Source organism: Idiotropiscis lumnitzeri, chromosome 20 (genome assembly GCF_059441095.1).
Source record: "Idiotropiscis lumnitzeri isolate Australia: NSW breed Sydney's pygmy pipehorse chromosome 20, RoL_Ilum_1.0, whole genome shotgun sequence".
Lineage (NCBI taxonomy): Eukaryota > Metazoa > Chordata > Actinopteri > Syngnathiformes > Syngnathidae > Idiotropiscis > Idiotropiscis lumnitzeri.
Window position 1 is genome coordinate 8,587,945 of NC_142410.1, and position 229,992 is coordinate 8,817,936.

Consider the following 229,992-nt stretch of genomic DNA (forward strand, 5'->3'; position numbering starts at 1 on the left):
TCTACGCAGAACAAATTGAGGACAAGCATTCTCCCAAATGATTCAAGCTTTTTTTATTGTTTGTGCTGCAATTTTTTGTTTTTGTTTTGCCACGTTCGTGACGAGATAGACTGCCTAGCAACCAGACCATTTTACCGACTTCCAGAAAAAGACGCACACATAAATGAAAACGTTCACATTTCTATTTTTTAATATATTGAGTTGTCTTGTTTTTAAAGAGCTGTGATGTTATGCAGAGGTTGTGAGAATGAAGGGAGCGTGCTGTGTTGATTTAAAAAAAGAAGAAAATTGCCATCTGAGAGCCAGCATTAAAGTACGTCACTATCCGAAATAAGATTTTATATTCATAAGCAGGATGTTTGTAGGATATATTTAAATAAATGACAGCATATATCCATGATGTGCTCACACCAAGTTAGTTTTTTGACTGCCTGCGTTTTTAAATGGACACCATTTTGATGAAGGGAATATTTTTCACGCTCCGTGATTTTGGCAGGTGCGCAGATTATGTAATATGCTAATGATGTTCCTCACTGATTGACATTTACATCGTCTTGTTAAAATGTTGAAATATGAAGTAGATTTTGTGAGGAGATTACCTTTTTTTTTTTTTGGACACTTATTTGCTTTACGGAATGTGTGCAGTATGACGGTGGTCATACTCAGTTATTCCTCAGTGCCTCCCTTGCCATTGTGTTCACAATGTAGCCTTTTTTTCTTTAATAAAACATGATACAATCTACATTTTTCCTTGTCATGCTTCTGAGTGTGTACAATTTGTACCCCTCTGTTAAGGAAAGAAAACCCCACAGTGGTCACAGAAATAACTTGAATCTGACAAAAGTCACTATTTTGTTTTTTACTACGCAGGGGTGTGTTGGCAGTCGGGAATTTCGGGAAAACTCCCCTACGGCTGGCTCCATTCCAGTCCAAAAACTGCAGAAGCGTACATGATCGTCTGGCTGATCTTGACCAGTCCGCACAAATCCCCACTCCGTCGACAAACACTTGGGTGCATGTCTGAAATTCCTGAACTTTGGTGCATGTTCGAAATTCCTGAACTTTGACACCAGTCACCTGATGGTAACTCTTGAAATGTGGAAAATGACACAGGCAAAACAAGGTGTGTCCTCTAATTGCCATCAGAGGCGTTTTTCAAACTGTCAGGTGTTTGCTCTTTGGTGGTGTACCACATGAAACATGGACCAGAGGAAGCAAAGGAATTGTCTCAGCTGGTAAGCGAGCATGCGAGCAATGTAATCGAATTGCTGTGTACAAATTGACATAGCGTCCTCGAAAATTTTTATGTCAATTTCGGGGCGATTCGACTGCACGTGGTTTACAAATTCTCGAAAGACAATTCGCAGGCTGGGTTCCTCAATGCCTTTCGTAGCCTCCAAGGGCCGACGGAAATGACGTTATGCGGCTAAAAATGCAGCCTTCGGAGCACCGAGCCTATGAATTTGGACACAACCTGCAGCTGTCTCCTTGCCGCTATCTTGTGTCGTGTCTAGGAAGTTCTAAACCCATTTTGTGGGTTATAATGTCCCGCTTTCCCCGTGTGCAGTGTTTTAAATGTGAAGCAACAGCGACCTCTGCTGGACATCATGGTCACATACACCACCAAGGAAGCAGCCAATGAGACGGAAGAACGCTACTCGCGCTTCCGGGTTTGCGCTGTCATTAGAATCTTTGCAACTATAAACAATTTCGTTTCCTCTCTGCATTAAAGTCTTGCCTCTTCGAGTTCCTCTTTAAGGGGTCGTCTCATCACCGTCGGTTAATGAGAGGAATTTCGAGGTGAGTGCATATGTGGCGTTTCGTGTACGTGCTATTCTAGGAGGATTAAGTTTGTAATCCAACGCCAAATATAATTATTCACGGGCGGGATGTTGTTATTGCGAATAAAGCTGCTGATGTTCGCACCGTTCATTGGTTTCCGTTCCAACTTCTCCCTATAAAACGAGATCACTAGTTTGTCGAGTTCTTCTCTGTAACGCGATGACACAAATGGGAGCCTGTGCATGTCGTGGGGGGGGGGGCGTCATTATAGTCGCAAATTTTGGTAATGCATGTAATATTGCAGGTTGAAGTAAATGTGCACGTTTCAGTCGTATGGATAATAAATGCACACCTCATAAGGTGCATGTAAATAATCCAAAGACGGTCTACACAATAGCTTAGTTTACAAAAGTACAATTGCTGCACAGTTATAGAAATATATATATATTTTTTGCTTATAGGAAACACAAATGACAATTCAAATATTTTCAAATTTATTATTATTATTATTGAACATTTTATTATATATTTTATTTTAGAATATTTATAATTCTTATTTAATATATTTATAAAAAAGATTATTATTCTCATATTTTTTTAAGCATTAATTTGCATCAACTTCCACAGAAGTAATAGAAATAAATGTTTTTTATTTTTCAAATGAGGCTTAAATTTTGCTGTTCGACAATTTAACGTCTTAAAATGGTGGTTCCTATTTATATGTAGAGGAATGCCGCCCCCATTCGAGGTTTCTTGCAGGTTTTTCCGGAGTGGAGTTGTGCTGGTTAGGATAGACAATCTCGGCGAAATATTTGCGACACATTCCTCTGGTCAAAATTGTTTTTAACCTGCCAGATGAAACGATTAGCTTTATCCCCAAATTTCGCAGCGTTTGATTTTTGTTCCCCTCACAAAGGTCCATCTCGCGGTCCCAGGTGCAGCCATGCCCACCTCCCGGCTTTGGGCAGTGGACAAGCACGGACGGGTCTACAGCCTGTCCACAGCGGGCCAGCAGTGGGAGCAATGTCGTGACGCTCAGATACCGTTTAAGCGGGTGACCGCGGCTCAGCATTGCTGCTGGGGCATCGCTTTTGACAACAAGATCTACCTGAACGTCCACGCTTCTGACCTGAACATCCGCTTCCAGGAGGAGACCTACGAGAATCAAGTGGGTGTTTTCCGAAGTCTGCGTCCAGCCGTGAATCGGTGTCAACTCTCTGTCTGTCTCGTCAGCGATGGAATCCCGTGGATGGTTTCTCTGGGCGCTTGTTGCCTAGCGACCGCTGGCCCTGGAGTGATGTCACGGGTTTGCAGCACCAGCCTCCTTCAAGTTTCCAGCTCCCGTCTGGCAGCTGGGAGTGGGAGGGTGACTGGTATGTGGATCAGATCTTTGAGGGGGAACCCACTGAGACAGAGGTGAGTTCAGCGTTCGTTTTTTGTTACCCCAACGACCTTTTTTTTTTTTTTTTTAATAAATGATGGATGTGTTCTTCAGGGCTGGACTTACTCCATTGACTTCCCAGCTGTTTACGGCAAGGACAAAAAGTGGAACTCCTGCGTCCGTCGCCGGCGATGGCTCCGTCACAGGAGATATAAAGCGATGGACTCCTGGGCTGAGGTCATTTGCGGTCGTGTTAAGTATTTAGGACTTCACTGAAGGTCTTCGTATGCCACTTTGCCCACCAAATGTTCACCTGCATCGCTCTTCCTGGCAGATCCCCTCGCAGAAGACTTCCCTGCCGGATCCCTTCAGTGACATCAGCTGTGGCGGATGGGAGATCACCGAGGAACCCCGTGGCCTTGTTAGTCTGTGGGCGGTGTCGCTAATGGGGAAGGTACAACTTCTTACTTCCCATCCTGTCGTCTTGTCACAGTCCAGCATGACACCCCCCTCAACTTTCAGGTGTGGTTCCGAGGAGGGATTGACCATCACAATCCTGAGGGCTCTATGTGGCATGACATCTCCCTCCCGGAGGAGGTGGTCCAGATCAGCTGCGGGCCTGGGGAACTGGTGTGGGCTGTGCTGTGGGAGGGCGGGATGATTGTTAGGGAGGGCGTCAGTCGAGACAATCATCAAGGTATGTTGGCTCGTATCAGGACAGATTTCTGTTTGGATTCCGTTTTTGGGACTTGGGGTTTTTTTTTTTTCCCATCCAGGTACATCTTGGTCTGTGGTGGACTCTCCCAGTCCTGATGTAGGAGTCATGCATGTGGCAGTCGGAGTCAATGTTGTCTGGGCTTTGACCAAAGATAACAAAGTAAGTCAGTGTTTCCTCTCGGGTGGTTGTTAGGTGTTGGATATGACGGAGGAAGTTGTGTCGGGCTTCTGTTTGTCTTTTCAACGTGGCTTGTTGGGAGGCCAAATACCAGAAAAGTCGGACACCATCTTGATTTTTATTTATTTTTTTTCTTCCCCCATTTGTTCCGACAAATGGAGGTTCCTTTTTTTTTTTTTTTTTTTTTTTTTTTTAACTTCACCTAGTTTCAACGTGCAACTGCTGTCTTCTTCGGGAGATTTAAAAAAAAAAAAAAAAAAGATGATCAATCGTATTCGGTTGGCATCACTTATAGAGTCACGAAATTCGTCTTGTCTTCTTTGTATTCATTATTTTATTTTTATTTTTATTTGCTCGGACAAACTTTCTTTTCTTTCATCAAGGGTACTTTTTTTAAAGCTCCCGGAGTGGCAGTTGCACGTTGAAACTTGTAGAGGTAAAAAAAGAACCTCCGTTTTTTTATTATTATTATTATTTTTTAATTAGTTGAGGGTTTGACCTCGCCTGCTGCTTCACCAGGTGTGGTTCCGCCGCGGCGTTAACCCCCACAATCCTCGCGGCTCCAGCTGGATCAGCATGGTTGGAGAAATGGTCACGATCAACGTGGGATTAAATGATCAGGTCCAGTACAAATATCCACAACGCTCCCTCTCCTGTCGAAGCGCTTCCATGGGTGTCTTCCTTCAAATGTACACCGTCGTTGCACAGGTGTGGGCGATTGGTCGCGAGGACTGGGCCGTGTACTTCCGCCAGGGTGTCACAGCGAGTGAACTGAGTGGGCAGACCTGGAGGGCCATCGCAGTTCTCCGAGATGTGGATCGACCTCATTCCAGTGCCAGCAGTCAGCAGAGGTGACAACACATAAATGTCATTGAACTCATTCGCTGCCATTGACGGATGTCGAAGCCCAAAAAAGTGCATTCATTTTCGTGTGAAGTAAGCTTGACCGACCATATTTTGTGTTCGAAATGTCTTTTGTTCGGCAAATGCCAGTACTCTTCGGGAATTACGTCACACTCGGAACCACAAGCTCACAGTCGCCATGGTAACGCATTGCTTGTCCGGTGAGCTGCTCAGTTGACATTGTTTTTACGTTTTTCGGCGAAATGTCTCGGCGGTGTATGGCGATGCATCGTTCCTATTCTGATAAGCTTTCGAGTGGGCCCCAAAAAAAAAAAAAAAAAAAGACTAATTTACCATTTTCAGAACTTGGCTCACATGAGCTCTTTAAATCGTAAAAATCATACACGTGCAGTAACAGGCTTTTTATCATTTCTGGTTGTTCATTATTCTCCTCCTCCTTGCAACAGTGCTGGATGTTACTTCAGCGAGTTGCATCCTCCGTCTGCGTTGAGCGACGTCGAGTCCGACACCGAAAAAGGCTCCACAGACGAAATCAGCAGTTCCAACGCCAACGCGGATTCCTCCGAGCAGCCCCCCAAACACATTCCAAAGGTCACGAGTGACAGCTTCATCTCTCAGCTGGTTTCTGACAGAGACCCCGCCTCTGCTGCTGTCCCGCATGATGAGAGCATCCCTGAGGGAGGGGACGATAGCGCCCCGGTTCAATGCGGAGGCCTCGTTGACCCACAGTGGAGTAACGTGGATCTGGAGGTGCCGCAGAGCCAGCAGGCCCCGACTGAGATTTCATCCGACAACGCCGACACCTGCAGCTTGTCATCTGTGGCCACGTATTCCCTCGCCATGGACGAACCGTACGGGGTCGATGGGCACCCTCTGTGGGTGTGGGTCAGTGGCGGCGGCTGCTGCGTGGACAGTCATTCCCAACTTAACTGGTTCCACGGCGCCATGAGCGCCTCGTGTAGGTTAAACAGCGGAGCATTTCTCATCTCTCTTGTGATTGTCTCTTCTTGACGTCCGTTTTATTCTCCCCAGCGTTGACCCAATCCGTCCAATCCTTGAGTCTGTCTATCACGCCGGCCCAAATGGGCACCTGGCGGAGACAAATATTTGAACAATTGAGTGAGAGGACCAAGAAAGAGGTGGATGAATTCCGACATTATGAGCAAGCCGTAGAGCAGGTGAGCGCAAGTCGATTTGGTGCTCATGCCCGCCCTTACTGTTTTTTTTTTTTTTAATTTCTTCTGCCTCCATAAAAGTCCGTGTGGGTTAAGAAAGGCGCCATGGAGTGGTGGCGGGACTGGAAGCCGCACAAGTGGGTCGACGTTCTATTTGCGCTTGAGCAGTTCTCAGGACCCGAAGGCAACAAGGATGGCATCCTTTTTATCTATTATAAGTACGATGAGCAGAAGAAGGTGAGAAGCGGTCTTGGATCGCCCGTACGCGGTCGGTTATTCATGCTGATTGCGCACGTCGTCCTCTGGTTGCCCCTCCAGTACCTGCACGCCTTCATCAATGAGGTGACGATCCTGGTGCCCGTGCTCAATGACGCCAAACACACTTTTGCCATTTACACACCCGAGCGGATCCAAAAGAGGTGGCCGATCCGGGTGGCAGCTGCAACGGAAGAGGAGATGCATGACTGGGTGAGCCGTTATAGATGGCGGAACTGGGACGTTTTGTTCTGTCTTCCTCTCCGGACTTCGGAAGTGATGGATGATGATGATGATATCAACAACGTGGGCAAAAAAAAAAAAATCTCATTCATTGGCTCAATGGATGTAATTTTTTACTTCTATATCCGTCAATGGCAGTGAATGATTTAATGGTGTACTAAATGAGACGTTATGGACAAACACTCAAGCGTGGATTGGAATTCTTCGAGAGAGCCACACCCACAATGTAACAATTCTCTTCTGTTTTTGTTCCGCGGCTAGTTGACGCTGTTGAGCGCGGCATGCTGCGACTCGCGAGGCATTCAGGGTGCACCTTCCAAACAAGCCATCTGGTCCATCACCTGTAAAGGGGACATCTTTGTCAGCGAGCCCACCCCCAGCCTCGAGGCCATGCCGTACCCCACGCCTTGCGACCAGATGTAAACATTTTGAAGTTTTCATTAGAATTGTTTGTGTTTTTTGCTGTCGTTTATTCTTTACAATGGAGATGAGGACTCTTTATTTATTTATTTAATTAATTTTAAAATTATTTTTGAATATTTTTTTTTATTAATTAATGAATTTATGTAATTAATATTTTTAATTATTTATTCATTTATTTAATTATTGAATTTTTTATTTTTATTTATTTTTTGCAGGTTCTGGCGTCAGATCGGTGGCCACCTGCGCATCGTGGAGTGTAACAGCGTTGGGATCGTGTGGGGGATTGGTTATGACCACAACGCCTGGGTCTATGCCGGGGGCTACGGCAAAGGCTTCTTCCAGGGTCTCCCGACTTTTAACGACCACGTTTACACGCAGACTGATGTCAAAAGCGTCTACATCTATGAGAACCAGCGATGGAACCCTGTCACTGGCTACACCAACAGGTACACTTCTCACTCTGCATTAATTTTCTTTAATCCCATTTGATGCGTATTTATTCCTTTTTTTTTTTATGTTTCTGTAAAATGTCTTTTAGAGGTCTCCCCACTGACCGCTACATGTGGAGCGATGCCTCAGGATTGCACGAGCGCACAAAAACAAACACCAAGCCGCCGTCCCCTCATTGGGCATGGGTGCGTAAACTCAAAAAAAAATCCAACCGCTGCCTCTCCTGCTTTTGCCAATTAAACACAAAACGCATCGCGCGACAACCCGCTCGCTTGTCTTCAGGTGTCCGAGTGGGCCATCGACTACACCGTCTCTGGGGGGACGGACCGAGAGGGCTGGCAATACGCAGCTGATTTCCCAGCGTGGGTCTTTTGTTGTTATCTGTTGAGTTCAACCAAACCCTTTTTTAATTTAATCTCAACTCTCCATACAGGTGGTATCACGGCCGTAAAACCATAAAGGACTTTGTGCGACGGAGGCGATGGGCCAGGTGATCTTTAAAAAAAATAATTATTGTATATAGTATTCATTTGGAGTGGTCCGTCATAAAAGTTTCTCCCGAACAGGAAGTGCAAACTGACGACCACGGGACCTTGGCAGGAAGTCCCGCCCATTCAACTGAGTGACGTGACCATCCTGCCGTGCACCCCCGACATCGGCATGGACGCGGTCCCCGTGTGGGCCATCAGCAACAAAGGCGATGTGCTCTGCCGACTGGGAGTCACTGCGCTCACTCCTGCTGTGAGGAAGACGCGCGCTTTCTTCTCGTGGCGCAAATTGCAAAAGGCGTTTTTGATTTCATGGCGCTGCGTTTGTCCCCAAGGGAACGTCATGGCTTCACGTCGGGACTGACCAGCCATTTAAATCCATTTCAATCGGGGCTGCAAGCCAAATTTGGGCCATCGCCAATGACGGTTCTGCTTTCTCTCGGGGGTCTGTGTGTCCTCGAACCCCTGCAGGTTAGTCGAGGGAATTTAGAGAAGCGTAACGCGCTGAAATGACAGTATAAATTGTGATTTGTCTCCCTCTGCAGGTGAGTGTTGGTACCACATCCCTTCGCCAACCAAACAGAAGCTGAAGCAGGTGTCAGTTGGGAGGACGTCAGTCTTTGCTGTTGATGACAATTGTGAGGAGTTGCTCATCATTATTCCGATTCATCTCATTTTTCTCGATACGAATACTTTCAATCCTTTGCCTGATTTCATTCCGCTCAGATAACTTGTGGTACCGGACGGGTTTGACCCCCACTTGTCCTCAGGGCACCTCGTGGGAGTATGTTTCGAATAATGTGCGCAAAGTTACAGTTGGGCCTTTTGACCAAGTGAGTGTGAGCAAACTGCAAACGTCTGAATGGCATTTGTGCTGATAAAGTCTTTTTTTTTTTTTTAAGGTTTGGATCATAGCAGATAAGGTGCAGGGCAGTCACAGTCTAAGTCGCGGGACGGTGTGCCACCGAGTCGGAGTCCATCCTTTGGAGCCCAAAGGACAGTCGTGGGATTATGGAATTGGGGTAAGGAACCCGCCTCAAATTTAAAAATCGACCTTCAAATGCTGGAAGACGGTTAACTACAAATTTACATTATGAGGCACGTGATTATAAACTGGCCTCAAGATGTTTTTTTTTTTCCCTTCCTTTCTTCTTCTCTCGTCCCCTCTTGCCATCTAGGGTGGGTGGGACCACGTCACCGTTCGAGGAAATGCCGTCGAGCCAACCCATTTCTGTCTCTCTGCCTTTGCGGAGGCTCCGACGCACGCCTCCGGGAGCCCTTAAACGTTCCGAGAGGTCAATGTCGGCGTGATGTGACGTTAAGGCGCTCACCAGCCAAAATGTTCAATTGCTGTACTTGCAAACATGCACGTAGTTTGCAGAATTATTATTTTTTTTTTGTCGTCCACCAGTCTCCAAGCGAATTTCAGCAAAAACTGTACGGTGATATCTGTATAGAGATAATTATAGATCGTGTATAGAAAAGTATATAGTATTATTTCTCATTTAATTTTTTTTTTTTTTTTTTATTATCCTGAGCTGTCGACCAATCCGCGTGCTGATGTTTGAACGTGCCAGAAGCAGCCACCAAATATTCGTGAGACACCTTTTGAGGTCAAGACAAACACCGTTAAGCGCAGATCTCCAAAAATAATCTTTTGGGTTTGAATTTTGTAAGGCAAACTATTGTATTAACTCATTAGGAGGATCTATTTGGGCGGAGGTCGCTCGGCTCCACCCTCCAAATCTTTATCTTCGTAAGTGTCTCATCCACTTGGTGATTGCTTCTTATCGCTCAACAAGCTGTTTTTTTTTTTTTTTTTTTTTTTTAAAGACATTCTGACCGTTATCGTTCGTTTATTGTCTTCGGAGCATGTGCAATGTAAATGAGGGGGAATTTTTCTCAGACTTGCTGGAAAAAAAACTAATTTTTGTGTTAGTTTTTTTTTTTGGCTTATTGACTTTGTTTGTTTTAAAATTGTGCAGCACATTTTAGTCAAAATTGGGGGAGGGGGGGGCTGTATATAAATATAAAGAATTTAGAAATTGGTGCATTCCACTCATGTAGTGCATGATGAAATCCAATAAATAAATGTTTATTAATAGCTCATCTTCTCCCACCTCGGGACATTCCAAATAACCTAACTCTTGAAACAACATCTCCGCAGACGAGTCGGACGAGTCCGTTGTGTTCTCAGGGCGATGGGAGGTCGCCGCCACGAGCAAATGAGCAAACACTTCATTTAAATGCACATGTTCTCTTCCTGCCTTTTAACAGTTCTGACCGAAGGCGATGCTCGGCTGGCTTTTTTTTTTTCTTTTCTTTTTCTTTTTTTTAATTGATAAAAAAAAGGCAGGGAGAGTGAAAATACCCGGTTTCCAAACTTATGGAAAAAAAAAAAAAACAAAACAAACCAACGGGTCGGTTGCCAGATTAAGTTCACCCTGGCGTGTTCAAGCGCTGCAGTAGAACTGGGCTCCTAAAGAACGCATCCTGACTGGATGGCATTGGCAGTGCATTTCATTTGCCCCGCCCCCAAAGTCCAAGCTGGCGAAAAAGTCCACCAGCTGCTTGTTGCGGCGCTAGCTGTGTTGGCTAAAAGTGTGCATGTGAGCGAGGTACTGGGTGAGCCCCTCCTCGCCTTCCTCCTCCAAGTGTTTCTGGTAACACTGGAGCAACTTGGCGGCGCTCGCCTCCGACGGGACCTCGCCAGCGGGGAGGCAGGCCCCCGACACGTCCAGGATGATGGAGGTCAAGGCCTTGATGTAGTTCTTGGCCAGCGTCAGCGTCTCGATCTTGGAGAGCTTTTTGTCCGTCTTGACGTGCGGGATGGCCTCGCGTAACGCTTGGAAGGCGTTGTTGAGTTTGTGCATGCGCTGGCGTTCCCGCTCGTTGCTCTCCAGGCGCCGGATGCTGCGCTCCTTCGTGGCGGAACCGTGTTGGCGACGACGGCGACCTCCGCCGCCGCCTTGCCGCTTGTCCTCCCTGCCCCTTAAAGAACCTCGCCAGGAGCGGCCAAGCCGAACCGAGGCCTCGGAGTCTTCCTGCTCGCTGGAGCCCGGTTCCGCTTCTGTGTCTGGTTCAAGTTCCCGCTCCGGGTCGGACCAAGTCCTTCTGGATGGCTTCCCGGCTTTCCCCTTGGATTTCATCCTGCTTCTTTACTGGATTCTCCGAATATGGCACAGTGTCTGCGAGCCTGTGAGGACAAAAGTGACATCTCTCAAAGACGAATTGTTTGTTGTTAAAAAAAAAGTCAAATTTGATTGTTTGGGATCTTTTTTTTTTGTTTTTTTTTTTGCTTCAATTGAATTTGGCACAATTTTCCAAAACAAAATAATCCAGGAATAATCCCGAAGTATGTGAACAGTTCAAAAGTGTATCCCTAAAGGTGAAAGTACTTTTTTTTTTTTCCTGAAAGAGCAATGGTTAAAAAAATATTTGCTTAAGTAATACAAATAGGGAGCCGCTGCAAGTTTAGAAGTTCTCACAATGTTAATGCTCCACTGTATGACTAATTAATGCACCGAAATGTAACTTTTTTTTTTCTTCCAAGGATCAGGAAGGTACAGCTAGGATGTATATCCCCCCCCCCCCCCCCCGAGTGTGTCTCCAATTAAAACAGCCATGCATCCTGCTGTATCTAATCAGCCTGTTGCAGTGTGAAAACTCCACGACGTGTACCTGCGGGTTTATCCTCTCTGCTCCTGAGATAAAAGTCAATTCCAAGGTTGGTCTCACAAACATGCCAAATCCGCCAATTTTTTGTCTTTGTTTTTTGATTTCGACGTTCACGTTGAGAGAAAATTGCTCCATTGGAAAAAGCCATTTAAAACTCCTTCACGGCCATCTCAGGTGCAGTGAATGTACTTTTTTGACTTCTTTACCCGTCAATGGCAGTGAATGAATAAAAATTCCTCAAAAGCTACAAAAGTGATTCCCATAAACTCATCACTTGCCCCTTTTAAGTTTGAACTCTTATTAAAAAAAATAATAATTAAATCGAGACAGGTGGTGCTGGTACTTACTTTGAAATTGAATGTTTCCTTTCCCGTTGGTTCACAGAAAAAGCGTGGCCTTGCACTCAACTTTTGGACCGACCATCATACGTGCATGAGCAGTGTAGAAAGCTTCGGTGCATGTTCGGTGCAGCGGACACACGCAGATGTCAGCGTCACATGTGAGGGACTCGCAGCAGAATGAGGTACACGTAGCACTCCTCAGCCAATCATTGTGCAGCTCGCCAACGCAAGCCCCGCCCCCTTTTCCTCTCACAACCCTGCACGCGCTCTGTTAACTCCTGAAGTCACCTTATTGGAAAAGGTTCTTTAGTTGTGCTCACAATTTTTTTTTTTTTTTTTTTTTTTTAAATCAAATTGAAGAATAGCATTTGGGCAATTTTTGGTGAAGAATTAATACGGCATATTTAAAAAAAAAACACACTTGACAGTTTTTTTGTAAATTTTATTTAAAATTTTTTTTTTGGTTTGGTTTGAGTGCCGTCAGTGCAGAAAATGTTTTTTAAGCGTTGCAATGTTGTAGATGACTCACTGACGTTTATTTTGTTTCCTCATTATGTGCTAGTTTATGGGCTTACTATTATTTGTTTATTTATTTATTTTTGTCTTTTGTATTGACATCCTAACAGCCTAGAGGGCAAGACTGGCCTCTGAATCTTTTTAGTGCCCTATGAGTCAATTCTGCCTAGCAACAAGTGATTAGGCAAACTCAAATTCATATCCAAGCTCCATCACCCTTTCTGACTACTTAAAAAAAAAAAAAAAATAGAATCCTGAATCAATCAGTTCGTTGTCGGGAATTGTGAGTTTGTTCTCTGAGCGTTTATTGTTGTATTTAAATTGACTTTCGATCCGAACCAAATCGCTTGACGGGGGTCGTAATGTACAGGTGTGACACTCCCAACTCTTTAAAGAGCTCAGTCGCCCTGTCCTTGAGTAACTTGTTTGCGCGCGCGGGTGTGTGTGTGTGCGTGTGTGTGTGTGTGTGTGTCAGACTGGTCCTGCCAGGTTTCCCCTCCTCCCCATGTACACTGTATCTAATCAACCCAAACTCGCTGATGCTGGCTCTGTGGAAACATTATCTTCTAGTTTGAGTTTGTTCAGTTTCTAACTTGCTTGGCCCGAAGGCTTTGCGCTGTTTATTTAGTCACCACACGCCTTGATAAATTCTGAGCTGAATACACTTCAGTAATGAGGCAAGCAAACATTGGGCTCTGAAAATAAAAAATACTGGAGAAGCATATTTGTTACATTTGAGGGACGCAAAATGTTGGCCACTGTGGGTGGGGGGGGGGGGCGATCCATGTCACCGATAGAAGTTTGCAAAGGTAGCAAAATGTCTTACGCAAGTGCCCGTGGTGATGTCACAAACAGCTGGTGCCTTGAATCCATTACAGCGCCGAGAGCAAAAGAGACGCCCCCCCCCCCTGACTTATCGTGAAAGCGCAAGGAGGCGGGGAGATGAATTAGTGGGGCAAGATTTGGACCGCTTGTCACTTTTTCCATCAGGCCAAGGCCACAGGTCGAAAAGGAAAACAAGTGTGGATGTCACGCCGGGCCATGGTGACAGAAAATGGACCTGGCCTTTGGCTGAAGGCAGACTGATAGAAATTTGTGTGTCAGGAAAAATAAGCAGCAACTCGGGTTGGAGTGCGTTCGTGTTATCTCCCAAGGTCGTGACAGGTTTGGTGGACTCAATCAAACAGTCTGGCAACGAATCAGGTTTCCAGTTTGTGTGTGCTGGTGCAGGAAAAAAAAAATGTTGTGGCGAAATATTGCAAAAGTGGTTGCTGAGATCAGAAGTTCTCATTCAACTGTGAACTTGCGCGCATACTAAAACTGTCAATAGCCCGCGGCATCCAGGTTCGGTTGATCTCACGCAAAAAAAAAAAAAAACGCCCTCAACTCTTTACAGCCTCACGTTAGCGGATGATCGTATTCGTTTTGACAGAGTGTCATAATCAAATTATCGCGCAAACATGACATAAAAAAATATACGCTAGTCTTTGATGAATAAAATATATTTATTTACCGACGACAACACACACCTGCTGCGTGACAACAGGATGTTCTAATACTGATTTGTCAGCTTTTGTCCATTAGATGACACACAAACACACGCATTATTGGGTCACAGTTGTTCCTGAATAAATATCAGGGCCCCATCTATCTACGGAAACAAATACGCAATCGGAAACTTTCCCCACTCGCAGGTAACCAGGCAACCGCTGGATGAGTGACTCAGGAACGGCAGAGGGGAGCTGACTCACAGCAGCTGTGACGTAAAGGATGGAGAAGGACACACACACACACACACACATGCATCGGGTCATGAAAGAATCTGCCGGGTTCTTAAGGATGACTTAACAGTATACCAAGCGCGCCGTTATCAACTTTTGAAGCACATTTCATATCCTTTTGTGAGACAAATGTATCGCGTCCAGGTTAGTTTATTCAAAGCGCTGAGCCCAAAGCAGTAAAAAAAGGCGCGCGAGGTGCAGTACTGCTCTTTATCCAGCAGAGGGCCACATTGGCCCCTGTTTACAGTCTTCTTGCTGTTTAACGGTGATGACAGACGCAGTCCGTCTAAATGGTGATTAGTAACAAGTGATGAATTATCTCATCGTGCTTAGAAAACTTAATTTCTGATTAAAAAAATGAAGGAAGGAAAAAAAAGCATACTAGGGGTAGGATGGCATTGATTATTTTATTTTATTTATTTATTTTTTTACATGTTAGTATTGTCACTGTCCAATGATACAATTGAAGTTAAAATTAAAGTGAAAATAAATACTTTTGAGAGAGACAGCAAAGAAACACTAAAAACGAAATATTCTTACGTTTGACCGATTTAAAAAAAATAAAATAAAAAATTGCAAGAACTGTGAAGTTGCTATAAAATAGGCGGTCCCATCTTAAAATGTAACCTGACCTTTTCAGATTTTTGTTTGATTGAAAAAGCTTTTAATTTCAGCAAATTCAACCTCCAAATGCTGCTAATTCAATAAATGAAAAAATTTCATTTATTTTCACCTATGAAACGTCTTGACTCACTTCCGCGCATAATAATAATTAGTATGCAGGAATTGCAAAAACAGCTACCTTTTTATTAAAAAGAAAAAAAATCAAACCATACAAAGGCTTGTTGAAAATAAAAATAATTCTCTTGCTGCTGATGCTTTGAAAATAATGCTCGAGTGGCAAGTCAATATGGCTAATCACCACCAGATGGCGGTCGTTGCTCATATTTTTCACATTGACGTTAAATTTGGAGAGTTTATGAACCACCAGATTAAATTAAATATTAAATGACATTTCTTCCAACTGTCAAACGTTAGACGATTTTTTTTTCATCAGTAATCCATGCTTTTATCAACAACTTGGCTTGACCGTTGTACCACCGTCCAGAATGCTGCTGCCTGATTTTTTCTTTTAAATGGTACCCATGTCCATATTAAGAATTTATTATTATTTTTTTTAAATCTTGACATGGCCTTGCACCTTCCCTACATTACGGACATGCTCCACTTTTACACGCCATCTCGTTGTCCCCAGTCAACAGAGCAAATGCTTTTAGTTGTCCCAAAGGCCAACAAAGAGGCGATCGCCCCCTTCTCAGCTGTCGCTTCAAAACTGCCCTTTGAATTTCCTGCTATGCATCACAAAGACCCTTAATGACTATTTCTGAAACGTATTTAAAACCAAATTACTATTTCTTGCCTTACAACCTACCATGTGATTTTTTTTTTTTTTTTTTTTTTTGTGATCCGCTCGTCAACTGAGTCAATACAATGAAAAACTTCCACTTACATCACAGTGCCGTGAAGAAAAACAATGTGAACGTTTCGGATTTAATAACCGCTTGAGACAACTTTGACAGCAATCACCTCAACCAAACGTTTCCTGTAGTTCCAGATCAGACCGAGCAATTTTCTTTCAGCTCAGCAACATTCTTGGGATGTTTGGCGTGAATCGCTCTCTTGGGATCATGGAACAGCTTCTCAATTGGGTTGAGGTCAGGACTCCTACCAGGCCACTCCAGGAAGTGTCATTTTTTTTCCTGTTGTTGGTTCACATCAGGTCATGCTTGTAAATTTTTTAGTGGGCAAGGCAGCACAAAAAAACAAAATTTTTTTTTTCATTTTTCTTATTCTTATTCTTCGCACGGTGACACTTTTACTGACCCCGCCTTTAAACATAGAAAGTGAGAAATGTGCCTATGCGTAACTTTAATGACTTTTAAGATTTTAGCTCGCCGCCTTTTAGCTAGTGGCTAACTCTCCGTCTAAACGGGGGGGGGGGGAGGATGGATGCCATTTGGGAAGGCAGAGTAGTTGTTTTTGGCTCGGAGCATTTGTGAAGTTGCTGATGATAGTGCTGACATCGACTCCTCCTCAGCCACCTCTTCGAATTAATTAATTAGAACAGAAATATTCGTCAAAAATGTGTTACATGGCATCAGCGGCGCCACTGAAAAACCGCAATTTCAATTTATCATTCATGGAGTACCTCTTGACTCGTTTACTACCATTGACGGAAAAACACGTCAAAGATCCATTTTTATTTTAATTATTTTTTTTATTTATTTATTTATTTTTTTACCCGGCTGGTATAATCACTGAAATGAGCCCGTGTGTGAAAGTGGCCCCTTTGCCCGAGTCACCCGATCGCAAACGCTCTCTTTATTTTAGCTGGCATGTGCGTATTTATAGCTAAAAAGGCCTGTCACCTGACCACGCCGCTCGGCTTTCATCAGCAGAAGCGACTCTTTAAAAACCATCAAAAAAGGCCCGTCGAATGGTGTGAGCGTGACAGGCACGACTTACAAAAAAAACACAAAAAAAACGACAAACGTGTTTGTAACTGTGAAGAAGACACACAGTGACGTTTTTTTTTTTCGTTTTTTTTTTTTTACACTCCCTATTGTCGCTATTGTGATGGATTTTTTTTTTTCATGCTTTCCGGTTTCAGATGATTGCCTTTCATCCCCAGACGGAGACGCTTGTGTATTAGAAATACACGTCTCCGTCTGTCGCAAAGCGTTCTTATTGGATTCAAACAAAGGCGTGATTTTATATCGGGATTGAAGATCAGCATTATTGTGTTTTAAAGTCTTGAAGGCGATAGGCTGCATTAATTATGGAGTTGACGTATTATTGCTCAAAGCATGCTCAAAATCAGGCGTGGGCAAACTACGGCCCGGGGGCCACATGCGGCCCCGTTAAATGTTTTAATCCGGCCTGCCGAACTTGAAAAAAAATGAAGTTAATAAACCTTGTTAATGTTTTATTTTCTAAATACTGTGGTGTGTCAAAGACAGAAATTTTGTTGTCATGCTTTTTGTTCATTTTCATTTAAAATTTAACGTATTTTTTTTTCGCCAATGAGGTGAGGTTACAGAAACACACACAAAAAAAAATATACATGGCAAGGGAGCTTGGAAAAATAATCTCACATTCAATCGTAATATTGAGGAGGAAAGAAAAAAAAGACAAATTATTTTTCAAAAATGACTCCATATTAAATAGAAAATACACGTGATCAACAAAAAGTATTGTATCTATTTTTTGCCTCATAAACACGATTCCTTTTTAGCGCCACTCACAAATGACCTTCATCAAACCTTAAGGGGCTGCTCGCTCCAGAACGCCATCGATTTTCAGTTGGTCAAGATGGTAGTTAAATCTGGGTCAGAAGCAGGCTGCTAATGTTGTGTTTTGTCTTGGGAGCAGGTGAAGCAGCATGTTGCACATTCGCCCGTTATTCTGGCATCCGGTTGCCAATTGAATTTGTCGAAACTTTTCCCCCCATAATTCTCATCGAGCGGCCGACTAAAACCTGAAGCGATATCTATGAACAATAATAATGTAATAAATCCCCCCCCCCCTTTTGTGGAAATGCAACACTGGAAAACAATTGCCGCCGGGTGTTGTTGCCGGAGCAGCGACCACATTTCTTTTTTCATGGCATTTGTTTCAGACCTGTTGACGGTGCGGGAAATGAAGGTGGAGGGAACAAAAAAAAAAAAACATGGGACGGGCTGCCATGATGAGAAGAGGTGAATAAAGCCGTGGAAATGCGGAGCGGAGTGAGTGGTGGCGGAGGGGGGGGGAGGAGGAGGAGGAGGAGCGAGCGGGCTAAATCCTCACACTATTATTATCCCGACTCACATGCAGCCCCCTCCTGTGACGGAGCGCACGGAGACGTGATGAAAAGGTGAAGCGGGTGGGATTACGGCATAACCAAACTCACCACCCCCCCTAAAAATAAATAAAATAAATAAATAAAAATGAAGAAATCAACAGGATGAGGACCTGCTAGTGCCACACACTTTTCACTCCGACATCTGGACCGGCTTCGCTTTCGTATGGTTGCCAACTCTCATCCTCTTTTTCTCCTGCGGAGTACAAGATGGAAAACTTTTTCCGAGACCCAAACCCCATGGAGTTGAGTCTGAGCCGAGATGGGAGGAAAAGCAAAAGAAGTTGTTAACCTGGAGTCTTCGATTTGAGATCCTGTCCGACGTCGCCATCTGGGAAGGGATCGACATCGAGGATGGAGCGTCGGGAGTTAGTGCTGGATGGCTGCGCGAAGCCCAGGTGAGTGCGTGCACACACACACACACACGCGCACACACATTTGTCACGAGATGCTAAAAAATACTTCATTTGGAGTCCATCAAAAGATTTCGGACCAATTGAGAGAAATTAGATAATCCGCCGTGCGCCATCTGAGGTCGAACACTCACCCAATTGTACTTTACATGCTTAAAAAAAAAAAAAAAAAATCCAAGTGAAACTCATCAAAAGCAGGAATTAATATAAGCCCCGCCCCCCCTGTGCGATTTCTGCATCCAAGTACGACAGCAGCACTCTTACTGTCATTTCTCTATTGAGTGTCAGGAGGCCAATTGTCCCCTCAAAGTCACTCATCCGCCAACGATTTCCTGTAAAGCTGTCAAATTGTCACGAGCGCCCCCCTCCCCCCTGGTTTTTGTTTCCAGTTAGTTTTTAAATGATTGTCTGATTCTATCCACTGGCGTCTTTTTTTTTGTAGAAACAATTTTGAGCACGACTTCATCTAAGACGCCATAAGTGGCGTTGAGCCACAACGGCTTTTGTTCCCCGTACGGGTTTATTTGAACATTTTGTTTGTGCCTATTACAACTTTTAACTGTAATAACTGAGTCGTAAACGATATCACACACAGGTGTTTGAACCCCGGTGAAATCGCGACAGAAATTGCTTGGCAACATGGGCCTCAGTGCTGCCGCTGGTGGCTGAATGGTGTACTGCTGCCTCAGTGATCAACGCTAATTTCCACTTTTTCGTAAACGAAAATAGAACCGTATCATACAGAGAGGCTACAAATAGATTGTAAAGACGTAAAGTGTAATTATTGGACAGATTGTCGTATTTTTGTGTCGGATGGCGTAGTTGGTGATATCGGAAACTGGAGTCCGCTTGGCCCAACTTGTTTGTAAGTTTTGACTGAGTGCTGCTCCTTGTGAGTGTTCTCATTTGGTTGAATCGCGTTCAATGCAACATTCCAGTCCCGCCGTTTGACCTTTTCCCAGAAGGCACGGTTCACACGCTACACGTTGCTAAATCTCCGGTGACGACGACGACAATGGTAACGGTGGCGCTCATCCCGTCAAGTAGATCCTCTGCGCTCATTTCTTCTGCCTAGCCTCCGGGGACTCAGCATGAGGACTCCATCACATCGCAGCTTAGCGCGTAAACGACTTGACTGCTGTGTAGCGCGGCGACGTGCAGTGTGGCCCCCCCCCCTCCAACGAGGCGCTTACTGAACACGTCTGCTGGCATTTTCCTCCAACAGGTTGTCACCACGTAAGAGCAGAGGCTGGAAAGGCCACGCAGACATCGTGGAGGTGAATTACAAGAATTTTGGAACTTAAATGGCTTGTAATTTAGTGCAGCCCGTCCGTCTTGTACTTTCAGATCAAATTGTAGAGTGAGTGGGGCTTACCGTATTTTACGTATTATAAGGCGCACTTAAAAATAATTTTAATTTCCTCAAAAATCGACGGTGAGCCTTATAATCGGTCGTATGGAAATGCATCATGACATCCATTCCATATCGCAATCTCTGTTACGGTACCGCTTATCCGTCGAGGGCCTTTGAGAAGCACACACACGCGCGCAGCGGTAATCTGCATCATCTAGCGGAGATTAAACTGTTAAAAGAACACTCGATCCGCTCGCCGGCATTGTGCTCGTCTCCCCTGGTCAGCATTTATTTACTTACTCTTATTATACCGACAGATACCAATGCCGGAATGCAGCGTATAAAGTAGACACGCAGAAAAATACCATCGAATACAACAAATTATATTTTCCTATTGAATTGAATCAAAATGCCCGACAAAGAAATTGTATTTTTTTTTTTTAAATCAGGCAAATAGATTTCCTTAAAATTGGACATATATTATTATACAATATTAATATATAATATTACCATATAATAATAATAATAATAATAATAATAATAAAATAATAATAATAATAATATTATAATTATGTAAAATCTATATATATATATATTAGTCGCTCTTTGCAGAGGATAAGGAATATATATATATATATATATATATATATATATATATATGTATATGTATAACGAACCCAAATCTTTTTTTCTGCTAGTTGAATGGCAACAGGTTAATTGTACTTTCCGCCTCCTAGCGGAAGAACATTCAATTGTTCTGACGCAGAAAGAAAATCCAAGATGCATAATTTGTAGGAGATAATTTTTCTCACTATTTAACGGAAATTGGATCATGTTCCAGTGTTTGTGAATTACGCATTTAATCCACCTGGCGGGGAAGCGGCAAAATCAAAATGATATGGAGTTTAAAAAAAAAAAAAAAAAAAAAGATAGTACCAAAGGCTCCTTCTCCTTCCATCTTTCCCAAGCGTGACCCCTCAGAGCTGATCTCGCAGCTAATAACCGCCGCTTTGTTTTTTTTGTGCTGTGCACCTCAAAGCCCGCGAGCATTAAAACCTTATTAAGATGAATGATTGATAGCCCGCCAACAGTAGCGAGGACGCGCTTAACCCGCTCGGCTGTTGCTTTGAATCAAAGCGAGGATGTGTTGTTAATTATCCCAGAGGTCTCTGATGACCGTGGACGTTGCCGACACTTTTGGTCGGACTATCAAAGTAGTCGATGCCGAGTCTTTATTGGTTATGAGAGGGCCCACCTGCACTGTATTAAATAGCAGGGGCCTTATCAAAGCTATTGACTCGAGAAGGAAAGAGCTTCAAAAGATTTTCGATTAAAGAGTATGCAAATGAAGGCGGTGTCATGTGACCGGTGGACAGAGACCTTGTTGTGCTTGAAATTGTCCAAATTTCAGCAAATATTCTCCATGGAAGCAGACTGATGAGCTTTTTTTTTTTTTTTTTCCCCCATTTTCTGAAATTTATATTATGGACTTAAACCAGTAACGTAATCAGATTTATATTTGTGCATTTTTTTTTTTTTTTTTTTTAAAGGCATGGCAATTTTTTATTTATTTATTTATTTTTATAAAGGGGAAGTGAAGAAAAAAATGTCTTTACTAAAATATATTCCATGCGGCCCCTCTCATCCTAATAAATTATTCTGATTAATATTCCATTTGTGGAATATGAATTAAGCAACAAAATCCACCCATTTTTATCCATTTTAAGGCGAGGTCGTTTTTGCCACTTGCCGTTGACTGAAAACAGTCGCTCGAGGCTCAGCCAACCACCAATCACGGCTCATCAAATGTCACATGATCAAACGCCGTTGTTTGACAATTGCACTTTATTTTATTTTTTTTAAAACTTGGACTTTTTTTTTAAAACTAAAAATAATATTAAAACTAATAAAAACTCAAATTAAGCATTTAAAAGAAATAACAAACTAGCTCTAAAAAACTCATAAAAAAATAAATAAAATTAACCCTGTCCAGTACTTAAGCAGCCAATCACGGCACATATAAAGAAACACTGGGAGAACATTCAAACTCCACACCGGACGATGACAGCCGAGATTTGAACCCTAACCACCGCCGTACTTCCCTGCACGGCTCACTTTTTGGCAAGCTTCCGTTCCGGTGTACCAAGGTTGCTAACTAAAGGCCGAAACTCGACAGTGCAGTGTCGATTAGCAGACAAGAGGTCACTCCCTTAATATGAAGAACAGCAACTTGTTCCATGTATGTCTGCATAACAAGCAGGATGAGAATGTCACCGTAACGACCTTAAAACGTTTAGCCCGCGGCTCGTTAGTGTTAATTTGTTCTCAGCTCGTCATGCGTTCCCCCGCGAGTCCTTTCCCGTCAGCTCGGTCGGAATCGTTAACATTCATGAGGAAAGCACCACTCGATCGGGCCTGTCGACGACTTAGCCCCCGACGATGACCTCTTGAATATTTAATGAGCTGGCCTGTCCTGCGTAGCGAGCGCCATGTCAAAGGTCTGGGAGAAAGAATAACGCCGTCGGATTGGAAAGTCGCTCGTATGTAATCGACGAATGTCACGTTTGGATGTTTTGACAGTCGGTGTCAGTTGGAACGTTGGGATGTGTATACGGAATTTGAAGGCAATTTTTTTTAAATCGGATTTTAATCGATTTTTGTCCCCCTTTGATTGTCATTAAAGCAAATGACCAGCTTTTTTGCTGGTCAGTCCCCGCAATCTCGGTACCTATCCGTCCTCGACTCTCCGGCCTTATTCATAAAAATTGTCGGCCCCCCGATCTCTTCTTCTCCATGAACGTGCCCAATGAACGTAAATTGGTGTTTATAGGAATTGGGGTATTGCCCCCCCCTTCCCTCGCCCCGAACGGACATGCCAGCTGCTCTGCAGATGACCGACATTATTCAAACTAAGTTTTTGTTGTGCCTCGTGGCATTTATTTTTATTTCTCCCGATACTATTTATTCAGCAAACATTAAAATTTTCGACATTGTTAAATGTGCCAAGCTAAGGGGCTCAGCTGGTCCAAATGCCGCACCTGAACTCGGCATCAAAAGCGCCATTCAGCAGATGCGTCGGAGAGTGATAAAGTTTAACCCGTACCGACTTCAGGTTGGGGAGCATCCTAATCTGCTTCAAGCCTTTCAACAACCCGAAGTCGGACTTTTGTGGGTTAAGCAGGACTTGTCAGCTACATAAAAAAATGTAAAAATCTTCCTGATGATTAAAATCGAATTAATGGATAAAAAAAAAAAAGAAAAATCATCATCTATACCTGGCTGACTATTTTTATGAATAAAGCCGGAAGGTCGAGGCTGGAACGGTACTGAAATCGCTGCCGGAGGGCGGGGGACTGACTGGCAAGAAAGGGTCAAGTGCCCAGCTTAATAATAATAAATCGAAAACATTATCATAGACATTATGGCAATTATAAAGCTTGAAATAAATCCTCCTTTAACACATGGAGCGAACACACACAAACGGAAAAATACGTGAATGGTGAACTGCGGAACGTATTTGGTCAATGGTGTCACGCGGCGATGGAGGATGAACGACCCGCCGCTCGGCTCGTCTGTCATCCGTGTCGACGCTGGGCGATGGAACGATGATTACCATCATGACACCGGGGGCAGGATTAAGGCGGATTACATGCGCCAACCACACACTGACAGACGGACAGACTCATTTGCTGTGTGTGAACAAATACTTCCATTTTTCAGGTACCGGTACTTTAGTGGAGTATTTATTTTTGCTTTTACTCCTGACACACTGCCACTTAACGTTGTCAAAATAAGATTATTAAAATTAAAAAAAGATATTTAATGGTCTAAGAGCTTGAGCCTGTGGGCCAAGTTATCAGAATGGAGACTGTATATAACCGCCAGGGTTAATAGTTGAACATAAAAATGTAATAAATTAACACTGTCAAGCCCGCTCTCAACTGGTGTTCCACAGGGTTCAATTTTGGATCCCTTTGGCTTTTCATTGCGTTTCTTACCCCTGGGTTCGATTTTTAAGACAACGTGGTATTTGGTCCCAGTGGCCTTCTCACCCTGTTGACTTGGACCATCAAGCATCTTATTTAAAGCCGACAGTTTCAAATTGGGTGATAATTTAAAATTTCGTCTGCAGTTTAACAGTAGGCAAGCCCCTCCGTCCATTTTTGAAAGTTGTCTTAAAAGTAATTTTTATTATTTGGCTTTCATGAGACTCGGCATTGTTTTATGTTGACTGTTTTTATGTTACTAATTTGTTTTAACTACCTTTTTTTTGTATATATGTCAGATTTTTATTTTATGTCCAACACTATGTATGTGGCCGAGGTTGTTTTTAACTCATTTAATCCCAGAAATTCTTACTCAAGGAAATCTCTCAATTCCAGCGTTTCTCTGGATTTTGACTCATTTTGCAACAGAATATTGTGTTCTATTGCTATAAAAAAAAAAAAAAAACACAGAGCTATGACGCAAAAAAATAAAAAAAAATGGCTAAGACGTATAAATACGTCTTTGGGAGGTTGGGACTCCGTTTTTGAAAAGGTATATGTATGTATCATGCATTGAATGAGTTAAAGTGCTCTATAAACAAAGTTGAGTTGAACTGAGTTGAGAATATCCTGTCCTTTCTCCACAGGAAGTAGGGTGCCAACATGGCCTCTCCAAAGGGAAACCCGACACCTTCTCCCTGGCCCCCGCTCGTCCTCATCCTCCTCATCGCATCTCCGAGACCCCTGCACGCCCGACCCCTCCTCCTGCACTCGTCTATCAACGTGGCGGTGGTGTTCAGCGGCTCGAGTTATCAGAGCGAGGTGCGAGGCCGGCTGAGCGGCGAGAACTTTGTGGACCTGCCCGTTGTGGTGAGCCCCGTGACGGTGCTGGTCAATGACACCAATCCGCGCGACCTGCTCACCCGCCTCTGCGACACCATGGCGACGGAGAAGCTGCATGGCGTGGTGTTTGAGGACGACGTCGGATCGGGTGCCAGCACTCAGGTGGGACTAGAACAGTTCGCGGCTGAATTTTCAGCCCCAAAAATATCAAAGAGGTGTTTGAGCCGATTGTTGGCAGTTACATTGCAATTTCAAGAGTCAATAATGTTTGACGCCATGTTTATCCCAATCACAATGACGAAAATGCAAATGGCTTCGTAATTTAGCGGCGACCCTCTGTCGAGCATACCTGCTTTAAATTTGGTTCCTATCAGACAGAAGTTTGCTTTTCAAGGACCACCAAATTTTTGAGGGTCTACTCATGATAAATGTTAAGTCTAAATTATTTTTTTAATTTTTTTTTAACTTATTTTGGCTTAAGAAGTTATTTCGACGAGAGTTTTCTGAAATGGAAAGAGTTCGCATTAAAGCACAGCGGCCTTGTGTTAAATATTGTGAAATGAAAACCTCCAAACATCCTCCTTACCCTCTGTTTTACTGAAAAGCGAAACAGTCCCCGTTCGCCGCCTTTTACTGGCGCACTGTAACTTTTATTTGCCATCAATCAGCTGATGAAAGCCATTTTTATAAGCCGCTGCGGAGGACGGTGGCATTGAGAGAATTGATCCACGGCTGAGATTCATTGACACAATTTGGGGGGCGGGGTGGGGAATGGGGGTCTTTAGGTAACCGAGGTGGCGCAAATCCTGGACTTCCTGTCAACGCAGACGGCTCTGCCCATCGTGGGAATCAGTGGCGGCTCGGCGGTGGTCATTCCGTACAAGGTAAGCTAGCATGCTAAAGCTACTTTGAATGTATTGCGTCATTCGGGTTTTTATGTTCAAGCGGTTTTGGTGTACTCAACATTCAAAGTAAACCTGAGTTGCCCGTTATATTAACTTTTCAGTTTGGTCTGTCAGGTTTGATAGTTTTCCATGTGGGGCTACTTTTTCTAAGAGCTCCCAAGATCCCAGACCAATCCTGGTTTGGGGTTTCAATGAAAGACTTTCAGGGTTGGAGTTTTAAAATAAGGCTTCCAGTCCAGTTTGTTTTCAAATAAGGGTTAGGTTAGCCTTTCAAATTTGTGTTTCAAGTTTTCAAGCTAAGTTTGGGCTTTCGAATTTGTTTAAGACCGATTTAGAGTTTCAGGCCTGGGTTGGGCTGAGGTTTTCAAATTAGGGGTTCAAGACTTGGATTACGGTTTCTATCCGGATTAAGGTTCCAAGACAGGTTTTCAAGCCAGAGTTATGGTTTTGAAGTAGGGTGTCGAGTATGATTTCGGGTTTCACACAAGGTCCCGGTTTCAAGCTTGGTTATGGTTGGGTTGCTTTTAGATCTAAGTCTTAAAATTTGAGTCCTGATGAAGCCACGTTGTGGTTTTAAGGCACGTCTCCACTCAGATACTTGCCAACATTTTGATATCAGCCTTTGACCTGATTCAGATCCTTTTATCTGCGATGAAGAAGAAGAAGAAGGAGGAGAAGGCCGAGGTGCTGGGAGGGGGAAAACAACGATGAAGGAGCCTTCCGTCAGTCATCCGCGAGCGTGAGATCGTTTTAACGTGGTTGAAGACGAGAGACCTGACATAACGTTGGTCTTTTTGTTGTTCTTGCTCGGCTTTTAGGGGAGGGGGGAGCAAGACTTGACTTCCTCACACGTCTTCATTTCTTTGTGTAAGCGCCGTCATCAACACCTTGTATTTTTAGCATGCGCTCTCACATGGAGACGCGCACAAACACTCACACACGCATTCGGAGCATACAATGGGAGAGGGGACGCGTCGGGTGCCTTGCCCATCAGCACTTGGAGTCATTGGCGGTGGGGTTGTTTCTTCACGTATGTTTTAGGGTTTGAAACGAAAGCTTGGGGCTTTCAAATGAGGGATTCAAGCGTTATAGTTTGGCTTCTGTATTTTAATGTTGGTAGTGTATTGGCAGTAATTTTTTTTTCCGATGGTGCCTGGTATGATATTTACATGGCATTTAGATTTTAGAGTACATATTCATACATTTATTTTTTTTTTATTTTATTTTAATTTATTTTAATTTAATTTAATTTAATTTAATTCATTTAATTTAATTTAATTTTAATTTTATTAATTTTTTTTCATTTTTTTGGTGGGCAATTTTATTTTGGAGTCAGCCAGTCCTCCTTCAAGCATCTCCAGTTGGGCCAAAATACTGCTATTCGCTTCCTAACCAGACCACATTCGAATTCATTTTGAAATACTGCTATTAGTCTTCAAATCTTTAAAAGGCCTCGCCCCGGCGTATCTCTCCGAGCTCCTCCATCCCTACGCACCTGCCCGGTGCCTCAGGTCTGCCGACCAGACGCTACTGGAGGTGCCGACTGCCGGGGATATTATAACCTCCCGTCCCGATCCACTTTTACACTGTTCTGACGTTTTAAAATCATCAATATGTGTTTTAATCTACAACTTTCACTGTCTTTGATTTCTTTTTTTTTTTTAACATTCCCTGTTTTATGTTATACTGAAATGTAAAGTGCTTTGTGACACCTCCAGCTCTTATATAAATAACGCATTGTCTACGATCGTCTCCAATGGCGTACGCACCTCCGAGCTTCCTCTTATGCAATTCCTGCCCACATGTAAATGCCTCTCATGTGTTGAATTCAATTAAGGACGCGTCTGCTCGCCCCCGAGCTGCAGGACCCCATTAAAAGCCTTAATGAGACCCTTCAGGAGGCTTTGGCTCCCCCGCAGCTCTTATCCGTCACCCCAAAAACTCCCAAAAACAGAACTCACCCCCCCCCCCTCCTCCCCTCGTCCCTTATATCCATTTAGCGCACCCGCTTTGTTACACCCATTCAGTATTAAAATGTCTTTTTCGCGGTGAATGGAAAAAGATCCCGTCAGACACAATAGCGCAGGTGGAAGGGCTGATTCTCCTCGCCTCAATGGCGGTTGATTATCAATACCCGCCATGACGACTGTATTCGATAGTGTCGGAAAAAGAAGCGGCGGCTTCGCCCCAGCCCTCCATCCGCCCGCCGCCCACCCCCGACTGGGTCGCCTAACAACAAATGCAGACGAAAGGCGGAGGCGGAAGTCCTACGAGTCCGGGTTATGGCCTTTGTGCGCTTGTGATGCGTGCGTGTATGGACTGCATCCAGATGTGGCGTGCGTCATTCGCATTACAAATGCCTCAACACTCAGCAGACACTCCATTAGGTACGCCTGAGCAATCCAATGAGGTCCAATTTGAGAGCTGCGTAAAAAGGTGCGCTGACTCATTTTCCAAGTTTTTTTTTTTTTTTCCAGCTCAGTCAAAACTTTATGATTGAGGTGCTGTTTTTGTCCCGCAGATTATTCCAAATCTGCCCAGAAATATTCGGTCTATTCACGTTGTAGTATATTTTTTTAATTTATTTGTTTTTATCAGTTTCAAGTTTGGAAGTAGGATTTGATGCGTGTGTTAGGGTTTCAAATCGGGGCTTCATGTTTGATTATGATTTTTAGACAGTGTTAGGGTTTGAAATGATGATTCAAGATGTGGTTTCAAGCCTGAGTTGTGTGTGTTTCAAAGTAGGGATTCAAACCAGGGTTTGAAGCTTGGCTTGTGCTTTCAAGCAAGCAAAAGAGTCGGGTTCCGAGGCAAAGTTAGTGTTTTAAAATCAGGAGTTCAAGTCTGGATTGGTTTTTCAAATGATTTTTTTCAAGCAACGATTAAGGTTTCAAAGTAGGGTTTTAAACCTATTTTAGGGTTTTAAAGAATTGGTTGGGTTTCAAATGAGGTTTTAATGCTGGAAAAAAAAAAAAATTTAAATTTTAAATTCAGCTGCAAAAACCTGTTTCACTCGAAGACATAAAAGTGAATGTTTTTCATGACTGGACCCACAAAAAAAAAAAAAAATAAATAAATAAATAAAAATTCTCAAGAAGCAATGGCGAGTTTACACATTCTGGTCTCCTCACTTTTGTGAAATTATCAAGCCAACGAGTTGAAGTCCGTGGGCGGGCGGGTATTAATTAATGAAGCTTCATTCCCGGCACCCAAAAATAAATAAATAAATAAATAAATAAAGCACTTTCACGGCTGGAATACCGCTGGGCTTCGGGGGTTGGCCTCCTTTTCGGAAGAGGCCAGAAGTGAGCGATCAGAAAAAAAAAACAAACGGAGAAAAGCAGGTCAAACTGTCCCGCTAAAAATACATAAATAAATCTTAAAAAAAAAGGTGCAGCAAACTGCTAATCTCGCTCTGACGGCCTCAAATTGTAACAAATTGCTCCAAGACACAAACACGACAGTCTATCGGCCTCAAACATCAATCACATGCATGCATAAAAGCCACTTTACTCCCCGCTAGCGCGTAGAGCCGTCAGTCTGCTTTATTTCCGACTTAATCATCGCTTACGACCGCCATCGCTCTTGTGACGTTTGTATACAAAACCCAAAACAAAAAACAAAAAAAACAATGTTGGCAAATTGGCCGTCATCTTGAGTTAGTCGATTGATGCTTACAGCGCTCCGAGATAGCAGCAGCAACAATGCTTTTTTTTTTTTTTTTTGCTCTCTTATTTCTTTGGATTAATATAATATTGAGAGCAATCTGTGTCTTCCTATAGAAAAATCAGACAGTTTTTTTTTTTTAATATACGCGTAGACCAGGGGTGCCACACAGTGGGCCGAAAAGCGGGCCAGCATTTAACTTTTTTTAAACCAAATTAAATGCAGATTTTTTTTTTTAATTGATTTTTTTTTTACAAGTGGTTTTATTAATGCAAATAAAATTACTATTATCATTTTGAATGTTCATATAATCACATAGAATGTAAAATGGTATAGTCGTCATTTTGTCTAGCCTCACAGGCCGAATATAATTACACTGCGGGCCAAATTTGGCCCGCCTGCCAATGTTTGACACCAATGGCATGGACTGTAATTTTTTTCACATTTCCAGTTTCGTCACATCGACCGCATCACTCGGTCTACGAGAGGCCTTAGCGCAGTGCTTCTCAAATAGGGACGGCCCCCACCCCAAAAGTGTAATTTCACATCCACTCCAGTAGTTGGCAGTGGCGTTCTCTCGAATATTAACTCTACGGTGTATGTTTGTTATGCTACGAAAATGCTATTATTTATAATTGGGGCGGAGAGTGGGTGGTGGTGGGTGGGGGGGGGCGTGGATTGTTTTCTTCTAGCTAGGGGGGGGGGGCGTAACATAAAATAATTTAGAAGCACTGAATGTTAAGATTTGGGCTAAGTTTGCAGTTATGGTTAAGGTTGACCTCCTATTTGGAGGCTAATGATGCTTCTGAAGGTGACGCGTCTTGTCACTATCAACTCCCAAGTCCCTGTTGTGATTTTCTTCTTTTTTTTTTGCTTCAGTGACAGGCGGACATGCTTCTGCGCTATTTTTAAGGCCCGCTCGCTCCGTGTCGCGGCGGCACCGCAGCCTCCCGGGGCGAAGCCCCAGCAACCCCAGACTGAGATTAAATTGAATGACGGCGAGTCTGGCTGTGATACTCTTTCGCTATTCCTCAGGCTCACGGCTCTCAAGGGTGGGGTGTGTTTGGAGGAGAGGTGGGGGGGAGATGACAGCTCTTCGCCCTCGGAGAGACGAGCCCCGGAGAGTCGGCTCCCAAACGGCACTTTGACAGTTTAACACTACGCGTTCCCGCCCTCGCTACTTTTTTTTTAATCGGCGAACATGTGTGACAAGACATCTCGTAGATGCAGAGCCGGTAGTGTCGTTATTAAAATAGATATAATATGACTCCATTCCGGCAGCTATCAAATCACATTGTGAATGTTTTGCATTAAAAGCCGTCTTTCTTGCACCTGCTTACATCACAGGCTCCTTCAGATCTCACAAATATTACAAATCACATCGGAATGCTTTGCCGAAAATGTCAGACGTGGTTTTTAAAGCACAGGGGTTCAGGATCTGAGAGCACCATTGTAGTTTACATGCGCATTGCAATGGACCATACATGATCCGTAAAACTTGCAGTATTTGGATTTTTGAGATTGGTTGCTTTGATTAAAAAAAAAAAAAAAAAATTAAATAAATAAATAAATACATAAAAATAATAATATTTCGCCGTCATTTAGCCGCTCAATCAGTTTCTGGGCTGCCATATTTCTTGATATTTTTTTTTCATGCCGGATTTAAATATGTACCTCATTATGTAGACTTGAGGTCGTAGACTGGATGACACAAGAATAACAAAATCAGCGCGCAATGCCGGTTGTAAAGATCACGTCCCATCTTGTATGAGTATATATGCTAATGTATGCCAACACACACATGCATAGATGATATGCTAACGAATGCTAACACACATGCGACGTCGTGACAGAAAAGGGAACAGCTAGTTCGCACACTTGAGAGCAAACACAGAAACTTAATGAGCAGACGTAAAATGTCAAACGGAGATGTGTTCAGTGAGACTTCCTACAAAAAAAGACTTGAATTTTGCTCACTTTTAATGTCATGTTTGGAAAATGCCGTCATAAAAAAAAAAATCAATTTTTTTTAATTGAAATGTTTTATTTCATCAATTAAAATGTAATTACTAGAAAAGAAAGCCTTATTTTTTAAACAAAAAAAAAAAAAAGTAGTAACAATTTTTTTAAGTAACTGTTTTTAAAAAAATACTGTTACAAATAAAAAAAAATGACATTATGACAATTTTTTAAAATTCTGTAAATACGTTTTTGGTAGAAAGTATTTTGTTTGTGATTTTTTTTTCAATAAAAAATATATAAGACAATAAACTTTAAACATATGAATTCATTTATTTATTATTATTTTTTTTAATTAAAAAAAATGTTTTTTTTCAATAATTATAAAATCAAAAATTTTTTGGTATCATTCATTCTCATTAGCATTGCATATTTCTGCTAGACACTGCGGGGAATTTATTTATTTATTTTTTTCCAAGTCGTCACTGCCCTTAAAAGACGACACTTCAGGGCCTGGAAATTAAAATCAAAAAAAAAATCAGTTGCTTTAATTGTATTTGAACATGTGACAAACTTTGTGTGGTTGTATTTGCAGGCGGAGGGATCCTCGTTCCTTCAGATGGGCGCATCTCTGGAGCAGCAGGTCCTTTGCATGTTCAAGGTAAAAAAGAAAAATCAACGGAAAATGTCCGGAAAATTGCCGAGAAGATTCCGTACTTAAATTGTGATTCCAAATAAACGCAGATCGCTTTGTGGGACGTCCCAAAGGATTAGACGGGTCTGCCCTTTTGCTGCTATTCATTTGCTTAGCTAGGCTAACTCGTCATAAGCTAAAAATAAAAGCAAAATTATTTGCAGTGCGCCAATATGAAAAGCCTCGCGACTCCTTCAATTTCGATGACATAATCATATTATTTTTCATCCAAAAATGACTTGCAAGATCATGGAGGAGTACGACTGGGGCGAGTTTGCCATCATCACCAGCCTGCTGCCGGGATACGATACCTTCGTGGACATCGTTCAGGCCTACACGGATACGTCCTACTTCATGTGGGACCTCCAGGACATCCTGACCATGGAGATGTCCGTCGGGGCCAACGACATGAGGACCAGGCGCATTCTGCAGCAGGTGCACCATATATTTGACATCTTGTATCGCGTAACATTTTTAGATTTGTGAATAAATGCATGAAATGACTTTAAGTTGTTTTATTTGTGCGACAGTTTTGTGCCACCCTTGAATGCTGATTTTTTATGAAATGAAAACGTCGGCATGAGTCTCCAATTTCCCACAAACTTGAAGCATGCATCATCCTCAGGTGGACTCCCAGGTGCTGCTGGTGTACTGCTCCTTCGAGGAGGCGCACTTCCTTTTCCGCCAGGCGGTCGAGGTGGGCCTGGTGGGGCCGGGCTACATCTGGATCCTGCCCAGCTCAGCTGTGGGCAACCCCGAAGTGCCGCCGCCCGCCAGCTTCCCCGTGGGCGTCATCGGCGTCATCACGGAGCAGTGGCGCAAGAGCCTGCGGCAGCGGGTGCGCGAGGGCGTCGCCATCGTCGCCAAGGGCGCCGAGAGCTTCAAGAAGCTGCACGGCTTCATCCCCGAAGGACACGGCGACTGCAGCGAGCCCACCAAGCACTCCAGCAACAACACGCTTTTCAGGTACGCTTTGCAATTCCCCGCTCAACTCTTTGACTAAGTCGCTTTAGAAGTCGGCAAACTTCATGTCTTGAGACCTGGTGAAGCAGCATATGGCTCATCGCCCAAGGTTGTTTTTGAATTCCCTGTTCTGACTGATGCGAAAAAAAATGATCTGTTCGCAAAAATTATGAGCCGTTTTCGTCATTTCCTGACCAAACTTGCCCAAACCAGTTTAATTGTAACACTTTGTCTTTTCCCGACTCATTCATCATTTGTGTGTGTGTGTGTGTGTGTGTGTGTGTGTTTTTTAACCCTTGACTCAAGAGTCATTCTGTGCCTCTTGCCTGTGGCCTAACATGCAAATTAACCTTGATTTCTTATTCAGAAGCCAATCTGTCACGGCCATATCGCATCGTACGTACGCCGTATGACAAACAACAGAAATGGACCCAGTCGGAACAACACTGCCGGCCCCGCTATTATCCCCTAATGACTCACTCGGCATTAGATTGAAGCCTCCTGGGGGAGCTGCAGGTTTAATTAGAAAGTGATGATTGCGAGCGTAGAAATGAATATGCAAATTCCCTCGTGCGATGTGGTAAAAGTTTTTCTTGATTGGAAACAAGACACTTTTGTTTTTGTTTTTTCTTTCCACTGTGACTTTTTGCAGGCACATGCTGAATGTGACATGGGAAAGGCGGGACCTGTCGTTCAACACCAGGGGCTTCCTCTCCAACCCTTCTATGGTTATCATCGCCCTGGACCGAGAAAGAGTGTGGGACAAGGTACGTGGAATGCAGAAATATGCGTTTCCTCTCATGAATCTTGCAACTTCCTGACAAGACATTATCTCAACAGATGGTTGGTTCCACTAATGTGCACGATGCTACTTTAACATATTATTCATCTGACAACAGCCAAGCCGCAAAACATTTTGGGAGGGAAGCAATAACGAGTACAATACAGCATATGTTTTTTATGTTATGTTTTTTAACTGACTTAGAAGTGTCATAATCATGCTAATAGGTTGGGAATTGTGCTGCTAATTTAAATTTAGAATTTTATTTGTACTCATCTGATGGTCTCCCAAGTTACAACGTATCGCACGTGTGTGTGGCACCCTCCCACCCCTTTTTGTCATGACTTTTACATGACAATTTGATTATCGACTTTGAGGGACAGAAATGATTTTGCCCCTTATATTCTGCCCGGCAACAGCTGACCAGGATGAATGCAGAATAACTTTGCCTTCTATCAAGCATGAATTTAGCTAGATTTTGTCAGGTTGACCCTTTATTCGTCCTGACCAAGTAGTGATTTATTTATTTTTATTTTTAATTTAATTTTATTTTATTTTATTTTATTTTATTTTATTTTATTTTATTTTATTTTATTTTATTTTATTTTATTTTATTTTATTTTATTTTATTTTATTTTATTTTATTTTAATTTAATTTAATTTAATTTAATTTAATTTAATTTAATTTAATTTTTTATATATTTTTTTTTCATTTTTATTTTAATTTTATTATTTTTATTTTTATTTTTATTTTGGGGCACACACGATAATGCCCCACTAGGTCCAGTAGGTGGTGCTAAGTTTTTGAATTTGTGAAGGACATGTGATCAATACATGAACACATTCCCTCCCCAGGTGGGCACCTACAGCCGGGGCATCCTGCAGGTGCGCTACCCTGTGTGGCCGCGCTACGGCAACTTCCTGGAGCACGTGACAGATGACCGCCACTTGACGGTGGCCACGCTGGAGGAGCACCCCTTTGTCATGGTGGAGAACGTGGACCCCGGCACTGGCACATGCGTCCGCAACACGGTGCCCTGCAGGCGCCAGTCCAATCACTCGGAAAGGTACGTGCGGACGCGGACGCGCCGCTTATTTCCTGAACCGTGTCACCAGACGCAGAGACGAGAAGATGTTTTGTTTGTTTGCAAGGTCAAGAGCGAGGCGTCGAGCTCACTTGTTTGTTTCACTGATCAAAAAGCTCGCGAGCCGAATCTAAATTTGGCAATTTTATGCAAATGGCATGCACTCAGCTCTCGTTTGGAGAACTTGCGCCTCTTAGGAGTCAGTATGCCAGACATTTTCATAGAACCACTCTAAAGGTAGTTGTACCGGACCAAAAAAAAAAAAAAAAAGGTATATAGGTACTTAACTTTAACTCATTTACTGCCATTGACAGCTAAAAACATCAAAGATTTTTTTTTTTTTTTACTCAGCTGGTTAATTTAAAGTGTCTTTGTCTTTGTCTTGAAATCCAAACCATGGGGAGGTTTTACGATACTCTCCGTAAGTGTGGATCGTTGACAGGAAGCTGGGCGGGGCTTCAAGCAAGGAAGGAGCTGATTGGCCTGCTGACACCAGATAAAAGAAATACAGAAAAAAAAATTGTTAAAATACAAAAATATTTAATTTGCTTTTGTATGTTTTTTTTTTTGTGAAAAAAAAAATCAAAAATGACTTTTATGAAAGCATTTTCTTCATCTTATTATAACAAGTGTCCAGAAAGAAAAATATTGTATCTCGAGTCACGTTTACCGCTATCCATCATCAAAGTGCACTGGTTTGAGGTGTGATCATCGTCGTCATCCTCATGCCCTCCTTTTTAGCTACTGCTTTGACATCCCATAATATATGTTTTTTTTTTTTTTTTGTTTGTTTTTTTGCGTTGCATTGTGGCCATTTTGGCAACGCTCGCCCGTGAGGCTGTTGCAATTCTCCGAGGACTTTCACTCGACTGTACGTGTGCTGATTCGAGCATGTGTGTGTGTGTGTGTGTGTGTGTGAGCATGTGGGTTAGCATGTATAATGACGCCAGTTGGCCGACATTATCCACCGCAATTAATTGATGCAGCATTTGTCAGAACCGCCGCCAACATCTCAAACAAACCAATTTGCCACTTGACGTTTTTTTTGTTTGTTTTTTTTTCATTATATATTTTTTTTAAACATTTAATCAATTAGTTACTCACCTACTCGCCGCAATCCGTCCTCAGGGTGAAAGTGATTAGATTGGACGAGGAAATGCTTTTGAAACGCTTCTCGTGCATATATGCCCGCATGCTCCTCTACTTTCTCTTCTCGTCAAGCTTTTTTTTGGGACATCAACACAATTATTATCGTTTTTATTTTTTTTTTTTAATATACATGTACACAAAAGGTAGCGTTTACTCAACTAATCACTTACTTGTTCGACAAATTTCAATCTGCATCCCGCGCTCATAAATGACAAATGAAACTTTGTGCCCTCGCTCTTGTTGGGATCCCGCAGGGTTCCTCTTTAGCTCCCCTTTCTTTTATAATCTATGCTTATCCTCGGAGAGATTTTCTGGAGATTTTTTTTTTTTTTTTTGTCCTTCAGCATCATCGGCCATTCGGAGTCGTACACCAAACTGTGCTGCAAGGGCTTCTGCATCGACATCCTGAAGAAACTCTCCCGCACCATCAAATTCTCCTACGACCTCTACTTGGTCACCAACGGCAAGCACGGCAAGCTAGTGCGGGGCACCTGGAACGGGATGATCGGCGAGGTAAGTGGTCCCTTCCTCCATCAAAGAAAGAAACAAAAAGTTTTGCAGCGACTTCTAAAGTCGACAATTCCAACGAACAAAAAAAAAAAACATTTGCCGCAGGCTCCTCGAGTGTTGTTGCGCTTTCACCTGCGGGGGCAAAACAAGCGTTTGCATCTTTAAATTTGCTGCCAGTCATAAGTTACCGCCGAGAGCCGAGACTCAAAAGCTGCCGTTTGGGCGAACTTTCGAATTCTTTGGAAGTGACAAAAGAACTTTTTGACGTTGTTGAAAAGCGGTTAGCAGCGAGTCTTAAAAATGAGTAATGACATTTTATCAGCTTTGCATCAATGAAAATCTGCTTTAAAGCAATAAATGAGCCCTATAACCTTTTCTTAATTTATTTATTTACTTATTTTTGAAACATCATTTGTCTTTATGCAGCAGTTCAAGCTGCAGTCGCTCGACCCGAAATAAAGCGCGGCGAATGAAGGTTTTCAGCCGTTTCGAGATGGAACCAATCGATAATTAACTTGTAATGTATGCGTTATGTCGTCTTTCTCCACGCTATTACGGCTGAAAGGCTCCCAACAGACACCTGCCTCGCCGCCGTGTCGTTTCTTTGATGGACTCTAAAGTGGGTCATTGGTGTGACGGCGTGCATGCGCGCACACATGGTGCCACGCACGCACATATGCATGCGTTAAGGGCCGCATCAAAGAGCTGCATGTGAGAGCAAGGCGACGCGAGCAGGTGTTTTTCTACAGACGGGCCTTGCATGTGCATCTGCTCCCGGTGTGTGTGCGTGTGTGTGTGTGTGTGGGGGTGCGTGTGTATACAGTGCAGGGCTTATGTGTGTGCGTGTATTCTGTGATGGCTGGCAAAATGATTCGTCGCTGCAACGTCGCTACGTTTTCTGAAAATATAAATATTAAGTGATGCCTTATACGCCATTGAGGAATATTTGAGGTAAACCACCAATTGGTACTGGAGCTGTGATTAATTCTAGTCACAAAAGTGTTTCTTGTTTCTTGTGATGGTCTACATGCCCGCTGACTTACGTGAATATTCACTGCTGTATGTAATGTTCAGCTAGACCTACCAAGTGAGTTTTAGTCTGCTGGTCTAACATAATCAAGAAATTATGATCGTATTTATGATCTGTTGATTTCACACGTATTTAAATAAATTTAAATTTTATTTTATTTTATTTTATTTTATTTTATTTTATTTTAATTTAATTTAATTTAATTTAATTTAATTTAATTTAATTTAATTTAATTTAATTTAATTTAATTCAATTTAATTTTATTTTATTTTCAATTTTATTTTCAATTTTATTTTCAATTTTATTTTATCATATTTTCCTATGTTATTTTGTCACATTCGCGTCATATTTTTACCCCAATGTCATATTTTTAAGTGAGAGTTTTTATCCAATGACAATTCAGCTAGCTTGTGTTGCCAGGCAGATTTCAGAGTACTCGTGGTACGTTATATTCATCCAAGGCCTTCAGAATGAACCGTGCGGGCGTCTGTGAGTGTGAGTAGACGTTGATAGACCGTTGCGATAGCCAATCAGATCACGAGGTGGTGACAGTGAGCCTTCTCGCAGGCCTCGCGTGTCCTGTGATTCGATAATCACTTGTGAGGGGTGCAAATCGATATATAGTCTTGCTTTTCTAAGCCACGGTGGCCGAATGAGGGAAAAGTGCGCATTTGATTGTAGTTATATCTCCAAGGTCATTTATTCTCATTCCCTAAGTGCTAAACGTGTCTTTGCAGGTTGTGTACAGACGCGCCGACATGGCCATCGGCTCGCTCACCATCAACGAGGAGCGCTCGGAGATCATCGACTTCTCCGTGCCGTTCGTGGAGACGGGAATCAGCGTCATGGTCGCCCGCAGCAACGGCACCGTCTCCCCGTCCGCCTTCCTCGGTGAGGACTTCCACAGCTCCTCCCGCTTTCTCCCGGGATGGCCTACTTTTAAAAACTCAACTCCTCAGGAAAATTTTCTATTAAGCCGATAACTAAATCTCCCGCATCCGCCTCCCGAAGAACAAATCCATGCCTACTGACGTTTGTCTCCTCTGCAGAGCCGTACAGTCCGGCCGTGTGGGTCATGATGTTCGTCATGTGCTTGACTGTAGTGGCCGTGACGGTTTTCGTCTTTGAGTACTTCAGCCCAGTCGGGTACAACCGCAGCCTGGTGAGCGCCAAAGGTGAGTTTTGGAGAAAACGGCCCGAGCCGATCCGGCTCACCTCCGTCCCAGCCCGTGTCGGCTTCATGGGTTGCGGCTAATCAATCCAAGCATGCACTTCTGACAGAGTGCGCCCGCTTCGGCTGGTCTGAAAGGTCACTTTTGCGTTTTTTAATTAGTGTTCGTCAGCGCGCTAATCGAAGGTAAGATGGATGATGGCGGCGGCTCACGCTCAGCTTGTGGCGTGATGGAACGTGTGAGACGTTTTCCGTCTAAAGTTTGAGCTGAGATACAAACGCGTAGTGTTGTTTTTAATCGGAGTATATCGTGTCGCCATTGAAAAATTTCAATCTTATAATTGGACGGAATCTTACCAAATTGGATTCGAATCGGAATGAGTCACAGCCTTATCGTTTCATAATCGGAGCGATTTGTCTCTCATCATAATCGGAGTAAATCCTGTCACATATCGTACGCGGCGTAAATGATCTCACGTTGCATCGCCATTTGAGTGTCGTTGGAAATTGCAATGAATCGTACGGTGATCGGAACATATTGGATCATAAATCGAGTGACTCGTTTTGAATCATTTTCGGAGGGATTCGGACGGAAAATGGAGTGAATCGTAATTTGAGTTCCACATTTCATGTAATTGGAGTGTATGATATCGTATCTGGCCCTTTTCCTCCAGCTCCGGGCGGCCCCACCTTCACCATCGGCAAGTCGGTGTGGCTGCTGTGGGGCATCGTGTTCAACAACTCGGTGCCCATCGAGAACCCCAAAGGCACCACCAGCAAGATCATGGTGCTCATCTGGGCCTTCTTCGCCGTCATCTTCCTGGCCTCGTACACGGCCAACCTGGCCGCCTTCATGATTCAAGAGCAGTACATCGACACGGTGTCGGGGCTCTCCGACAAGAAGGTGAGAGCTCCTACCAAGCCTTTTAGGATGCCCGGGCACCAGCGGGGAGCCCGGTTGCCTCCTAGAGAGAATCAATATGTGACGTTAATCAAAGTGGACTTTTTGTGAGGAGTGTTTGTCCATCAATATTCCGGCCTTGTGTGCTCGCATTCCTCATCTTGCTTCAAAATACACACGTCGCTAAATGTCACCTGTGGTCGATCAGGAAACCCTTTCTTGGAAGCACCCGTTCACTGTTACTGGGAGTTAGATTTGTTTGTACACTTCTCGTACCTTCCATTTTTCAGTTAGTTATTTTTTGGTCATTCGTTTCTTTGATAGTTTGTTCATGAGTTGGACACTTATTTTTTGGGTTTCTGTGAATTCAGAAGTTAGCTACTTTTCTGTTTAGTGAATGTTTTTTTTTTTTGAGGGGGGGGGGTTGTTAGTGCGTTAGTACCCAGCATTTTTAGTTGATAATTTTTATTGGATACTTTATTAGGTTTTTTTCGGTTAGTTAGTTGGTTTTTGCTATTTTTTTTCAGTTTTTCTGTCCATTAAGAAATTAGTTAATTTTCTGTTTAGTGAATTTTCTTTTTTTTTTTAAATTATTTTTATTTTTTTTTTAGTTAGTTTATACACTTATAGTACTTAGCATTTTTCACTTTGTCAGTTTCTTTATCGGTTAGTTCGCATTTTTTTGCTATTTTTTGCTGTTTCTCTGTCCATTCAGAAATTAATTTTCTGTTGAGTGAATTTTCTTTTTTTTTTTTTTATTTGTTTATTTTTATTAGTTTGTTAGTTTATTGATTTACTTATTACTTAATTTAATTGTTACCTTGGCCATTTAATTTGAAAGTTTGTAATTTAGTCAATTAATTTATGTTTGCTTTTAGCTTGTTGGCTTCTTATTACACTTTTTTTTCATTATTAAGTAGAATTGTTCATCCGTTCGTTCGTGTTCATCACTTGGGTTATTGTTTATTCATTTGTAACTTTAGTCAAAGTTTCTGATCGTTTGTTTGTTGGCTCGTATCGCTAATTATGTTTCATTGGTTGGTTGGTGCGTTAGTTAGTCTGTTAGTTAGTTCACAGTAACTTTGTTCTCCCAGGAAGATTCGCATGTTTTGAGATCGTCTGCGCTCTGTTGAGCTCTTTGTGGCCGTGCAGTCCCGTGAGGCCTGAGCAACAAAGCCACACATTTTGGCGCTCTCGGAATCTTGCGGCTGATTCGACGGCGAAGAAAATACGCTTCTAAAATTGGATTTAAGTGAGAAGTGCCTCATCCGCCCCCCCCCCCTCCTCCCCTTGCCTTCACCTCCATTCTTCCTCCGAGTCCTCGCTTCACCCGCTTTCCTCATTTACATGTCTTTTTACTACTCACGCATTCCTTATTCTTTCCCCCCCACTCTCCCTTCCCGTCAGGCCCTCTTCTTTCCACTCCACTCCTCCTTTTTCTTCCTCTCATCCCGTCATCACGTCTCCTTGGTCTCCCTGCAGTTCCAGAAGCCGCACGAGCACTACCCCCCCTTCCGCTTCGGGACGGTCCCGAACGGCAGCACCGAGCGCAACATCCGCAGCAACTATCCCGACATGCACACGCACATGATGAAGTACAACCAAAAGGGGGTGGAGGAGGCGCTCGACAGCCTCAAAACGGGGTACGGTCTTTTTTTTTTTTTTTAACCGCACAAAAGACTTATTTTTAACTCGCCCTCTTGCCACTTCATTTGATGACACTTTTTTTTTTTTTTTTTAGTAGCGCATATTTCAGGAATGTGGTGGATATATTTTTAGATCAAGAAAATCACGTCTAGTGCCTCATTTGTATTTCAAAGTGCTGTCTTATAGGTTTTTTTTTTATGTGTGGGAGTGGAGTGAGGGGCATTGGCCTATATTTGGGAGAGTAAAAAAGACAGATTGATGTCACGGTCAATTTTCTCAAGAGAATTTTGCTGGAAATGTCTAGCAATGAGGATTTTTCACAGCATACAGAAATTGAAAAAAAATATTTGAAAATTCATCATTCATTCACTGCCGTTGACGTGTATGGACGCCAAAACGAACATTAATTTTACGCGGGCTGGCAGTGAATGAGTCAACTAGTTAAGAAGTTTAACATTTTCACATAATCCCAAAGTCCTTCCTACTAATTTGTCGTGCAGCAAGCTGGACGCGTTCATCTACGACGCGGCCGTGCTCAACTACATGGCGGGCAAGGACGAAGGTTGCAAGCTGGTGACCATCGGCAGCGGCAAAGTGTTTGCCACCACCGGCTACGGCATCGCCCTGCAGAAAGACTCACGCTGGAAGAGGCTCATCGACCTGGCGCTGTTGCAGTTCCTCGGCGACGGTGGGTGACCGATCAAAAAAAAATAAAAATAAATAAATAAATCTTTCGCGAGGCTTTTGTGTCGAGTTGAGTAGACAAATACGTGGACCCCTGCCTTGCTGTGTTTGTGTTCTCGAGGGAAATGTCATGGTCTTATCAGTGGAGTTGTCGCCTTGAAAATGAGAAAGATATATCACAATTTTTAACTCTAGTGATGTCAAAGCGATTAAATTTTAAAAATTAAAAAATGTAATAAAATATATATTTTTTTAACTAATTAATTGCAAAAAAATTCCATAATTTATTGCGATTAATCACATTATTTTTTTTCTATTTTTCGCGAAGCTTTTAACGGTGTTTACTTGAATAACGTCTTCTAAAATTACCAAATAATGAGAAGTAACTGAGTTCAAATATTTATAATAAATTTTATTTAAAATAAAAAATCACGAGCCAACGCTTTAATTCTGACATCCCTATTTTGAAGATTTATGTATCACAGAATATATGACCATTCCTTGACTTTTTTTTTTTTTTTTCACTCGCATCCTGCGCCTAACCGCATGAAAAGGAAAGATATGGATGACTGCAGTCCCCTTATTGCTATGCAGCAGTTTGTTTTGCAGCAAGAAGGCAGGCATTGGGTGAAAAATGAAATCCCCGGGAATGGCGAGAGTGTGTGATTATCTACATTATACAAACACACACACACACACAACGTATACATGGACATAAAGAAACCATGAAGGCTGTTGGTATGGAGTTAATATTCCTACCTCCACGGAGAGCTTTAAGTCACAACACATATCCATAAACATATTCTTTTGTGCTTTCCATGATGCTTATGGACAACCGAGTGATACGACGGGCCATGCGCCTGCTGTGTTTATTTAATTTAATTTAATTTAATTTAATTTTAATTTAATTTTAATTTAATTTTAATTTAATTTTAATTTAATTTTAATTTTAATTTAATTTAATTTAATTTAATTTAATTTAATTTAATTTAATTTAATTTAATTTAATTTAATTTAATTTAATTTAATTTAATTTAATTAATTAATTTATTTATTTATTTATTTAACGGTATTGCACGTGCGCCCCATTCCAGGTGACACGCAGCGCCTGGAGACGGTGTGGCTCTCAGGCATCTGCCAGAACGAGAAGAACGAGGTGATGAGCAGCAAGTTGGACATTGACAACATGGCGGGCGTTTTCTACATGCTGCTGGTGGCCATGGGCCTCAGCCTGCTGGTGTTCGCCTGGGAGCACCTGCTCTACTGGAAGCTCCGCCACTCGCTGCACAAGTCTCACAAGCTCGACTTCCTGTTGGCCATCAGTCGGGTGAGTCCTGCCGGTTCGAGTGGAGGTGGGAAATATGGCCACTTGGATTCTCTAAGTATTTAAAAACTAAAAAAAATTGACTGAAAAGCGCAATAAGATTGTGCGTCACCTTTTGTTGGCATTTCAGTCTTGAAATTATTATTATTATTATTATTATTATTTCAAGTAGACATTTTTGTTGCAGTAGTGTAAATCAGATTTAAAGAAAATGTAAAATTTTTAAGGATCAATGACATCCTGGAATATTTCCTTTTAATTACATTTTAATTGAAATTTATTGATTTATTTTTTTTTAATTAAGGATTTGATTTGAGGATATTAAATGTTATTATAATCCTAAAATCTAAATCAATGGCTTTTTCATTTTTACTTTGAAACTGCAATTAGAGAATTTTTAAGAACTTTGCAATCAGCATTGTATAGAATATATGATTCAATTTAAAAATTATATCAAAATTAAGGTCTTGATAATGGATGGAAAAATTAAATATTTATTATAATTCAGTATTTTTTTAAGGATATAAGAACTGCTTTGAATACATATTTTTAATTCTTTTTTTTATTATTAAGGCCTTATTTTTTTTCAAAGTTCTGAAATTTAACCCTCAAATATTTTTTCTTTTTTTTTTTTTTTACATTAGAAATTAAATTTAGCAAAAAGTCATTGTCATGTTTTGTGCATCCTCAGTACTTGCTTGTTGTTCCTGGAGGCTTGCCTAATGTTGGCACTTTTACTGACTTACTGGGTGTCTGTAATTGGATCTGTTGTCTGACAAAACAGCTCAGTAAAGGGAAAATGGTTGCGGCTCCGTTGGAAATGTTTTACACAAAGTCCCATTGACACATCAGCTTAAATTGATGTTTTGCGCGGCGTAATTAAAAACCTTTACTGTAGAGTAGGGAGGAGATAAAAGCAAAAAGAACCACTAATTTGGATCCATGTTCAGAATTTAGCTTTTAAGGCTCATTCGCAATTAGCGGTAAATCACCAGCCGCTTAGATGGCGGCGTTATTTTTGCGAAATGCGACCATTGAGACGTCAATGGACTCCAGCCAGTCTTCGGTGTAATTACACCATTGAGCCCGGATCAGGGTACTTTTTATCAGATTAACAGCTAAATGACTATCAGATCGTTAATCCGTCCCCTGAGGGGCCAAATTAAATTTAGCTTTTCTTTTTTTTGGGAATCTCTCTTAGAGTTAGCGTCGCGATTCGTTCCGGGGGCTTTGTCTTGGCTTGTGAGTTTAGTGGGCCGTTAATTCATGCGGAGGCTCATAGGGTGTCTGGAATAAGTTGGAAAGGTTCTTGCTTTTGTATCTAGCTGTCTGGAAAGTGGTGACTGGTAAAGCACCAAAATCTAACACTTCAGCTATTGAGTTGGGTCCAAGGATATTCTTTAGAATTGTCATTCGTTTTTTTCCTCTTTCAGGGTATCTACAGTTGCTTCAAGGGTGTGGAAGATCACGGCCGTTCTTCCAGTCTGGCCAAACCCGACCTGACATCCAACTACGCCCAAGCAAACATGTTGAAGATGCTGCGCACCGCCAAGGACTTGGTCTCCACCGCCAATGTGGAGAGCTCTCTGGACAACGCCACCAAGACCATCGAGCACTTCAGCCGACACAGTGGTGGTGGCTTGCCAGTCCGCCATGTCGCCGCCGAGACGGTCCCCGGAGGCTTTGCGTACGTCACGGAGAACCACGCATGCTTCCCGCAGAAACCCATCTCCCCGCAGAGGTGTGTCAGCAGGCCCACGCCACTGCGCTACACACTCCCAACCCACTCCACGTCCTGTCTGTACGAGCGCCCGCTTCCCGTCTCCAGCCTCAGCAGCCCGCACCTGGCGGTCTGTGAAACGCTCCCCCATCAGCATCCCCGGCAATACCAGACTACCGGACGACTCTATGTGGACACCCACCCCCACTCGAGATTCATCTCGTACACAGACCTGCAGCTGCCTGACATCTACACCTCCCATCCCGCCCCCCTGGCCCAAAACCAACACCCGGAGGGAGGCATCCACCAGAGGAAACGGAGGTCGAAAAGCTTCCAGTGTGGAGATGGCGATGCAGAGAGAAGGAAGTACAGGGATCATGAAAAGAATAAAATCAGCCTCAGTGAGCTCAAAGCCAACAAGCTCCAAGGAAACCACATCTCTGCCCCCAGCGTGGAGAGTATCTACTCGGTTGAGGGGACGTGTCCTCCGGTGGAGAACTACAGTTCCTGGCCTCCGGAGGATCTCTTGCTGAAGGGAAGACGTAGGCGCCGTCGCCCCTCATTCCTGAAAGCAACATGGGGTAGTGAGCAAATCCACCAGCTGGAAGAGTCTCAGTCATCCCTTTCCAGCCAGTCGCCCTCCACACTTCCTGACCTATTCCCATGCATCCTCACGCCGACCACGGCTGCAAAGGCCCACAACCCGGCCCACCTCCGGAACAACCTGTGCCTCCCGCGGAACCAGGCCTACCTCCACATAAGGGAGGATCACAGGAAGCCTACTGGCCGTAAAGGCCAACTACTGAGGTATTCCCAGTCCAGCCATCTCCCGACATATGGTGAGGCGGTGCGGTACGGTGCCGGGTTAGGCCAGGGGATGGTACGGAGAGCTAGCAGACAGTATGCCCACTACCTGAACTCCTATCCTGGCCTACCACTCTACCACTCGCCCCTCAACCTGCAAAACCACAACCAGGCCCCAGGCGGTCATCCAGCAGCCAGCCCCGTATGCCAGCTGCTGGCCTGCGGTGGGGGACGATGCAGGGGTCAACGGGCCTTGCTGTACCAGGACAGCGTTTACGGAGCTTACGGGATCTATCAGAGCTCCCAGACTGGTTCGGAGACGCAAGGAAGTCAGGGAGGAGTCGGCCAGGCAGCGGGGAGCCCCTGCGTTCTCCGGCCCTGGAGACGGGTGTCCAGTTTGGAGTCGGAGGTGTGAAAGGGGAATTTACAACTGACCACTGTGGAGAAGGTTGGCTTGTCTGGTTGTTTGGGAGACCTGGTGTTAAAATGGATGTTAACATATGTACCTAAGGTCGGATCCTCTTGCTTGTGCGTTTTGTGTGCACTGAATTGTCCGTGGTGTCGCCGCGTGGTCGAAGTATAACCAGAATTGTCATGCTGTGATGTTCGTGGTGTGCATATTTTACCGTGGACGGGACTCAAACTCTGGTGTCATGTCGCCAGCTGCGAGGAGATAGCGGCGGGGATTAAAGGATCACATCTTTCCAAACTGTCACCAAAAACAAAAAGAAACACAAAGCTGCACTGTAGCAACGTGTCATGAAAGAATGCACATGTGAAGAGTTTAGAAAATGTTTTGACAGTTGCAGAGCTTTGCAAGGATGACATAATCAGTTTGAGACATCTGCAAACAGACATCAGGTAACTTCTTCAAAGCGGCTTTCTATTTTTATAACAACATATTACTGTAGATTATTATCGTCGGAGAAGAAGAGTCGCACGGATCCGTAAGCTTTGTCTAAGCTTATTGTTACACGTTTTGATGGCGTTTGTTGGTCGGCTAGCTTGTTTGTTAGCAGGATTACACGACCCTGTTAAACATCCTCCTAATGCTAATTGCTAACCTTAACCTAGCTTCCAACACTAGCCTTACACCCTCTCTAAAATCCTGGGACTGTCAATGTCCAATTCTATCAAAATAAAATAATTACGTCATCCCAACAACCAGGAAGTAACCTGCTAACAAGCAAACGTAGCAAAGCTCAGTCAGTCACGGTTTGATCTGTTCTAGCTTAGCCTTTTACATGTTGTGGGTATCCTTGCGAATGTGTCTCCAGTTAGCCGCTACTGAATGACATTATCGACGCGTGTAGCAGCTAAAGAGCCCGATATTTCCCTCAGGGGTTGACAGAGACCAAAAAAAAAAAAAAGCTAAGTCGAAGGAGGTTGGACTCAAACGGACTGAACTAAAGAACATTTTGCTAACTAATGTAACACAATGTAGCTCTACTGCCGCCAAATGGTCAAAAAAAGAAATGTTTTGGGCAAGAAGATGATTTGTGAAACGCAGTCCACATGAACACAAACTGCAAGAATGGTATCTGGACAGCACTGACCAGCACGAGGTGTCTTATTCATTCAACCATGGGCTCTTCACTGGGTCACTTTGCGGGGCCGCAATACAGCACAGAGAACACACAAGGGCCTCACCTGACGTAGAATATTTATTCCAAAATGTTATATCTGTAAGACGAAAATGTGTTATTTGAGTGTCCATCATATAATCTACTTACAATAGGAATTTATAGTCACTCACAAATTTTCTAATCACGTTACTGGCACATTGTGTCAAGCTAGCATATTTGTTACTATTGTACTACCGCGCTCAGTTTGCCTATTAGGATTTTCATCGCCCTCTCTTTTCCACTCTTTTGTATTCCCTCGTCGTCCCTGCTTCCCTCCCGCCACTTCTAATTGCTTAATGATCAATTTTTAAATGAGGTGATTGAAAGCTATTATACTATCTATATTACCCGTTGCCCTCACCCTGTAATTAATCACTTAGACCAATTAAAGAGCCTTTTTGGAAGACTACACATGCGTGTCTATTTTTGTAAATAGCCCATCCTGATTCGTGTCGGCAAGCTAAGCGAGAGTTTTACCTTCACAAAGGGGTGTGAGTTCGCGGTTCTGAATAGGGTTTGGGGGTTCAGATTAGGTGTTAGCGTTTGCCATTTGGGTTTAAGGTTGGGAGTAGGGTTAAAGGTTAGGGTTAGGACAGTGTTTAAGATTTTCATTCCCGTATATGCTTAGGAGTTACACGTTGGGTGGAAGTAAAGGTTAAGTAAGAGGTTTGGCGTGGGCAAACTTTTTGATTGGCGGGCCACAATAGGTTTTAAAATTTGACAGAGGGGCCAAACCAGGAACAGATGGATGGTGTTTTTTGGTCGCCTCACCGCATCGGAGAAAAAAACATTAACAAGGATTATTGATTCAATTTTTTTCAAGTTCGGCGGGCCGGATTAAAATGTTTAACGGGCCGCATGTGGCCCCCGGGCCGTAGTTTGCCCATGCCTGGGTTAGAGGTTAGGATTAGGTTTCTGAGTTAAATTCTTACTTCCTCCTCTATTTTCTCTCATTTATCCTCTGTCTAGCCCTATTCCCGTTTTTGATTAAAGAACATTACAACTATTAAGAAAAGGTTACAGAATTGTGATGAGAAATCAGACCAAAGGAAAGCAACAACAAAAAAAAAACATAACCTCCAAATGTTAACGTGGCAGTTCCGTGGACTCCTGTCTACCGATAATGTTTGTATGCACACAAATAATCCAATCCACTCCCCTCAAACCTCCCCACAACGAATAAATTACTTTTTACGTCCAGTTAATAGCTGCTCCAAGTCACCTTGAGACAAAAAGGCTTGTAGATGAAACTGCAAGGGTGTGGGAGTGAGGTGAAAAGAGTCGGAGTGAAGTAGATAAGACCATGTGGGATGACTCGAGGTGGAAAAAGTTGGGGCTACGTCGACTGAGGACAGTTGGTCCGAGAGCGCCGATAGATCAAAAGCACAAGAGAGGGAGACACTTAGGTGACTGAGTAGAGGAGATAACAGCGAGGCATTGCAACGATAGGGTGGCGAAAGGAGCGACGCGAGGGGGCCGAGATATACACGAGAACAGGTGGGGAAGGCAAGTGAGAGATCTATTTCTGTGGTTGCGAGACGAGGGGTGTTAATGAGAGAATACGGAGGAAAAGTGGGAGACGTTTGAGTAGAAATCCCTGCGAAGGTGTCTGGAAACCTCGTTCGTCAAAGAAGATGAAAGTCGCAATGCGGCGTCCTCGGCAGACCGCCTTTGACGTTGTGACGTCGGCAGTTTGCAAACGAATCCTTCAAAGTATAATCTGACAATTATTTGTTCCAATAAAATCGGGGCTAGCGTCGGGATTGGATGAAGAAACAACAGCTAAAATCGGCCGGCATACCGGTGACATTAGGGGTTCTGAGTTCAGGTTAGTTTTTCGGTAAATGGTTCAATGTTGGAGATTTGAGGCAGGGGGACAAGGCAAAGGTTCAGATAAAGGTTTAGAGGTTTGAATTAGGATAAAAAAACAAAGTCTGGTTAGTTTTGGGTTAGGCCTTACAAATTAGGGTTGGGATTAGAGGGTATGATCAAAGGTTTATCACCGAAAACTGCCAAAACCACTCTCTGTCTATTGTGTGTGTGTGTGTGTGTGTGTGTGTGTGTGTGTGTGTCTCGGGCCCAGGCCGCAGCTTGTCTCCCAATCCGATACGATTGGATCTGCCAGCCAGCAGGAACGTTAATTACTGGGCCAATCTCCAGGCACAATCGTTTCCCATCTCGACCCATTCAGGCAGCCCCGGAAACCAGACCCTGCCTCCCATTCAGACAAGATTTCACGAGGCGGGGGTGGTGGAAAGAATGTAATCAAATAAGCGGAACAATAACGATGGAATCCAGAGAAATAACCCCTCCTCCCCCCAATTGTGCGAGTTTAAATATTAAACGTCCTTTGCAATCTCCAAAATAGCCGGGGTGATGATGGATAATGGAGCTCTCGGCAGGGGAATGCGTCTGTCAGTGAGTTAAATCGAGGCTAAGCGACTTAATGAGACAGATTGCATCTTAATTGACAAATCAAAGCCACTTGTTTTTCTATGAATGACATCACAACCTCCCGCTTTCCCGTTCATCAAGTCTAAAATATTCCGCCGAAGGTAAATGCTACACGGGCGTGGCTCAGCATCTTCCTTCACCGCCATCAAGCTGTTCTCATCAGCTTGGCAGTCGGCCTGATTTTTCATCCCGTCACCACTGTCACAAATTCCATTAGGCCGCATCCGCCAATCTACCGGCGCACCAATTTTCCGATGAGTGTCTGCGGGGCAATTTGGATGCGGCACATCCAGGTGCTGCCTTCCATCCGGCACGATCCATCATCAGCCAGAAACCCGAAAGGACAAACACTGAAGCGCACCAAGTACATGACCGAGGAGGAACGGGTCGCTGGGTTGCGTAGCGGGTATCGCACCCTGCGGCAAACACACCGTCCATTTTCCTTTCACTCTTCCAAGATTATGGGGCCCTTTTGGCAGCCGCTACATCGTCAAAGCTTCTCGGGGTCAGCTGCCAACGGCCCAGCATCCCGCCCCACAGAACACCGTCACTTCCCGGGATGACAACAGACAAAGCCGGTTTTGTGACCCAATAGCCAGAAGCTTGACTCATTCTTCTGGAAAATGTCCATATCTGGAGGACGGAAGACAAACAATATCGTTGACAAAAATGCAGTGAAAGGGCTAGATGATACTCAGATACTTTAGAAATTTAGTAATTTGGTTTTATCTGAACTGAACCCAGTCTGGATCCTTCAGAAGCATACCGAGCATTGGGTGGAGAACCCGTTGAATCGATTAACGAAGCTTCAGATCATCAGATCTGTTGGTTCCAGTTCCAATCTAGCCGCTATTCTTTCTCTTTATTGCCTTCTGCCAGATACTTACATTCGCCAATATTTCCTTCTTTGATCCCTTCTTCCTTAGGATCAGTCCAGTGCCATGAATTCTGCTGATTTGTCTTTCGGTACCAATCGCTCAAATCCCAACCGAGCTTTTTTGGATCCGTCTACCCCACAAAGACCACAAAGTCATTAGACGAACAGGCGATTTGAACGGATCAGTCCCAGTCCGGTCTCGGACCACCATAGGCATGATTGATGGTTCTTGGTGTACCTGACCGAATTTGCAAAGCACTCCGGAAGAAATCCTTTCTGGTGGAGAGCAAATTCGTCACAATTCTCTTTTTCTTCTGGCAATCTGTTAATCAATGGGATGTCTCGAGTTTCTTGTGGGTGACATTGCAAGAACAGGATGTAATAGAAGAGACCGATGTGACGTACCCTGACTTGAGCTAAGTCCATTTCAGTCTGCGTCCCGGAGGAAATCAAAAAGACAGCAGTGGCTATTAGAAATTTGGGGAGATAATTCCAAAACCCGCTGGGTTTACGAACACTGGGACAGTCATCCAGATTGTTTCGAGTGTTGATCTTTTTCATATTCCTTCTAGATTATTAATAAACACAACCAACCTTTTGAGATAAGCAATTTTCAAGAAAAGGACAATCTTTTCCACAGTGACTTTCCGTCGTGTTTTACAGCGTCGCTGAATACTTGTCCATCTCCTCGTCCTCCTTCTGTCTCTCTCTCACTCACTGGTCCAGATGCTAAATCAGGTCGTTTAGCCAGAGGCTACACATGATGTTGCTTTTTTTTTTCGACAACACACAACGCCTTACTGACGGAAAACTAAAGATGACCAAAAAAAAACAGCACTACAGGCTTTGGAATTTAATATGAAAGCATACCGAAAGTGATTGTGACTTAACAGTAAGCTGAAACTCTAACATGCTAACCGTTAGCACAAAAGCTAAAGTAACACTCTCTGGGTGTTAAATCAATCAGAACTGAACTGTTCTGGTTTTCTTAGAGGGAACGTGTTTTTTTTAGAATATATGAAATGAGAAAAATACAGCGTGAAGATTTCTTGCTTCCCACATCCATACGTTATCTCCCGGGGGGGCAGAGTTCACAACGATGTTCATTTTGCAGCTGTTGCCGCTTCTCATTTTGTCCTTTTGGGGTTGCAGGGCAAGAAAGATGGGCAAGGGGATGTGGAGCGTAAAGTCATTAAAAGGTTCCGTGACACTTTGCACACCTTCAATTTGTCCGTGACCTCCCAAAATTCCCCGCAGGCGTACTTTCGCACACAACCTGCGCACATTTTCATTTTCACAGTAAACGTCCCAATTTCACCCGCGTAAAAACATCTAAAGGTGTGACTCACCTAAAATGCCGTGACCCTACAACCGTCATTTTTGTGATTTGAGGCACAAAAGCCGAGGTTTGAATGGAACATTAAGGTCCTGTGGGACTCGGTTGAAACGAGTCTGCGCATTTTCGAAATACGAGAGGCAAACAGGAAGCGGCGCCTGATGTGATAAGGCCGAATTAAAGAGTATTAAATGCTGCGTCGAAATTACACCCCCCTTCGCCTCTCGCTCTCAACTCAGTATGCGACGGTTTGAGATAGATGATCACGTCGCCGCTCATTTAAAGGCCCGAGCCGGGAAATCGGCATGAATAGGAACGCGACCTGAGAAGTGCGACTGGCCGTAACCTAACTGATGGCAAACGAGTCACGCGCTAAACTTTTTTTTTTTCCCTACAATGGCGATACATGAAATGAACATGGGACGTAGTGAAGCAGCCTGACCTCTGCGAAATGAGCGTGGACGCCTCTGAATGCGGCAGATCCGCCTCTTTGTCCTCTTTGAAGCGATAAATGTCATCTTCAAGATCGTCGCCATCAATACTCCATGATAGGACAACACACACACACACACACACACACTCAAAGTAGAACCAATGAAAAGGTGCCGACGATCATGATGGTTTCATGTCACGGAAATGGAGTGCGCCGCAATAAAACAACCGCAAGGGTTTGTTTCGCAGGACGAAACGCTCCAATAAAAACATAAAATATTGCGTCATTGACCCGCTTTTTGAACCACAAACAACTTGGTGGAGACGCCACTGCAATCTTTTGGGACTGATTTTTTGTTTCCATGAAAATTAGGACAAGCCAACGGTAAGACGTCACAAAACTGAAGTGACCTTTGATTCAATTTAAAGTTCGAAATTTATTATCAAATTGTCAAAGCAGATTTATTTATTATTTTTATTTTTTATTTTTAGTCAACGAAGCAAGTTCAATCCAAATTGAGCATTTTCCCCCAAGTTATTTTATTTATTTATATATATATAAATATATATTCATTAGTATTATTATTATTATTATTTATTTATTTATTTATTAAAATATGCATTATTTTATTGCTATTGTTGTTGTCACCATTTTATTTTTTTTTTAAATAATAATGTTTGATTAAATTATTTTTTTAATCAGTGTCGGTTGGGAAAAGCAGGAATTTACTGCACATGTTATCGTGCATCCCATAATTGATAAATATTTATGTTCAAGAGGTGTGTCAACCAATCATTTAACATTTGTTATTGGTCTTTCTTCCCATCATGCAACGCTGCCGCTTCGCCATCATGCGTCCCGCCGGCACATCGGTTAGCCTGGACGGCGAAGGTCAAAGATGATGGCAATAAATGAGGTCTTGGATCAAAATGATGCACTGGGTTCAGCGATGGTTGCAGGTCGAATGGTAAGGACGCACTCATCCATTTTTTTTTTTCCACCCAAGATGCCGTAGTTGACATGTTGGAATGGGAAAAGTCTTAGATTTACCAAATCCATGCCATAACCCAGACCCATAACCCAAAAACTAACCACTTGGACCGAACCCGAGCATGACGCAACCAGAATCCTGAACCTCAATTCGAAAAGCTTCAATGTGATTCAGAATGAAATTATATAATAGAAAAACTAATATTAGTTCGCACTTTGACCTCACAGAAGCCCATCAAAGATACTTTGAAGTGATTTTTTTTAAGCCCTCACATGAACTAAATATACACCCAGGACTTTTTTGAAGCACTTCATAGCGACTTGAGTATTTGAAGAATGATTTTTTTTTTTTTTTTTTTAAATGACTCAACGGTGCTCAAAAACCGTTCTGATTCATTGCAGCGATTAGATTTTATTAATATTACAAAAATAAATAAATAAATAACATCCTGCTGTATGTCAAGTAAACGCCGTCTTCCGTTGAGGCAAAAAAAATAAAATAAAAACAGCGTATATGAATCACGGCTGTCATTTGCGGTTATTACCGCCGGCCGCAGTGATGGACGACGCGAGCCGAGCGACGGCGAAGGAAGCGGCCCCGAGGGCAGGAAAGATTGGGCCCCGTGTTGACGCTAATGATGATTACGTTCGAGATAATACCTGCAGCTTTCGTAAAAACGACTTGCCCGACTCGCAACGCGCTGAAAAGTTCAAAGGAAATATCAGTTGAGGGTTTAAAACGTGACTTAACGTCTCGCCGTCGCCGGCGACTCAACCTTTCGTCATTTTATTTTCTCTCCTCATTCTTTACACGCGAGCGGATTGATTTGGGCCGGCAAAACAGACGTGGTCAATATCTGATGAATATGACACGCATGCACGCACTCACGCCGGTGAGGGCGAGCGTAAAGGACAAATGAACAATGTCGCATTTCGCCGTGTGACATGAATCAAAAATCACACGCTTCCTAATTCTAATTTATTCACACAGGTGTCTTGCTGTTTTTCTTTATCGATCGTCATGATGGATATTTGTTATCGAGCAGGATAACGCCCCTTTCATAAAAAAAAAAATAAATAAAAAAATTATCCAGGTCTGTCCATTTAGACCAGGGGTGGGCAAACTACGCCCCGGGGGCCATATGCGGCCCGTTAAATGTTTTAATCCGGCCCGCTGAATTTGGAAAAAAATTCAATGAATAACAATTAAAGTTTTATTTTCTAAATACTGTGCTTTTGTTCACTTTCATTTAAAATTAAATTAATTTTTTTTTTTTTTTTTTTACCCGATGAGGTGAGGTTCCCAAAACATTCCATCCATCTGCTTCTGGTCCGGCCCCTGTGTCAAATTTTAGAACCCATTGTAGCCCACCAATCGAAAAATTTACCCACCCCGGATTTAGACTTTCTTTTGTCTTTCGGGTCACAACGGAACCATTTTCCTCAGTGATTGTTATGGGCATTGTGGTATTGTGGTCATTGAATTTAGTGTGGCCTAATGCCACCATTTATTTGTTTTTTTTGGTGTTTGTTGGTGAGTATGTTTTTCCTGCACCCTACTGTTTTATTTCACCCAGGAACACAAATTGGAGCCAGGGGAGACTCAAAGAGCTATCGAGCTGAGAAGTCAAGCAAAAACAATTTGTCTGAATCGGCCGGATTGGTTCTTTTTTTTTTTTTTTTTTAATACTAATTTAGGCCTCAGCCCCCTTTTAGACTGGGAAATCACGTGACCCACGGGGAAGCACTCTGTCTTTTGGGATGATAGACAGCTCTGCAGAGAGGAAATCCGCAAACAAATTGAACATTTTCGTGCTCCGAGATTCTGACTTACGCTCCTGCAAATTGACCAATTAGTGTTCAACGACTTTAAGTCCCGCCTTCTCGACTGTCAATCATTACGTAGACAACCTCGTGGTCGTAAGCAGTGATGCTTACTTATTACTGGTTAGTTTACAAACCAACCATGACTCATCATTGGCTCTTGGTTGATCAATCCAAACTTCAAATCATGAAACATCCCGACATTGAATTACGTTTCAAGTTGTCGAGTCCAGCCAGTGCGTTTCGCTCCGCTGGTGAATTTTGAGTGAGACGCTCCGAAGAAGAGCAACTTTCGTCTACGTCCCACAGACGGAAGGATGTGGCGGTTGACAGCCGAATGTCTTGTGGGTCCAAATTATTCCACCTTTTCTGTCAGCCTCTCATCACGGATTCCGTTGGATTGAAAAGGCGGAAAATTGTCATGTTTCATGAAGACAATCCGCTAACATGTCTGGCTTGTTGCTCCTCCTCCACGTCTTCGTTTCCTTTGTAGCAATTCAAACTATCCACCGGTGGCTTTTATTAATTCATTGGGCCAAGCTGGAACCCACTTTTTTTTTTTTTTCTTTTTTGGGAGAATTCGTGAGAGTTCAAAGGTGATTAAAGACATCCCATCAAAAATTCCCCCACATGACGGCGTGAAGGGCCACATGTGGAAGGGAAATCTCCTTAATGAGTGAGACAGCTGTGAGCGGCCCTCCCTCGACAGAGCGTCCATCAGTCTGTCGGGCTTCAGTGACGGGCCGGGAGACACCGGCCGACACGTCGGGAGAAGAAACGAGCCGAGTGGAGGATGACTGATGGTGTAAGTTTTGTATCTGCGCACAAAACCCGGCCGGGAAGAACTTGTTGACACTCGGGAGTGGAAATTAGTCTTGTGAACGGTCCCACCTTGGGCTGATATTAAGAATCTAATCAGGCTTGATGTATTCAGCCCTGTGAGCTGAATACTTTTTTTGTGGTGGAAGGGTACCGAAAGAGCAAAGTGAGAATCCATGCGGCCCTTCGATTGGCGGACAAAGACGAAAACCCCATTTTTTGGATCCAGTTGCATGGCTAATTTGAGGCGCTAATTTGGCCAATTAGCTTAACAAAAAAAAAAAAAATCATACCCAGGGACCACCAAAGAGTTGATTTGCATATTCCTTGCCGCGGAACTGTCAGTCATCCCAGTTTTGGGCAAAGTCCTTTCCCAGTGGGTCGCCAGGCCCGAGGTAAGATTAAAATTTACACTCTGCCAAATTCTAACGACCGTTAATCTGATGAGGGATTTGATTGCTGTTGCCTGTTCTGTTACTTTATACCCATGCTTCTCAAATACTTTCCCCCCCCCCGCTGTACTACAATAAGGTGTAATTAAAAAAAAAAAAAAAAAAAAAAGTGTAATTGCACATCCACTCCAGTAGATGGCAGTGGCGCTCTCATTGCCCATTGTGAGTAGCGAGTAACTCTAGTGTAGTTTTTTTTTTTGCAACTAAAATGCCGTTATTTATAGTTGCAGCGAAGAGTGGGTGGTGTGGGGGGTGGGGTAAATTATTTAAATTATTTTCTTCTGGCTTGGGGGCGGGGGGGGCGTGACAGAAAATAATTGAGAAGCACTTTGAGTTATGATTCCCATTTTAGCAATTTTTTTGTCATTTGTTTCTGTGCGCTGCATCATGCTAATGATTTTTCTAACATTTTGGTTACCTTGTGTAGCATTTAAAACATAAATAACGGGGGTTGGAGACAAATAAATGTCTCAACATGCGAACCAATGTCATTGTTGCTGCTCATCAGGTTTAACGGGACTACAAAATGTGTCCGGTGGCTAAGTAAGAAGAATTCTCATTGGTCCTCGTGCCATCTGTGTATCCCCATCCCCGCCTCTAATTGGCCTCATGGCTCTTCTTCCCGTCGTGATAATCTCTCGTCAACCATCTGTTGTGCTTTCCTTCCCGATGCCTGATTCTCGTGGCAGCTCAACCAGGAGCAATGATTAACGAATCTAACCTTTGGTCAGTTTACACATCGGTCATTCCCGACTCTTCGTCCGTTGTCACTAAGAATTGAATTGATTTTAATCAAAGTCTTAGCCTGGCTGCAACTGAACAGGACAATCCTGAACTAATTTCAGTTGGGGCATGGTGACTCAAAAATAAGCAGCACAGATGAAGTAATTATAATTTCCGAGAAAAGATGATGTAATTATGTCACAACCTACACGAGGATTAAAGTTCAAATCAGTCATTTGCAAAGACAAAGGAACAATAAGGGAAGCAAAATAAGTTTCGTATGATGAAGAATTGCACCGTGAATTATTGATGAGAATTTTATTGCCAGTAATGTATTCACGCGTACACATCTTGCACAGTCGGATTAAAAAAGGAGGCGGCGACACTTCTTTGTGACATTAAGCAATTCCAGTCCTGTGACACCAACTAATTTTTTTTTTAATTGATATCTGACACAAGATGGACAGTGGTGAGCAAATTTGGGCATAGTTGACCAGTAGTAATTTTAACTTAAATATTAACCTTCCAAAATGTTATTTAAAACAAAAGTCCTATTGCCGTTGAGTGATTTTCATGCTAATCCTGTTGCCATAAATGTAAAAAAAAATAAAATAAAATAATGTATCCTCTTGATTTCTATTGCATTTTGCTAGATTAGTTTTCATTATTGAACCCACTTAAATTAATGTGTGTTAAAACGCACACTTAATTTACCTTTGCCAAATGTGCATTGCGTTACATCTGCAAAAAAAAAAAAAAAAAATGCATGACTTGACTTTTTGCGTCGTGACATCCATTAACCCTTAAAATGCGTGACCTTTTGGAAGCGTCTGGCCTCTGAACTGAGGACAATTGAGCTAGTCAACCCCTAAATAACTTCACCGCCTCATCTCGATCACATTAAATTTTGAAGCGGCTGAAGTAATAAAGTTAGGATTGATTGCTCAGGAGCCCTGCAGCTGCTTCGAAGTAATAATGCATCTATCCGTAAGGTGAGAGGCAGGGTTGACCCTCGACTGGTCGCTAGCCAATCACAAGGCACTAATAGACAATCATTCATATTTAGATTTGCACCTATGCGCAATTTCGTCTTCAACTCACCTCAAATGCACGTTTTCGGCAAAGTGGGAGCAAGTTGTGTCCGTGTAATTTAGTCATCCAGGTCGTGGTCATCTGGAAAATTTGAATCAATTCAATTCGTCTGCTTTTGTTTGTTGAACATGTTTTTTTTTTTTGCAATTACTCCGAAAGGCTTCCTCCTTTCTAAAATTTAGGGTTACCACAAATGTATAGTTGAACAACTTTTGCGTAGCAAAGGCAATAATACGAGAGTTATCGAAGGTGCAAAAATGGAGACAAAGTTGGCAAAGTGATTGTTTTAATATTTAATTTCTGCAGTCATGTTGGATGTTCATACACAGCGCAATACCCCCACCTAGTGGTTATTTTGCAACCATTCAAACTCATTTACAATTTTGTACAGCAACGCCGTTTACACAGAGTACAGATCTGTGCTTCTTTTACCGTTTCACATTTTTACGTTGACAATGTTTACCGGTATTTTTGCAGTTTTTATATTTTTTAAGGATTTTATAAACGATCGATTTTATAAACAAATTGAGATTGCCATTCATTGCGCATGTCGATGACGTGGCGACGATACCCCGACCAAGAATGCGTGCGTCACGCGGCGGAAGTCGAAAGACGGCGTTGTCCGGAATAAAGAAGTCGCTTTCCAAAACGAGCGTCAAGTTTGAAGTGTCTTGATATTATATGTGGAAGAAATTGCATATTCAAAATACCAGAGCATATAAAAAAAGCAGAAAATAGTTTAAACCGTATTGATAATAGTATTATAGGTAGTGTCGGTCAGTCAGCGCCGCTGGTGTAGTGGTATCATGCAAGATTCCCATTCTTGCGACCCGGGTTCGATTCCCGGGCGGCGCACGGAATTCTTTTCTTTAAGTTTTTTCTCAACAGCGCTATTTAAAAAAAAAAACTTTCACAACAACATAATTCGAATAACTATTTTCGCTATAAAAAAAGCAAAACCATTTAGTACCGTAGTCGTCACCTTTGAAGCGTGACGTGTTCTGTGTAGCGACTGCATGCACGTAATCCATCATCAAGACGCTATTAACACACGCTGCACGTAATCGTTAAAGAGTTACACTTCAACTTTACATCAAGTCATTTAAAATGCATTCTAAGCATGCGCCACTCAATCATGTGTCGTAGTAACGAGCATCGCCTGGTAACTGCGCTTCCAACCCAAACAAGTCAGTCCAAATGGCCAAGTCTCGGAGTTCTCCACTTCGCCAGCCGGCGTGCAACAACGCGAACGAGCCGTGTGGCTTGTGCCCGTCCTGCCTCTTTTTAGGCCCCAGAACCAGCCAGCCCTCGCCCACGCCACTAAACCTGTGGAAGATTTCGGACGAGTCCCGCCGGAGTTTCGTCGTGGGGCTGCTGGTGCGGTGCGCGAGCGTGCCGGTGTTGGAGAACATCCAACGGTCGCTGCGCCTCACATCGTGGAACATGCTCAGCTACGCACCGGCCAAAGGAAAGACTTTGCCGGAGCTTTACGCGCGGCTGGACCGCAAGACGCGTCCATCGTCCTTGATCCGCGAGATCTGGGACTGGTTCGACGGGAGCCCGGAATGGGTCCAGACGCGCTACCTTTGCCTGTTGCTGCTCCGGTGCGACCCGGAGCTGCTGAATATGGCCAAGAATCTCATCGGCGTGGTCGTGACCGGGCTTCAGCGACAGCTGGAAGGTAAAGAGAAAGACATTGCACCATGTTTGGCCCGTGTGGACATTTCAAGTAGTGCAAGGTAACACAAGAAAAGCAGACTTTGAACTGAGATGCATGCATCCACCTTTTTTTTGGAGCCACATGCTGCTTCACTTCAACGAAGACATGATTATCCAATTATTGAATTTCTGATGTGATTTGCAGCGGATAGCTCTAGTAAACAACACGACCAAGCCAGCAAGGACGATTCAACGAAGGATGCGGTTCTTCCTGTTCTTCCTGTCCCACCTGGATCCTCGAGGTCTTTATTAGGCCTCAGCAGACCCCGAGACTTCATTGGCGGCCTTTCCGCCGACCTGTCCAAGAAGATTTTGGGTACGTCCTCATCCACAAGTCACTCTCACACCTTGTCTAAGAAGCGCCTCTGATCCAAAGTCAAGTTGGATTATATGTGGATGTTGTGTGTGGAGTCAGGGCTGCTCGACGAGGCGATGCTGAAGCGCTGCATGAAGGTTTGCAAGCACTGGAAGCTCCTGGCGGGGGAGACCATGGAGGAGATTCGTTTCAGGAAGCTCTACCAGGAGCAGGTGGACGCCATGATGAAGGTGAGCGCGGTGGCGTTGCAGATGATTTTGGTCGTTGGCGGCAGCGTTGTGACCCGGGTTTGCTTTTTTTTTAGCGCTACAAAGGCGTTCACATGGTCAGCCCTTCTTACGCGAGGATGGTGGATGTCGCCGTGCCGGCCGGGAAGCACGAGAGCGGGGAGGTGAAGTCGTCACATGTAAGCCGTTGGAAATGATAGAATAACACTAAAGTGAGGTGTGAGGTTTTTTTTTTTGTTTGTGTTAATTTTACTTGTAAAAAAAAATAAAAATAAATAACTGAAATTATTTAGCTAATTAGAACAGTGGTTCTCAAATGGGGGTACGAGTACCCCTAGTGGTACTTGAAGGAACTGCAGGGGATTTGCAAGGTTTTAAATAAAACAAACATGCAAAAATCTTCATAAAAATAATTATTGAATTAAAATATGAGGTCATAAAACAAGTTTTATGTTCAGTAGGCTATTCAATATAATTATTTTAAAAACCCAGATTCCCCCCCTCAACCTAGAATGGTTCGACCCAACTTGTCAGGCACCACCTCTCGTTACCTGCCAATCACTTAAAGAGCGAGTTAAGGGGTACTTGGCTGAAAAAAAAACATTTCACAGGGAGTACATCGCTGAAAATGTGATTTTACGTGCGGGCAGAAATGGGAACCCGTCTTAGAATCTGACATGAATGAGTGGTTTTGTTTTTGCAGATGTGGCCCTTCGAAGCGGCCTACGCCAACATCAAAACCAAGACGGTGCGGATGGAGGAGCGCAACATTTACTGCGGCGCGTATTTCACTTCCGTGTTGATTGACAGGTGAGCAGATCGTTGCTAGAGATCAATAAACCCCCCAAAAATCAAAATGTATAAAATGAGGCCCGTTGAAAGACGGAGTGAGTCCCAAGTGGCATGATCCGCACTTTGCCCACCCTTTTTCTAACAGACGAACCAAGCCTTTATTTTTGACCACCTCATGTCACAGTGGTACGTTGCCTTTTTTTCAGCGAAGACCCCCACCGCGTTGTAGACTACAAGGGCGGACCCCTGCTGAGCTCGGCCTCCAAGGACCGCGCCGTGCGTCTACTCTACGTGGGGACCGCAACCAAGCAGGTTGGGTTGATGAAGGGCCACGTAGGAAGCATCCGCGTTGTCCTGTTATGCCCCGAGCGGCAGCTGGTCATCACGGCGAGCTGCGACACCAGCATAAGGTGGGCGGGGGGGGGGGTATTTCCGATTGTTCGCTACCTCGGCCATTTTGAGTACGATATCGTCCAACTGTTTTGTGTTTCTGTATCACAGGTGTTGGAGCGTGAGGACGGACCAATGTGTGTTGGTGTTATACGGTCATTCCAGCATGATAAACTGCCTTGACATCCACGCCGATAGACTGGTGTCAGGTGCCAAAGACTGCACCGCCAAAGGTGAGTAGTCTGAATTTTAGTTTGTGTTACAAAGTACTGGCGGGAAACTTGGTCAGGATTAAATGGAACCGAAATGGGTGGAGTTCCTATGTAGAGGAGCTAATTTGTGATGATTGAAAGTTTTGAATTTGAATGGTTGTGATATGTGGCGTCCCTCAAGGGTCAATCCTTGGTCCCCTTTTGTTCAGTCTGAAAATGTTTCCCGAGGGTCAATATTGGCTCTCATGGCTGTGTTTTTCAATTTGGGTTGTGTTCATAACTAGAAAAAAAATGGCTGTGTCTCAATCTTCTTTTTGTCACTCTGCCAGTATGGAGTTTGCAGACAGAAAAGCACCTGGAGGACTTTAACTTCAAGCACCGCAGTTCTGTGCGCTGCGTGAAGATCAACGCCACCGCCGTGTTCAGTAGCTGCGACAGAGGCGTCGTCAAGCTGTGGGACGCCGAGAACGCTTCGCTGCTCAGGGTGAGCCGTCTCGCCTTCGCCACTTGCTGACCCCCCCCACCCCTCATCCCGCTCTCGGAGGTCCGTGCTCATCTGCGCTGGTTGCTAGGTAATCGACGCCCACAGCAGCGCGGTCCGATGCATGTTTGTCGACGAGTGGCACCTCCTGTCCGCCGACACCAACGGACAGGTGATGGCCTGGAGCAGCAGGTGTGAAACCAAAGGATGCCTCATGACCGTCAGTCATCCGAAGTACGCATTGACCATCCGGAAGTCGATCCAGTCGAACATTACGATGCAGAGAATCCTTGCGAGGGACGAACGCATCTCCTCTCTGCGATTTCCCCAGGGAGGTCAAGTCTCTGACTTTGGCTTACCTTCGAGTGGTCACGGGCTGCGTGGACGGAAAGATCCGCATTTTCAACTTCCTGACGGGAGACTGCCTCCGGACCATCGTGGTGGAGGCCGAGACCACCGGTCGCATGCTGTCGCTGCACTTCTGCGAGAACAAGTTAGCCTCGACTCGCCGTCGCATACGCGTACGCATTTTATTTTGAAAAGTCTCCCATGCGCTTCCTCGTCTTTAGCATTTTAGTCAACGCCACTTCCTGTGTGAAGCTATACCAGTTTGCGAAAGTCTTTTGGGATTACGACGAACCGGCAGACGAGGGGAGTTCTAGTCTGGATGCCTTGACGCCGCCAAAACCGGACCTTCCCTCCACCTCTGCCAGGGCAAATCGTACGACTACAGAACAAGGTGAATAACTTCAAGTAAAGTAGTCTGTGTCGCATTTCCTCCGCTCTAACTTTTGTTGTCTTCCCGCAGTCACACAGCAGTGGCAAAGCCTACTCCAGCCTTTGACGCCCGAGCCCGGCCAGCGAACGCGCTTTGTGGAGCCGCTCAGCAGCCGCCGCTCGGAAAACAGCCCGGTACTCTGTCAGCGCCGCCGGCCCATGACTGTCCAGAACCCTCAGCGGCCTTCGAATCAAAGTTTTCCAAATCGACTTCCTCACCTGCCGAGAGATCGCACGATGGGCAGGAATACAATGTGACAGTTTGTTGGTGCAATTTTAAGTGACCATATTATGGAAGATAGACTTTTTTTTAGAGTTTGTAGACCAATAGTTTGGAGTGCCAAGTATGGAATTATACGACTGCGGACATTTTTATAGTTAAATTCCGATTTCTAATAATGTGTCCATGAACAAGGTTTTGTGCACTTTCGCCCCTTTGTTACGAAAGACTGGGGCTAATTTACATAACACAGCAAGTTTTTAGCCACGATTGACATGCGGCCAAAGCACTCATGTCAAAGCCTAAAAAAAACAAAATAAAAAAACCAAAGCAGAGCTACATTGTTAGCACAGATTAGCATTAGCTAAAAGTGTTACCAGGATTAGCTACTTATAATTTCGTGAGTTGGGCACTTGACCCTTTTTTGCCGGTCAGTCCCTCGCCCTGAGGCTGCAATCTCTGTTCCGGTTGCGGCCTCGAGTTTGACGAAAGCAGGGCACAGATGAGCAATATTATTTGAAAAGAGAAAAGTAGCGTCCAATGAAGCTGCACATTTGGAGTTCTGATTACTCGAGAAAAAAAATGATGCTATTAAGCGCCATGAAAACGCATTTTGGTATAATCAGATAATTTCACAGCCTGGTAGTGCATCACAGCGTCGCCCTTTTACCACGGATCACAACTCCGCCGAAGGACAAAACGTGCAGCTCGTTAAGATTTAGCAGGCCAAACGTGTATTGAGACTATTTAAACATTGGTCTTTATCCGGAAGAAAATTCAAAGTCAAAATAGTCTTTGACTTTATACTTGATTCTCGGTATTCACATGCCCCAGCAATGCACTAGAATAGTTAATCAAATCGCCACTAGATGTCAGTATTGTATCACTGAATGCTAGATTGTTAATGCTGATTATTTGATTCGCTATTTTTTTTTCAATCATCTCTCCCTGATCATTAAAAAAAAGACATTCGTCTTTCATTCATTCCTTTTATTCAATTTTACCAAAATATCTATTCCTATCTTCATGGACAGTTGAGATAGAAAGCCTGCAATTCCAAGTCATTTCTAATCATTTGTCCCGGCCACCGAGCGCCTGCCGTCTGAACCGGAAAGTTCTCAGTCGTTCCTCACAAGTCATTCCAGAAAGCATCTTTTGAAGATCTCTTCGGCTTCTGGTGGAAGATGAAGTGAAGTCATCATCAGAGGGATGGGGCGACCCCCCCCCCTCCCTCTCTCCTGCCTGCCCCCTCACCGCCACTCTGCCCTCTTGGCCCGCTGCCTCCAGGGCGTCATTAGACTTGAGGATCAGGGGTGGAAGAACCCCGCAACCCCCTTTTCTTTGACGGCATCGGAACAGCTGGGAACAACAAAGAACTAAGGTATAAGGCCTCTTGTCTGTGGGTAATAAGTGCAAAATCCCAGCAAGAAAAGAAGGCTCTGGTTTTATGTATGCATGAGGAAAAAGTTTGACAGAATTGACAGGTAAGGTCTTAAAGGTCATAGGATCAAGAAGGAATCTTTTGCGCACCCCCTTCTGTGAAACCGCATCTCCAAAGGCATCACACATTTGCATCACAATTCATTTGTCAAATAAATCCCCCCCTGCCCGGTTTTGGTCACGATGTGTCAGTGGTATGCTTTGACCAACAAATCTTCGTCAATTTGAAGGTGAAACTCGTCGGGATAAGTGGAACGCACAGGGTCTCGCGATAGTGTGGGCTGCAAGTGATTGTCGTTATGCATTTAACAAAAACTGGGTGAGGAAGGCCACATTTGCAGGCAGTGTTTGCAGGTTGCATTTGAAGGCTTCATTTATAGGCCACATCGAAATGTTGCGTCAGTAGGTGGACTCACATGAATGCCGCGTTTGTAAGGCACATTGGAAGGCTAACTTAAGAAAAATATTGTAAGTTACATTGGAAGGCAACATTTATTGCCCGCATTTGAAGGCTGCCTTTGAGCTATAGGAAATAGCATCACAGTGACAAAAATAGGAGGCTGCATATTTAGACTGCAATTAAAGGCTACATCTGAAGGGTGCATTTGAAGGCCACAATATTTGAAGCTTGCATTTGAAGGCATAATTTGTTGAGGGCTTCATACAAAGGCAGCATTTAATCTGAATATTTCAAGTCCACATTTAAGAGAGAGAGGATCATAATTTTGTGAAATGAAGGTAGCATTTGAAGGTCACGGCATTTGAAGCCCGCAATTGAAGGCAGCATTTGTTGTTTGATAGTGACAGGGTTATATTGATGCTTCTTGCAAAAACATCTTGAAACATCTTGTAATGCAATTTGTAGGTGTCACATTTGAAGGCAAAATACTAGCAAACACTGAAGACTCGAGCACATGTCACATTGCAGTCTTTATTATTCCACAGCTTGAAGTGTAGTTTTCGCATTGTCCACTAGGGGGCCAGTTTTAGCAACAGATTGAATTTGAAAGCCTTGACTGGATTACCAAGTGTGATAGTTCGACTTGCATTTTTTGACAGACTGAAATATAACCTTGTAATCAGCCTCAATGTCGTCACTATATGCTTTTTATTGTCCTGAAGGCAAAAAAAAAAGAAAAAAAAGTAACAACAGGCCCATGTGAAAAGAGTTCATTATGGCGGCGGCGCGGATTCACGCCGCCATTGCCAACAGCTCCAGACGCACGGCGACCAGCGTTAAGTAGTCATAATTTCACTATTTTCTCACGCGTAAATGCGGAGACGTGAGAGTCAAAGGGCAGCTGCGTAAAAGTTCCCCACGCGGAGGTCATTTGGTGCAGTCGAGGGAGTTTGGGGGGGGGGGGGCCGCCGTGGAACAAGAAGGCGATTCATGGAGGGTGAGCGGACTTCCTCGAGCACGGTGAGATTTCGTGTCACCTCTTCTTTGGAGTTTGAACGACATTGCTAATGCTAATGGACGTTAAAATCTTTGTCATCTCGATTAAAGTTTGCAACTTTATCTGTTTTCATCGTTCACTTGTGGAAAAAGCAAATGGCCGCATTTTTTTGCTTTTATTTATTTTTGTTCTTTCTGAAAAAAAATAAATAAATAATCCGTCAAACTGAATTGTATGGCCTGTATGACTATTTATTTTCAAGTAGTGGCCTCAGCAAAACGGTTGCGGCAAGGAAGGTCAAAGGTCAAAGGTTAACGTGTCGATAAATCTCTGTTTTTGCGATGGGCAAACGGGCATGGCGTGTTGATCGCTCAACGCGGTTGATTGCGTGAATGCCTTCTGTGATGTATGTTGGGAAATGTGAGGAGTTTCTGCTTCAGGGGGCGGGGCAAAAGTGGTGAATACCATGTGACAGGAAGTGGAGCTTCTGCATTGTGACTGTTGGGAACATTCAAAGATGGCGTTGTTTTAAAGTCAAGCTAGCTGCTTAAAATAAGCAGAACTTGGATTCAATACGGGACAAGACGGAGAAGATTCACTTGGATTCATCTCTCTTGGCGTCAAAGTTTTTTTGATTTCTAGTTTAGATTTTTTTCAGTGTTTTTGTTTGTTTGTTTTTCCACCGATGAGCTAAAGAGGAACACAGTGCAAAAAGAGACAACAAAGGTAAGGTTGAATTCAAAGTTTATTGTTTTGAAGTTACTTGTGTGTACACTTTGGTGAAAGTTGCAAATGTTTACTCGACAATAATTTTTGCAGTATTTAATAGACCAGGAACAGTTTTATTTGATGAGCCACTCAAAAATAGAATTCTTGTAAAATACTGAAATACAACTTTAATCTCACAAATCATAATTTTGCAACTTGTTTGTTGAAAATGAAAAAAAAAAAATGTCTAAAATTGTATGTAATTTTTCTGAGGAAAAAATATTTTTTTATTCTCACAAAATTAATGTTCTTTTTGCTGATATTTTTAAGCATGACTATACCGATTAATTTAAAAAAATTATGAAAGAAAAAAACATCTGACTGAATTTCAATTTAAAGACACTTAACAAAAAATATGACTTGGTTCTCATAAGATTCCCACTTTCTTAAAATAAAAAAAAAATACTTTCACAAAATTCCAACTTTACGTAAAAAAAAAGTCAACATTGTTCTTTTTTTTTCTTTAAAATACTCAATACTTTGTTGTGACAAATGTGCTACTTTTTCCTTAAAAAAGAGTAAACAATCTCATAAAGATTCCAATTTATGAAAATCTGACTCCATTTTCAACATCAGATTTTCATCCCTCGAAAATTTATATTCTCAGTCCCCCCCCCCCCCCAAAAAAACTTTATATAATTTCATTCTAGAATTTTTTTTTTTTAATTTCAATTGATAAAATTATTTATCCTCATAAGCTTACATTTTTGGCAGGGGGAGTGAGGGAAAAATGTGGCTTTATTTATTTATTTTTAATTTTTTTTTTCCTCCAAAAATATATTCTTGCAAGACTTTTCTCCGGGAAAAAAATCAGTCTGGGGAAAAAAAAAATAAAGATTTCTTGTGAGCGTCGAGGGAAAATTGCGTTGTGCTGACATGTAGAACGCAGCACACGAGGCCTTCTGACCGCAGTCGTGCTCATACGAAACATTGAGCCGCCTCGTTCTCGCGTACTTGAAATTGTAGCATAGAACACGACATCATAATATTCATAATAAGACATTATTATCTGCTGTGTGTAGTCCTGAGAACACACTTTTCCCTTCATTTTCATCCGCTCGAAGACGATGACGGTAAACACTAACAGCTGCCCGTTGACAAACGTGTCAGCGAGTCCTCGGCGGCTCGTTTCGAAGTTTCGATGTTGTTGTGGCCGTCGATTTCATCTACAGCTGTTCAAACACGCCACTTCACCCCAACACATCGCCCCCCCCCCTTTTTTTTTTTTTTAATTATTCCAATGTGTCTGTCGCCTGTTGGTCTAATCCGTCAAATCAGGACAGTCATCCGTTTGTCGACTACCGTATTTTTGGGGCGGACATTTTATGGACATTTGTTTATTATTAGTTGATTTATCCTGATTTTCAAATGCTTGCGCACGTTCGGGGTCGGAGGTGTTGAACATTCTCGATTAATGACGCAGAGCCATACATCTGTTTGGCCTCGACTGACGTGTGCGTTCTTTTTGGGAGGTGTCAATTGATTTACATGACGGAGTTCAATGCGGTGAAAAATATTTATCAGGGCCTCAGCAAAAAAAAAAAAATTGAAATAAAAGTCAACCCTCAAAGCCAGTTTTACATACTAGTCGAGTGAAATTTGGTGGGCGTGCCGATCACGAGTGTCAAGGAGCCATGTTGAAAAGACACAAGAAGTCGGACATTTTTAACATTTCCGAGGATCCTTAAATGATAAACGTACTTGAGAGATTTTTGTCTGATTGCTACCTAATTTCAATATTGTACTCGAAAAATGGAAAGCAAAGTTGCAAAATGTACATTTTTCATCGCAGAACCTGATGACTATACAAAATCCCCAAATTAACTTTAAGAACCTAGAATTTTTATTAATTATTTAATGTGACTCTCAAAGCTGGTCTCATTTAGCGACGTGAAATTTGGTAGGTATGTCAGTAATGAGTAGGCCAAAAAATGTCGCAAAAAAAAAAAAAGGTTTAAAGATATAAAATGTCAGCCATTTTAGTTCAAAAATATTTTTTTATCCCAAAATACATTATTTTTTTATCGAGAAAAAAAAAAATTTCAGACATGATTTAAATTTTTTACAAATAAAAAAGTATCATGAGATTTATTTTTCCAATTAATTTCTTCTCCAAAAATACAAATATATTTTTAAACACTCACAAATTGAAACAATCTAACTTTATACTCATAAGGGACAATTTTTTCTCCACAATATTTCTTTTTTTTCTTGAAAAATACTTTCCAGCTGTTTATTTCCCCCCTTGCAGTGATTGATGAACCCTACATATAATTATAACTTTTTTTTCCTCCCCCACATCTGTAATAGCTGTTAGAGATTTAATTTGGGCTGAGGAAAAAGTGGGTAAAATTTGGGTACCATAATGTCCGATCTTGAGCAGAACACATTTACGGTTCTCATCTGAGTTAAAAAAAACAAAAAAAAACAAGTATCAGGTGAGAAAAAGACGGAAGCGATATGGTTGCAGCTGCAATTTTAACGCATACGAGCATTTAAAACGTCTCTGTGGTAGCACGCTGCTTTTCTTCAACAATAAAAGCGCAAAACAGGAATGACAAGGCAAAAATCGGCCTTCCCAAATGTTGGATCAAATAAAGTATGAATCGACAAACAAATTCAGAACTTCATGGAATTAAAGCCCGGAGATTCCAGGAGCATTTTAGGGAGAACTCTTTCCCAAACACAGGAAATCCGACACCCGGTGATCGTCTGGAAACATCTTTTCATTCCCCGAGTGTTTGTATAGCGAGCGTCCCGACGAGGCCACATCAGACGCTGCAGATTGCGAGTTGCGGTTTGCCGCCCTTTGGTGGAGCTTCACGTGGTTTGAATTAACTGCAAAAAAAATAAAAAATAAATTTTGACTCCGGCAGGTCGAGAAATCGTCGATTGGGCCGTCATTATCGCAATGACACGCTCGGGATCACCGACGTTGACATCGACAGACGTCATCCGATACGTACAGTCGACTACACGGAATATTACGTCAATTTCAAAATGCATCCATCCGTCTTTCACCAGTCATCTGTGCGTTCTTTAATCCAGTCTTTGCATTCTTAACCGTCATTCATTCCCAGCCATGGGGGTCTTCAATCCAGTTCCTCGCGGGCTGCTGTCCTGCCTTGATTTCCTTATCCCTACTGGAACCCACCTGATTCAAATGATCAGGATCGTGATCTAGCATCTGCAGACCTTGCGGATTATCTGATTATTTGAAAGGTAGGATGTCGGCCCTTGAGGAACAGGATTGAAGGAAGCTGGTTTAGGGATTAGGCCTTTGGTTTTCGGGTAGTAATATTTGTGCTTGGTGTCTGCATTCCATTTTATGTTTGAGGTTACTCGAAAACGAATCCACCAAACACCACAAAGAGAGTGTACGATGGTTTATAACAGAGGTCTTCAACCCTGTTCCTCTAGGCCGTTGTCCTGCCTGTTTTCCAACTCTCCCGGTTGCAACACACCTGATTGAAATAATCAGGATCAATATCTAGCTTCTCCAGATTATCTGATCGTTTGAATCAGGGGTAGATGCAAAACAGGTAGGACAGAAGCCAAAGAGGAACAGGCTTGAAGACCGCTGGTGTGGGGATTAGGCCTTTGGTTTTTGGGTGGCAAGCTTCTGCTTGGTGTCTGCATTCCATAACGTTAGAGGTTACTTGAAAACAAATCCACCAAATACCATGAATTGGCTAGACGATGGTTTTTAACAGGGGTCTTCAATCCTGTTCCTCTAGGCTGTTGTCCTGCCTGTTTTCCAACACTACCTGTTGCAATACGCCTGATTCAAATGATCCGGGTCATTTTCTAGCTTCTGCAGATCTTGCTGATTATCTGATTATTTGAATCAGGTGTGCAGCAGGGATGGATGGAAAACAAGGCCCGTGAGGAACAGGATTGACGACTCCTGCTTTAATACATCCATTCATTTAAACATACATTTACTACGTCTCAATTGGTCTTTAGTTTGCAATTTACTCGTTAAAAAAAAAAAGAAGACACTCACTAAATAAAGTTGAGTTGAGTTAAGTGAAATTCCATTTTACAAGCTGGAAGATCCTCGGATTCCATTTTACCGTCCATCTCTCCCCTCGTCAAATCCTGCCGTAGGATTGTAATTAACATCTGTTGTCCAATTTTCCAACCACATAAAAGAGTCATAAAAGGACGCGCTTATCGCGCTCAGGAATGGCGTGAAATCAGCGCCGAGCGGATGCCGCCAATGGATATTTTTCCTGCCGACGGTGTCTAATGGCTTTGTCGTGATATATTAGTCCGTCACGTCCCCGGGGAGTCTACCCCAGATCCCCTCGCAGATCCCGCGCAAAACAAATGGCAATTTTGCGACGGCGGGACACAAAGCTTCATCCTGCCCCGTCTATTAACCCCTATCACAAAGCGCCCACACACCGCAGTCGGCGTTTGTCGGCGTCCCGCTGACAGACAGGAAGGCAAGTTTGGGGAGGGAGCCAAGCGGTGACAGCCTTTGGAGGGAAAATGATAAGGAGGCGTGCAGAGGAGAGGAGAGCGGTCCCGGTGAAGAATGAAGCTGCCATCGCGAGTGCCAGAACTTCTCCGACGGGACATTGCTCATCCCGACCGCCATGTGTCACAACAACAGCGCCCACCCCAAAAAAAAAAAAAAAAGTGGAGAAATTTGAGAAGGACATTAACCCAAAGACAAGAATGTGCCAAATGAAGGTGAAACAAACAACTTAGCAGACAAGAATCTGACCCGACCTGAGATGAGACGCAGCTGGGCCCTGATTGGTATCATCTGGCCCGGTCGTAGGAGGTAGAATCGGAGTCTTTTTCATGATTGAGACCTTTAGCTTTGAATCCAAAAAGAAATTTCGATGAAGAAACCAACAAATGGGATGAAGTCAAGCTGCCTTCAAGTCTTTCAAAACGGAGCAGCAGGAATTCTGGAATGGGTTAGTTAAAAACAGAATCAGACGTGGTCAGAATTCGAGTTGTTTTTTAGAATGGGGTTGAGGGTACAGGTTCTGGTTTTGGATAGGCTTGACTTTTAGAAGTTAGAGTTGGGCTTGAGGGTTGGGGCGATGATGGTACGAGGATCGACGACTTCAGAATGATTTTGACGGAAAGACTCTAAGGCAGGCGTGGGCAAACTACGGTCCGGGGGCTACATGCGGCCCGTTAAACGTTTTAATCCGGCCCGCCGAGTTTGAAAAAAATTAAATGAATAAACCTTGTTAATATTTCATTTTCTAAATACTGTGGTTTTTCAACAACATATATAGAGGTTACCAAAAACTCCATCCATGTGGTCCTGGTCCGGCCCCTCTGTCGAATTTTAGAACCCATTGTGGCCCCGCCAGTCAAAAAGTTTGCACATCCCTGCTCTAAGGTTCTTAATGTTTCACCTCCTGGTCGGACATTCTGGGTCCAAACAAGTCTGATGTATAGCGTCAAACAAATCAGGGGTAGACTCCAGGAACAGGACAACCCAATAGAGAGAAAACTGTCCTGATCCTGCGACTGTCTCGTTAGTCCATCAAGCTCAAAAGCTTCCAGCTGCGCTGGTGAAGATGCAACCACGGGTCATGGAGGAATCAAGGGATCAAGCAGAAGTGAAATGTCAAGACGCTACACGAGCGAGCAAATGTCGCACATGCGGCTCAATCGCTCGACAACTGACGAGGGCTGCCACGTGTTCCTCGCTGGTTCTTTGTTGTCCCGTCAAGACTCTGGACAACTGCCCCGAGACATTCCGACAAGGTTTTGCGAGTCCACACAGGTACGAACACCTAACTTGGTCTCCGCAAGCGTTATTTGGAACTTCATTTTCGTTGTCCTTCACTCCATCTTGTCTGACCACTAACAAGACCGTGATTGGATGATATTTTTAACCTGTTTGTCCAAAGGGTTTTTTTGTCATATCAATAAAAACAAAACCGAAAGACGAGCCGGGAAGAAAGATGAGCCGTCATCCCGACGCATTTGTGTCAGACGGCGTCCTGCGTGTCGCCGTAATCTATGAGAGCACTTTCGGTCGGGGACGTGAAGGGGCATTCATCACCCACCCCCCCCACCCCCCGCCGTCCCCCTCCACCGTCGCCTCCCACTCGATCTGGCGGCATGGGCAGTCCTGGCGGAAGAATTTCAATGTGATGCGTCACGATGGATGCGGCCCCCGCACCTCTAATTCATCATGTCTGCTTTGCATTTCGGGCGCCTAAACGGTGTCATTGGCAAACGTTTCACGCTGTCAACGGAGTTTAGGATTGAAAACGGGTTGAAAGAATAACGTTGAGGGTTCCATTGTGTTACACTGTTGAGGACGGATCGATCGGACCAGGATCAGGTGGACCCGACCTTGTGATGATGAGTTGGACTAGACTCCTTTGTTGTTCCCACATCTCATCGGTTGTCTCACGGCACACAATGTGTCCTTTTGATTCATTTCACGCCCGTTTTTTTTTTTTTTTTTTTTGCGAGATTTTAGAAACCTTGACCTCTTATTGACTGTCATGTCATTGTGGTAATAATTCCATTTTCTGTCGACTCGTGTTAGTCCGAGACGGTTTCAAATGTGATCCGGTTCACTTCAATCATGAAATCTGCCTAGCAACACGAGCTAGCTGAATTCTGATTGGATAAAAACTCTCACCTAAAAATACAACACTCTATATATAATCTGACATCAATGTGAAGAATATGAAAAACATTTCTTAATTTTGTTAGGCTAGCAGAGATGGCCTTGACCGCCCACCACTGGTCTGATTGCAAGAAACCGGGAATGCTTAGCCTCTTTTATACGGTAACGTCACCCGAATTGCCGCCAGTGAGGCAAGAATTAGAACCGAACTCGCTGATGTGTGACATTGCAGTGTCCGTCGCGGCTTTTGCTTTCAGTTATTCATTGTCGGAAGCACCGGTGTCCGAGGATAAGACGGTCGTGTCCCAATACTTCTGTCAACATGGACAGCTTTAATGCAGCTTGGGTAGAAAGGGGAAAAAAAGAAACTCTTCCAGGTAAAGGCAAGAGATTGTGGATTACTGCGGCTCGTGAAAAAGTGGGAAAAAAAAAAAATCAAGTTACGAGGCGGCGGGAAAAAGCACTGGTAGCGCTTAATTGAAAGTGTAGCGCTCTCGGGAGAGAAAAGGCGGCGTGCCAAACGCAAATCCGCTTGGCACTAAAAGACGGAGCAGTTAGGGAATCTTTAACGGGCCGCTATCCATTACGGCAAGCCATAAACGTCGCAGGGAATACACACATCATCGCCGAGTGGAATGTGAGCGCACTCTTCCTCGAGACTCATCTTCCTTTATGTGGCCATAAGACCGACTTTTATGATGACTTTGTCAAAGTTGGTCAAAGTAACGCTCAGACTCTTGATGAGCCACGTAGTTGTTTTGAACGCTGTTGTTTCACGCGCCGTGACGTCAACTCGCATTGGGATTTTTTTTTTTTTTTTGCACACATGACCATATTTGTGTGAGATTTGGTGGCGCGGATGTTGAATGAAAGTCTGAATTTTGTGGGGGAACAAAGAAAAATAAAGGGAATTGAGTTTCTTATTTTTGGGATTCAAAATTAAATGTGGAATATTAAAAAAAAAATGGAGACGTGATTTTATTTTGCGGATGATTTTTCATAATTCGTAGTTTGTTGTATGTGAGTTCATTTGCGTTTGATTTTATTTTGCTTTGTTTAAATCGGCTGAGTCAATATTGCAAAAAAAAAAAAAAATGCTCTCAATTGCCTGGATAAATAATGACAAAAATAAATATATATATTTTTTTAATTACAGGAAATTAAAACCGATTCATTTTAATGTGAATAAAACAAAATGGATAACAAAAAAGGGCATTGCATGTTTTGAACTTTTCTATACTTGGGCTAAAATTTTATTTTTATGACAGCTTACAAATTAAAATGGCAAAATTGGAACAAACAAATTGCTGATGTTTTTGTTTAACTTTTTATGTAAAATTTAATTGTAGTAATTGAATTGCTAATTACTCCAATAAATAAATAAATAAAATAAATTGATCTGTAATACTGACTATAATGAAATTTGAAATTATTTTTTGCCTTTTCATCTATGGTTAAAATTAAAAAAATAAAATAAAAATATATACGTTTTATATGTTTTTCAATTTAATGTTGGATGAAAAAAAAAACAACAACTTTCCATTGGACAAAGCAATCTGCCCAGCTGTTATTTTAGGTGGTGTATAAAATGGACGGAATGTGGCCAAGCCATTTGTCTGCTGCTCGTTAAGATTTAATATTACATCCTGTTTTTTTAATAACTTTTGTGCCATTCATGAGGCGGAGGGATGGTCATGCATCGGCCGCATGCACGAACGAGCCGCTGGCTGCCGCCGCTTGATGAGCGATGCTTGGGCTTCACGTGCATCCGACATAAAACGAAACAAACTGCCATTTTGCTAATGCTCTGCACGTGCGTGGCATTATTCGTAATACTTTCCTGGCGGGGGATGCCAACGCTCACAAAGAACATATTTCAACTTTTACAGGCACCTGGATATTGTCACGTAAAAGGTTACGCTTTGAAATAACCCGGAGGCAAAGCGTTAGCATTGAGTCATGCTACGCTAAAGCCCTGCGTGTGCTCTCCAAACATTTCACGAGCTGTTTCTCCTCACCCTCACGTTGTCTCCGGACTGGGTTTTATCTTTTGAGTTTGTTGCTGGAGCAGAGCCACGGTGCGAGGAAGGTTCACGGAGATAAACACAACTTGAAAGCTGACATCTTGTTTGGCAGAGGTGCCCCACGACGTCTTCGACACGTCCGAAAATGTTGGCCTTGATTGTTCTTACTTTGGGTTGTGGTTGTTGCTAGTCCGCCCTGTAGGGGGCGCTAAGGTGCTTTTCTTATTGTTGCAACATTTTTACGTGGACTCGTTAATACTAGTAGCTATAATGGTAATAATAATTATTACATGCTTCACTTGTCATCTATGGTGAAAAAGACACTTCCATATATGCAGTATGTGACCATATATGGGTGAGGGGGTGGAGGTGGAGCCTAACTGCTGTCCAATGAGAACGGTGTCAGGTAATTTAGTGGGCGTGGAGGGAGGGCGTAAAAATTATGAAAATGAAATGACTGATTAAAAAAATATGGGTGGTGTGTATAATAAATAATAATAATAATAATAAATAATAATAGTTGATTTTTGAAGTGACACAAATTAAGTAAAACAATTTTTTTTTATTAATTTAACTCAAATTGGGTATGTATTTTTTTTCAGCAATATAACAGCACATTTTAAAGTGAGCCTTAATAAAAAAAAAATACTTCTGAAAAATAAATTAAAATTAAACCCAAAAAATGAAAACTAAAATTTGCTATGTGGTTTTCCGCGTTATAGATGAAAATGTTTTTTTATTTGGGCTTTCGTGTGTTTTACTGTACATTGTTTTTTGGAAGATAAAATACTTGAAAAAAATAATTGAAAAATAAAGTGCAACACAAAAAATATCCCAAAAAAAATTAAACTAACTTTTGCAGTGCATTTTTTTGGGATAAACATGACAAAACATTGAAACAATATTTTTTGTTGTGTTTTATGAATGCATAAAATTGGAGATATATTTTGTTTTGTTCATATAAAAATAAATTTAATTAAAAAAAAATTAAAATAAGCTATCTATAATAATTAATTTTTTATTAACGGAGCTTAGAGAATCTCTTTTTCTCCTCACTGTTGAGAGACAAAAAAAAATGCTGATGTTCATCTGAAGGCAATTTTTCTTTATTAAAATCAAGTTTGAAAGTTGATTGGAATGGACTGCTTTGTGGCCATCAAGTCCGTTTAGTGGGCCAGAAAAAAAAAGAAAAAAAAGAATGCAGAGCCGGTCCATTAATCTCCATGTGTGTGTTGTCATCGCTTTGCGTGCTGCGTATTAGAAATCGCTCTCCGGTGTCGCTCGCCAGCCGAGCTGCTGATGGCTTGGGAATGATAAGTGGACGGGTAAATCCGCGCCAGTAAAAAGACCCTCGGCCGTTGCTGAGCATCCGGTTTCACGAATCGCACTGCGCTGTCATGGCACAGGTGGTGCGAGGCACTCCCTCCCCAAAAAAACAAAAAACAAAAAAAAACAAAAAACTTTTGATTCGACCAAAGATATCACCAGGCATCTCTTCAATTATCATCCGAAAAGTAAAATGAAATTCCTCGTCTTTTTTTACACGTGAAGATTCAAGTCTGTGAGTTCAATTTTTGGCTCATCAGACCACAAAATTGTCTCTTTTATGAGTCCTTTAGATGTTTTTGGTCGAACTTCAAGTACACTTTTTTTTTTTTTTTACTAAGAAGTGTCTTCCGTCTAAAGCCGCTTATCTGCTGCACACTCGTCGGTCTCATTTTCCTTTTGGCGTTCAAATACTTCTAAGTAGTGTACGTGTATTGTAATGTTCACATTTTCTCTTAAATACATTAGTCAGCGTTGAGACTTTTTAGTTTTTGTAGTACTCACAGTGACCTTGTTACCATGACGCCTATCTTGGTTTTTTGGGCTTTGCCCCCCCCCCAAGGCAGATTAAAGGCGCTTTCATCCCATCCATTTTTTACGGCTGACTTTGCGGCGCTCTTCAGCTTCAAAGTGCCATTTACACAACTGCCATTTAAGGGTCTTCTTTTTTTTTTTTTTTTTTTCATGACTCAACACAAACTCAAATAAACCACTTTTTTTTTTTTAATTCAGCCCCCGAAGCTAGTTTCACTTAGCGGTGGGAAATTTGATCGGTGTGTCTATCATGAGTTAGACACACCAAAAAAAAAAAAAAAAGAAAACGGCTCAAAAGCTATTTTTTGTAGACTAAAGAGCTATATTCCATCCCATAGACTGACGATTATTTTTTTCTTTTGTATGATTTGAACCACCAATGCCGAATATTGAACAATTGATTTGCTATAGATCACAAAACTCGAGTAAAATTCCGCCACCAAGAACCAACAACAACAAAAAAAATCTTTGGAAGAAATGCCTGGAAAAAAAAAAAAAAATGTAAATCTGCCATTTTGATGTGAACCGCCCATTTAACTCGTTTACTGCCATTGACGGTTAAAGACGTCAAAGATCAATTTAAAAAAAAAAATTTTACTCTGCTGCTAGTGAAGGAGTTAAAGGGTTAATGTCATTTACCTGATCCTTCTTGTGATTGTTTGGAAAAAAATATTTATTTATTTATTATATATTTTTTCAAAAGTCCAATTTTATGAACTAAAAATCACATGTTTTGAATCATCTCCCAAAAAAACATTGTTTCTTGGTTACAGAAGTAAAACATTAAGAGTCTTATGACCCGTGACACTAATTTAAGACTTTCTGGACGTTTGCCTCGTTTGGAATAGACTTCGTTGTCACGGACGTGACCAGATGCCGACAAATGGCTCCTTTACATGTTGATAAAAGCCAGGCGTAGCGTCGCTTTGGCTAAGGGTTGTCCTCCACAGCGTTCTTTGCCAACATACAGTATCACCAACCAAAATCTCAGGTTTGAGGCTTCACGGCCGAGCCAGACTTTTCCCGGAATGTCTGTCTTTCCATGTGGGAAAAGTTAGGTTCACATGAGAGCGAGGAGGGATTTGTTTTCACCTTCCGTCACGTCGACGCCGTGCCCATTTGGGACGGATCAGAGCGAGCCGTCACGTCTTCATGCCGCTCCAGCGAGGACGTTCGCAGAAGTAAACACTTGCGGATTGTTTCGCCCGACGGTTGGGAAGGACCATCCTGGGCGTCCGTATCTCAAACATCTCAGGTTTTTTTTTTTTTCTTGACACGGCGATCCCAGATGCGGCCTTTCTGCCGCCACTACTTAGGAGTTCTTGTTTACACGGGCTGTGCCAGCTGGATCCACGATCGCGGGCCACTGGTTTGTTTGACTTATCGATGGAGAAAAAGCTCGTCCGAGGTTCGCCTCTGTCTTCAAAAATTTGAAGTCTGCGCCACGTTTGCCCTTTGAGGTCGGCTTGCATTTCACACGGGGTGGCCGTCATATGCATGCGGCAGTACTACTGTATATTGTACTTGATGTACTCGACAGAAAATAAGATACTGCTTAACATAACATTTACTTCATGTAACGTAAAGCTTATATGAAGTATTTCGGGTACCAAACCATGAATGACATTCACTCCAGGAATTTCAGATCTAAATTGTTTATTTTCTCATTTCGAGTGTATTGGCTTGTTTGTATAGATTGGTGCTTCTCAAATAGTGGGGCGGGGCCCCCAGGGGGGATGCGGTGCGATGCTGAGGGGAGGCGCGCGTGACCCTCGGGAATATGCTTTTTTTTCTCCCTGCCATACTACAATAAACTGTAATTGCACATGCACTCCAGTAGTTGGCAGTGGCGCTCTCCTTGCCTATTGGATAAAGAAAAATCTGCACAATTTTTTTTTATTCATTTTTGTTTTTTTATATTATCTTATATAATATAATATAATATAATATATTGTTTGAGTTAATGTTGGTGAAGTCAATATGAATTTATTATTTATTTTTTAATGTTATTTTCAGCAGCAAATGGTGCAATAAGTCTGTCAAAAATATTTACATCTGAAACAAGGATAATATTTTTGGGGGAATTTCAGGCAAATTGATGCACTTAAAAATATATTTTACAGTCTAATTAACAATGTTCACAAGATTATTCTTGAAAGTTGAAATATATCTCTTTCTTTTTGTTTTCTTTACGTTAACAAGAATACGATGTGATGCATGGGTGTACCTATGAAATGCTAATGGTACATGAATGATAGACGGGACGAAGACAAATAATTGATTAATGGACGTATGGAAAAACGTCGTCACACCCCGTCGTCCCATCGGTTGACCCTCCGCCTTCCCCTTTGCAAACGAGATGTGTTCTCTCACCTCAGCCCGCCTGCCCCTTGTTAGCTTAAGTGAATTCCACCAACCCCCGAGTTTCTTTTACAAGACTGCTAAGAATCACGGCGGCCCATAAACAGCCACTCATGCTGATATTACGAGACGGGCCGTAAATGACTTATGAATGATGCCTCCGCGTCCGGCGTCACGGCCAATGTGGCGACTTGAATGGGGCAGTTTTGCTTTGTTCTCACTCTCTAATATGAAACATACAATTGTTTCCACTTGCTTGCCAACTGGAATGCGCTTGGGTAATGAGCCACATGCTGCTACACCAAGTACTGTTTGCACCAAGCTAGTATGCATGATATGCTGTTGTTTGCTTTAAATCAAGGGTGTTAAACTCATTTTAGCTCAGGGGCCACGTGGAGGAAAAGCCATTACCAAGTGGGCCGGACCAGTATAATTATTATCTATAAATGTTTTCATAAAACACGCATTTTGTATAGAACACAGAATATGAACTAACAATCAATCAATAAATGAATCCAATGAAGCTCAAATATCAAGTGACAGAAAAAAGTCCCAATCGAAATATGTGGTTGAATCCATTCATTTTGTCGCATTTTTTTAAATTTTCATTCATTTTCCGATTTTCTCGCGGGCCACATTACACCCGTTTGCGGGCCTGATCCGGCCCGCGGGCCGTATGTTTGACACACCTGCTTTAAACCATATAATAAAATCCTAGCTTGAAGCCCTAATTTATTTATTTAATCTTTATTTGTCAAGACAGAAAATTAAGAACAGTTTTTCCGCAATTTTCATCTTGAAAAATGTACAACCGTAACGCTGAATCCCTGAGATGCTAATCCTAATCAACAGTACATGTCAATAAATTTTCAGTGTAAACTAATCGATGTCAGAATGTCACTGGGCTTCCAAACCTGTATCGAAATGCATCTCAGGCGGGACCTTTCTGGCCTCCCAGGAGGTCCCTAATGGGGGGGGGGGGGGCTGAGGTCCCCTCCCATCTGTCCTCACAGTTCAGAGGCTAAAGCAGCAGAGAAACGGGACACCAGCACCCTTTGCCAGCTCGCGGGCTCCAGAGAGGTGGACATGCGAGGGTTAAACGGGGGCCAACGTGGCTTAAAGTTGATGAGTGGCCGCTGATTGCGCTGCAGCCTCGTCCGCTGCTGGGAACGTAACGCTGAGCTGAGAGCTGCTCTCCCGGGACCCCGGCTTTCCTCAGAGGAGGCTACCGGGACCCCTGGACAGATGACAGCCTGAACCCCCCCCCGAACACAGAACTGATTAAAGGCCTGAGTGTTACTTGAAGACCTTCGCCACATTCCCCGGATGTTCCTCGCACACCACAGAAGAACTTTTGTGTTATCTTCCATAACTACTAAAACTCATGTCTATATTTATTCATGTAGGCACTTTTTTTCTATTCACTATAATTGCTATTACTATAATAAATGCAACAAAAATAAGAATTAAAATACATGTACGCCCAAATTCAACTTGGGTAACCTTATATTAAAATAAAAGATAAATTAATTAATTGCAACCATTTTATTTTTAAAAAAATTGTGAGAACAATCAAAACATGAACAAATACACAATTTATTGAACTGAACTGAATTGCTCTAGAAAGTATTCACAATTTTGACTTATTAATATTCCCCAAAAATTAAACAGCAATTTATCCATTTAGTTTAAAACGAATTATGAAAATAATAATATTATAGTAATAAAATAAAAAATTATATTAATTTGTGTTGTAATAATACAATATAAATGCCAAAAATAAACATACATATTGTTTCAAATTAAATACATTTCAAAGATCTAAAAATGGATAAATATAGGAATAAAAATGAGCTCATTCGCAGCTATCAAAAATGTATTACTGCCACCCACAGGACTGGAGTGGAACAGTAAGAACTATGTTGTTAGCATAGCTCACATACTTTAGTTCTGTTTAATTAACTCATTAAAAAGTTAAATTATTGAATGCTGGAGACTCCGGGGGGGGGGGGCAGGCACCACACCCACAATTGAAATGGAAACATTAGCCTAGCTTGTTTGTTAGCATCTTGAGTACAGAGCCAAATTTACATGCTGGGATAAACGCGTCCCGAAAAGGACATTTTGCTGGAATGTGTTAATTTTTTGTGCGTTGTGAATCGCTTTGCCGCTTGATGGTGACGAGCAGCAAAACGCTAATGGCTAAAAAAAAAAAGAGCGCAGGGCGGGCGAGGAAATAACATAGGAAGGAATCCTTCGCGTCTCTGACGTTGTCATCGCCTTGTTCTGATTGCATGTCATCGAGTTCGCTATCGAGTTACTGGAGACGCGCCTCCTATTCTTCTTATTTCCCTGGGAACTGAAGGTCGGCACCGTCGGGAGGAGGATGTTTATGTGGACGTTTAGCGGCTTTTATGTTGGACGCCGAGGCTTTATGCGTTTCTTGTTGCTTGCGTTGGTGCCAGCTGGGGAATGACGACTTGACGCCATTTGTGATTTTTATTTATTTATTTATTTTTAATCATATCTCTTCAGTTATGGCACTAACGCAGTGGCATCACAAAAAGGCGGCGGCCAAATCCTTCATTTGTTTTACTCACACCACTTGTAGCAATGATCTAATTTAGCTGCCTTTTAATATATGTATTTTTTTTTTCTTTTCAAATTAAAGGTTTCAAGACGGGTTTGGGATTTTAAATGAGGGTTAGGGTTTTAAACTAGTTTGTAAGCCCGCGTTGTCGCTTCAAAGCAATTTATTTTAGCAGACAACTTTTGTTTTTTTAATTCAAATCATTTCTAGAGCTCCAGCTGCCCTGCGTATCCTAGCAACCAGTGGTGCTACCCCGGCGTTCGGCGCCGACAAACTCACGATGAAATTACGAGTCAACAAATTCGACTAAAGTGTCACTCGGCATTTTTTTTTTGTGCTTTCTAAGACGTCGCGTCACGTTTTGTTTTTCTTTTATTTTCCAGTCCAGCGATGCGGGATATTAGCCACGCAAAGTTTTCTCATCGTTTCCTCGCTAACATTTACGACGATAACTCCGCCATCTGCGCCCGCCCGCCGTCTCGTGACGCTAATGGCGCTTTAAATCAGCCGTCCGAGTTGATTACGAGGCGACGGCAATGAGTCGGGGTGTGGAGTGTCATCGTCGGGGGGCGCACGGACGACAATGGCGCCATTTTGTGCACCTGTCGCGTGACGGAGGACACGCTCGGATGAAAAACGGCTTTGTGACATGTGGAGCGACGGCTCACAACTTTTAGAAAGTTGTCGGAAAAAAAAAAAAACAGCTCTGAATTATTTACACGGAAAAGTCTGAAAAGTTTCGGCTTTGAGTTGCAAGTGTTTGATGATAGATACCGCGCCGCTTTCTTTTTTGGGCTTCTCGTGCTCGGAATAAAAATTTGAACAGAAGTCGAGAAAGTTGAGTTTTTGTCGCAAATTTGGGACTTGAAAGGCGTCACGAACACGGTCCCGCTGGACGACAGAAGCCTGGGTTCCGGTTTTCAGTTCGGCGAGGTTCAATTTCTGGATTGTAATCAGGAGTCAGGTTTTAAAATGTGTTCTGGTTTCAAGAAGGAAGTTCAAGTTTTAAATTAGTGATGAAAAGCAGGTTTTAAATTTGAGATTAAAAACAGGATTAGGGTTTTTAATTAAATTGTCAAAACAGGATTGGGGTTTCGATCCAGGATTATTTTTCAAGCAAGGTCAAATTTGAAAATTAGGGTTTCAAGGAAGAGTTATGGTTTCAAGAACATACCGTAGTCTTTTTTTTTCTTTTAAACAGGGTTACAGTTGAATTTTTTAGGGATTAAAGGCAGGATCGGGGTTTCAAATCACGGTTTCAAACCAGGAGTCAGGTTTCAAAATGGGGTTACGGTTTGATCTTGATTTGAAACCGGGTTATAATGTAGTTTCAAACCAGGATTAAGATTTAAAATGAGAAATTCAAATCAGGGTAAGGCTTCAATTTAGAGATTAAAGCCACGTTTAAGGTTTCGAGACAGCATTAGGGTTCCAAAACATGATTATGGTTTCAAATTGGGTTTTAAAATTAGGGTTAGGGTTCCAAGACTTGATTAAGGTTTTAAGCAAAGTCTTGCGTTTCAAACAAAGTTTCAAGACAAAATTTGGGTTTCAAACAAGGAGTAGGGTTTTAAGAGGTTTCAAAGTAGGGTTTCCAGCCACGCCGAATGTAAGCATCGGAATTTGTGCCGACATCTTTTTTTGATCAGTGACAACAAAAAGCACGTTGTCGTCTCTTAGCTCCTCCCCCTTCTGCTGTGATGTCACACAAACGCATCCCTGTTGGACCTCCTCCGGGCCGGCCAGGTGTTTTGCTATTATGCGGCGGCTTTCACCCGTCGCTCGGATGCTCAAGCCGTCCGTCAGTCCTCCGCTATCATTTTACAGCCTGTAATTACGGCCAATCATCTTGGATCAGGCGCATCTGCGCGAAGGAGCCAGCAAACATCTGCTGCAGTTGTGTTAACAGGTAGTCTTCTTTCAAACATGACTACATTGTCGTCTTTTTTTTCTTTTTTTTTTTTTTACGTCAAAGAAGTCCAAGTCGGATGATTGACAGCCGCGGCCTGACTCACAGCCCGCAAGCCTCTGAGTGTGATTAAGTTGCTTACATAGACAGACAGCGAGGGCGGGACAGGGCGGCGGCCAAGAAGAGACACTCAGAGATGGGGAGAAAGGAAAAAAAAAAAAAAAAAAAAAATACTGGGATGCTTGGGATGCCTAATTGGCGCACATTCCAGTTAGGGGCACTCCTCGCAATGTGGGAATGGAACATTTTGGAACATCCCAGAATATTGTCGCTCACTGTAATTCAAAATCAGCATGAGAATATGATCCGCAGGGCAGTGAGGGAAACGTGATGATAGCCATAGAACAAGAAATGGCACTGACTGATTCTGCACTAAAAAATGTGGCTGATCGTGACAATTCATGACAAAAAAATAAGACCAAATCACCTGCCCTCAGCATGCCCAAAGCTTCTTGCTGAAAATCTTTCTCGTTTATTGTATTCCCAAAGCATTCGCAGAACGTCCTTTTGTATGTCCATCACATGACCCTCGAAAAATGGTTAAAAAAAAAAAAGGTTCATCACATACCACCAAAATTTCCATCACAAGCCCGAAATGTTTCCGTGAGTTGACCAAAACGTTTCCAAAAACTTGCCCAAAACATTTCCACCACTTATCCAAAACAGGTTTGTCACATGCCCAAAATATGTCAATCACATGACAGGGAACCTGTCCAGCAAATGCCCCAAATATTTTCATCACTACAGCCCTACAAGTCCGTCATTCGCCCAAAACATGTCCACCACATGCCCAAAGGGTTTTCGTCACTTGCCCAAAACGATTCCACCACTTGCCCAAAACATGTCAGTCGCACGCCCAAAATGTCCATCAAATGCCCAAAACATTTTCATCACTTCCCTCCAACAAGTCCGTCACTTGTCCGAAAGGTTTCCGCCATTTTCCCAAAATGTTTCCACTACTTGCCCAAAAGGTTTCTGTCACTTTCTCAAAACGTGTACACCACTTGCCCAAAATGTGTACACCACTTGCCCAAAATGTGTCCACCACTTGCCCAAAAGGTTTCGACCTCTTGCCCAAAACGTGTGCACCACTTGCCCAAAAGGTTTCGACCTCTTGCCCAAAACGTGTCAGTCACTTGCCCAAAAGGTTTCGACCTCTTGCCCAAAAGGTTTCGACCACTTGCCCAAAACGTGTCAGTCACTTGCCCAAAAGGTTTCGACCACCTTCCCAAAACGTGTACACCACTTGCCCAAAACATTTCCACCACCTGTCCAAAATATCAGTCACACATCCAAAATATGTCATTCACGTGCCCAGTACATATCCATCAGATGCCCAAAATGTTTCCACCACTTGCCCAAAACATGTCCACATATCACTTCCCTACAAGTCCGTCACTTGCCCAAAATGTTTCGACCACTTGCCCAAAATGTTTCGACCACTTGCCCAAAATGTTTCGACCACTTGCCCAAAAGCTTTCGACCACTTGCCCAAAATGTGTCCACCACTTGCCCAAAAGGTTTCGACCACTTGCCCAAAACGTGTCAGTCACATGCCCAAAAGGTTTCCATCATTTGCCCAAAACATTTCCACCACCTGTCCAAAATATGTCATTCACATGCCTAATACGTATCCATCACCTGGCCATACACGCCAAAACATGACCAAAACATAATCAAAGCCCCAAAGAGTCCCCAAAACCACCAGAACCACACACAATTACCTTTAGCGTGCCGCCTCACTCTCATATTACGCGAATTCTGAATCTAAAAGAATGCTTCTTTTCTAATGTGACAAAGAGAAGCTGTGTTGGTGTAAGTAATGTCATGTGACGTATGGCGTCATATTATATAAAGACTGTTTTAATATCGGCAGGCAGCTGTGTGTTGTTGCTTGCATTCAGCAGACAGACTCTTTGTTTCCGCGCCATTAGCCTCCATTAGCGGCCTGCAGTCGCCAGCGCATCGGGAATCGCCGCGGGGGGTCGGTGGTGGGGCGGGCTTCACGCGACAAAACTTTTCAAAAGGTCTGGAATCGGAATCTAAATTGTTTGTGAAAGCACAGGTGGCAAATGTCGAGCACATCCGTCATGTCTGCCAAAATCAAGCGAAACGCGCCCGCGTCGCGTCGCCGTGAGCTGCAAAGTAGATGTTTTGGTTTGCGTTGTAATTTTCTTTTCAGCGACAAATCAATAGCACGCGCCTTGTTGTTGACGGAAGCCACCGAAGCGAGCGCTTCGGACTAATGGAGCCACAACTTGCCAGCTGTTGCTGGTGGGACTCGTCGCTGACAAAATAAACAATACATTCCGGATCTCATTTTATGACTTTTATTTCTCAATGTGCAAAGGAGTGATGACATCATATCTAATTTGGGAATTTTAGCATTTGGAATGATATTTGGTAACACTATGAGGCTTTTCAACAATATGAAAAAATAAATAAAAAAATATTCCGATGACATGTCCAAAACCTTCTTTGCATTCCCAATTACCGTATTTTTCAGACTATAAACCGCAACTTTTTTTCCGAGATTTTATAATAAAACGGTGCGCTCTATTGTTCAGAAAATACGCTAAATAAATCTCTAGTTTTGTTTTTTTTTCTCTCTCTTGCGTCTGGTCTGTTTTCATTAGCATAGTTGTTGCCATGTTTTAAGAATCTCTTTATGTACCTTTATGTGCATTCACAGAACAAAATCGTTTTGTACATGCAGTAATACCCAACTGTTTTTTTTTCAGCATATAAAATTGCTGCTTATATCCTGTATATAATTTTTTGACATTTTTTTTAATGATTTAAATGAATTTATTTAAAAAAAAAAAGAGTTGTTGCGGCTTGAATACTGTCGCACCTTATAGTCCAGAAAAAATACCGTTCAATCAAATGATCGAAAGCTCTCACTCCTAAAACGATATCATCACATGATTCTTTAAATTCAAAACACGCCATCCATCCCCTGACTGAAACTAAAAATATACAAGTCATCCATTAGATGCTCGAAGCATATCCATCTCATACGCAGCATGTGCCCATCCGGTACCAAAACATGCACCAATCATATCCATCGGATACCAAAAAAACTTTCCATCAAAACCTCCCCCTCCAGATTCCTAAAACAAAAAACACCAAAACTCCCATCAGATCCCCGAAACGTTGGGTCGTAGCTAATTACCCCTCCCAAGCCTAATTTGACAGCACTCCGAACATAATCCGTCACCGACGTGCGAGTGGGCCGGTTTCATGCACAATTAATTCAGCTTCATAAAAAGCCATTTCCTGCGAGTTTAAAGGAAGGATGGCGGAGAAGGAAGAAAGTCAGGAGGGGGCGGACGTATCGCTCTAATGGGATCAGCCGCTGCACCGAGTCGCTCCGGATGCTTCAATCCGGCTTGTTAATGTGATTTTTCCAAGTCTGGCCTCTTCGGGAGTCGCCTCGAAAAAGAGCCCCCCGTTTTTGCCGTCAAGCACCTGCATCGCTTTTCATTTGGGAACAATCCACCGCCCACACTTGACCTTCCCAATTGGGGACAAGTGCTCAAGTAAACACGCTAATCAGGTTCCTCATCTCATAGAAGACTCGGAGAAGTCAATCGTTAGCCGCTGTCGCCTCCAATTAAAGTCTTAGCCACGTCCCCCGAGCGTTGTCGGCCGTTAATAAGCCGGGACGTCTCATCAATGGCAAATACCGCATGGGATCAAGTCGCTTTTCCCGCACCTTGACCCCGACAAGCAACTTTGACAGCGATACCAAATACTTGACACATGCTTAAAATGCGTCTGTCAGATACTCAAACATGGCTGTCACGTGTCTATCACATATCCAAATTGTATCGGTCACTTTTGCATAACATTGCCAACAGATGCCAAAGACATTCCCGAATAATTTCCACCATATGCCCAAAACATGAGCATCAAATTAGCAAAGCACGAAACACGCCTGTCTTGTGTCCATTGCTTGCCCATCACATGACCAAACGCTTTTCATAAGATTCCCAAAGCTATCCCAAAAACGTCGCCAATCACATGCCCAAAACTTTCCCATTGGTACACCCTGAACGGGTTGCCAATCAATCGCAGGGCACACAGACGAACAACCAGCCGTGCTCACACTCACACCGAAGCTCAAATTAGAGTGTCCAATCAACCTGCCAAGCATGTTTTTGGAATGTGGGAGGAAACCGGAATACCCGGAGAAAAGCCACACAGGGGAGAACATGCAAACTCCACATAGGAAGGCCAGAGCCGGAATCGAACCCACAACCTCTGCACTGTGAGGCCATCGTGCGAACCAGTCGTCCACCGAGCCGCCATTCCCAAAAACCTTCCCATCAAATACCCCTGGGAGGAAACCGGAATACCCTGAGAAAAGCCACACAGGGGAGAACATGCAAACTCCACACAGGCCACTCACCCAAGCGAGCAAAAGGTTCAAAAGTTGCGCGGAGGGGCCTACAGACGCGTTTTTCATGAGGGCGGTGCCTACTGGGTAATCGGATCAGGGCCTGCGTAAGTCGATCCGGACTCGTTTGTGCCTTCAAAGAGAAACTTTTTAAAAAAAATTGTTTTTTTTTTTTTTTGGGTGACGGCTGCTCGAGAGGAAAAGAGGGCGAAAGAGCAAAGAACTCGCTAACTCAATTTTCCTTGGAGACGCTTTAAGAGCGCGGGCGAAGCTTGGTGAAGCCTGTTTCATTTGTCAGGGGACCAAATAAACTCCTTTTGACACCGAGACTCCGTCGTATAGAAGAAAGCAGACTGGGAATAGTTAAACGCTGCCGTGGATGATGCCCAACGGCTGACCAGTGGGCGGCATGACACATTAATTTCTGCTGTTCTAGTCGGCTTTCTCTGACTTTTTTTTTTTTTTTGCTTTCTAGCAGAAACTTAAAGATTTTATTCCAAACTGTTCGAATGGCAAACTAAACACAACCTGAGCCAGCAAGATCTCCCGACACGACCCCTCTCAGGAGGTCCGTGTGAACCCGCCGCTGCAAGTGCAAATGTCGTCATGCGACCGTGGCCTATTTCGAGCCAGGAAGCGCGTGTCACTCGGGGGCGAGGATCAAACAAACACGGAAGCACCAATGGCTACCCGGCCGCCGGCGGTCACCTAGCGACAGCGGCGAGGCCGTTTATGCGCCGGCCGGGCCTGCCAGCGTTAGCACGTCATTAAAACGTTCGTTTTTAAACTCGGGAAAGCGGACGTACGCCCCGCCGGTGAGCTCATCGGAATCGGCTCGCGAGGTACGTAACGCCGTCGAGCGGCGCGGCCGTGTTTGTCGAGCCGAGATCTCCGTCATGTGAGGGCCTCCGGTTAACGCCTGCCCTCAGAGGTGGACTTAACCCTTTCGTGCATGAATTATTAAAAACCTCCTTCAGGGTTTTATTGATATTAAAATATATATATATTTTTTTTTACAATTGTCCGCTGGGCAGAATTCTCAAATTAAAAAAAAAAAAAATGGAGAAACTTTTGAATGGTCCACAGTGGTGTCTACTGTAGTGACTGATCTGCAACTATCTAAAAAAAAAAAACAAGTTTTTCGAACAGCTTTCCACTGTAGTCAGTGATGCTCAACTTTCATGTTGAAAAAATATATTTGTGATTTCTTTCCACTGTAGTCACTGCTACTCAACTTTCATATATAATAATGCATTTTACTTGTGTCCACTGTAGTGACTGATGCTCAAATTTGACCAAATTAATGATTTGTTGTACATGGCCTTCCACTGTTGTGACTGTTGCTTAATTTGGACGTGGAAAAGTGCATTTTTAATTCTGTCTACTGTAGTGACTGATACTCAACACTAAGATGAAGAAAACATTTTGAATCGATTTCTACTGTAGTGACTGATATGACATCCAAAAAATTTTCAATAACGTTCCACTGTAGTGACAAATGCTCAACTCTGACATGAAGAAAACATTTTGAATCCATTTTTACTGTAGTGACTGATGCTCAAGTTTGACATGGAAAATAGGTTTTGAAAAGCCATCCACTGTAGTGACTGTTGCGCAACCGAACCGTGACATGGAAAACAATTTTTAAATAGCTGTCCACTGATGTTCACCTTTGACACGAAAAAGACATGGAGTTAAAAGTGAGGTATTGTTTTAAAAATGGCACCAACGTGATGCGCGCTTGTCACGCGAGCTAAAATTAACACCACTCACCTCCGTGGCCTTTGTGCGGGCTCCACGCCTCCACAATGTGATCAATTATCGCCATGCCTACGAAACGACACGCCCGAATGCCGGCACTGCTGACACGGGGCGCGCTGGGGCCGCTCAGCACCTGAGCGTGCGGGGCCGCGTAATTAAAAGAGCTCCATTGTCGCGCGCCGGCTGCGCTGTTCCCATGCGAGCCGGGCAGAGATCAGGTGACGGCGGGCTGGGACCGCAGCGGAGAGGTGGCCCGGAGCCCGGGAGAGGGTGATGAGGAGGAGGGGAAGGGGTGACCTCGGGGCCGGGCCTCGCTCGCCAGCTGCCGCCTGAAACGGGACACCCGAGCCCTCTTCTGCGCGCTCGTCCACCTGTGGCGCTTACCTGACACGCACCTTGCGGGAAATACAACCTGAGGGGTCAAACGTGCGCTGTCACGTCAGTTGGATTGACATTCAGCAAGACACGGTATTAGCTGGAGCTTTTCAATCGCTCTCCACGGTGGCAACTGATGCTCTACTTTTACTTGGAGGACTATCACTTTTTGAAGTGACTGATACAAAACATATTTTTTAAAGCTGCCCACTGTAGTGACTGATGCTCAGATTTGACGTAGAAAACACATTTTTTTAAATAGCTGTCTTCTGTCATGGCTGATAAGCAAAATTAACATGGGCAAAAAAATCTGTTTCTGAGTAGTTGTCCACTGTAGTGACTGATGCTCAGTTTTGACCTTGATTTTTTTTTTTTAATTTTTTTTTTTTAACTTTTTTGTTTATTAACTGTGTTCTGCCGTGGCTTATACGCAACTTTGACACAAGGAAAAAAAAATATTTTTCTGAGTAGTTGTCCACTGTAGTGACTGATGCTCAGATTTGACGTAGAAAACAAATTTTTTTAAATAGCTGTCTTCTGTCATGGCTGATTAGCAAAATTAACATGGGCAAAAAAATCTGTTTCTGAGTAGTTGTACACTGTAGTGACTGATGCTCGGTTTTAACGTGGATTTTTTTTATTTATTTATTTATCTTTAGCTTTTTTGTTTATTAACTGTGTTCTGTCGGGGCTGATATGCAACTTTGACATAAGGAAAAAAAAATCTTTTTCTGAGTAGTTGTCCACTGTAGTGACTGATGCTCTTCTTTACATTCATCACTCATGCATGGTGGAATTGAAGTCCACTGTAGTGACTAATTTTCTGGACTTGTGTACCAAATGAACTCGAATTGGATACTCGATGTGCATTTCCCGAAAAATGCTTGAAAATTTGACAAATGGAAAATCCAAAAGACAACAGGCACTAGGGTGAAGTCATAACTTAACAACTATCAAAACAACAAATCTGCTTGGTTGTTGTCAACAGCATTTCCAGAGCGGTCCCTTGCATCACTGTGGTGATGAATTATTACATCTTGAGGTTTTTTTTTTCTTATTTTGCTTTTAGGTTAATTATTAACTAGCTCCTTTTGGGCCCGTGAGCAACTTTTTGTGTGTTTGGAAAAGTTGTGTGCGCGTGTGTGTTTTGTGTGTGTGTGTGTGTGCACGTGAGTGTAATGAGCGGGAGGTAAACATGTCCCGCCTGTCATTTATTCATGAGGAGCGCACACACACGGTGCAGTGAATGGGAACAAGTTGCTGATGTTTTATTTAAGGTGATTTGTTTCACCGGCTAATTTATTTCTTCTCCCCCGCCTGCACTTTATCAAACGACAAATGTTTACAACCTTCACTGCGATAAACGATAATGCAGTTTGTTTTCCCGACATTTTCCCGCAGCGCAAAAGTTAATTTTTGAAACGTTATTACAAAAGACGCTAGTACAGGACTTTTTGGGTAATGGGATTGTATAAATCAGGCGTGGGCAAACTACGACCCGGGGGCCACATGCGGCCCGTTAAATGTTTTAATCCGGCCCGCCAAACTTGAAAAAAATTAAATGGATAAACCTTGGTAATATTTTATTTTCTAAATACTGTGGTTTTTCCAAGACATATATATTGTTGTAATTCTTTTGTTCACTTTAATTAAAATTAAATGTATTTATTTTCTCCGATGAGTTGCGGTTGCCAAAACACTCCATCCACCTGCTCCTGGTCCGGCCCCTCTGTCAAATTTAAGAACCCATCGTGGCCCGCCAATCAAAAAGTTTTCCTACCCCTACCTCATTAATGTTGTCTTTGGTATTGCTGGTGAAATTTTTGCCGTATTTGGTCTTTGATGTTGTCTTTGGTATTGTCTTTGATGTTTTTTGTATTGTATCTGCTGTTGTCTCTGATAGTTATGTATTTGTCATCATTTTTTTGGTGTTCTTTGCATCTGTTGAAAATTGGTCTTTGATGTTGTCTGAGCATTAGTAAACCTCTTTGATATTGTTGCCTTGGATTGTTGTGGTATTGGTAAGCCGTCTTTAATTATATTTATTAGTCTTTTATTGAGCTTTGGTCTTGTATTGTCTTCAATATTGTCTTTGATGGTTTGTGTAGAACCACCTTTGGCTAAGACTAAAATATTGCTCATTGATGTGTATTCTTGTTAAAATATTGACCGTTTGTAGTCATTTAACATTTGTGTAAGTCCTTCATATTGTTTTACTTGGGGTCTTTGATGTCTCTGGAATTAGACTTTTACTGGTTTTTATACTTATTGTTTATTTTTTTTCATTGGTTACTGGTCGTTCATCTTCCTTTTTAGTTGCATTGGTGGACATGCTTCGAGCAGCTGCAGCCAACTAAGGGATGGCGTGCCGCCGCATTCAAAGGCGTCACATCAAAGACGTCCCAGTTGGTGAAAATGGCCGCCTGTTTGTTTGCGATGGAAAAAAGAAAAAGCAGCCTTTTTGCCAGCGATTTCCAAAATAATATGGCTGCTCTTTGAAGTGTCACTTGTTGCAATTGACAGAACGCTTTCCAGACCCGTCGCTGACGCGCTGTACCTGCTGCCTCTCGGCGAGGCCTAGATTGAGCCTGACGCGGTTAACACGCATTCATGTTGGCCTCACATTTTCCCCGCATGCTGACAAATACCGAGCGACGCGAGTGAAACTCCCCACGGGCCATGAACGCCCCGTCCTGGAACCTCTGAGTCACACGGCAGCGAGATCTTTGCACGCCGTTTGGAGGGAGTGAAATGCACGGCCCGCCACTGCTGTAGACGTAGCATAGATACTTGAAAACAATCAAGAAAGGCTGGCCCATCTGCTGCTTTCTTTTCGCTGACAAGTTGCGTGACGGTGGATGGGGAAAAGGCCTGTTTTCAGTTCCCGGATTACTGTTGCCACGGTAAATCCTGTTTTTTTTTTTTCCACCCCCAAGCAATATAATTTGACTAAAGGAAGTGCCAGGGTGGGCGTTGTCAAGTGTTTCCTCAAGGGAATATCTGATTTATTTGTTTCTAATTAGGATTACTTGGCGTCAAACCATCACTCGCTAAGGTATGAGTGCACTAGGTGGTTAGAGTTTTGGGGACTTTGGGTCACGCTCCGGTCGGCTGTTTTGATTCGCTTGGCGTTAGCGCGGAGCGTGCCTGCTGGAGATATTTGCTCAGACTCGGCCAGTGGGGGATTACGAGAGAAAACACACTTGCGATCCGCGTTGTGTCTGAGTCTTTAGGCGTGCGTGTGGTCAAAAAGAAGTCCTGCATTCCTGGTCTATGATCCCCCCCCCGCCCTCCTCCCTCCCTCACGTCATCGTCATATGAGGGGCTAATGTTAAGGGGCCCTGGTAGCCCACCCGTCTTGTGCGCAAAGATCCTGCTCAGTGTTTTCTGTGTGTGGAGATGAACAGGGGGGGGGGTTTGATGGCTTATAGTTAAAGAGGGGGGGGGGGGGTTAATTGAGCACAGGTGACCTTCCACAGGTGCATAGCCATATGTCTGTGTGATGGGATGAGCCAAGACAACAGATTGGAGAGAGTGGGAGGGAGGGAGGGAGGGAGGGGGAGGGAGGGGGAGGGAGGGGGGGAGAGAGAGAGAGAGAGAGAGAGAGAGAGAGAGAGAGAGAGAGAGAGAGAGAGAGAGAGAGAGAGAGAGAGAGAGAGAGAGAGAGAGAGAGAGAGAGAGAGAGAGAGAGAGAGAGAGAGAGAGAGAGAGAGAGAGAGAGATTCCAGCATGTATTTTCAAAATCTCTATTTTTTGAATTAACCGCATCTTGTTTTTCTTCTTCTTTGCGGTGAACATGTAATCGAGAGACAGCAATGTTTGCAAAAACATTTATTTTAAAAAAGCCTTCAATGTTTGTGTTTCTTTTGACGCACATCTGCTTCTTAAAGTCCACACACGACAAAAGGGTGGAAGACAAACGGACCATTGTGCTCCGCGAGCGGCACACGCGGCCCCGCGGGCTTTAAAAGTGACATCGAGCGGAGGCACGGCCGAGGAAATTGGAATGTCCCGCTTCGGGACGAGGGGAGCTCGGGTGGCGGCGAGCGTGGAAATAAAAAAAAATAAATAAAAAAAACTACGAACTTTACGTCGGCTTTCAAATACATTTTGGCGTTAAGTCACTCGGTGTATTTCTTACTCTTCCAACAAACACACAAAAGTCCTTCTTCCATAAACATCTGATTGGGATTGTTCTAGAAACACACTTTGCATATTTGTTGAGATGGCTTTGACGTTTTGAGGGAAAAAAAACAAAACACACAAAACACATTTTCCACATCAAAGCCAAAAAAGTATGAGGTTAAAATGATGAATTTATGATTTACAATCAAACAAATCTGCTGTAAGCATTCGCATAAAAAATGGCTGATTTCAAAATTGCAATGAATTTGTTTGATTAAACGTTAAGTGAACATCCTTTTTTTTTTTTTTTTTTTTTTACATTATTCTGTTTTTGACACAAAATAATGACAAATTTTTAATTTGAGTACTGAGGCCTATAATAATCCAATTTTTAATAAAAAATGTTGGCTTTGAGCATTCGTCTGTAAATTCGTTGGAAATAAATAATATAAATTGTAATTATTTCTTAAAACCATATTTATATTGAAAAAAAATATTCCTGTTTTTCTGAAACGATTTGTATTATACTTAATTACATTTAGTGCCATTCATTTTAAATATAATGTATAATGTGCATTTATTCATTTTGAATCCGGTTCCTAGCAAATTTCAATTTAGTTAATCAAATCAAAATATTGAGTGGCCAAAGTCAACTTAAATTTCTTAATTTTAACATAACAGACAGCAAAATGTAAATATTGGCTTTATCCTCAGATTTGACTTTAAATTAAGCTTAAAAAAGGAACTCATGATTGTAAACGCGAGTGTAATACTCTCGTATTCCTCCCTGATATCGCACTCGCAGTGAGGCACATCGTCGTTCGCCACATCGTCGTTCGCCACATCGTCGTTCGCCACATCGTAGTTCGCCACATCGTCGTTCGCCACATCGTCGTTCGCCACATCGTCGTTCGCCACATCGTCGTTCCCCCATTCAGTCGTCCCAACCAAAGTTGTGCGCTGTCATCTGGTAAAACTTCATGTTGAAGGGCCGGTAGAAGTCTCGGAGGCGGCGCACCACCTCGGGGCGGATGTCGGGGTGGGTGCGCCCTTTGGTTTTCCCCAGGCAGTGGGGCTTGCTGCTGCCCTCGGCCTTCTTCAGGCACGGGAACCCCTTGGTCTGGTTGAAGTAGAAGTGTTTGTCAGTGATGATGCGCTTGAGGCCCAGGAAGTCCTGCACGCGCCCCAGCTCGCCAGCCGGGTCGCTGATGAGCCGCTCGCCGCTCACAAACAGGATCTGCTCCATGGGGAAGTACTGCAGCCAGTTGTCCAGGTGCTTGGCGTAGATCCCGATCTGGATGGCGCTCCACGACGTGTCGATGAGGCCCGTAGTCCTGTTCTTGAAGGTGAGGCTCTCGAAGGACGGAATGTCGGGCTTCTTGGACAGCGTCTGCGTGTAGTCCGAGATGGCCCGGGTCACCGGGTCGCGCACCACCACGATCAGCTTGGTGTCCCGCGACATGGCCGAGATCCGGGCCGGCGCCTCTTTGGTCACAAAGTAGCTGGGGGTCTTCTCCATGGTGATCTGGCCTTTCAGCGTCTTGGGCATCAGATCCCTGACAGGACGAGAGACAGGAAGGAATGAGTCGCACGGCTAGTCCAAATAGGAAAGTAGTACATCAGTACTGATTTTGAGCGGTATTAAATGAACGGATATCTCCCTTTCACACGGACACGGGAAATGTGACAGGGGCCGCTGCGGCTTCAATCAGTCAAGAATAACACAGTTCTGCTTTTATTTATTTGATCTTGATTAGGTGTCTGCTGAGAGGAGGTGGTGTGAGCAAATATTGATTCTTGCAGTGCCGGCGTGTCCCGGGATGTCGGGACATTCTTGTGGTGAACACCTCCAGGATTCCACCACCATGTGGCTCTAAGAGGTTTATGAAAGCAAGCCGGCTGTTCCCAGAGGGACTTTTTGAAAGCGGATACTTTAGCTATCAATGCGAAGCCCACTTATGAAATATTGATAGTCTAAAGGGCCTCTCAGCATAATTGATCACCTGTTTAAACCAAAGACGACCAACATCAGCCCTGCGTGTGTTTTTCTCACGTCTTGCGCTTCATCATCAGGTTTATTTGAAATTCGGTGGCGGGCGCCGGAGGGGGGTGTAGTCCGCTAGAATCCAGGAGCTAAGCAATTCCACTTGTCCAGCCGTTGATTCCAAACCTCCCTGAAATGAAACCCCACTGATGAAAGCCGCTTCATAAATCCGGACTCAAACAAAGCTGCGCTAAGACATTTTCTTGGCCAAACGTCCCAACGCCTCTTTCTGCACTTCCCATCCGACGACCCGAAGAAAAGCAGGTAAAAAGCAAGCCATGAATGATTAACACCGCCTCTCTCTGTCATTTAGAACCTCTGCAGAATGCAGTTTTAAAATTCACTGAAGTACAGAATGCGCAAGTCAATTATTCATCAGCCTCGGCAGGCGAGGACCGAAGCTGACAAAGTGGCCTGGTTGAACGTCCCGCTAAGCACCGAGCCAAAGTCTACTCTCAACCTTCTACTTCTCCAAAAGTACCTTGTGGTAGTTTTAAGTCCAAAATAACCAAACTGTTCGACGGGCTTGCAGTGGGATACCAATTGCAGTTCGACGGTATTCTTGGCTCGTCCATTTTTTGGATGATTTTTATTGCAAGTGTATCTGCAATTAAATCCACACTTTTCCCTCCTCCGGTCATTGTGGTTTAATAAAAGCGAGAATATAGTTTACATTTTTGATCGGTCGGCAGCTACGACTTTCGTAACCTACGCGTGATCTGATTGGCTATCGCAACTGTCTATCAACTCTGAAAGCTCATTGACTTTGACAGAAGAGATTGTATCTGAAGACCTCGGACGAATAGCGCGTGCCACTGGTATCGTGAAATCTGCCTGGCAACACGAGCTATCTGAGTTCTGATTGGATAAAAACTCTCACTAAAAATACAACACTAGGATATAATATGACATCAGTGTGAAGAATATGATCAGGATTTCTTAATTTTGTTAGGCCAGTGAAGGCCTTGACCACCCAGAAATGCTTTAGAGGTCTTGAGTGTATGAGCAGTACCTCTGGGCTCATGTCAGAACTTTAAGCTAGGTCCTCGCAAATCCATGGACCTCACTCACCACAAGAGTCCCCAGACACGTGCAACCAGAGTCGCTAATGTCCAAAACACCCACAGCAGACCTTCTGGAAATTGTCCCGTAAAGATTGATGTCGGCACTGATAAATCGCCTTCCGGCCGCTAGCGCACTAATTTCAGCTCGAGGAAAAGCGTCCTTACAGCAACCTCGTACGAGAACATTATTGGGTGTATGAAAAAGAGATGAGGGTGCGCTAAAGGAGGCATCCATATTTGATGGCGAGTGTCACGCTTGTTCTGTGGTCAATGTAGCAAAGGCACCGGGGGCGTTAAGGGCCTCTCGGGGGGGGGGGGGGCGCTTCGGGGTCAGTGACGTGGATGGCGGCGTGCGACGTGTGTGGCGTGTGACACGGAGCCAAACAAGTGTGCGAGTCATCGTGCGTATTTGGGGCAATGTAAATTTTATAGTCATCGCAAGAAGCATTTCAGGTGCATCCAGGAAGTGCAGTCATGGGAAACGGATACGGCACGGAACAGCGCCATTCATTCACCTGCGTTTTTTCTAAAAGAACTAAACAAAGTTTAGAAAAATAAAATGAGGGTTACGTGTTGCCTCTTCCGAGCTCCAGTTGGAAGGCGAGCAGCAACATTTAGAGACGTTTGAAGTACGGCTGGCTGACTCCAAAATGAAGTACATTGCAGAAGACTAGCCGAGATGTAACAAACGCACGGGAAAGATTATTCGCAGTGGTTCGAGATCACTGGTAGATGGAAGTGTTATACTCGACCCTGAATTTTTCTGCTCCCCCACACTTGTGAGCTTGGCCAAATCATGTACAGTCCAGAACCAGCACCACTGAAATCAACATTTTTTTTTTCTTGGTCCGATCTTTACCTCGCCGAAAGACTTTATTGGCAACGTCGGTGATGTAAGAAAGTGTTTTACTGCTCCTCCACCTTTGACTTTGATATCTTCATCCGACCGTCATCAAACTTCCATCTTTGCTGGCTCTGGTTTTCGTTGGGAGGGGGAGCAAGTCCAACAGCGAGAACAAGACGACTTTTGGAGGAATTTTGGATGGCGGCGCAGGAACGTCTTGTGAACCTGTCAGGACTTTGACGTCACAGATGGGGGGGGGGGAACGAATGGGATGCCAGGACTCATTTTTTACGGAACCAATCCAACATACACACTCGTGCGCGGTGCACCTCTCAATGCTGCCTTTGTCGGATCAAAGACGCGCTCTGATGCATCGCTCGTTCCCCCCGCTTGTAAATGAACGTGACTCATGTCTGCCTGTCGTATGAAAGCCACAAAATCAACGCCTACATGCACCAGCGGGTCTCCCGGACAATACGCCAGCCGCCTCCCGGTGTTCCCCTTCCAGGAAACCGAAAGGCTTTGGATGAGAGCCAGCGTCTTGTCAATGGCCAAGTGGCGGTAAGGAGGCAGGAGTGCTTCTCCTTCACATGGCAGGCCTTTAGATTCACTTTCCCTGCTCCTTCTGCCAGGCAGGCATAAATACACTCACACCCGCAGCGAGCTCCCCTGCCACTGCCAGCAGATAATCATCTTGTAATTGGCTCAATATTTCTGCTGTTTGCCGGCCAAGCAAAGGCCGGCTCGCCGAGGCTTGGACCTCCCCGCATATTTTCCAGGTCAGTGGATGCGAGTTTAGGAGGTCGAGGGTGTGATTTAGAGTAATGGCTGCCGTGTGGTGAAGGGGGAAGCCCGGCACTCCAGATTTTACCTGCCTTGCATAAGAGTGTATCTCAGTTCGCGTGAGGTACGCAAACATTTTTTGATTCCTTCCAGACTTTTTTTTTGTGGACCAATCATAATGGGAATTTTATTACAATTGTGGTGGCTTAAAAATGTAGGTGGGGGGGCGGGGCTATAACGGTTGCGTCAGAACAAAACGGCAGAATTTTAGTTTTCAGACACAGTTTCTTGAGATTTTTTTGTGGGTCTACTCATGATAGGCACGACAACCAAATTTTAGTTAGTTAAAACTGCCTTCATAGGCTAAATATTTTTATTTTTTTTTTTAATCTGTGTGGGACCCCTTTAGCATCGTAATTTCCGGACTATAAGTCGCAACTGTATATAAGCCGCAATAACTCTTTTTGGGGTAGAAACAAAAAAAAAAAATTAAAAAAAAGAATTTTTTTTTTTTTTTAAAAACAATATACAACGATATACCGCACCAGGCTATAGTTTTCTATGTTAAAAAACTATTTTGTACTATAAGTGCACCTTAAGTTACATAAACCGATTCTTAATACAGTGCCTTTTAACACGGAAACAACTTTGCTAATTAAAACAGAACAGACCCAAGACAAAAAAAAAAAAATTATTTAGTGTATTTTCTGAACTATAGAGCGCCCCTAGTGGTGAAAGAAAAATCCACAGAAAAGCCGCTCTGTTGTATTAGCTGCATGGCTGACTTATTGTCCGGAAAATACCGTAGTTAAAACTGCCTTCGAGGGTATTTTTTATTATTTTTTTTTTAATCTGAGTGGGACCCCTAAAATATTCTCTCTGTCTTTACTAGGAACATTTTTTTTAAACACTATATTATAATAATACTTCCATATGATGTTTTTGCTACCTTTGCAAGCCTTTGAAGTTCTTTATTTCTACCCGTATCAGCAAACATCTGCACAGCATTCATCATAATCATCAAATATGAACACAGAAGCGACTCAATAGGAAGTACTGTATACATTTCCAACCCCGAGGCAACGACAGCGTAACAATGACACGGAGGTAGACGGCTTTTTTTTTTTTGCACCCTAATCGCTTCAACATATGTTATCTGTCACCACAACACATTAAAATGGATTTACGACACATTCGCTGTCCATTTATTTCAATCAAACCGTGCACGTTTGCGTGTCGGCGCGCAGTTGGTTCCCCCAGCACTTTATCCGTAAACGCCAGATTTTCGAACTAATCCAAATAAACCTTCAAAGAACAGACAGCATTTTTCTAAATTTTCAAAAGTTATTTGTCATACTTCTCGGAAGGATTTTGTGCCTCAGTCCCGCACAATACATTTATCATGAACACTTGCATCAATCTCTCGATCGACTTCCTGTTATTCTAAAACGGACTTTTTCTTTGACTCATTTTTCCACCCAAGTGACGTCGCTATCTTTGTTTGCTTCCTTATCAAAAAAAAAAAAGGTTGTCATTTCCCCGGCGGATGACTCCAAGTCGCCGTATGTTTTTTCTTCCTCGACTGGATGATGGTTCTTGTAATTGTCTAGTCTCTCCAAATTGCTTCCTACCCCCGGACGGTTCCCATGCGCCACCCCCCCCCCCCCCCCCCCCCCGGCTTGTTTTCTGGGCTGTTCTGGAGCGTTTTGCTTTTGTATGGCCGTTTTCAACTTTAAAGAAACCATCCATCCCTGCATACATTGTCTTGAAAACCTTTTATACTATATTGCTCAGCCACTGAGTGGGAACTGAGCCCTTGAGTTGAGTGAGTGAACCGCTACGCTATCAGTGACTACGGAGGAAGCGTGAAACTCAGAGTTTAGACGTTGCGTAAATTGCCCAATATTACCGAAAGTTGTTTTCGAATAATTGAATCGCTGCAAAAAAAAAATGTTGTCATAGCTGCCAGGATTGAATATTTTGCCTGAAAAATCGACATGAAACTGATTCAAAATGGCTACTGCCATTTTTGGGGGGGAAAGTGGAATCTGTGCCAAGGATATATCTCTGTAGATGTTGGAAGGGCTTTTGGAAAAGGCAAGGATAATCATTGTTGTTTTGTACAACCAAAAAATTGGACTTTCCAAACAGGGTCCTGTCATATAACGATAACTCAAGCTGCACTAATATGGATGTATGGCCGAATCAAATTCTGATAACCAATTAATGGACCAATAAAAATATTTGCTATTTGTTTAACTTTACAAAAGGCAGTAGCAGTATGGTAAGGCTTTTGGGTGCATGTTTTGAATAATCGGGACGGTGCGACTGGTACTTTGTAAAACTGCCTTAACATGAATGTGTTTTGTGTTACGCTTATCTACTTTGGAACAGTTCTCGTCGAGGGTTTGCCGAATGTGTCCAGTGGCATCTTTATGCAAATATTCATTTTTATAATCTGTCATAGGAAAAAAAAAAAAATCATAGAAAAGCCGATTTTTGTCCTTCTGGCTTCTCGCCACAGCAATCCATTTCATCTGGGAGGCTCCACTTGGAAAACATCCATCTCACCCCCAAATATTAGAGGCGCCCTAAATGACGCGGGAAGGAAAGAAAATATTAATCAGACATGTGCTATTTGTGCGATATGGATTATAAATGGACTATGTGAAAGAATATGGTATCACACTCTCACAGTAGAAATAACATCTTGTAAAAATAAATACGGCACTCACCTTGCCCTCCAGTTTATCCTCATTTTTCTTCACGTAGCGAACGAGCTGCCGCCATCCCGCAGAGTAAAAATTTTATAGAGTTAGCGTTTGCCGGTGCGTCCTTATAAATTTATTTATACAACAGGATCTGTCTTTTTCTTTTCCGCCACACTGTGCCGTGCCAGTCAGTCCCCAGTTTATTGCGTAAGGGTGAGAGGCAAAAAAAAAAAAAAAAAAGCTTTATCTTTACGGCAACATGCGCTGTGAATTATTCAGCTGGAAGGCGTATCAGTGAGGTGCGGCGTGAGGAAGACGGCTGAGGGTGAGGAAGGATAAAGACGCGGCGATTATGTCATAAGTCAACTTGGAAGCGTATTATTTTAGAGCCTGAAAAGGCGAGTGGTGAGCTAGCATGTGAGAAGCTAGCATGCCGATAACGTCGCATGCTAGGAGAGGCAGCGATTCTTGATGCTTCCATGAATAGTTTGGAATGTAAATTAAAGTTTTCTGTTTGTGATTCACATATCAACTGTACATGATTCTGACTATTTTTCCATGAACTAAATTAATTTGTAGTCACAAAAAAGTTGCACTAGCTAGCTGTCAATCTCCAAACCAACAAGGGGCACCAGAAACGAAAGAATAGTCGGAGATAGTTTTCAAATCCCAAAAGAGTTTTCGGCCATTTTGTCACTAGCTTAGTTGGGCTATTAGCATGGCTAATAGCTAGCTTGTTACTTGAGCAATTAGCATGATAGCCCGGAGCGCCGTGTTCTTTTGAGCGCTCCGCTGCCCGCTATGAAGACATATTCCGAGGCCTTGCATTACTTTTTCATACTTCCCTGACCCACTTTGCGGCGATGACACTTGAGCAGGATTAGCTTTCACTGACACTTCCTCTCTTTGCCAAGTCAGCTTTTAGCGGTCTTAAGCGGCTCGCCGAAAGATAAGATACCTTAACGTTTAATAGCAAAGCTTATTTTTAACGTATTGTGCTCCCCGGAACGTTGGCTTACATGGTCAATGTGGCGTCATTAGGACCACCGCTATCATCCACCCCCCCCCCCCCACCCGCTGCCACCCAATATTTTTCTCTCTAGTGCTGAGTTAATCTGAGGGAGTTAAAATGCGCCACATAAGCCTGATTTGAATACATCAAGCAAAAATGATGGAGCGCACAATAGAGCTTTGGAGTTGGGGTGGTACGCTCGCTCTGTGATAATTAGCTGGCGGCTTTTGTCTTTGGGATGGTTACTATGACGACATGCTCCAAAATGAGCCCCCTTGGTGAGTGAAACTCCAGCGTTAGCGCTCGAGTGTGATAGCGGATCCATAAGACGCAAGAAGTGTTTCACTGGCAAAAAGACAATCCCATCCCGTGATTCCTCCGTTGCTATTCCGTTTTGCTTTCGCTGGAAATCCTTTGCCGCACTTTGAATGTCTTTTTATTTCTTACTCCTTTCGTAGGTTCTTGGGTAGCTACTGCGCAGTCTGTTCGATATTAAGTGGCTCAGTTGATAAAGACTTGGTCTTGGATGTAATGTGGTCTTATTCTACGTATTTTTGTTCATCCCATGCCTTTGATTTATTTTTTTTTCCTTCCTCCGTCGCCTTGTTTGTGGTCAAAAATGTTCTTTGTTTTTGGAGAAAAATGAGATTAAAAATGAGCAAAGCCAGTTGAAGTCTTCACACGCTACGAAAGGACTTGAGAGGTCCGACTCGACTGCTCACGCTCGTGTCAGGGGGCCTTTTCAAACTATTACAGACTGTCAAAACAAATCAAGAAGAAGTTTCTGCCGTCTGTGGACTCGAAATGTAATTCCCGAAAATATGTGCTTTCCTTGACTGCGTGCTGAAAACTCAAAAAGGGGGGGGGGGAAATCCTGAGATTTGCTAATCTCTGTTCCATCAAATAATTTTATAGTTTATGTATAAAAATGAATTTTTGAGACATTTTAATTTTATTTTTTGTAACTTTTTCTTTCTGTTGCTAGCCAAAACAGCAGTACCCGCCGGGGCATGTAAATAGTCTCGCCGATGAATTAAATTGGAGTTATACCTTACCTCAAAAATGTTTGAGTTTGTTTCTCATGTTTTTTTGTTTTTTTGTTTTTTTTTACAGTTCTGAGGCGAGCGCGACAAGTAGTGAAACCTCATTCTTGAATGAATGCGGGGAGCCGAAGCGCAGCGAAAGCCAAATATCTGACAGTAAAACGGAGCCGCGCAATTCGCTAGCGGAGGAGCAACGAGTTTACGAGATAGCTAAAACCCGCCGGCGCAAAGTTCCCGGCTCCGGTTTCGGTCCAATGCAACGAAAGTCGAGGCGGGCGTGAGAGTCCGGCGTGACACGGGAGAGCGTCAAAGCAATTATGCCAGCTCTTCTTTTCCGTTTGTTCCGCTTTTCCTCGTCCCATTTCTCCCAGGCTCGGAAACACAAAGCGCCTGGCAGCGTCTCTCGCTTCCCGCGCACTCGTGCCAAGCCGCAGCGAGAGCGCCACAGACGGGATTAGCGACGACGGATGCTCACTTAGCGCAACTCAACATAAACTCGGAAACCTCTCAGATTTTCCCCGTGAAATAACAACTTTTTTTTGGGGTGATTGACTTTTTTTTTTTTTTTTTAGATATAGATTTGATAAATATTTTGCAACTTTTGCCTCAAAATATTAATTTTTAGAAAATATAATAATATATACAAATCTTTTATTGTGAGTTATTTTTGTGTCCCAAATGTAGGATCAACAAATGAATAATGTTAATCGCAAAATATTTTTTTGTGTTGTTTTCTAAAAAAAAAAAATTAAAATAGAATTACTATGAGCAAAAAAATTAAAATCTTTTTCTTGTAACATTACCACTTTGATTCTTCAAAGTTTTCAACCATTTTAAAAAAAATACTTTTTTTCTCTTAACATTTTTGATTTCCTCAGTTTTTGAACCTCAAAAAACACATTTGTGGGATTTTTTTTTAATTAATATTTATTACACTGGCTTCCAGTCAGCTGTCGATTTGATTTTAAAAGTAATTGATCACTTTTATGACATGAAAGCTTGTGACTTTTTATCTCATCGTTTTATCATATTATGGCTTCAGCGTAAACATTTTCCTCGTAACATTTTGCCCTAAAAATTATTTATTTTTTTTTCCTCACAATATTATACATTTTTTTCCTCAAGTAAATTTTTACACGGTGATTTCAACTGCGTGCGTTCATACACACAAAACCGATGCGGTTAAAGACGTAACTGCTGAGCCCCTGTGAACTCAGTTGCTAACCAAAACAGCAGCTCTTACTACAATAACGTCTTCCTCCCTCGACTGCAGCGAGGTAACTCCATCCCCGAGGCTGAATATGAAGTGTAACAGAGGACGGTGGTGTCTGAGCTGCCGCTGACAACGTGCTAATATTTTAGCCTGTCGGGCCTCGCCGCCTGGAAACGGATGGCGTTCGGAAGAAAATAGCACGACGGGGGCCTGAGGACAAAGGATGCAGTGTAGTGCGGGTCGCCCGTCCCCATGTTGCTTTACGATAAATATTAGAAAATAAGGATCACGTTACTTTACAAAGGAGCTCATTGAAAAATGTGCTGTATTTTATTTGAACTTTTGATGACATTTTTTTTTAGCTAATTAATCACCAAAGATTTCCTCGATTAATTGATATTTTTCAACATTTTTTGGGGGAAGCGTGTGACAGATATTCACTAAATAATATCTTGCAATCAATGCGAAATCACCAAATGTGAAGTATATTTAATTGAAAAACGTTTGTAATAGTTTTTTTTTTTATTCTCTTTTTTTTTTTTTTTTTAATTTCTTGAGGACTTGAGCACGGTGTTTTTGTTCTGAGATGATCTGATAAAGATGTACAGCTAATATGCTGCAACATTTGCAAAGTATGCAAATTATTTCTGAAGTCAAACTGAGTTAAAATATTTAATATATTGAGTTAAAATGTTTGAAATCAAAAGTTAACGCTTTCATTTTAACAGCTCGAATTTTAACGCTAGCGCTGACTGCATATGGAACAAATTCTTAAGACTAATCCTCATCCTAAACTAAAACCAGAAAAAAAAGAAAAAAAGCCATGCGTTGCCATGGAAACAGTAAATGAGGCATTCACAAGCCCGGTAATTGACAATATCAATCAGAAGGCTATTTTTCAATATTCCTCTTTGACGCCATCATCCTAAAAGCACATTAACTTTGAGATAGAACTCCGGCGGGAGAGCGTGAAAAAAAAGAAAAAAAAAAAACGCCGCCGGGGCTCGAGTGACGGATGCGGCGAGCGTGGGGGAAAACACTTCTGCTGTCCACACCGCAATTAGAACAACGAATGTTGAGAGCGCATCGCCACTCATCCTTCGCAAGATGCACGATTCCAAGATGAGCAGCGACGCCAAACGAGACGTACATTAACGCCGCTTATTTTCCCGACAGTTGAGGCGCTGTCAGACGCATTAGCGCGAGGACTAATGTCCTCACAAGTACGCCATTTTATGTGCAAATCCAAACTGTAACAAAACTGACTGCTTCGATGTTTCTGCTCATGTTTTCTTTTTATTAGCAGGATTTAAAGTCGTGAAATAGTAGGGCTTGGAAATGTGATTAAATATAGCGAGTGAATTGCTTTTTTATTCTAGTACCTCATCCTCTGAAAAAAAAGCAACAAAAAAAATTGTGCACTCAAATTAATCAATATAATTAATTAAGGGCCACGCTGACTTGTTTTGCATGTTTTTGCATATATTTGGAATATATTTGTTTATGTTCCGCATCACAATTAAATCCAAATTTGTGTGTAGCGCGTCGATGTGGCCCAAATATAAAATCAGGGATGAATTGACGATATTTTATTTAATCAAATTACTTTAGAAAGCTACATGGAAAGGAAAATTATCCTTTAGTTTGTTTTGTACTTAGTAAAGTTTACAAAATTCATGTGAAATGTTGCAAGTGAAATGCTGAATGGAATTTGCCTTTGTTTTATTTGCTTTGCACGTGATGCAAAACTTGTATTCTAATTCCAAAAATTATAAAATCTTTGGTAGCCTTGCAAAAAAAAAAAAAAAAAAAAAAAAAAATCATGATTTTGCAAAACTGAGATTTGGTGCAACGTTAAAAAATTAACTTTATAAACCTAAAAGTACAGATTTTTTAAACGGTTTTTAAAGTCAATATTTCTTTGACCAGCATATCGCAATTAAAAAAAAAATAATAATAATTTGCGTGAAATTCCGTGACACAAAGCCAATCAATTAAATTGTGTCTTTATCTTGATTTAAAATGACAGCAGTGAGTGTTTTTGCTTTTGTATCGTCCTGAAAAAATATTAACAAGGTCATCAGGCTAAAAAGTTGATTCCGAGGCACATTTTGTGCATGCGACACAAAGCTGGCATAAAAGTTTTTGTGGGTGCGGTGTGAAGAGGTTGGAGGGGGTAGAAGAGGGTAGAAGAGGGTATCCCGGCTGGATTCAGACCGACAGCGATTAGAAGCCAGAAAAAGTGCAAAATAACATTTAACGCCGCCGGGGCTGCTGAGTGGAAAATAGTGTGACGGTAACAAATGGCGTGTCAGAAGAAGGGTCGGCGTGGGCCGTTCACGCAATGTTTCACCCGGTGCACAGTCGTCAAGCGTGGCGGCGGCGGTGCTGGAGTGGAAGGGGTGGGGGAGGATTTAGTTTGACAACTCCAGCCTAATTAGAGCGGCTTGTCTCGGAAGGTCCATAAATCAGCGCCGCAGGTGAATCCTAAAGGAGCACAATCGATGCGGATGCATCTCCACGGACTTAATGAGACTTTTACAAAAGGTGAAGATGTTCTCAAGCTAGCTAGGCTACGTTCCCCGTCTTAAAATATTGGACATGAGCTGTTTTCTTTGACAACATGCAACTTGTCCGGAGTGTTTATACAATGACATGATGGCAGAGCTCGCGGGGGAGTTGGGTATCAATTACACAGATAAGCAAATGATAAGAAATGGCTTTTATCAAAGAAGTGTCCGGCGACCCGTGGAAAAGAGGGACAACTGGGAAAAGAGATTTTCCCATGAGTTGATGGTCCATAAGCATTTTATGAACTTTGAAATGTTGCCATCATGGGCTGCTCATACGCAATGACGAAAACGTAAAACGGTTAGCAATTTAGCGTTAGCCATCTGTCCGCGATAAATGATAAAAAATTGCTAGCAATCGGACAAAATGGTCATTCCAAGAATCGTTTATTTTTGAAGGGCTCTCTGACTAAAACATGCCCAAAAATTTTTTCAGGATTTTTTTGTGGGTCTAATTATGATAATGTCTGTTAAATTTGGCATTGAATATTAAAACTGTTTCTTTTGGGTTTTTTTTAGAAATTCAGACAAAAACATTGCCCCGCCCATATGCTCTGCCAAAAAAAAAAAAAAAAAATCAGTCGATGTAAATTTTGGTAGCAATGGAGCAACATCTATAGGACAAAAAAAATGTCTGAAACAACCATAAAATGGCCGCTTGAAAGCAAAATGGCCGACTTTGTATCTTATCAGGCGTGGCTTCAAGTCTCAAGTGCATTTTTTTTTGCTCAAAGACAAACAATTGGTACAAAAACACATTTATCCAGAGCGTGCATCACCTTTTAAAATGCCCTCGTCCATGTGGGCGGGGCCTAAGGTGAGAATAAAAGTAAACCATCTAACACGTGGGCTGCGAACATGGTGTGTCACGCGCGAAGAGAGCACCTCCGTTAATGGACGTTGTCGCAGCTTCCCGGTGAATAATGCAGCTTTGTTAATTGACCAGGTTAATAATTGATGATGGTTTGGGGGGGGCATACTTGGTGGTCTTGAGGGAGAGGGAGAGGGAGAGGGAGAGGGAGAGGGAGGGAGGGAGGGAGGGAGGGAGAGAGAGAGAGAGAGAGAGAGAGAGAGAGAGAGAGAGAGAGAGAGAGAGAGAGAGAGAGAGAGAGAGAGAGAGAGAGAGAGAGAGAGAGAGAGAGAGAGAGAGAGAGAGAGAGAGAGAGAGAGAGAGAGAGAGAGAGAGAGAGAGAGAGAGAGAGAGAGAGAGAGAGACTACTCGCCGATGAGCCACATGCTGCTCCACCTTGTCACAAGACAAAGACACAGCTGAATTGTTTATCTATTAGCCAGAGACAAGATTTAATGTTGCTCCGAAACCAGAAGGATGGCGGCAGATGGCAGGGAAAAGATGGGAGTGGCCAAGGAGAAGCACACACGGGAGGGTGGGAAAAATGGATTTGACCGTAAAGGTGATTTAACCCTCGTTCTTGAGGTGTCCGCTTTCCACATAAAAGCAGCCCATAAAAAGAAAAGGAAAAAAAAAAAAAGTCTTCCGGGCGTGTGGGGTCGACACCTTTACACCAGGAAACAATAAGATCAATAAGTCAGTGGGTGTTCAAAGAATTCCTGACCAACCAAAAGCTTTGACGACATTGGAGAAAAAAGACAATCGGTGAGGCTGATAACAAAGACGTTTTTGTTGTTATTCTTCTCCCGTCGTATAAATCAGCTTTTTCAGATCTTTTCCATCATCCAAAACTACATTTTTTGCATGTGGGGTGGGCTTGTCGCGGGCACACACAGCGGATGTAACGTGATCTCTCTTGAAACCGCTTTTGGATTGTGAAAGTGATTATCGAGGGCTCGCCATTGTAAAAGCGGGACGCTCACCTCCCGGGGAAGACATGCAACACGCCGCCGACTGCCATTCAAACCCCCGACCCGCCCTCCTTTTCGCTCGCCAACTCCTTGACCTGCGCCACCCCCCTCTGACATCCTTACATTCTCTTAGCAGCTGAACCTGTGAGGGCCCCCATGCAGGGCTCGCCAAAGTAGTGCCTGTCAGCAACTGGCCTGCGGCATGTGGGGAATCCAAAGGGGGGTTTGGGATGGGGAGAGGGGGGGGGGGGACAGGTAGCAGGTGCAGGGTTGCTCCACCTGGATCACAAGCACCTGACTCAGCACTCATCGCTAAAATAAGAGCTGTCGTTAGGCCACGCGTGAGCTAGGCACATTGTAGCGACACAGGAAGATGGACTTTTTTTTTTGGGGGGGGGGGGGGGCGTAAATCATGGTTTTTCGACAAATCGTTTGTTAATATTTATGCATGTTTTATCTCATATTTTTTAGAATTTTCAGCATAATTATTTAATGATTTACAATATTTGTGCAATTTACTATTTTGTCTATTTGTAGTCTTTTATTTTTATTTTTTCTCCTTTTATAATTTTTTATAACATTTCCCCAAAAATTTTCTCACCCAAATATTTTCGATCAAATATTTTGGCAGTTTGACTATTGTTTCATTTTACTATTTTTTATTTCGTTTTATTATTTTGTTTGTATTTGCCGTTTTTTTTTTTGTTTTTTTTTTAATTGTCATAAGTTTCAGAAAATATATTTGGAAAGTTGACTTCATACCTGTGAATTATTTCCATATTTTCTCGAAACATTTTCTACTTATCCCTTCATATTTCTTTTCAATTATTAATCTATTGTATTGTATTGTACATCCTTTATAACATTGTATTCTGCGCAAGTGTACCTAATATTTTGAACTCAGCCTCTCCCATTAGCGAATCCGTCGTATTTCTTTAAGAGACATCGTCATGGTCCAAATAACGTAAAGTATCGTAATTGTCAAACAGTTTCTCCGCTAGGCTAGCTGTAATCGGCGAACACTCGCGCGCGGGCTAGCTCGACGCTAAGCGGCTACTCGATTAAGGGCGGGCCGCCGTACGTGCCACCCCGGGAGCTCCGACAGATGGTTGTGAAGGGTTCCTGATCGTATTACATTGTTTCAAGGATTCCGTTGTTTGTTCACTTTCAGCGTTTGTGTGTACACAAGTCGGCCAACCTGTGCGAACCCGCCAAGAATCCCCGCCCTCCCGTCGTATCTCCGGTCCGCTTAGCAGCTGTCGCGCCTTTTATGAGGTATTAGCCCAATTATTAACCCAGCTTTTATTTTGGGATTCGAATTTCCAAAGGCATGCTCGGGGGTCACTTTTTATTGAGTGTGCAGAAATACGCGAGGATACTCTTGAATTGCTTCGATCGATCTCATCGTCGCCGATGGAGAAGGTGCCACGTTTACGAGGTAACTGTGTTATGACATTTGTCATAAGTACTTTTAAGTTCAAAAGACAAGAAAGCTTAATTTTGTTATTTATTGGTGACAAGATATATATATTTTTTTGTTAGTGCAAGTGTTTCTTTACTTTTTTTTTTTTTTTACATTTTAAAAGTGTAAGTGCCACTTTTTAAATGAATGAAAAACTGGTTTATATTTTTTATTTCTATATTTAAAAATAAAATGAGTCAGCGTGATATCTTAACTTTCAATTGTATATTTTTTTACTTGTTAATAATAAATATATTTTCACTTTATTTTTATTATTATTGGCAGTAGTAACAGAATTATATATATATTTGTTTAATATGAAAATATTTGTAATTTTAATTACTTATTTTAATTTAAATTAATTGTGTTATGTCTTATAACATTCTTATCATTCAACTTATTTTTATTTATTATTTTACAAGTGCCGGTAGAAACAGTGTGATATCTTGTAAACATTTAACATTCATTTAAAACAATTTAAATTTAGAATATCCCTTTCACTCTATTTACAATTTTAGATGTTTTCTCTTGGAATATTGTACTTTCATAAGTTTATTTTTGCACTTTTTAAAAAAGTGTGATATCGTTGTAACCTTCCACTTTATTATGTAAAAAAGAAATGTGACGAGAACAATTATGCAATTTATTTCAATAAAGAAAAATTATTCTTTTTTTATAGAGAGATCTTGAAAAATATGTAATTGACATTTATTCCACATTTAAAAATTAGATATTTTTTTTTGTTTTTTGTTTAAATTGTGCAGCCAGATCAACATTGCAAATTAGAATATGTTCTTCTCAATATATAATTCAATAAAAAAAAAATAATAATTTTTTTCTATTTATTTTAACGCATGAAACATTTTCCATTTTTTAGGAAGTTTCCCTAAACGCGATTAAAAAATACAATACCTCATTGAATATATAGAAGCTGCATATTTATATTAATAAAAGGCTTTTTTTTTCGCTGCCTTTGAAGCGACAAACAGAAGGAAGCACGCTTTCCATACATCTTCCATTTTCCAACTTCAACATTTGCTCTGAAAGGAAAAACTTTTTTCCCCCCCTTGGCCGGCAGGCAGAACGATTGTTCAAGGAAGTTTTTCTTGCAGTGAGTGCGCTCTAGGGCACGGACGCTGGCACTCTCGCCATGCGCGTTTTGCTATCTGCAGCCGCCTGTGTGGCGATAGCACGGCTTGGCGCCAATCGCCCTGGCAGAGTCGCGGACGGAGAACAGACGGCAGGAACCTCCTCGGGCGCAAACCTCTGTTTGAGTGCCCAACCTGGGTGTGTGTGTGTGTGTGTGTGTGTTTGCCAGACTATAAAAATGAACCATTCGCATTGGTTCAGATAATATAAATGTAACATGGAGGTCAATTTCAATTGTGCAAGTTGTTGGTGTGACATGGAGGAGCGATTGCGTCATCATATGGCCCGGAGAGTTAATTTCATACACGTTTGTTGCAAGTGGGTGGATTATTTGCTGCTTTTCCGATCAACGATGTGAATTTTTTTTTTTTTACAATTTAGATTGTTTCTGGTCTGTTCATTTCTATTGTTCAAAGTGGCGGTGATGAATCACTTCTGAGGCGTGTTTGCATTAATTGAGAGTATTTGACTGAGGGTGCCGTGGACTCTTTTGACTGTGGATTCATTCTTGTTGTTTTGTTGCTTTCTGCTGTGCAAGACGGCGATTGCTAAAACTTATCCAGAGGATTAATAGTATTTGGAGAAAATGAATAGTAATTACATAGTATATATTATATTTATATATACAGTAATAACATAGTTATTATTATATTATTATATATATATATATATATATATATATATATATATATATATATATATATATATATATATATATATATATATATATATATATATATATATATAGTAATAACTATGTTATTACTATATATATATATATATATATATATATATATATATATATATATATATATATATATATATATATAGTAAGTTATAATATATATATATATATATATATATATATATATATAACATAGTTATTACTATATATAGTAATAATGAATAACTAGTTCTCCATATGTCATTCTAATTTGTCTTCATTGCTTTTTTGAGTCGTAAATTAACTATTTGGTGTGTGTAGATTATTTCGCGTCACTTTTGATTTCTATTGTGCAAAATGTCTCATTTAACAATTGGAAAGTGGAGCAATCGCATTCATGCTCTCGACCAAGCACGCAGAGGACTTTTTAGTGTTTTTTTTTTTTTTGGTCTTTTTGTTCATTTCTATTGTGCTAGGTGGGCGTTATCATGAAGAAATTTTTCCTTGTTTGTTGTAAGTGTTGCATGGAGTGAAGAGAAAAAAAAAAGTGCAGATCTTCATCACGCCTAATCTTTTATTCGCTACGTTTGTTGAGGTTGCCGCTGTCTCGGCCTTTTCTACTTTCCATCTTGTCCGTCATGCCGCTCGTTTGCGGGGAAAGATGGCTGACATCTTCCCGCCGCACACGCCAGCCGGCTTGATTAAAGCGAGAGAAAGTGCTAGAAAATGAGTTTGCCACCCCGGACCGCTTTATTGATAGATGGAGGGCGACAGCTCGGCCCGGCGTCTCGCGAGGACGGTGATGAAGGGTGCGCGCGGCGTTCGGTGCCGTGATTGATGCTCCGGCGTCCGAGTACGGGGAAGCCGCCCGGTAATTCGATTAATCACAACCTGCGCACTGGTAATTGTTACAGTAAGTGCATGTTAGACTGAGGCGAGATTGCTTTCCAAGTGAGTCGCGGAGCTAATGGTAGCAACATCCTCGCTATACAAGCTTTCTTCTTTTTTTTTTTTCTTCGACGCCATTATTATCCTGTTCGCCTTGGATGAGGATTTGCATGTTAATGAGAGCAGCACATTTCCTCTGTCGGCGGACCACAACCAGAGGAGATGATAGATGAACCGTGGCAGGCAGATTAGGGAGGAGATTTTTTTTTTTTTCCGCCCCACACGTGCGCCCAATCATGATCACGTGTGGAAATGGTTTACAAACAATTTTAGCACAAAAGCTAATTCGCAAGTGTAATAATTTAACTAAGTATACGTGATTGCATATATGGATTGGCCGTCGGGCCAAAACCTTGTACCTCCAAAATAGACATTTTTCAAGAGGTCAACACTTTAGATTGGTCTATAATAGCGAAAAAATTAACACCCACGAGTGTAAACTGAGCAATAGGATCGATTTCCAGAAAAAAAGATGAAATTCACCAAAGTGTGACTTAAGAGGTTTTACGATATTGTCGTATGCAGCTATGCACGTATACATGAGGAAATGAAATCTGAAATGATTTCGACTTAATTTTCGAATTCTAAAACAATAGATGTCAGCTCATCGAGTGATAGCAAGACAAATCGGGAAGCGGCATGCAGAGGGGGAAAAAAGTCCACTTTTATGACAAATGATGTTTTGCATCATCGCTTTTGGGCGTGTGAGCGTCTGTTTTGGGGCGCCGGGTGGAAATTCCCACAAGCGGGACAAGTGTGAGGCCAGGGTGGCGGTGGTGGTGCTGGTGGGGGGGGGTTGTTGGTGCCGGAGAAGGAGGCCTGTTGGAGCTGCCACGTCCCATTAAGAGCTTAGGAGGCGTTAAAATATGGTTGGCGAGTTCCCATCGAGGAGGGATTGGCGCCGGCGACCCTTCCTGGCCCCGGCGATAAACAAAGATCTCGCGATGGATGCGCGCCCTCGCGCATGCAGACGAGGGATGGCATCATTTATAGACGGGAGGATTGAAATTAAGACGAGTCAGATGTCAGACTTGTTTTCTTGTCAACATGGAATGCTTAGAGCGTTTTTTTTTTTTTTTTTAAATGGTGCTGTTAGTACTTGACTTGATTAAGTTTCACATTTCACTGCTTTCATGGAGTTCGCCTGGCAAAAATGAGTAGGCATTTACTTGGGAATAAATACGATATTGACATCAACACCAAAATGGAGTAATTCGGTTTATTTTATTATTTTTATTGTAATTATTGGACGGAAAAAAAAATCAATCTTGAGTTTGGTTTAATGGAACTTTATCATTTTTGTTTTTGTTTTTTTTCTTCAAATGCATTGTACCCGCCACTCCGTGTCGGTGCTATTAACACCGAACAGCGACCCGGGTTTAAAAAAAAAAAAAAAAGGGGGAAAAATTCCCGGCTTTAACCACAAGCTTCTACATGCCTCCCCGTGACCCCGAGCCAACCACTTCCCATCTTTAGTGGGGGGGGGGGGGGGGGGCATTTTCACAATCAAAGGCGAGCACTCCAGCACATGAACTCCTGCCGAGTGGGCCTGCTTGTTTTAACACTTATTTATTCCTCTTTGCCATTCAAGGCTGCTCCTCTTCTAAATGGGCAGCATGAAAAAGGAGGAGGCGGCGGCCGAGGAGGGGGCAACGGGCCGTCCTTGGCCGCACGGTCCAAAATTCCGGGGAATCTTGGCAACATCTCGGGATAGATGGGACCCTCATGGATATAAACGCCCCCCCACCCCCACCCCGGCCCCTCCTCCCTGCAATCCCACAATGGATGAATAGGTAAACAGAAGGGTGAGAAAGAGTGATGGCAAAAAGAGAATGTTCACTCTCATGGTGGAACAAAGAAGGAAGTGTGTGTGTGTGAGAGAGAGAGAGAGTGTGTGTGTGTGTGTGTGTGTGTGGAGCCAGACTGCTCTTGTGTTTATGTGCGTGCGGACTGTGGCGAGTAAAAGTTTGGTGGTCCGGCCCGCTAATGGCAGTTAACTGGACGCAAAAGGTGAATTATTCCTCCTGAGACACTCAGGTAACCTTTATTATGGCCCCTAATCCTTCTCTGGAGCACAGCCCCATTAGACACACAGTCGAGTTAATGGGAAAGGGAGGGAGGTGGGGATTGTTGGGGGGGGGGGGGGCGGTCATTATACCATTATTCCCCCGCCAGGCCACAGAAACGTGAACCCGCACTGCTCACCGTGACAGACGAAATTAATCACAAACTTGGAATTTTACCATGAAGAGGCTTTTATTTGTGGGGGGGGGGGATGTTTCTGGAATAACTTGTAACTGCAGAGGTATGCCAACTTGTTTTGGGGGGGAGGAAAAAAAAATCAGTAATTCACAATCTCTTGAATGTGTTTTGGTTGTTAGATAAGCTATTTTTATTTTATTTTAAAAAAATACTGTAAAAATATTTTGGTGGGAAATAATTTATTTTTAATTTATTAGAAAATAAGTGTAAATAAGTAATACTTTTGCTTTAAATATTATTTTTTTAGCCGTCTTATTTTGACTTTTAATTAAAATAACTGTTGTAAAAAAAAATCCAATAATTTCCACTTCAGGTTATTTTGTAATTGCGTATGCACTTTGTCCCTTACAAAACATGCTGCCTTGATTTTTATTTTATGAAATTTTTAAACATAACTAATGGAGAGAACTTTCGTCTCTTTTCATTGGTGCTTTAAGTTTAGTTTGACTTTATTTGTTTTCAATTTTATTGCCTCAACTTAAACCTCTTCAAAACTTTTTGATGATTTGATTGAGAAAAAAATAAATGCTAAAGAAATATCATGGTCTGCTTTGCACTCGTCTATAAATTTTGTAGTTACCAATGATTTTTATTAGAATATTTTCTGCTGAAAAATTTTTAGATACCGAATGTCACAATTGTACTTTAATGAAGAGTGAAAGTTTATGTTTAAAAGTTCAGAACAGAATTTCAAGCGCAAGTACAAAGTTTATGATATTAAATATATAGTGTTGTTTCAAAAAAAAAAGTAATAAGAGTATTATTGGCCTAAACTCATCACACCTTGTGTGGCTTATGAGTTTCTATAACACCTCGAAAGTTGCATTCAATTCTCAAACTTGCAGTCTGATGACATGCAAAGAGAAATTGTCACTGATACTTGACATGACATCATTTATTTCAAGAAAAATAATTAAAATGTTCTAATAAGTACTGATGTATAGTTGAGGATAAACAAAAAAACCCAGAAACACGTTCTAAAAATGTCATGCAAAGCAATACTGTTAATATGTAAATTCAGACTTGATGTGGTCTAAATAAATAAAAAAATCAGCAACTCCCCCATAAAACAAAAAAAAAAAAACTTTGCAAAAATTTGCATGGACGTCAAGTTGTCATGCAAATGATATTTCTCCAAACAACGCATTGATATCCTCCTTTCATGGAGGACAGCATGGTCGGACATTTACCTGTACCACTCCAGGCCATTGTCATAGTTGCGGTCAAAGAAGTGCGGTTCTGCACCCGCGGCCCTGATGTCCGGGTGGACCCGAAGGAACTCCAGCAGAGCCCGTGTGCCTCCCTTCTTCACGCCGACAATGAGCGCCTGGGGCAGCTTCTTGGATCCATCCCCGAGCGGGCTTAGTCTACCTGGTGAGACCCTCGGACCTGCCACCTCCAGCACCGGCACCGGTACGATGCCGGCGGGATCCTCCCTCTTCCCCGACGGGTAGCCCGCCGCTTCCTCCCCGCCGGTCCACTCGAATCTCCTCCGGGACTCCTCCGCGGCTGCCCGGCGGGAGGTGGCTCGCAGAGGGGCGGCCGTGCTATGGAGCAGCAGGAGGAGGGAGGTGAGCAGCGAGCCCAGAATGAGCGCCGCTCTCCGGGGCTGCGGCGTCCGGTTCACCGGCGAGCGCCATCCGTGGGTGGTCGCTCCGGGGGCCACCGCCATGCTAGGCGCGCGTCACCGAGTCGTCTCGTTGCCATGAAGACATCGACGAGTTCATCCGCGCCGCGACAAAACGCCGGACACGCGAATAATCGTTGGCGCAAATCAGCGTGGAAATTTGTTTTATTTGTTTTTAAAGATGACAGGTGACTTTTGCATCCTCTCAATCTCTGACTTGGGTTGCGCACGTGTGCACTGTTGTTAAATTGTGGACCGTCAGTATCGTTGATGGACACAGCTTTCAACCAATGAGGGAAAGGCAAAAGAGGACAGTGGCCAATCATGTTCGAGGAAGGCGGAAGCATCTCGGCCGATCTCATCGATGCCCAAGTGAAACCTCAAGATTTTCATCCACTCGGAAATTGTTAGTAATTGTTAATTTGTATGTTTTGTTAGGAAAGTTTCACATCCAAAAATGTTAAATTCCACATTGTTATTCAAATAATTTTTAATTGACGTGGATAATTATTTGAAATCTCTTGATTTAATAACAGTTAAATAATGTAGGTCAATAATTAGGATTCATTTCGAAATATTTCAAGATTAGCTTACTGATGTACTTGCTTTGAAAGATGAATTTTGTATTTTTTCCCTCTGCATATTACCAATGTAGTTTTTATTTTATTATTATTATTTTTTACTTTTGTTATAATGGTGTTTATATGTAAAATATGTTATGGATTGCCTGATTGTTATGTTGTATTTTTTTATTATTAAAAAATTCTTACATAAAGTTGTACACATGTTTGCTCCAAACACAAAATGCTAAAAAACAAACAAGAATCTTATTTATTTATTTTTTTAAACAAAACAATGACATCTCTGCTCCTCCCAGTCGCAAGGGGGCCACCAGGGAAGTTCCCCCCACCCCTCCACCTCCATGAACTCTTTACGGAACAAAATGGTGATAACGGGCCCTATTATTCCTTTACAAGTGGACAAGAACGGAACCAAATGTTTCACATCTGCTGCTCGGCCTGCCGGCGATTTAGCATGAGAATGTGAGGGGAGGCGCGCCGGAAAAGTGGACGGAGCTGACGTGTTGTTGGGTTGCGAGACAATGCACCAGGGTGTTACAGTCCCACCATAGCTTAACAAGTCATACATGAGGTCTTTTTGTTAGAATATCAAATTAAATCTCAAAAAGGGGAGTGAAGGGGGGAATAATTTTTTTGTTAATCGTCTTTTCTAAAAAGTACAAGCAAAAGAGAATTTTTTTTTTTTTTGCGAGAAAAAAAAAAAAGTTTTAATTTTAAGGCTCAGCTGCACGCTAACGTAAATAACGCGCAGCCGAAAGCAAAATAGCTGACGTGATCGGTTTCAAGTGAAAGGGCAAACGCTGGAGTTGCTGGAGGGTGATACAATCTTGGCGACCGGCAAATGAGCAGCGGAGGCGTCACATTAGAGCGTGTTCATTAAAAAGCAATATGTTGGAAGTCCCATCCGCCATTTCCTGAAGATACCCATCAGGCCCCGCGGATCCAAAGACGACAGCGAACGCAGCGCGTTTCTAATCACCGCGCTCGATCGTAAAGCACAGACTGGATCATGCGCAGTGTTCGCAATCGGACGAAGCGATTGTTGAATCAGGTGTTTCGTTGGAGTGCGACAACCCGGTGGTCAGGCGTACCAGTTTGGGCAACATTTTGAACGACGTCGTTCTTTTTTGGGATTAGGGTTTCAAGTCAGCGTTAGGGCGTAGCGTTCAGGCCTGAGGTAGGGTTTCAAGCATGGGTTAGGGGTTCAAAATACGGTTTCAAGATTGGTTTATGGTTTCAAATCGGGATTCATGTTGTACTATAATTTAATGTGAGGGGTTACAAGTTTGGTGCAAGGGTTAAGGTTTCAAATTAGGGTTTCAAGCTTGAAGGTTTCAAACCTGGGTTGGGGTTTCAAGCTAGTGTTATGACTTGATGTGAAGCGTTTCAAAGTATAGATGAAAGCCAGGGGTAGGGTTTCAAAATAAGGTTTTAAGTGTGGGTTAGGATTTAAATGGCTTTTTTTTTCATGGTAGGGTTTGAAATTATGATTAAGGTTTGAATTTAAGTTTAGGGTTTCAACGTATGGTTTCAAGAAAGTTAAGGTTTCAAATTAGGACGTGAAGCTTGGGTCAGTGTTTCAAAGTAGATTTTTAAGACAGAGGTCGGACTTCATTGCCGAGTTTGAAAGTCTGGTTTCAAGCCGAGAGTTAGGGTTTTAAGCTTGGGTTAGCTTTTGAAAGTAGGTTGTTTCATCGCACCATTTGAATTTGTCAAAGCGGGGTCTAAAGTCTGAATTATGGTTTCTAAGTACGGTTTTAAACAAAAATTACGGTTTTAAATTAGGGTGTCAAGCCTGGGTTAAGGATTCAAGGCAGCCCCAGTCCCCCTTTTTCCAAATAATAAACTCCTTAAAGGCCGCATGAGCAGAGATGCAGCGGGAGACAAGGCTGTGGCGGATATTGCCTTCGCTCTGCAGACAGACGAGCCGCTAATGACAAACGGACGGTTGAAGTTGCTGGAAAAAGATCCATTTAATACCGCAGACGTTCCCGCTTTTCCTGGCCGCGCTACAAGGCCCGACCCAAGACTTTTAGGAATGTCGGAATCCGCGGCGCTTTCACGACGGCGGGATTTTGGAAAGCGGAGCCGAGCAAAACCTTGCGGCTAATGAGAAGCGGGATGATTGGCAGCCGGAGCGACTCCGTCGAGAGCTTCTGGCCGACACCTGATATATTCGAACCGCACTCGAAACAGTCGAGTAACGTGCTGGGAAAGTTGGGAGCCGTGTCATTCCTCGACGCTAAATATAAAACACGCGCGACAAAACAGTCACAGTGTATGGGATTTTCTACGTAGGCTTTTGAGTCAGCGTTGAGTATCAAAGTAGGGCTTCAAATCGAGAATAGGGTTTGAAATTAAGGTATTCAAGTAGGGTTTCAAGACAGGGTTGCGACTTCAAGGTACAGCGTTGTGGCCGGCTTTCAAACAAGAGTCAGGTTTTCAAAATTAGATTAGGGTTTGAATTTAAGGTTTTTATATAGGATTATATTTTCAGAATAGGGTTTGGAGTTTTGAATCAGGTTTGGGGTGACAAAAAGAATTAGGGTTTGACATGATTGTTTCAAGATAAATTTAGGGTTTCAAAGTTGGGTTTTGAGCCTTGGTAAGGGTTTCAAAGTAGAATTTTAAGTTGAGTTTCAAAAGTTTCAAAGTAAGGTTTTAAGACACATTTATCTTTTAGAATAGGGTTTCAAGCCAGGGTAAAGTTACAAGGTACGGTTTTTAGTCAGGGTTATGGTGTCAAATTTGGTGTTCAAGCCAGGGTCACCTTTCAAAATACGGATTCAAGTCAGCATTTGAGTTCCAGAGTAGGGTATTGAGTCATTTTGGAGTTTTAAATAAGGGTTTCAAGTCAGTGTTAGGGTTCAAAATTAGGGTTTCAAGACAGGTTTCTGTTTTTAAAATGGTGTTTGAAGTCAAGTTTAGAGTTTTAAGGCATCAATTCAAGGCAGGTTTGAAAAGAAGGGTTTCAAACACAAAAGGGTTTGGGTTTTAAAAAAGGTTTATGGTTTCAAAATAGGGTATCAAGCCATAATTAATAATTGTAATTATAGACATCTGTTTGCGTTCTTGCGTTTGACACCTGAACATTGCCGCAAGTTTAACCCCCCCCCCCCAAGTCCTCCGTTCCGAACGATGGTGAGACGAGCCTCCGAGGCAATTCGTCCTTGTCACTCGCGTCGTAAACTCAACATCGTTCAGACGTTAGCGAGACGCTAACCTCCTCGCCCGCCCGCAGAGCGCCGTATTCACAACACACGAGATCTTACTCGGTCAGCCGCAAAATATGTAATGAAGAACATTTGTTATTGTCAGCGTCTGCCCGTGAAATCGTCTTTGTGTTTCACACACACACACACGCACACACCTCTGCACGCACGCACACACACTCCTCAGAGGTCCTGTTCCTGCTTGTTATCAAAACCTATTGATGAGATTATAATGGTGAAAGTCATTACTCTTTTTGAAATAATTTTGTCTCAAAAAGTCAGAATCTAGAGTTGTGTATTAATGTCCTATTTTAATTTATTTATTTTTTTTTTTACATTTAATTTTTTATTTTATTTTTTTTTTTAATTACCTTTCAAGGATGGCACAAAACTGTTGAACAGGAAAACACAGTTTTTAAGAAAAAAATATTCTCACTCAAAATTGTAATATTGAGGTTTTTATGTCCTGGATATCAAAAAAAAAAAATGCCAGGCCCACTCATATTGTATTATAGGGCAGTGTAAGCCCAACTAATGTCCATCTAGTGGTGATTAGTGATACTACAACTTAAAACTACAATCGATCCCTGAATATTTGCAGTTCGGCCCCCGCGGATTCACAAATTTGTGGATTTGTTTTATTTATTTATTTTTTTGGGGGGGGGTGGTGGTTAAAATACGTAGCAATGGATTCAAAGTGAAGCCTGACCACATCAACGAGGAACTCCCCGGAACATCTCTCATTAATTCATCCACGATAAAAAGAGGAACAAAAAGGCCATCAATTACTGACCCCGCCCCCTTCCCCCATTCCCGCCATCTCATTTGGATGTACAGATAGCGGAGATGGGAGCCACAGTTTGACACCACTCATTTAGAACGGCGAGCCTGGAATACATTACCTTGCCAGAACATCATCATAATGGAGGAGCATCCATCTCGTCCTCACATACGCACAAACGCAGCATAGTAATAAAGCTTATCTGCGGGTGACAGTGCGTCCGACTGGGCCGAGCCAAGCATCCGGCGGCTCCGCTTAGCGGCGCATAAATATGCGCCTGCGCCTGCGCCAGACGACGGACGACGTTTTAATAAGGCAAAGATGACGGCTCGGCACACAAACACATGCTTGTTCACAAAATAGTTGTAAGGAATGCTATTTTGTTTTTTTTTGGGGGGGGGGCATTTGTGCGTGCGTTTGTGCGAATGTGAAACATTTCTTGTTTTGTTTTTTTGGGGTTTTTTTTGGGGGGGAGGAGTATGTGAGGTAAAAATATTTTTGGAGACAGAACGACTGAATATTACAAGATTAAGAATGTTCTTAATATGAGAATGAAGTCACCTTTTATTGTTTAAAGAAAAGTTGCAATATATCGGGTGGAAAGAAAAACAGGACCTGTTCTCAAACGCTACCGCTGCTTTCTATTTATTTTTAAATATTTAAACCCCTCAGCTGTCATTACATACCCCTAAAACTTTTCTGATATGCATGCATGTGTGTGTGGGGGGGTGCACTTGGGGTTGCCCACATGCACCCCCACCCCCCAAAAGTCAAACATTTCTCTAATTTCTTCCAGACGTTAACTCTCATCTCCACTTTTTGCGCCTTATTCAGACGTGTTGACGTACACGTCGTAAGCTTGTTTTTTCGTCGACCGCCGCACCCCTCAAAGTCCTCATTGTGTCCACGTGGCAGCCGCGTGATGTTACGCGTGGGAGTTCTGTCTGGACCAGGCTATCCGCGGCGACGACGATTAATGAACAGTCGTTGACGATTTGACAGGACGGCCGGCCCATATGGGCTGAAGATTTTTTATTAAAAATCCGGTTTACAATTTTTCATTATTTTTTAAAATATTTTTTCCCCCCTTTTCACGTATACAAAAAGTACAGTATATGACAAAATTCAAAAGAACATTTCTCAAATTGGCAAGCAAATTTAAATAAAATATTTGCGACCTGGAAGCACATACCTCGGGTCAAAATTTCCCAACACTTCAGTAAACCATTGCTTTTTTCAAAATATAGATGGGCACTATTTCTTTATTCAAGACTCACCGATTGCTTTCCATGCAGCTTCTCTTGTTTCTTAATGTGAATTAAATCATAATTTTTTTTTGCAAACCTTTATCTATGCAAATATGTAACTATTTTGTGTTTGCTGCTGCCTCTTGACTCCCTTGAAAAAGTGATTTTTTCCTCTTGTGTGAAAGTTCTGAAAAACCTACATCCCTTTTCGAAACCTATTTCTAAATGTTTATCTAAAAAAAGTTCCCATATGATGAAAGTAAGCCTAAAAAGTATGACAAAGACGTAGAAAGTGGGTGAGGAGAGGTAATCAAGGACTGCTTAGGGGACGGAAAATGTGTGTTTTTGCAGCGTGACGCAATGACAACGCGCATTACGCCTGATTGACAAAGTGGACAGGACTCCGTGGCATGCGAAAACAAAGTGGCACAGTTTGGATTACTCGCCACAAATGCATAAGCGCTTTAAGTAAAATATCCCCCCCCCCCAACCTGGTGTTTTTATTTCCAGTGGCATGCTACATGATTTTAGGGTGGCCTAAGTCACAGAATTTTGTATTTTAAACAAAACGCTCGTGCCTTGTGATTTGTCATTTGTTCGGCAAAACAGGATGAAGTTGAATACGCGTTATTTATGGTAGCGTAGCTTCAAATCATAAAAAAAAAAAAAAATAAACATATAAAAAATGTCAATATATTAGCTCTTATATTGTACTTTGACTGCCAGTCCGTCTTTAAGAACCACCTACATCACGATTGTGTTAGCATGTTAGCTCTGACATAACATAGCCAAGCTAGCTTAACCTAGCTAACATTAAAATGTAAATGTTAGCTAAGTAGCATCGATGGTTACTTCCTTTTAGTAGAATGACGTGCTGCGACATATTTGAACATTCTGAACCTATAATCACCCCCAAAAAAAAGTTCCATTCTAACCATGTTGCCGCATACCAACACAGAAACGTAAATGTGTCCGAACACGAGTGAGTCTCACTAGCGTAGCATCAGCTTGTCATACTGCCGCGGGGCTTTAACCGTAAGCTAGCTCAACTCATATCTCGCCAGGTGACAGCCAGTCTGGTGATAAGCCACCGTCAGACGGCACCAATCCCCCGTCTGGTCCATGGCCTGTAATGCCACGCCCTCACATACACACATACACACACACACACACCACACACACACACCAAACACCCAAAAAAAACCCTGCTGTCAATCTTCACAACCGACTTTGCATCTCGCCTTTGAGGACATGGTGGACATTTTTATTCGCACCTATTTTTGATGCTGAAGCCAACCCTATTTTTACCCACCACACTCTTCTTCTTCTACTATTTGCATAATTTAATTTGACACAGACACACAAACAAAACAAAAAGCAAATATTTTGAGAGCTGGACCAAGGCATCAGAGTGGACGAGTGTGACCACATGTGTCTCTGATTCTGACGTTTGTGATTATTTTTTATTTTTTTTTTGCCTTATTTCAACTTTATCGCACGTTCCAAAAACGTGCTTAATCGATTTATTGAAAAATAAAGTCTCCATAGGCCTGAAAGGACGGAGTTATATTTAGCCGTCAGAGGCGGGAACGTGCTGGGTCCAAAATTCACTTTGCCCTACGGAAGCTGCCAAATAAAATCATTTTAAATATTTTTTTTTTTGTTGAAATCGGCCAGCCCTATTTTTAGTGGAACTTAGTCCGAGGTCTTGGTTCTTCCCAATTATTACAGTAATATAGAACATCCTGTGACACTATTAAGGCTACCAGGGAGAAACATTCTGAAATGACATTTTGTAGCTGTCCTGCATGCTGAGTCGCGTTTCATCTTTGTGTTTGTGCGCCGTCCGCTGAGCAGCCTAGCGGGAGCTGTAATGTTTGGAAAAGTGATGAACCCCCTCCTCGTTCTTGCAAGCTTTTTTTCTCGACTGCTCTCTAGGGCCTTACGAGGGAATAAAAATCTTAATAAGAGACTTCTCCATCCCAAAAGTTTCATTTCAAGCGTAATCCCGCCGAGCAGTGCAGGATTTGCATGGCTAATTTAGAGGCTGTCTTAGCTTTAGCGAGGTTTTGTCCTGGCACTAAAGGGCGGCCGAGCCCCTCCTTCACTGGCACCTCTGAACCGAGGCTTATGGGGGCTAAACGAAACAGTTTTTTTTGTTTTTTTTGGGGGGGGAGTAAACCACTTTCGCACATATCATCCCGCTTTGATGACAAGTTCCTCCTCCCCCAGTTTGCTAGCTTTAGCTTTTAGTGTGGCCTACATTTTTTTTTTTTTACTGCGACCAATGCGTAGTGCACTGTATGCATTTGGAATTTTTTAGTCCACAGTCATTTACAGAACGCTGTTTTTAACAGTTAGTTTGCTGCAATAAAATGTTCAAGTAGTAATAAATAAATAAATAAATATATATTTTTTTTTTAAAATGAAGGGGCCTTGGGAGAGATGCTAACGGCAGAAGTTTATCTGCTTACCTTATTATGGTCTTCTTTGTCTCCTTCTTCTTCGTCTCATTCATCTTCTTTCAACTTCTCCACTTCTCCATGTAAGTAAGTACACAGTTGGTATAGCCCCCCCCCCCCTCTCTTGTAATGGTATGCCCCAGTAGCAGGTGGGATTACGTGATGTCAGAATTCGGAAATACTGTCAATAGTGGCGCTTTGACGAGTTTGCAGGCAATTTTTGTTGTTTGCACAATTTGCGAATAGGTTCATCTCATGGCCCTGGACAGAAATCAACAGGTCTTTGGTAATCGAACCCTTTTTTAATTTTTGTCACCCCCAAGCCCATAAATGGGCATCTGGCCAGGCCGGAGAGCCGTATCGTTTGTGTAATCCTGCCATTTGACTAAAAAGCTTCATTTTTGAATAATCAAGCTCACATCCTACACCCGATGCAAGTGAAGAGACGACTGTCAGCAACGTTCCAAATAGTCCATCTTATGTTTGACGTCGTAACGAGGTCTTTATCTGTCTGACTTTCCTCCTATCGTGTCGGCCTCGCCTCCCCCTCCTTCGTGTTCTCCGCTTTTTCCTGCACGCTATCTGCTGACCGTCCTTGACTGTGCTTCTCGCCTGCTGTAAACAAGCCCGGGGAGTCGCACTTTGGAATTCCTCAAACAACTTGGGTTTGATTTTTTTTTACAAGACAATTAAAACCGTGCTGTAAATCACAGGGAAGCTGCTTTGACAGCTTGCTTTTCTTTTTTTTTACTTCTTTTCCTGTAAACGGCAGTGATAAATACTCTTGAGTGACACACACTCACTGGCTTCACAATGCTAAATAGACTCGTTGAGGAGTCCCGCTTCAGTTGTGTGCACTGATCTACTACAAATAAAAAGTAAATATAATAATAAATATATGTAGATATTTATTTTTTAATTTAATTTAATTTATTTATTTTTCTTAATTTTATTTTCTTAATTTTTCTTAATTTTATTTTATTTATTTATTTATTTATTTTTTCTCACTGTCATGCGAGCTAAGAACTAAGCTCCGTTTTTTCATACTCAAGCTAACTAGCTAACTTACTAACTATACCGTGGCAGTTCCAATACTGTGCTTCCTTCGTGTTATTTTCACTCTGGAGTGGAAAAATCGTCCAAACAGTCGACGCGTCTGTCAGCGTGGTGCAGTATAGAGGAACAGTGAATGAATAAATCTCCCACAGCTACTGGAAGTATGCTAAAGCTGTCACTTGAACGGAAGCGCTTGATTCATCAGGGAAGAAAAATCAATAGTGGGAAATATTCCGCACTGTCACGGTCGACCATTAATCGGCGGCGAGATTAAAATGTCACACAGTAGCGACTGTTCTTCACATAGCTCTACGTGCCGGACAGTAATTGCGTCTGCTTGTCAATCAAGATGTGTGCCTCGTTGTCATTTGTCCATGCTAAGACAACAATATCAATTTATTGCATGAGTGATGTTTCAAAACATTTGATTGATTATTTTTTAACAGCCTTATTTTAAGATAAATCTCAACCACTCTGTAGCGCCGATATTTTTGTGCAAATAGAACAATCAGAGGATGCAGGAATCAACGAAGTAACTTCCGAGTTAAAAAAAAAAAAAACTAACAAAGGAATGCATAATTGATGCATTTATAATATTATAATTAAATTAAATTAAATTAAAAAATATTAAATTATCTAAAATAAAACAAATATTTCATATAAATTTTTATTGAAATTGTGAACAGATGAGGCCATGAAATGAAAGAGGAATTGATTTTTTTTTTTTTTAGCCAACAAATTTGAACAAACAATGGCTAAAATAAAGCACCAAATGAAACCGCTTATTTTGTTAACAAAATAATACGGTAATTCTTACTCATGCCATTGTTTTGCTCACCCCGGTTGAATTCATTCTGTATTTTGCGCACATTTTATCATCACAATGATATTGGAAGCATTAGGCAAATATATGTTTTTTTAATGATACCCAGGCTACTCGACGCTGTCAATATTATGGTTCGTAAATTACGGGTAGATGCAACTTCCTCTTGGCAGCCTTACAAGTCCTCCCTTTGACACCTCGCTGCCTCGGAGGAGTTACTTTCAGGAGGAGCAGATGTTATTGTGCAAGCTTGTTCTCTCAGAGAGCATCAAGGGCACCCGAGGGAGTCGTTTTGGGTGCTAAAGAGCGCTCTGCGGTACCTGCTCAGCGAGCGCCCGCGTCAATACTTTCGCACAACTTTCTAAACCGCCGCTTTTTAATGCGACTTTTCTAGTGTGCGCTAATCCTTGTTTGGTTAGTGCGCGGCACTTGAAATTCTTTGTGAGTCAAAATGTAGGATTAGCAGCAGTGTAAATCTCCCCAAGGATTACAAAGTTAACTTTCGATTTAGCCATGAGCGATGCCGGTCATTGCTAATGCTAATAACCATGCTAACGACTAAATGTAGTTTATTTGCATAATCACAAGCTTCAAGAAAGCTTCATACCAATTAACTAATGCACTAATTAATTCATCTTAGTTTCTGCGGAATCAAAGTAAGATTTGTTCTTCTATGACATTCATGCTAGCTAGGTTGCTAAGCGTCATTTTGTATAATTGTGAAAAAGTACAAACTAAATTTATTATTGTGTATTAATGCCAGTAGATAGCTAAGCTTAGCTTTTTTTCCCCACAAAATGCTGACTTGCAAAATAATCGACAAACTAACACACCAAGTGCAATTGTGCTAGCATTGTGATGCTAACAAACTAACGTCAATTTTAAATGTATTTGTTTGCTAAGCTAACTAACTAAGCTTTGTTTTTTGCCTCTTCATGTTTACTAAATAACTAATGTTCAGATAAAATACATGTACAGTTTATTTTTGGTGGACTAATGCTAAATAAAAAAAAACTTAGTTTTAGGTGTAAGCACGTAAATTAACACATCAAAGAACTGAATGTAAATTTTTATGTCTAATCATGGCAACAAACTATCGTAAATATCTAAATGTGGTTTTATTGTGTAATAATGCAAGGTATTGTTAGCTTAATTTTTACGTAATCATGCTAGCTAGTTTGGTACGTTCTGCCCAATCATGCTAACTAAAGTTAGTTTTTGGCTAAACTCACTAGCTAGCTAACTTAGTGTCCTCCGACGTGTCCAGCCGTATCTTGTCAATCACCTTTATCTCGCTTGTCCTTTTTGTTTTCCCGGCGAGAAGGGCGTTTGGGGGAGAAAGGGGTCCCGTCATCTAGCTTTAGCATGGAACAGACAAGCCATAAATCAAATCCTCTGACACGTTAATACGGGCAGCGTCTGGACAAGGACAACTTACTCATCTTGTTTGGACTTGGTAGAAATATGACCGACACTTGTGTGTCGTATGCAAACGTAGCCGCGGCGCTCAGTTCGACTGTGTTAACTTTTATTAGCACAGGGTTGCGGGAGTGGGGGGTGGCGGCTTTGCCATTAATAAAGGTAAGTGCCAGATTCTCATCAGACTGACTGCGGCGCCAGTTTGGAAGAAGACGACGAAGTAGAAGTGCTGTAATAAGGTCATCAAACGGCGGTGCAGCTGCTCTGCGTCTTGCAGCTGCTCCTGCGTGAAATGTTTAGAAGTGACAATGTTTGTCTCCTACAAGACAGCCTGCATTAGACAACCGCGTGAGTGTTGCTTACCGGACTGGTTTGTTTATGTGTAGGGAACTCGTTAGCATGTCTGCCTCACATTTGGAAGGTTCTGGGTTCTAATCTTGGCTCTGGTCTTTCTGATTAACAGTCATCCGCAATAAGCGGCCCGTGGGCCAAATCCTGCCCGAGAGCAAAGGGTCCGGCCCGTGTGACCAGTCGGTGAGAATTTTGTCAGAACCCGGCTTGGACTGTCTAAAAAGTGGCTGAAATCCCACAAATACCTCAACCTTGCCTCCACTCCTGCAATCATAGCTGCGATATTTAAGCAAACAACGTGATCATCGCTGTCATTTGGAGCTAGCATTAGCTTTAAGTTTTGTTGATGAGTGACGAGCAGTTGTCCCGGTGGTGGAACGGTCCTACTCTCCCACCCGCCCAGGCGCCCATTTTGATTACGACAATTTTCATGAAAAAGGTCGGAAAGGTCGAGACCAGGACGGTAAGAAGATCGCGGCCGAAAAGCAGGGGACTGACTGGCAAAAAAGGGTCAAGTGCCCAGTCGCCGGGAAAACAAATGACAGGTTTCCCTAACGCAGCCGGTTTAAAAGCGACTCAGATTAACGGATTGGAAAGTGGTCACCGTCACCCACTGGTGGACTTGTGCATTTTTTTCCCTTCATCCAATCGCTCTGATGTCGTCTCTATTCCGCTCACAGCCAATAGGGGGCGTAACCAGGGATTGCTATGATCAGTGGAGACGCATCATTTTTTAATAGTCCTCAATTCAAGTCTCCTTGCATCTTCCAGCATTTACATGGAATTCCTCGGGGTACTAACAATTGCGTTGCGTGTTTGGAAAGCCCCTCCAGTGCTCGCCTCATGTTTGGATTCATTAGTACTTCTCTTTCACCGACACCCTCCAAGAGGACACACTTTATCACTTCCGCCGCCGTCTGTTTACCGAGGCTGTCTGTGCACTTTCCTCCCTTTTTTTTTTCCTCCTTTCTGTGCTTTCCCACCGGAGCATATGGCCAATTAAGGACTTTTGATTGATTGAGAAATGTGAAGGAGTGGAAAATGTCCCAGAAAAGAATCTGTGGAGGTTGGGATGCTTTCAGGGACAGATAAGGAAAAAAAAAATTTCCAATGGGAAGTGTCATCACTGGCCCCTTTCACACAAAACTCGAAACAGATACAGTTGCGAGTGAAAGTATGTGAGCTCGTGAGAATTTTCACAATGTTTGCATAAATCCAGCGTGTAATTGACCACACCTGACAAACATTGTTTTCTTCAATTAATTATATGATAATCATCTTTTGACAGAGCACGACTTTCTGGGTGGAATAAGTATGTGAGTTGCAGAGCCTACTTGGACACAAGTTAAAAGGAATTTTGGATCATCAAGTCACCGTTCAACGTACAACGAAGCTTCTCAAAAACACTTAAGAAAAAAAAAAATCTGACAATTTTTACTAGGCTGCTGTGGCGTAAACATCCCCTATAAACGATACGCTAGCATGTTGACATAATCCAATTAAGTCGAATCGAAGATGATCGCGATGGAGAAATTGCGGGCCGGCCGTTGCTGACGCACTTGTTTCCTTTTAATGATCGCGCCGGGAACACACACTGCTGCGCTTTTATCTCTGAGCGGCGATAAAGGTCCAATAAAAGCGACGGGCGGCGGGCAGTTAGCGCACGTTTGGACGGCTTCTCCACCGATGAATTAAACATGAGGGGAAAGCGGCCGAGTTATTCATGAGACGTGCTGGAAGAGCGTTTGACGCTGTTCGGCGTGATCAATATACACAGCGAACGGAGGCGATTTTTGTCCGTAGATTTTTAGCGTGGTGGCTAATTTCCGTGTTTCCGTTGACGCCTGAAAGAAAACGTCATATCGTTCGAGGCATCGTCAGGGTTGCAAATTTTCATTTGCTTGCCACACGGACGATTTTTGGTGCCCGCCAAAGAAAATCTCTCCGTTTTTAATCCGCCAAATGTTCTCTGTCGTTAAGTGTCCATAAAAATATTGATTCAGCTCTCATTTTGTTAATGACAATAATAAAAGTGATGATTCAGCGGGGACGGAGAGTTATAAGTCGGACTGGGAAATATGGCCTTGAATTAAAATTTCACTTTTTTTCTTTTAATTCCCCCAAAAAATTCAGAGTTCTCATTTGATCACATTTTTTTCTCCATCGCTTTAAGAAATAAATTAAAATAAAATGATTCAAACTGAGTTTTAATCTTACTTAACGCTTCTGAGATGTCCTTTATTCCTCCTGATGACAGAAATAATTCTGTACAAATAAAATGAGAAAAAAAAATGTTTTCTCATCAAATGAAAAAGAAAATTGTCAAAACTTATGTAAGAATGATGCGGAATAAATAAATGAATTTAATATTTTTTTATTAATTAATTCATTCATTTAATTGATAAATTAATTTTTTTTAAAGTATTAATTAATTCATTCATTTAATCTAGTAATGTCGCCCCTCATGCACATCTGTTGTCTTTTCTCATGTCGAGACGTACAGGCGAGGCAAGGAGACCTCAACAAAATATTTTCTGCGTGGACGCACATACCTCAGGTCAAAAGTTTCCAACATGTTGATAATTCCAACATATAATATGAAAATGATTCCTGTCATGTTTGCTTCTTTGCAGGATTTAAAGTCACTAGTTTGCATATTTGAAAAAGACGTTGCTAGAGGAGTCGGAAAAAAGTCACAAAATACAGCCTGAACAACAAAAATCACAAACAAATCTATGAAGAAAATATTCTTTAAAAAAAAAATCCCAACTATTTAATAAAACCAATTCATATCCCAGCTCTAATTGCGAGTGACCATTTCGCATTTAAATTTTTTTTTTAACTTACAATGTCTCCTTCCACACCAATATCCTCGACTGACTCCTCGTTACCTCATTTCCTCAACGCCTCGATGAAAGCGAGTGTCAGACGTTCAGAAGGCTAATCTTTGCAAATACGGGTAAGCCGTGCCCTAATTTCAACTCTAACGTTCCATTTCCTGCGTTCTATTCAACACACATTGGACTTCATTCTTCTTCTCCAAAGCCGCATATTACTTGTCGTTTTCACGGCAATCCCAACATTGTGTTTTCGTTTTTTGTTTTTTTTGGGGGGGGTTTTTTGGGAGAAAATAAACACACACTCACGGGCATGCTGCCAATTTATATGTTTAAAAAAAAAAACGTGATTTATCAATATTAAAATGTTAATTTCGTAAGGGTGGTGTTAACAAACTGGATATTTTAGGACATAAGTGACATTTAGGAAGAATTTATTAAAATTCTGCCATTTATCTGGCTGTTGAAATGAATGCTGAAAACCTGTTGAAAGTGGTTTTGTAAATCAGAAGAAATAAATCAAATAATATCCAATGAAGAGATGAAAAAAAGAATAATCGTAATCCTGTTTTGTTTTTTTGTTTTTTTAAATTCTGTGATTTTATTTTCAAGCCACATCATCCCGCCCTACCCCAAATGCGGTAAAACCAAGAACACACCTCCTCGTATTTCTTCCATTTGCATGACCGGCACAAGGGCCTCATTGATGCATCTTAACACCATGCTTGACCTCTCCTTCCTGTCATTTGTTGACATACAGAATTTTTGGAAATGCATCCGTAATCCTCACCACACACGCACACGGGCGCAAATTCGCACAAACGCACGCTGTATCTCCAGATAGCCGACTTCCACACACACCGGAGTCAGTTTCTTGTTTTGACGGGAGTGCCGGCGGTTAAAAACGCACCACACGTGTGGTGACCATCACATCGGCCCTGTAACGTATCCCAGCATTCCACACGGTCGCGGAATGTCCGTCTTTTCCCACCCCCTTCATCTTCCGCCTCGGTGACTTATGCCGCGAGTGCCAGATGATGACTTTTCCATGTGGCTCCAATGTCCTAAAAATTTGTGACCATAGGAAAAAATTAAAGCGCTGTTGTGAGGAATTGATAGCATATATGAACCTTTTGGTTTGCATGATGATGGATGGGTGACACCAGAAAAGTACCCCGGCGAAACGTCCCATCCAACTACCGGTAGAAAACATTTGGCATAAAGAAGCACAATTCCATTTGGGCGGTGGACGAGAAGTGGGAGACATGAAAGAAAGCCTTCAAAAAAAAAACCAAAAAAAAAAACCAACCATAGTCACACGATAAAAGGCCTTCATAAGGATCCTGGAAGAGAAGAAAAGGAATTGCGCAAAAAGAAAAACATGCCTCTTCAGTTAAAACATCAGCGAGGAAGAATATTTCACGAGGTTTTATGACGCGGTTTTTCTTTTCATTCCTAAAGTTTAAAAGTCAATTGGGTTCAATTTAGACGGAGACGCGGATTCCCGGCAATGTAAAGTGGATTTATAGCAGGTTGAGAAGTACACTGCCGGATTAGGTTATGGGTTATGATTAGGTCAATGGGACATTATTCCTCCCGTGAAGCCATAAACGTCGGACAGAGCGGGGGGGGGGGGGGGTCTTCACCAGGAATTGTCTCTTAATGTCTGCTTTTGCAATCATTGATTCACCGGACCTTGACTGGGATTTCGTTTGGCCTTAACTTGATCCGTTGCAGATTTCCCCTTTGAATTTCTTGTATCTGGATACATTTTTCAGATGGCCAAATAATTGATTGATTGGGTTTGAAATGTGGTAAAAAAAATAAAATAAACTGCCTCCAAGACGGACATTATTTTAGCAGGTCAAGTGGAAGTCGCTGTCCATTTTGCACCTTCAAATTGCGGTGAGAGTTTCAAGTTCAAATTGATTCAAGGGTGAGGGATGATCGTTAAAGTTTCAAGATTGTTTGTAAAGTAGCGCAAATTAGATTAATTCAGATTAAAACTTCAACTCAGGATTTGAAGCGAGGGTTAAGGTTGCGTGGTCGGGTTTCTAGTTGGGTTTTCAAGTACAATTCCGGGTTGCGTCCAGTGCTCCAAGTTAGGAATTCAAGACTGGATTCGGGTTGCAAGGTGGGGTTTCAAATTGCAGTTGCAAATCCAGGTTAGGGTTTTAAATTTCAGGGCAATTTCAAGTTAGGCTTTCAAGGTTACGGCTTCAAATTAGGGTTTCTAGTAGGGCTTGACCAATATTGGTTGGGCCAAGTTACATTTTCAAGCAAGGGTTAGATTTTATCGTATGATTTAAAGCTAATTTGCAAATTAGAAAATGGAAGCGTAGGTTTCTGTTGCAAGATCGGGTTTCAAATTTGGGTTTCAAGCCTGGGTTAGGGTTTTAAGGTAGTCTATTGTGAGGAAAGCGTTCCTGCAAAGCCAACACAAAATTTACGAGAGGGACGTAAGTGCGACTGAGCGAGGCCTATTTACTCTCACCTAGGCGGAAAGCCACCATCGCCGCTCTCAGATTTACGACGCGGATGACACGACTTATCATTCCCAGTGGCTGCTGGGAATTGGATGTGGTCCTTTTGAGCGTGCACACTTTTGTTTATGATGCAGCAAACCAGGCACTGGGGGTGGACCCACAAACCTGACCAGAGACAGACTTACCTCCTGTCTCAAGGCAGCTTTTTGGGACTCCGCGAGGGCCACTCATCCGTGCTTGCATGAGGTCAAGGGTCAAAGGGGGGCTTGCCCGATGTGATGGATGAGGCGTGACCAATTAGAAGCTTAGTCGGAGAGATGGCGCATAAACACTGGTGAATGTCAGAAGTCTTACAATACCTGAGGTCCTCTGGGAGGGGCTTTGGAAGCTGAGTGTTGCCTCCAAAACATCCATGCGGACTCTGTTCTCAGGATCGGTACCAGTACCACAATGAGGTGCTGGCATTTCCTTGTTGTTTGGTAGACTTGGTGTAATTTCCTTAATCTGTTTGTGATGGATTTCTATGTAGTCTGTTTTGAACCCCATTGGCTTACGGATAAGGTCTCGTAAAACAGGGATTTGGGGTTCAAGTCCCATCTGGGGTGTCTGCTTTTCCTTGTTCGGTACTGGCTTTTGCGCCTTCGCTAAGTGGTTGATGATGGATTTTTTTCAAATATTTTCAAATTGTTTGTGTCCCAGTGGCCTAATGGCTAAGGCACTGTCTGAGTATAAAACAACTTTCGAAGCAGGTTTGTTTGTATCAGTGCTATAAGTGAGCCTTAAAAATGCTGCAGGGAGAATAGGATGTGTCCAGGAAGTAGACAGCATCAGTTGCATATGGTGGGCACATGTCCTGAAGATGACAGTAAGAGGAAGTTTTTCTGCACTTGGGGGCCGGACCACTACATGTGTTTGTGCCCACTCACGAGCCCTGTGCTCGACTACCAGGAGGGCGCCAGCCGGAGGCTCGTTAGACAACAAGAGCGTCGCCCTTGAAAATCAATTACAAACAGGACAGCGTCGGCGCATCTGTTTCTGCTCGGGAGTTATGCGGCACTGTCTGCTTCCTACTCGGCCGCCAAGCCGACGCTCGTTCTTCTGGGATTAGAGATGGCACTGCAAGCCTGTCGGACCGCTTGTAAATCAGGCTTAGGTGAAATGGGGCATTGACAGACACAGGCAGTGGGGAGTCTCTGTTATTCCATAAAGCCGTTTTATTGGAGTGATGGGGAAGGGGGGTCTCATTACAGGTACTCAATGTTTTGAACAGTGGACATTCGGGTTAGATTAAGCCCAGTGTGAGGGGTTAGGATTTCAAGTTAGGTTGTCAACCCTTTGTTTTTTTTTTAAATAAGTGTTTTTTTACTTTGTATGGACGTTTAGAGCCTTTTCTTCTGAGAAGCAGTCAAAGTGCAAAAAAAAAAAATCGGGACTTTGAAACAATTTTATTCATATTGAATTCATTCGTAAGAAACAAAACGTATTTTTTTTCATTTTTTAAATAGCTATTTTGTTCATTTGGTTTCTTTTGATAAACGGGTAGTCACATGACGTCAAGTGCCCCGGAAGTGCTTGTCTCCGCCTCATGCCGAGGTCAAAATGGCGGATCACTGCATGTGAAGGAGACCGCAAAGGAAGCTGGCGTTTTAATGACCCAAGAACATGTATAAGTCGCAATGTAGCCGGCTAACAGGTAACGACTCTCGAACGCGGACTGCACGGCTGCATGCTGTTCTCGTTGTTGCCATTCTCAACTCGCTTACACTTAAAAACGAGCACGAGGAAGCCAGCTAGGTAGCTAAGCCAGGCTAGGTTAGGTTACCCAATGAGGAATGTTTACCTTGTCTGTGTTTTGACCTTTTATAACGAGGGCGTCCTTTTCTGCACTGACTTATATTTATTATGCACAGATCTTTAACAGTGGCAATATTTTATTGCTCGTTGTGAATGGGAAGCAGCGCTAATTAAGCTAATGTTGGCTTTTCTGCAGTTTTCCAGCAGAATCTTGATGGATTGCACGCAAGGGATACTCTACTCATGCGCCTGTTGTCAGTTGCTTAGCGGGAATTGGCTTTTGTCTCGTAGGTTTGTTTGGTCTAAACATAAAGCAGAAACTGGTGGGATGTGGTCCCCGATGCAAGCAGACATCCCGGGGCATCGCTCTCTTGCCCAGAAGAGATCCGTCACACTGGATGACGTATCAGCACTTAAACTTCCTCAAACGCCAGGTAACTCTTTTCACGAGGCTCTATCATTAATTTGTCACTTTTTGGATGTCTATTTTTGAAATATGCTTTCACTTAAACTTGTCTTATTTTTGTTTTTTTTCTTACAATCATCAAAATTTATTTTGTTTATCTTTGTGTATTGTCAACTTAAGATCACCTTAACACTGTTTTTCTATTTTATATTCCCATTTTATTCCGATTGAATTTTTTTACTCTTAATTTTTAACTCGGCTTGTACTTTTCATAAATTAGCCATTATTTCTCTCTCTCTTACTATTTATTTTATGATTTTTTAATTTATTTAACTAAGCCTCATATCTCACTTTTTTATCTCTGCTTGTACTCTTCATAAATTACTATTTTGTTTTTTAATAATTTAAGAAAAACATTTTTGATTAAATGAGGCTTGGTCTTGACTTTTTAATTGCAGCTTTTTTTTCCTTTTAGTTTTATATTTTTATGTAATTCTATTGTATATATTTTTTACATTTCTTTTTCTTTATGAAGGATTAGTATACAGTTTGTTGTAATTGTGCTATTTTTGTTCTTGCTTTTATTTTGCCCTGAAGTGGCTTTGTAAATGATAAACTGTAAAAAAAAAAAAAGAGAGGTTAAATATAATTGAATCATTATTATTATTATTATTCGATTTTCTCCCTCTTTTCTGTCAGTATGTGTCAAAGAACCTGCGTGAGCTTCAGCAGCGTGCCGTCCCCAAGCAGGCGGCGGAGCTTCCCGACATGGACGAGAACGACTGCAATGAGAGGCGGGTCCAGCGAATCCCGACCATCGAGCCCGCGGTGGACGAGGTATCCGCCTCGGAGGTGTCTCAGGAAACATCCGACACGGTGACGACGTCGGACGAAACGCCGCACGTGCACGTGGAGACGGATGAAGCACGTGAGGCCCGTCTGGATCGACAGTGGAAGCAGCTGAAAGTGGAAGCGGCCGACCTGCCCGACATCTATGCCCGTCTCGCCAAAATCAAACTCACGGGTAAGAATGTGCGGACGGACGAACACTCGGAAAGAAATGTTCACCAGGCGTGATTTTGACTTGCAGCTCTTGTGGTCACGACGGCGGCGGCTGGTTATGCCATGGCGCCGGTGCCTTTTGATCCTGCCATCTTCTTGGCTACATGTCTTGGGACAGGACTCGCTTCCAGCGCCGCCAATTCCATTAATCAGGTATTTTTTTTCCTCCACAAACATCTTTTTGTTGTTGTTAGAAAAAGCAACTTGCTCAGTTAAGATGCAGGTTGTGTGTGTGTGCGCGTTTGCTATCCATACACATACACTTTACAGATCCCACAAGTCAAAATATTTTAATATTTGCACCTGCAACTGTGATGAATGTGTTTTATTTTAATCCGTTTTTTTTTTTTTTTTTTTAAATTTACATATTTTTCCTCGTAATATAACAGCTGCATGTTTTTTTCCCAACATTCTTTCTAACAGTCAAATAAAACTGCAGCAGGGCAACTGATTTGATACATTATCACCCAGTCGCATACCTCGCTACACTCTGGAAAAAAACACTGAGGGACAGGTTCTCTCTCGTTACGTATTAGCTCCAAACTTGCCACATTTTTGCAAGTAACCCCAGACAGATAACAGAAACCTTTGATTTGTTGAGCCCTGCGCCGTTCCCCTGCACAGGTCTGTGTGCACTTGGACGTGCGTGGCTAAATGTTTGAGGCAAGTATATTGCCCCTTTTTTTTTTTTTTAATTTGCTTTGTTTTTTGTTTTACAAAGGAGACTTTTGTAGAATCCGACCAACAAAGCACCCGTCTGCCGCTGCAGTGTTGACGGCGTACATTGGAATGTGATTTTCAAAGTGTTTGTGTAGTAAGTGATCTCAGCCCCTCTGGATCTGTAATTAGTGCTTTGACGCAAGAGTCTTACAACTACGCCCACCTTTTTGTTTTGGTCTTTAAATGACTGTTGTGGCCCTGAACTTCCCCTCTCATGCTGGAAAAGCTTTGTTGTTGTTGTTGTTTTTTTTTTTGTTTTGTTTTCCTGAGCGTCATCCTTTTAATTATTTCACATATGAAGATATGTTAGTTAAGTTAATGTGAAACTTACTTTGTCTTAAGTGAAAATAATGTTACAATTAAGAGTAGGGTGAATTATGAAATTAGTAAAAATAAATAAATAAATAAATAAAATAAATAAATAAAAATAAATTAATTAATAATTATAATAAATACAATAAAAAAAATAAAATATTTTCAGTAATTTGAGGATTACAAGAAATTAATCAACATATGTTGGGGACAAATTAAAAAAAATAATGCGATTATGACAAACCTTGTTTAAGCCAATTAAAAAAATAATCAGTCGTTTTTGAGAGATGATGTGTAAATTAGAGGTGAGGACTATTTTTTTTCCCCCCTCAGGAGCAATGATTAAAAAAAAAATTTATTAAAAAAAAAGGTATATGTGGAAAAATTCAATTAAAAAAATCTGTAACATTTCTCCTGAAATGTTCGTATTAAGATGTTTTTATCATTAGTTTTTTTATTACCTCATTTACTTGCTATGACATTTTGTTTTTTTATCATGGCTTTTTTTTTTCTACGCACATATGTTGCAGCTATTAAGATTCCGTTTGTTAATCTTAGACGTTGCCACAAAGCTTCTCTCTTTTCCCGGGTGGAAAGAATCTCAAAGCTCCGGTATGGAGGCCCCACACCGTGCGTTTGCCCGCTGCAGGTGTTCCGGCCGTCGTCACTTTGCAGTCTGGCCACTACGTGATCTAATTGGATAATTGAGTTCGACCAAAGTTTCGAGCCGGGGTGGACGTGTAACGGCACCCCCGCCGCGTACTTCCAAAGCGAGTCAGCCTCGCCGTGTTTACGTTGGTGCGCGTTGCAGCGGGCTCGTCTTGTGTCATTTATGTTTTCCTGTTTTCTTTTGTGTCTGCGCGTCGGCTCCCGCCACGAAGCTGGCACGCACGAGCGAGCCCCCGAATCGCCCCCCCCTTTGCACTCACCTGCATGGCCACTCTAAATCGTGTCCTGTTCAGGCATGCATTATTTAGCCTCCCGCTTGTCTGCATTTTGGGGCGGGCCTTCGTCTTCATTGGAGCGCTCGTCTTTGGTTTATCATTCATCGCGAAATTTTCCTCAAGATTTTGATATATTCTCATCTATTATTGATTATTGCGAAAATTGTACCCACCTTAACGACTAAAACTGAGCGTTGTGTTGGTAAAAATCTGATTTGTTTTATTTATTTGTTCTTATGGATCTTATGAGGATCGTGCAAGCGTATCCATCGTTGCGCTACTTTTAACAATGCACGACAACGACTGCTCGTTTTATCGTTCGGTACTTCGTGATCGTCACTTAATGACACCGTTTCCTTTTGATGGCAGCCGCTATGATTGCCAGTGGCATTGTTGCTGAGAAAGAGTGTCGCCGTGGCAACCGGAACCTGTTGCGTCTGTTTTTGGTACCAACAAAGCGACGGGCTGGTTTCAGACAATTTCTCGGAATGTAATAATCATCCCATTGGGCGACGTTACTTGCAGCGGTGGCCTTTTTTTTTTTTTTTTTTTTTTGTGGCTTTCGGGCTTTTAGGGCTTTTTGCATGCGGGGGGGGGTTCTTAAGCTTTAAAGGTCAAGAACATGTGCCGCATTCGCCAAACGGCTGACTCAATCGCGAGGCGTTTGCATCCGTGCGCAGATGCCGCGCTTAAGTTGTCGTTTTCCTCGAGCTCGGCTAAAACAAAAGCGCCCGTTGATCTTTGACTCGAGCGCCTTTGATGCTCGCGGCTTCACCGAGGACACATGGAGGCTCCTTTTATTTCGTTCTAATTGCCGCGCCAAAGAGGACTCCTCGACGGGCTCCCGCCCACCGCGGATGAATCTTTAACGAGGTCGCCTTGTTTTTGGCTTAATTTATTTAAAGCCTTTTTTTTTTTTTGGTCTCGTGTCCATTTGAACTGTACAAATCTCCCGCAGCCTCAGATGGCAGACAGATGCGACGCTTTGATAAAGACAAAAAAAAAAAACATTCGCATGATAAGCGCTCACAGCAAGGGAAAAGGTTAGCCGCATTACCATACGAGCAAGAGCGCTGCTAATTGGGCCACATGGGCAAGATGTTAATGAGTTGCACCATTTTTTTTTTTTAACTAGTCGCAATTGAGTTATTTTCATCGCAATGTCCTTTGATGAACATTTTTGCTGCGTTAAACACGATTTTTTTTTTTTAATTACCAATAAGGCTTATTTGAAGATTAAATTGACACGGTAGCATATTGAGGCTTCAATCTGCTTTGACCAAAAAAAAAAAAATAAATCCACGTCACAGAAAAGCTGTGAAATGAGAGAGTAGACTTTTCGCTATCAGCTGAGTTTTTACTCAAATAATCCCTTGGCTTCGAAAACAAAGGTTATGTCACAGAAGATGACCTCAGCGTGTCATTATTTGCCGTCGCCACCGCGCGCTTACCTTCCACTGAGGAGTTTTACGGACAGGACAGGTGGAGGCCCCGCGTCCCGCCTCTGTGTTTAGCCTTTTAGCCGAGGACAAAACGCTGTGATTACGGGCCTCTCGTGTGAAATGGCGACACAAGCCAGACTTGTGTCAGAAAAGGCGGGAAACGCCCAGCAGAACGGCGCCTGACGTCGGTGAACCTTTCCGCACCTCCGCCGCTGTTCTTGGCGGACGTTGAGTCAACGGCCCGACACAAAGCGAAACGCGTCGCGATGCGTTTGTTGTCTTTGCCGTGTTTGCGGCGGGCAATGAAAGAATGAAGACGGTTGAGAACTTTGACGGATTGTTGGGATGTTTTTTTTGCATGGCAGCGTTTTTCGCTGCCGTGGTGCAGTCCTTGCACGTTGTTTTGACGTTTTTTCTTTCTAAAATGCCACAAGATGCCGTCGAAGTCCCGTCTAAATAGGAAAGTTGGATAGCCATCGGTGTCATGGAAGTATTTTTATTTCAAAAATTAAATTTTATTTAAAAATTTTCCATTATTAAATTTTTAGTATATAAACTAAAAATGACATTTTACGAACAAACAATTTTCATTTAATTTTTCATCTCATTTCATTATCAAATTTTATTAAAATTTTTTTTTTAATTATTTTTTATTTTTTTTTGCCATTCACGTCAGGGCTTGTCCCCGATGCCCTGCGAATAGCAGATGACTACACTTTTGAACCGCATAACACCAGACCGATGAGCGACGCTAAATTGCAAAGCACTTTTTCGCCATCGCGCATTGGTAGCACATGCTGGCAAAATCCAGCAACTCGACATCAAACACAAAATCTGTGGATTCAACAAAAAAAAAAAAACACAAACACGCCGATATGTGGATTGCTTCTATAATCAGGCTTAATCTTTTTTTTTTTTTTTTAAATGTTTGTGGCAATTATGGAGAAACAAAAACCAGGATTACGCTCGGTTTGATGATTTGAGAGATTTTACAGATGAATTTTACGCAGGGCTGATATTTAGGTCATCTTGATTCGAAATATGCATTTACATGCAGTCGTATTTCAACTTTGGCCCCGCTCTCTCATTTATTTATTTATTTTTTTTTAAAGGCAGGTCGGCCCAAGGGAAGCGGCTGCGCTAAAACGTGTGAATAATCAACAAAAGTAGACCTGCTAGTGCAAGCGTGCCCGCGAGACAACAGCGCACGCTAATTCCGAGCGTTTTTTTTTCTCCCCACTTCGGGCACTCAGTCACCACGTCTGTTTGTTCGCCACGCTCCATTTCTACAATTAGTCCTTGTTCTTTGTTTACCTATCTGTAAACAGGTGCATGAATTTTTACCTTGTCTAATAAGCTGACATCTTTATAGGGTATTTTATTTTTTTTTTCCTCAACCCCTTCACATACAAATCAGCGTTCACTTACCTGCCTACCTACCTGCCTCCAGCGCGCTTTTAACACATATTGGTTGTTCTAGTAGAGCCCGCCATTCATTGTACGCCCACTGAGCTTTAATCACAAGTGCATGTGCGCGACACTTTTTTTTTGTGTTGCTCAGCCAGATCCCGAGGATGAAATAGTGCCACTGTGTGTTTGCGCCGAGATCGAACCGTGCTTTGTGGTCTACCACATGTGTGATGCTCGTTTTCCTGCTGGTGTGCACCTCTTATCTCTTAAACGTTTCCCTGTAATTAGTGTTTGAGTGGGCCGGAGAAGCCCCTTCAACGGTAATCGTGGCCCTTCAGCTGACTGCTGTGGTTTGCCTTTGGTTAACTCGTTTAATCCCAGACATTTTCACGAGAGGAAACACCTCAATCAAAGCATTTTTTCAGAATTTGGACAGATTTTGAAAAGCCTACACAATATTGTGTTCTAAAGATATAAAAACATGGAGCTATGACGCCAAAAAAAAAAGAAAAGGCAAAGACGTATAAATACGTCTTTGGGAGGCAGCGACTGCAATTTTGAAAACGTGTATATATTCACGTCTTATGAATTGAATGAGTTAAAAGCAATTTGGTTGACGACGATATGCCAAGATAGTATTCAGTCCCAATCCCATTTGATCAATCAAGCCAATCAAATTCCTCAAAGTATGACACGGTTGCTAAGGGCCCGGGCAGCTTCTCCCGACCTCCTGACCGCGACGCTCCGATTGGCATTACGAGGTTGGCCGCGGTTCATCTGGCGTATTCTCGATTAACCGCGAGAGTACAGGGGGCAGTGAAGTACTTGCATCTCCTCGCGTCAGTCGGACAATTAATGCTTGCTAAAGTGGTGAAAACAGCAGGATGGAGATTTTGTAGAATAAAAAAAAATAGGCTAAAATTAGAACATTAGTTCCCCCCCCCCTCATTTGATCAAGAGACGCTTTGTTTTATAGCCAGTCAATCACATAAGGAAAGTTTTTGGCGTGAGGCTTAAAATAATAGAACTTCTATTTTAGTGTTATGTTGACGACCGCGGGGAATAAATTATGTCGCGGTTTGTTACGCATATCGAGCGTGTCTTATCATTGCTTCTGTCAGTTCTGTTGCACTAAGAATAGTTCTTGTTTGTGCATGGCTGGCAAACTTGAATTTCATCATTTATTTTTTTTTGTGTGTGTGTGTTTCTATTGGAAAATATTTGACCACTCGGATTACGCTCATGACCGTTGGGGTATTACTGCAAGCATGAAGTCAACATTTCTGGGTCAAGTTCACACAATTAAAGATTCATGTAGGGTAGGCGTGGGGAAACTACGGCCCGGGGGCCACATGCGGCCCGTTAAATGTTTTAATCCGGCCCGCCAAACTTGAAAAATAAAATTAAATGAATAAACCTTGTTAATGTTTTATTTTCTAAATACTCTGGTGTGACAAACACAAATATTTTTTTGTAATGCTTTTTTCATTTTCATTTGAAATTAAATGTATTTTTTTTTCTTCGGTGAGGTGAGATGGCCAAAACATTCGTGACCCCCCTGTATCTCGCCATCTAAAAAAAAGTAAAGTTTTTGAACCTTCCAGTTTTTTTTATTTTTATTATTTATTTATTTTTTTTATCTTCAATCATGACTTTATAATATTTAGTCGAAATGCAAACAGCACCCCTAATAAAATATACTCAATCCTTTGGCGGTCTCGTGATTTGGACTCTTGGGCTGAATTTGTGGCACGTGGTTTGGCAAAAGTCGTTGCTGCTGATGCGCTTGCGTTTCCACTCCAGTCCAAACACGCGCGGCGTGCCAGGGGAACGAATTCCTCGTATTGCTCAGTTCTCCGTTCTCAGCGTGGCTAACGATGAGCTTCCAAAATGGTGACTTAAGAAAATCCCACCTGTGGAATTTTATTTTATTTTATTTTTTTTTGTGCAGCGCTATACCCTCCGCAGACCGGATGATTTATCCATGAGTTTTATGTTTGATGGGTCGGTTGCTAGGAGACGAAGTCTGCGTCCCGTCAAGCATGTCCACCGAGTGGTACGGCGAGCATTTTAGTTTGGCGGCGACTGTCAAAAAATATTCATGATGACACTTCCACTCGGGCTTCACACGCTTGGCTTAAGGGTGGCAGTCGCAAAAAAAAAAAAAAAAGTCTTGGAAGTAAGATCTAGCACATCATCCAATGATATTATTTTAGAGCTTGCTCCGAGTGGCCACAAAGTATTTTATGTATACAGGTTATCTCAGTAAATTAGTCATTTGAATTAAAAAAAATATATATATAGACGTACTACACACAGAAATAGAAATTTTAAAAAATTATTAAAATGCTCTTGAATACAGAAATTCGGTAGAAATCTCGTGTTTAATTAATCTCGATTTTAGTCCACTTTTTTTTTTTTTAACCTAGCATTACATCAAATTTTAATTCTCATTTTGACAATTTGCCGTGGATCCAGGGCCCGTTTGAGGCTCGACATTTAAATTGAGTTTTATCTTCAACCTCGCCTACAGTAAACGTGCAGATCTGTTTGATCTCCCAACGTTGCGTTCCAAAAGCAGTGCCCTTTCAAAATCACCTCCATGCAACCTCGTTCTCTGCCGTTTTTGCTTTGAGAGTCTGTTTAGTTTCATCGTGTTCTCGCCCGTCAGGGCCATTGAAGCGACTTGTGACGAGAGCTTAATCTGAGTAAATCTCTCTGGCGCTTGTTTGTGGAGCGGCCCGATCAGAGGGGCCGGTTCGCCGTCGAAGCCTTGAACGAGGAGGCCCTTTGAGAGCGCCGCCGTAGATTTGGCTCATCAAACAGATGATTTCCCGACAAGCGTCGACGCCGTCCCATTGTCTTGTTTACTGCCGGCCAAACACCTGCGCTCGCTTCAAACGAGTCAAGAGGAACGTCGTGTTTGGACCGGCCGATGTTCCTGGGAGCCGAAGCCTTCCAGCTGCTCAGCTGTGCGTCTGTTTTCTTACGTGCGGACTGACTTTAATGTCGGCGCTGTTCTTTGGGATAGACCTTGTAAAAAAAGAATTTAAAAAAAGACAGCCATGTTGTTTTCGATCCTTCTTTACGTGAAAATATGGAAGAAATATAAATAAAAACGTACCTGGGTTTGGACGTCTGAATTCTTGCGACGGAAATATACGTCATTGGCAGTGAATGATTTAAGCGTCCCAAATGTTAGAATTGACTCACTAGCGATTTTAATCATGCTTTCAGCTTCACTTATAAGAAAAGCGAATGACGATGACATTAATTAGGCTGCCGCCCCCACCCGCTCCGGGATTTGTGATTAAGCAACTCGTCTTAACGAGTTTGGTGATTTCTTTGGCATTTTGACTTCACAACAAAATCGCTTGCATTCAATTTCTCAAAGTGACACAATCCATCATTGACTTAAATTTTTTTGGACCTTCCTTCTGATCTTCAAAGGTTTTGTGTCACGTGTGTGTAGGAAGTGTCTGTCACGCGCTCTGTTATCAATGGACCTCCGCTGCGTGGTCTTGGATCACGTTCAGCCGCAATAGCTCAAAGGATCTTCTGATCTTCTTTTAAGTTCCTGCGTCGCCTGGTTTCTGTCCTCGGCCGCAACGTAATTGTCATCACGCTTGCGGTGTACGTGTTGGGTTTTTTGTTGACGTCATTGTTTGGATGGCTCCTTTTAAGACTTAATTCCGTGGACTAACACGGTGGAGTGTTTTTCGAGCAGTTGCCGGAGGAATAAATTGATCCTAATTTATTTGTATGGAAGAAATGTCAAAGTTAATTATTGAAATTGAGATTGTCAACACGCAAATATTGCAGTGCTGTCACAGTAACAGTGTAACATACGGGGAGGGGGGGGCGCGGCCAGAGGGGGGGGGTGTCGGGCGGAAACAATGAAAATGGGCTGGGCTGTGCTGATGCGATCCAGATGGGCTTGGTTGGCTTTAAAGACGAAATAAAAAGTGGACAAATATGGGCGGGGAGAGCAAAGATGGTGGCTGGATTCGGATGTTGTCTTCATGTTGATCGTGGTGAAGACTCAAATTCGGAAAGACGCACATCCTACCATTTTCAGGGTTCCTTAAAAAATCAGTCTTGATATCCATCACCCCTCAAAAATATCAAAGAGCCCCGAAAAGAGGTTACTGACTAACCATTTTATTCGTGTAAGCCACCGGTGTCAAACTCGAGGCCCGGGGGCCAAATCTGGTCCGCAGTCTCGTTTTATGTGGCCCGCAAAGCGTAAATTTTGTGCGTCAACTTCCTGTTTCTAGCACATTTTGCTTCACTTTTAACAACATTGAAATATGAAATCCTCCCCTTTTGAAATAAATTGGAGGACTGTTGAAGAAACAGCAAATTAAGTCCAATTAATCAATAATGCACATCGCAAAGTTATTGCAACCCAGAAACGATTTGATTTGACTACATTTCACCTTCCCTCTGTGGTTTATCGCAATCATTCCGAACACGTTGCCGTCGTTGTTTTAACGTCGCAATAACGCGATCGATCGACGGGTCGATACTTTCGTCCGCGAGACACCAAGTTGGCGTCTGTCCTGCGTGAGGCCTGTTTCAGCGCCGCTCTGCTCCGACGCTTCTCTCCCGGCGCATTTCCTGACCCAGGAAATAGAATTAACACCTCCGCCCCGACCTCCAGGTCCCACGGCCGCGCACGCAGCTGTGCGCTCGCAACGGAACCACCATTGTGGGTGTGCGATGTATTTTAGTGCCCCCGCTATTTCCGCTATAACTCGCGGTTCGCCCGCATTCCGAACATCGTCCAACGGTCGCTGGAAGGTGCGCCGCCTCATCTACGTCGCGGTGCATAAAATGTCTGCATCGTCATGTAGGCAGCGGCTTTTAAAGGAGGAGTCGCCGTTGTTTGTTTTGTTTTTTAACGTTGATATTCACACTCGCTTGATCTGTTTTCTTCATTAGTCCTGAGCCGTTATGAGGCAAGGAAACACACACACACAATAGCTAGTTCCTGTATTTAAGCACCCCATGTGTTTGCGTTTTAGTCACACATTGCCGATCTCGTGGGAGCACTTTAAAGCCTTCTCCAGAGCGGACCATAAAACGGGAGTATAAGTCGTTTTTCCACAGAGTTTTATCCCACAACACACACACACTTGCATCACCTCCCAGCCAACAACCTCCACCTACCACCTTAAGGCCATTCCGACTTGAGTGTCGCCTGAGCGGCGAGCCGCCCGATGCCACTTAATTGTTTGAAAATCGAGCCGACGGACGGTAGATGTCGTTTCGTCCTGCAACGTTTTGACGCCTTACCGAAAAGCACAAAACTCTCAACCGGTCGTCTCCACAAATTCGCAGCGTGACCTTTCATGTCCTCCCTTCCGGAGGTTATCGGCACTAAAAATAACACTTGAAGACATGTCGTTTGAATGTAAATAAATGTTGCTGAGGAGGCGGGGTGAGGCTGCACTTTCTCAACGTAGGTGACATTGGGCGGTTGTACCACTCGGCACAATAACGTTGTTGGTGTGTCTCATGCAATTATCCGCTTTGTGTTTGTCCCTGCAGTACTTTGAGGTGCCTTTCGACTCCAATATGAACCGAACCAAGAACCGTCCGCTGGTCCGAGGACAGATCAGGTACAGCCCCCTCTGCTTTGGTTGACTGCCGTTTATTCCGCTATGTCTTGCGTAGCTAATTATTTATGCAGTGTGAAAAGTGCGTGCTTTCCAGTAAAAGATTAAAGAACCGGTGATAATTTTGGCATTAGTTCCGAACTCGGTCCAAAAATGAAAAACAAAAGATTTGGCCTCTGGCTCTGAACTACTTTAGCCTCTTTCGCTTTGAGCCCAAAGCGGCTACGGAACCAAACCTAATTTTGGCTCCAGTTCTGAATTTGCACTGTCAACAGTTCTGCGTGAATGGGGCGCAAGAAAATAGTCAAAGAATTCACTCCAAACCAGCAGTGGCATCAGCTCATTGTGAAAAAGGATAAAGAGGGTCACTTCTCAGTGGCGAACAAAATTTGAGTATTTATTATTTTTTTGGGTTTTCTTTTGACGTCACCTGACTTGATCATCAAAGCCACCTCAGGCCTCTGTGACGCAATCCCGCCTATCCCTTCCTTGAAGCCCACTGATCCACAGCCCCCTTGCCCGCCCGCCCACTCAGGCCACATAAAACACCACTAATTACATTAATACATCCGCCACCCAAAAAACAAAAAAAAAAAAAGAAAATGAAAAAAGCCAATTTGCGTCTCATTTTGAAGAAGAAAGCGCCTCGGTTTGGTCAAGATGTGAATCGGCACTCTTTAATTTATGGAGCATCTAGCGGCAAATGTCAAGCTGCTTTCAATATGAGTGAAGTGGAGAATGTGGAAGTCTTCATCCGGTTTGAAGACTTTTTTTTTTTCTCCCCCCTACCTTCTGGTTTTGATCTCTGGCGTGTTGTCGATGTTTTTCCGGCCTGAAACTCTTATCAGATGAGCTTCCTTTCAGCCTCCTGTTTGGAGAGGCTCTGCTGGCTCTTATGTTTGTGCGTGTGCGTGTGTGTACACTAACTCACTTAACGCTCCTCTTTTTTTCTCCATCATCATCTTCAGCCCCCTCCACGCCGTCGCGTTCGCGTTGGCGTGCGGCGTACCCGGCGTGGCGTTGCTCACCTATGCCGTCAACCCTCTGACGGGCTTCTTGGGCGCCCTCAACATTTTCCTCTACACGTGTTGCTACACGCCGCTCAAGAGGCTCACCATCGCCAACACGTGGGCCGGTTCCGTGGTGGGCGCCATACCGCCCGTCATGGGCTGGACGGCCGCCACGGGCTCCCTGGACCTAGGTACAGTTGCCAATTGTTTCATTTTTGAAAGAAGAATAAAAAATTCAACAATGAACAGCAGCATGATTGGTAAGCCCCGCCCCTTCCTCTCTGCAGGTGCTCTGCTGCTGGGCGGCTTCCTGTACAGCTGGCAGTTCCCACACTTCAACGCTCTCAGCTGGAACCTGAGGGAGGACTACTCGCGCGGCGGCTACCGCATGATGTCTGTCACGCACCCGGCAATGTGCCGGCGCGTGGCCCTGCGGCATAGCGCGGCGCTGGCGGGCCTCGCCGCCGTCGCGCCCGTATTGGGCGTCACCACGTGGACCTTTCCGTTAATCTCACTGCCCATCAACGCGTACATCACCCTGCTCGCCTTCCGATTTTACCGGAGGGCCGACCGCGCCAGCGCCCGCAAGCTGTTCTTCTGCAGCCTGTGGCACCTGCCCATGCTGCTGCTACTCGCGCTCACATGCAAGAAACCGCGCGACGGCGACACCGCTGCCGCGAGCTAACGCAACTGTTTTTGACGGACTCATCATTTTTACCACCCAAAAAAAAAAACATTTTAAAGACCTCAATGTTTCCACTGTAAATATGTATTTATTTATAAAAGGGTCCAGCTTGACCTCGCTTGTAAAGCGGGGGTGTCAAACTCAAGGCCACCCACATCCAACGAAGGCCATCTTGAAGCCTTTAACTAACTGTACAGGAAATGTTTAATTAACATCGAATCATGATCAACTGTCATATGGCCTTCATCAGTCGAAAATCACCGTGTTAAAAAAAACAACAATTAAACCACTCCCCGGTTAAACATGAAACATTCTACCTTTTGATTACAAGTGGCGAACATATGGCGGCTGTTTTGCTGGCCGCTCGCTCAAGAAGGTAGCGGAATTGTCTACTGCACTATCGAACACGATCCACGTCAAGGGTGCTTTGTTCCAAAAACAAAGTAACCACTGCCTTTTAATCATCAGTGACTTGCTAGTGGCTACGCGAAGCAGTCAACATCACTCAGTGATTTTTTTTTTTTTCTACAACAGATGGACTGAAATGCTCAACACGGCTGGTTTAAGAATAAATAAAAATAATACTCAACGCTTGAACCAGGATTCAAATGAAAGATCCTGACCTCAAATGTCGATTAATCGTGTTTTGAAGAGGCAAAGTCATGAGACGGATTGTTCATTGAAAATGTCGTAAAATTGCAACTGCTTGGAACTAGATTAATAATTTTATCAGATCTCGTCGTCCACGCAAGAATCGTAAATTCTCTCGATTGTATGCCAACGCAATGGAGATGATTTATGTCTTTTGGAGGGAAGGATGCAAAACCGATGTGGATTGAAAAAAACATTCAAAAAACGATTTAAAAAAAAAAAAGTTCTTCCTTAAAACATCCACCTAACTGGCTGTATTTTTAATTATCTGATTTAACAATACGACGCTGGCGGCGGCACCTGTTGGTCAACACGAGCGGCCCCGTTCCACCCCTTCAGGCCCACTTTTTGGTGTTTGGTTTCATCGCCGTCGTTGCCCATCCTGCCGCCATAAAAGGTCGGGGACTTGGTTAAAGGGAAGTGGGGGAATGCGAGGGGTGGTCCGAGGGATTTTGTCCAAGGCCGCCGGAGCTGCGGCGTCCTCGTAAAGTGCCCAAACGGATCTGGAGCTTTATCCGAGAGGGTGAAAGGGGATTGAGTGGGCCAGCTGTTTCATCCGAAGAACAAGAAGACGGAAAAACAGCCGACTTGCTCGAGGATCCGATGTCAACCCGCTCGGCCTAAACACTTATTTGCTTTTTTTCGTATGAGTGGAACGTAACACTAAAGCTCATCTTTTATTGGCCACATGCTAACGAGAAGGGAAATAATACGGCAATCGTAGAAGACCACTAATATGTCACATAAAAACGTAACCGTGTAGCATGACCTTACCTCCAACATCCATTTTTCAGCAAATGTTTGTAACCTAACCGCAGTTTGTTTTTATTATTTTTTGATACGAGACAGCAGCCCCTGCACACATTTTTCAAACTTGTCTTCATGAACGGCCTTGCTGAAAATAGTAAATTTGTCTCATCGGTAAATTGTTAATTAATTGTGAGCATTTTTCTGTTTGTTTAATTGTAGGTGCAAGTTTTATCATTTCTATCGATTTCACAAACTAAATAACTATGAAATGTAGATATCAAAGAGAAAACTTTTAAGTACCTTGAAATCTACCTTTTAAATGTTAAATTGTATGTAATAACGCTTTTATTTTTATGAAAGGGGTCTGCATTCACTAAAAATGGGATTTTTTTATTTTTGTGGGATTTCATAAACATTTGATTCATTTATAACTGTACAAAATAGTTCAAACTTAATTATGAATATTGTATTTAAAAATTCGCATTTCTAAACTGAAAAATATACCGGAAAAGAAATATATTCAACTTGTTTAAATTGTTTATTACCACATATATCAACTGTTTACGGTTTAAATCCATATTTATTTATTTTTTAAATTAGGGGAAGCCCTGCATGCACCCTTGAAAGAATTAGTGCTCCCATTTTGTTGAGGAAAAGAAATATGACGGTAATGATATTAGCGTCGTTCATTTTATGCAACAGTTGCAGGCATTGCTTTAAGAATAAATTATTTCGTGACTGTAATTAACTAACAGTTACAATGTCAGAACTTTTTCCGACTCTTCATTTATGCGCCTTGTGAGAGTAACTAACATTCTAAGAAACTGTTTCCAAAACAATCTGTTTAAAATGGACTTTTTAAACTAATAAAACTCTTCCTTTGCCTCTTGCCCGTACTTGACGAGCCTACGAGTTCGGCCACGCCTTCTTCCTCCTAATTGGTTCACTTTGATTCACCAACGTCAGTGTGCTCCACCCGTGATTGGCCAGCGCAACTGCCAATCATTACGCCGCTGCTTTATAATGCTCCGCGCGCCTCTTCAGCTGATTCCGATGCAAGGTGAACCTGCGTCGGCTACGAGGAGGGACTCTCGTCGTCAACTTTTACACGTTTTCTTTTTCTCCCCCGTTCTAAAAAAATGGTTAACAACCCGCTCAATGAGCCTCCACTGTCGGATATATTCTTCTAAATACGTTCGACTCCGAAGTCGCCTAGTTTAAGACGTTTCCAGGTGAGCCATGAGCGCGAATCGTCGAGGGGGATTACCGGAGTGACGGAGGCGACATGCCCCGCTGGGACGTACCTGTGACCGGGGAGGCTTATGGAATATAGCCCGCCGCGTCCCAGCCCGTTTTGCCGTAAGAAGAAGGCGCTCCTCCTCAGCATCATGCTCTTCATCTGGATCTTCGTGCTCTACTCCTGCGTGGGTCCCTGCTCCACGGGAGTGCTGCTCGACTCGCCCCGGGACCGAGAACGGGACGGGGCGCCTGGCGAGAGGACCGAGCGCGCCGATGTGCTCTCCAGGCTCCGGTGGGAGGACGTGGACTACTACGAGGAGCCGACGGGCGCCCGCGGAGCGGCGTCCCGGGACTTGCTGCTCAGCGACGAGCCGGAGCCCCGCGCCCCGGAGCTTAGCGCCATGTCGAGTTTCTCCAACGGCGCCGGGAGCAAGAAGCTGCCGCAGGCAATCATCATCGGGGTGAAGAAAGGAGGAACCCGGGCACTGCTCGAGTTCCTGCGGGTGCACCCGGACATCAGGGCCGTGGGGGCCGAGCCGCACTTTTTCGACCGCAACTACGACAACGGCCTGGAGTGGTACAGGTAAGACCCTCCGTCTCCCAAATCGATCATTTTATAGAATTAAAAAAAAAAAAAACACACCCTTCATAATATACTCGGAAACAATTTTAAAGACACTTGGAGGCAAAAAGAAGCACGTTGGCACAAGTTTGAATAGACTTATGCGCAGTTTTGCATCATTTTATACCATATATTTTCCTCTCATTGTTGTTGCTTTTAAACATGGATTTATTGACCCTTTATTGCAAAAAAGAAGCACGTTGGCGCTCATTGGAATACACTTTTGCAGTTTTTGCATCATTTTACAGACATTCTTTTTTTTGCGTGCTTTGTTTTTAACGATTTAAGATTAATTAGATGCACGTGGGCACCGACTGGCAAGCATTTTATTTGTGCATTTCTTTGCATGCACGCCATTAAATGTGCAGCGTGTACTGATCTCTATTGGACGCGGTGCATCACTGCAGCTCTGGTGGCTTATTTTGTTTGAACATTTTTGCCGTGAGAACTGTATTTGTTTGGTTTGAATGAAACGACTAGCTATGGTTTGACACATTTTTGCTGAAAAAAAGAATTGGAACTTGTATTGCTTGTAACGCAAAACGGTTTTGGTTTGAAACCGCAAACGTCTCAATGGGCTGAGGGAAGAAAAAATGCAAGAGTCCTTGATGAGAATCATAGATAAATAACTGGTCTTATTGTTTAAAGGGTGATTTATTTTATTTTTTTTTTAAATACCCTAATACCTCAAAAAGTTTTTAATATGATTTAATTTATTAGTTTATTGTTTTGACTTAATCATGTATTTTCTGTGACTTTAAAGTACAAAGGTTAAGCTTTTTTGTTGTTGCTTTTTTTAGACAAACGAACAAAAAAAACACTTCTAAGTACTTGGATCCAGTGACTGATTTTGAATTATGAGTGAGTGAATTAGGGAGATAATTTATTTATTTGTGTGCTTTCCTTTTTATATCACCCAAAAACTGACTAAAGTCAGAGGTTTTTCCTCCTCTTTAATATGTAGAACCTTTTCTGGCTTTTCTTAAGAGTAGTTTTTTTAATTGCATTTCCTAAAAGGACAAGTAATATTTAGTAGCATTATTATATGGCTATTATCGCGTGTGTGTAAGTAATGTTGAAGTTGTGTGTGTGTGTGTGTGTGTGTGTGTTGCTGCAGTTTAGTGTGGAACGATGTTAGAGGTGCAACAATTAATCCAAAAAAAATATGGAAAAAAAAAACCCATCTGCTTTAAGATGTTTGGAGCTTCGTTCTTTGTTATTGCAGTTTTTGAATCAAGCAATGGAAATGAAAACTTTTTTTTTTTTAAAAATCAGATTCACCACTTAATCAACAGTTAAATAGATTAGTTAGGTTTATTAAAGTCTCTAAATTGCCCGTAAAGTGCCAACGGTTGTTTGTTTACATGTTGGCTGACAAAATGTGTGCAAACCCGAGTGTTGTTCTCTGTTTCCATTTTGTCTTTGCACCTGTTGGCTGGCCTGGAGTGTGTGTGTGTGGCTAGCCGCTAGTGATAGCATGCTAGCAACTAGCAAAGAGTGCTTTTTTTTTTTTTTTTTCCCTCCACAAGCCCACCCATCTATGACCTAGCAAAATTATAAGAATTAAAGCAATGGTAAGAAGTAGAAGTATTCTTGATGGATATTTTTACTAATAACGTTTGTAGCGGTAATCAGTGTTGAAACAATAAGAAATAAAGAAATTGTTCCAAAAAATATTTGTCAAATAAAAATAATGCTGAAAATAATTTTCTTAGGATTGTAAAAGTCCTTTTATATGAATAAACACTGTTACTTTATGTATTTGACACAATTAGAACTGTTCCTAATATTTTGACCACCTTGCTGTTGACCCGAGAGGTTATTTACTCCACAAATGCAATTTATATTATTTTAAATGGCAAACTTGAAAAGGTTCTTCCGAAAGTCTGGACACATGGGCTAATTTGCGTACTTTCAGTGTGTATTAAATTCAATATACTCTAAGTAAATCTTTTGCAAATATACTCACCCCCCCACCCCACGCACGTGGCTGTCTGCTGTAACTAAACACTTCAAACTGAGAAATGATCTGAAATAAAGCAGTCACACTATATTCTTATTTATCAATGCTGGCTTATAAGACAATAATGATTTCAGAGGTGTTGGAAAGTTATTGTCCCCAAATCCCGAAATCCCTTGCTCCTCTCTTCCCGTCCCCCCGTGACACATCCGGGAGAGTCCTGGATGGCTGCTCACGCTTTTATCCATCCTCGGCGGGGTGCGCTTGAGTTTCCTGGCAGGTGACCCCCGTCCAGTGTCTATCGCCCGTGACCTTCCTTCCTTTCCCGTCCCCTCCCAAAAAAGAGGCCACCTGCTCCTTTTGTTAACTTTTCTTGCATCGTCTCTCTCAAAAGCATCAAACCGTCGCGCTTCCTCCTGTGGCGCCGTTTTGCCAACACGGAGGTTTTCATCGGCGTTGGTGCGGAACCTTAGTCAGAACGTTGGGCGGCTATCGACTGCCCAGGCCTGATTGGAGGGCGTCCGGGGTCACGCTGCCATCTGTTGGCCATCTGACCACCGGACGTAATGGTTGATATGTCGATGGGGAACGTCCACCATTCCATTGGACCGTTGTACTGTTGAACCTCTTTGAAAACGCATCACAGCCTGAATTAGGCTAGCCACGTGGTTTATAAAGCATTTATAACGCTAATAAGAAACATCGGAATGTCATACTTCCTACACGCTAAGATCATTTGTAGTCGACTTTATTATGATGAAGGTCGAGCACAGGACAGTGGTCCCCGGGCTTGTTGGCTGCTCGCTTAGTCCCATCATGAGGACCTTCCGTTGTCTCGGTCATTCCAGAATGTCAGGCGACGGTCACAGCAGGACCTCGACTCGACTGAACGGGCCTCTGTCCTTCTTTAGTCCCCAAATGAGTGGCTTGTACCTCCCCTCCTCCAGTCAGCACCCACACACACACACACACACACACACGCACACCTTTCCCTCAATGTGTGGACCCACTCTTTCACGGTCTTCCTGTGTGTCACGCTTGACCCGTCCAATGTGGGGCGACGCCCCCTGCAGGCCTCGCTGACCACAAGTGTGCCCCTTAAACCCTCCTTTGGTCAGCATCTATGCCAAACTCCACGCACACACACACATACACGGACACCCCCACCCCTGCTGCCTGAGCTGCCGTTACAAGTGGTTAATTGTGAAAACAGGGACAGCCCCCCCAAAGCACCTCAGCCCACACCGATCGGGACAATATAGCTTCTGCGCACACATATGCATACACTTATGTATGTGTTAACACAATCCACAATAAAAACACAAACCTTCCCTGTGTGTCCCTTGCAAATTAGTCTCATTTTTAACGAGGTGATAATTCAGACACCAGTGCAATCCCCGCCCCCAGCCCCTTCCTAGTAAACGTCCATTCTCCGCTGCTGAATAAACACACGTTGAATTGCTGCTTTTCCCAGAGGCTACGCCAATATTAATAACACGCACGTTAATCCTTCTTGCCGCACGGCGACGACCATTTTGGTCTCCTTCACCGAATGGGAGAAGGAAGGGAACGTGATGACAGTCAAACTGTAAAGCCACACTTCTTGTCCCAGGTATGAAGTCCCAGAGGTGGCCATTAGACTGCAGGAGAAGGGCGACCGCCTCCGGGAGACACATGGCCGGGGTCTCCCGAGGTTTCCATTAGCCTGGCAGTAAAAAGCGCAGAGCTCATTAGAAGCACTGAGTTGCTCGCCAATGTCCGCATGCACTGCCTCAAATATGTGCACTTTGCTGTATGTTGAGACAACCGGGTTCATGCCGACAGCAGCAGCGGCTCACCTACGTTTTGAACCAACTGGTGGCCTTGTCTAAAAACGACATTTTGTATCATGCTAGCTCGCTATTATGCTCTGTATTTTTGGGCGTCTATATCCGTCAATGGTAGTGAATGAGTTCATCGAAAAATATCTTCGCCCGATGTTTCTTTTTTTTTTTTGTCTTTTTGATCATCCAGAACCTCTATACTTCTAAAAAAAAAAAAAAGTGAGTCTTTATTTTTTTTTTTTTATTTATTTATTTTTTAATAGGCACGATTAAAATGATGCCCAGTAATTCTCGCTAAATTGGTGAGAAAAGCTATTTTTGCCAACCTGTCTTGACTGGCAGTTACGGGCGATGCAAAAATAAGCACCCCCCCCAGTTCCTAACCTCCCCCCCTCCCACACACACAAACACACACACACACTTCCTGTGTGTTTCTGGAGGAGAGGGGGATTGAGGTGGCATGTGCGTTTTCATCTTTTATTCATCTTCGCTGCAGCGAGATCAAGGCGTCGCGTGTCTCATGGTGCATGTCAACTGTCAGCAAATGCGCACACACGCCCGCAGACTCTTCACCTGCAGCTCGCCGGTTTTGTCGCCTCCGCCGGGAGCTAACACCCGTGCTAAACCCTCCCAAGCGGACAGTCTCTCGCCTATTTCACGCAGAGGAATTTTACGCAGCGACGCCGCATCGAATTGGTGGCACTAGCGTCGTGGAAGCAGATAGCGTGAAATGTTAAATGGTCTTCTAATAGCGAGGTCGACTTTGTTAACCCATTTTGTATCTTACGCATAGCACACTGCCGCCCCCTCTGGTAGGCTCTGGTACTATCGACAGTCTTTTATCTTTTGAAAGATAAAAAAAAAAAAAAAAAAAAAAAAAATCCCTGAAAAAGAAAGCGACTGCCTCTGAGTTTCGTGCATAGCACATGCCGCTAGCTTAGCCGCAGTCTCGTTAGCGCTGTGCCGCCGCGGTTGCAAGCGACAGGCGCTCCCGCCTTCTGCTTTTAGGAGGACGCATGACGACTGCTTATGGAATTGAATCATTTGAGCTTGTCACAAGTCGACCGCAACCCCAACCACCATCTTCTCTGCTTTCTATTTGTGTCCTTCGCTACTTTCTGATGTCGCCTCCAAGACACGACGACGACGACACAGCAAAGAAGTCATAGCCGGGCTTCAAAGTGTAATCTTTGGTCGAATGTCGTCCCCTTCTACTCACATTTGGATGATGTGGAGCGAGCGGGATAGCGTTCTACGTCCTCATGCTTCGGCATTTCCATCCAAATGCAATTTATGAGGGGATTGACATTTGAAGCCACGCGAACGGGCGCGACTCCAAAGCGTGTCGTCTCGTCCGCTTTGGATTTACGAGCGACGCCGCACTCCGCGGTTAAACCCCGTGTCGGCGCAGACTTTTATTTCACGACGGCTGCCTTCTGTTTGTGCTTAAGTGCCACTTTATAAAATATACAGCAGAAGGCCTCAGCGGCCGCGTTCCTATGATGAATGCGCGCAATAAAGCGTCTTTGCGTGAACGCCGGCGACTAAAAGCACAGCGGAGCGGTCTGCTCGCAAACATTAGCACATGTGCGTTGCGTTTGATGCGAGCAATCGAGTGGCGTCGAATATCCTTATTGGATCCCTTTTGAACGAAGAAAAAAAAAAAAAAGATCTTTGTGTCTCCCACTTGATGTTCATGTGAAGGATCTGGATAAGGATGAGAGGCTCTCAGGAGAAGAAAGGGAGCCTTTCAGTGCTCGTTTCCTCCCCCCCCCCCCCTCTTGAGAGATGTCACTTTGCCGTCGGACCTATGGAGCCTGCCGGGAAATGTCGGGGATCAATGGAGGCGGGGATGAATGTGGAGTGGCGCTCGAGTGGCTTTTGGATCCCACTCAAGCGTTGATGGCGCTTGTGGGCGCGAGGCTCGTCTCCCCTTGAGTGGTCGTCGGGCTCCTTTTTGAATTGGTGAAGTCCGGAGGCGCATGCTGATGCCACACCATCGTCAAAAAAAAATATGATCACCGCCCTCGCTCAAGATTCTCATTCACCGCCATTGACGTGTATAGACGTCAATCATTCATATTACCTGGGCTTGCAGTGAATGAGTTGAGGATAAAATTCAGGTTGTGGCTTGCGTCAGACGTTTTTAATTTTGTTTAATTTAATTAATTACTTAATTCCCCCCCCCCCCCCCCCCCCCAGAGTGGACTTTTTCAGCGAGGTCAGAAAAGCGTTAATGGGATGCGGAAAAATGTGGAGTGGCGTTTTAAGTGGCTCCATCGAAAGGGTTTTCAGATCACGCTCAAGTGTCGTTTTAATTTGAATTCAAGTGTGGTATCATCATCCAAAAAAAAAAAAAAAAAAAGATCATCCTGCCCTTCCGAGGCGACACAAACCCGCCTACTTATTTGCTCGCATTCAAATCCGACGGACCGGCCACGATTTGACATTCAAATGAATTCAGCATCGGAACCCGAGCGACAACCTTTTTTTGTATCAAGCTGAAACCAGCGTTGCGGTGGGCCTTTATCGGCCAATCAAACGCGACGGGAGGAAGACGGACACATCAGACAGAAATAACCCACTTCCTCTGTGTTTATCTCAGCTGGGAACTGCTGGGTGGTAGCGGAGGGAGGGGGAGGGGCAAGGAGGGGGGGGGGGGCGGCCCACCTCCGTTTGATGGCGTCATGTGACAAGAGCCTCTGCTTTGTGTCTTATCGCTGTCTTATATATATTTTTATTTTAGTTTTTTTTTTTGGAAGACGTTCCCAAAAGAGGAGGCGCCTCTGGTTTGGCGTCAACTTAGATGTGTTTGGCGCTGGGATGTTTTCGCATGTTCCACTTGAAGCGAACCCCTTGAAAGGTTTCTCCGGGCCCTCGATAAGCGCCTCATGTGCGTGCCTCGGACCTTTTCGCCGCTTGGGCACAAAAGGCCCGCTTTGAAAAGAAACACAAGAGCTGGCTGACAGCATCTTTTAAGAGCATCAGCTCATAAATCACAAGGGAGGAGAATGGCCATTGTTTATCCGAAGAGCCAAACTCCACCCGCTCTCTTTTCGCCACTTTTCTGGCAACACAGAAAAGTCAGAGGTGAAGATTTTTTTTTTTTTTTTTTTTTTTTTATTAGCAGGGGGGCCTCTTCTTGAGGAATTTGCCGCCTTTTTTTTTTTTTTACCGTTTTGCCGTCCAAGCGTCCTCTTTTTTTTTTTTTTTTACGCTCCTGCGACCGCAAAGGCTTTGAGGGATTCGTCCCGCTCGGATCAGCATAATCGCTAACGCAAATGTCTGCGCCATCACCTTGGATTAAACTTGTTTTTCTTTTTTTCTTTTTCTTTTTTTTTTTATTACCTGAAAATACAACCCCAGCATTTTCAAGAATATTAAATCACAAAACTGATCAAGAAATTTATTTTCACAATTAAATGATTAGATTAATTCTGAAATTAATCATTTTTTTATGGAAATTAATCCAATAAGTGAAGACTTTTCTGAAGTCTCAACAAAGAATGATTTTTTTATTTTTTTTTTGGTTTCGGTTAGTCGCACCTAATTGCACCGTCCGTCTCTGTAAAAATTTCTGGCACAATTAATTCACTACCAGCACCGGTAAAATTTTCATTTTTTGACGTCTATATCCGTCAATGGCAATGAATGAGTTTAAGGACAAGCGTTCTGTTTTTTTTTTTTTTTTTTTAATCTCTGGATTTTTTTATCAATTCTAAAATATGGTCATTTCTCTAGTACGAATGAGTATTTAGGATTTGTGTAATAATTCCGAATTTTTTTTATTTTTTATTTTTTTTTTACACTTTCTCTAGTCCCATTGCAGACAATGTGATGAGGCTAACCGGACTTGGGTTGACCCCGAGGTGCTTGTCTATCTCTGCCCACCATTCTTTCACCGTTTTTTCCTTTAGCGTTGTCAACCTTTTGACTGACGTTACTCTAGTCAGGCGTCAAAACACAGAAGTCAAACAATAACACCAGGTAGAAAGAGGTTAGTTGTCGAAGCCTCCCAGCCTTTCACAATAAACAGAATTTCTTGGTGTACCTCGGTCAATCTTTGCAACGAGCCGGTGATCATGCTAATGCAGTGAGCTAATCAGATTAACCAAACAACTAATTGCTTTTTGACTCCTCCAATGAGGCTAAGTGGAGCTCTGCGAGTCATTGATCACAAACGCGCTCCATCGACTTGATTACATGACACGACATTGCTAAAATCCCATCTCTCGTCCTGTCAGGGATCTGATGCCCAAGACGCTGGAAGGCCAGATCACCATGGAGAAGACCCCCAGCTACTTTGTGACCAAAGAGGCGCCGGCCCGGATCTCGGCCATGTCGCGGGACACCAAGCTGATCGTGGTGGTGCGCGACCCGGTGACCCGGGCCATCTCGGACTACACGCAGACGCTGTCCAAGAAGCCCGACATTCCGTCCTTCGAGAGCCTCACCTTCAAGAACAGGACTACGGGCCTCATCGACACGTCGTGGAGCGCCATCCAGATCGGGATCTACGCCAAGCACCTGGACAACTGGCTGCAGTACTTCCCCATGGAGCAGATCCTGTTTGTGAGCGGCGAGCGGCTCATCAGCGACCCGGCTGGCGAGCTGGGGCGCGTGCAGGACTTCCTGGGCCTCAAGCGCATCATCACTGACAAACACTTCTACTTCAACCAGACCAAGGGGTTCCCGTGCCTGAAGAAGGCCGAGGGCAGCAGCAAGCCCCACTGCCTGGGGAAAACCAAAGGGCGCACCCACCCCGACATCCGCCCCGAGGTGGTGCGCCGCCTCCGAGACTTCTACCGGCCCTTCAACATGAAGTTTTACCAGATGACAGCGCACAACTTTGGTTGGGATTGATATGCGAGGGGGAAAAAAAAAAAAAGACTTCATCTGTATTTTTTATTATTATTATTACTATTATTATTATTATTATTATTATTGTCAGATCCTGTTAATTGAATGGCAAACTGTGGAGATATTGCTATATATATGTAAAATGTACAGAAATCTATTTTATAATAATTTATTTTTATTTCTAAGCAATTAATTCACTAAGCTGCCTAACCATATTTGTTCATATCCGGCTCACACGTTTTTTTTTTTCATTTAAATGAACATTCCTCTTTTCAATTTGGCAAGTGATTCCCGCCCGCATGGTCCTCCTGCACTCCAGGTTCGGAAACAAAAATCAATGACGGATTGAACGCGGAGCTCCACGTAAAAAGCGCCCGATTACGGTTATGAAATACTCACAAAGGTTTTCTTCCTATCCCATAATTAATGCTCAACGTTCGCTTCAAGAATATGTCCAACATTTGCTTTTTTAGGATTCCTTTTTTGTCTTTTTAACGAACGCTGAAATTGTTCCCGCCACTTACTTACAGGAAGTGTCAGGAAGGCTAAGCTAGGCTAATGTTTTAGCATCCAACCAACATGTTATATGCCTTATGAATAAACCCTTCGCTCGGCTCACGATCCTGACTCAGCTTTTTAACCACCCCCCAAAAAAAAAATCACCAATATTCCTCCGCCTTATCTTTTTGCTTTTTCTTGTTTGTTTTTCTACTTGAATCGATGATATGCAAAAAGGGAGATTGCGCGAGTTGTCGATGCGCTTATGGACTGACCGTAAAGTAACGTGAGGCCTGAAGGTAGCAAAAAAAAAAAAAAAAAACACACACTCTGATGTTGTGCCTCTTAGATTTATACAATTCCACTCCTCTTGGCTGCTTGTCTTTGTTTAGTTGCTCTTTTTTTTTCTTTTCTGGATTCCAACTCACGTGTTCACATCTTGTATCCTCAGTGCAATGTTTGAAGAAGCATTTACAGTTGCCATGTTCTGCAAAGAAAGTTTTTTTTTTTTTTTTTTCAAAACGGGACCGCCGCAATCATGCGAAACGAGATTAAAGAGTGAACCTGCGTTTGCAGCTGCATTGTTTTTTTTATTTTTTTTATTTTTTTTTTTTTTTTATATGTGGTTGAGTTTTATTCAACCTGACTTGTTTGTTTATTCGTTTTGTCTTACTCGCAACACGTGTGACATGGAGGCTCGAATGACTTATCTTTGGTGTGTGAATTTCACACACCGTGCAAAGAGCAAAAATGCAACGGCCGTTTCTAGACGATTAAATACTAAACATTCATAATATTTCTTTGTATGAAGAAATAAATAAGTATATTTTACCAAACTCTTGTGCTGTGTCTCTTTGACTTAGACACTTACGTTTTTCATGACTTTACTATAGAGTACACTTTATTTCCATTAAATAAATATAAAAAACATTGTTTCCATATGCCCCATCTATTTATTAAGTGTAAAAATAGAATAAAATAAAAAATATGATCAACGGCGTCACTTCCGTGTTGTGGTGACGTCAGTGGTTCTGCGAGCACCTTGCAACAGGTGACACGTCCGAACAATCAACGGAGGGTGAAACCGGATGAAAACGACCACCGTGGTCATTTCGATGTCTTTATTTCTTTATTCCTCCCAAAACTGAAAGTTAATGCATGACGCGGAGCGATGTCGATAAGAAGAAAGAGATGGCGGCCGTTTGGAGGAGAAACGGGCTGACAGCTCCTCGAAGACGTTTTGTTTGTCTTCAAACGTGTCGGCTCAGGACGCTTGATTATTCTCTCGCAAAATGGAGTCAGCTTTGTGCAACAATAAGGTAAAATGTTTTGACTTTTTTTCCGTTTCTATCAAGAAATAATTGAGTTACTGTTGTAAAAATCGTTGTGAGGATAAATCTGGTTTTCTTTACAAAATGTCAGTTTTTGTAGAATTATTGTTTCGGGGTAATGTTTTTTTTTTTTTTTTTTAATACTTTAGTTTGCTTTTCAGTGTGACACAAATTCCTTGATAATTTGTAAATGTGTTTTTTCACTCCTGCTTCCTAGCAAATTCCAAAAACAGCCATGTTAGCTTCATTGAAGAGTCTTAAAAATCCTTGGGTGAGAATTTGAAAGGGAATGTTTGTTTGTCCGTCCCTGCGATCGGCTGGCGACCGGTTCAGGTTGTCCTTCACCTCTCGGCCAATCAGGTGGGATCGACTCTTGCTCACCCGTGACCCTAATGAGGATAAAGCGTAATAGAAAATGGATGCGTGGATTGATACTTCCTGTTCTGGTCTGGTCTGGTTTGGCAGGGCCACGACGGAAGCAGCGCGGGTGGCTTCAGATGCCCCGCAGCTTTTTGGGAATTGTTATTTTCTTTCAAAAGCCGCCAATGTTTCCATAATTAGACGCAGCAGCAGCAGTAGCTCACCTGTTTTCTTTACAAGCCTCACAAACGCCTCGGCACAAGACCAACCATTCAGGAGTTTTTAAAATGTTTCGACATATTTCACTTAGAGCTGAAGTATAAACAGTGTTTAAAATCTCCTTGACCTGGTGAGAAACCACAATTTGGGCTTGAATTACTACTCAGAAAGGTTCACCTGATTTTAAAACTGATGCTTGAAACCATAACGCAGGTTTGAAACCTAGTTTTAGCTCATCTGAATTCAAAGCCTTAAAGGGGAAGTCCAGTGAAATTTTTCTTTGCTATAATATGTCTTATACGGCACCACGAGGCAAAAAACGGCATGCTGGTTAATATCATATTTGTGGAATACAAATTAAGTAGAAATAATCAATCCTATTTTACTATTCTCAGGGAAGTTGGCAGTGTGATGTCATTTTCAGTCGACAGCAAGTGGCAAAATGGCCGCCCCCATGGAGAAAACGGGTGGATTTCTCTGCTTAATTTACATTCCACAAACCAAAAATGAATAAAAATGTTGTTTAGACTAACTTGGATGCATAGAAAATATTATTGTCAAATGTTTTGACTTGACTTCCCCTTTAAACTGAAATTGAAACACTAGTATGGTTTGTAATCGAAATTTGCAACCGTAACTCATTTTTTTTAGACCCCAATTTGAAATCCTACCACTATTTAGAAACCTAAATTTAAAACCCTAATCCAGGCTTGAAACCCTAAATTCTCAAATCCTAATATTAGTGGGCAAGGAATATGGAAAACACAACAAGTAAAGTAAACAAAAACATTACAATCTGGTGGGGCGGGAACCCCGTTGTCAGAAGCCGTTGCGGATGTGTACAAGTCGAGATAATTGCTCAGCTGGAGCGCTGAAAGACACGAGGAAGACAAACAGGAAGCGCTTGACGTGCACCTGTGCTAACTGCCGGCTAACCCAATCAACCTCGCTGTGTGATTCGTGGCGATACGGCAGCGACAAGGGGGGGGTCCGGGCACGCTGCCAAGCGATGGCGGGAAACGATTTTCACAAACAAAACAAAAGAAAAAACATGGCGGCTGCGCACAATTGACAAATTGTAGCGTCTACAGGTGACGACGCGCCGTCATCCAGCGTCCCTCCAGGAGTGTTTTGGATACAAGCGCTTTAGGAACGGGAACAGACACCTGGCTGCGCTTGGCACGCAAGCCCACCGATTCACGTCTCAACACTACCCCCCCCCCCCCACGTCCCTCTGAAGCAGCTCGCTATGTGGCGCGTTTGATCGCATTAGCCTCAAGCTGCTGCCCCGCAAAATTGCACAACATCCACTTGTCGTAATGGCGGAAAACACGGCAGAAGGGCTGTGGGGTGAGGGGTAGTTGTTTGGCTGGGGGTGGGTAGCAGGGGGGGGGGGGCTTTAATAATTTAGCCGTCTAGCTCGCTTTTCTTTTCCAATAGCATAGCCAGCCGACGCTACACACGTGAACTCGGCCAGTTTATGAAATAATCTAGAACAGGGGTGGGCAAACTTTTTGATTGGTGGGCCAAAATGGGTTCTAAAATTTGACAGAGGGGCCGGACCAGAACAGAGAGAAAAATTTTAATTTAATTTAATTTTGAATGAAAGTGAACAAAAAGCGTCACAGCAAAATATGTTTTTGACACACCACAGTGTTTAGAAAATACAACATGAACAATGTTTATTCATTTTTTTTTTTCCCAAGTTCGGCGGGCCGGATTAAAATGTTTAACGGGCCGCATGTGGCCCCTGGGCCGTAGTTTGCCCACGCCTGATCTAGAGGATTCAACCATATTTGAAGTTAATTAGAGGGTGTGCTTGCTCCCATTTAACATAAAATTGAATGTGATTGGTTGTTAATGAAAATGGCCACATCCCATTTTTCAAGAGGGTGTGCGCACTTGTGCAATAATAATGACGATCGGAATTTTTACGCATCGTTTTTGACTTTTCCGCTTGTCTCCTCATTTGCCCTTCAAACTTGAGTATTTAAAGATTTAGGTCTCCTGAACCAGAAAGTTTCCAATGGGGTGGCCAGGCCATATTTCACGCAGATCCAAAACAATGCCCAGCACACTCGTCGTCAAGCTTTTAATTAATTTTCTGGAAATATACATCAGAAAACACATGAACTTGGTCTGACAAAGTCCGGCCAACAAACATGGTTTGTCTTTTTGATAGCCAGCATAGCTACATGCAGTATGTTCCAAGCTCACCACGTGACTCGTTTCACATATGCGCCCCCCTCGGCCTCCAAGCCCCCCTTTTACCCTCAAGGTGTCTTGACAGGTGCGCCGCGTGGATGAAAGGGAATGCGTTGAAAAAGCAGGGCTGATGTTTGTCGCGTTCCAGCTGCTGACAATCACCGCCCGCTGTTGACAAATCGATCGCGCGAAGGAGAGAAACGTGACGATGAAGCCAAAGTATTGTCGTCAATATCACGAGCGCTTACGTAAGAGCGGATCAACAACCCTTCCCGTGCAATCCTCGGGTGTGTTTGTTTACATGCCGGAGCCACTTTAAATGTTGCCTGATGGACTTGATACATGGCGCTGGCGATCTGGAACGCTCCCCTGCTGTGGCACTAAAATGGTGGCGGCGTGTGACCATCAATAATGCACATGGCGAGAGCATTCGGACACTCTTATCATCAGGGGGAATAATCGGGTCCGCCGCAGGCCGCCGTATCGGCAGACGGATGGCGGCAATTTCTTCTTGGACGAGGAGGCTACGTGAGCCTTGTGGTGGAGTCTGACGCTAATATTCTCGTTAAGTCCGACTTTTTCTTGTTCATATTGGAGCTGATGAGCAGGTTGGTATGCTAATATGTCGTAGGAGAGCAGGCGGAGGACAAAAAAGTGCAGACAAGGTTTTTACATCAGCGCTGTAGTCGGGTACTTCGGGTTTTCAAGTGAACACTGACAAAATGATTTTCTGCTTCGGGTCGTATTTCCGTTGTGATTGGATAGAATGCTAACATGCTAATAATTTGGTATGTTAACATACAGAAGGATAGAGAATAAAAAAAAACGCGCTCGAACAGATTGATGGCATACATCATTTTTTTCCCAATGTGAATTAATAAATGCTAAGATGCTAACCCTTTGTATGCTAACGTAGCATGCTAACAATTGGTGTGCAAGTTTTATTTTTTATATTTTTATTTGATGTTATTTCTACCATTTACTTAAAAGCTGTTCCCACCTGCGGAGTTGAAAAGCAGGCTTAATTTCTTATTTTTTATATTTTTTTACTTTTCATTTTTACAGTTAGCTAAGAGTCAGCGGGTTCCATGGAAATACGCCATCATGCATATTTTACAACGCGGCACTCTTACGAGGTGCAAGTGGCCGAGAAGAGGCTGCCGCCCAACTTCGCTCTCAGCAGCGAAAAGAGTGGTCGGCGAAAGCGAAGAAGAAGAAAAATTTAAGCATAAAGTGCTGGAAAGAGGACGAGGGAATCGGCATTGCGACTCGGCCGTATTCTGTCCATTAGCCTGAGTGCCCGAGGGGGGGGGGGGATGGGATTGGAGAGAACAAAATGGAAGTAATGGCAGCACAAGTGGGTGGTAATTAGAAATATTACCTCCGTGTCGGGAGGTTATCTGCCCGTCGTGCACGCTGCACCGCTCCTTTGATGCTGACAAGTTGCACCCCACCAGCCAATTAATAGCCTGCCTGATAAGAGGCCTCTTGTTATTAGCCTATGAGGGCTGGCTACCATTCACCTTGATCTAATCTTTTCCTCCAGCGACTGAAAAGAAAATAAAGCTACCCTACTAAGAATAGTCAGAATTTTATGGAACGAAAAAAAAAAAGTGGGGAGTTTTCCTCAAGAATAAAGTAATCTTGAAAGAATTAGGTCATATTTTTGTCAGAAGAAAGTCACAGTGAAAACTCAAAATAAATAATAAAAAAAAAAAAAGCAGTAAGATGTCACTTTGACATAAATTGTAAAGTTCCAAACTTTTTCTTTTAAAGGTTAAAAAAAACAGTCTCTTCATAACAATAGTTCTTTTTTTTTTTGAGTAATAAATTTCTATTTTTTTTTAATAATTATTTCAAATAAGGCACAGATTTCACAAAAAATAATCTTTCAAAATGAGCACAGAAAAAAAAAGTACCATAATTGTAAAGATTTCAATTGTAATCTCACGAGATTGAAGTACTAAAGTCAGAATTTTGGAAAAATATATATATATTTTTTTAAAGGAGAATTAAAAAAAAAAAATCTGGAAAAAAAAAGGCGCAATATCACGAGACTCGTCCTAATTTTACAAGAGAAACAATTGAGTCATATTATTTTTGTTTATTTCAAGAAATAAAAGTAATATAAATAAATATAATCTTTCAGCTGTTCCCCCCCCCCCCCATGAAAAACATTTTTTTGGAAGTCCGAGGGGAATAAAATGTCATCAATATTTGTGGGAATACTGTAGTCATATTTTTTTTCTCTCTTTTAGAGAAAAGATGTAATTTTAGGAGAAAAGAATATCATCACAACATCTGTTTCCAATATTTTGTCCACTTTACCTTAGCTAGCGTCGCTCCATATAGTGCATGAACAGAGCGAGATTTTGGGTAAAAGCCAGAGTGCATCTTGGGAGAGGAAAGAGTCTGAGCTCTGCTGGCGCACTTTTACCGATGAAAATTTGATGACGCTAAATCTAGACAGACTTTTAGTGTCGGTCGGGATTACGCCGGCGGCCTGAACGCTCATCAATGATTCAGGCGGGAGAGAGATCCCGCCACCGCCGACGTCTACCACATGAAGGGAATAAATGGATCAGGTGAAAGCAAATACACCTGGTCAATAAAGGGCGCCATTTTTGTGCAGAAGCTACTTGGTCCAAAATATAGGACCTGGTTGTTTTGATCTTTGATCATTCTTTGATTGAGGACTGAGCAATTCATTTATTTATTTATTTTATTTTGTATTTTTTTAATTTATTTATTTTTATTTTTTTATTCATTTATTTTATTTATTTTTTCTTATTTATTAATTTTTTTAATCCTCCATTGATTTTGATAGTTTTTTCATGACAGCATTTTTTTTCTCTGTTTAATTTTTTTTTTGTTTTTTGTTTTTTTTCAGGTTCCATACTTCAAAGCACAGACCTGTTGATGTGCACGAACATCATGGCTGCGAATAGAGAAGATCTTGAGTCGATCACAAAAGGTCAGTTGGTGTCACCAAAATGACTATATTTAGCATCTTATCTCTCCATGCTAGCTAGCTAGCTAGTTTTTTTTTTTTTCGTTTTGTTTTTTTTAGCTAGATAACTAGCTAGCTGAGCGGAATCATGTTCTCACAGTTTTCTGCATGACAAAATCATATTCAATCGTAACGAGACTGGGCCCATTTATACGCTACAAAAGTCGTGATTTATTCATATGTTAGAAACTTTTGACCCGAGGTATGTGCTTCGAAGCCACGTACCAGCATAGATTTAGCAGCCTTTAGATTTAAACATTTCAACTGGATGTGGTCCTGGCGGGGAAGCAAAAAAGGGGATTACAGTCTCAACTCTACAAGTTTTTTTTTTTTTTTTGATGGGCAGGTGCGGACAGGTATGACGGCAACAAGTGGACTAGAGTTACTCGGTCTTGATGGGAGAAGGGAGTGGGGGGGGGGGGTGTTTAAGCCACCCGTGACGGCTGTGACGAATCAGAGGGTGTTGGGGTTCAAAGACTCTGAAAAAGGTGGCATGGATGTGTTTTGAATGAAAGATAGCGATCTATGGAGGAGAGGTGAAAAATTCACACGGGGCGGAACGCGGCGACAGCTTGTCCATATTTATTCTGAGAGGTCAAACCGTGAAGTGTGGACTATTTTCTTTTTTTTTTAAAAGCCTGCTAACAACAGGCAAGCTATAAACCACAATTATGTTAAATCATCCTTCAATCCACTTTTTGTATCACTTATCATCTGCTGTAGAGTTTGAGCCTCCCATCGGACTTTGAGCGAGGCGCCGCGTAAACGATGAAAATATTAACGAGCTAAAAAGGACCATAAGCTGAGGAGCGCGTGACTGACATTTGGATTTGGATTTCTCCAGATGCTTTTGGCTCGGTTCCCGAATGGCGCCACATCTTAACGTGGCCTGCGGCGAGTGCGCCACATCTTGACGTGTGAAATGGCGAGCGTGTTCCCATTTGATTTTGACATGAGGCTCGGATTGTTTTGTGTCAATTCCGCGCGCTCGCAATCGGTTTTCTTTCCTGGCCACTGGTTTGGAGGATTGCGTGCTGTGTAATTGGCGTGCCTCGCCTCGGGAATCTCGCCGCAGATCACAGTCGGCGCGTCCGTCCGAGGAGAAGCGCGCTCAAACACACCGACGTGCCTCGATTCATGACTCTATTACTCATTTACTCCCGCCGTGCGCGCGTCTCGCGTTATGGGCGGCGCTGGAGCCAAGATGGAGCTGAGCGGGCGCGGCGGCCTCATAAGAGCAAGGACGAACGGCACATTGAAGCTTCCGGAAGGACTTATGAGGACTGACAGCTTAACGGCGTCGTTAGCAAAATGACAGTTGCGTTTGGTTAAGTGTTGTAAATGTTGTAGCGACGTGATGGATTAATTATGATCGCGAGCGCTAATTAAAGTGGCGAGCCGCTTCGGAATGTTGTTGCGGTAGGGGGCGCCGATGAATGTCTTCGGTGTGTTCGTCTTCATCTGATATCTTGTCCAGTGTACACGAATCAGACTAGATTTCAAATCTAGATCGCTTGAAATGATCATTTCAAATAATATTTTTTTTTTTCCTAGTAATTCATCACTTTGCTAGCATAATTCCTCCACACTTTGTCTCGTATACTTGGTTCAAATTTCATAGGTGAAAAAAGAAAAAATCGGGTTCTTTTTTTGATGGATTCCTGGAAAGGCCCCCCCCCCCAAAAAAAATGGCCGCTTCAAAGCAAAATGGCAGACTTCATCGTCTTGACGACTCATGATAGACATTCCTACCAAATTGACTTTGGCTCTGCATAACTGGCTTCGAGGGCTGAACTTCCCCCAAATTCCCTGAGGCACTCCTGACACCATTTTGGCAGTCACATGGGCAAAATTTGGTGTGAAAATCCTTCAAAGTCCCGATTTATTATACCTCAGAGTAATAACGACAAAAAAACAAAAGCAATTTAAAAAAAAAAAAAAACATTAAAGAGTGATTAAAAATTTATTCGGGAAGCCGATTATTTAACGTGCCATTATCAGTTCGGGATTAAAAGGGAAAAAAAAATCATGACGCTAAAGTCCCGCAAACCATGTTCAGACATATTCAGCCAGCTTCAAAAGACGAACGGCAAGCCTTGGAGTAAGAACGACAATAAAGCCAAACATGAATGGTGCAGTGTTCACCTCTGGGAATGTTTGGGAATTTCCAAATGGAAGCACGACAACACCTGCTGACGACGCCTGCTTGTCTCGATTTAATGGCGGAGTGGCGCTGTCACGGGATTCCAATTTTGAGGAATTCCAGCCCGAATTCCCATTTTGAGCAAACATCCCTCATGTTGGTCGTTTGGTTTCATTCGCCCCACCTGAAGGCCTCGGGACGCCTTTCCTGCCTCCCAAAAGCCAAGTCTGGGATTCCCCACGTTCCCCGAGCCAACAAATTCACTTCCGATCCACACTCCCTCAGGCAAAATTCAAACGGGATCTTCCTCCCGCCTTGCAACATGCACGCAATCGTCCTTGGGGAAAATCGGAGCCGCAATATATGACTTGGTGGCTCAATCCCAATGACTTGTTATTCCGACTTTTTGATGTGCGATGATAAGACGAGACGTGCCCATGAAGTCATAACCCCCCCCCTCCCCGCATAGGGTCTAATCAAACCCGCCAGGAGAGCTGAGGTCAGAGTCTGGGGACCGCACGGTTAGCGGAGACGAGGCCCGACTGGATAAACGAAGGCCGGCCAGACTGGAGACAGCTGGAATGACGACGGGAAGGGTAACCTGAACTGAGAGAGGGGATGTTTGGAAAAAAGGTAAAGCAGGAGGCGCATGATCACAGAGTCCAAAACTACAAAAATAAATTACGGCTCTTGTTGCCCTGGGCGTCTTAGATTTATTTATTTATTTTTTTCCCCTTTTATAATAAATGTCCAAATTTTGAAAGAAGTGTCCTATTTAGTTTGTAGTCATGCCAATTGAAATTTCTCAAGGCATTGAATCGATAGAAACTAGACTTTTATTTTTTTCTTTATTATTTTTTGGGGGGCAAATTAAAAACCAGCATTATGAGTTCTGTAAAATAAAGCGTAATAAATACTTTTGAGAACAACATAACTAAATTAAAAAAAAAAAAAAGAAATGGAATCAATGAGGTGTTTTAATTCCAAGCGCACTTTGCCCGAGGAATCACTAACTGGATTTCTCAAGACACATGCAACGGCATTTTATGTTGACAGGAAGCGGGAACATGGAAAAGGCTTTAACCGGGCCCCCTTGAAATCATGCGGATTAGCAGCCATATGTGAGGGTCTCTAATCTCATTTGGAAGAGCCCCCGGGTGCTCGCAGCCTGTGTTTTACATTAGTCCCAATCAAAGGCGCGCCTGACGACGGCGAGGTGGCTACACGGGTTTGAGGATCAGGACAGATTTCCACTTTGTGTCAGGCGCGCCACCCTGAGACGATTAAACGTTGCGGAAGGCTAACTACGCAAACGTCATTGAGAGTGTCGCCTTTTTGATGACTTTGCAGAGTGAAAGAGATTATTTTTTTGATTTTTTTTTTTCCAATTGAGTTGCGGTCTGTCCTTTTGTTGGAAGAATCATTTTTGCTCCTGATGATGATCCGTTTGCTCGGTGAGCTCCAAGTTGGCAAATGATTTAAAAAAAAATAAATAATAATAATTGTTCAGGGTCAATTTAGCGAGAATTGACCTTAATTGCAGTGACCCGATTCACGTCGGATGGAAAAAAAAAAAAAAAAAAAATGTGATTCCAAGTATGCTGTCATATTTTATCCATGATCTTTTTTTTTTTCATTTTTATTAGGACACCGGGGAACTTTTTTTAAACTGTCAAAACATTGCATCATTCCTCCTTTACCATCTGCTAGCATAATAAAATCACCCTTGACGCCTAAAATATGTATCACTAGCAAATCAGATGATCTTGTGGTCGTCCCACTCAATTTCATCGCGAAGCTTGGCGAATTCTGTTCCCACAGCCAAGACCTCCCGGTCCCACCCCGCCGGCCACTGTCCATGATCCTGCCTTGCAATAAAGCGCGGGTCAACGCTAGCCGCCATCCATTCAGGACACGGTGACCCTCGCTACCGCCCGGTCCTCTGGGTCAGCCCACCCCATTGTGAGGGGGATTTGTGTGGCCATCCCACTCCCGTTGTGATTGATGCTGGCCTGACTGACACAAGCCCCCCCCCCCCCCCCCTCCTCAGGACTGGCTGGAGACTCTGGATGCAATTAGCATGAATTTGTTACTTTAAGGGTCGACACTCAATTGTTCTTGAAGTCCTGAAGAAGGATGAGAGTGATGAGAAGGAATGACTTGAGGGAGTTTTGAGTTTCACCCGTGGGCAATCATTAGCACGGTTTAGGAAGTATTTGGAAATATTTTGTTTCTTGGTTAATACTGATTTTAACGCCCCCAAAAAATGTAACAAAAGTTATGAAATCAAAAAGTAACAAAAATAAATGCGTCTTTACAAAAACATAGAAGTAACCAAAGAGTGTCAAATAAAATATGTGCATTCAAATATGTAGCAGAAAGACAAAAAACACAAATGTTGCAAAAACAAACTCCAACAAAGACTGACACAGTCACCGAAATGTAACAAATTACCAACAAAAAAACAAGTAAAATAAACTAACAAGTTTCCAACAAAATACTGCAAATAAAAATTTAAATAAATAAAAAAATTAAAAAAATTAAAAAAAACTAAGACTGCAAAAAAAAAAATCTTACAAAATGAAAACAAAGTGATGAACACAAAAAATGAACTTCGGTTTAAAAAAAAATAAATAAATAAATAAATAAAAAAAAAAACTAAATTTCGTTTTGAGAGCTTATGCAAATTTAATTTTGACAAAAGTAGACCCACAAAAAAAGAATCATGAAGTCATGCCTGAAAAAAAAAACTGCCAAATCTTGCTCTGAATGGGCCTTTTTTTGGTTCAATTTTTTCCCCCTGCGGGGTTCTGGAGATTTTGTCTGATTGTTACTTAATTTGAGAAAGGTGATTTTTATTTTATTTTTTTTAATTGTTTTTATTTTTTATTCTTGGCACCTCTCAATGGCTGCAAGCATCTTTAATACGTTATCTATCATCTTCCCCCCATCATCCTTTTCCTCTTTTTATTTTTTAAAATTTTTTTTGCCAACATCTCAGCCTCCACCTCTCACGGTGTTCCGAGACGATGCTTTTATCTAAAAGAATTTTTGGAGCCTTTGGGGGCTGCCGGGGAGATGAAATGTAACTTCCTTGTGATTTTCCCTCAGTCTTCTCCTCCCACCCTAAGGAAGTACTTTTAAAGGAAGCGCTCCCGTCATATCCTATCTCATCCCGCCGAGAAGTGTCACCACTCTTCCCCGGAGGCGTCGGCGTCTGCTCTCGGCTTGTTCTCGGGGCGATAACACCCTCTCACCGTGCCTGGCGACGACGCGGGCTACCCTCAATGCCCTCTCGTCTCCGCTTTGGGACTCTTCAGCCGGCATCTTCTCATTCTCACACCCTGTCATGCATCTGGGAAACACTTGAAGTCATAAACCAGAGAGTTGCCATCGGTCTCTCGCCCGGCGGGGGTAATTGTGTCATTCCCCAAAGCGTAGAGGATGCTCCGGATGGTTTGTGTTAGCGGGATCTATAAAAAGAAGCCTCTGTGTTTTGCTCGCGAACAAGTCGAAGTTGTAACGGCATCAGAGATGGAAATACAAACCAAACCAAAAGGGGGCTGGTTTTATTTCAGATGGTTTTTTTTTTGAGCCGCAGAAGAAAAACCCAAATACTTTTATAACTTCAAATTGTTTTATGGAATCCGTGTAGAAGTGTTATTTACCAAGTCTTGAGCCTCCCATTTGCAGCAAAGATTCAACTTTGAAAATGTTTGACTAGTGCTTTCTTTAACCCTGGGCTCATTATTTGTCACTTTGGCCCGGTTTGTGGGGACAAAGGTCAGCATCTCGATAGACTTGGAATGTTTGTCTTCGGTGTTTACGTTGGTGGCCTTTAACCCAAAAAAACAAAACAAAAAAAAAAAAACACATCTAACTTAATAAGAAAAGGCCGGGATTTGTTTTTGGGACTTCCTGTAGCACATTAAAGGGGAAGGTGAGGCACGTTCACCACCTGTCCTAGATCTACCCCCCCCACACACACTTGTACCACACACATTTCAAAGCATCACCGCACACAACGAGCGGCAGCTCCGTCTGGGTCAACCGGGTGTCGCCTCACCTGGTTCGGCCGAAGGACCCGCCGCCATGTTTGCTTAGCTGCTCGCTAACATCCCCCCCCCCCCCCCCTCTCCAGGTCACACGGGGACAAGTATCGGCTCGCACTTCTTGTCAACAAAGATGATGCCATGCAACGCAGACGGGAAGTCAGCAACTGAGTACAGTAAGTTTGAGGGCACTTTTCGCTTTGAATGTCACAATACTTTTTTTTTTTATTCATATGGAAGTGGAATCGTGCTGGTCGTCTAAAATCGAGACAGACTCGGGGAGGATATTTTTGTGATGACTTTGCCCTGTCCAATGGAAAATTCAATCCCATGCAGAATATGCAATAACCACTTCACAGTCACTGTATAAAAATAAAGGATTTTTTTTTTTTTTATTATTTTCTATTTTTTGAGCTCATTAGATTTGGATTTAACGTCGATTTATTTATTTTTAAAACCCTACTGATTCAAATTTACCACTCAAATTCCCCATTTTATGACTCTTGTTTTTTATTTTATTTTTTATTTTAGGTTGGCCTTTACTGTTTCTCTTCCTGTAAATGTTTTTTTTTTTTTAACCGGGCAGAAAAACAACTCCGTATTTCTCAAAGGCAGCCTAAATGGACGAAACCACAAACATCTTTGGCCCCGCAGACAAAACAGTCGCTAATGAAGCTCTTTAATGCCGAATCGCGAGTCATCCCAGCAGACAGCGAGGCGACCTCTGGGATTGGAATATAGAATAATATTCCGAGCATGGCCCGAAGGCAAAAATTTCAATCGGCTTATTGAAAAATCAAAAGGCAATGATTATTCAAAATAAATGTTGCTCTTTAGTTGCCCTAATATTTTTTTTTCATGTTCCATAGAAATAAGACAATATTTTTCTCTTTACAAATGAAAAAATGTGTTTTCCGTTAGTTTTTTTAATTTAAATTTTTTATTTAATTAATTTATTTTTTATGATAAGGTTTGGAAAATTTGCTTAATGTAGCCGCCAAATTTGCAATATTGTTACCCTTAAAAAAAAGAAACTTCCTGACAAATGAGCGAAATAAATCATAATAAATGAATAAAATAACTGCGAGGAACGGACGTGGAAGCGAACTTCCTTGACCGCGTCTGCCACCGGGAGATACGAGCGAGGTAAGAGCAGCTGAGGCCTCGCGATGCTCTCTTGGAGGTCTGCCAGTCTCGACGGGTACAAATCCGAGATAAGCCTTTCCCCTCGCGGCGCAGCCTCCTTCAGGGATCTTTTGCGATCCGCTGCCAGCGTGGAAAAGACGCTTCTTTAACACCCCGATAAGCTCGCACAGGAACCGACGTCTTCAGGTCCCGCTGGAACGAGAATAGAAAAAAGGTTTGCGTTGAGCGGGCGAAGGACAAGCGCGACGTACTTTATTTAGCATCTATTAGCATCGTGGCTTTGAGATGCCGGTAAACGTGTTGGCAGCGACTAAGTGATTTCTGCTGTTTCCCGCCTGCCGCCGACTCCGACATGTCACAGACCTCGCAAACTTTAAAACGGCGCTCGAACCCTAACTTTGGTTTGGAAATCGTTATCGTTTTTTTTTTTTTCCCCTCACACTAGACATGTACGTCTTATCATATTTTCACATCCAGGATATCTGCAAATGTCTACGACAAAAACATGTAGTGGCTCTAATTTCCAAAAAGAAAAAAAAAATGCCATCAGTGCTTTTTTTTTTTTTTTGGGGGGGCGATAATAAATCACCAAAATAGCGTATTGTTTCGCATGTAGATTTTTCCACCGGGGCTTCAAAACCAGACCTCGTCTCGGCGTAATCTCCCCATCAGCGCGGATCGGAATAATCTTCAGTTTTCCCCGCATGTGAAACCTCAGACCGGGCTAAGAGGCTATCTGCTCATCTTCTCCATGTTTGGGTTTGTCTGCCGGAGCCATGCTGGATTTGCAACTTTTTTTTTCGCGCCGAGGGTCTCCCGCGGCGCACTTAGCGCAATCTCCCGCCTCCGCCGCGAGAACCTCCATCAAAGCCCGACGTCTCGGTTAAATCCTTCCACGTATTATTAGAACAACCTATCGGGCCATCTACTCGACTGTTCAGTATTCATCATCCCAAACGGTTTTATTTCACATGAAAAAATATTTGTCTTGATTTTTCGCGATTGCACATTGGCATGATTCTTGCTTGGACGTTTTGTGCTTATTGTTAAAAGAAATCCAGTGGGGGAAATTTTGCTTTATAACAGTAAAAGTCCAGACTGGTTTCTGGTATCACGCGATTGAAAACATTTAGTTCGGTTTACTTTTGAGATGATTCCAAAAGAAGAAGGTTCTCGACTCGGAACCTACCAAAAAATGTCCCCTAATTTTATACGTCATATTTTTCTTCCTTTTGATGTTTAGGAATCAACACTGAACCTTTCTAAGATAATCTTGTTGGAAATTCGACTCTGAAGCTGTGAAATAACGATATAAGTTTGAGAACAATTGCGATTTAAAAACCCGACTGGCTTCCATGGAGGAAACGGGAAATATCTGCTGCCAAATATGGGCACCCAATCCCTGCCTCTGATGTTGAACATGCACGGTTGCCATCCGGTTAATTCAAAACTTGAATGGGAGCTTCTAGAAAAAGAAAAAAAAGAAAAAATCGCATCGCATCCGGCGTTTACGTCTGCTCACGATCACAGTCACGTCCCCGATTCTGACCCCGGGTCCGAGTGCCTCATCGCCCCGAAGCCCGTTCTCCCTCAGTGCCTGAACCACATGGCAGTTGGCGGCCTCTTTTCCCCTCCATGAAGCGACTGGTATCCATTAAAACCAAATGGGATCTTTCAGGGCACGACGTTGTGGACTGGACTGTATCAAAGCTCCTCTCGTCATCCAAAAAGGTTTTCCGCCGGGTGGCCGGGACGCAGCGCGGTTAGCGGGATGGCTTACAATACGCAATAAACGTGTGACTTGGAAGCACGCTGGCACTGAGCGAGCGGCACGGCTAAATTTACGGCGTGGTGGACTGAAGTTGAGCTGCTGAGATTTAAAGCTTCTTTCTGATGCGTCCTGTTGGAGAACTTTGACGAAGCAACGGCATGGGCTCCAAAGTTCAATCTGTGTTTGAGGACAAATTACAGATTTGGTTCGGAAGTTGTCATGCCAGAAATAATGTTTTCAAGAAAGTTCTGTGTACTAGTTTGCATAGCTGGTTTGGGCTGAGTTCACACTTGTGACATTTTCTTAATATAAATGTCCATTTTTATTTTATTTTTTTTGGATAGGATACAGCAAAATGTGAACTTTAATTATTCCAAGATAATACATTTTAAATCAAGATTTATTTTTATTAATGTCTCATGGCTTTGCGGAAATATCAAGTATATTTTTTCGGAGGGTAAATGAATCTAATTTGTATTTATTTTTGCCAGTTGAGTACAATGAAATATGTAGTCAATTATTTTAATTTGTCATTGTTTATTAAATGCGGACATTTTTATTTGAGTGTATATAAATAATTAATATATATATATATATATATATATATATATATATATATATATATATATATATATATATATATATATAAGGTGACCGCAAAATTACACCTTGCTTTTAAAGATGCCATCCAATCAGCACATATTAAGATATTACTGCAGCCAGTTAAAAAATATGAGCGGAGAGAAGTGGCTCTCAAAGTAGGCCAGATGAATAAAAGATGCTTTCTGCAGCGCCGCCGTCATAAAAGTTTAATTGACAACTTAGCAGAAAATAATGCGTGGGACCCGCGTCTCGTATCGAGGAGTTATATATATATATATATATATATATATATATATATGTATATATATATATATATTTTTTTTTTTTTTTTTTTTTTTACACAGGAAATGTTTATTTTCAACTCGCTTTAATTTTATTGTGAAATGTTTGCTAATGCCTGACGTGGGGAAAAGTCACTCCAGGCTGAAGTAAACGATAAGCAACGTTTGAATGTAATGGCACCCAGCAAACACTTCGCGGGCGCAACCCCATTAGAAGCTTTGCTGCGAGTGCTTTACGGCTTTAATTTAACTGGAGACAAACTGGCGAACTGGGTGGTGGAAGTGATTATATTCTCCTAATGGGCCAACTTGCATCAAAAAGCAAAGAATATGTTTGGAGAGAACCGTTCGCCGAGCAGCACTTGGCCGGCGCAAAAGTCACGACTCAGCGACTGCACCGTCATAAAACTGCCATCGGCGCTGGCTTTTTGTTTCTCATCTGCTGCAAAATTACACGCGTGCAACTGGAGCATCTCAGTAATTTTGGCCACGGCCATCTTTGGGGACTTTGCCCGTCGCCCTATTGGAGCCAGCCCTTGGGTTGGCTATTTCACCTAATGTGGGATTTATTTCCGATCTTGCTGTAAAAATTAAAAGGAACAATCGAGCACTATTTCCCCAACTATTTATCCATGGATATTTTTGGCCCCAGGTTTGGCAACCATATCTGAAAGGTGCCCGATGTGTTTTCAGCTCCATGCGGCGGTCGCCATGCTAATGACTGCCAGTCGTCATCAGCTAATGCTACGCCCAGCGTGCGAGCTTCGTTCCTAAACGCCTCTCCTCAAATTGGCCGCCAGCTGCACATATGCACGCCGTGGCAAGGTGCCGCTCTCGGGTCAGCCAGCGAGCGGGGGCGACATTAGTCATCACGGCATCAGTATTTAGGGGGCCCCCCCTCCCCCGTGTCAACATTGAACGTCATCAATCTTCTTTGGCGACACGTAAAGATGACCATCAATTAAAATATCAAGTTCCGCGCCCACCAAGCCGAAAACCCGAAGGTCGACGGCGACTTTGAAGCTTGATACCTCTGCTTGCCTAAAAGGTGTTCGGCTAAAACTGAGCCCCCCCTAACCCTAAGCACCACAGGACCCTCACCTCGCATTGACCCCCGAGCTGCGTTTGCTTAAGGGGTCATGGAGACGAGGTCGCTCGTTCAACATCAGGCCGACGCCCTCAAAGGACCTCGAGTCCCACAAGGTAGCTTGACCCCTCCCCGAAGCTTGATCTCGGATTGGGAATTAGACTTGACAGCGTCGTGCTTCTGATCCGATCCGAAGGTTAAACGTACACTCGGGTCGAAAGTAACTCCCCCCTTAATCAATGAATCAATCAGCGATTGAACTTGTCGCGAGTTCTGCCTCCGTGCACGTCTGGGTGGGAGTGGCAAGGGGTGGTGCGCTTTTTTTTTGGGGGGGGGGGGGGGGGTTGAATTACCATGTGCTGTTTAATTCAACGGGGAATTATTCAAATTCAAGTCCGCCAACCAATCACGAGTCAATTACTTAACAGTTACGCTGATTAATTAGTTTAATTATCCCACATACCGCCTCGTGTCACGTGACGTATTCCTGGGAGACATCCACAAATATGCTCAGCGGCGAGTGTGTTGTTTTCGTCTCGTTCAGCAGACTTCTGGGAGCACCGACTCTCGAGATAAGAGAGCAGCCCTCAGTTGTGATCGCAGAGCTCATCCTGCGCTGATAACCCTTCGCAGACCTTTGATGTCACCCGTCTGAGCCGTTTACCAAACCAGACGCGCGCCTGTATTCATACGTGTGGGAAACAAAAAAAAAAAAAAAAAATGCGACCATTTAAGAAGATGCCACGTAAGGCAATTTCTGTTCTTTATGGAAAATAAATGCAACGTTTCCAACCTTTATTAAGTCAATTCATCTGCAAATTATACATCATATCTGGAAATTTCATTTATTTTTTTCCACCCTCTTTACTGTCAAACATTCCCAGCGTGAAATCCTATTTAGTTGAACGCAAAGCGATTATTGCGTGGTAGGAATGTCAACACGTAGATACGCACGACCAATAATTTCAACCGTCGATTTGAAACAATGTCTCATCGTGAGGAAAATTTGGCCAACGTGCCCAAAAAGCGCGCGTTTTTTGGCTCGGAGTGATTTTTGCAACCAAATTTGAATGTACTGCTCGGATGCCTGAGAGTTCTCCTGGAGATGAGTGGGAAGGAGAGAAAAAAAAAAAAAAACCTCCAATGATGCAACAACGCAGCCCTGCAACTGTCTTCCCTTTTGATGCATCGCTGCGAGCTTCCTGAAGTAAACACCGACTAATTGTCTTGATCGGGTCCAGATTCTTATCTCTAATCCCCGTTTCCTCCCATCCTTCTCTTCCCCTCCATCCAAGCATCTCCATAGCGATCAGATCTCTGGAGGACACTCAGCTAACACCCAACTGTACCCCCCCCCCCCCCCCCAAATCTCCTGACCTTTTAATCCAACGGGCGAGCCTCACAATTAACACAAACACCGATAAAGGACAACTTCTAGAAGCTTTAGCACCCTCTTTTAATTGTGCACTTATCTTTTAATTGGCTGCTTGCTTACACGCGCAGCACACACGCACATAAGTTGACTTTGTTGCCAAGTGTATGATTTGGTGGATTTGAGAAAAAAAAAAAAAAAAATCAGGGGAGAGAAGCCGAGTGAAAGCAGGTGATGAGACGCTGAACATCTGGCAGACGGGAAGTGAAGAATGCGTCGTCTTTTTTTTTTTTTTTTTTTTTTTTTTTTAGTTGAAGTGTGCAGAATAAATATTGGTGCTGATGTTGTAATCTGTTTCCCTGCAGACCCTCGTTACACGCACGCACGCGCTCACACACACACACGCACGGCTTCCGGTAAGCCCTTCATGTGGATTCTGCTGGCCTTCCCCGGGGGTGTAGTGGGCGGGGATGGGGGTGGGTGGGGGGGGTATCTTGCTTGTGTTTCCTGGGGTGGGGGTTTCTGCGTTGTTTGTGTGGGTTGAGGCTTGAAATTTGCTCGGTGTCTCGATGAGGAGTCGACCTATTAAAATGTATCCGTTGCGGTTGGAAGAGTCCATTTTAGGGTCATGGGGGTCCTTCAATGATGGACTTTTTTTTTTGTGGAAGTTTGGTCTGACATGTCAATGTGTGTGTGTGTTTGAAACCGGTAGCGAGTTACACTCGACTCACTGGGGAATCGTGCCCGTCATGCCCCCAAACTGGCACTTTGCGGAATAAGTGGTTTGCTTTTTTTTGGGAGTTAGGTGGGTTGCGGGTGTCAAGGAAGCTGACAAGACTGACTGCTGACGTGACCGTCTCGTCATACATGTCCCGACGTTGGGGATTATTTGTTTTCTGCAGGCGCAGCTGCTTTGGCTTTTGTTTTAGTGGTTTTCTGTCACTCAAGATGGAGTTAAAAAAAAAAAAAAAAAATATAGGTCGACACATACGGTGACACTTTTGTCATCTTAAATTAGTGCTCAAGGGGTTGCGCAAGCAGCCGGGGGGGATCCATGTGAGGATTTTTTTTTTTTTTTTACAGTCTGTTTCCGTGTTGTTTTTGTTTGTGCCGTGGCAAGCTAAAGCGGAATATGACCGTTGACTTGCTGTACTCTTGTGTTTTAATTCTTTGCTCGGATGCGATGTAGAAGAAAATATCAAAATCATATTCAATATGGATTAACTGCTATAAAATTAATTCTGTAGCCACGTGATTGCCGTGTAAATTCGTCAGTGAAGCAACAAGTTGCAAAATATTATAGGACAGAATAATTGGGTTCAATTTAACTCGCTCACTGCCATTGACGGGTATAGAAGTCAAAAAGTACGTTCATTCTTAATTAGCCCTGATTTCCCAAATTCAACTGAGATTGTCATTATTTCAAGTTATTGTGACATTTTGTGTTTAGTGGCGTGCCAGCGAAACACGTGCCTCGGCTCAATAAATGCTGGGATCGGCTCTATCGCCACAAATCTGTTTGCTGAGCATAGCCTGACAGAATCTGAAGACAAAATTGGGTCTATTCATAATTAAAAATGACTTCAAGAGACGTCAAGTTATTTAGCGCCAAGACAATCGGGGCTGACGCGCATGGAGATTTACTGCTCTCTTGGACGCGCGATGGGATTTTAACGGCTGTCGCTAGTTGCTGCCCGCCCGCCCAAATCGAACATTAGATCTTTGTCGCCGGTTGAAGCCGGCCGCCGTTGCCTCCAAATCGTGTCATTTGACCCGAATCTCCCATTCCATTAGCCGGCATTCCCCACGGGGCACACGAGCGCTTCCCTCAACACTTGAACTCTGACCCGCAGCCAATAACAGCCGGGGAGGTTTTTATAGGCGCGTATGCAATCGGAGTGGTCTCGCTTTATGGAATTTCATTTTGTTCTGCGTCTGCCTCGTGGCGTGCGGGTGAAAATCTGTCTCGTAATATCATATGAAATGTGGGGTTGTCATGCTGACAGGGCAGGAGTAATGGTAAATAAATAAACGCGCTATCGCCGATGATGGTTTTGTCAACACTTAACCGACACGCGCACAATTTCAAACAGTGGCCAGATTTCTTAACACGTTTAACACGCCGTCCTCAACATATGCCAAGGATCAAAACTTTACTTTTGTTTTAGCCTCATCTGTTTTGAGGGGGCCAACGTCACGCCGCCCCCACGTCTTCACAGGCTTTTGTTGTCATGACGACCAGGGGCGGAGCTGACTGATGTAAATTATGAAATGGTCACCCCTCTAATTTATTCATTCATTTATTTATGTTTATTTTTATTTATTTTTTATTTATTTTTATTTTTTATTTATTTTTTATTTTTTATTTATTTTAATTTTTTATTTATTTTTTATTCATTTTTATTTTTTATTTTTTATTTATTTTTATTTTTTTTATTTTTGTCAATTGATATCACATTACAATATCTTAAAATATAAAGGATTTTAACAAATCGGATTTCTAACTTTTTAATACACATTTTTTTTTTCCACATCAGGGATTTGTTATTTCTTCTAACAAACCACCCAGATTTCAAACAGGCCATGCGTATTCTCAGTCTTAAGATGAACAGCTTCCGAATCGGGTCCGTCTCTCAAAATCCAAAGCGCGGCGACAAGCCGAACACTTCATCGCATCGGAACGGGCGCGTCATTCCCCGATTAACACCTGCCGATTCCTTTTTCGACCCCGATAATGAGTCTTTGCATGTGACTGACACCGGCGCCGACTTTGAAGCGCGAGCACATCTGAGGCGTACGTTCATGCATAATCCCGCGCTACACGCATCAAAACCTAACCCGCTGTGAAACGGAATGAGTAATGACGACTCCGACGTGGAAGCTGCCGAGGCTTAAAGGAGATAGAAAAGGGGCCGAGGCGGTGGAAAAGCGACGGAGGAAGTCGAGGGTCCCGAAGGTCCCGTGGGACCAGACTGAGACAGCGAGGCAAAAGTTGAAAGCTCAAGATGCTCACGGTTGCCTCCGTAACAAACCCTCGTTTGCCACCAATGTTTCCCCTCAAGCCTCACCATCGAGAAGAAAAGCCAAGGCGCTGGGCGATCCGAAACACCGGCGTAAAACATGAATTATTGCTCCGTCTTGGAACGCTCCCGCAAGATGTTTCAAGATGCTTTAAGTCCAAGGAAGAAGCTGATGTCATGGCTCAGCGGAGAATGTCCGCACAACAAAACGGAGGCAACCATGGAGACCAGACAGCGGACTGGGCGTCGTCAGCAGAAGATGTCTCGTGGAAATATTTTGGAGACAGAGCTCAAACTATAAAAAACGCTCACAAGTTGTTGGAGTTCAAGATTTTTGGATTTTTTATTTTTTTTATTTTGGGGGGGTTGAAAATAATTTCATCAGAAATTTCGTAATTAGACCGTGTTTCTGTTTTATGTGATAAGCGTTAAGAGTAATTTTTAAATCCCCCTCAAAATGTCAAGTCCGTTTCTTTTTTTTTTTTTTCGTGGCAGTGCGTGATTTATTTATTTATTTATTTTTTGCATGAAATCCTGCAAATTCCTTGTAAGGCCTCAACCAGGTCAGCGGCTTTGGAGACGGTAAATATTCTTGATGAGAATAGAAGCAACGGACAAACTGGATGAGGATCTTCTTTGATCAAATTCTTTCCGACTATGAAAATGTGACGGGGGGGGGGGGGGGGGGGTTTGCCGGGTCCAACTCCGCTTCTTATGAAGCTCCTTCATAACTATTAACTGCGCGATGACACTGCTGGATATTCCGATTGATTTACCTCCCCCTGGGATCACTTGGCCCGGTCCAAAGATTCATTGGGGGCCCTTAATGGCTCCGCCTGCCTCAGCGGCGCTTCAAAGCCGAGATCCGGCGACTCCATACTTCATATCATCGCAGTAATGCTCTTATTTATGAGCTCGCTGCCCAAAGCCGTAGAATTAGACGGATCGGAGAACTCGTTTTTCAGGACCTTCAGGTAAAAAAAAAAAAAAATCAATAAAGTACAAAACTATAAAGTAGAAGTATTAGGAAAGTTCTGAAGCAGTTCTTTGCGGAAGGCAACATGGAACCAAGAAGCGAGTTTTGTATTTGTTTTGACTTTTTAGTCTGTAGCGGGCCTGCCTTCCCATCATGTGTGAAATTGAACAAGCCGAGAACATCCTTTTGTTCGTCGCCTTTTCGGAAATTGTGCGATTGAATTGATTGAGTGTCAAAGGTAGAACGGTGGGAGCGGGCCAGAATCTTTTTTTCTTTTTTTGCTTTTTTTTTTTCCTTCCACATTTTCAGTCAATTTTCCATTTGACCTTTTTTTCCCCCCTATTTGTACCTGCTTACATTTTCAGCCTTCATTTATCGAAGAAACTTAATTGGAGTTTTTTTTTTTTCTTTTTTTTTTTTCTTCCTCATGATCATTGTTTCCTTTTTCTTCTCCAAAATTCATCTGCGTCTTTTTTTTTTTTTTCCTTTCACTTATCACAATGTTTAAATTGCGCAAAAGCAACCGTGCAATTTGCCTCCTCGAATTATCAAAGAGCTTGTTGTGACTCTGAGCAGACCAGGAAGGCGATGTCATCATTTGTCATCAGTTTGTCCGCAACACCGGCGTGATTAAGGCCGGATGTGCCCATGTTGGTCTGGTTGGTTCGCTGTTGAGAGACACACGCACTTTCTCTCGCACTGCACTTATTAGAGAGCTCTCAAGTGGTAGATACTCGAGTACAGTTGCCTGAAAAACGAAGTACTCCCAGCTGCGGTACAGTTATATATATTTTTTTGTTGTTGTTGTTGCTGCTGAGCCGCAGAGATCTCATCAGGCCAAAGTTGCGCCGTCGCTGCCAATTTAGTTAGCAGAAATCGGCAGCGGCGGATGTGAGCCGAGGTTATGAACTGGAGGACATCAGAACCGGTGAGAACGTCCTGTTGTTGTTGTGGTTGTTTTGAAGGTCCTTGACGGAGCGAGGGGGAGCCAGGGGAGGAGTTCATTGATGGTTTTTTTGTTCATAGTGAGAGAGACCAGAATCGTGAAAGAAAGATGAGACAAAGGAAGATGAGGGTTCTCTTTTTATTTTTGTTCAAAGAGTCAAGCAGGTGGAAAGAACTGTAGTTGCTCGATTCAGATCTTTTTTTTTTTAAGCTCATTTTTCTTTACTTTTTTCCATTTTTTTTCTTTTTCCAATTTTTTTTTACTCTTTTCTTTTTTCTTCCCCCCCTTTTTCTCGCCTCTTTCATTCATTTTTTTTCCCTCCCTGTTTTTGCCATTCACCCCTTTTTTGTTTTCCCTTCTTTTCCTCTTTTGTTTTTTTTTTTAAGCCATTTTTTTTCCGGAAATTGTTGGCCCGTTCCAAGCTGTAGCACCTCAAGTGTATTTGCCTTCACAAGTTTCAATCAGATCACATTTTTATCACCCAAGGTCAAAATACATCTCATATCCAAAAAAGCCGTCCATTGCAAACTGCTGACTAATGCTAAAATAAATCCTGAACAAACTCAACAACCCAATCAGTCCATAAACTAATCACCCCCAAATTGAATGTCGTTTTTTTTATGCTCCTGTGCCGCACCAACGAGGAGCGCCCGTAGGCTGCACGCTCCCCCTCAGGCGAACAGGATTGCAACAAGTCTGAGGAATCGGTTTGGGATGGGGGAAAAATAAAAAAACCGGGGACGGTGGATGCTCAGACTGCCAGAGGCATGAGAATAAACCCAAAGCAGATGTCGAGCATGTACGACACGTGCGTTAACATCAAGCGGCACGGCGGATAAACGCTTTCTGTTTAATACCGTACACTTGTTGGATTGTTTTTTTTATTTTTATCGTTCGCTGCCATTGACGGATATAGGCGCCCAAAAATTATTTTAGCAGTGAATGAGTTAAAAAAAAAAAAACAACAATCAAATTACTTTTAGTGCTGACGTTACTCGAGTGAATTCATCGAGCTGCGGTGTCACATTTTTTTGTTTGGCCTTTATCAAGCCGACTTCACCCCACCCGAATGGCACTAATGAGTATGTGAAATAGTTGGAAATATGACACGAGCGAGGAAAAAAAAGGCAATGACGTCGGGCCGAAGAGACCAGGGAACAATTTATTCCTCCTCCCCTGAGGAATTACAAGCCCGAGTCCTGGTGTCTCCGAGCCAGGGACTCGGTTCTGCCCCCAGGCGCCACGATTTTTGGGCACAGGGATTGAATTATCTTTTTTTTTTTTTTTTAACAGAGGCAGCCAAAACCATCGGCTCTTCAGCCTTCAAAAAAAAAAAAAAAAACGGCGCAGTGGAAATATGCTTCATGGCGTGGCGCTTTGTTTTATCAGTATCATATTTGGAGACGCATCCCAGGGTGCCTCCGCACCACCGCCCTGACCCCCTTTTTCATTATTTAGTTTACACGCTCAGCCAAAAATGGAGTCAAACACTCGACATTTGTTGGTTAACCCTCGAAAAAGTGCCAGATTCCATCTTGCGAATGCTACGAGAGCCGCAAAAAAAAAATCTAATTATCTAATATGCTGTCATCAGCTCTGTTGGGAAGACGAGCACGGGAAAAAAAATCTAAATCTTATTCTGAAAGTCCTGCTCTTGAAACTAATGTGAAAAAAAAAAGAGTTAGCAATCGTTGCGTACTCGAGTACAGACGACGATGTGTTTTTGGTTACTTTTACCTGAACGATCTGCAACATGGGATGGGATCCAATTTTGTTTTTCGACTCGGTAAAGCAGAAGAGTTAATTTCCTTAAATTGAAAATAGCGTTGGGATGAGTCGGTTTGATGAGTCATCTAAGTGCGACAGCAGCTGGTCGGCGTATATTTGCATTCCTCTGTGCAGTTTCTCTTCTTCGCTGTAAGAAATGAAGTGAAACGAGAGGCCAGCCCGGCGCGAACGCCCCACCGCAAACGCGACGATGGCTCGCAACATCGTGTTTGAGGTGAGCAAATGATGTCGCCCGCTTTCCGACATGGTTTCTGGCATTTCGCGCTCCTTCCATGCCGATGACGGGCTGCGGAAAAAGTTGAGATGTTGAAAGGATCCCGACGGGGTTACGACGCGGGTGTTTCTGTTTTTTTTTTTTTTTTTTTCTGCCCTGCCTCCTCCTCATCTCGTGCTTCTCTGACCACTTGGCACACACCGAGGATGAAGCAGATGAAGTCCTAGTTGGTGGTGATGATGGGGGGGGGGTGCTGTTGGCCGGTGTCTGCATGGCATGACCATCTTGTTAAAAGGTGGGCCAAGACCCCTCTGGATGATCGCCATATGGGTACGCAAATAACAGCCAGCCAAGCACCTAATGCTGAAAAAAAAATCTAGTAAGTAGTTTTCCGTTGATGTTGTGTTTCTGGCTGCTTTAGCGCTGGTCTCTCTCATGATGCTGGACCATATTCGTTCCAGAACCAGAACCGTGTAGACGCCCTCAAGCACTCAAGCAGCACTTTTTCAAAGGGGGTGTTACCGCAGCGTGCATGTCGATGGCCACACGAGTGTGTGTGCGTGTGTGTTTTAATGCGTAATGTGCGTCTGTGTCTCACCACCAGACAGAACCTCACTCGGGCGGTTGCGAGAGAAACTCAAACGTGAAGCTCCATCTGAAGAAAACTGCAGTTTAGTCATATTCAAACCGCCACCTATTATAACTAAAGCGTGACAAATATACAAATATGCTCTCAAGCTAAAAGTAGTGATTATGCGCCCCACTCCACTTCATTATAACAACAGCAAGAGGTGCGTTTTTTTTTTGTTTTTTTTTGCCCGTCAAAGGGACTCCCAAGTACAACAAACAGCTCGGACAAAAGGCCGCTCGGAAAATAAAGACTAATGAGTAACTGCAAGTCAAACAAGGCGGCAACGCGCCGCTTGTTTGCCTCGTGGCGCTCGCACGTCAACACGCTTTCATTAGACTGCGAGTGGCCGTTTGTCACTGCCACAACTCGGTGCGTTGTGGCAATATTTGATATATTAAGGCCGTAAACACTGGAGGAAACACAAAGACTTTTTATTCTGACGAGAGAGAGAGAGAGGGGAGAAATTGCGTCGAGCTGTCACATTCAGACGAAGACGTGGTTTATGCGCAATAAATCACCTTGGGCAGTGAACCTCATGCTGCTTCACCAAGTCATGATACAAAACATCTTTATTTAGATTGTGCTTTACGGAACTTTTAAAATCATAATACAGGAGAACACAACATTAAAACATTGACCGTGATGCAAATGATTTCCGATTAGGAATCGAATCTCTGAGAATGCCGTCTTGTGTGAAATGGAGGGCCCAACTACTGAATTGAGCAAATCAACTCTACCGAGCGTGACCCAAAATTGCAAAGTCAGCTGACCATCGCTGCACGCCAAAGCAAGAACGCTTTCGGTTTTGGATGGATCGCCGATCGAGGTTGCACGATTAATCGATTCAAGCAATTTGATTTGACTTCATTCTTCAGAGTCGCCTATGTGCTTTGCTTACACTCACAAAATGGCGGCGACCTGGGAGGAACTAGTTTTTATTTTTAACAATTTAGACATTTGCTTGCTCTATCTAGAAACTTTTCTAGCAACATGCGAGATTAATTAAAAAAAAAAAAAAATCAAATCGACAAAATGATTTAAAAAAAAAATAAAAAATCTGCCGAAAGGCGATGACACCCATAACAAAAGCAGTGATTTATCGTCCCGAGAAATGTGATCCTATGCTGCAAATATTTTGCAGGTGTTGCCTTGCCTCACCTGTGAAACTTTTCATGCCCCCCCCCCCCAAAAAAAAAAAAACATCTGGACCTGCCAAAATCTGAAGTTTGACGGCTCCATTTATGACACTAAATCAAAATCGGAATCATCTTTATTGGCCAAGTACGTTCAAACGCACAAAGAATTTGTCTTTGCTAATCTGTAACTCGCGCAAAATGTGTCTTAACTGAGTGTAAAGTTTTAGGTGTAAAGTTGTTTTTTTTTTATTTAATTTTTTTTTTTCTTTTCTATTTTATTTTACGTATCGCCCAGCCTTACTTTAACGGAAAGTCTTTTTGAACCTTATTCATTCAAAATTCTCTACTGGCTACTTTTAGGTGCTCTGCCTCACAGGGTTAAAAAAAAAAAAATAATTCGCCACGTCAACTCCTCTTCCTCCTGAGCAGCTAAAATCGACAATACCCAAAATGCACCTGTTGCAAACGGCATTTTTCTGCAAACCTGCGCCAGCCCCGAAAGGACCGAGCGCCTTGATTGCAAAAGGTTCAAGCCTTTTTAACCCTCGCCGCACACACTTACACAAACTTTGAGTTCACACACTCACACACGCACACACCGCATACCAAGCAACCTGCTCCGTTTTTAACCCCTGGACTCGCCACCTGCCCGCTGCAATCCGCCCGGCGTGTTCTGCACTCCAGACATGCTTGACCTACGAACACGTGTCACCAAACAATAAACAAACTCACTCGGGTCGGTTTTTAAAATTTTTTTTGCTTGATTTGCGTCGATCAGAGTGAAATTGTAGACCGCTGTCTGTGGGTCAGTGTGAAATTTTGTTCAGCCAACCTGACGGGTCCGCCTGTTCGTTTAAAAAAAAATTTTGGAACAGTGTTTTTTTATGAATGTTTCTGTTTTCCGTCGTTTTGCAATAGTCCGAATTTTCCCGTCGGTTTCATTTGGCTTGTCGTCGACTGGTTGGGGCAAAATTGTTGACAGGGTCGGGTTGCAATTTGTCGGTTTCCTTTCTTGCGATGGGAGGGTCCGATCGTTTGGTGGGCACGTTGGTTTCCTGGTCGATTCCAATCGTTTGGAGCAAAGTCGTCGACTGAAGTGGGTGGGATCAAAAGTGGCAATTTTCCGGTTGAACTTTTTTGTTCTGGCATTTGTTGAATTGGAAAGCTGATGACTGAAACGGTGTGCGATACCGACCTCCTGCCTATGCCAGAGTGCCGTCACTGAGATTCATTCATTTACCGAGGAATGTTATAAAATGTATACGTATGCCTGAATGGCTTTTGGATCGGAACCAAATATCCAGTCCCAAAAAGTTCGTTCTTTTTGCGTAATCCTCATACAAAAACATCTGGCCATTTTTTTTTACACGTTTGCATCATGTGAAATGTCGGCACTGTAGCGGAATGATTTCACGGGATGTCACGCTAAGAAAAGCAACCGGTGATAAATCAGTCGCGGTGGCGGCGGGAGAAATGAGGCCGCTACGGACAAACAGCCGAGACGTCAATCACTCGCTCGGCAAGCATTTCTGCGCATTTAACACGGCCTCTTTAAAATCGGGTCTGAAGGGATACGTTGGAATGCTGAGAGAAAACCAAAAAAAAAAAAAAAGAATGAAAGGACGCCTCTTCTTCATCGGAGGTGGGGCGGGGGTCTCATCTCCTTGGCACGCACAAAGACATGTTTGTCGCCCGGTGTCGCTCATCGCCGAACGGCACCTTAACACCGCAACCGATCCTCCACCTCTTCCCCGGACTTTTGGTGGAACGGAATACACGAAAGATAAGCGCCGTCAAAAGTCCGTGATTCCCGGTGGCCCTATCTTCCAAAAATACATTTCACCGAGGCTCCTAAATATGCTTAGATCTGCAACCTCCTTTCTCCTCCGTGACGCGTCGCCCAGGCGGCCCGCCAAAGGGGGCCTCGTGAAAGGCCTCCCTGAAAAGGAGCCGCCAGTCCCCGGCCCGGCAAGATTTAAGGGGGAATGAGTTGAGGGGGTCGGCACGGTCAGCCGGAGCATAAATGCCTGGCATTGTCTCTTGTGAGGAGATGCTCTCAGCAGGGAGTCCATATAAACCCCGGCGGCAACACTAACACTTGCAGCTCCAGGGGCTCCCCCCCGGGGGGAACACCCCAAGACCCTCTGCCTGGGAGAAACAGCTGAGGAGAACCCCCTCTTGCCCCCATGTCTGTTTTTCTGGTCGTCTTCTAGGTTCATCATCCCGGGACATATGTATAGTGAGGTCACCTCATGAAATGACGACGCCCCCCCCCCCACCCCACACCCCACAAAACCACCAAAAACCCCCAAAATGAAACAGAAACCTCTTTGTTGCAAACTGACCAAAGCTTTTAATTCCTCTGGTGGACACAATCGGCGTGCATGCCTTTACCTATACAAGTCCATACATCTACCCGGCGCAAGGATGAGGTGGAGAATGGGGGGGGGGGTCGACGTCTCACCGAGTCTTTTGTCCGGCGTTTCTGCCTGCCTCGTCTTCGAGCCGTGAGATGGGCAAACATGAAATCCGAGTGGAAAAGCCCCACAAAGGGTTACGGGAGGATGACTAGGGAAGGAGCAATGGGGGGGGGGGGGTAGTCCCTGCACCCCAGGCATCAGAAAGTGGCAAAACCCCACAGATTCATGTGAAAGGAGCCCTTATGAGGACCTGGCTGTTATTCCACAGCCGGATTAAGAGGCTGCCAGCTCCTGTATGGTTCTGTCCTCTTTTTTTTTTTTTTTATCTCTCACTTTCTCAGGATGAACATTCTTGTGTGTTTTATTACAAATTCAGACCATCCGTCTTTGGTACCGTTCTGCAGTTCCGAGTCGGTACTTCAATTCAAACGATGTCTCAGTGTCTGATATTCAAGGTTCACACATATTTAGGGTTTTGTGCCAGGGTTAGGGTTTCAAACAATGGGAAAGGTTTCAAATTAGGATTGCAAGAAGTTCTGGACTCAGATGCGTGTTTCAAGAAAGGGTTAGAATCTGCGAGGTTTCCGGCGGGTGTTCTGGATCCAAATATGGATTTCATGACACTCGCTGTTTTTTTAAAATGTGGATTACTAAAGTAGGGTAAAGGTTGTAAATTGGAATCCTGAAACAAGGTTTGGGTTTCAAATCAGTTTGAGGTCTGGAGCTGGTTTGTAAATGAAGTTGGGTCATCAATGCGCTTTTCAGGATAAGGTATGGTTGAACTCAGAGATTCACGACTTCCAAAGGAGCGACGTGATAATCCCAATGTTTGAAGTTGTCTTGACGATTTATCACAAGAGATCGCAATGCATCACGATATCGCAGTCGATTTTTTTTTTTTTTTTTTTCAAAGTAGCATTGAGCCATTTAGTCGCCTCTTGTTCGTTTGAATCCACAAAAATAAACCAAAGCGTCCTCAAAGAGAGTTATCTTTTCCTCATCTGTTCCGTCTTCTTGGCGAACTCAAAGCAACCGGGAAGAATTCGGCTAAGCTCGGGAACCCGCGAGGAGGATGTCAAGACCCCCCCCCACTAGCCTTCTGCCCTGTCGCTGGCTAACTTCTCATTCGGGAAGATTTACAGTAATCTGCGTGATCAAAGACAGCATTGCAATCCCATTCCGCTAATCCGCTTTGATGGCGACTCGCGCGCATGTAATAACGCCGACATAGTCTCCTTTTTTTTTTTTTCTTTTTTCCATTTGTCAGAATCCTTTACTGAAAAAGAGTCAAATCTTAAACTTTAAGTTTTTGATTACCTCAATAAGAACATATCTAACATAACGGGATAGTTTTGAGCGCTCAAATTAAGGTTTCAAGACTTGGTTGGGATCGTTTGACTTCAGTATTTCAAGAAGGGGTCCGGGTGTCAAATTCAGGGTTGTTAGGGTTCAGATTGAGGCTTTCAAGTCATCGGGAGGTTCTAATTAAGCTTCCAAAACATGATTGGGCGTTCCAATTACGGTATCAAACCGGGGTTAGGGTTTCAAACCCGAGCAAGTATACAATTATGCAATCATTTATATATTCCTGACTTATTTATTGTCTATTTTTTTTTCTCCTTAATCTCAAGCAGCTCCCTTCAGGTTTATTAGTAATGTTTTGTTTTTTCAGTATCAACTTTGCAGTTGCAGAAAACTTCACTCTCTTGTGTGTCCTTGGAATGAGCGTGTGTGTGTGTGTGTGTGTGTGTGTGTGTTTGTGGGTGTGGGGGTGTGTGTGTCTAGAGTGGGCGCTGCACAGATCAGAATCATGTGGAGTATGCAACCCCTAGTGGTGACTGCGAGGATTGCACGTTGGTAATGAAAAGCGTGGAGACTATTCGTCTTGAAAAATGTACAATAACCCATATATTTATTTAAATAACAGGACTACAAATAATATTTGATTGCAGTTCTTAGAATATATATTTTTTTATTTTCATATTTGTTCTTTGAAAAATTACCAAAAGAGAATAAAATTCCCAAAGATCCCAATTTGGTCGCGTTCTACCAGCCGCATTCATTTCCATATGCGGTTGCCGCCTCGTGTGCATGATGTCACACGCGAAAATTTCACACGCGCTACATCCTATCCAAGTCCGAAGGTCACTGTCACAAACACGGGTTACCGTGTCCGCGTTCAAACACATTGTGAGCTCATGGTTCTGGCACGCTAAACCTTACCCCACTCACACCCCTGCGGGAGCCGTCGTAATCACCCGTCCCTGCTCGTTATCCCGCCCGTGACGGTACAAGTTCCTCGAGGAACTTGTGGGTTTAATTTGAGGAGGTGTGCGACTGCATGTCATGCAGTGGGGGGGGGACGTCGAGACATCGGACACCGCCAGGTTTATCTCCAGCGCAGCCTGGTCGATAATGGCTGAGGCTGTCGAAATTTCCTTTTTAGAATCAGTCGCCAGCCACTTCACTCTTCGGAGTATCCATCCAGTTTTCGGATTCTTGGAGGCGGTCTTTAAATGGTTTGTCTTACAGCGTGGACGGCACCCTTGGCTAATCACTGCGTAACCAGCGACTCTATGCTAGCCACTGCATTACGTAGACATCTTATCCCGGGGAAATGACTGACGTGAAATACTATTTTCTAGCGTATATCAAGGAAAACAAGCCTGATGAGTCAGTGGTTCCGCATACATACCCCAACATACAAAACACCCGATCGTGCACACGCTACATCACACGGCTAGCACCGACCAGCATTAGCGAACGCGGCTCATTTCAAAACGGGGATACGCTTGTCTTCTCTTGACGGCGTCCGGCAAGCTGCGGCGGCGAGATAAGCCGGCCTGGCATTTTTCATGGCGACGGTTGCGTCTCCGACTTGGCCCATTATCATGAGAAAGAGGCCGGGAATTAGCCCGGAACGCTGATTCATGTTCAAAATTGGGATTAGCAATCCGGGCCAGTCAAATCCCTTCAAACGCGAGTGAATGAAACGACAAAAGATAACAACCGAGCACCCGGGCGGACGGCGCAGTTGTTATTTATTGTCGTAGCACAATGACGGTCATTTTGAAATTGTTTTATAGAAACTCATCTCATCATTTCAGATCTTTTTCTTGAATGTCACACGGAGAGAGAGAGTGAGAGAGAGTGAGAGAGAGAGAGAGAGAGGGAGGGAGAGAGAGAGAGAGAGAGAGAGAATTCCCCCCCCCCCCCCCATCTAATTGGAGGATGCTATGGGTTTAATTTTCATTTTGGTTTATGATGCCTGTTCATCTTTACGGACTTCCTGGTGTGTCTATAGTTTGTTTGTGTGTTTTTTTTTTTTCCCGCGCTCGGAGCAACTTCTCCTGCCACATGTCGTGGCGAGTTTCACGACACAAACGCACACCAAGGGGGGGCTTTAATTCCGACGGATGAAAGCAGGGTGGAAAAGCATTTGGGAGGAGAATCGAGTGAAGTTGTGTGGCTCCTCATTAAGCTTGAAGAAGGCTTAGCTGCTGTCTGCCACTCCCGCCAAATGAACACTTTGCACACACACACAAACACACACTTACCTTATCATCGGGTGCCAGTGGTTATTACTCAGCGGCTGTCTGTGCTGATTAAAGGAGGGAACACACACCGGGATGCGAGTGACGAGAGGGAATGCTGGCGCTGCGAATCTTTCGCTTTATTCCGTTTGCACCGTCACCGCATTTATGCAATGTACAGTCGGACAAAAATGATTGGCTCAATTTTTTAAGGGCGTGTTTTGATGGGGAAACTCATTCAGCAGCTCCTCAATGTAAGATTTGCAAAATTCTGACCCGCTTGAAAAAAATTTTCTCTGGGCTTAACATGGTTGAAAACACACACACACACACACACACACACAAGATAGAATGAATTAAATGTATTAATAATTTTAGGTATAAACTCACAAAAATAGTTTTGCTGACAAAATTTGATAGACTTGTCAACCATAAGAGGAAGCAAAAATTTGGGGGTCAAAAATAGAGCGAAACAAAAAAAGTACAAATTATTTTTTTTTGTCCATTTAAGCTCCGAATCAGATTTTTTTTTATTTTTTTTGTCTACGCCATCCAATGTGACCATTTTGGAGAATTTGGTCCCCGTTCATGCAGTTTTCCCAGTTCCACCGTTCAATCGCAAATTAGCCCAACACGTCTCTCACGACAGGACCGGTCTCAAGGGACCCATGTCTGGAGTTGCGTCGGAAGTCGTCCATTTTGTTTTTGAGGCGGCCAATTTACAGCTTTACAAGCACGACTTTATAATTGCTGCCATAATTCAGTTTGGAGCATAATAATTGCGCTTGCAAAAAAAAAAAAAAAAAAAATGAAGCGAGCACATCTCCGAACATGATTTGTCGTTTTGTGCAAATTCCGACTGAACCGCATGTGGTTTCATCACTACAACCCCCCCCCCCCTTCCCCCCCACGCTCAACCTCAGCTGGGAAGAAAAATCCTTTATTATTCATAAGATGCTGATTAATGATGTCATTTAACCCGCTGTAATTAAAAAGTGGCGTTTGGCTCGGATTTCACACGCGGATTGATGAATCCAACGGAGTTCAAGGGGAAACGTGGAGATCCAAGTACAAAGTTGAATTGTGATTGAATTCCAAATTATACACGTCGCGTATGGCGCTCGTCTCGTCCCGCTAATGCTAACGCTACGTTGCCCCCATTGGGAACGTGACCACCTGGTCGATCGCCCGAGGCCACGCGCTGATCACGCGGGTCCGTCTGTGTGTTTAATTTCCGACGCTCGCTGAACTGAAGTTGTAAGTCCAAGCCCCCCCCCCCCGCCCCGCGCGACTCTCTGCGGTCCTCATTTGCCCTCCGCCCGACACGATCCATCACGCGGCGCACAAAGGGACAAAAGGAGGGGCTGCGGCGCCAAAGGCGAGCCCCTCTTGTGGGGCGGGCTGAGGTGTTACGGTGCGACGCCCCCATTCTCTGCTTTGCACAGAAGGGTTAATGACGGCGTGAATGAGCTGCTATTGTCGCGCAACAGATAGAGCGGCCATTGTGGCTGCGGGACAATGAGGCGGACTTTAAAAAAAAAAAAAAAGTTCAGGGCTTTACCTCTCACAGCTCAAAAGGAACCTATCGGCTTGTTTTGTTTTGTTTTGTTTTTTTGTTGTTTTTTTTTTTTCCCCTTCATGTGCAATGAGCTGTGGTCAGGGTTCAGTTCTGTTCAAAGGCCGCTTTTGATTGGGCGGGACTAAAAGGGGGGGAGAGGGGAGGGAGTGCGCATCCGGGCATCAATCTTTAACCTGGATGCTAACAAAAACTTCAAACAAGTGTCGATTGCTGCTTCGGAGCACCATACAACTTCCGATTACTACTTTCCTATCGGGCATTTTAAATATTATTATTTTATTATTTATTTATTTTTTTTTTTTTAAACATAATTATTTTTTTTTAGTTCTTTAAAAACAGCAAACAACCACCTGATCACTTTTTAACCTCCACCACTGCCAGTAAGCAATGCGGACCCTTCTTTTTTTTTTTTTTTTTAAGGCGTCAATTTTGAGACGCTTACCACCCTGATTTGACCGACCCGCAGCCTCGGTTGCCTGTCTGACCTCGGTTGGACACTTGCATCACGCCGCTGCGCGCTGTCAAGCCAATTGGTTCTCCCCCACTAACGTGGTGCCTAAGAAGTAGCGTTTGGTCAGCACCTTGGGGTGTTACGGCAGCACAAAAATACAAAGATGGTTGCAATTTTTTCAGCAAATAGTTTTTACAGGGGGAAAAAAAAAAATATTCGTGAATCACTACTACCCCCAAAAAAAAAATCCTCGTGTGTGTTTTACATACTTGTTGAATAAATCTGATTTTTTTTTTTTTTGGTGTTTAATATATTTATTCAAGTTTAGCAACATAACATTGAAGAAAAAAACATCTGATTCTGATTCAAATCCAATGCAGTTAATGACGCTAACTAAAGAGTTCAGATTTTCATAATCAATATAAAGCGTGATGGAAGATTCCAGATGAGGTTCGACAGGCGACTCTGTAACTAATTAACTAAGCTTAGTTTAGCATGATCATGCTAACCGGCTAAATAAGTGACTAATTGCCGCTTTTGCAAACTCATGCTAACTCATTTCCGTACGAAGAAGTGAAGTTTTGTGGGAACTTTGGCAATATCCATTCCAAAACGGACACGATTTTTATTATTGTTATTAAAGTAATAATATATTTAACCTTGTGCTCAGGAATAGCAAAAAATGTTTTTTGCGTCACAGATTTGACTCACTCGTTTAGCTTGTTGTGGTTGGGCTCGAAAAATGTCAAATATTCATCACAGCTTCAGCCCGAAGGAAAAAATTCCCCCCCCGCCCCCCACAAAAAAAGCTTTGTGTGTCCTTGTTGCCTTTTTACGATTCAAGTCCCCCACTTTCCTGCTGACACGGCGTCTGCAATCCTGCCATTTCGTTTCTAATAAGTGCAAATTGTCCCCGCCATTTTATGGCCGTGCTGAGTTTGGGTGCATTTTTTTTTTTTTTTGGTCACGAGTAAAGATTAGCACTGCGCGAAAGCTATTTAGCTAACAGGAAAGCAAAATGCAATCAAAATGCCGAGACAATCTTTAGAAACGCTCCAATACACATCTAATAACCCAACACGAATTAATGTTGACAAATTTGGTTGTCAATTAGCCATTTGGTTTAAATGAGTTGGATGAGATGGACTCCCATTTTTTATTTATTTATTTTTTTTGTGTGGGATTGCTTTCCACTCATGACTTCCCATTCCACTCTAGAATTTGAATCAATTAGTGTGTGTGTGTGTGTGTGAGCAGCAAGATTATTTGAAATAAAATAATACATGACGTTGCCGATAATACGGAAAGCAGCATTTCTACGTGCAGACGATGCCCCCGGGTCGTCCGCTTTCATCGGCACTTTCAGAGACAATGCGATTGTTTCGACGCTTTCACCGTCACCAGCGGGTCGCTTTTAATACGCAAACAGCTCCGCGGTGCCCATTCTGGCGCCGTTACGCGCTCTAATTGTGACTCCAGCTTTGGGCTTTTACAGTGAAAGTTTCCTGTCAATGGGAGTTTGCCGCCCCCCCCCCAGGCCGCCGCCCCCGCCCCCCGCGGCCAAGACAATGTGTTTTTACAGCACCTCATTAATGACAGCATGATGGCACTTTGAAAGGAAAACTGTTCAAGCTGGAAAGTTGCTTCATTTGGAGGCGATTGCTGGGGATTAAGGCACTTGTGGCCTTTATAGGCCGACACCTCCTTCTACTTTCCACCCCCACCCCCCTTCTTCTTCTTCTTCTTCTTCGTCTTACTAGCATTAGCATCCAAATGTCCCGAGTGATTTAAAGAGCTTGACGGGAGAAATAAAGTCCAATTTGCATTTGACTTGGTCTTAAGTGCAGCGGGCAGGGAGCGCCAAGCTTGAAAGGACACATCTGTTTTTGTCTTGAAAATGTTAAGTGAAAGCGAGAAGTGGCGGCTGTTAAGGTAGCCCGTCGAGAATTGTCAAATCATAAAGAATTTCTTGAATTGGTGGAAAGCTGTTTAGTTAGGAGCGTCAAATTACGGTTAGATATTGGACAATTATTTTGTGTTTAAAAATTGCCTATTAGAAAGTAAATTGTCCATTTTGGTTTTTGATTAAATTTCTTGATTTTTTTTTTTATGTTTATTTTTTTTTCAAAAGTTTCCGGTCATTATTGGAAACAAATAGTGTTTTTTTTCCTACACATTTTTAATTGCATTTTCTTGTAAAATAAGTAAATAAATCAAAACAAAAATGTTTGTAGCACTGACAGAGCGGGAAAACAATCCAGTTGTGATTTCTGTATTTTTTAATTTTTAATTTTATTTATTTATTTTTTTTAGTCGACTATCGTTGCTAAAGCCGTCCAGTTGTGAATGTCAAATAGTGCGACCATTTTGTAAGAAATTCTTTCAAAGAGTTATTATTCAGATCAATGAATTATTCAATTAATTAATTAATTTAATTATTTATTTATTTATTTTTTGCTGCAATTTTTTTAAGCAGCCTTTTCCAAGAAAATAGATGCATTATGAAACTTCAGGTGCCGCTCACATTCTTATAACATTTTGCACACATTTTTTTCTGGGAAAATGGTCCCGCTTCTAACATCAATTTGCCTGAATTTTTCTGTAAATCAACGCAAAATTTCCACGTCTAAAGTGTTAAATATAATTTTTGGTCTGATTTCTCACTCAATTTCATTGACCACTTCATTACGTGTAAATCACCAAATAGAAACACACCCATCAGCCAAATTTGCCTCGATTGTGCCCACACAATGGCAAATTTCTTTGAAGTGGGCGAGTTTTGCCGTCCAAACAGAGTATGGAGACCTCCCCCATTGTGTCGTGTCGTGGAGGTCACGACTCGTGGAAGTGAAGCCCAGCTGGTATCTTCTTGACCAGATGAGAACGGAACGGGGGCCGCAACTGCTGCTGTGCTGCTCCACCTGCCGCCCCCGCAACGCCGCCCCGGGGGTGCCCGGGAGCCCCCGCCGGGCGGCGTCACGGCAACCTACCGACTTGGGCCAAGCTGTCACATGTCAGCACATGTTGGCAGCTTCATTAGCATATAAAGAGACGAGGGATACAGCATCATCCGGAATGGTAGGGCGGCACCCCTGAGATCTTCCAAAATGACTCTCGGGCACCGTGCGATCGTCTCTGGCAAATTGAGACGGGCCCTCTCGGAAGGATGAAATAGGAACTTTGGGATTGTTTAGGATAGACCCAGATTATCGGAAGAGGAACGATATTGTTCGACCATCCAGCAAAGCTGAGACGGGACTTTTGTGATGCTTTTGAGGATAGACCCGGTATCAAATCCATTCTGTTCCGACGACCGGAATCTCAATTTCAGATTTTCATCTTTCTACCTAAGTTTCCGCTATTCCACCCTACTTAGCAACCCCCCCCTCCTCCGCCGGTTTACAGTTTAACGACATTCACCAGAGGGTCAGAGGTCAACCAGTGGGTGGTCAATGGATCCATTCCGATCACGGTTTTGCAAATAAAAGGCGACATCATTAAAAGCTAGTCGCCAAGAAGCTCGTTGACGTCTGCTGTTTGTCAGATGGTACTACGAGGTACTAGTTTTAGTTCCAGCCGCTGGTCGTCGAGCAGATTTGTCTAAATCGAAGAAAAATAAATGTGAGCGTTCCCCAACACCGCTATCCTCATTTGCCTTTCCGACGTTGACCAATTACGCTTTCATTGACCGTCCGATGGCATCTTTTGTCTCGCTTCGGGGTTCTAATGATTTTTTTGAAATGAGAAGAAAATGGAACAATGGCGCCACGCTTACTTGCAAATGAGGTGCGGGGATGTGACGTCCGGCTGCGTCCGCGTTGATTGCGCCCCGGGCTAATGACGTTAATCTGTTATTGACCGGAACTTGTCGGGAGTCTCCGTAACAGTTTATCCTGCCCAAACTTGATTAGCGCCGTCTGGTTTGGGGACCCTTTTTTTTTTTAATTTTTTTTTTTTAATTTATTTTTTTTTTATTTTAGGCAACCTGCGCAAATTCAGCCTGTTATGATTTTTTTTTTGGCATTCCCTTTATGTGTGTGATTCCATCATAGCTAGAAATATTTAAATAAATATTCTTTAAACATTATTATAATAATGTGACTTCCGAATTCGGCCAATCAACAAGTAACATATTGAAAATATTTCCGTTCAGTTCAGGTGACTCTTTTGTCTAAATGAAATGCCTGAACTCACTTCAACGAAGTTCCTTGGCACACAAATGCCACTAGATGGCAGTAAAGCATTACTTTTATCTTGAGTATATTGCCAGGGTAATATTTTTATTCCTTTGGCCTCAGCATTAAAATGGTGAAGACGTTTTAATGGAGGTTTAGCGAAAGGAGAAGGAAAGAAAATGACTTGAGGTGCCGTGTGAGTGAATTTCTTAAATTTCAGAAATGAATTTTTTCGTTTTGCTCACTGGACAGCAATGACTCCAACTTCAATTATTAGCGTTGTCTTTGCGTCGCAGACGATTTTTCTTGACGCGCTGGAATGCGAAAGTAACACTTGTAAAAATCATAGCTCAAGAGGAGGAAGTTTCCAGATGTTTTAGCGCTTGTCAGCTCCACTTTTCCCCTCTCCAGGTGCCGTCCAGATGCGGGGTTACGCCATCTCAACTCGAGGTGACTTACGACGCGTCGTTAAAAAAAAAAAAAAATCGAAAGAAGAAAAACACCTCGCAGAAGGAGTCCAATAAGGTGGACTTCCTTTCAGCGTTGCACTAATGTTGTGGCAGCTCGTTGCGGAGGGAGTTGACACATTAGCCCGGCGGGAGGTGGGGGGGGGGGTTCTGCGGTCAGGGTACGGGGTGTCGCCACGCGTTCTGTTCTGGATCAGCGCGAGCGCAAAGTGGCAGCTTGGGGTCACGCCGGGCCTTTGACTTATTGCCAGCTGCCAAACTACGGCGAATTTCCTCTTCCCAAGCGTTCCAAAATCATGCAGTCAGTGTGGATTTTTCCACAAGATCCAGCAGATGGCGCTGCATTCGCCTTGACGTTTTTTTCCTCAAATGTAACCGAGGCTTCCAAGGTCGTCCACTCTGACATGCCTCATAGAAATAACGTCTCTCTAATGGACTGGGGGGCCAACTATATTAGGTTGCCTCAGGAACACCCCCCCCCTCCTCCTCCCCACCGTCTCCCACCTCCAATTCTTTAAACACCAGCCATAAAAGTCCCTGAACCGTACAGGAATATGTCGACCATATGGCCTTTCGGTGTGTGCACGTGATTTACTGCCGTGAGTGCAACAGTGTTTTGAAGGCGTCGTGCTAAGTGGCTAATGTCTCCGCTGAAGGACCGCCATCAAGATGACAAACCATCCACTTTCTTTCCGTCTTTTAATTAAAACAGTAAACGCTCATTAAAGCAGTTAAGCCATGCTGTGTGCTTTGACGCCGGCAGCTTTCGCGTTGATTCCTCGCAAGAGAGGATAAATCATGCGGGGGGGGGGGGGGTAGAAATGAGCGAGCCAATGAACTGACTGACAAATAATTGACATTTTTATTTTATTTTTTTTTTAAATAATTAATAACCCTAACATGAAGCAGTTTCAGATAACAAACTAGCTAATTGATGTTCAGAAACTTAAGAACTGGCACTCTTGGCTTGAGTAACACTGCACTGAGGTCTTCCAATAACTAATTAATATCCTGAACATTAAGCAGTCTCAATGTGGGCAAACTACGGCCCGGGGGCCACATGCGGCCCGTTAAACGTTTTAATCCGGCCCGTCGAACGTGGGAAAAAAATGAAATGAATAAATAATATGTCATTTTCTAAATACTGTGGTTTTTCAATTATATATGCTGCTTCACCATCATCTAATCATGTAACGATGTCAATATTTCAGACTGACGTCGTGAGCTCGACAGCGGTCAAAAGTTGTTTGACGCGCTCGCGTTGATGGATGGCTGAGCGCGCGGCCTCGACGACTTCGGCGGCGGGGGTCTCGACCTTGCAAGGGCCGCCAGCAAGGTAGGCATTGGAACTGTCATCTGTGTACGCTAAATGAATTTGTTTATGTCGTTAGGGAGGGAATTTTGACCCTCTGTGGCATGCGTGGTCGCTCCAAAATATCAGTGCGCTAATGTGCTAAAGGCGAAAATGAGCTCACATTACACAAATGAGCCGCGCCCGGAGGCTCTTCCAGCGGCGGCGCTGGCAAGCAGATGGTGGCGAGACCCCCAAACCTCTCCTATCGTGTGCCATTTGCATTTCATGAGCCTTAATTGAGTCTGCTGACCGCACCCCACTCCCGCTCAAAGACCCCCGTCCACGGGCTGAACTAATTTGTACCCCCTACATACTTCACTTGGAAGGGAAAATTGTCATATTCAATCTGAAATTTCAATTTGGCAAACTTTAGCTTTGCTGCAAAAAAAAAATAAAAAATAACCAAAAGTTATAAATAGAACACTCATGTAAAATATGAAAAGGGGCTGGAAAATGAATACATTTTATAAATCAATTTATTTTTATTTTTCAGGGCCTTTTTTGTATTATTTTTATTTATTTTTTAATTAACCGGAAATATTTTGCCAAAATTGCTTTTCCTCACCTGCACAACCATATTTGTGAAAAAAAAAAAAAAATTAATTTCTATCATTATTAATGACAAGGCATGACCGTGACACTGGTACCAAATGAGACTTGAGTAGCAGATGACGACCAGAAGCACATCCAGACCAGACTAATCAATCACGTGTCAAGTTAATGATGTGGGCACAATGGAGTGAGGCAAAAAAAAAAATGATGCTCGCATCCCTCAGGGGACTCTTTCATCCTCCCCATTTGTGTGAATTGAGCTGTAATAACGGCAGTTATCCACACGAGGGCACTGCGCGTTAGGCATATCGTGTTGTGTGCACTCTGTTGCACTAAGCAGCTACAGCCACCAGGTGGCAATGTTGCACAGGGTTTAATTTTTTTTCCACTGACGAGCTGCCATGCTGTCAGTATTTTTTTCATTCAAATATGTAATTTGTCATAAAAAATTCACATGGGCCACTGAAATATTTGAAAGAAGCAAAAAGATGTTTTTGGTGGTCAGAGAGGTCCTCTTTATTGGTTAAGCTATAAGTCACAGTTAGCTTTGGTAACACGGCGAACGCTACACACGCGTGTAAACATGAGACAAAATACACGCACACACAGAGCACACGCGGCAAAATGGCCGGGCAGTCGTCATCAGAGCGCGAGGTCTCTTCTAACTGGACCCACACTGGACATGACACAATAGATGCAAGATGGCTGCCGCTTAGTGCTTGATAGTGCTGGCAGCTTTGTTGCACAGTTTATGATCAGATCACAGATTAATACAATGAAAATGGTTCAAAATTAGCTTTTATTTTCACGTTTGCAGCCCTCGTAGTGTAGTGGCGTGTGTGTGAAATCTGTTTATTCCCGCATGCATCAAGTAATTAGTGCGACTTCAGTCCCTTTTCTCTGCGGAATACGTGAGCGCTAGCTAGCTAATCATGACTTTTCATGTTCAATGGAGTTAAGGCGTGTGCATGTTTTTTGCGACGCGCAACTTTACTACACGATGTTGTCATTGTGCGGTGGAGTTCAAGTATGCGTGCGGCCGCGTGGCGCTCGTCTTTGCCAACTTGGCCTCGTTTGCGTCTAATTTGCATATGTGGTTAACAGTCATAAATACAAAGTGGTATAGCCGCTCTTGAAAAAAAGAACCAAAACAAAAACAGGCAACGAATGAGAAGAAAGCTGCGAAGCGCAAGCCGCAGAGTATATCATGTGACTGGATTGTACTACTCTAGCTAATACTGATAGTCCAAATGCCTGAATGGATTGAAATCCGACGTCCACCGACCGACCCACGGGTGGCGTGATGGAAGAGGAATGATAAATGTTTATAATAGAATAATAGCACCATATTTTGTTTTTGTCGAAAAAAAAAATATAAAAAGCTCACACGTAGAAAAAAAAAAAAAAAAAGGACCAGTTCTATCGCTTATTGTTGTTGTATCCTGGCTTGCTTACCACTCTTCTTTTCAAGCTAAACACACACAAAACAACTGGCTAATGGTTCTAGTTTGTTTTAAACATGCACTTTGGTTAATGTACTCGTCTGTTAATCCTTTGGCAAATGAACAAACAACAAAAATCAGACAAACAAACGCGGAGGCACTTAAGCTAACCTAGCTCACGTGACAGAGCAACACAAAAACTATGTACACGTATGTAAAAGTGTTACATTATAAATAGGTTTTAAACCATAGATACTATATACATCTTGAAACGGACACGCGGTCGGTTTGCTCGGGGGCGTCGGCAGGTGGTAGCATAGCTGGGGGGGGGGAGATGACGTCAGCGTGGTGGTGGGGATGGTGACGCTCATTCTCGCTTCCTCAAGATGACATAGATGAGGCCGCTGATCAGCGCCAAGGGGAAGGCCACCCACGCCAGGATGTAGGAGAAACCAAACTTGTCCGTCTCAGGCACCCACTCTGGACTCATCACCGTGTAGATGATGGCGCCGCTCATCACAAACAAACCTGGAAAACGTAGACAAAATGATGAAAAAAAAGAATTGACAGGCAGTTTGGGTTAAAACCCACCTGACGAGGTATTTCTGGACTGAAGCAGACTTAATGTAGGACAAGACACGGCTAAACCTAGGTCAACCGCCAGAACTGAACTATACCTGGGACATCATTCGGATGACACCACCCAGTTTGTGCTGTCTGCAAAGGGGGTGACATGGTAAACCCCTACGAAAGAAGGTGGGTGGACTCATCACCTGAGGGCGAGTCCAAAACTTTGAGGCCAGCTCCAGGACATGGTACATAGCCTCAGGCTAAGTCAGAATCCCAACCATGCAGGTGCACCATTTTGGGGTCTCTATCCAGACTGTGCAGTCAACGCCAGTTGAAAGACTCAACTGGCGAGGCTCTCCAATAGATGTCACCATGGACGACTCCCTGACAAGGTATTCTGGGCATGTCCAAATAAGAATAGACCATCAGACAGATCCCAGACTTGACGTGGGACCTAGGTCTAAATTCAGAACCCCCCATAATCAAGTCACACTTTTGTGGTGCACAAAGGGTATGTCTTGAAAAGCTCCTAAGAAAGCAATTGGAGTGTCTAGAGAGTGTCTCTGTCCCTGAGATTCTCCCTGTATGCCTTCCTGATGGTGTGTTCTGAGCATGTCCAGCTGGGACTAGACCCTGGGCAGACCGATGCGTCGCAGTACCGAGGTTAAAAGTCTGAACCCCCACCAAGTTAATGGAGACAGACATTTTGTAAACACCCAGGGAAGCAGCCAGATGATCTAAGCTCTCCCTTGGATGCCTCCCTCACAAGGTGTTTTGGGCAGGCCCAGTTAGGACCGAACCAGGCTACGTAGTCTACAAGGTCGCAGACTTGGCAAGCGCTTACAAAAGCAGTAAGATGGTCTCTGATCTCGCTTAGATTCCTCCTCCCGATGAGGGATTCAGGGTATGTCCAACCGGGACAAGACCCCGGGAGAACACCTAGGACACCATGCCAGAATTGGACAGAAGACTCCCTCGTTCTGTGTTAGCATCTATTATCCTACAAAAGCGATTTAGCTAAATTGGGTTGTCTCGCCTTTGCGATATGTCCTCATTTTGTCAGAAGCACTGTAGAATCAAAGACAACCCAAATTGGCTGTTCTTTGTATTTGATTACTGGTCGTGTAGAGGTGGTGTACTCACTGGCAAGGATCTGGAAGGTTCCGGTGATAAAGAAGCGTCCGCCCTTCTGCAGCGTAAAGAGCTGGCAGAAGAAGAGGATGAGGGCCAGGCAGCTGAAGATGATGGACAGGATCATAAGGGCCTGGACCGCCTGGATCCACTCTGGGCATAAAAAAAGCAAGAGGAGACATAATCAATAACAGGCCAGTCACCGGAGACGGCAGCGGAATAAACGGCCGTCATTAAAGCCGTAACGAGGGCGGCGAGCAAACAACGCTGCAGAAGCCGTCCGGAGCATGTTTACTTCAGGGAGCTTGTAATGGATCCATAACGACGCTAGTAGCATGGGTAACTTGTTCTTTGAGCCCCGCCCCCCCCCCTTAACCTCTCCGCTACATCCATCCCTTGCATCAGGACCGGCGACTAAACATCGATCCAGACACGCTGAGAACTCCAAGGCCAAAACGTTGGAGTCCATTAACCTATTAACTGCCCGGGATGCTCGGAATTCCCCAGACTTCCAGATGGGCCGCAACATTTTCGGTGACCGTATGTTGGATCAACTACCACCCGCGTAGAAATTCAAATCAAATCAAATTAGGCTCTACAATGACAATGTTTTGCTTTTACTTTCTAAACAAAGCTTGCCGTGTTTATCAGTGCGTGTTCACGTGTGTGTGTGTGTGTGTGTGTGTGGCGGACCGCTTCCTGTCGAGCGAGATGGATGAGATAAGCGAGGAAAGTCGACACGCTCGCTCTATTAGTGGCGCATCGGCCATCTCGCCAAAATGCAGCCGCCACGGGATTTTGTTTTGTTTTTTTTTTTTTTGCAAATGTTACATAATCCCGCAGGCTGATAAAATGATAGCTGGGCGGAATGTTCCGTCCGTTGGCCTTTAAATACGGATGCTACGCCGGGCGGCGAGCCTTTTTCCTTCCTCGGCTGTCAACACGGGACGTTTCCCCTCCCGGTGTCATAAAAACACACAAATCAATCATGTCGCTGAGCATCACTTCAATGCCAAACAGGAAACTAACAGTTGATAGCATATTTTTTGTCACTATGCTAGGTGGCTACGTGTTAGCACAACTGTTGCATATTTTAAAAGCTTGTAACAATCTGTCAGCGATGTATAATGACAGGTTCTGATTTTTTTTTTTTTTTAAATTTGAACATCCACCTGAAACTGCACCTCTTTTGGCGTATTATAGCCATCAGGAGATTTTCCCGTTTTTTGTCACGGCGCTAGCTGTTAGCATTGCTAACGTCTGTTTATGTGAATTTGACCTTCCCGACTGAATTCGGTGAAGTAATTTGTTTTGGGTGAAAGAGTGCTGTGTTTAGAAAAAGAAAGCCGCAGTACGTGAACGCAGCCCCCGTCCAACCTTTGCGGCCCCTTCACTGCCTACGTCTTGTCTCCGTGGCGACGACAAACGGAAAAAATTAGCTCGCTTTGTAGTTTGTAGTGTAAAAAAAAGATTATGATGACTCGGCAGGTAATCATGCCTCATGGCCACGCCCTGCACCCCTGAGACCCCTGCCCTGGCTGGCCCTCTATCTTCCTGTCTTCTGCCACATGCACACACACACACACACACACACGCACGCCTGCTTAAATAAACACAGTGCGTCATGGGGCCTCGTGAAAGCAAGTCAAACAAACTACCTGACAAAACACACGGCCTGGCCTGGACTGGCCAACTCGGCCCATTCTGAACCGGTGACATCACTGGCATTAAAACCAAACACACACACACACACGAAGAAAATGTGCTGCACGATCTAAAGTTGGCACAAAATAACCTCCGCTCAAATCTTCTCACACACTCATGCTATATAAATCTCTTAAAGAGCGCAGCTGCTGCCTCCCTAAATTGTCCTGCTGGACGCTGCAAGCTAAGATGGGACACCGTGCTCTGACACTGGGCGTGACCCGTCATCAGCATGAGCGCCACACACACACACAGGCATGCTTTAAATATTCCTCCGCAACCCCACCCACACGCACACGCATCCCAAATGACCGGTCACTATGCTGTTTCTGCACACGGGACCTCAATATGGACATCACGCCACCGACTATTTATACAAGCCACGGCCGTTCCGACGGCGCATGGCGCATTCCCTCCCTTAGATGGCGCCAGAGGGGCAACCCCGACACGCCCTCATAATCGGCAAGTCACCCTGCACTATCCTCCATAGCAGGATACGATGCCACGTACTCCATCATATCATCGCTGATCATCTTTCTAAGAAGAATTCAAATAATCTCATCGAGGAGGGGGTTACAAATTATCGCGATAATCCACAGCACTGTCACTTTTTAATAAGAAAGATCATCCCATAGCAAAAGCGTCCATCGGAATATAAATCTCACCGTCGGACATCAAGCTCGTCCACTCCTTTTTTTTTTTTTTTTTGCTGCTGATCATCATTCTAATCATGTTATTTTGCTGTTGCGTCATTTGATTTTTCCCTTTTTTAACTCATTCACTGCCATTGATGGCGAGAGAAGCCAAAAAGTACATTGAATTGGTTATCAGTTTCAATTATCATGTCATTGCATAAGGTCTTCCTCGCACTGGCACTATTTTGCTACTGGCGGTTATCGTATTGATAAATTCATCATTGCACCGATAATGACTTATGTTAATATTAGCAATGCATTTAGCATGATAATGCTGAAAACGGGGGTCCCCCATTGCACTCCCACTACCATACCAATCTTCAATGATATTGATGATCACGTTCCGAATGTCAACAATCATAATGACATTGCATAAATCCTTCACAGTGGTGTCGTGATGATCAGCAACCGCACTAATATTGTCAAAAGCAATCAAATATTATGGCAATTGTGTTATTGGACCGCTGCCACCATTCATCAACAATAATGATCATCAAATTGATAATCATTGTCACTACTCATTCCAATAATCATTTCGGTGTCGTCGGCTCGACGCCCCCCCCCCCCGTTGCACCGGGGCTGGTTTGCTTTCACAACTCCTGATTATTAATCCTCATAGTAATTCGTAGTCTAAAAACGAAGAGGACTCTGACCTCCAGTGGAGGCGCCGTCGCAACGGTAGCCTCCATTGATGATGGAACAGTTGGTCCACAGGTCCGAGGTGCCGATGTCACTCGAGGTCCACACCTGAAAAAAAAATTTAAAAAAATAAATAAATAAATCAGAAAGTCACGTGACGCATTTGTTGTTTACATTCCCACCACGCCATTAAAAAAAAAAAATAATAATAATAAAATGGGCATAAGCGGAACTCACGCTGACTATGGTGGAGACGAAGAGGAGCACCAGAGCGGCGACGTGCAGGAGAACGATGCCCAGGAGAAGCAGCAGCATCTTTGCGAGAGAAGAGTCTGGAGCAAGATGAAGAAGAAAGAGGAGGAAGAAGAGGAATCAGAACGTGTGTGTGTGTGTGTGCGTGCGTGGGTGTGTGCATGCGTGTGTGCGCGCGCACGCCCGCGGGACATGGGTGTGTCACTGCAGCAAGCTCCGGACAAGCGCTCCCACTTTTCACGCACCGAAAGCAACAACGGCGCATCAAGTGTCACCTTTAACGAGCCATTACGCGCTCAACGTCACATGCAACCTTTTTTTTTAAATCACTCAGCACCCATAAGTCAGCTTAAAGCACAAAGTCCACTCCCAGTGCACTTTTTCAAATAAATAAAGCAAGTTGGACTTACTTGGAGAAGCGAGCGCGTATGCACGGCTGGGAAGGGGGGGAAAAAAAGCGTAAATCAGTTATTTTGTGGGTGTCCAAACAAGGAGCCTGAGTAGAAGGAGCAAGTGTTGTCCTCAAGCGGCTGTGTGTGACGGAGAGCTGACAGCGGGCCGCCTCTTATAAAGTGTCTCATTATGGAAGAGACAAAACCCGCCCCGGCGGTCCGGCCCACCTCCGCATATAGACACACGCTGCGTAAAGGCGCGCCGTTGCCATGGTAACCAGCTCGGTGTGTACGTGTAATCACTGTTTTGCTAGTAGTAACAGACGTATCCTTTCCAGGACACTCTTGAACTTTTTTTTATTTTTTTTATTTAAAAGGAATAAGAGGAAATGCCTTTTTTACAATTTGTAATTTTGCTTTGATAGTCGTTTTTCTGCATCTTTTTTTTTTGTGTGCTATTATATTTTCACCAAAATACACCACATTATTCCTTTTTTTTAATAGCTTTTGAAGTTCTTTGAATTTTTCATTTTCTATTCCATTTCGAAGTAAATTTACGTGGAGTGGTGGTCGAAGGTTGAGGGTTCGATTCTGTGGCCATGTTGAAGTGCCCTTGAGCAGTGTATTGATGCCAATTGCTGCCGATGCTGGATCATTCGAAGGCGAATGAGGAAGCAATGTCAAAGCAAAGGTTAAAATAAAAAAAAATTAAAAAAAAAGGAATTTACTTTTTGTAGCTGGTTGAAAAAAAATCCACCGTCTGTCACTATTTATTTATTTAGTTTAATTAAATATGAGACAAGTAGTAACAATTCTAATAGTTTTTAATTTTGTATTAATTTTTTAAGTTATTGTTTTTTTCAGTTAGACAAAAATAAAATACAATTATGGGGAATTTTTAAATTTTTGTCAAAATCCCTTAAAATTATTTTTATACACTTTTCGTCTTGCATCTCAATCGATTTTTAAGAAACCACCATGTCTGAGGAAAAACAACCAATGAGAAACTGCAGGTGTGACAGATGAAGGGTCAATTTTCCTTGCACTCGTGAGCACACCCCTCCATTGCTGCCTTCTACCTGTGGGCTTCAGGAGGTTTGCTGAACCTACTGCAGAAAATCCAGTGCATTGTTGGTACAGTGAATGTTTTGTTTACATAAGTGAGGGGCGTGGCTTATGTCAGAAAACTGGAGGGGGAGGACAGTGAAACGAGCCTAGATTAAAGTCTTGCAAGTAAATTTAAAATTGCAATCTGAATTGTACTGAAAGTGTGATTTTTAACATTATTATTTATTTTATTTTATGAGGCGTATTACAACGCAACATCACTGCCTTTCGTATCATCTCCCTGGTGCACCACGCAAACAGGTTGCCATGACCACGATGTAAGATTGCAAGTATAGTATGATTCCGGCCAGTCATGGGGGGGCTCGTTCCCATTGTCGCTGCTTGTGGTTTCCATGGCAACGGGGAAACATAAACATCAAGGGCTCGTGTCATGAGCCCGCTGACTCACGGCCCATGTGAACGAACGTGCTACGCTAAGCTAGCATCTGCGTCGGGCTCTCCCCTCCGTTTGATATGACTCATTCGTCTTGTAGCCGCCCTGCGCGTGAGCGTGTGTAAAAATATCCACCGGCGTTGCTCATAGCGATGCAACGAGTGGAATTCCAGGAAATGTGCAAGGAGCGGTCAAAGCCGTAAATATTCCCAAATATTTGCTGTCGAGGATCCTCGGCCGGCAGAGTTCCTCATAAAGACAGGAAGTGGTGCGTGTGCGCCATGGCGCGCGCTTCCTGTCGCTACTGGTCACTCCAAACACACCCACCTCTCATTTTAGCCACGAAGACGTGTCGACGTCTACTCTCTTCACCGCACTTGTCAAGATGGAGGCGAGCACGAGTCTTAAAGTGGCCGCCGACGGAGTGCTTAGCAACGCCTGAGATAGGCCCGGTGACGACGACGGGAGAGTGGCGAGAGAGCGAGCGAGCGTGCTTCCTCCCGGCAGTAAAACACGCGCCACTGCCGCCTCTCGTTAAATGTTTTCCATGCCTTATATGTGCATGTTTGCGCAGACACGACAGTGGACGTGGACGGTCCTTGCTACTAGAGAGCTGCACACATTCGAGGGATGTATTAGGATATTCTTAAATTTTTTGGGGGCCAAGGTGATTATGGGGACGCCCCGAGGGGCTAGCCCACGGGTGGCGGGGTGGCATGTGAGAGACTCGGCTACTTCATTCACACATTATTTTTTTCATTTATTTATTTATTTTAATTCATTTGTTGCTTTCTGTTAGCACATGACCAATTGTGTCAAATAATTTACCGTTAAGTCCACAAAATGGAGCCAACCAGTCGCTACCTTTTTAGCATTGACGCTAAGTAAACCAATATTACGTTCTTACCGCACGGCCAGTTAATTATTCATAAGATCGCACCTAAAATATTGGACATACTTGGCGAGCCATCTTGACCGTCTTAAATTCAAAATGATTCGAGTTATCAATTGATATATCCTTAGAAATCAGGAGAGTTTTTGCTTTGGCACGAAGCGTAAGTCTAGCCTGCGTCGTGGTCCAGCTAGGAAATTGAGATGTTGCGGACAACAGATGGGCTTGTTTGTTTTGACCTGTTGTCACATTTTAATCAGACCGGACCAAATGCAACGAGCACAGATGCGCCAAACACCGTGATCACCTTGTCTTTTTCTCAACACCTTTTAATAAATCACACCCAAGTTTTATGGCAAATGGCCAAAATGAAGCTAAAATGGCAACTACGCTAACTATGCTAGCGCACAGTGAAACTATGCGAGCGCTAACCGAGCACAACTTAAAGATGGAATCTCAAATGTTTTGAAATTAGTCTCCGACTGAATACTTGGATCAAATTTGCTAAACCTCTTAAACACTTGAATCACTTTTGGAAGAAGCTCAAATGAAACCAAAATGGCCGCTTCCAACCCAAATGGTCTTTTCAGGCATTGGCTCTTCAGACTTGTTTGTAGGCCTCCTCGTCATGTTGGAAATGAATTTAAATAAAAGTCAGCCTATCTGGAATGAGGAAACACGAACACGTTTTGTCTTCTTGCCGTTGGCAAGTGAAACCGCAGGGTGCTTATCTTCCCGTCTTAAGGCTTCCTCTCCTCGTCTGCTTTTTTTTCAGAAACGCTCGGCGGTCTCTCGAGAGGGGCTCCTTCCACGCCGTGGCAGCGCTCCAACAGCCACAGGAAGTTCCCATGAACGTTCCCAACGCTTGCCGCGAGTCTGACGTGAACCACCACGGATGTCCTTGTCGCACGCTAGCGGTGCGCTAACGGTGGGTATTCGCCCGTTGCCGTCCACATCACACAAGAAATCACGCAAGCTTGTAAGATGACAATTTTACATTGAGTCCGATTATTAATTTCAAAATCGTACTTTTTTTTTTGTTGCATTGATATTTTTTTGGGCAAACTAGCGACTGCGTATCGACATCTTATTTTGCGATCATTTGACGAGGCTAATCCTTCACAATCAGCGAATCTGACATGAATCATTTTTTCTTTTGATTTATTTATTTGTATTTTTTTATTTTTCGGGTCGTCAAGGCTCCATTTGTAATAGCAGCGGGATAAAGTCCAACCAGGCGACTGATTCTCTCTCCCTCTCGAGTCTCCCCTGCCGTCGGAATGTAACGATGCAAAATAACACGCGGTCGTTAAAAATAACCCGCCAATATGTTTGGAGCGTCGCAAAGATTCCAGCGTACATTCCGCATGTACGGGGGAAGGGAGGCCCTGGTCGGGTGGGGGCGTCAAAGAGGGGCGCCTATTTGCGTCCCTCTTAAAAGAAGACCGAAAAAAAAAAAGAAAACAGTTCTCATTCCTTTCTCTTTGAATTCTCCGTGAATTCTTGTACGTTTTGCGAGGTCAGAGAAAGTTCAACTAAGCGCGACTTTGTTGACCGGCTCCTTTTTGAGCGAGATGTTTTTAGGCTCTTTGGGTTGTGGGGCAAATATTTGTACGGTAGCTCTGGATTGCAGTGATAGGCTGTGTTTCAGTCCACAAGTCTTTTTTTTTTTTTTTCAATTATTTTTTTAAAATTTATTTTTAAAAATCTTTTGGGAGGTATATTTCAATTAATTCTGACTCTTTGTGGTTTTATAGCATGAATTGCTTGTGCGCATCTATTTTGGAAATGAATTGTGCTCCTGACTTGGTTAGCATTATGGCATCGACAGGCCTTCCCCAAAGATCCTTTTTTTTTTTTATCAGCTCGGCTCTGGAATGTTCTTGGGTGTGCACGTGCGCACCTCTCTATCAAACACACACGCGTTGAGGACGCTATGTGGCTCCCGGTGTTGAGTCCAACGCAACGCAACGCTGTTTGCACAGCACAGTAACATTGAGGCTGTAAAATATTACACCCAAAGCAAAGTGCAAGTGAGACACACACACTCAGAAATACAATGGCAGCACACACACACACACGCACGCACTCGCCGTTTTATCAGCGCAGTCACTCCCTCCGGTGTTACAAATGGCAAAAATTCCACTGCAATCACGCCCGTTTAGATTTGTGCCTGCTCATTTATTGATTTTTTTTTTTTTTTTTTTTTTTTTAAGCATTAGTATGCTGCCACCGTCCGCAAAGCCGACCTCGCACTCGCGGCAACTCGATCACAGCGTCGGTCGGGCCTCAGCGGCCGGCATGGCGTGGACTGCTGTGCTGAGTCATCGTTAAGCCGCTGATAAAGATTGCAAATTACTGTATGTGTGTGCGTGTGTGTGCGTGTGTGTGTGTGTGTGTGTGTGTGCGCGTATATATATTTCTATATATATGCCCATCTACCTCGACCATGAGGTGACACTCGGGTCAGATTAAGATGACAAATGTGAAAGACTGGTCACTGTGTGTGTGTGTGTTTCTACACATATGATGAACGTGCATTTGGATACGTTTGCAGTCGCCAAAATAGATGGGCATCTCTAGAAGTTACTGAGTTACACATCAATGCGTAGACTCCGCCATGGCGGCGGCGTTTCTAGTCGCAATGCAACAAACGGCAAATTGCGTGCCTTGAGTGCAGCGTTTGTGCGGTGAATTTTAATCCGTAATGTGTGCAAGTTGCCTTTTGCCACTGTGACAACAAAAGATGAAAGCGTTTCAATGATGAATACATTTTTTGGGGTTTATTTTTAAATGAGGTATTTATTCACTTTATTTATATTTTTATGGTGAAGTGAAGTGGTTCTAAATGCAATGTGTGCAAGTTACGAGGGGAATTCGTGCTTACGTTTGTTTTCCTTGGGAGCGTCGGGTTGTTGGTTGCCATGGCAACGACAGTTGCTGAAAGCGGCTGTTATCAAATCAGTTTTGATTCGGCAGTAAACCAAAACACAATTTAAGTAAAGAGCAGAAACACACAGCAAAATGTTACGCCACGTGTTATTAACTTGTAATAACACATTCACCTCCCACGCCCTTGTAATTCCCTCCAAACTAATATTGTTCAAGTGTAGCCGGTGAGTCGCGGCACACTGGGGAAGGTCTTGCGTATGCTCATGCATTTCTCCTGGTCCAAGAAGAGCGAGTTGGCCTTGATAGAGAGGTCGTGCTCCAGCGTGACTTTGGTCCTCAGCAGAGACCGCAGGCTGCCCTCGGCCTCCAGCAGCCTCTCCTGCAGCTTGCGGATGGTGTCCTCGATCTCCCGGACCTCCTCCACTAGCCTGGGCACGTGTTGCAATATGGCTTGATTCCACCCCCCCCCCAAAAAAAAAAAATAAAAAAATCTGAGCGCCGTCATACCTGTGATGTGGGTTATCCCTGCAGAGCTCCACGTTGGGCCGACGGGTGCGCTCCTCCAGTCTGGTCTGGGCCACCTTCAGCGGGCTCTCTTTGTCCCGCAGGGCCTTCTTCAAGGACTCTATGAGCATCTCCGTTTGGAAGATCTCCTGCAGGGTCTGCGTGAGGCCGACGTAATGAGATTAAGCAGGGAACAACAAAGCGCCCCCAAAAAGGCACTTGGATGTGTTCGGATTTCCTAATTGGTGACAATGTGCTTAATGGTGTACCCTGTTTGGCTGCTTTTCTAATACGAAGACACGTTTGGCTTTTCAAATTGTCTTGAGTTCAGTTTTTTTTAAATCTGAAAGCTCATTTAAAATATTGATTGTATGAGAGCATTACATCAGCGCGTCATTGGTGTAAATAATTAAACATTCAAAAATAAATGTATAGTAATATTCCAAAAATTTTAATCCCACTTTAAGATTATTAAATCTTTATTTGATTAGCCTCAAGTGAATGGTAAAATGTTCATCTCACTAAGAAAAAAGAATAATGGCGAATATGTAATTTTGTTTCTAAAAATTATTGTAGTTTTAATTAAAAAATTATGATTTTTTTTTTTTTATCATTTATCGACCTGGACTATAAACATATGCAGTGTACTGAATATCTTAGGTCCCTCTTAAATTTAAATTTAAATTAAAAAAATAAATGAATAAAATAAATACATCATGTATTTCCAACATTGCATTGATTTTTTTTTTTTAATTTTTTTTTTTTTTTATAAGAGAAGCAAATCTGCCTCACCGTTCTGGAGTTTGAAGTTTTTATGAAGTAGCTGTGTTTGCATGGACTTTTCCCTCGTAAAACTTTGGTTGTTGTTGTTGGCCGATATGTCGCAGTCCACGATTTGTGATGCCTAAACACCTTTGACGGGTGATTTCTAAAAGGCTTTGAGTGTCGAAGCGGAACCCTCCTCAATGACCCGACCAATATCGTGACGATGTGGACCTTGGCGAGGTGCGCCTGTAGGCTGTTGCGGGCGTCGGCCGTCTGTGCCACGCGGCTGGTGAAGGACACGTTGACGTTGTTGAACTGGCTCCACATCTCGCCGGAAGCGACGCTGAGCAGCGCCTCGATCTCGTCGCGCAGTTTGCGCGAGGCGGCGCGCCGGCCCTGCGAGCGCAGCACGTTGTCGTCGGTGAACTTGGACCACGATTCCGGCAGCGAGACCCTGGGTGCGAATAGTGGGAATTGGCGATCTCGGAAAAAAAAAAAATAATATATCGGTTCGGATCGATCGGCGCTCACGAGGAGTCGAGTCGTTCGATGCCGCGGAAGAAGCCGATGCCGTCCGACGTGTTCCTCAGGTGATGGCAGCGGTCGTCTATCCTCTGCGCCGTCACTTTGTCACTCAGGTCTCGTTCCAGCTCGTGCTGCGCCGCGCGGTTCCACCTGTTTAGAAAATATCGAGACAAATTGATGCGATCGCGCTTCCGTCGCGCGGTGAGACTCACGCCAGCTGGGCTTTGGCTCGTTCCAGATGTTGCCTCATCTTCGTCTGACACGACTTTATGACCTCCACTTCCTGTTTGAATCCACACTTCAGTCATTTCAAATTTTTATATGATTCATTTCCATCTTGCACCTTGATCAAGTCCTTCTCGACGTCGTCGTGGACCAAGTCGATGGCCATGCGCTTCTCTCGGTGGTACAGGCATTCCTGGGACACCTGGTGAAAGGACACCTTAATGCTAACGGCTAACGTTCTGCTCGGGTTTCAGCGATATGTAAATATTGCGCATTGTAGGCAAAAAAAACAAAACACGAATCATATCGTGTGGCTTGCTTTAAAGTGTGTCCAAAGACGGACCAAAAATAGAACAACCCCAAAAAAGGGACTCTTAATTCGTCTCAGGTCGTTGTAGAAGTTAGCTTCGTGCTAAAAACTAGCAGCTATTGCAGTGCGAATATATCACAATTTTTAATTTTTTTTTAAATTTAAATGCAGCGAAGCCGTCATTTAAATTCTGGATTCCTACAATTGTGTCAGTCCAGGTGGACGCTTGTTGACAAGTTAGCATGTCTTAATGCTCATGGCTAATAGTGTATATGCTAATACATCAATATCGTACGTACTGGGTATAAAATATGATTAAGGTCATAGGTTACTGGAAAAACAGGCGGACAGTTTTTGACTCCCGCGGTCCTCATCATGAGTCGTTTGCGCAAGATAATTTTGTATCGTGCAGTCGAGCTTTTCAGTTCGCGCGAGGCGTAATCGGATCTCGGACGTCGTCGACCCTCACCTGAAGCGGCCGCTCGGTTTCAGCCATAGCCCTCTCCAGCCGCCGCTTGACCTCGGCCAGCGCCGCCGTCTCTCCCGCCACGTTGTCCACCTCGTGGCTCAGCTCCGAGCGCCAGAAGGCGATGTCGTTGAGGCGCTCGCCGATGTCCTTGCTGGTGATTTCCTGCGTGCGGCGCGTCAGTTGCTCCTTGTCTTGGATCAGGCGCATTGTGTCGCGCCGGAGCCGCTCGGCGCTGTTGCGAGACGCCTCCGACTGGCGGTAGTTGCCCTGGTTGGATTTGAACCAGTCGTCGGGTGTGTAACGGGTGCTCAGCGTGCTCCGGCCGGATGGGTGGGACATGAGATCCGGGATGCCTCGTTGCGAGGTGGGGATGGTGGCGTCGTTCTTGTAGTAGCTGCTGGTTCTCCACCGGTTGGCGCTGTGGCTGGCGGGCTGCGCGTTTTGGTAGCTGGATGCCACGGTGGAGATGGCGGGCAGGAAGTAGCCGGTCTTGGGTCGACCGTACGTCAACTCCATGCCTAACAATCGACTCTTACCCGTCTTCCCTTCGCGCTACAACCCGACGCTTGCCTTTCTCTGTGCCGCTCACCTGCAAATGAGCTCAAGTCCCTCCGCAAGGTGACGGCACATGCATAATACATCGGCGCCTTCCAAGTGTGCACGTCATTCATTGGCCCGGCCGGCCCACGGCAGCGCCAAGCGGCCCTGTCCAAGATTTCTGTTGACACAATGCTGGTTGCCGCGGGTTACCGCCGCCCTCCCCAGCGGGCTGCGTTCATGCTGAGCAGGTGCTTTTACGTTGTCAATAAAAGAAGCCGAGTGTAAAATGACACAACGTTGCACTCGGAAAAGCCGCACAATAGAATGCACTTCATACTACGAAATAGACTTTGTGCAACACGCGTGTCGCGCATGAATACAAAAAGACTTACGGTGTTAAGTGACATTTTCTAGAAGACACTTATATTGAAGAAGAAAGTAACATTGAATAATCACGACTAAAAAATTTATGGCTGTGTCTTAGCGGTAGACATTTTTTTTTTTAAATTATAGAAAGAATATTTTCTTAATTTGTTACATTTTATAAAAGAAATGCTTTTATTTAATCAACATTGCTAATCACAAGTCCTGCTAGGTGGAAAGCTAAATTTATTTATTTATTTATTTTGGGATTTTATATCATACAGGATGAACTTCATTTTACGTGGATTTTTTTTTTTCCTTCAGTTCCATTTTGTAGAGGAATTGCATAGCCTAAATGATCTTTTTTTTAGTCACCTTTTTTCTGAGTCAACGCTCATATTTAACCTATTTAATCAAATGATGTCCATTTTTTTTTTTTTTTTTTTTTTTACATTGTCAAAAAGTGCCGACTTCAACCCAAAAATCCAAATGACGTTTTTGCGTTAAATGGGACGACAAGCAATCTGAGCTGGCAAGCAAAGCGCCGAGCTGTCAGTTTGGATTACGCTCACCTGTTGAATAATTGACGCGGCAGGAAAAGGACGCACAATCCTAATCTGTGTTGAGTTACACACCAATGTTGGAAATGACGATCATCTTTTAAAAAAATTGAAAGCGTTAAGTACGTTATCATTTTTTTTTTTTCTAATTTTCTCTGTTTAAAAGACAAATCGGAAGTGGACCGTTTTTTTGTTTTGAGGCGGACGTTCTGAGCTCACTTTTGGGCCTTCGGTCAAGCCAGCGTGTTTACGCTCATAGTGGCTTGTATTCAGAAAGGAATAAAAAGTCGCCGCATCGCTTAACAGGGCAAGGTTAAACACGCACACACACACACACACGCACACACACACCCCCACGCCTGTGCCACCGTGGCCACACTGGCTATAAATATAAGTCCTTCCAAAGAAAGTAGGAATAAGACAGCCCTCCATGAAATTCCACCTGTGATTGGAAAAGAAGAAGAACGCAAGAAAAGTGTTATAACTGTGTAATAAGTGTAGAATGCGGCAAATGTAAGCATGGTGATTTTCTCAAGTGGCATCAAAGACAAAAAGTTGTGTATGGCTACTCAAGCTGTGCAAAGCAGCGACAACACACGATTGAAGAAATGTTTTGCCAAGATTGGTGTCAAGTAAATGAGCGGAGATTTTGCTACTTAACTTTTATACCTGCCGAAATTAAGCCCAGCTAAGATCCGCTAGCGGTTTAGCACTACCGCGCTAACTAGTGCGGTTACACTGGCACACCAGATGATTTGATAAATAAATGTTGTAAATAAAATGTTATGCTTCTGGACAGTAACACCAGCCCCCAACCCCCCCCCCCCCCCCATTCAATCTCGCTCGCCCGCCCCCCCCTCAGCCGTCACCCTGCATGATTGCGGCCTCTCCTCCGCTCTGCTGCGCTCGACACAGTGCCTCGGATGGAATGTGATGACCACGGAGCGGACAAAGCCCACCATTCATGGCCCCTCGGCCCACTCTGGACGCCCGCAACTGGGAGCCTTGATTTCATAGCTGGGATGGGGGGAGGGGGGGGTCGGGGATGGGGGGCCTGTGTCCGCCCCAATGTAACTCATTCTGTAGCCTCAAATACGTGCTTGAAATTGTTTCAGGCGATTGGAGGGACTTTTTAAACAACACAACACGGTTGTCCGGCTACTTCCTGTCAAGAGTATCCTGTGCGGACACATAATAGAGTGCGCTGTTGCCGTGCGACCGGTTCTAAACATGCTCGCGGTTGCTCCATTGTCATGCGACATCTACACTCCTGTTGGGTGTCATGAACACGGAGACTGTCGCTTGTCGATATAAAAGTCAGGATGTTTCACAGGAAACATGCTGAAGGCGTGTTATGACATGTTGATGTCAGTTGAGATGGGGGGGCGGATTTATGCTTAATTTTTGTTGATTAAATTACAATTTAATTTAGCTTTGTTTGACAATGTGGGTTGAGTTCCGTAGATCTCTTTGGGCGTCCTCGTATGATGCGACGTGAGTTTTGGGCGCAATGTAAAAGCAACAAAATAGAGAATTCAATCCTGAACCGAGTCCATTTGTGCAGCTTCTCACTTTAGCACGCACCGACAGAAACCTTCTTGTGCTGAGAGAACATTGGCCTCGAGCGACTATAAAAGGTGCTCCGAGGCGTCGGCGGCAGCCAGTGGAACGCTGCAGCAGGTGATTGAAAGCGGTGAGGAACAAAAAAATTTTAAAAAGTGGAGTGAAAGATTTAGAATGGAGGGGATTCTCATCCGAGCGCGACCGGTCGCCGCGCAACCGCTGGCGCTAACTCGACGGGCGCAAACTGCCGTCGGGGTCTCTATGAGAACGCCATCCCTCTGAGTTAGTCACGCTTGACTGGTTGCTCTTCTTCACACTCCTCCTTGGCCGCATACGAGATTATGGATTCCAGCTCTGCCATCATTTACGGGATATAGAGTTCTTTGTTTGTTGCATTAATTTTGATAAATAGATTACGGATGATGAATTAAAAATATTAGTAAAATAAAAGTATTTGCAAAAACATTTATATTTTTTTATATATAATATATATATTCATATTCATATATTTGATTGAATAATTGGTTAACTGTAAATAAATGTAATGAAAAATATACCTTTTTATTTATTTTCTTGCATTTAATTATATTAAAGTTTTTATTTATTTGTTATAATAAATTTGTATATTTTAATTAGGAATTTATTGAAAAAGATAAAATATTGAGCCGATATTTTAGATCGATTCTGACGTGAGATAAAGTATTAAAATTCTAAAATCCGATTGAGCGCAATTTATTTTACTTTTAAACAAAATATAGAATAGATATTTGGTGCTGAAGAAAGGGGTACCATTTTATGTTTAATTATGTTAAAAAAAAAAAAATCTCTTTTACTTTTCTTGTTGCCCTTGGGGCTAACTAGTACCCGCTAGCAACAAATATCTTTTTTGTTGTTGTTTTTTTCGGACAATATATAAACAGAGCAAAAAGGCATGTTTGCGGTTTCTCTTGAGCTTATTACCGATCACGGCGATACCTTGACATTAAAAAAAACACAAAAAAAAACACAGTAAACCATCAAACAAGTAATCGGCCCATGCGTGTTCTCCATTTTTGTGAATTGCAATATTTTAATCCTGTTTAAGTGAAGACTGTAACACTAAACTCGTGTTACTCCACGGAAAAAACATTACAGCATCTCGCTATCCACACAGTATCTTCTACCCTCCTAAAAGTATTTGTTTATGAAAGATTTGTTTATACGTGTCGATTATGGAATGTCCATCCCTAATCCACCTCACCGTCCAGTGGAACGGTTTCCAAACGAGTGCAACCTGAGCGCCGCGAGCTCCCGACTCAAACAGCTGCTCTCGACGCATTCCCGCCCGCCTTGCGCTGCCAAAAGGCCAAAGTGCGCGCTGGAAGGTGTCGGATGCGTCGCCGCGTCTCCTCGCACACCCAAATAGACACGGTCGAGCGCCAACATCGTCCGTGTCGGCTAAATTCCTTCATCCCCAACAAAAGCGAGAGGGGCGGGAGATTCTGATGCGCCGCTTGTGCACGAGGCGGAGGAGAGGCATTTAAAACCAAGGCCTTTTTGTTTCGCCAGGCATTTTCCAACCCCTGCGCCCGAACCTCCCCCACCGAGAGCATGCCGGCCGCCCCCCGCACAAGCGCTCAAATTGTCCTCCTGCGTCCCAAATTTGGGACCCGAGTAGAACGAGGTCTTTGTCAAAATGTGACCCGCGTGTCTGTGGTCTGTTTGTCGGATGAAGGCTGCTCTTGATCAGTACACTGGATCACCCCACCCCAAGTCCATCTGTTCGCTCCGCAACACGGAGGACTCGTAGTTGGCCTCGCAATTTTGAGGTCGCGACTTCCTGTGTGCACTTTGCATGTTCTCAGTAAAAACACGCACGTTGGGGTTGACGGATGAACTGAATTGTGAGTGCTGAGATTAGCTGGCGAGCAAGCAACCCCAACGAGGCATTTTTGAAAATGAACGTTTGTATTCGGTCTGCCAGCCGGTCATTGTGTCAGGTGCACGAGCCACGTGAGACGTCCGTCTGTGTGTGTGCGTGTGTGAGATGGCTCGCAGCAGCTGGGAATGCCCGTTGACCTCAAAGCGAGTCTGCCAAGGTCAGCGAGGAAATCTAAAACTCGAAAACGCCACCATCAACGCGACGGCCGCCAAAGGAGCAGAAATACGTGCGACCGGAGCGTGATGTCAGAAAATGTGACATATCCCGTCCGCCGTCGCGATGAGGAAAATGCTCGTCTGTCGTCTGCCCAGCTGCGCTCGTTGAAGAAGGCGACCACCCAAAGACCCGCGGTCACGTGGCTGATCCAAGGCCCGACTTGGAACCCGTCAACTTGCCAACCACAGGCAGAACCACAAGTGCGTGTCAACACTCCAGCCAAAACATTAGGTACGCGACCACAGGTGGACCTCGGCCAACATTCTGCTGTCCTAATCTGAATTTGGTTCGTGAAGAAATGTAGGAATTCAAAACATTGCGCCTTCATCCGGATTTGCCACTAAATACTTAGTGAATCCAAAAACATTGGTAAAAATATTAAATAAGATATAAAGAAAAAAAATTATGATAAAACTAAAACTAATGCAAAGGATAAAAAATTGGGAAAATATTAAATAAAATATCAAGAAAAAATCTACGATAAAACTGATGCTAAGGGTAAAGAAATTGGTAAAAATCGTAGATAAAATATAAAGAAAAAAAGTCTATGATAAAAATAAAACTATTGCAAAGGATAAATAAAATTGGAAAAATTATAAAATAAAATGCATGCTAAAACTAATGCTAAGGTTAAAAAATTGGAAAAAATATTCAATGGAATACAAAAGTGCATGATAAAACTAAAACTAATGCGAAGGATAAAAAATTAAAATTATTCTGCATATATATATGTATATATATATATGTGTGTGTGTGTGTGGGGGGGGGGGGGGTGTGTGTGTGTGTGTACCAATAAAATGTACCACAATGATGATAATAATTAATAAAGATCGAGCAGTTGCGCATACTGTCGACTCTCCAGTTTGGTGTCACCAAAAGGTGAAATGCTTGCAATTACCACTCATTTTACGGCTAATACATCATGTCAGACGCGTTTTTTACGACCTCCGCTATTCCGCCGCCTCGGGCGAGTCACCCCCATGTTTGCGCCGATCGTCCCGCCTGTGCCACAAGCCCACCTCTGTGCGCTCGTCCGCCTCGCATTCTCCCGCCCGCGGCTCGGAGGCGGGGGCGGAATGGATCGTTTGAGTGACGTCATGGCTGCAGACACGACGCCTGTCGGGAGGGGCTGCCGGGAGGGCGTTGGTAGAAAATCCGCCAAGGATGAGCAAGGAAGTCATGCAAGGACTGAAAGAAATCAGAGCTCCCCGACGCCCCCTGTTGGTTCACGGGCGGGACTTGCTGCGACGCGGTTGCTGCTGTGCGACAAAGGCCGACATTGCCCGGTCACGTGACGGCGCTGTAAAACGCTTTCAAGCAGGCGTCATTAACTTTTTACGACGCCTGCAGTTCAAAGAAAGTCACCGGTGGGAGGACTATCGATTGCCTTCTGGTACATGGAGTTTTGGAAACGGAGTATTTACGACGCCGACGCCATCGGGTTAGGAGGATGACCCGCTTCCGTTTCCTCGATTCACTTTTCCCTTGACAAACACGCCATGATTTTGTGGCGGGCCGCGGTTCATAGTTGGAGGTCTCGTCACTCCCCGCGTTGGGTGACTTGTGAGAAAGTGATGTTAGCATTAGCATTAGCAACGGAATGCCACTGCTCTTGTCACTCTCTCCCTCCTGCCAACAGCCGGAGCATCCCAAGCACGTCGGGGTCGGGTGGGCTTGCACTTTATAAATACTCCCCAAGCGTTCCTTTAAACATGTCTGAAATTCAGTATGTGTGTGCATGTGTCTGTGCACGCTTTTTTTTTTTTTTTTTCACTATTGCATTCCAACAGCAGTGCAGTCGTTGGCCCCCTTGGTACAATAATTTGACTTTTGACATTTCCAGTGCTTGAGTTATGTAGGACAAAAAGACAAAGTGCGTAGCTGCTGGCGTCGCTTTTTGAATCTGTAGTGAATTCCACCCAACGTGTGACCGTGTCGTGACTGTTTCCACCCAACGTGAGGTCACGGAGGTCTGACACGGCACATCCCGGCAGGCGGCACTTCCCGCTGTCAGCAGACGAGGACCGTCTTCCTTCCTTCGAGAGGCCAATGAATGAACGCGTTTGGGTGGGGTTAGATATCATCACGGGGGTGGCCGTGTCATTGGTGATGCCTTCCTCCATTTTCAGACTCAGATGGGCTTTTTTAGACAAATGACCAGAATTTGGACAATACTTCTCTGTTTTTATGTTTAGAGTAACAACAGAATGTACGTTAATTTTAATGTAACAAAAAAAACAAAGTACATTAAAGCTTTTTATTTATTTATGAAATTCAGTGTATTAAAGGGATGCTTTAATAAAGTGGTCAAGCTGTCTAAAACATTTCAAAATGACACATACTGCATACCCAAATGACACCATCACTGATTCCCACACATCTGTGTTTCTTTTAGTCATTGGACATTACGACACATTCAAAACAGATACCAAAAATTAAATACCATTGATTTTTAATTTGTTGTCTGGAACGAATAAGGAAAAGTCGAATAACAGTTTCATTTTAATTTTTATTTCCGTAACAAAAATAGCATATAGCACGGGTCAAAAATGGAAAAAAAAACGGCTTGTCTATTTAATTTGATTTCTCGGAAGTGGTCACCGACAGCAATTCTCACGTTGACCAGGAGATGGCGACAACGTGGCCCTCTTGACACAATCGTCTTCAGGCGCCACGTTGTCGCCATCTCCTGGTCAGTATGAGAAATGCTGTCGGTGACAACTTCCGAGATTTACTACTTACTTCATGGCATGAGATTCGCTTTCATTTTTGCGGCGTGAAATCGAAGAAACAATTTCCACGGTAAACACCGGGTGGCGCTTGTGACGTCAGGTCTGCAGGTGTTTTGGACCAAGGTGTGTAAGAGGGGATCCCAAAGACCACTTTCAGATCTCAGGGTTGGGCGGTGCAGAATGGATAAGAGACTTTCTTTCGCTACAAACTTTGAATGAGGATCAATGGAGAAATGTGTCACTTGGACCATCCTCTCCCACTTTTCACGAACTTTTGTTTTCCACCTCTGACAGGCTCTCTTCGTCCTCGTCCAAATGCTGCTCCGCACCACCAGATCATCGAAAACTTTGACAAGGTGACTCTTCACTCTTTAATAGCCATTAAAAACGCACTGCTTTTGTTCACGTTGAGCGAAAAGTAGCACTTTTGACATGCTAAACTAATATGTTTGCTTTAGCTCTGGCAAATAACTTCTTCTACTACCTTCAATTGCACCAAAATAAAACAAAACAAAAAAAGACCATGGATAGTAAGGCATTTAAAAAAACGACCACGTATAGTTAGGCTTTTTTTTTTAATGCCCATGTATTGTAAGGCTTAAAAAAACGACCATGGATAGTAAGGCTTTTTTTAACGACCATGTATAGTAAGGCTTTTTTTTTTGTAAACTTTATTTGACCACATTACCTTTTTTGTGACTATACCTTTGAAGTTGTCGTGAGCTCCAGCAGAGGGCGCCAGCGTCCCATTGATGACAATTGTTTGTTACGAAGCTCCACAGCTGTCATTTAACTCTGAATTCATTTAGTTTTGCTAATTTGGTGGGTCACAAACATTGTTTGTTAATGATAGAAGCCCTGACAAGAGTTT

The 229,992-nt window shown here is 43.2% G+C and overlaps 10 protein-coding genes and 1 non-coding gene across 14 annotated transcripts in view; 7 read left to right on the plus strand and 4 right to left on the minus strand.

Annotated features, from left to right (window-relative positions):
* Positions 1-742, plus strand: part of baiap2l1a (BAR/IMD domain containing adaptor protein 2 like 1a) — a 19,926-nt gene extending 19,184 nt beyond the window's left edge. For both annotated transcript variants that reach the window (XM_088285242.1, XM_088285243.1), the window contains exon 14: positions 1-742. This exon is cut by the window's left edge and continues 964 nt beyond it. The gene's annotated coding sequence lies outside the window, so the exon portion shown is untranslated.
* A 370-nt stretch (positions 743-1,112) lies between these two features.
* tecpr1a (tectonin beta-propeller repeat containing 1a) lies at positions 1,113-9,443 on the plus strand. Its single transcript, XM_088284543.1, has 24 exons — positions 1,113-1,235; positions 2,699-2,950; positions 3,016-3,198; positions 3,278-3,400; positions 3,498-3,617; positions 3,686-3,860; positions 3,940-4,040; positions 4,578-4,679; positions 4,767-4,909; positions 5,369-5,880; positions 5,955-6,100; positions 6,179-6,334; positions 6,416-6,565; positions 6,857-7,014; positions 7,234-7,464; positions 7,557-7,653; positions 7,751-7,830; positions 7,902-7,958; positions 8,035-8,209; positions 8,292-8,427; positions 8,502-8,594; positions 8,683-8,789; positions 8,859-8,978; positions 9,135-9,443. The coding sequence occupies exons 1-24, from the start codon at positions 1,194-1,196 to the stop codon at positions 9,237-9,239; spliced, it is 3,564 nt and encodes a 1,187-aa protein (XP_088140669.1). The 5' UTR covers positions 1,113-1,193; the 3' UTR covers positions 9,240-9,443.
* An 850-nt stretch (positions 9,444-10,293) lies between these two features.
* On the minus strand, positions 10,294-12,155 carry bhlha15 (basic helix-loop-helix family, member a15). Its single transcript, XM_088284544.1, has 2 exons — positions 11,982-12,155; positions 10,294-11,152 (listed from the first exon to the last, which is right to left on the minus strand). The coding sequence occupies exon 2, from the start codon at positions 11,103-11,105 to the stop codon at positions 10,539-10,541; it is 567 nt and encodes a 188-aa protein (XP_088140670.1). The 5' UTR covers positions 11,106-11,152; positions 11,982-12,155; the 3' UTR covers positions 10,294-10,538.
* A 5,966-nt stretch (positions 12,156-18,121) lies between these two features.
* LOC148317514 (glutamate receptor ionotropic, NMDA 2C-like) lies at positions 18,122-47,796 on the plus strand. 2 transcript variants are annotated; one of them, XM_088284697.1, is made up of 17 exons: positions 18,122-18,571; positions 19,812-19,863; positions 24,574-24,931; positions 25,555-25,653; positions 31,895-31,960; positions 32,240-32,428; positions 32,619-32,959; positions 33,609-33,723; positions 34,593-34,804; positions 36,316-36,484; positions 38,249-38,402; positions 38,561-38,686; positions 39,357-39,586; positions 41,066-41,226; positions 41,731-41,918; positions 43,009-43,241; positions 44,672-47,796. In XM_088284697.1, exons 3-17 carry the CDS (start codon positions 24,590-24,592, stop codon positions 46,175-46,177), a joined length of 4,131 nt encoding a protein of 1,376 aa, XP_088140823.1. In that variant the 5' UTR covers positions 18,122-18,571; positions 19,812-19,863; positions 24,574-24,589; the 3' UTR covers positions 46,178-47,796. The 2 variants fall into 2 exon arrangements, with proteins under 2 accessions (XP_088140823.1, XP_088140822.1); XM_088284696.1 differs by lacking the exon at positions 19,812-19,863.
* Positions 47,797-59,171: 11,375 nt separating this feature from the next.
* trnag-ccc (transfer RNA glycine (anticodon CCC)) lies at positions 59,172-59,242 on the plus strand. The gene has a single exon. It is a non-coding gene; the product is annotated as a tRNA-Gly (tRNA).
* A 22-nt stretch (positions 59,243-59,264) lies between these two features.
* On the plus strand, positions 59,265-64,506 carry fbxw10 (F-box and WD repeat domain containing 10). The gene is made up of 12 exons (XM_088284567.1): positions 59,265-60,068; positions 60,252-60,422; positions 60,522-60,652; positions 60,727-60,828; positions 61,353-61,459; positions 61,648-61,851; positions 61,943-62,064; positions 62,373-62,527; positions 62,616-62,758; positions 62,856-63,017; positions 63,094-63,263; positions 63,333-64,506. Exons 1-12 carry the CDS (start codon positions 59,585-59,587, stop codon positions 63,557-63,559), a joined length of 2,178 nt encoding a protein of 725 aa, XP_088140693.1. The 5' UTR covers positions 59,265-59,584; the 3' UTR covers positions 63,560-64,506.
* Positions 64,507-66,854: 2,348 nt separating this feature from the next.
* On the plus strand, positions 66,855-151,402 carry cox10 (cytochrome c oxidase assembly factor heme A:farnesyltransferase COX10). 2 transcript variants are annotated; one of them, XM_088284733.1, is made up of 7 exons: positions 137,239-137,380; positions 137,773-137,915; positions 138,587-138,911; positions 138,978-139,102; positions 149,331-149,401; positions 150,367-150,599; positions 150,696-151,402. In XM_088284733.1, exons 1-7 carry the CDS (start codon positions 137,350-137,352, stop codon positions 151,091-151,093), a joined length of 1,326 nt encoding a protein of 441 aa, XP_088140859.1. In that variant the 5' UTR covers positions 137,239-137,349; the 3' UTR covers positions 151,094-151,402. The 2 variants fall into 2 exon arrangements, with proteins under 2 accessions (XP_088140860.1, XP_088140859.1); XM_088284734.1 differs by lacking the exons at positions 137,239-137,380; positions 137,773-137,915 and adding an exon at positions 66,855-67,084.
* Positions 95,531-118,646, minus strand: LOC148317518 (heparan sulfate glucosamine 3-O-sulfotransferase 3A1-like). The gene is made up of 2 exons (XM_088284735.1): positions 117,996-118,646; positions 95,531-96,771 (listed from the first exon to the last, which is right to left on the minus strand). The coding sequence occupies exons 1-2, from the start codon at positions 118,475-118,477 to the stop codon at positions 96,150-96,152; spliced, it is 1,104 nt and encodes a 367-aa protein (XP_088140861.1). The 5' UTR covers positions 118,478-118,646; the 3' UTR covers positions 95,531-96,149.
* Positions 151,403-153,545: 2,143 nt separating the features above from the next.
* On the plus strand, positions 153,546-164,332 carry hs3st3b1b (heparan sulfate (glucosamine) 3-O-sulfotransferase 3B1b). The gene is made up of 2 exons (XM_088285107.1): positions 153,546-154,316; positions 162,383-164,332. Exons 1-2 carry the CDS (start codon positions 153,817-153,819, stop codon positions 162,999-163,001), a joined length of 1,119 nt encoding a protein of 372 aa, XP_088141233.1. The 5' UTR covers positions 153,546-153,816; the 3' UTR covers positions 163,002-164,332.
* Positions 164,333-207,100: 42,768 nt separating this feature from the next.
* pmp22b (peripheral myelin protein 22b) lies at positions 207,101-213,311 on the minus strand. The gene is made up of 5 exons (XM_088285310.1): positions 213,162-213,311; positions 212,737-212,831; positions 212,514-212,607; positions 209,474-209,614; positions 207,101-208,288 (listed from the first exon to the last, which is right to left on the minus strand). Exons 2-5 carry the CDS (start codon positions 212,812-212,814, stop codon positions 208,128-208,130), a joined length of 474 nt encoding a protein of 157 aa, XP_088141436.1. The 5' UTR covers positions 212,815-212,831; positions 213,162-213,311; the 3' UTR covers positions 207,101-208,127.
* A 5,296-nt stretch (positions 213,312-218,607) lies between these two features.
* On the minus strand, positions 218,608-221,750 carry tekt3 (tektin 3). Its single transcript, XM_088284963.1, has 7 exons — positions 221,227-221,750; positions 220,566-220,649; positions 220,435-220,505; positions 220,229-220,372; positions 219,929-220,151; positions 218,936-219,090; positions 218,608-218,856 (listed from the first exon to the last, which is right to left on the minus strand). The coding sequence occupies exons 1-7, from the start codon at positions 221,740-221,742 to the stop codon at positions 218,640-218,642; spliced, it is 1,410 nt and encodes a 469-aa protein (XP_088141089.1). The 5' UTR covers positions 221,743-221,750; the 3' UTR covers positions 218,608-218,639.
* Between the last annotated feature and the right edge of the window lie 8,242 nt (positions 221,751-229,992).

Bases quoted from the DNA above. Each gene is read 5' to 3' on its own strand.
- tecpr1a (XM_088284543.1), top strand. From the start codon at position 1,194: ATGAAACATGGACCAGAGGAAGCAAAGGAATTGTCTCAGCTG. The intron at 3,401-3,497 runs GTCATTTGCGGT...TCTTCCTGGCAG, and splicing joins CGATGGACTCCTGGGCTGAG to ATCCCCTCGCAGAAGACTTC. The intron at 8,790-8,858 runs GTGAGTGTGAGC...TTTTTTTTTAAG, and splicing joins CAGTTGGGCCTTTTGACCAA to GTTTGGATCATAGCAGATAA.
- bhlha15 (XM_088284544.1), bottom strand. From the start codon at position 11,105: ATGAAATCCAAGGGGAAAGCCGGGAAGCCATCCAGAAGGACTTGGTCC.
- LOC148317514 (XM_088284697.1), top strand. From the start codon at position 24,590: ATGGCCTCTCCAAAGGGAAACCCGACACCTTCTCCCTGGCCCCCGCTC. The intron at 31,961-32,239 runs GTAAAAAAGAAA...ATGACTTGCAAG, and splicing joins AGGTCCTTTGCATGTTCAAG to ATCATGGAGGAGTACGACTG. The intron at 41,227-41,730 runs GTACGGTCTTTT...TTTGTCGTGCAG, and splicing joins CTCGACAGCCTCAAAACGGG to CAAGCTGGACGCGTTCATCT.
- fbxw10 (XM_088284567.1), top strand. From the start codon at position 59,585: ATGGCCAAGTCTCGGAGTTCTCCACTTCGCCAGCCGGCGTGCAACAAC. The intron at 60,829-61,352 runs GTAAGCCGTTGG...TTGTTTTTGCAG, and splicing joins GGGAGGTGAAGTCGTCACAT to ATGTGGCCCTTCGAAGCGGC. The intron at 62,528-62,615 runs GTGAGCCGTCTC...GCTGGTTGCTAG, and splicing joins AGAACGCTTCGCTGCTCAGG to GTAATCGACGCCCACAGCAG.
- LOC148317518 (XM_088284735.1), bottom strand. From the start codon at position 118,477: ATGGCGGTGGCCCCCGGAGCGACCACCCACGGATGGCGCTCGCCGGTG. The intron at 96,772-117,995 runs GTAAATGTCCGA...TCGTCCTGTCAG, and splicing joins AATGGCCTGGAGTGGTACAG to GGATCTGATGCCCAAGACGC.
- cox10 (XM_088284733.1), top strand. From the start codon at position 137,350: ATGTATAAGTCGCAATGTAGCCGGCTAACAG. The intron at 137,916-138,586 runs GTAACTCTTTTC...CTTTTCTGTCAG, and splicing joins TAAACTTCCTCAAACGCCAG to TATGTGTCAAAGAACCTGCG. The intron at 149,402-150,366 runs GTACAGCCCCCT...CATCATCTTCAG, and splicing joins CTGGTCCGAGGACAGATCAG to CCCCCTCCACGCCGTCGCGT.
- hs3st3b1b (XM_088285107.1), top strand. From the start codon at position 153,817: ATGGAATATAGCCCGCCGCGTCCCAGCCCGTTTTGCCGTAAGAAGAAG. The intron at 154,317-162,382 runs GTAAGACCCTCC...TCGTCCTGTCAG, and splicing joins AACGGCCTGGAGTGGTACAG to GGATCTGATGCCCAAGACGC.
- pmp22b (XM_088285310.1), bottom strand. From the start codon at position 212,814: ATGCTGCTGCTTCTCCTGGGCATCGTTCTCCTGCACGTCGCCGCTCTG. The intron at 212,608-212,736 runs GTGAGTTCCGCT...TTTTTTTTTCAG, and splicing joins TCGTCTCCACCATAGTCAGC to GTGTGGACCTCGAGTGACAT. The intron at 209,615-212,513 runs GTCAGAGTCCTC...TTTTATGCCCAG, and splicing joins CGACGGCGCCTCCACTGGAG to AGTGGATCCAGGCGGTCCAG.
- tekt3 (XM_088284963.1), bottom strand. From the start codon at position 221,742: ATGGAGTTGACGTACGGTCGACCCAAGACCGGCTACTTCCTGCCCGCC. The intron at 220,506-220,565 runs GTGCAAGATGGA...GGATTCAAACAG, and splicing joins TCGAGAAGGACTTGATCAAG to GAAGTGGAGGTCATAAAGTC. The intron at 220,373-220,434 runs GTGAGTCTCACC...TTTTCTAAACAG, and splicing joins CGAGCCAAAGCCCAGCTGGC to GTGGAACCGCGCGGCGCAGC.